This window comes from Phascolarctos cinereus, unplaced genomic scaffold (genome assembly GCF_003287225.1).
Source record: "Phascolarctos cinereus isolate Bilbo 61053 unplaced genomic scaffold, phaCin_HiC Scaffold_4;HRSCAF=312, whole genome shotgun sequence".
NCBI lineage: Eukaryota > Metazoa > Chordata > Mammalia > Diprotodontia > Phascolarctidae > Phascolarctos > Phascolarctos cinereus.
This window is the reverse complement of record NW_027555847.1, coordinates 217366917-217633039: the sequence shown is the minus strand read 5'-3', so window position 1 is coordinate 217633039 and position 266123 is coordinate 217366917. Positions and strand designations below refer to the sequence as shown.

General features: G+C 42.1%; 2 protein-coding genes, 1 long non-coding RNA gene and 1 pseudogene across 5 annotated transcripts; 3 read left to right on the top strand and 1 right to left on the bottom strand.

Annotated features, from left to right (window-relative positions):
- Positions 1-9049: 9049 nt before the first annotated feature.
- On the top strand, positions 9050-11417 carry LOC110202494 (cation channel sperm-associated targeting subunit tau-like). The gene has a single exon (XM_020978677.2). The coding sequence runs from the start codon at positions 9050-9052 to the stop codon at positions 10916-10918; it is 1869 nt and encodes a 622-aa protein (XP_020834336.1). The 3' UTR covers positions 10919-11417.
- A 22676-nt stretch (positions 11418-34093) lies between these two features.
- Positions 34094-49693, bottom strand: LOC144456857 (uncharacterized). The gene is made up of 3 exons (XR_013486033.1): positions 40830-49693; positions 38616-38658; positions 34094-37969 (listed from the first exon to the last, which is right to left on the bottom strand). It is a non-coding gene; the product is annotated as an uncharacterized LOC144456857 (long non-coding RNA).
- LOC144457372 (small nucleolar RNA U3) lies at positions 38141-38249 on the top strand (annotated as a pseudogene).
- Positions 49694-62223: 12530 nt separating the features above from the next.
- ADAP1 (ArfGAP with dual PH domains 1) lies at positions 62224-225745 on the top strand. Of its 3 annotated transcripts, none has more exons than XM_020978680.2 (11): positions 62224-62402; positions 98999-99129; positions 106215-106306; positions 125892-125974; positions 192536-192648; positions 198524-198670; positions 204680-204763; positions 213065-213127; positions 214526-214597; positions 219292-219520; positions 220556-225745. In XM_020978680.2, the coding sequence occupies exons 1-11, from the start codon at positions 62321-62323 to the stop codon at positions 220582-220584; spliced, it is 1125 nt and encodes a 374-aa protein (XP_020834339.1). In that variant the 5' UTR covers positions 62224-62320; the 3' UTR covers positions 220585-225745. The 3 variants fall into 3 exon arrangements, with proteins under 3 accessions (XP_020834339.1, XP_020834341.1, XP_078009041.1); XM_078152915.1 differs by lacking the exon at positions 62224-62402 and adding an exon at positions 62779-62851; XM_020978682.2 differs by lacking the exon at positions 213065-213127.
- The last annotated feature ends 40378 nt before the right edge of the window (positions 225746-266123 follow it).

Below are 266123 nucleotides of genomic sequence, written 5' to 3'. Positions count from 1 at the left end.
CTGGAATGGCATATGTGAAACTGTAATAAGGCCAGTTTAGTGTGAAAGGGAGTTATGTACAGGGTGTCCTAAAAGTCTTAGTGCCATTTATGTTTTGGGACACCCTATATAATGATCCTGGAAAAGGTAAGTAGGAGCCAAGCCATGAAAGGCCTTAAATGCCAGAGTTTGTATTGATCCTGGCAGTGATAGGGAGCCACTAGAGATTACTGAATAGTAGAGTAACATGGAAACTGAACTGTCTTAGAAAAACACTTTGGCTGCTCTGTGGAGGAAGAATTGGAGAAGGAAGAGACTGGAGGCAGGGAGAACAATTGGACTTCAAAATATTTATAGCAGCATTTATGTAGTAGCAACAAAGTGGAAACAAAGGAAATGCCCATCCATTTGAGAATGGCTAAACTGTGGTATATGAAAGTAATGGAATATTGCTGTACTGTAAGAAACTATGAAAATGAAAAATACAGAAAAGCGTGGGGAGAACCTTCTTCCTATTGAATTCTGAGTTGACTAAATTTTCTATCTGAAGGCTCTGCCTCAGATATGTGTGTGGACGGGCTTTGACTATCCAGTTGTATATCGTAGTCTGGACAGTGAGCATTTATTTTAGCCATCTGAGTTTGTCCCTGGGAATCCTTCATCAGTTGGGCTTTGTGAGGGCCATCTTTCATGACAGGAACAAATAGCATTCGTGAACATACAGAGGAGCATAGGTTTCAGACCTGAAAGGGGCCTTGGGGGCTGCCAAGTCCAACCCCTTCATTTCACTGATGAGGAAACTGAGGAACAGAGAGGTTGTCAGACACTTAACATTTCTTATGTACATGCACTATACTAAGTGCTAAGGTTAAGTGACTTGCCCAGGGTCACACACCATTAAGTGTCTTAGGGATACTTTGAGCTTTCTGTCTCTTAAGTGTAATATCCTATCTACTAGGTCTTACATGTGCTTTATTTAGCATTACACTGGTTAGTTCCTGATATATTTTAGCTTTTTATTGATGAATTTATTTATTTGGGGGGGTGAGGTAATTGGGGTTAAATAACTGGCCCAGAGTCACACAGCTAGTGAGTGTTATAGTGTCTGAAGCTGGATTTGAACTCAGGTCCGCCTGACTTCGGGGCCGGTGCTCTATCTACTGAGCCACCTAGCTGCCCCCTATTTTAGCTTTTTATCCATAATTAATGTGAGTTAGAGAAATCTTTTTTGTCAAATTTTTTGTGTTATATAAAAGACCTGTGGGGTCATTGTAAAGCCAAACTTTCTATGATTTCATCTATACATTTAGATTTTTTATTCTGAAGCAAAAATCAGTATGTTTTAAAAAAGGAAATCATCATTTAAAGTCATGAAAGAAGCAAAAAAGTAAAGAAACAATAATCAAAATTAGCATAATTTTGTTAAGATTTTAAGTTTTTTTAGATATTCTTGCCAAAGAATCCAGAAAACTCTGCCTTCTGAAATATTTGCATTGTGGTGAATTTTAGGGCTTATCATTCAGCATAATGATAATACTTTTGTTGTTGTTGTTGATAAGGCCCTTGTTAATGTAATTTTAGCTCCGGAGTCAAAACCTTTTACTTAGTTCTAGGCCTAGAAAAGTACTCCCTTGCCAAACTCACATACACCAATGTGGATTTTCTAGAATTACTTTCTTATGAATGGTAACTGTTTCTTGGATACAGTGTATTCCTAAGCCATACCAAGGAATTGGCATAGGGGTGTCATGACCGCAGGAATGAGGCTGCCACCAAAACTTAATTTTTTATGTAGACCACATTAAGTTTAAGTGATACTAAACTGTGTATTTATTTGATCGTAGTATTTCATCTGAACAGAATGCCTTTCTATCCTCCTTTTCAGTTAAAAGGGGTTGATCAAAAGAGTTCAACAATCAACTCAGTGTTTGGAATTTTGATTGTAATTTCCTATGGAGTGTATGGATCTAAATCTCATCACCTCCTGTAAGATAGGTTTTACTGGTGCAGGCCAAATTGGTTGATACTCACTATTGTGGGATGGATGATTGGAAGGGGCTGGGTATTTATGCTGATTTATTAAAGGGAGTCTTAATCTCATTTTCCTTCTTTTTCGGAAAGAACTAAGAACTCATCAGACCTGAGTCATGGAGGATAGAGAAAATGAGAAAAGAGGGTTTGGGTTATGGCTACCGTGAGGCAGAGGCACATGGCAGAGGCGGATGTGTTCTCACCCATGCAGCCCAAAAGGAAATTTCCCTAAACCTTGACTTTTGCAAGGATATGTTTAAAATTATTTTTAATGATACATTTTGTTTTTTATATTTTCTACAATATCCTTTATCCCATCTTCCCCCAGAGAGCCATCCCTTGCAATAAGAATTTTTTTAAAAGGAAGGGAAAAAAAAGGTTCAGCAAAACTAACAAACATATCCGGGGCAGCTAGGTGGCGTAGTGGATAGAGCACTAACCTTGGAGTCAGGAGGACCTTGTTCAAATTTGGCCTCAGACACGTAACACTTACTAGCTGTGTGACCTTGGGCAAGTCACTTAACCCCACTGCCTAGCCCAAAAAAAAAAACTAACTAACAAACATATCCAAAAATTCTGATGTTATGTTGAATGTTCCCCACCCGTGCTCTCCATTTTCTATAAGGAAGAGGGAGAAATGTCTCCTTTCTCTGATGCCTGACTTGGTCATTATAACACAGCCTTCAATTTTGGTTGTTCTGTTGTTGATATTCTTCCCCCTTTACATAGTCATTGGATATATTGTTTTCCTGGCTCCATTTACTTATTCTGCCACAGTTCACATGGATCTTTCCAAGCTTCTCTGTATTCGTCAGTCACCATTTCATACAGCACAGTAATATTCCATTATATTTATGTATCCCAATTTGTTTAGCCATTCTCTAATAAGTGGGCATCTACTTTGTTTTCTGAAGTTGTACTGATCCTTTCTGACCTCTAAACTCCTGGAAAAAGGAGAGACAAGGTCTCAGACAATGTCATTCTGAACCCTAAGCCTCTAGGTTAGAAAAGGGGGGATTTCCCTGGCAACACTTGTCTTGGAACTTGCTTCATAGATAACCCAAATTAAGAGAGTTCAAGAATCTGGCCTTTACTGAGAAAAGTAATTTCTTAAGCAACTTGACTGTTGTCAAGAGAAAATTACAAGGGCAGCAAGGTGGCACAGTGGATAGAGCTCCAGCCTTGTAATCAGGAGGACCTGAATTCAAATTTGAACTCAGATACTTGATACTTACTAGCTGTGTGACCCTGGGCAAGTCACTTAACCCCAATTGTCTCACCAAAAAAGCAAAAAAAAAAAAGAGAGAGAGAGAGAGAAAATTACAAGGGACAGCAGCAAAGGTCTCAAGTCCCTTGGGACATATTGATCTCTCCCTTAGCAGAGTTCTTCAAACAGGAACTGCATAATGATGATGATGAATTAATCCGTGATTTCATGGGAACTCCCAGAAGAAGTACAGGTGAGCACCTTATCTGCAACTTCTTGTCCTAGAGATTTGCCTAGATCACTGAAAGGATAGGTGACTTGCCCAGGATCACATAGCCAACATGTCAGAGGTGAGACTAGAACCCCAGGTCTTCTGGTCTCTAAAGCCAGCTCCCTGCCTTTCGGTAATAACAATAACTGCCATTTAAAGAATGCTTTAAGTTTTACAAAGCATTTTACATATATTATCTCTTTAAGCCTCCCAACAGCACTGTTAATATTAGTTACTATTATCCCCATTTTATAGATGAGAAAACAAACTATGAGAAGGTATGTGGTTGTTGTCCTTCATATTCGAAGAGGACCTAAATGACATCACTATGCTAGAGTCAAGTTTTGATGTGTCTGACTGTGGCTGATCATCACATAGCCAGTGAGTTTCGGAAGTGAAATTTAAACCCAGGTTTTCTTGACTCTTAGTGCAGGCCAGTTCTCTTTGCTATGCCAGATTACACCAGTGTTGCCCAGCATGCCATACAGTAGGCTGTTGTTCAGGTATGTATTGTACTACGTGGTCTTTGAGATCCCTTCTGACTCTGAGACTCCATGAGATTTGAAGATTCTGTGATCGAGATTGTGTTCTGTGATAACAGACAGATGAGGAGCTCCTAGACTTGTCATACTGCTGTTTCCGTGTGGTATTCTGATGTGATGGGTCTCAGGAGAAAGGGTTGCCCATGTAGTAGCCAAAAGTAGGCTTTTCTTCCAGGAAGAGGCCAAAGGACATTAGGACCTTGGGGGAAATGGGATCTAATTGGAGTGAGAGGAAAATCATATGGATTGTTTGGGGACTATTGTGAAACTTTTATGGGTTTTCTGCTTTGCTTATAGATCTGTTAATTCTTTACATTTGCAATGGTGTAAGATAAAGATGGTATTAAACCTTACATTTGCATTGTCATTTTGAATGCTTATATGGTAGTTAAGTCCCTGCATCCAGTGTCTTTGGAAATTTAGCCATGATCTAAATTCAGAGGTTTGTCCAGAGTAAACTCTGTTTGGGGGAGGAGGAGGATAATGAGTCAAAGAGTCTCTGAATTTTGGGAATAGCTCATCTAAGTTTAAAATTTGAGGCATGTTCCACCTGAAATTAGTAGGGATTACTACAGGATTTTGGTCTTCTGGGGAAGATTTAAAGGCCCAGGTTAGAAGTAATTCAACTGTTGGAGGTATCTTTCTCAAGTTGTCAGATCAAATAAGATCAAGCATTTATTAAAATATATTAACATATTAAACTTTATTACTATGTGCCAGGCACTGTGCTAAACACACTGGGAATACAAAGAAAGGCAAAACCAGTACCTGCCAACAAGGAGCTCATCAGATTCTAAGAGGGCAGAAAACTTGCAACAACATACATATATGTATGTGTACTTATATGTATATACGTGTGTGTGTGTGTGTGTGTATACACACACAAGATACATAAGGATTATGTTGGAGGTAATCTCAGAGAGAAGGTGCTGGCATTGAGGGGGACAAGCAAAGGTCTCTGGTGGAAGGTGAGATGAGCTAAGTTTTGAAGGAAGCTGGAGGAGGCAAGAAGAGGTAAGGAAGAGAGAGACAGAGACAGAGACACAGACAGACAGAGACAGAGACACAGAGACAGACAGACAGAGTGTGCATTCTAGATATTGGAAGCCATAAAAATGCATCATCAGGAGATGGAATTTTGAGTATTGTGATCAACAAGAAGGCTAGTGCATATGAATGGCTCGTGATCATGCTCTCAGAAAGAAATGCTTTCTAATCCTAACCCAATGAATTGGGAAGTTCAGGTGTTCTCTTCTCCAGGTGTTCTCTCTCCTTCTTTATCTTGGACACACCTTTTAGTCCCACCCCAGTCCCAAAGCCTGTGGTATTTCCTTGCCTCGAGAAAAATAAATATCTCCAAATCCCAAGAATACTTTGCAAGTCCAGACCATTCTTACCCTCTTCAGGAGAGGCATTATATACCCCTATTCAAAGCTTATTAATTTTTTAGCTGCTCTGTGAAGCCTTCTCAGATCATTCCAATTTGCAAAATTCACTCCCTTCTCTGAACTCCCACAGCATTTGGCTGATGGAGCAGAGCAAGAGGTGAAGTGATAGATGGTGCCCCTGGAGAGGGAGCAGTTCCTCCTAATGGAGCTGACCAGCCTCTTCCAGAAATGCTGGCCATCCATCAGGAAATGTATTCATCACCCTGAAGAAGTAAATGCCAGATGTCCTATTCTGAGAGCCAGCATGGATGGGCTAAATAAGAGAGACAAGAATAATAATAGTAATGATACATAGCATTTATGTAGCATTTTAAGGTTTGCAAAGTGCTTTACAAATATCCTCATATATCTATTAAAATATTCTTAAATTTAAAATATGTATGTATGTGTATATATATATTATATATACATATACATATATGTATATATATATATACACACATATATATATTATATATACATATACATATATGTATATATATATATATGTATATATATATATATATATATATATATATATATTATACACATATATATATAATCTCCTCACAAAAACCCTGAAAGGTAGATGCTATTATTATCTCCTACATATAAGAAAGCTGAGGCAGACAAAGCTTTAAGTGACTTGTTCAGGGTCACATAGCTAGTAAGTATCTGAGGCTGGTTTTGAACTCAGATCTTCCTTACTCCAGGGCCAACGCTCCGTCCACTGTATCACCTAACTGTCTCTAAAGTTAATATATACATTGTATGACTATTATTAGGCAAGAGGAAGAATAAGGAAAATATGATGAAAATAGTTTCAAAAGTTACATATTGAATTTATATTATATCCTTAAAAGCAAGTTCTACATAATAGTGACTTGCAGTTTCATGTACAATCCTCTTCTGTTTTACAATGAACATGGAAATGTCCATTTTATTTGGTGGTGTTAAGTATATAACATTTCAAATTATTATTTTTTTTTAAATTTAAAGAAAGGAAATGTGGTTTGAGGTTAAGAAATGAAAGATACCAAAGGCTCTTAGCTATACCATGAATACTTTCTTCAGGAAGAGAGGGTCAGAAGGCACTGAACCACATCACAAAGAGTAAAATTATATCTTAACAAGAAACAACTCATTATAGATGAAACAGTCATTTGGGAATCAGCTGTTTGTGTGTAATCAGATGGTCCATGAGTTAGAGCAAAGTGTAATGTCAACACCACTTTATAATGCAGCTTGAGATCTGGTATTGCTAGGTCACCATCCTTCACATTTTTTTTTAAATTCTCTTGATATTCTTGACTGTAAATGGAGTTTTAAAGCAGGTTTTCTAACCAATGACAATGTTTTCTCACAGAAAGTGTAATTAAATAGGGTTGTGTAGTGAAGAGAATAAGTATTTATTTAGTTCCTGCTACATGCTATGTAGTACCTGCTACATATGCTAAGTGCTTCGCAAATATTACTCTTTTGATCTTCACAACAACTCTGAGGTAGATGTTATTATTATCCCCATTTTGTAGGTGGGGAAACTGAGGCACAGAGAAATTAAGTTCATTGCCCAGGGTCACACAGCTAGTAAGACTCTGATGTCAGATTTGAAATCAGGTCTTCCTGACACTCTACCCATTGAGTCACCTAGTTGCTTGTATGATATGCCCCTGGTTCAATTTGTTGCATATTTTCTGTGGAACTGAATGTCAGGGACTCAAGAGCACCTGTTTTATTCCCTGTATGTTAGTATGACAGCCCAAGGCAAGCTTAGCTCACCAAATTATTTCATCCTGCCTCAGATCTGCATCAGCCATGATATGGGTTATATTAGGCATTCATAGGAGGCAGCTAGGCAGTGGATAGAGCACTGGACCTCGAGTCAGAAATACCTGAGTTCAAATCTGGTCTCAGATAACTTAACAGCTGAGCAAGTCACTTACCCTGTTTGCCTTAATCTGCTGGAGAAGAAAATATTCCAGTATCTTTGCCAAGTTAACCCCATGGTCCATGAGGTGACAATTCAACAACAACAAAGGCATTGAGTTATAAAAGAATTTAAAAATTACTTAATTTAACCATCTGGTTTTACACTATTCTCTCTAGGATCCCCTGTCCCAGCTTGAACCCATACTCATGAGTTGGATCCCAGAAGACATCTGCTACTTTCAGGTTGCAGGGTAGCCTGCAGGTCTATACTTCTAAAACTATAGTTCATGAGTCACCATCAGTGTGCTTCAGATTGATAGCTGGTAGGCACAATTAACTCAAAGCAAAGATATTTATTAACATGATATTGTAAAAATAGTAGCTATAAAACATTTTCCCTATAAACTTGAAGCATACTGTCCCACAAGTACACTTAACAATCATGAGAAGAATGAGCACAAATTCTGAATATGATAGGCACATATGGGCCTCACATGCAACATATGGCCAAGGCAACTCATGCCTTCAGGGTCATGTTGCCCATGCAACTAGACGGCCTTGATATCCTTTCTCTTCCCATGGAGTCATCTTCTCCATAACTTGCATCAGGACTTCAGGGACTTCATGACTTCCCTTAAATCTAAGACTGACTCTCTTCTCTGCTACCCGGGGGTTACGCACATTGAAACTGCTTTTTGCCTGAGAGCTGCTGCATGTCTGTGTCCAAAATCCTGGAGAGCCTCTATTCCCTCAACTATGTCTTGAACTCTCTCAAACTGAAGAACTCCAAAACTGATGGATAGAATGTCTCCTATTGGACAAATGGCTCTGTTGCTAAGCTCCATGGCTGATAGAAGGTAAAAAGAAGAGATAAATCCCTGGTGTACTCTGGTAGACACACAAGGATCACATTCCACAAAAGTTCTCTGGGTCTTGAATGGACTGAATTCAGCTTTTTGTTGATTCTTGGGGACATGGTTAATTTTTACCTAGCCAATGACATTGCCCCATTTTGATTCCATCTGAGAAAGATGTTCACACTCTATAGATGGATAGTAGAATGTTGACACCTTTTTAACACATTAGTACCTCATTATCTGTGATAGAGACCAATTCCTCCTCTTACACACATACTAGAAAACAAGAAAACAAATTAAATATAAGGATATATTTTAAAATACAAGGATATATAACTTGCCTAAGGTCACTAATTCAGAAACATTTATGGAGCATTGTGGGAATTAAAAAGAATAACACAAGAGCCCTTTCCCCTTGGACCTTATAGACTAATAGAACATATATCAGAATTAGAAAGCAAGTGTCACTTAACCCCAATTGCCTAAAAAGAAAAAAGAAAGCAAGTGTTGTGCCTATCAGTCCAATAAATCAACCACCATTTATTTGTTCATATTATGTGCCAGGTACTGCGCTAATTGGGGAGGGAAAAAAGCAAAGCCCCTCCCAGCTTGTGAGCAACAAGAGCTTTGCTACTCCCTCACCCCAACCCCAGTGCCCAGTGAGTAAGATCCTACTACCAACGATTGCGCTCAGTGCCCAGGACAACCCTCTTCTCCTCCCCTCCATGTCCCCCAGCGCGAGCTCAGAAGCTAAAGGTGGCTCGAGCCACCGCGGTCGGTTGAGGGGACCAGGGTAGGGGGGCGGGATGGAGCCGAGCCAGATGGAAAAGAAAGTTTCGGAGCTTAGTCAGTCTCAGCAATCCAAAATTCATTCGCCGTTCACGGTTCCTTTTCGCACGAGCGACAGCCGAGCTAACGACAACATGGCCGAAACAAGAAATTTGGACTCCATGTCTCTGGCGTCCTCCACTCAGCAATCCTCCACGAGGATTGATCTTATCAGTGATGACAGTAAGGAGAGTACAGGCCGAAAGCTGTTGAACATGCTGAGAAAAACTATTAAAGGAAGTGAGGATCAAGAATTAGATGTAGCACAGGCTGTACCAGCTTTGGTTCCACTTGGTGATGTCGTTGGCTGCCTAGCTGTCCATATAAGAAGATGCAGGCATTTTTCACCTATGACCAACTTACAGCATTTCACAAATTTGTTTATTCGCATCACTGTAAACAAGATCATGAAATACACTAAAACTCATTCCTTGAATTGTAAAAATAATGAGAATAGACCTGAAATTAAGTTTGAAGAAGTGAAATACTTCTCTGTACAGGTTCCAAGACGGCAGGATGATGGAAGGAATATGATTTATTTGGAGCTAATGAAATTTGATCATTTGAAAGCATACCCTGTAGTATTGGGAAGTTTTGGCTTACATCTTTATGAAGTAATTCAGAAGGGATGCTTCACAGAAGAATTTCTTATGAGGATTAGAAACCAGATTGTCTGCAAGGTTGAAGTGGAATTTATGTTTTCCTATGGAAACTTTGGTTATGGCTTTTCACATCAGTTAAAACCACTTCAGAAGTTGATTCAGCCATCCATGTTTATGCATATCCCCCCACCTGCAGAAAGAACAGACCCTCTAACAAATGTTATCACACCACAACTAATAGAATATCCAGCCTTCTTATCGCCAGACCTGAATGTTACTGTTGGGACGCAGCAAAAACAGACTCATTCATCATCTCCCATAAGACTTGAAAAACTTCAGCAACAACCTCGAGAGAGACTTGAAAGAATGAAGAAAGAATACAGAAATCTGAAAACATGGGAAGAGAAATCTAGATATTTAGACCAAATTCTTCGCATGAAAACAGACCTGAAAGACGCTAATGATATTGATGGTAATGATGCCATATTTATTAAGCATGATTCTCCACCTCTAGCAAGTTTCTCCCAGACACTAGAATACTCACTAAAAAAGCAAGAGGTTAAACCTCTTCTATCTGAGTTTCCTATCAAAACACCTGAACTTAAGAAGAGGCTGCCACTGGCAGAAATGAGAGAGTGGTCTCCAGATTTATGTTTAAATCTTCAAGGAGATGCTGAAACAAAAAATGAAAGCCTTCCTTCTCCTTTACCTCCTGTTTCATTAAGAGAAAAAGAAATTCGTGTAGACTCTATAGATGAAAGAGATGAACTAGTATGTGAAAACATTGGCCCTAAAGGAGAAATGTCAGAAAGATGGATCACAGGCTTGGCTTCACCAAAAGTAAAACCAAAACAGAGCCATATAAGCCCAGGAAGAATAAACTTAATTCAGTCAGAAACAAAGTTGAAAAGTATCATTTTAAGCCCATTTAGAAAAAAGAGAAGCACAGATGAACTTGAATTAGAAACAAAAAGGCAAACTTTAAAGCATGAAAGCAAAATGAGCTCAGAATTTCTTCAGGAGCTAAAAGAAGACATTGAAGCAGTGGCAAGGATGCGTCTTTCTCGACATGTTTCCTTTAATATTTTGCAGGAAGCTACAGAATTACCTTCAAGTGAAGATCTGCTAAAAAAAGATAAGTTTGAAAAAGATATTAACTTGGATGAAGCTAAAGACAAGGATGAGGAAAGGGAAAAGTACAAGGAAGGAATAGGTGAAAAGAATAACGCAGAGGAAGAAAAGTGAGGGCACCAACTATCATGGAGGACAGGGAACTTGGACTTGGAGGAGCACCCAGTAGACACCAGCCAGGACTCTTCAAATAATAAAAAGGAAGATTTGCATTTGACCTCATTTAAGCATCTTGAAAAAGCAAATGCAAAAAGCAAGGTTTGACTGGGGAAGAAGCCCAGATGATTACCGATACCCATTCAAAAATCTTATAAGACCAAATACTGCTCCAGAGTTTAACAAATGAATAAACCCACATAAGTCATCAACATTTCTGTGTATTACCAACAAAGTCCAGCAGTAAGAGTGGGAAAAGATTTAAAATAACTGTCGACAATATAAAATACTTGGGAGTCTACCTGCCAAAACAAACTCGGGAACAATATGGGCACAATTACAAAACATTTCACACAAATAAAGACAGATCTAAACAACTGGTAAAGTACCAATTTCTCATGGGTAAGCTTAGCCAATATAATAAAAATGACAATTCTTCCTAAATTAACTTACTTATTCTGCACCATACCAAATTACCAAAAATTATTTTATAGAGATAAAAAAATAATAACAAAATTTACCTGGAAAAACAAAAAGTTAAGAATATCAAGGGAATTAGTGAAAAAAAAATCTGAAAGGAAGTGGCCTAGCATATTATAAAGTGGTCATCATCAGAGTTTAACAAATGATTGAAAGAATGCTTTGGGAAATTTAAAACCCCATGGGTGGTTTCAGTAGGTTTATTTCATGTAAATGTTACAAACCCAGGTCTAGAGGAATATAATTAGAAAAAAGACCTAGAAGTCTTGAAGAAATTCAATCACTTACGATATTCTACAGCTGTTAAACAGTTCATATATGAAACAGAAGTACAAGAATGGTATGAAGTGTATCATGAATCTCCTTACTAATGAAATGTATATGGGTCAGTCCTCTTAGCAGTTCACTACAAAATTTCATCTTGTTAGAGTTGTTTTCACTGAAATTCAAATATTTATGATGCATTTAAAAAAAAGGCAAAAATAGTCCCTGCTCTTTAGGAGCTTAGAAAATACTTGGACAGACAACATGTAGAATCAAAAGACCCAAAATAAGTAAAAAGAGCAGACAGAAGGTAACCTGAGGGGATGGGACTTTGGAGGGCTGAGGACTCCTGCAGAAGGTGGGCTTTGGGCTGTTTTGAAGGAAGCCTGGGAAACTAAGAGATGAAGGTGAGGGAAGGAGAATATTCCAGGCATGGGAAACAGCCAGTGTTAGGGTATGGGTATGGAAAATGTCATGTCATGTGTAAGGAACGAGTAGGTCACTGTGGCCGGATCATAGAGTACATGGCTGATAGCAGAATGTAGAAGAAGACTGGACTGGTAGAAAGAGATGTGGCTGTAAGCAGCATCAAGTGCCAAAGGGTTTCATATTTAATCCTAGAGGTAATAGGGAGCAATTGGAGTTGAGAGTGATATGGTCAGACCCCTGCTTTAAGAAAATTCCTTTGACTTAGCTACTTAGATCAAGACAATAATCTAAGACAATTTCAAAGGATCCATGGTATAAAATGCTATCTAGAGAGACAACTGATGAACTCTGAGCGCAGATTGAAGCATACTTTTTTCACTTTATTTTTTCTTGCTTTTGGTTTGTTTTTGTTTTTGTTTTTTTGCAACATGACTAATTTGGAAATATATTTTGTATGACATCACATGTATAACTCTTATCATATTGCTTACTTTCTCAGTGGGTGCAGGAGGGACAGGAGGTAGAGAGAAAATCTGCAACTCAAATTTTAAAAAAATGAGTGTTAAATAAGCAAAAAAAATATAATTTTTAATTAGTCAAAAAGAAAAAAAGACAATTACTTTGGCAGCTGAGTGGACAATGGATTGAAGTGGGTAGACACTTCAATCAGGGAGATCAATCAGGGAGACTATTGCAATAGTCCTAGTGTGCGATGATTAGGGCCTGAACTAGTATGGTGGTTCTATGAGTTTTTTGATATGTATCATATATTTCATATGTATCTCCTGTATCTCATATATGCCTTGTATATATCTGATATATATATATCTGATATATATGTATATATATACACACACACATATATATGTGTATATATATATATATACACACACACACACACACACAAACACACACATATACATACACATATGAGAAATATTGTAGAGAAATAAATTATAAGATTTGGCAACTGATTAAATATGTAAGTTGATCAAGAGAATAGAATCAAGGATGACACTGAGGTTGGGAGCCTGAGTGACTAGGAGGATGGTGGTACCCTGACAGTAATTGGAAATTTGGAAACAGAGGAAGGTTTGGGGGTAAAGATGAGTTTATTTTTGGACATGCTGAGTTTGAGATACGTATAGGCCATCTCGTCTGAAATGTCATTAGACATTAGGTAGTTGGCCATGAGGGACTGGAACTCAGGACAGAGGCTAGAACAAGATAAATAGATGTGGCAGTCAGGTTCATAGATATGACAGCTGAACACATGGAAGCTGATTAGATCACCAAGTAAGAGTGTATAGAAAGAAAAGAAAGGGATGCCCAAAAGACAGTTGTTGGGGACATCCACAGTGAATAGGCATGACATGAATGAAAATCCAGAAAAGAAACTGAGAAGACTCTGACAGGTAAGAGAACTCAGAGAACAGAGGCATTAAAACCCAGAGAAGAGAGCGTATTGAGGAGCAGAAGGTGGTCAACAGCTGAGAAGTCAAGTAAGAATGAGGATGGAGCAAAAGCTATTAGATTTGGTGATTAAGAGATCATTGGTAACTTTGGAGAGACCAGTTACAGTTGACATTGAGTTTGGAAGCCAGATTACAGTGGTTTAGAAGAGAGTGAGTGGAGAAGAAATGGAGGCACCAGAGGTAGTTGGTTTTTTCAAGTTTTTATTGGAAGAGGATGATAGTTTTCAGGCATGGCAGGATCTAGTTAGGGTTTTGTTTTTGTTTTTGTTTTTTAGGATAAGGGAGACATGGGCCTATTTTCAGGTAGCTGGGAAGGAGCTAGTAGATAGGGAGAGACTAAAGATTAGAGAATGGGGATGATGGTGGGGGCAATCTGCTGGATTTTGATTCCATAATCAAGGGTACGTGTAGAAGGGTTGACTTTGGCAAGCAGAAGAGCTAACTCATCATCAGAGATTGGAATGAAGGAAGAAATCTGTTAGAGGGATGGGAAATGAGGAGGAGGTACAAAGAGGAGGTGAAAAACTTCAACTTTTTTTGGTGAAGTAAGATGGGAGGTTCTTAGTAAATAAAGTGAGAGACAGGCATGAAGGGCTTGAAGAAAGAAGAGGTTTTGGAACAGCTGCTACAGCTGACAGGGAATAAATTAGGGAAGAGTTGTAGGATTGCCTTGCAATGTAGGAAGTGTCCAGTCGGATTATGTAGCATAAGTTTATAGTGGACCCAAACAGCTGGGTTTCATGATCTCCTCCCATTTCATTCATGAGTAGGAACAAAAGAGGCAGATGAGGTGAGTAATCTAGGGTTGGGGGTGAGGGATAAGGAACAAGGATTTGTTACATTCTCATGATATGCCAGGTGCTATCTTATGTGTTTTACAAATAATATGTCATTTTATCCTTTTTAACAATCCTGGAAGGTACATGCTATTATCCCCATTTTACAGCTGAGGACATTGAGGCAGACAAAGTTTAAGTGACTTCTCTGCCTCAGTTCCTAAGTTTCCTATGTGCCTGGCACATAGAAGGTGCTTAATGAATGTTTATTGATTGATGGCCAGGTACCATGCTAAGCACTTTACAAATATTATCACATTTGATCCTCACAAGAATCCTGAGGAGGTAGGTGCTGTTATTATCACAATTTTGCTGTTCAGGAAACTGAGACATAGAGAGGTTAAGTGATTTTCCCAGGGTCACACAGCTAGTAAGTGTTATGTGTCTGAGGCCGGATTTGAACTGAGGTCCTCCTGAATCCAGGGCCGGTGCTCTATCCACTGCAACACCTAGCTTCCCCCATGGTTCCTTTTTTGTTTGTTGCTCTCTCCATGTAATCAGCGCCTCTCATAGAATACTAATGGACCTCTTTAAAAAAGAAAACCAATAACAAGAAAGTCTAACTTTAATGTAGACTTGAGTGGAACAGAGTGAAATGGTTGAAAGAGGTACTCAACTGGACTCCTAGAAGCACAGTTATATAAATTAAATTCCTGCATCACAAATCTTGATTTACCTAAATGCTTGAGGAATAAGGTGTTCCATCTTCTTATTAATTTATGCTAATGAAGAAAACTCTTTGTTTCAATTCTTTTTTCTTTGCAGATCAAAGCATTTTTTAAATTTGCCTAATTCTTTTTTTGTGTTTTTTTCTTTTGATTTGTTTCTTCTTTCACAATTGTGACTAATATGGAAATATGTTTTACATGATAGCACATGTGTAACCTATATCAATTGCCTACCATTTTCAGAAAGGGGGGGAGGGAAGGAGGGACAAAAATTTGGAACTCAAAATCTTGTAAAAATGAATGTTAAACACTGTCTTGACATGTAATTGGGAAAAAATACTATTAAAAAATAAATTACTAAAATCTATTTCAACCAATTATATGCCGATAAAACTGACAATCTAAATAAAATAGATGGATTTTACAAATATATGAAATGCTCAAATTAAGAGAATAAGAAATAGAAATCTTAATCCAATTTCAGAAAAAGAAGTTGAAAAAGTCACAAAGGACCTCCCAAAGAAAAAAATCTCAGGACCAGATGGATTTAGAAATGAATTCTACCAAACATTTAAAAAATAATTAATCCCAATATTACAAAAGCTATTTGAAAAAATAGGAACAAGAGGAGTCCTACCAAATTTCTTTTATGACGCAGATACAGACTTGATACCTAAACCAGGGAGGGTCAAAATAGAGAAAGACAACTATAGACAAATATCCCTAATATTGATACAAAAATTCTAAATTAAATATTAATGAGAGAACTAAAGCAACATAGTACAAATATAATATACTATGACTAGCTTGGATATATACTAGGAATGCAGGACTGGTTGTTCTTTTCAACTCTTTCTAAAATGTTTTAATCTACTTTCCTGCCTTAGTAAGAACATTATGGTGAATGTAATGAAGTCTTTCATAGCTGGTAAGAATCTCTGAAATTGTGAATTATTCTGAACAGTGTGTAGGAGGGTGGCTAAATGTGTAACAACTCTAATCCATACCCCGTAAACTGATTTTCTTATTTTTTAATTTAATTTTTTGGTTATATTTTAAGTTCCAAACTTTCTCCCTCCCCATCCTACACTAGAGAGGGCCACCATTTAATACAGATAAACATATGTATGTATAAACACACACACACATGTGTGTAAAACCATACTATGCAAACTTCTATTATTCTTTCTCTAGAGGTGGATAGCACCTTCCTTCATAGGTCTTTTAGTTTGAGTATCTATAATACTCAGCATAACTTAGTTGTTCGCAGTTATTCTTCAAACAATATTGCTGTAATTGTATACAGTGTTCTCTTGGTTCTGCTCATTTCACTTTTCATTATTTCATGCAAGTCTTTCCATGTTTTTCTAAAATCAACCAGCTTGTCATTTCTTACAATACAGTAATATTCCATCACAATCATATGCCACAACTTGTTCAGCCATTCCCCAATTGATGGGCATCCCCTCAATTTCCAGTTCTTTGCCATCACAAAGAGAGCTGCTATAAATATTTTAGAACTTATAGGTTCTTTTCCTTTTTCCCTGATCACCTTGAGAAACAGACCCTAATAGTGGTATTGCTGGGTCAAAGGGTACACGCAGTTTTATAACTCTTTGGGCATAATTCCAGATTGTTCTCCAAAATAGTTGGATCAGTTCACAGTTCTACCAACAATGTCCCAATTTTTCCACATCCCCTCCAACATTTCTCATTTTCCCCTTCTATCACTTTAGCTAATCTGATAGGTGTGAGATGATATCTCAAAGTTATTTTAATCTGTATTTCTCTAATCAATAATGATTTAGAGCATCTTTTCATATGTCTATATATAGCTTTGATTTCTTCATCCAAAAACTGCCTGTTCATATTCTTTGACCATTTATTAATTGGAGAATGACTCATATTCTTCTAAATTGAGCAAAGTGTTCTTTATGTATGAGATATGAGACCTTTGTCCAAGAAACTATCTATTAACATTCCCCCCACCAATTGTCTGCTTTCCTTCTGATCTTGGCTACATTTATTTTATTTGTATGAAAACTTTTTAATTTTATGTAATCAAAATTATCCATTTTACATCTTACAATGCTCTCTCTTTTTTATACACAAATTCTTCTCCTATCCATAAGTCTGATAGGTAACATGTTCCATGTTCTTCTAATTTACTTATATTTCCCTTTATATCTAAGTGATGTACCCATTTTGACCTTATCTTGGTAAATGGTATAAGATATTAGTCTATGCCCAATTTCTGCCCAACTGCTTTTCAGTTTTCCCAGCAATTATTGTCAAATAGTGAATTCTTATTCCAAAAGCTTAAATCTTTACATTTGTCAAACAAAAGGTTACTATAATCAATTAATGCTGTGTATTATATATCTACTCTGTTCCACTGATTCACCTTTGTATTTCTTGACCAGTACTAGATAGTTTTGATAATTACTGCCTTATAATATAGTTTAAGATCTGGGACTGTCAAATCTCCTTCCTTTACACTTTTTCATTAATTCCTTTTATATTCTTGACCTTTGGTTCTTCCAATTGAATTTTGTTATTATTTTTTCTAGCTCAATAATTTTTTGGGGGAATTTAATTGGGATGGTATTGAACAAGTAAATTAGTTTAGGTAGAATTGCCATTTTATCATATTGGCTCTGCCCACCTATAAACAATATTTCTCCACTTATTTAAATCTGGCTTTATTTGTATATTTGTATAAAAAGTGTTTTATAATTATGTTCATGTTCATGTCCAGGGTTTGTCTAGGCAGGTATACTCCCAGATATTCTATGTGTCTACAACTATTTTAAATTAGATTTCCCTTATTTCTTCTTTCAGGGTTTTGTTGGTGACATGTAGAAAAGCTAATGATTTATGTGGATTTATTTTATATTCTGTTATTTTGCTAAAATTATTAATTATTTCAACTAGCTTTTTAGCTGAATCTCTAGGATTTTCCAAGTATGTCATCATAATATCTTCGAAAAAAGATAATTTTATTACCTCATTGCCCATTCTGATTCTTTCAATTTCTTTTTCTTCTCATTGCTGTATCTAGAATTTCTAATATGATACTGACTAATATTGTTGATGATGCACATCCTTATTCCATTCCTGATCTCATTGGGAATGCTTCTACTTTATTCTCATTGCTGATGATTTTAGGTAGATGCTTCTTAACATTTTAAAGAAAAAAATCCCTTTATACTTATGCTTTCAAAGCTTTTCCTGCACCTACTAATATAACCATATGCTTTTTGTTACTTTTGTTATTGATAGTTTTTCTTATATTAAACCATCCCTGCATTTCTGGTAGAAATCCCACTTGGCCATAATGTATAATCTTTGTGATACATTGTGAGTCTCCTAGCTAGTATTTTATTTAGGATTTTTGCATTCATATTCATCAGTGACATTGGTCTATAATTTTTTCTCTGTTTTTGCTCTTTCTTATTTAAGTATTAACACCATATTTGTTTCATAAAAGTAGTTTTTATAGGATTCCTTCTTTGCCTATTATTTCAAATAATTTATTTAATATTGGAATCAGTTGATCTTTAACTGTTTTGTAGAATTCACTTGTAAATCCATCTGGTCCTAATGCTTTTTTATTAGGAAGTTCATTTATGGCCTGTTCAGTTTCTTTTTTCTAAAACAGGTTTATTTAGATATTCTATTCCCTCTTACATTAATCTAGGCAGTTTACATTTTTGTAAGTGTTCTTCTGTTTTATTTAAATTGTTAAATGTATTGGCATATAATTGGGCAAAGTAACTCCCAATAATTGCTTTGATTTTATCTGTATTAGTGGTATATTCAGTCTTTTTATTTTTGATGCTACTGATTTGTTTTCCTTATCTTTTAAAAAAAATCATATTAACCTATGGCTTATCTATTTTACTGATTTTTTAAATGAAAAACAACTTTTAGTTTTACTTATTAATTCAATGTTTTTCTTACATTTAATTTTATTAATATCACTTTTAATTTTTAGGATTTCCAATTTGATGTTTATTTGAGGATTTAAAATTTGTTCTTTTTATAGTTTTTTTAATTGCATACTCAATTCATTGGTCTGCTCTTTCTCTATTTTATTGATGTAAACACTTAGAGATATACATTTTACTCTGATTAATGCTTTTGCTGCATCCCGTAGATTTTGGTATGTTTTCTCATTATTACCATTATCTTTAATAAAATTATTAATTATTTCTATAATTTGTTCTTTAACCCACTTGTTCTTTAAGATTGGGTTATTTAGTGTCCAATTAATCTTTAATCTGTGTTTCCATGGTCCCTTCTTAAATATAATTTTTATTGCATTATGATCTGAAAAGGATGCATTTAATATTTCTGCTTTTCTGCATTTAACTATAAAGTTTATATGCCCTACTAGATAGTCAATTTTTGTAAAAAAAAAAAAATACCATATACCACTGAGAAAAAGTATATTCCTTTCTATTCCCATTCAGTTCTCTCCAGATATCTATCATATCTAGCTTATCTAAGATTCTATTCATCTCCTTGATTTTTTTCTCATTTATTTTTGGGTTAGATTCATCTGGTTCTGAGAGGGGAAAGTTGAAGTTCCTCGCTATTATAGTTTTGCTATCTATTTCCACCTGTAATTCATTTAGCTTTTCCTTTAAAAATTTGGGTGCTATAACATTTGGTGCAGATAGATTTGGTATTGATACTACTTCATTATCTATGGTACTTTTTATTATAATGTAGTTTCTTTGCCTCAACTAAATCTATTTTAGCTTTAACTTTGTCTGTGATCATGATTTGCTGCCCTTGCTTTTTTTTGCATCAGCTGAAGTATAATAAATTCTACTTCGGCCCATCATTTTTGTTTTATAAGTACCTCTTGTTTTTTAAAATGTGTTTCTTGTAAACAGCTTATTGTCAGATTCTGGTTTTTAATCTACTCTGCTATCAGCTTCTATTTTATGGGTGAGTTCATGCCATTCACATTCAAAGTTATAGTTCCTTGTTGTGTATTTCCCTCCATCCTTTTTTCCCACTGTTTCTCCTTCTCTTCCTCTCTTTTTATCCTATCTATCCTCAGATGTCTAATTTGCTTCTGACCACTGCCTCCCTAATCCCTTTTAAAGAATCTGTCCCCATTACTTTTCCCCCTTACCCCCTTATTTCTTAATCTGCACACCCTTCTAAGAGTCCCTCCCTCATGTTATCCCTTTACCCTCCTATTTCTCAGTAAATTAAAAAGACTTTTATGCCCTTCTAGATGTATATATTACTCTCTCTTTAAACCGGTTCTGATGAGAATAAGGTTCTAGCCTTCCACCCCCTCCTGCCCTCCACTATAACTGTTCTTACATTTACACCTCATTTGGATGAGATAATTGCTTCATTTTACCTCTCCCTACCCAACTTTATTTTTTAGGATCATCCCATTATACTCAACTCAACCCCAAGTCTTCTTTCTACATATGCTCTTTCAAACTACCCTAGTAAAAATAACATTCTTAAGAGCTACAGATAACACTTTGCCATATAGGAAGTTTGACCTTATTAAATCCCTTATAATTGGTCTTTCACATTTACCCTGATTTTTGTAGGACAAATTTTCCATTCAGTTCTGGCCTTTTCCTCACAAATAGCCAGAAGTTCTTTAATTCATTGTATTCTTTTTTTTTTTTCCTCATGCAGGATTATACTCAGCTTTGCTGGGAAAGTTATTCTTGGTTGCAAAGCAGTTCTTTAGCTCTTTGGAATATTATGTTCCATGTCTTTTGGTCTTTTAATGTAGAAGATGCTAAATCTTGTGTTTTCCTGACTATAGCTCCACAGTATTTAAATTGTTTCTTTTTAGTTACTTGTAGTATTTTCTTTTTGACCTAGGAGCTTCAAAACTTAGCTATAATGTTTCCTGTGAATTTTCATCTTGGGATCTCTTTTAGGTGGTGATCAGTGGGTTTTTCAATTTCTATTTTACCCTCTAGTTCTAAAAGTTCAGGGCAATTTTCCTTAGTAAATTTTTCAAGTATAGTGTCTAGACTCTTTTTTTTTTAAATCATAACTTTCAGGTAGTCTAACAATTCTCATATTGTCTCTTCTTGATCTATTTTCCAGGTCAGTTGTTTTTCTGAGATGTTTCACATTCTCTTCTCTTTTTTCATTCTTTTGATTTTGTTTTATTATTTCTTGGTGTCTTATGACATTATTTGTTTCCCATTGCCCAATTCTAATTTTTGAGAAGTCAATTTCCTCTGTAAATTTTTGCATCTATTTTTTCAATTACTTGACTTTCTTTGCATAATTTTCTTGATTATCTTGCGTTAGTTGTTTTTTTTTTCCTAATTCTTTTTCAACCTCTCTTATTTGATTTTCAAAGTCCTTTTTAAACTCTCCCAAGAACTCTTTTTGGGCTTGTGACCATTTTACATTTTTCTTTGAAGTAGAAGCAGCTGTTTTGACTTCATTGTTTTCTTCTGAGTTTGAACCCAGATCTTCTCTATCACCATAGTAGCTATCTGTGGTTGGGTTCTTTCTGTTTTGCTTACTTTTTTTTTTTAAGCAGCTTATTTCTTGACTGTCAACTTTGTGTTAGATTCCAGCTCTAGTCCTGAGGTATGGGGGATAATGTCTCAAGTTTCAGGTTTTTCATGCTGTTATTTTCTGAGCTTTTTCTGGAAGCCTGAACTCAGGTACTCCCCTCCACCCCTGAGGCAGGACCAGGACCCCCTAGCAAGACTTACCACAAATGCTCTTACTCCTTGTGGTCCTTCCTGTGGCTAAGCTTCAGCTCATGCTTCTAGCCTGGAACTGAAACCAGAGGCTCCACTGTCCTGCAAGTGACCCCACTCTGCTTCAAGTGACCCCAGATAGCCCAGCTCCCTCCCCTCTGTGACCATACTCACCAGCATGTGCTTACACCTCCTTGCTTACACTCACGGCCTGGCACTGCATCCGGCCAGTACATGTGGGCCCCACAGTTAGTACCAGTGGAGAACCCTGCAATCTGCCCCTGATCAGCCATCTAACCCCCACACTCTCTGTAGGATGAAAGTCCCTGAAGCTGAGACTGCTGCCAACACAGCTACCCCCAGGACTTCTTGTTTCTTGATTCAGTGGTATCTGCCTGTAGATATCTGCACTGCAATCAGGCTAGATCACCACCCCGGGAAGTCAGATCTTTCCTAATGTCCTCCCAAGTTGTCTTAGGCTGGACAACTGCTTTACCCCAACTTTTAATTATTTCTGCCTCTCTAAAGTTGACTTTGAGGCATTATTTTAAATTGTTAATAGGTGAATTTGGAAGAGCTATGTAATTTCCTTCCTTATTCTGCCATCTTCCCAAAAATCTTATTTTTCATATTAACTATGAGATTGTTTTCTTACCTTTTGTGATTCTATTTTAATAGTGGAGAACAGAAAAATAAATCCTGTTAATAGAAAGTTCAGATTAAAATACCAATTGGTATTTAACCATACTTGGCACAAGAAAGAAGTGCCCCCAAAACACGGACTTGACCTTAGAGGATCTTAGTTTAAGTCTTGTGGTTGCTGTCCTTAAGACACAGTTATGACCATGCCACCCTCCTGCACCAAAGCCTTTAGGAGTTCCCTGCTGTTTCAGGGATAGAATGCAAACTCCTCATCCTAGCACTTAGGGCCCTCAATAACATGGCTTAACCCTACATTTTGGTCTTGCTTCATATTATTTATCTTTATGCATTCTATAGTATGTACCCACCAAGAAAAACTACCAGCTTCCCTGAACTCAGGACTCTACTTCCCAGCTAAGCTTCTCACAGGCAGAAGACTCCCATGCCTTGAATATATTTTCCTTCCTTAATGCTGTCTCTTAGAATCCTTCAAGGCTAATTTCAGATGCTACCTCTTCTGTGAATCATGCCTTGATCTTTCCAGTTACTAGGACTGTCCCCATCCTCACCCCCAATTACATTGTATTTACTCATTTGTGTATATTTTATATCCCCCTCTCTCCCCACTGGATTGTGAGCTTCTGCAAGGCAGGCATTCTTTTTTTTTTTTTGATTTTTGACTTTTTATTTTGTCTTTGTACCCTTAGCACTTAGCAAAATGCCTGGCATGAAAAATGCTTTCTTCCCCCCCTATATTTTATTGCACCTATTTGATTGTAGACAAGTCACTTAAACTTTCTAGGCCACAGTATTCTCTTCTATAAAAAGAAGGATTTGGGCTAGATGACCTCTGAAAGCCTATCCCATCCATAAATATGATGGATTGAAGGAATTGGGAAAGAAGGAAGGAAGGAGAGAAGGAAGAAAGGAAGGAGAGAAAGAAGGAAGGAGGGAAGGGAAGGGAAGAGAAGGGAAGGCAAGGGAAGGGAAAGGAAGAGAAGAATTTATTAAATGACTACTATTTACCAGACACTGTGCTAAGAGCTTTACAAATATAATTTCATTTGATCTTTGATATCTCTATGATATCACTTTTGTGTAGATAATGAGAAATTAGTCTGTAGTGAGACATGTCTCTGTGATGAAATATATAGAAGAGAAATTCTCCTTTCTCTTTCTCCTTAATTCACATGAATGAAGCTGGGCATTGTCAGTTTCACTTTCGGGTAAAACAAAAATGTTATAATGAAGCACCACCTAGTGGATTGATGGAGACAACCATAGAGCATCATGTAAAGAAGACTTGATTAAAGACAAACTGGAGATGATTTTCCTCGTGTAGATTACTGAGCACCAAGGGCAGGATGTAATTAATGCACAATAAAGATGGTGAAGTTCATGTTCTGAGGGTTTGCTGTCTAAGACATGAGAACAGAAACTCTATGTAGCTGCATTTGGAATTAAATATCAGTGCCATGAATATGATCGTTCCAAATAAACAATTGAGCCTAAACCTGAGACCAGAGCCATCTCAGCATAGAGAACATCAGGACAATTCACAGGGATCCATTGCCTTTTATGGGGTCCTGAGCTGTTGCCAAGACCAGGTGATCAGACATGAATGGTGAGTGGGAGATGGAGCTAGCCTGGACTGAAGCAGAATAGAGTAAAATTTAAAGCCCTGAGATATCTCTAGCCAGTCCTTAATCTCCTATGTTATCAAGAGACTAGAGTTGACTTCCTAGAGACAATATCCCTCTTTCCTCCTCCTTACACAACCCCCTATAGGGGGACTGACTGTAGGTTGTCCTTCTGGAATCTTTCCTTTATTTTCCCCTGTGGACTTCCCTCACTCTTCATTTTAACCAATGTTCACCTGCATGAACAAGTGGAAGACTTTGATTCACCCTGACACCACATACCTCAGATCATATGATCATTGACTGCTATAGACACAGTGAGCCAGTGTGACATGAAACAACTTTGTTAAATCATGATGTGAAAATGGCACAAGTAATTAAGATCAAATCCATCTGAGAGGGAAAATTAGCTTCTATAGTGGTACAGGGGATCAACTATTGAAAACTAGATGGAACCCCAGAAGTCATCCTATCAAAGCCATGGGATCTGGGGTCCCAGGCTCTTTCTATTCAACCAAAAGAGATTAAGCAAGGGTCCTCTCTATACAAGGTGTGAGAGGGAAGGTAGTCTTGGGATTAATATTCTCAAAGGTGACATTTCTCTGCTTGCAGAAGAAAAACAGGAGAGGAAAGGAGGTGTGAGATCCTTGCAAGCAGAAATTGTTTCATCCTTTGTATCATCACCAGTACCTAGAAGAGTGTCAGGCATGGAGTAGGTGGTTAATAAATGCATGCTGGTTATAGTTAGCATTTGCTTTTTACAACAAGCCTGTGAGATAGGTGTTATTATCCCCATTTTACAGGTGAAGAAACTGAGGCACAGTGAGTTAATTGACTTTCCTGGGATCACACAGTTGATGTCTGAGGGAATATTTGAATTAAGGTTGTATTAACTGATTGAGGGAAGATGGGTGGAAGGAAAGAGTAAGCCCTGGGAAAGGAGAGGAAGGATATGACCAGTGATTGGTGATTTCTTCATGGGACCCAGGAAGAGAGAAAATATTGCACAGACTGCTGTCTTTCAGCTTGCCTAGAGCCTGAAACTCTTCTTTCTTGCTCCTTGACCAGATAGCGGGGCTCATTCTTTCCATCCCCACCTTAATCTCACCTGAAGGAATGTATCTGTTTAATTCCCCAACCTGGGACCAAGCTCTCTGTTGCCCTCACCCTCTTCATGGTTCTATTCCCATTTTTTACCTGCCATTGTCTAGCCTATGTAATGCAGGCCAGAAGGGGTCCATAATTAACTGGAGTATTCAGAATAAGTGGTCAAGATGTTTTGATTTCACCCACAAATGACCATAGATGGGGCCCTTACCTCTTCAGTCATTTCCAGCCAGGTTTTTTTTTAATCGTTCTTTGGTTCAATTTAAAGCAAAACATAAAACAAGGTACAAGCAAAATGAATGTGCTGTGATGAATCAAAAAGATTTCAACAACAAATGCAATGATTTGAAAGAAAACAAATCACCCCCAAGAGGGGAAGCCAAGCAAAAATATAGCCAAAATGTGGTCTGTTGCAGTAAATCCAGCAACTTGTGAAAGATAATAGGCCTTCCTGCTTGCAGATATCTGGGAGATAAACTATAATCCCTCCTCACTTCCCCAACATAATAGGAAAGTATTTTTGGTCTGCTCTTCCTTCTGCTTTTCTAAAACCACAAGAAGGAGTGGAAATTAAGACACAGGTTATGGAAGGGTTATGGAAATATTCACAGTAGCTTTTTTTACGGAGGCATAAAACTGAAAATCAAGATACCCATCGGCTGGGGAATGACCAAGCAACTATTTAACAATCAGCTGGGGAGAGAAAATATACCCAGGATTCACTTTTCAATATGAACTATTAACATTCTCTCCCACTCTTTTTGAAAGTGTAGACCATAGGTTCCCAAGGTGGGGCAACACTGTCCTCTGGGAAGAACTGGAATGCTCCAGGAGGGGCAGCAATAGGGTCAGGTGCAATTGGGGGAGGCGCTGAATAAAAATAAGGGGTGATGGAAACATGAGGAAAGAAGAAGAGGAAATTTTGAAAAACCGTTTGCACGTGTTTCACCTGTTGTGCAATGATTACATTATTTTCCAAATAAGCGCACAAAATACAAGTTACAACTGATCAGCAATCAAGTGCAGCCAGTGTTGGCAGGGCAGTGTGTCTGGTATTGTTGGGAAGTCCAGCATATGTCAGCAGGAATATGTGCGTGTAATGACTTCTTTACATGTGCTACTGTAAGGTTACATGATGAAATGTTGCAGTACCAAAATTGCAATGCAGGAAAACCCCTACAGATTTACAATAGACTATTAAATTTGAGATGTGTCATTTTAAAAATTATTTTATATTTTTTGAAATTAAGAAAATTTCAGAAAAACCATTAAAGGGGTAAAGAAAGTAGATTTCCGGGGGGGATACAATACCAGGGAGATAAGTTTGGGCACATCTGGTCTAGACCACCAACAAAACAGTAAATCAAGCCCTGATTGATAGCATTCGCCAATGTCCAAGGTGTGAATGCTCACGTGAAAATTTAATAATCCACTCATAACTGGGTTTGAGCTGGCTCCAGCATGGCCCTAGAGGTGGCCCTCTGGCTTTTTCTCTCTCTCTTTTTTTAAAATTTTAATTAAAAAAATTTTTTTTCCATATGCATTTGAGTTGAAAATTTTTCTCCCTTTCTCTCCCCCCCACCCTCCCCAAGACGGCACACAATCTGACATAGGCATTACATTTACATACCCATTAAACATATTTTCACATTAGTGAACTTGTAAGTAAAAATTATAACCAATAGGAGGAACCATCAGAAAGATGAAACAAAACTCAACAGAAGGTAAAAATAAGTGAGAATGATTCGACTTCCGTAGTTCTTTCTTTGGATGTGGGCAGCATTTTCCATCCTGAGGCCTCTGGAGATGTCTTAGATCCTCCTAATGCTGAGAAGGGTTCAGTTTAACATTCTTAGTCATTGCATAACATGGCTGCTATCGTGTACAAAGTCGTCTTGGTTCTGCTCACTTCACTCAGCATCAGACCATATAAGTCTTCCCAGGTTTTTCTGAAGTCAGCCTGTTCATCATTTCTTGTAGCACAATACTATTCCATTACATTGGCCTTTTCTCTTTACAGCATAATATCACTTGCCATTGTGAGCAAAGGAGTCCTTCACCCTCAGACCTGATTTCAGGGAAAAAAAAGCCCTCAGATAGGAGGTAGCTAGGTGACACAGTGGATAAAGTGCCAGGCTTGGAGTCAGGAAGACTCATCTTTCTGAGTTCAAATCTGGCCTCAGATACTCACTAGCTGTGTGACCCTGGGCAAATCACTTAACCCTGTTTGCTTCGGTTTCCTCATCTGCGAAATGAGCTGGAGAAGGAAATGGCAAACCACTTCGGTATCTTTGCCAAGAAAACCCCAAATGGGGTCACAAAGAGTCAGACACAACTGAAAAGAAAGACTGAACAACAATGCTCAGATGGGTAGTTTAAAGATACAGATAGCTCTAATCCTACAACTAATGGAAAAAAGACCACACCCAATCACATGGAATGTCAACACAGAATATCCATGCATGCCCTAATGCTTTCTCTCAGATCAAAGGACACAAACAAGTAGTTATCAAAAGAATTGCAGACCACTAACAATCATAGTTGTTTGTCTTTCATTCTTGAAGGGGACCATGACAAGAGGAAGGTGGTGCCATGACTTGCAAGTGAATTGGATTTAAGTGAGGGAGGGTTATGCAAAGTCACCTGCCTCACCTTCTCCATCGGAGCCTTCTGGATCCAGTGGCAAGATAAGATCAGGAGAGCTGATGGCCCAGGATGCAGTGGCAGACCTTGTCCTTTTTAAGCTATGGTCTTTCTGAGTTTTCACTTTGACCAAGACAGTGCGCTGCCCAAAGGAATGTAAATTTTGATGGCTGAGACCTAGCAAGATATCTTGGGGTTAACAGACTAGATTTCTTTCTTAAAACAAACAAACAGACAACAACCCCCCCCCCCAAAAAAAAAAAAACCCTATGCTTTAAACCTAATTCACTCTGGCTCTCATAGATTCACTTACAATAGGTCCCAGCCCAAGCCCCACTTAGTGGTCATTGTTTGGACCCAGAAGGCTCTGAGTGAATGTAAATAGAAATTTTTTTTCTGTTTTGGCCAAATACCTTGAAGGGTCTTCTTCCAGATTTATTTTTTTTAAACTAGGTTTCCAAATCACTAAAAAGAGAAATGCAAAACAAAACCACCCTGAGGTTTTACCTCATGCCTAGAAAATTGGTGAAGATGATAAAATGACAGAAAAAAAATCAATGTTGGAAAGGCTGTGGGAAAATAAGCTCACTAATGCTTCCTTAGTAGATCTGTGAATTAGTATAAGCTTTCTGGGAAGCAATTTGGAATTGTAAGGGACAAGGTATCATGCTCTCACAGTTTAAGATAATCTTTGACATCTTATAACATCAGCAAAGAATTTGGTAAAAGCAAGTTCCATTGTTTTAACAAGCTTGCAAAACCTTGAAGGGGTAAGCCAATAAGAAGGGTCCCAAAGTTCTAGAGGGCAGAGCCGGTTTTAACTAGCCCTGAGTAGGACAAAGGACAAGGGTTTTTGGATTACCAGGGATGGGGGGGGGGCACATCAAGGGTACATGAGATGAGTGGATGTGTAAGATTGTAACCTGGAAAGGAATGGACCAATCTGGGCCTGGAAGGGAGGAGTCGTGGCATTCTAATAGTATAAAACATTTCATTTCTGTAAACAGTGCGATCTCTTCCAAGAGATTTTGCTGGGTTCTTCCAAGAACCGTAAAATAAATAATTTTTCATTCACTCTGAGCTTAGTTACTAGAAGGCTTTATTTCTCTAAGGCGTTATTTCTAACAATTATGCAAATAAAGAAGCTAAAACATCTACACCCTTTGACTCAGTGAATCTCCTACTAGGTATGTACCTATATGCAACAAAATACTTATTACGGCATTTTTTTGTGCTAGCAAAGAACTGGAAACAAAGTAGATGTCCATTGATCAGAGAAACAAATTGTGACACATCAATGTAATGGAATATTACAGTGTTGTGAGAAATAACTATGATGAACACAGAGAAACATGGAAAGACTTACATGAACTGATGCAATGCTAAGTAAGCAGAACCAAGAGAGCAGCATACACAATGACTATAATAAAGCAAAAAGAAAGGATAATAATCACAAACCAACAAAAAATGAATGTTGAAAAATTACCAGAAGCAAGCTTGGGCCCAAAGAAAGTGTGTGAGAGGACAACTCTCCTCCCTCCTTTGTACAGGGGGAGGGGTCTGTGAGGGTAGAATATTACATGCATTGTTGGGGGTTTTTAATGTACTGATTAGCTTTACTGACTCTTTTTCATTTAAAAAATTTGTTATATGGAATGGTTTTCTAGGAGGGGAGAAGGGAGGATACAGGAAAAAAATTAGATGACACAAAAATAGGAGATATCAATAAGATTTTATTTTCAAAAACCCCTCAATGTTTGAAAAGATAGATTGTATCAACTGGATATTGTCACAGTTCTACAACATCCTGGGGAAATCATTCAGATACCAATTACTAGCTGGTATGAGGCTTAATCTTGAAGGCCAGCCAGGACTCTGCCACCTGCTATCTGTGTGACCTTAGACAAGTCACTTTTACACCTCCAGGCCTCAATTTCCTGAACTATAAAATGAAGCAGTTAGACTAGATAATGATGATAGTGATAATAATAATAAAAAATGACATTTATGTAGCACTTTATATTTGGCAAAGTACTTTAAATATATTATCTCCTTTGAGACTCACAACCCTCTGAGGTAGATAGGTATTATTATATACCTATGTATATATTATATATATTTTTTTCTACAGATATAATAGATAGTTATAATTTCCCCCATTTTACACAGAAGAAACTGAGGCTTAGAGAGGTCAGACAGCCTGTCTATGGTCACACAGCTACAAAGTACGAAACCAGGATTCAAATGTTCCTTCTGATGCCTACTAGCTATGTGACCATAGTCATTTAATTTCTCTCACCCTGTTTTCCTTGCAGCTCTAAACCCAATTAGTGTGTGTGGGATCTGAGGCCCATTCAGTTGTTCTACTTTACAATATCCTTTACCCTTACTCTTGGCTGACTCTTTATGGCCTGAAATAATTTCTAGATCAGCGTACAGCACTTGAAGCCATTTACCATGATTGCAGAAATGAGATCTTACAGACTCCGTATGAGAGATAATTGCCTGTTAAATTGGTAGCAGGTACTGGTTATAATTCTAGCGACCCAACTGTGCGGTAAATGTATGTATGACCAGGGATAAGAAAGCATCAGAAACCAATGTATCTGGAAGTGGAGGGTGGAGAGTAAGCGGGTGGGAATGGCTTTCTAAGAATCTCTTCTCAGACACAGGGAAGATCTCTTATCCTGACGTGACTGAGGTGTGGGGTGGGGATAGGCTGGAAAGAGCTGCTTGTTTGTCTCTGCCGTGTTTCCACATGGCTTGAATTGACAAAAGCAGCAAGCATGTGGTTCTTAGCAGCTTAACCACTAAGAAAATTCCTGTGAAAAGTTAATGAGAAATGTTGTATTGAAAACAGAGGTGGCATCCTGGGCGGAAATATCCCCATTTGAAAAGATAATAGTTTGCAAAGCAAGGGAGACACATTGGAAAATATGAAGGTGTTGTGTATGCCACTCTGAGAAACACAGCCTCCCCAACTGTCTTTTCCTTCTTAATATTCCAGGAAACTCCATTGTCCAACTCTGGTTGGTGAATAAGGTAGTCTATTCCATTCAGTAAGTCTGGCTGAGAGCTACATACACACACACATACACACCCACACACACACACCCACACACATACATGATTTTCCCTCATTAGATTGTGAGCTCCTTGAGGGTGGGCACTGTCTTTTGCCTCTTTTATATCACCAATGCTTAGCACAGTGCCTGGCACATAGTAGGTGTTTAATAAATGTTTATTCTATTATTATAGGTTCTAGGTCCATTTAGATCTAGGCTATTTCAGCAGACTGAACATGCTTCAGGTATGGGCTAGGCAATGGATACAATTTGTCTGCTGTCCAAAGACCAGGCTTAGTAATTGTCTACTGGCAGATTGCTATACATATACCCATATACACATATACACATGTATATATACATACATGTTCCTATATGTATATATACACACCTGCCATATTTATGGCAGCTCTTCCTCTACAGAGTTCTCTTTGAGCTCTCTCATAAAAAAAGGTGTGTGTGTGTGTGTGTGTGTGTGTGTGTGTGTGTGTGTGTTGAAAACAAGGGTGGCATCCTAGGCAGAAATGTCCCCAACTGAAAAGATAATAGTTTGCAAAGCAAGAGAGACACATTTGAAAATATGAAGACGGGAAACACATCTATATATGGGTGTAGTATATATGTCCATATATATGTATGCATATACATACACACACATGCACAGAGTGTGTAGGAATAGGCTGAGAATACAACATGGTATAATAAATGCTAAAATAGGAATGAAAATTATTTTGTTTTTCTTTGAAGTCATATTAGACCTTTATTAACCCACCAATGCCTTCTGAATCAACACTTTAGTACACTGATTCACCTCTGAGTATCATCTCCATTAATGAAAGTCATGATCCTTCCACAACTCAGTTAACATTTTCATGAGTTGCTTTGGCCAAATTGCTTCTCTAATTGGCTAAGTTTCTGGTGAGAAAGCATTGGTCATCTATAGGGTCAATAGTGACTATTTTCCTGTTAGCTTTGTAAAAATGTGGGCTAATAGAGGTCTATTTAGCAACCCACTCCAATCTACTAGTACTGATTACACACCCACAATGTACTGAGAGGTAACATGGCCTTGTGAATTGAGATATAGACTTAGAAAGGAGAAGACCTGGGTTCAAGTTTACCTTTACCATTAGTTATGGGAACCTGCCCAAATGATTTAATCTTTCAGTGTTGCAGGTGGCTAAGACAAGTGCTATGTGAACCTGTTTTTAAAAATATTCTGATATGGGGGGGCAGCTAGGTGGTGCAGTGGATAGAGCTCTAGCCTTAGTGTCTGACCTCAGACACTTGACACTTACTAGCTGTGTGACCCTGAGCAAGTTGCTTAACCCCGATTGCCTCACCAAAAAGAAAAAAAAGTGATAAGGGGAAAAATATTCTGATAATTGTATTTCAATATAAGTGGTTTCCTTTGTCATGCTATATGTTTGATTTTATGCGTTTAAGAGCATTCTTTTCAGAAAAGGTCCATAAGCTCCACCAGTCTTCCAGACCAGTCCAGGATCCACAAAAAACTTAAGAACTCCCGCTCTAAGATACTAAGTCACTAAGTAGTTGGTACATTGGTTGAAAGAATTTCTGCCACGATCTTCTCCTCTACCTCTGTCTCATATAATGAGGTAGTCCTTCTTCTTGCCAAAGCAAACACATTTACATGGACAAGTTATCCCAGTTCTATTGGATATGCTGTCAGAAAGTCTTGACTTCAAATGCAGCCTCAGATGCTTACTAGTTATGTGACTCTGGGCAGGTCACTTAACCTTTGTCTGCCTCAGTTTCTTCATCTGTAAAATAAGGATAGCACCTACCTCCTAGTATTGTTGTAAGGTTAAAATGAGATGTTTGTAAAACATTTTGCAAACCTTAAAGCACTATATAAGTGCTAGTTGTTTATTATTATTATTATTATTATCATTTGTTGTTGTTGTTGTTCAATTGTTTCAGTCATGTCTGGACTCTTCATGACTCCATTTCAGGGTTTTTTGGAAGTGGTTTGCCGTTTTCTTCTCCAGCTCATTTTACAGATGAGGAAACCAAAGCAAACAGGGTTAAGTGACTTGCCCAGGGTCACACAACTAGTAAGTGTCTGAGTCTAGATTTGAACTCAGATCTTCCTGACTCCTGCCTGGTGCCCTATCTACTGTGCCACCTAGATGCCTTATTATTGTTGTTACTGTTATCATTATTATTTTTATCATTATTATAATACAGCCCACCATGGTGGTCCACAATTGTCATCCCAGTTCCTGAGGATGCTGAGGTTGATGGATTACTTGAGCTTGGGAGCTCTGAGTTGCAATGAGTTATGCCAAATGGGTTTACTAAGTTTGTCATTACTATGGTGAGCCTCTAAGAGAAGGTCCAAGTGGGAAATGGAGCATATCAGAGCTCCCATAGCAACTCATGAGTAGCCCCTGTACTTCCAACCTAGGAAGATGGGGAGACCCAGTCCTAAAAATAAAAAGGAAAAAAGAATTGGCTATACACCATTAATGTGTAACAGTGCACACAATATAGAAATAGATCCCCAGGTAAAGTTTTTAAAAGCTGGGGGAGGGGGGAATCATAATATGTGAAGGAGTTGTGATTTTTTCAATGGGGGAATTCCCTTCATTAACACACATACAACTTGGCTATGACTTGTTAGAGAAGTTGCTTCCTGAAGTACACAGAGGTTATATGATCTGCTTGGGTCACTCAGAGTCAGAGGGGAGATTTAAACCCAGGTCTTTCTTACCCCAAGGCTAGTACTTTATTCCCTTACCCATGCTGCCTCTACGCATGCATAATATAAGACCCACATTATGTTCAGTTCCATGAAAACACAAATGCTTAGGTGTTCTGACACTTTTTCATTTTTCTGTGTGCTTATTATATTTAAGAGATAAATATGTTAAACTACTATTAACCTCAGGACCAGCCTTAGGCATGATTATGTAGTCAAACTTGACCTTAGAATCTTTCTACTTCAAATGCTTTTTTTTTTTTGGTAGGCAATTGGGGTTAAGTGACTTGCCCAGGGTCACACAGCTAGTAAGTGTCAAGTGTTTGGTCTGAGGCCACATTTGAACTCAGGTCCTCCTGACTTCAGGGCCAGTGCTCTATCCATTGCACCACCTAGCTGTCCCTTGAATCTTTCTGCTTCAGCATTATATATTTTCACCCCAGAGTACAACTTTAGCAAATTATTTTAAGATTTTTATTGATATCTTTTGTTTTTACATCACCTTCATTTCTTAATATATCCCTTTCTTCTCTCCTCCCCAGCAAACCATCTTTTGTAACAAAGAATTAAAAACAAAGAAGAAAAAAAAATCAGTAAAACTAATGGGGGGGGGGTGATTCTTCCCTTCCCAGTTTAGTCACATAATGGGACATATAACAAAGTTAATTGCAAAAATATGCATATACTCAGTAATCTTTTTACAAGGTATGAAAATGTTACCCAGATTGAATTGGAAGGGGAGCTTGCTATTGGCTGGAGAAAGATTGGCCATAACCTTGGTGAGCCTTAAAAACTCAGCCTGCCAATCTGAAAGAGCATTCAAGACAGGGAACAGCTTTTTGCTCCTAAGAGGTGGAGGTGGAGGAAGTTCTATCCTTCTCCCCCCAATGTGCCATGGTATCTTGCATCAGAGCTACTTCCCCAATAGGAAAGACACCATATCCAGTAGGAAGCGCGCACACACACACACACACACACACACACACACACACACACACACTCTAAAATAGTCAGAGGCAAGAAGCTGTTCCAAGGATCATGACCTTTGGCAGAGGAAAATCTGCTGTCAATTCAAAATGAAAGTAGCCCTGAGAATTGAGAATTGAGCTGTGCAGAGGAGAAGATCCAAGGAGCTCAGCCGAAGCTCTGTGCCCGGGAAGAAGCATGAGAGCTCCCACAAGAACAGACAGGACACAAGAGGTCCTGCAGTGCCAGAGGTATGAGTTGTCTTGGGCCAAATACATTTCCTCAATATTGGCCTCATGATTAGTATACCTGAAGCTCATGACCATACTCCTCTCTGATGCTGTGTGTTTTTGTAGAAGAGTGAAACTCAGGCTTTTGGGAGGAATGCCTTTTCCCCTCTATGGCATCTTAGTAAATGCCTTCTCTGTGAGCTGATTGTGTCTACTGGCTGACTATCAGAGGTCTCCATGAGGACTCACAAGCTATATTTTTAGGACTACAAACCCACAGGTCACTTGGAACCTGGGAGAATGTTCCTTCTTTGGGGATTCACCCTGCAAATCTACTCAAATGGAGTTAGAGAGATGGCCCAGAGGGGGTGCTACATCACCAGTGCATCAACTGAGTCTGACAGTACATGCAATAGTCCATTTATGTGTAACTTTAGGGCAGTGGATAAAATCCATTTTAAAAAACCTATTCAGAGGAGCACGCTACTTTCCTCAATGAGAGACAGCCTCCAGTGCGTGGCAGTATGGGATATTGCTGAACTTGGCAGCAGGATAGATAAGTTCAAACTGGGTCTCTTACATGTCTGTGTGACTTTGGGCAAGTCATGTGATCTCTTTGAGCATTTCCTGTTCTTTAAAATGAGGATAATAATGACGTTCAAATGAGATGATGTATATAGAAAGCATCTTACAAACCTTAAGATGCTATAAAATGCCAGGCATTATTATTACTAATGATCCATTTAACTGATAAATCAATAAATTGGTATTTATGAAGCACCTATGATATGCCAGGCACTGAGGGCACAAACACAGAAATGGAACAGTCACTGCCTTCAAGGGACTTAACATTCTATTGGGGAAATGACACACACCTACAAAAAAGGTGCACAATACATGGAAAGTAAATTATTGCAAGGTAACTTCAAGGGGGAGGTACTAGCAACTCAGTGGATTAGGAATAGACTCATATAGGATGTCCCAAAAGTCTTACTGCAGTTTTAAGCTTTAAAAAAACTTAAATATTTATATGCCAAGTTTATTAGATACATATACATGTATATATGTGGTTTGTGATATATATCCAGTTTTTAAGCTTTATAAAGTTTTAAACTACACTAAGAATTTTGAGACACCATGTAAAAGAGGTAATATTTGGACTTAGCTTTGAAGGCAATTTGGGGATTCTAAGAGGAAGAGGTGAGAGAGGAGTCTCCAAGGCATGAGGGACAGATTATGGTAGGACACAGACACAGCGGAGGGACCTAGTCTCTTCTGCGTCATCCTTTGGAATTTTTCCAATAGGAAGTTACCCAGACTTCCAGTTCCTTTCTAGTTCATAGTGAAATTCCAATTTCCCTTAAATGGCTTCTGAAACTATAATTATTCTCTTGGACTTATTAAATCCCCTGTGCTCTATTCCTTAGCTCTGGTTATTGTTAGCGTGAATTATTGATACGTCCCTCCTAGTTTACGATGTTTGAGTGTGTTTTCAATATTTCATAGAGCTGTTCTCTGAATTGGCTATGGGGACCCAAGAGGGATTTCACTTTGTTAATGCTGTTCCTTGTATATTTGTGGTATCCATTTTGCTTGTCTCATTTAAGCCTCTTTTGAGTGAAACACCTTATTAAAAAACCTCTCTAGTTGGGCGCTATATTTCCTCTTGATTTCATCTTTGACTCTTCTGAAGGAGAAAAAGAATCTCTTTGTGGGGAGCTAGCAGCACCCCATTCACCATCCATTACTTTTTTTCCTCTTCCAAAGGCCAAAGGGACTTTATCTGGAGATATTTTGTAAGAACAATGGCTCTTCTCCGGATGCAGCCAAGATGTTGTTTATGGCTAAGAAAACTCTGGGAATAGGATTTCCAAAATGGAAGGGCTGAACTCACCTAAATTATGCAGAAGGAAATAAACCTTCTGTTTTTGTTGTTGTTGTTGTTGTTAAGGTGAAAAGAGGGATATGGGGCAAACTCCTTTCTGGGAAAAAAATCAGTGTCAAAAATTGGAGTGGTTATTGATGGGGCTCTGGGGTTTTTGCCTAGAATGGAGACTCCTGGGGATAACTTTGGCCATTGACTTCCAAGGCAATTTGGACAGGGATAGGGACTGCACCTATGATTTCATTGGTATTAGGAATTCCTGGATAAGGAAATCCCCTCTAACAATAAAGATCAAACCTTCTTTGGAACATAGTGGTAGAGAGTCGCCTAGGACACTGAAAAGTTCAGTGAATTGGCAGCAGTCCCACAGCCAATATGTGGCAAAGGCAGGTCTTGAACCCAGGTCTTCCTGGTTCAAAACCTCGTTCTTTATCCCCTGCACCATGCTATCTCTAAGGCAATGCAAAAGGAAAATCACTCACTCCTTTGGAGTGCTCAGTCATGGCACAGTGGAATAAGAGATAGCATGAAATAAAAAAATAGAATAGTAAAAGAAAAGAAAAAAAAGAGTTGGACCTAGATTCAGGAAAACCTGGGTTCAAATCCTGCCTGACTCACTATGACAATGCATAAGTCTCTTAGCTTCTCTGAATCCTCCATGAAATAAGGGATATATTGCTTGGAGTAAACACGCGAGAGTAGTGACACTCAACTAAGATTCAGAATAGATACAAGGTTGGTTGTTGGCCTTTGTTATCAAAGAGGACTAAAATGACATCACTATGCTGAGGTCAACATACAGCATGCCCAGTTGTGGCCGATCCAAACAATACAAGTTTGGGAGGTTCTATCCATAGGTCAGGCACAAATAGTCCATATGAACACTTGGAATGGAGATGTCTCTAATTTGGCACATCTCAGGTTTCTTTTGAGCTACTGCAATTCTGCTTTGTCCATAGAACACAGCACTTTCTTTGATGAGGACATGCCATGCTGGGCAGTCCTGTGCCAGTGACTCCCATGTCTCACAACTGATTCCAAAGAGAGACCTTGTGTGTTCTTGTGTCACTTCTTCTGACCACCATGTGAGAGCTTGCCTTATGTAAGTTCTCTGTAAAATAGTCTTTCAGGCAAATGTACATTTGGCATTTGAACAATGTGGCCAGCCCATTAGAGTTGGCTCTCTGTCGTACGAGGTAAGGATCAGATGAAATAGTGAAGGCAAAGCGCATTGTTACCTTAAAGCATGACACAATTTACAGTGATTAGATTAAATGTATCATTTATGTCTTGATTATCATTATAAACTAAAAACAGTAGTCCTGGGTTGTTTTTTTTTTTAAACATTGACTTTTCTTAGCAGATTTTTTTTAACCTAGTCAGGAAATTCAGTGACTGTTGGTAACCTATAGACCATACTTTTAGGGATCATTTCTATAGTATGTTACTAGACCATTGTGGCTGAAAGTGTAGCATGTAGCATGTAAGGGGTAGCCAGGCAGCACAGTAGATCCTGGACAAGTCACTTAACCCTATTTGCCTCAGTTTCCTTACCTGTAAAATGAGCTGGAGAAGAAAGTGGCAAATCACTCCAGTATCTTTGCCAAGGAAACCCCAAACAGGGTCACAAAGAGTCAGACAAGGGGCAGCTAGGTGGTGCAGTGGATAGAGCACCAGCCCTGGATTCAGGAGGACCTGAGTTCAAATCTGGCCTCAGACACATAACACTTACTAGCTGTGTGACCCTGGGCAAGTCACTTAACTCCATTGCCTAACCAAAAAACAAAAACAAAAACATGAAACAGTCAGACATGACTGAACAAGGACAACAAATTGATAGTATCTGCTTCTGAAGACTAGACTAAGGACAGAAAGGCTCCTCACCTGTAGACTGGCCACTTCATAATGACTTCTTTAGCCACACAACCTATAAAAAAAATAAATAAAAGGCAAAATCACGCTGTCACAGGATATTAATGATAATAACTAATATCTATACAGCATTTTAAGGTTTGCAAAGCACTTCACAATTATTATCTTATTTGATCTTTACTGTTAGGGTTGATATGAGTGACTAGAGTGGCTCACTCTTTCCTTCTCCAGCTTATTTTACAGGTGAGGAAACTGAGGCCAACAGGATTAAGTGACTTGTCCAGGATCACACAGTTAATAAGTGTCTGGGTTGGATCCGAGCTTAGGTTTTCCTGACTCCAGGCCTGGCACTATTCACTGTACCACCTTTGAGATAAGGACATACTTCCTAACAATTAGAGCTGCCTTTAATGAAGTTTTGAGCTCTCCCCTCCCTTTTAGCAGCAGAGAGAATGAGCCAAGGCTTTCCTTAATGGAGTCATGGATCTTTGGGGAGGTTTGAGACCTAGCCTCTTTTTTTTTTTTTTGTCAAAGGGATGATCAAGGAGAATGAGACGGTTTCCAGTGAATGTGGGCAGGACTCTCTTCTGTGGCTTTATTCTTAATTATATCCCAAATAAACATTCTGTGTTTTCAAGCTTCTTGGTACCCTGGATTTGCTAACAGGTATGGACCAGAATTCCCTGTACATAAGCTAACTTTAGAATTTTTTAAAGTTATCTGGGTGGGAGTAAAATAAGGCACTGGAGTTATCAATCATTGTGAATCCCCATGGTATGAATCCAGCCCATTTGAGAAGAGATTCTGAAAAATCAGGTTTTTCTCTACAAGGTAGCCAGGTGGCAAAATGGATAGAATGCTGGGTCTAGAGTTCAAATCTAGTCTCAGACACTAGTTGTGTGATCCTGTTCAAGTCATTTCACCTGTCTGCCTCAGTTTCCTCAAATGTAAAATGGGGATCATAATAGTATTACTTCCCAGGATTGTTGTGAAAGCTAAATGAGATAATATTTGTAGAGTGCTTAGCACAGTGCCAGGAGTGTACTAGGTGCTTAATAACCACTTAATCCCTTCTCTTCTAGAATGCCTGATTTATTTTGAAGGGTCTAGTCTTCTAGTTTGGTCAGCTAGATGGCCCAGTCCTGGCAGTCCTGGAGTAAGAAAGACTCATCTTCCTGAGTTCAAATCTGGCCTCAGACACTTATTAGCTGTATGACCCTGGGCAAGTCACTTAAACCTGTTTGCCTCAGTTTCCTCATCTGTAAAATGAATGGGAAAAGGAGATGGCAAACCACTCGAGGATCTTTGCCAAGAAAACCTCAGACAGTCACAAAGAGTCAGACATGGCTGAAATGACCAAACAACAGCAAGGCTTCCAGTATCCTCAGTGTTGGATTCCATACAGACCCCACCTTCAAACGTGGAGTCTTGAGTCTAGGACCTATTTTGTCATTGTGCATTGAGGCACACCAACCAACAATTGTTACAAAACTGGTGCTCAAGGGTGAGAGTAGAACTTCATTACAGTCTGTTAAATTTAGGATGCCTCTGGCCTAAGCCAAAGACAATATCAAAAGGGTTTTTATGTAGTGCTGTGGTGGAAGGTACTGGGGCCAGTGACAGCTTCCGGGTAGGAATAGGCAGTGGCCACACGCCAGTAAAACCATCTTGGCAAATGGGCTAAACCAGATTGAAGATAACCCATGGGCCTCAAACCGCTTGGTGAGTTAGGGGGATATCTATCCCAAGCGTGTGAAGACTGCCCCCAGTGGAATGGGCCAATGAGGACAATTTGTTCCAACGGCCATGAAGGAGGCTGGAGCAGGTGCTGCGGAACACTTAGAGTTTGGAAAGGCATTAAAGATGCCACTGCGTCCTGGGCATCATCAGTCCTCCTGACTTTTGTCCTGCCACTTGACTTCAATGACTCAGAAAGAGACAGTGAAGCTGACAACTTTGTGAAACTCTGCCTCACTCCAATTCAAACCCAAGTCAAGACATCACCCATGATGTCATTGGTCCTCTTCAAAAACAGAAGGATGAACAACAGGTAGAAGTATAATGCAGATACTGTGTTGTGTTTCAATTCCCAAAACAGTGGGGCCTTCCCAGAAGCCCCTAGAGATAACTTGGAAAAAAAGAGACTTAAGTACTGATAGGGATCTGTGATATCATTAGCACAGGTACTCCCTCCAGCAATGCACATCTCCAGTCATTCATGCCTACCTTTCTCATGTGACCCTTGTCCTTGTCCTCCCATCCACTGCATAGATCCATCCAATGGACTGGAGGATATTCTCGCTTTCTCCAAACATCACCAGGATAACAATGGCGCACATGGTATGTTCATAAGTTATTCCTCACTCATCCTCACGATCAGTCCATTCTTCTTTTCCTCATGCGTTTTATGATGACATCTTTTACTATATAGATCTCGTTACTATATAATTACTATATAGCTAAAGAACTTACTGTATAGTTCTATGTGTTACAGTCTGCTCACACCTGCCCTACCCCTTTTCCATTGCCTACTGAGTGATGTTCATTTTTAGTTCCCTGGAAACTATATTGTCACAAAGCACTGGTTCTATTAGCAAGAGGAGGTTTACTTAACCACAGCATGCAAAGGATATTCAACAAGAACAATACTGCATTGGTTCAGCTTAGCATAGCTCTTCATCTCTGTGTTGGTCATGTTAAGGCAAGCTAGCTATTAAAAAAGGTAAATCTTTGCTTCAGGGAGCAGTTTGAAGCCATTAGAAGAACTTTGCAATTTCCTAAAAGCAATACAGCCCATTCCCTTTCTCTTTCTTATTTCTAGGCCAAACTCATTGTCCATTCATCCTGTGTGCCCAAGGTATATATACTCTTGGACAAACTTTATAGTTTGTTCGTCTTACTGCATGCTATAGTCTGAACTAAAGGCATTCTTCATCCACTCACACTTTCTTGTGGGGATGGTTAGGCTAAACTCTTTTGAGTGGTTTTGAATCGCATCCATATCTGAAGAACATATTTATTATATTTTAGCAGATAGGAAATGACTCATTACTGATGTGGGAGTCATTCCAAAATCAGATCTTTGCATACTGTCAGCCCACCAACTTACCAAAGAAAATATTCATGTTAGAACAATATTCATGTTAGAAGGAAGGATAAAAAGGAGCATAGGATGTGACATACACTTAAAGCAACTCCAATCTGACCTGTTTATATAAGTTAATGATGCCAACAATGGGACATAGATGTAAGAAAGGACAGAGACAATGATTACAGTAAAGCTAACTGATGTAATATAGAAAGATGACTGACATAAAGTAGTTGCCATGATGAAGAGACAAAAAGGACTTTAAAATGCCTTAGTCAACAAATACTTGGCATACTTGATGATCCAAGATATGTGATGGCCAAGGACAATATGTCAATCAATCAACCAGTATTTAATAATTGTCTATTATGTGCCAGACACTATGCTAGGGGCTAGGGATACAAAAGCAAAGAATCAAATAATCCCTACTCTCAGGGAGCTTATACTCTAATGGGAGAAACAATCTGTATACATACATATAGTATATGTATAAAAAATATAAATAGAATAAACATAAAATAAGAACAAGGTAATAATGGAAAGAGGGCACTAGCAGTCAGTAGGGTATCAGGAAAGACAACATGCAGAAGTTGACGCTTGAGCTGCATATTGAAAGAAGACAGTCATCCCATGAAAGTGGAGCTCAGAAATGGGTATATTCTAGGTCTTGGGAACAGCCAATACAAGAGCACAGAGATGGAGACAGGGTGCCATGTGAGACAAAGCAAGTTTGGCTGGATCACAGAATGCAGGAAGTACAGTAATGTAAAGAAAACGTTTTTAAAAAAGGCTAGAAATATAGGATGAAGCAAGGTTATAAAGGGCATTAAAAAACAAAGGATTTTATATTTTATCCTGGAGACAGTAGGAAAGAACTGGAGTTTATTGAGTTAGGAAGTGGCGGGGACAGATCTTTGCTTAAGAAAAACCACACTGGCAGCCAAGTAGCAGATAGACTGGAGCGGGCAGAGACCTGAAGCAAGAAGACCAATTAGGAAGTTGGCACAATTTTTTGGGAAAGGTGATGATAGTCTGAACGAGGAGGGCACGCTGTGTAAGTAGAGAGAAGGGTTTGGGTATGATAGATACGAAGGTTGGAACAGCCAAGATGTGACAACTGATTAAATATGTGAGATCAGAGAGGACAATAAATTAAGAACGATAAAGTTATACATCTGGAAGACTGGAAGGATGGTGGTACTTTGATAGAAATAGAGAATTTTGGAAGAAGGGGGAGTTTAGGGGGTGGACAATGAGTATAGTTTTGGACATGTTTAACTTGAGATGTGTCTAGGACATCCAATTTGAAATGTTCAAGAGACAGTTAATGATGTAGTACTGAAATCCAGGGGTGAAATGGGGGTTGCATGTATACGTGTATGAGTCATCTGCATAGGCATGATAATAAGACCAGTGGAAACTGATGAGGAGAGAGAGAGAAAAGGGGAAAGAGGAGAGGACAGGAGAGGAGAGGGCCCAGGGCAGAGGCATAAGAAACATCCACAGTTAGGGAACGTGATATTGGTAATGAGCCAGGAATGGTCAGACAAGTAGGAGGGGAACTAGAAGAGAGGAGTATCACAAAAACACAGAGAGGAGGGAGAATCCAGGAGGAGAAGGTGATCAACAAATGATCAAGAAGCATAAGGATGATGAAAACATATTTAAATTATCAATAAGAGACTTTCGGTAACTTTGAAGTGAGCAGTTTTAGCTAAGCGGTGAGGTAGGAAACCAGTTCTCAAAGGGCTGAAGAGTGAGTGTGAGGGGAAAAAGTAGAAACAATGAGTGTAGACAGATTTTTCTAGTTTGGCTGAGAAAAGGAAGAGTTATAGGATAACAGTTTGAGGGAGTGGTAGCATCTAGGGAAGGTTTTTAAGGATGGGGAGATTTGACATGATTGAAGGCAGCAAGAAAGAAACCAGTAGACAGGAACAAGTTGAAAATTGGGGGAGAGGATGAGTGAGGGGAAAATCTGTTGGAGAAGACAAGAGGGGATGAGATCAAGGAAGATGAGATTTGTTTGTCTTGGCAAGGAGAAGGGCCAACTTATTTTCAGAGACTATAGGAAAGAGACAGGGGTGCGGGGAGAGGTGATACCAAGGGGTTTTGAGATGAAGAGAAGGGAAAAAGAGGGCGCTTATAGCCAATGGCCTCAACTTTTCAGTGAAGTACAAGGAGAAGTCCTCAACTAAGAAGATGAATAGAGGGGGCAGGTATAGGAAGCTTGAGAAGAGAAGACTTGGAATAGTTTCTATGGGAAGTAAGAGAGGGAATCAATTATGGAGGAGTAAAAGAACAGTCTTGCTACAATAGGCACCCAGTTGAAGTTGGATAATATAAATTTGTAACATACTTAGTTCAGCATGGTTATATGAGTTCTTTCACTTATGTTCAGCTACATGAGTAGGAGTGAAACAAGCAAGTAGTGGGAGCAATCCCAGGCTGAGGAGTAGCAAGGAGTGAATAGGACTGAGGAGGGAAGGATTTGAGAGCAAAGGGCAGTGTAGAGTTTGCTAGCGTTGAGAACAGAGGATGAAATGAATTAGTTAACTATTGGGTCTAGATCAGAAAGCGAGAAAAGTTAAGTCAGAGCAGGAAGAGTGACCTGAGATGGTGCAGCAGAGTGGAAGGATCGGAGATTGTGATGAGACCAGCATGGGTGTAGAATATATAAATATAAATGCACTTGTAAAAACTAATGAAGAAGGATAGTAGGAGATTACTAATGATATCACATTATAAAATAGAGAGCAGTGAAGGATAAAACCAATTCAAAGAAATCTTTGCAAGAAACCCAACTAAACAAAGAATATTTACTTGATTTTTCCCTTTATGACCAGTGGTTGCTGAGTGAGTTAAAAATCTACCAGAGAATAAATGAATGGATGAATGAATGAAAAAAAGCATTTTATTATGTGCTTTAATCACTGTGGGTACAAATGGAAAAAGTGAGACAGCCCCTGCTCTCACAAAATTAACCTTCTAATTGGGTGATACAACACATAAACAAAGTTCAACTACAGAGCTAATATTAAGCCCCCTTGTCCTTAGCTTGCATCAGTAGGTCAAATGACAATACTCTGGGTCTGGAGGACATTGAGTCAGGGCAGATGTTTAAGTCTGGAGGACCTTAGGATGTAGGAAAATGGCAAGGCCTGTTGGTTTTCCATCTCACCAGAAGGAATAGAGTTGGTGACTCTTAAGTAGTATGAAAAGTCAAGCATCCCAGATGCCTTCAAGAAGGTCCCTGCAGTCTGGATTGGTGAAAGAGGTGAAGGCAAGGCAAGGAGGGAGTGTGTCACCAGAAGTGATGAGAGAGAACAGAATAGATTGTGGATCATGTTCAAGTTTTATCAGACAGGGAGACCCCTCCTCATAGGTCACTGATAGAGGTTATTACTAACAGTAACAGGGCCTAGGCCTATTCAACAGACTGTCATTTAATAAGTACAGTCAGAGAAAGTCCACTACCTACAATTATGGTTATTTTCAGAAGGATTTGCCCATCTTTGGGATCACCTTTGGGAAATTATGACATATTTTTAATGTCCCCAAGTTTTCCCTAAAACAAAGTTCAGAAAGAAAGATAATAATAATAATCACTAACTTTTATATAGTGCTTTAAAGTTTGTAAAGAACCTTATAAGTATTATCTCATTTTATCTTTATAAGAGTCCTTGGAGGGAGGTGCTATTATCCCATTTTATTGATGAGGAAACTGAGACAGAGAGACAGGATCACATAGCTAATAAGTGTCTGAGGCTGGATTTGACCTCAGCTCTTCCTGACCCTAGATCCAGTGCTCTATCCATTGAATCACCTAGCTACCAGTCAGATGGGATCATACCAATTTGAGCACATGATGCTAAAGGATTTCCACTGCCCCTACTAATATTTAACAAATGATAGCAAAAGCAGCTAGTGTTATAAATATCTGGAAGTGTTGGTTTATCTGGATCTCATTATTTTTGGAAAGATCCTAAAAAAGCATGAGAGGAAATACTACTGAAGGTATTATTAGCTCAACTAGAAGCACCTGGTCTAAAGAGGTCACTCAGAAAATGCCAGTTTTATAGAACCTCTGTCAGATACATGAATCACCTGGTAAATACGAACTCTGAGAAGACAGAAGGGCTTGTCACCTGGTTATGTCTGAAGAATTACTGAAGATGATGGCTCTAGGCTTCAGTGCCTGTTATTTGGAGAGTTTTGAAACTAAGAGTGAGGGAGGCAAGAAAACAGTGAATGGAGAAATGGATGGATGAATGGATGGATGGATGGATGGATGGATGGGTGGAGGGAGGGAGGGATGGATGGATGACTAACTGAATCCTAACAAATGTATCCTAACCATTGAAACACAGCTGGTAAGAGATCAAACCAATAGCAGTAGAGAAAAGAAGACTCATTTCCCCCCACCCAAAAAAAAGTCCTCAGGGTACTCTGGAATCCTGAGGGGTGCTTTAGTAGGTCTGGCCCTGAGAGAGGGGGAATCAGAGATGATTTGCTACACAAGTGGGTTATGATTTTCACAGTCTAGACAGAGAACCAGGGTGGAGCGCAAAAAGGGAAAATGGTTGCTGGGAAATCTAAGCCAATCTGTTTCAGTATATGCAGAGGCATATGTGTTCTGTTACAGGCAGCTGGTAGCTCAGTGGATAGACCACTGGTCCTAGAAATACCCAAGGTCAAATCTGGCTTCAGACACTTACTAACTGTATGACCCTGGGCAAGTCACTTAATCTCTGTTTGCCTCAGTTTCTTCAACTGTAAATGGAGATAATAATAGCATCTACCTCACAGGGTTGTTGTGAGGATCAAATGAGATAGTATTTGCCAAAAGCACTTAGCATAGTGCCTGGCACATAGCAGGCACTTAATAAATGCTTACCCTATTCCACTCTATTTCTGATTCAAAATCCTGACATCCTTTGAAAACACAAGGGAGATACTAGACTAGTAGAGAACAATCCCATACCAAGTAGTTGAATGATTAGGTAATCTGCCAGTCTACAGAATATCTCCAGAGACTAGATGAGGTTGCAGGAGTGGTATTTCACAACAGCTGTTGCTCAGAGGTGAATTAGTTGGATTCTTTGCCGAACAGGACAGGAATGAGAGAGAATCAAGGAACCAGGCTTCACAAAAGGTCCATCCTACAGTCATAAATGAATCAGCTGGAACCTGATGATGACCCAGATACCAGGCTAAGATATGAATGAAGAGGAAGCTACCTGTTTGTAGCCTTTTGGGGAAGTCTGACAAGACTATGCCAACCTCAGGAGATCGCTGTCTGGACAGGGGGCTGACCCCAGCGGCCAGCCCTTTCCTGCCTGATACCCCAGCTCTGGAGGCTTACAAGGGGAAAGAGGCCACAAATAGAATCTGACTCGGGGATGGCCTTTTCTCAATTCTCATCCTTCTGGGCCTTTCTGCAGCATTTGAAACCACTGACCACCCTTCTCCTCTCTAGGTTTTTGGCTCTTCTACCTGGAGCCCTTGACCCCTTGATAAAGAGATAGGATTCCTCCTACCTCTCTGACTACTCCTTCTCAGTCTCCTTTGTTGTATCTTCATGTCATTATATAAATATGGAAAGTGCTTACCATAGTGTCTGGCACAAAGCAGGTATTCAAGAAATGCTTGTTCCCTTTCTTATTTCCCTCATGCTAACTATGGGTGGCCTTCTAAGGTCTATCTTGTGCCCTCTTGTTTTTTCTCTCTTTAACTTTTCACTTGGTGATCTCATCGGCTCAATTATCATCTATCTCTATGCAGAGGATTCACAGCTCTATTTATCCAACCCTCATCTCTTTCCTAAGCTTCAGTTTTTTGTTTTTGGTGAGTTAATTGGGGTTAAGTGACTTGCCCAGAGTCACACAGCTACTAAGTGTTATATGTCTGAGGCCGGATTTGAACTCAAGTCCTCCTGACTCCAGGGCTGGTGCTCTATTCACTGAACCACCTAGTTGCCCCCTAAGCTCCAGCTCCGAATCACCAACTGCCTCTTGGACATTTTGAACTGGATGTCTCATAAGCATCCCAAACTCTACATGTACAAAACATTATTTTCCCCTTCAAACCTATTCTTCTCCTGAATTTCCCTATTATTATCAAGGATACCACCATCCTTCCAGTCAGTCAAGGTCAAAAACCTTGGTGTCATCCTTGACTTTTCACTCTCACTCGCCCCACATATTTAGTTAGTGACCAAATTATGTCATTTCTTTCTTCATATTGATTTATCTCTCACTCACATACCAGTTCAGGCTCTCATGACCTCCAGGATCAAATATAGTCCTCTGTTTAGTATTTGAAGTTTTTCATAACCTGGCCATTTCCCTTCTTTCTAGTTTTCTCATAGATATTGTTGTTTAGTCATTCTAGTTATGTCTATCTTTAGTTATATCTATCTATGTCTAACCCCATTTGGGGTTTTCTTAGCAAAGATAATGGAAGGATTTGCCATTTCCTTCTTCAGCTCATTTTACAGACAAAGAAACTGAGGCAAACAGAGTTAAGTAACTTGCCCAGGGTCACACAGCTTTGTCTTTTCTCTTCTTTCCTTTTCCTTTCCTTTTCCTTTCTAGACAATGGGTTTAAGTGTCTTGCCCAGGGCCACACAGCTAGTAAGTGACTTTTAATAATGTACATGTTTTCTCCCCCATTAAAATATAAGGTCTTTGAGAGCAGGAACTGTTTTTGTGTATTTGTCTTTTTTTTTTTAATCCCCATCATTTAGCACAATGCCTGGCACAAAGTAAGTGATTATTGACTGATTGATAAAATAGAGTACAACATAACATCTAAGGGCCCTTCCAGCTCCAATACTCTTGGATTCAGTTATAATAGTTCAGGTGCAGAGAAATGTATTATATAACATTTTCTCTAATGCTAAGGAAAAATCTAATTTTCAACTTTCCTTTTTATTTGAAATACTTGAACCCACAAAAAATTCTCAAATGCTACAATCATGACAAGAAGCTATTCCTATGAAAAATATTTGCAAGTGGCAATTTTATGGACCAAGAATGTTTTTTAATGGATCATAGCAATTTCTTACTTTGTGAGTCTTGGAAATTTAGTTAGTAAAAGGTTAACTTGTGAATAAGAAGAACAGACTGATGAGGAGCCTTACTTTATTTTACTTAATTTCACAGTCACAGAAAGTGTATGCATTGGGTAGGAAGAAAATTTGAAATCAGAAACCCAGTTGGTTTTGGCTCCTAAGGTGATTTGGGGGAGCCAATTCTAAGTTGGGTGGGAGTCAGGAGACTCAGGTCTTATTTCTAGTCTTGGCTTTGTAGCCTTGGAAAATTTACTTAAGTTCATTAGACCTTAGGTTCCTCATCTGTCAAATGAGGATAATAATTCCTCACATAAATGAAGACCTAATAAACTAATGTTCTGTGAAGTTTAAAGGGCTATTAAAGCATAAGATTGCTACGTTATGTCCAAACATCCTCTAGAGCAAAGGTTCTTAACCTTATTTGTGATATGGACCCCTTTGTCACTGTGGTGAAGCCTATGGACCCCTTCTCAGAAAAATGTTTTTAAATGCATAAAATAAAATACATAGGATTACAAAGGAAACCAATTCTATTGAGAGAGTTATCAAAAAAAATATTTTTTTAAATTCACAGACCCCAGATTAAGAACCTCAGCTCTAGAAGAAGCCTGGTAAGTATATCCTCCTTCCTGTGTTTTCCCTCACAAAGGTAAGTTCTCCTCAGCTCAGTCTCACTGTTGATACCTCTATTGAGACATTTATTGGGACGTCATTGCCAAGGTGCAGTTTGTCAAGGTGTGAATACACGTATTCGTTGTCCCCTAGACATTGCATTGATGTTGAACTGTAAAGTTAGGCCATATACCTGGATGACCTTGGTCTTTAAAAAGAGGTCTACATGCAGAGGAGTGCTGGTAAACATTTAACAACTGGCATTCTGCAATAAAAGGTACACAAAACACATTTTAAAATTTAATCTGTGTTATCAACATTTTCTCCATAACTTACTTAAGTCTAAACAATGAACAAAATAGTAAATCAAACCCTGATTTATAGCAGTTTGCAGAATTCTGATGTATAAATACTCATACTGAAAATGTTAACAATCAGCTTTAAGTTTTGCAAAGCACTTTACAAATATCATCTCATTTGATCCTCATAACAACCCTGGGAGGTAAGTGCCATTATTATCCACATTTTCCACATGAAGAACCAAAGCAAGCAGAGGTTAAATGACTTGACCAGGGTCACAAAGCTAGTAAAAATCTGAGGCCAGATTTGAACTCAGGTCTTCCTGACTCCAAGTCCAGTGCTCTACCCCACAACCTCTCTGTAGCTTTGAGCCCCGCTTCCATATCTCCTATCTGACCCTCGGCATATGTGGACACCGAACCTTTTCAGTTTGACGTTGATAAGGCCTTCTGATGACCCTTTGGAATCAGAGCTAGGACAAAACCCCTTTATATGAAAACTAAGTATAGCCTATCGAATGACTGTATGCCTGTGGTCCAAGGACCAGCCTAGTTAAATTCGGAAAGGCCAGGTTGGCCACCAGGTGATAGATTTTTCAGACCTGGTGACTCTTCAAGTCTATTTACTCAGTTGCAGAGGGGATGCAATCAGCATCCATAGAAGGATAATCCACACCAATGAAATTACATATGTTTAAAGTATTACATTGGTCCCAGGCCTACTTTCTAGGCAAAAGTCTTATGTAGAGTAAACCTAGATTTATCTAAGTGTTTATTAACATAGGGGGGTGTGTGTGTGTGTGCGTGTGTGTGTGTGTGTGTGTGTGTGTGTGTGTGTGTATATGTATTGAATCTATAGACTTCTGGATAAATGCTATGGGGAGGAAGCTTGCCTCCCCTCTGGATATAGGACGTCATACTGACTAGATCCGTCCCACTTTCCACTACACTCCCACCCATGTAATGCTCAGACATGTGTTTCTCCTTCCTTGCCTCTCCCCAAATGTCACTAAAATTCTAAAGTCTTTAGCTCCCCCATCTCTTATTAACATAGCTCTGCTCATACTCAATCCAAGCCTCACCTTCAGAGTTCTTCCCTCATCCTGGAGACAGTCCTACTGTGCTTGTAATATTAATGCCTTGATCCATCATTTTGGTGATCTTGACTGGCCTCTGCTGATTCTGCATTTCTCTTGTTAGTATGTGATGAATTGTATATGTCAGCTCTAAGGACCACTGACCCTGTTTCTTCTCTGTCTCTGTATCCTTGAGATATAATGCCATGAAGCATTGTTGAAATAAAGCGTAGCACTTGGATGCCCGTTGCCTTTACATGCAGGGCCCCCAGAATGAGTATCCTGTGTTCAAGGTAGTCTGTGGATCCATATGTTCTCAAAATCATAGCTCACAAGCCCCCACTGTTAGGTTTACTTTCTCTCTAGTCAGGCAGAGGACACAATTAGTTCAAAGCAAAGGCATTTAATGAAATAGTATAGGAGGAAAATTTGCAACAGGATACAAGCTATAGAAAGCTAAGGCATACTCTCCCACAAATAGTGTTAGCCATCTCACACAAATAGGCATTAGTAGGGGTCATGCATGAGGGACACACACACAGGGAATGTGTGTGGCCAGGTCACACAACCAGAGGGCCAGCTAACACCTCCCATGCTGCTGGACCACTGAGATATGCTGGTGATGACATAACACCATTCTAATTGGGCCTGTATTGAGAGGTCCTTTACTTTACATCTCCGGATCTTGAATGAGGGAGGACCTGCCTGAATAAGGTTCCAGTCATTTCAGGCCTTACCCAGTCTAATTCATTGGCCATCATATCTTACCTTTTATAAACTACAACGAGATCACACAAGTACCACAAATGAAAAACATAATGCAAACCCATCTAACTAGCTACAAGGCGGTTGGGGAGGTTGGGAAATCAAACCAGGGCTCCCACAGGAAAGTTTCTCTTTTCTGTATTACATGGGGACTCATAAACTTTTACTATAAGGACGCCAAACTGGTCATAGTATTATGTAATATGAGACTAGTGCAATACTAGAGAGGATGCTAGATTTGGAATCAGGAAGACCTGAGTTCAGATTTTGCTCAAACAGTTACTATGTGACCCTTGGCAAGTAACGTATTCTCTCTCAGGCTCTATTTCCTCATCTGTCAAATGGGGATAATAATAGTATCCATCTTGTAAGTTTGCTCTAAGGTAATACACATAAAACACTTTGCAAACCTGAAAGTCCTATATAAATTTTAGCTATTATTATTAAAACCATAGGCATTCTTGCAGAGCACATAAATAAAAAACCAGGGCACCATAATATTAGCTAGCACTTATATAATGCTTTAAGGTTTGCAAATTACTTTGCAAATATCCTGTTTGATCCTCACAACCACCCTAAGAAGCAGGTGCTATTATTATTCCTCTTTTATAGATGAAGAAACTGAGGCAGATAGAGTTTAAGTGACTTGCCCAGAGTCACATAGCCAGTAGGATTTGAACTTGGGTCTTCTTGACTCCAAGTCTAGAGTTCTATCCACTGTATCAACTAGCTGCTCCTTATAAAGCTTGTCCTTTTGTCTCTAGTTTCCTACTTGCCCAGATAACTCTGGGTCATAGCAATCAATCAATCAGTGCTTACTTTGTGTCAGGCACTGGGCTAAGCACTGGGGATACAAAGAAGCAAACACAGACCCTACCTTCAAGGAGCTGACTTTTTTAACAGTATATTTTTATTTTTTCCATTAAATAATTGTCAATTACATTTTTAAAAAATAACATAAATTTTAAAGTATTTTTTTCAATTACCTGTGAAATTTTTTAACATTCTTTTAAAACATGTTTTAAATTCCAAATTCTGTCCCCACCTCCCTCCCTCTGCCTCTCATTGAGAACGCAAACAGTTTGATATAGGTTATATATGTGCAGTCATGCAAAACATATTTCCATATTAGTCATTATATTTTAAAAAAATGTTGAGTTCCAAATTCTCTCTCCCCTGCCCCTCCCAGCCCCTTGAGAAGGCAAGCAATATGATATTGCTTTTACACATAAAGTCATACAAAACATATTTCCATATTAGCCATGTTGAACATACACACACACAGAGAGAAAAATGAAGAGAGTAAAAATCTCTGCTTCAATCTGCACTCAAAGTTCATCAGTTCTCTCTGGAGGTGGATAGCATTTTTCATCATGGGTTCTTTGGAATTGTCTTGGATCACTGAAAGAGTAGACCTTTTAATGGGAGAAATAACTTGTATGTAAACACATATGATACATGGAAAGCAAACTCAGAGGGGAAGACACTAACACATATGGTTCTCTGGCTCTCTGACACACCTAGGTGGACCAGAAGGAATCATTTGACCTGAGTCTTGAAGGGATACAGAGATAAAAGGAAGAAGTGAGGAGGAAAAACATTCTGGGGGGATGGGAGGAAAGCCAGTGCAAGGACATTGGAGATGGGAGATATATGTGAGAAAGAAGAACCAGGTCACTGTGGCTCATTTTGGTTTTGTTTTTTTTTTAAATAAATACAAAACTTCAATTAGTATGAATGAAGCTAAAGTGTTTATACTCATCAGCTCTACTTAAACAAGAAAAAATGATTTAAATTTAAATATCTTCTGAGTAATATTAATACAAAAAAGGTTTGAAAGCCCACAAGATATAGTAGTGGCATGGAATTAAAAAGAAAATCATTAAAATTATGTCTGGTTAAAAAAAAGTGAACTTTATCCTTTTCCCCAATTTTTTTTTAAAGAAGCCCATACTGCAATAATGTTTTTCTAACTACAAACTACAAGCAATGCCAAGGTTAAGCAGGTCAGATAGGGTGCATGGAGAGGAGCAGTGAATCAGAAGATCTGCAAAAATAGGAAAGGGCTAGACTGTGAAGAGTTCTAAATGCCAAATAGATGTTATATTTGATTCTGGAGGCACAAGGAGCCACTGCAGTTTACTGGGCAAGGGGACTGACACGGTCAGGCCTCCACTTTGGGAAAATCACTTTGGCAGCTGTATGGAGGATGGACGGATGGACTACTTCAGAGACATGAGGCACACAGACCAATTAAAAACCTATTGCAAGAGTCCAAGCAATATATCAGATTGCTTGCCATCTTAGGGAGAAGAGGGAGGGAGAAAAAAATTTGGAACTCAAAATCTTATAAAAATGAATGTTGAATACTATCTTTACATGTAACTGGAAAAAAATAAAATACTATTAAGTGGGAAAAACAATAAAAGATCAGAACACCAAGTCCCTTCCAAAAAAAAAAAAAGAGTCCAGCCAAGAGGTGGAAAGGAACAGACATGTGCAACAGATGGTGTAGAGAAAGAAATGATAAGAATTGGCAAATGATTGGATATAGGGGATGTGTGAGAATGAGGACCTGAGCACCAGACTGAGTTTGCAAACCTAGGTGAGTAGGTCAATGATGGCATCCTTTACAAAAACAGATAAGTTCAGAAGAGGGGTGGGTTACAAGACACTATAATCCTAGGGCTGAATATACAAATAGAGAAATTATTCACATAGAAAGGATCATTGAACCTTTGGAAATTGGTGGGATCATCAACTGAGAGAATTAGAGAGAAAAGAGGAGAGGGTCCAGGACAAAACTTTGGGGAATACCCACAGTTACTGGATCTGACATGGATCCAGCAAAGAAGATGGAAAAGAAGTCGACAGACAAATAGAATAAGAATCAAGAGAGAACAGTATTGTGTAAATGACTTTTCTCAAGGCTATACAGCTAGTAAGTGAAGTGGGTGGTTAACTGGGTCTTCTCCCCATTCCAATTTCATATTTTGACTCTGGGTCTTTTGACTTAAGGGTGGCTAGGTGTCACAGTGGATAGAGCACTGGGCTTAGACTCAGAAAGACTCATCTTCATGAGTTCAAATCCAGTCTTAGACACTTTCTAGTTATGGGACCTTAGACAAGACACTTAATCCTGTTTGCCTCAGTTTCCTCAGCTGTAAAATGAGCTGGAGAAGGAAATGGCAAACTACTCCAGTATCTTTTGCCAAGAAAAACCCAAATGGAGTCACGAAGAGTAGAACACGACTGAAATGACTAAACAACTCCCACAACCATTGACTTATCCCCAAACATTCTCTTTTCCTGTGCAGAGGTCACTGGAGCTCTGATCAACATCAAAATTCTAAATCTAGTTGCCAAGACTCCCGTCATTACAGCACTCAAAACATCTTTTGCTGCATGTTCTCAGTTCCAGGATCCATAACCTTTCTTCCTGACTTGAGAACCATGCATTCAGTTATGGAATCAGGTCCAAGAATCTTCACTCAAGACACCTTTTCTTCTTCAGATTCACTCCCCAGCATCCATTCTGCATGCACTCAAACTTATCCTTTTGTTGAAAGTGGATTTTTAAGAGAACACAATTGACTCCATTTTGTGGTATATTTGTAGTTATTATATTTCTTTATTTTTTCTGTTTGACACTGAAAGTATTAACTGTCTCCTTCCGCCAATCATTTTATTATTACAAAGGAAAACTCAGAGGACTCTGAATAATTCCAGAAACTCACCCACTTCTATCTAATAAGGCACGTAGTAGTTTAATGCTAATTAACTGACTGAAAAATAAGATACTCTTTTCTTTTTGTTATTTTTGTTCAGTTTTTAGTCATGTCCAACTCTTTGTAATTCTATTTGGGGTTTTCTTGGCTGCCTGCCTGGTATATAATAAGGGCTAAATAAATGCTTGTTTATTTCCATTTTGGGCAGGTAGTTGGCACAGTGGATGGAGTACCAGGCCTGGAGTCAGGAAAACTCCTCTACCTATCTTCAAATCAAGCCTCAGACATTTACTAGCTGTGTGACCCTGGGCAAGTCACTTAGCCCTGTCTGCCTCAGTTTTCTCATCTGTAAAATGAACGATAGAAGGAAATGGCAAACTACTCCAGTATCTTTGCAAAAACAACAACAACAAACCTAAATGAGGTCATGAACGGTCTGGTCTGATATAAGTGGCTGTGCTAAATGGCTTTTGTAGTAGTTTAAGAATCCTTTTTCTCTACCTAAAAATGTACCTCTTTCTATCTATGTACCCTACTTGATCTTACCCAAACTGGGGTCATGTGTCTCAGGAGAAACTATATATGTCATCTATGGAATTTTGAGACACATCCATTACCTACTAGTGATATGTGTCACATGTTTTCAAGTGGATAAATAAACTGCAGTGTACCTGTCTGTCTGCTGTCTGTAACCTGTGTTGGCTTATGTGTGCAGTGGCTAACAAAGACCCTGAAAATTCTTGCAACATTCTTTCTCTCTCATTCTTTCTCTGTCTCTGTCTGTCTCTCTCTCCACACACACACACACACACACACACACACACACACACACACACACACACGACCACTACAGGCAAAGAAATATATTGATCTTCTCTTACATAGCTCTAGGGATGGTGGTAAGGAGAGAACAGTTAAGGACTGGAGATTGCCTGCATCTCCTCAACGTGGCTATCTACCTTTCCTGGGATTCTTAACATTAACAGAAGTAGCATCAAGACTAGAATATGGGTGTACAGATATTTAGTCCATGTGCTTAGTTCTTCCCCATCTAAGAGACAGGTCAGATACAAAGAAAAGCAAAATCAAATATCCCTGCCTCCCAAAAAACCAGCCCTTGCCCTCAAGGAGCTCATATTCCAACAGGTAAATAACCAAGTACAAACAAGATATATACTCAATAAACTGGAGATAACTTAGAGGGAAGGGGCTGTCACTAAGCAGAACTGAGAAAAGCTTCTTGTAACAGGAGGGATTTTACTGGAAACTTCAAGGAATCCAGGGGAGTTAGAGTCAGTTATGAGGAACCAATGAAACACTCCGGGGAACCCATGAAAGAGTTGAAAGATGGAGCATTGTTATTGTTCAGCCTTCTTAAAGAGGATCAATGACAGCACAAGGGTGATGCCTCGACTTGAGCGTGAATTGGATATGAGTGAGGCAGAGCTGTGCAGAGTCATCAGCCTCTCTCTCCTCCAGAATCATGGGAATCCAGTGGCAAGACAAAGGTCGAGATGACTGGGGCTGGCCCAGGATATAGTGGGTGACCTTGGCCTTTCTAAATTAAGATCTTTCCCAAGGAAGCCAGGATCACTGGATGGTACAGTATGTGGAGGGGGAAAAGGCACAAAGAGACAGAAAGATGGAAAGGGCCAGACTGTGAAGATAATAAGGAACCACTGGAATTTACTGAGTAAGGGAGTGACATGGTCAGACTTAAGCTTTAGGATGGCCTCGAGTGGGATAGTAGAGGGGTGAGGGCCTACCAGCTATGTCAGAGGAGAAAAGGGAGCATATAGGAGAGACACTGAAGAAACAACAGAACTTGGCAAAAGACTGGATCGAGAAGGTGAGAGCGAGTAGGGAGTCAGGTCCATTAATTGGTCAATCCACAAACTTTGATTAAGCGCCCAATAGGTGCCAAGTACTGTGCTAAGCTCTGGAAATACAAAGACAAAAAACAACCCATGCTCTCAAGGAGCTCACAGTCTAAGGTGGGAGACAATCTATGAATAACTATGTACAAACAAGATATTAACAGGATAAATTGGGAATAATCCCAGAGGGAAAAGTGAAGGAGGACAAGGAAAGGCTTCGTGCAGAAGGTGAGCCTTGGAAGGAAGCCAGGGAAGCCAGGGGCAAGGATGAGAAGGAATAGTTCCAGGTATGGAGGAGAGTGAAAATTTGTGAGTTGGGAGATGGAGTGTAGTGATTTTATATTTGATCCTGGAGGTAACAGAGATTCACTGGAGTTTACTGAATAGATGATTAATGATCAGACCCGTGCTTAAGATAAATTTGATAGCTGAGTGGAAGATGAACTGGAATAGTAAGAGCCTCCAGACAAACATCTGGCTGTGATAATGCCAATGCCAGAGGAGAGAGAGGGGCATATCTGAGAGATGGTACAAAGGTATAAAAGACAAGGCTTGACAACTGATTGGATATCATTTGGGAGAGTGACAGAGAGTGAGGAGTCAAAGTTGTGACTGGGAGGATAAAATAAAATTGGTAACATGCAAAACATTTTTTCTCTCTAGTAATTCCCTAAGAAGTCTGTGACTTTTTGTACAATCTCAATTTAAAAAACCATTGATTCCAACAATATTCACTTGTCATAACACATGAAATCTACAATGCCATAAATACTGTACAGCAAGTAAAATTATTAAAACCAAAACTTTTTTTAACCTGAATCTTACCTCCCACTGTGTCAGATGGCAGTGTGAGGGTATTGTACTGTAAACTATACAGCTGTAAAACTCTTTACCTTGGCTGCCCTCTGAAAAGCAAGAGAGAGGTTTGCTGGGATATTGGTCACTGATGCCAGAAGATGCCAAGACTGATGAGAGCTGAACATTACCTCTGACCCGCTAGCCTTCACCAACATGAAGATCTCACAAGCTTGAAATAATCCATCAGCTACAACTGCTCTGATCACCATTTGAGATCCTTAAGGGTCTCCCAGCCCCCACAACACTGTAGCCATTCCAGCATGAAGTTTATCTAACAGCTTTATTTTCTCACCGAGTTGCATCATGGACTTTGCACACTTGGGCTTAGAGCCCAAAGGACTTGCACTATGCTTCGGGGGCATAGTTGCAACACAAAACTTAAGTCTTATTATTATTATTATTATTATTATTTTTTGGCTAGGAAATGGGGTCAAGTGACTTGTCCAGGGTCACACAGCTAGTAAGTGTTATGTGTCTGAGGCCACATTTGAACTCAGGTCCTCCTGAATCCAGGGCCAGTGCTCTATCCACTGCACCACCTAGCTGCCGCTAAAACTTGAGTCTTAAAGGCAATGAAAATATGCAACAAATGCAGAGGGAGCTCTTTACTATACAAGTGTAGGGTGAACAAGAGGAGTACAGCATTGACTGCATACAGATGATAATTGAATTGATGGGAGATGGTAGGATTGGAAGGGTGGGAAGAGAGGCAAAGTATGCTGGTGAGATGAGAAGGAAATGGATGAGTAAAGACCTAGGGGCAGAAGGGGAAAGGTCTCTTTTGTGAGTAGACTAGTCTGGTGAATGAAGAGTTTATAGGAGAGCAGTCTTCAAGAATTCAATTCAATAAGCATCTTCAATCCAAAGGAAGTTTCTTGATCTGGAGTTCCCTAGCCAGAGTTGTCAAATTCTCTGTAGGCCTATGGCTACAGGTAGCCTATAACTCTCTCCAGCAAACCAGATTAAAATTAAAATATAGTAAAATACAGATAATGTAACATGTGGCTTTCTAAGTCAATATGTAGCCAACGGGAACCCCCTATTTCTATTCACTGCCCTATACCAATGATCCTTATTTTTGTTGTTGAGTTGTTTCAGATGTGTCCAACTCTTCACGACCCCATTTGAGGTTTTCTTGGCAAAGATATTAGATGGTTTGCCATTTCCTTCTCCAGCTCATTTTACAGATGAGGAAACTGAGGCCCACAGGGTGTAGTGACTTGCCCAAGGTCACAAATCTAATAAGTGTCTGAGGTCAGACTTGAACTAATGAAGGTGAGTCTTCCTGACTCCAGGCCCAGCACTCTTTCTGCACCACCTAGCCACCCTGATGATCCTTCTATGTCAGGATAAAAAAGTACAGTATTAGGCGCTCTGCCTAAGACTCAGGGAAACTTGAGTGGGTAAGTGGGTAAGGGAGGTTGATACAAAGAGAAAAAACAGATCAATGCCTGTCCTCATTCTACTGGGAGACCATAAATTTAGAGCTAGAAGAACTTAATGAGGAGGTCACCTAGTTCAACCCTGTCATTTTACAGATGGGGAAATAGAGGACAAGAAAGATTGTGACTTGCCAAAAATCACACAAGCATTACTACCATGGAACCATATCTCTAGAGCTAGAAGGGACCTCAGAGGTCTTCATTTAACAGATTACAAAACAGAGACTCAGGAAAGTTAAGTAATTTGACCAAGATTACTGACAGAGCTAGTATTTGTTTTTGTTTTTTTGTTTTGTTTTTTGGCTAGGCAATGGGGTTAAGTGACTTGCTCAAGGTCACACAGTTAGTAAGTGTCAAGTGTCTGAGGCCACATTTGAACTCAGGTCCTCCTGACTCTGAGGCTGGACTCTATCCACTGAGCCACCTAACTTCCCCCAAGAGCTAGTATTTGAACCCAGGATCCTCTGACTCCAAATCTGGTGCCTTTTCCACTGTATCATATGGCCTGGTGAAAATAATAAACACAAAAGTAAATAATCTGAGGTGGCAGAGTTCCCTAATAACTAGGAGATAAGGCTGGAAATGCAGATACACTGAATACCTCAATGACCCCACCCTTTTCCAGCAATAGTAGCTTTATTTCTTCTCTTTCCTTTCACTGAATATCTAATCTGGCCAATTTAGACATCTCCCTGGGTGTTAGCCTCTGCAGTAAGATTGAAACTGATTATGCCTAAATGTAGAACTGGGGACAACAAGAAATTATGACCATCAATGCCTGGTTAATTTTTTAAAGCCTTGAATTCTTTACAAAATTCTTCTGTCTCAATCCTTACATTAATTCTTACTTATTATTATACAAACATAACAATATTATTATAATTCTTCTATAATTATAACAATATAAAATATAATTATAATAATATACTAATACTATAAAGGGAAAACTCAAGAATAGGCAAGGCAGTTGGTGGCACAGTGGATAGAGCACCAATTCTGAAGTTAAGAAGCTTCTTCTTCCTGGGTTTAAATCCAACCTCAGATACTTATGTAGCTGTGTGACCCTGGGCAGGTCACTTTAAAATGAGCTGGAGAAGGAAATGGCAAACTACTCTACTCTCTCCACCAAGAGAACCCTAAATAAGTCATAAAGAATCAAACGTGAGGGAAACAACAAAGGTGGCGAAGTGGGTAAGTGTTGGATGGTTCAAATTTCCTTTATTTATTGTGTAACCTGAGCAAGCCATACAAGCCTCTTTCAGCCTCAGTCTTCTCATCTGCCAAATGGGAATAACAACAGCATCTACCTAAAATGGTTGTTGTGGCTCTCATGAGATAGCATCTATAGAATACTTTCCAAGCCTTCAAAGTACACCAGAAGGAGATCTGTTGGTGAGTGGGAGCAGATCTTTGGTAATTCCACCACTTATCTGGGAAGTTGGGGTTGGTTCTTTTAACACCATTTTAATGTGAGCTGTTTTCTCACCCTGGTACTGTGACAAGGAGTTTCTTGGCAATCAGGAGCTAGGAGTTCAAATCCTTGCTCTAAGCTGTGTGATCCAGGGCAATTCACTTAACCCCGGTTTGCCTCAGTTTCCTCATCTGTAAAAGGGGGATAATAATAGCACCCACCCTCCCCCCCAGAATTGTTGTGAGGATCAACGAGATAATTGTAAAGCGCTTACCACACAGTAAGCAATATATAAATGTTAGCTATTATTAGTATTAAACCTCGCTGGGCTTTGTTTCCAGACTAGATGACCCCTAATGTCCCTTCCAGATCGAAATCATCCATGATTCTCTTCACTGCTGTTTGCCTGAGGAAGCTGCCAGGTGGACAGAAATTGCCCTGAAAAGTTTCCCCATAAACAAAGAAGTCCAGTACTATAAAAAACGCCATTTGGGGCGGGGGAAGGGATGGGAAGGCATTTGAGGCTTGGAGGCAGAATTTTAGGACCAGAGTCTCTGGGATTTCTTTCCACAAACCTCATTTCAAGCTGAAGTCAGAGCGGTGGTTTTTACCCCTGAGTTGGGTAACCCCAGCACAAGCACTTGGGTTATTTAAATTCTGATTTTGGCAGGGGGCAGACGAAGGGGCTGAAGGGAGGAGAAGGGATGTAAGGAATTTGTTTGAGCATCTCAAAACAGTTTTGTGGGACTGCTCCCTCCCCCTCTGGAAAAAGTACCCAAGGGCAGGTTTTTGTTCCCTTAGCTGGGCCACCCCGGCCAGAGCCCCACTGCACCACCACAGTTCCCTCCCTGTCCCCCAAGAGTGGGCACCCCAGGTCACTGCGGCAGCAGAGGGCAGAGTTCTGGCCTGTGCGGTCCCGAAGGGGCAGGTGGGGTCCAGGGCCCCGCCGGGGCCCTGGCGGGACAGAAGGCGCCGCTGGGGGCCGCCCGTGCGCCAGCTTGGCCCGCCCGGGGCTGCGCCGTGCGCTCCCGGCTTGGCGCTCCGAGACACCACCACCGGCGGCGGCGCGGCGGCAGCGGCAGCGGCAGCAGCAGAGTGTCTCCTCCGCCGCGGGGAGGAATGCGGAACCAGTGCCCGAGCCGAGGCCGCCGGAGCCCGGGCGCCGGGGCTGCGAGGATGGCAGGCGCGCCGCTCCCGCAGACGATGGCATAGCGCCTGGGTCCCCGCCCTGGCCACCTCGCGCTGCAGCCCGGAGCCTCCCCTCGCCCCGGCCCCCGCCCCCGCGCCCCCCATGCCGCACCGGCGGCCGGCGGCGAGGTAGCCCTTCGTCCTACCCCCACCTCTCCGTCCCCGCTCCCCCACCCCCACCCCCACCCCAAGAAGATTATTTAGAGAAGCGGCAGCGGGGGCAGCAGCAGCAGCAGCAGCAGCAGCAGCAGAAGAGACAGCAGGAGACGCCGGGAGCGAGCGCCGTGCTCCAGCACCACCCATGGCGAAGGAGAAGAAGAGGGCTCTGCTCGAGCTCCTTCACCGAGACGGCAACCAGCTGTGCGCGGACTGCGGGGCACCCGGTGAGAGAAGGGGGGGCGGGGGCGGGCTGCGGGGAGGGGGCCTCTGGGTCCGGGCCGTCCCTTTCTGCCAGCTAGCCGGCTGCCTACCTGCCTGTCTGGGTGAGCCCTCCTCTGCCCGGGTGGGAGACCACCTGAGACTCTCCGCACTCCACCACCCCCCCACCGTGATCAGGGGGCCATTTGGCATGGGGGAGGGGTAGCCCTTCCCCTCCTTCTCTCGGGGGGGGGGGAGTGGGTGGGCGTCTCTGGTAGACCTCTCCTAGTCCCCGCCCTTACCCCTGGTTACCTTCCTTTCTCCTCCAGACTGCGGGGGTCTTAACCTCACCTTTCTCACTCCCTTATGGGCTGAGGGACCTTCGTGCTGCCCCCTAGAGGGGAAGGTCATATCCTGGAGACTGAGAGCGCTGCACCTGTTTGCCCCCCTTCCCAGCTTTGGGGGAGGGGGACGGGTAGGTTAGGTGTATGTACCCTACCATCTCCCTGTAACTCGTCTCTCTCTATGTGTGGAACCTGTCTTCTCTTGGAAGTTTCTCCTTTCCTTTAGGGTATGGAAGTTATCGGTATGGATGGGGGCAGGGGGTAGGGGAGGCTGCCTTCAGCACTGTTCTCTGACGGGATTCCCTGGGACCTAGGATTCTCTTCCTAGCCTTCCTTCTTCCTCCTTTCCTTCTCCCTCCACCCCCTCCGCCTCCTCCGATGCGTGTTTTGCTTTCACCCACTGTCCCATTGCAAAACAGCAGCTCCCCAGAAAAGAGGAAATCGTGGCGGGGTGATTAGGGAGGAGGGTGACTGAGTCCCATGAACATCCAGCTCAGGAGAGGAAAAAAGGGTGTAACCAACTCCTGGCCATCCTGGCCATCCTTCCCATCCAGAGCGTGAGCCAGAGTCTAAGGCTACCTCTTTGGGAAAGGGGTGGGGGATGAAATAAGAACATCCTCCCCACTCTCCAATTTTGAAGGGCTGCACAGATAAAATCTGGAGCAGTATGTAGGCAGCTAGGAGGTTACCTGTATCCCTGGGCCTACCTGGAGATGTTATCGGGAGGGACCATCCCCAAGGCCTGCTGTTCACTTAAAGGGGGTGAACTTGTTTTCCATCACCTGGAGAAGAATAAGCATCGTGTTCTAATGGTAAGAGAACTCCAGAGTGTCAGAAGACCCAGTTCAGAGCCTGACTGCCGTTATAATAGGTCTGTGAACTTGAGGTAGTTGCTTCACCCAAAGGGCACTGGGTTTTCTCCTTTACAAAATGAGAGGGTTGATGGAAAACAAATTAACTGCCTCTTAGTTGATCTCTATGCCAGCTCTAAAATTCTGTGGGATTCTGTAAGAGAACAGATTGGGAGTCTTTAAGGCAAGAATGGACCTTTGGATGTCATTTAGGCAGCTAGGTGATGAAGTGTATAGAGGGCTGGGCCTACAATCAGGAAGACCTGAGTTCAAATCCAACCTCAGAAATTTCCTAACTCTGTGACCCTAGGCAATTCACTTAACCTCTGTCTGCCTCAGTTTCCTTAACTGTAAAATGGAGACATAATGAAAGTACTTATCTAATAGGGTTGTTATAAGGATCAAATGAGATATCTAGCTTGTAGTAGGTGCTTGTAGTAGGCACTTAATAAACACTTGTTTTCTTCCCTTCCCCACCTTCCTTAAGTTAACTCCTTTTTACAGCTGAGGAACTAAGCTCCGCCCCCATTATATCAACAGTTCATGTCAACAAACATTTATTAAGTGCCTACTATGTACTAGGCACGATAGTGCTAGACATTGTGCTAAGCCCTGGACATACCCTTGGTACTGCTGTGCATACCACTGGACGTAGCCTTGCCCAAGGTCACACAGATCGTAAAGGTCAAAGCCAGGATTTAAACTCAAGTCCACTGACCCCAAATACAGAAAGAACTCTTTACCATCAGTCAGTCAGCTAGCATTTATTAAGTACCTACTATGTGCTAGGCACTGTGCTAAGCTCAGGGGCCGCAAAGAAACATGAATGACAGTCCCCTGCCACTCACAATTTAATGAGGGAGACAACATATAGACAAAATTTAGACAGGATAAGTTGGAGATAATTAACAGAGGGAAGGTGCTAACATTTATGCCGTACCATGCTGCCTCAGGGCTCAGGTTCCATCCTAACCAGGGAAGAGGATATTGAACCTTCTCCATCACTCCCCTCCTTCTGCCATGTCCATGACCTGTAGGGACCTGGGCTATGTTGGGGCTGCAATGTTGAGTTGGACCCATTACAGCTATACCCTTGTATCTGCCTTACTTAGGGGTGTGGAGGCTTTTCCTGGGTTCCTCTGGGAGATATTCACTGACCAGCCAGAAGCTGGTACTTGATCTGGCTTCCAGAAAGGCCTTCCCAGTAAGTTCCATTTGACTGACTTGGCAGCTTTCCCCATCCTTCCCATGCCCCCTTCATCCCTGCCAGCCTCCCTGCCCTTCCTTAATGTGCCACCAGGTATGGGGATGATGATGAAGGCAAGGGGCAGTTGTTTAGTAAGGCTGTCTGAATGGAAACACTGAGTGTCAAGTGACTTTTCAGCACTACCAGGCTAGGTCTTTACACCATAGGGTGGGGGTAAGGAAGGTAGGAAGAGTGGAAAGTGATGGGAAAAGCAGAACCAGTCCTGGGCCACATTAGGATAACAGACATGACAGAGGTGGTTTTATAATCCCTACCCTTTCTCCCCAAAGAAGGCTCATTTCACTTGGCTGTGTATGTTCTGTGGTCCAGACCTGTAATTTCATTAGTGTGAGGAACTCTTCCTATGGACAATTCTACTGAGTCAGAGCTTGAACACTTTGGTTACTGAGCAGCTTAAGAAGTTGGGATGGGTACGGGGATGGGGAGCACTGATTGCCTAAGCAGTCGTGACCCATAATTGTGATCTAGGGTCACAGAGCCAATATCAGAAACAGGATTTAAATCCAGATCTGCCTGACTCTCTTTAGCTATCACTTTATACCATGTTGCCTCTCCTACAATAGCATGGTATATAGTATTTTACATATAGAATCTCATTTGATCTTCACAACAGCTGTGGGAAGTAGGTGCTGTCATTATCTCCATTTTGCAGATGAGGAACTGAAAGTGAGAAAGGTGAAGTGAGTTGACAGGGGTCACACAGGTAATAAGTAATACTCAGGTCTTCCTCCCTCCAAGTCCAGAGCTCCATCCACTTTACCACCTAGCTGCTTTTATGTATAGCTCTGTGTATGTATATAATACACAATGCAATACACACATGTTCACATACATGTATGCATATACATGAACACATGCATGTGCATGTGTGCATACACACTTCCCATTAGGCTCAAGGCAAACTCTTATTTGCTTCCATAGTGCTCAGGATTATCTAAATACACATATACATATATATACACATATACATGTGTGTACACATATACGATGCATTACACGTTGGCATATAATAGATATATTTATGTTTTAATTAAATGTATATTATGTATGTACTATATGTATGTATATATGTGTGTGTGTGTGTGTGTGTATATATATATATCTATATATATATATCTATATATGTATGTATGTATATAAGAGCTTTGATCTTATTGGCACATAGATACTCTTCTCACTGGCATAGATTGCAACCCACCCTCATCGAGACATCCTGCATGATTCTTCTTTCTGTCTCTTTGTAAATCCTCCATAAAGAATGTTGTGGAGGCCTTGCTCTAGTTATTTTAACATTCGGTGTATATCACGAGAGCTGTTCCTCTGCCATTCCTTGCTCTGGTGATATGAACAGCCTACCCCCTTATCTAGTCAGGCATGCATCTCCTTTGTCTTCTGCCTCACGTAACTTCTCATCTCTAATACAATGTATTCTTCTTTCACTTCACCACCTGCCTTTCTACTGCTGAGTCAAAGAACCTGAGTCTCAATTGCACCTCTGATGCCTTGGGCAAGTCACTTAACCTCGGTTTTCCTCTGTTGGACTTCAGGCCTTTTCTAGCTTAACCATTTGAGTATTGCCACCTCAAACCTACCTCACAGGGGTATTGTGAGGACACACAATCTTGACGATGTTTGTTGGTGACTGCCCTCCTTTGAGTGAGGGTGCGCCCACCCCCCCCAACTCTCTCCCTTCCTGCCTGTTATGTGGTTGTTCCAGATGTAGGTCTGTGATCCCATGATCCTTCCAGCTGTGTCTGTGATCTTAGGGGGCAGAGATGTTTGGATTTGATTGGTGGAGGGAATAAGCACGTGGGAAAAATCACTTTGATGTGTCTAAGTAAATGTATTTAAAAATTGTTATTTTTTTTAAAAGTGTGCACACAGAGAGATACATACATGATGTCCCAAAAGGCTTAGTGTGGTTTTAACCTTTAATTGCTTAAACCCGCACTAAGATTGTTGGGACATCGTGCATATAGCAATGACCCTGGAACTGGGCCTAGCAGGGGTGAAAGGAATGTACTTTAGGAATACTGTTCATAGCCACAAAATAGTTGTTAAGAGAAAGAATCAGCCAAGTGGTACAAGATCTCAAGGTATTCTTTTGAAGAGTTGGGGCCCCATATTTTATAGCCTTGGACGTTCTCAAGTTATAGAGTGAAGCTTGTAGGTGGAGGGAAGGGAGAGCCCAATACCAACCCCCAAATGGGACTCTACCTTAAGCATCCCTACCCTGCAATGCTCTTCCATCAAAATCCACAGAACTGGTACAAAAATTGTGTGAATTAGAAAACTAGGAATGTAGAGAGAATGAAGTTGATAGCAAAGCAAATAGATGGAAAAAAGGAGATTATTTTTTTAGGAGTCTTCAGGGCCTGACTCACTTGTGTGTTGATAAGAGGCCAGGCCCTCATTAATTTTTAGATATTGCCCAGGAACAAACTTATCAGAAATTCTTACTTCCCCATTTCTTCTTGCCACCCCCCCCCAACTGTATTTCTGCTTATCCAAAGAGTATGCCATGCCATGTAGGGGGCTGAGGAGAGGGGGAAAACAAACAAGTCATGACTTTGGCCTAAATTCATTGAAGGGACACTTAGGTAGACCTGTTTTGTATTCTGTGCCCATGCAAGTGAGAGAGTATATGTTTGCTGTTAGGAAACTGTGTTCTCTCTGTGTTCTGCATCTAGTCGCTCAAGCCATTCCCTTTCTCAATAGCGAGGGGCTTGATATCTGCACACTAGATTATTTTTGCCTGGGAGTATTCCTTCTCTCCCTGGCAGTGGTGGTGATCATGGTGGTAGGAAACCCAGCCCTTGATACTTGGGTTTATGCAGTAAACTGGGCTGACTCATGGCGTGAGCTGCACTGTGCGTCAGCAAAAGAACGCATCCCCGGCCTCTCCCCTAGAGGCTCACCTCTGTGCAAAGCCTGGCACTGAGGTCTCCTGCCCAGTTCTCTGTCTTTGTGTCTAGATAATCTGGAGGTGAGGGCTTTCTGCGTAAGGGGGTTTGCATCAGAAATCCAGAGGAAGGAAGTGGGATTCACCAGATGTCCCTCCTCCTGTGCATCTCTGCCTGCCGCTTTCTGGCATGTAGCATCCACCCCCATCAGTCCCTGATGTGCTAGTCTGCCCTTTTCAAATATTGAAAATGACTCCTTAAAGTGGGACAAATATATTACTCATTGGCAGAGTAGGTGTTCCCCTCAATTGTGTGATTTTGAGGGGTGCAGGGAAGGTTAGCTTCTGCCAAGAACTTTGGTGGAGGGGTGTGTGGGGACACACAAATATATGTTTGTGTATATGCATATATACACACATACACATACACATGTATCTGCACATATATTGTATATTCATACACATGCATATTCATACACAGAGTCGGGGGGGGCAGGTTTCCAGAGAAGAGGAGTAGAAAGGAACACAGTAGGTGAGATGAAGCTGCAGTATATTTGTGCCTGCATGCTTTTGCACGGTGATCCCCCATTTATGAAATATATTCCATCCTCACATCTGCTTTTGTGATCTCTAACTTCCTTTAGAGTAGGTATTCTTTTTTTTTTCCCGTGGTAAGCCCTTTTGGCAGTCTACTGAAGACTATGGACCACTTTTCAGAAGAATATGTTTGCTTTCGTTTTTAGACTGGGTCTCCCTATCTTGTCTAGGCTGGAAGGAGAAGCTTTTCATGGCCCTGGTCCCAATATTGATCGGCACTGGAGCTTTAACAAAGCTTCACCACTTTTCTTACCTGGGCTGGTTTGTTGCTCTTTAGGCACCCTGGTGATTCCTTCCTCCCCCCACCAAACATACACACACTTACCCCTAGAGACCTTACCATGTTGGTTCCTGATTTAGTTCAGTCATCCATCCAGCTTGAGCAGCTCACAACTCTCAAACACAGATGACCCACCAGCATGAGCTTCCCCCAGTAGGAGAGATGAAAAGCTGTAATATTGTTTTTAATTGCATAAAATAAAATAAATAGAATTACAAAGGAAACCAATTATATCTAACTAAAGATGTAATTTTATTCCCATCCAAGTCACAGACCCCCTGAAATCTATCCACAGACCTCAGGTTAAGAACCCCTGCTCTAGCGCATAGCTTTGGTGCCGCCCACTGTAAGGGTCCTGTATCCATTCCAATGTAAGTGGGGATTATTTTATTCTTCAGTCACAAGAGACATCCCAAAGTTGGAGAAAAGAACACTCCTCAGAGCTTGGGGCAGTTCCATCTGAGCAAATGTTGGGGTGAGGGGAACTAACAATGACTCTCCTCTCTTGCCCCACCCAACCCTAACCTCACCATAGTCTCCCTTTTATGTTTAGATCCCTATCACAGTGCTTGGCACGTAGTGGATGCTTAATGTATATTTGCTGATGGATTGACCTCCATCTAGATGTTTTCTGTTCCTCTTAAAATTTTTGTTGTTATTCTGTAGTTTTTTAGTCACGTCCAACTCTTCATGACATTTTTTAGGGTTTTCTTGTCAAAGATATGGAGTAGTTTGGCATTTCCTTCTCCAGCTCATTTTACAGATGAGGAAACTGAGGCAAACAGTTAAGTGACTTGTCCAGGGTCACACAGCTAGTAAACACCTGAGACTGGATTTGAACTCATATCTTCCTGACTCCAGGCCTGGTACTCTATCAACTACCTGCCCCATCTTAAAATTACTTTGTTAATTTGTATATTACCTGTATTTACTTTTCCATGTACATGTTCCATTCCCCCACTAGAATGTTAACTACTTGAGGATAGGGACAGTTTTGAATTATTTTGTTTCCTCATTGCCTAGCACAGAGCACAGTGTGTAGCACATAGTGGATGCTTAATAATTATTTGTTTGACTTGAATTTGTTAAAGTGTCTCCCCTGAAATATGTTGATGTCATGAGAGTGTCATTCATTTAGATTCTGGTGAAGACAAAGCAGCATGGGGCAGTGGGAAAATAGCAAAATAAGGAGTCCTGTACTCCAGTCTAGACTCTGTTACTAGTTTGCTTTGTGACCCTGGGCTAGTCACTTTTCTCTGGGCCTTGGGTTTCTTCCTCAATAAAATAGTATTAGATGATTTCTGAGCCCCCTTTCAACTCTTAAGACCCAAGGATTCCAGATTCTGATTTAAACAGTCTCTGAACTCCACTGCCTGTGTAGGGCTTCCAGGGACGGGCTGAGTTAGAGAGATTTTCTACCCATTATCTGCCTCTCAATATTGAATTACCATTTCAGTAATGGCTCCATGTGTAGTTCCCAGCACGTGTGGCACCCTGTCAAACTGGGTGGTCTTTTCTAAATCATGTTCCTGGCATGTAAGGAGGCCTCTCCATTTCCCTGGAAAATACTCTCCGGCCCAGATCCATCTGATAGGGGTTGCAGCTCATGATGAATCCATCTGATTGGAAACTGAATCAGCTACATCAAATACCAGGATCTGGCATAATGCAGGGGGAAGGGAGAAAGGAAGGTGTGCTATTCTCTGAGTTTTCTTACTAGAAAAGAATGAATGTGGGATTCCTTCCCCACCACCCTCCATGTACACACACACACACACACACACACACACACACACACACACACACACACACACACACACACACACACACCCCCATGCACACACACACACACACAGCCCTTGGATTTTTACCATTTGATGCATATGATGCCCAGTTCTTTTGTAGGGGAGTTAAAAGGGGATGGATTTTTTTTTCCTGGTGACAGCTTTGTTAGGTTACCCAGTTGCTTTAGGGTTTCAACTGAAATAGCTACTGAACTCTTTGATCTAGTCTGATCCCCTTAAACTAAGCCCCAAGCTAGATCAAAATCATGCTTTGGGGGGGTCAAACTATCTAGGCTAGGCTCCCTTACTGATAGGCAGGAAGAGGAGGTACCCATAGTCTAGGGCAGGCCCTGGAGCAACAGCCGTAAATGAGAACAGGGCTGGAGATAGAAGAAAAAAGGAATTAGGAGGGTTTTCCCAGAACACACCCTTTTACCATACTCTCCTCTTAGTATACTCTCCTCTTCTCCACCTCTGTTCCTCTCCTTTCATCCTGTACTCTCCTCCACTCTCATTCCTCCCTCTTCCTGGCTGTCTGTGCATCCCTCTGCTCCCTAGACCGCAGCTTTGCACCTCAGCTACCATTTTTGGAGAAGGGGAAGGGAAAGAATTCTGGGAGTTTACAGTGAAAGGAGTCATCCATATGGGTCATTTCCTGGCAGTGAATGAGAGAAAATCTGCAATAAAACCCAGGAGCATCAGGGTAGAGATTCCAGGCAAAGAGCTGCTTAGCAGAGGGTAGTTCCCTTGTTTTTTCCACCAAGCTGACTTCTGTGTTTCCTGTTAGGGTGATGGTTAGCGCAGTCCTCAGACCTTAATGCATACCTAAGAAGTTCTCCTGTTGTGTTGTCGTCTCCCAAAAAAGCATGTGCTTGGCACCCCCTGGTGCAATGGAAAGAACATTGGCTTTGGAGTCAATGACTAGGGTTCAAAGCCCTCTTTTGACACTTTTCCACAGTGCAGTCAACAAGCATTGATTAAGTTCCTACTATGGATATGCCAGACATATGCCAAGTGGGACTGATACTACCTGCGTGGCCTTGGGCAAATTACAGAGACTTTCCCTGGAAAACACTTTCCAGTCCAGATCCATCTGATAGGGGTTGCAGCTTATAGAATTACAGAAGTGCTGTTTCCTCGTCTGTCAAATGAAGGGGTGGAATTAGGTCCCTTCCAGATCTTTATGTTCCCATATGCTTCATATGGAACCATTGAGTAGAATGCAGTTTATTCATTCCTATATCCCATGCCTTCTTTGCATGCCCAGAACGTAACAGAATGCCTGGCACATAGGAGGAGCTTAATAAATACATGTTGACTGACTGGGTGATCTTTCTCCTGTGCTCCAACTACTGACCTCCCTGGCTTCCTTTAAGTCCCAACTAAAATCCCACCTTCTACAGGAAGCCTTCTCCAACCCCTCTTAATTCTAGTGTCTTCTTTCTGTTAATTATTTCCTTTTTATCTTATGCATAGCTTGTTTGTACATATTTGTTTTCATGTTGTTGTTTCCCCTGTTAGATTGTGAGCTCCTTGAGGGCAGGGGCTGTCTTTTGCCTCTTTTTTGTATCCCCAGCACATAGCACAGTGCTTGAAGTATAGAGGCCACTAAATAAATGTTTATTGATTAACATGGATTGATTGGTCAGCCAGCTAAATGTTAGGTTGTTAGCACCTGAGGATTTGAGGGGAAGGGAATAAGCTTTTCCAAGTAAGTGAATTTTCCAGATAACTGAAGCTCATCCCTTGAAATACTGTTTTTGAGCTTTAACTATTTAAATGGAAATCCTTCTACATGCTTCCCCTGTGTACTGGGAATTATCTGTTTGGTAAAGAAAGTTTATTAAAGCTGAGTCTTCGGCCACAACAATTCATCAAACAAAGTATGCTGAACATGATTTAACCTTTTCTTGCTGACTCACACCTACCATTATGAATACCATTGCTTCCTGAAGTGCCACTGTGATCATGCCTCTGTCCTGCTCAAAAAATGATCCATGGCAAGCCATAACCTAATGGACAAAGCCCTGACTCATTAATTTGGCAGCAGCACTCCAAATTTTGGCTCAGATCAACCTTTCTAGTCGGACCTCCTACTGGCACCTAGAACATCCCTTCTACTCCAGCCAAACTGAACTGTTTTCTGTTCCCTGAATGCATGTTCTGTGTGATACAGTGATACAACGGATAGGTGCCCTGACTCTGTAGTCTGGGTTCAGATTTTGTCTCTGACATCTGTTGCCTGTGTGATATTGGGTAAGTCACTAACTTCCCTGGCCATTTGGTTTTTTTCAGTCTATAAAATGAGAGAGTTGGGCTAGGTGATGTCTGAATCCCTTCACAACTGAAGAGCTATGATCTTATAACTGTTCCATTGTTATTTCCCACCTCCTCACATTTGCTCATGTTGTTCTCTATTGCTGGAATATGCTTCCCCACCCCTTCAGCATCTTTCCATCCTTCAAAGCTCAGCTCAAATCACCTCCTAGAAGTGAGCTTTCTTCTTCCCTTCCTCAGTACTCTTCCAACAATTAAATTTGTAAACTATCTTTACATGTCATTGGAAAAAGTAAAATTCTATTAAGTGGGGGAAAAAACAGTTAAATGGATACCACTTATAAGGCTTATTATTTATTACCTAATGCTTATAGGGGAGGGAAGAGGGAGAAGTATTTATAAAGAGCCTACTATGTGCCAGGTATTGTGCTAAGCACTTTTTACAAATCTTATCTCATTTGATCCACACAACAACCCTGGGAGAAAGGTGTTCTTATTATCCCCATTTTTACAGTTGAAAAAACTGAGGCAGACAGAGGTTAAGTGACTTGCCCAGGTCACGCAGGTATAGTAAGTTTCTGAGACCATGTTTGAATTCAGGTCTTTCTGACTCCAGGCCTAGCATTGTATCCACTGAGCTACCAGCAGTGTTGGTATGTGTTACCCGTCTCCCTTATTAGGTTGTAAACTTTTGTTTACATTAATTACAATTAATGTAATTATATGTGTGTGTTCATGGTCTGTTGTAGTATGGAGGGCCATTGGCCTCTACGTTGTGTGGTCTCAAGCCTTCCCTCCATTGTCCTTTCTCATTGATGCTGGGATGTTCTCTTCATTTTCTGCCTTATTTTGTAGGTGAGAATCCAAGAATAATTTGAAGCCTCTCCTTCCTGTTCAATTCCACACTTATTGAGTGCTTACTGTATGTACAACCCTGTGTTAGGCACTAGGGGAAGATACAAAGTGTAGCAAAGACGTTGTTCCTGTCTTCATGGGCTCTCATGCCGTATATGGCAATAGGATTTGATGGGAGTGAGTATTAGGTTTGGAGTCAGAAGACTGGGTTTGAACTCTGGTTCTGCTCTTTAAAAACAAACAAACAAACAAACAAACAAAACAAACACTTGAGTTTTAATTTTTTTTCAATTAACAATTGACCACTTCCTTCAGTAAGTCTTCCTTGATCTCATTATTAATAACAACTTTTCCCCCTTGAAGCTCATATAGCAATTGAAGTGTTTTCTTTACAAATCTTGAAAGTGTAATATAAATGTTAGTTATTATTATTAATTCCTTTATGTTATGGTTATAATGTATATAATACATATATTGTGCTTATGATACATAAAGGAATTAAGCATTGTAAAAGAATAATAATCTGTGTGTCATATATATAGGATTGAGAGCTGGAATGAAACTGCCCTCATTTTACACATAAGGAAACTGAGGCCCTAAAAGGTTAAATGACTTTCCTATTGTCATATAGGTAGTAAAGGGCACAGTCTTTGCGCTTTTGGTTAGGGGAGTGGTAGAGGGGGGAGAGTGGTAGGGAGAGAAAGTAGTTGACCTGAAGGCCATGAACTGTTTTTTTTCTCCTTCCTTCCTTCCTTCCTTCCTTCCTTCCTTCCTTCCTTCCTTCCTTCCTTCCTTCCTTCCTTCCTTCCTTCCTTCCTTCCTTCCTTCCTTCCTTCCTTCCTTCCTTCCTTCCTTCCTTCCTCCCTCCCTTCCTTCCTTCCTTCCTTCCTTCCTTCCTTCCTTCCTTCCTTCCTTCCTTCCTTCTTTCCTGCTGTCTATCCCACCTAGGCTGGAATGGCAGGGCCACTCATGGGCCCAGTTCCAACTCTGATCAGTATGGAAGCTTTGACCTGCTCCATTTTCCAGATGCCAGTTCACCCCTCCTTAGGCAACCTGGTGGCCCCAGATTCCCAGGGGTTTACCATATTACTATTGAACCTATTGTGGACCTCTACCTGAGCTCTAGAGATCCTTCAGCCTTAGCCTCTCCAGCAATCAGGGATTACAGGAGTGTGCCACCACACCCAATTTATCATTCCTATTTTAAGAATTCTAGGAGTGGAATGATTTGCCCAAGGTCACATAATAGTAAGTAACCCAACCCCTCTGTCGATCAGCGTAGAAGCTTCAACTTACTCCATTTTTGACCTGGGCCAGTTACCCCTCCTTAGGCAGCCTGATAGTCCTCTACTTCCAAGAAACCACCATTTAGGTACAGGACTTAGTGAGGACACCCATTTGGCTTTAGCCCACTGCAACTCAGGACTTCTGAGCTTAAGCTATCCATCAGCCTCAGCCTTCCTAGTAGCAGGGACCACAGGTACCCACCAGCACTCCAGGTGAGCTTATCTATTTCATAGTTTGATAATTATTTTTCATTATACAACTAGGTCTCAACTAGTACAACATAATGAACTCCTGAAGTGGTCACTTTATTTGAATTTAGACTACTCAAAGTTATAATTATACCTAAAATACGATAATTGACTCTAGCTTAGCAGAAATATGCAATGAAAATTCAAACAATTCGACTATGCCCTAGACTGTTAATCACACCTTTCTGTAATTGGTTTCCTTTCCTCTGTATGTTATTTGATGCATTTAAAAACATTCTTCTGAGAAAGGGTCTGTAGGTTTCCCTAGACTAGGTGAAGCAGTTATATAAGGTAATCACCAAAGGTACCTATCTGGGCACTAATGACCAGGGTCTTAGGAGGGGCTTTGTGAGCTCATCTACAACCACCCCTTTCATTATACTTCCCATTCCTGACCCCCCTTAAGGGAAGCAGGTGTGGCATTGTAGAAGGAATACTATGTGTAAAATCAAGGGATCTGGGTTTGAATTCTGATTGCCACTTTCTAGCAGTGTGACTCTAGGTAAGTCATCTTACCTCTTTGGGCCTCAGTTTCCTTCTCTGTAAAATGAGAGGGTTGGATAAGATGGCCTTCAGAGTTCTTTCCTGATCTAAATCTGTGGTCCTCTCAGGTACCCTATTTTTGTAGGCTTTGTCATCTATTCTTCGCCACTAAGATTTTTAAGACTTTCTCTCTCCCAGGACTATTTAGATTTTAATAGAGAGCTTTTAAAGGTTGAAAAGCCTTCTGAAAGCAAAGAAATGCATTTCTTAAGGGGAACGTCAGGCCCCATAAAAGGCAACGTGGGCATTGTTTGGGGGATAAAGGGACTTCTCAAACCAAAGCCAAGGTCACCCTCCCCACCTGTAAGCAGGCCTGGAAGCCTAAGATTTGTGGTCCATAATAAGGCTTGCCATTCGTTCCCTTTCCCTGGCATCAGTGTGGTAAGAGATCCCACTATAGTCCAGTGGTTCTTAATCTTTTTTATGTCATCCAGCCTTTGGGCAGTCTGCTGAGGCCTGTGGACACCTTCTCAGAAGAATGTTTTTAAACATATTTTTAAACAAGTGTGTTTAAAGCATAAAATAAATAGGATTACAGAGGAAACCAGTTATATTCAAATGATGATGCAATTTTTTCCCCATCTGAGTTCAAGCATCCCTTGATATCTATCCACAGACCCACAGACCTCAGGTAAGAATCCCTAACTCTACCCAAGTCCCCTTTATTTGTGGGCCCTAGACCAGGGCTTCAAATAAATCAGGCCTAATCACTATTGAATACATTCTGCCTTTTTCTTCTTTTAATTATTTAGATTTTCATGGGCATTTGAAGGAGGTGGCACAGAGGCAGGTACCTCTGTGTTCATTGTAGAGGAGGTCAGGTGTGATTTTAGAATGGGAAACTGCAGGGTCTGACATTTCCCTTCTGATCTATGCAGCATCACCCTTGGGTGTTTACTGAGAGCATAGGTCTGCATGGCCCTGTGTCTGGCAAGGAGGCCAGGCCTTCAGCAGGTTTACACAGCAATGGAGAGACCCATTGTTTAGGTGAATCCCTTGTTTCAGGATTGGTCACTTTTCTCATATGATCAATCTGAAATGAGAAGCAAACAGGAGCGTCTGTGGCCAAATCCTATTGTAATCTCAGGAGCATGCCAACAACATGACTTCAGCAAAGAGATCCCTGCCTACCTATGTCCCACTTTCTTCATATTCCTGGGAAAACTTAGAAGGGTAAATGTGTATTTGTGTATGTATATGTCTATGTCTGTGTCTGTGTATTTAAAGGCAAGACAGACCCAAAGGGGAGAGAAGAAAACGCGCCTCCTCTTCTTTGCAGAAATAAGGAGCTGGGTGTGAAACAATGCGTAAAATGTCAGATTCGTTTGATTTATTGTTTAGTTTTGCTGAACTACCATTTGGGGCTTTTTCTTTACTTTTTATTGTCACAAGGGATGCCTTGCAGGTTAGGGGAACAGGGGAGGGCTACATTCAGAAATTATGGTGATGTGAAAACAAAAGATAGGAATAAGAAAATTCTTTTTGAAGAAAGCACAGTAGAACTTAGTAGTTATTAGGGAATACATCCTATATAGTCCAGGCTTAGCTCTGACTCATGGATCATTGTGTGATAAAACTCCCTAACTCTCAGTATCCATCTTGGGGAAACCTGAAGGGTGCCTTGAGATGGAATTGACCACTTGCAAAGTGTTTCAGGGGCCTGGATTGAAACATGTTGCAGGACCATTGTCGAATCCTTGAAGACAGGAAACAGTTTCTTATTTATGTTTTGTATCTGCCCCAAACCTCTTCTGCTCCTAGCAAAGTACATGGCGGTGCATAAGAATTTATTTGTTCAGAGAAGGAATGTGAGAATCATGATATGCAAAAGTATTAGAAAAGTTTAATTTTGGTTTAAGAATCTCCTTCTGACTCTCCGCCTCTCTATTTTCCTCCCCTTTCAATCTTCCCCTCCCCTCAATCCCCATCTACATACATATCCGTGGGTATGGGTGGAGAGAGAGAGGAAAGAGAGAGGAAGAGAGAGACAGAGAGGTAGAAACAGACATAAAAAGAGACAGAAGTAGAAACAAAAACAGAGAGAGACAGATACAGAGAGTGGGAGAAACAGAGAGAGAGACTGAGTGATGGAGAGAGGTATTTAGTCTTTTCAGCTAAGTGTCTCCTGAGCCATCATAAGCACTTTGCAGTAGGAAGGACCATTTCCTTTTACAGTATCTCCAATACAGCTCAGAGTACCAAATGCATCAGCAGAAGCATCCCTCATCACCGTGCCTCCCAGACGTCTGCTCACATTGATGCTCTGTAGCGAAGCTGTGATTGATCTGAGTCTGAAGAGGGCATCTCTTTGAGCCACAAATGACTCATCATTAGATACAATAAGACTCTGTCACTAGGCAGTATTTATTAAAGGAGAACCACAACAAGAGGGCACTGTTTAATCCAAAGGAATGAATCACTAATGGTAGAATTTCAGGGATTAGTAGGGTGGAAATTTTCAAGTGACAGATCTTAGAATCATAGATAGAGTTGGAAATGTCCTTCAAGTCCTTCATTTTACAGAAGAGGAAACTAAGGCCCAGAGAGGCTTAAGTGATTTGTCCTAGATCACATAGGTAGTAAGTGTAGCAGAGCTTGGATTTTTACTTCGTCCTTTAACTTCACCCCATCATGACGTGCCTTCAAATCACACCATATAGATAATCCTTTAGTCTCACGCTCTGATGAAAACTGTTGAACTTTTAACAACCACCAAAGTGTGAGAAGAGCTGCCCAGGGGCCCAGCCTACCCTACCAAAGGCCTCCAGCTAGGTAGTCTTGTACTTAGGAAACTGTAGCTTTGCCCTCGAGCTGCCAGTAATCTGGTGTCTTGGGCCCATAGTGACTGTGTTGGCTGCTTTCTGGGAAATGCATCTGACTGCAGAGACACAAATACCAAGGGTTCCCTGGAAGTAAGAGGGAAGCCAGCAAGATTATTTGCCTCAATTAACAGCCCCACCCCACTGCAGCAAGAGGCAAAGGTTAGATGCTGGGCTTCTCCAATGAAAAGAAAGCCGTAGCTTTAACGTGACTGTTGCTGCTGTCCTATTACTGCAAATAATTGAGAATTGACTTATTTCTAGACTCATATTCTCCAGTGACCCCAGTAAGAGTTTTGTTGTTCATTCTTTGCCTAGGCTCTGGGCATCTGCCCTTCGGGTAGGGACAGTGGATGATACAATGTGGAACAAGAGAGGGATGTTAGGACCCAGTGTAGTTCAAAGTCAGTATGGAAAGAACCCTTTGACTTTGAAGTCTAAGTTCAAATGCTTTCTCTGCCATTTTCTAGCAATGTGACACGTGCAAATTACTTCACTTTCCTGGACCTCAGCTTGCTCATCTGTAAAACAAGAGGACTGGGCCATGTGGCCTCTGAGTCCTTTCCACTGTAGAGCTGTGATCCTATGAGTCAGTCCAACTCTCCCATTTTACAAGGAAGGAAACTGAGACCCAGGAAGAATAAGTGACTTACCCAAAGTCACCCAGATAATGTGGTAGCCCAGCAGGATGCTCTTTCCGTCATACCCCACTAGGAAGAAGAGGAAGGACCATCTTTAAGATCATCACTAGAGGAACTGTGTGTATAAATTTGATTTAGAGTAAGTTGTGTGGTCCAGGAAGGCAGATGCAGAGATTCACATATCTCTCCTCTTCTTTACAATCTGCTGCAAGTTTTCTGCATTAATGGAGAGCAGAAAGAGTGTTAGATTCTCAGAAGATGCTGCATGAGAGGCATTGGGGTATAGTGGATAATAATAGCAAGTACTTATCTAATGCTTTAGGGTTTGCAGAGTCATTTGAGCCTCACAAAAACCCTGGAAGGTAGGTAGGTTCTATTGTTAGCTCCAGTTTACAAACTGAGGCTAAGAGAGGTTAATTGACTTGCCTGGGAGTTACATAGCCAGTAAATGTCTGAGGCAGAATTTGAATTCAGGTCTTCCAGACTCCAAATCCAGCATTCTATGCTTAGCATGCCGCCTGGTACCTTACAGGTGCTTAATAAATACTTATTGACTAATTGACTATGCTCTATGCCATTTAGTTGCTTGGAAAGTATGCTGGACTTGGAGTCAGAAAGATTTGGCTTTCAGTCCTGCCCCAGACACTTAGCTGAGTAAGTAATTTGAACTTCTCTGGGTTTCAATTTCTTCATCTGTAAAATGGGCATAATAGTACCTGCCTCACAGGGTTGCTGGGAGGCTCCAATGAGGTAATATGTGAAAAGCCTTTGCAAATGTTAAAGCTCTTTGTATATGTGAAATGCTGCTATTATTTCATTGGCAGCATTTACCTTCCTAACTAGGTTTTGTGAAAATGTATTTGAATTTCCTGAGCCCACAGTGGCCAGGCTGTGTGGGGGACAGCTGAGAAATCTGCCTACTATTAAAAAAAAAATTGGCAGCAGGCCCTACACAGAGTAGATTACCCACCCTCAGTTAAATAAAAAATAATGGTCCCAAGCGATGCGCTCCTTGAAATCTCATTGGAGTCCCTTGTGAGGGAGTGATGGGGTGGAGAAACCCTTGCTTATCCTGGTGCTAGATGAAACTGTTATATCCCTGGCCCAGGGGCCTAAAACGGTCTTAACCTTGAGACACTTCCTGAATTGAAAGCAGGAACAGTGCAGGGGCAGGGGCAAGTTCTAGTGGCCCTTTCCTAGCTCTTCCATGTTAGGGTAAGTTCTGCAGAGTTCCATATTTGCTTGGTAGATTTTGGTAGATTCCAGTGTGGGCCTTGCCTGATATTCCAGTAAGAATGTAAATTCCTTCTGGAGGACAGGGAAGTCCTAGCTTTTAATTTTTTCCCTTCCTACACTATGCTGATGCCAGTGCCATCAGAGGATCCCTACTTGGGAGCTTGATGGGACTTTAGAGATGATTTGGTCCCCACCACTTCATTTTATTTTATTATTATATTTTATTTTGATATCCATATTATCCCATTTTGGTTTTTTGTTTGTTTGTTTGTTTGTTTGTTTTTTGGCTAGGCAATGGGGTTAAGTGACTTTGCCCAGGGTCACACAGCTAGTAAGTGTTATGTGTCTGAGGTCAGATTTGAACTCAGGTCCTCCTGACTTCAGGGCCAGTGCTCTATCCACTGCGCCACCTAGCTGCCCCCCTATTTTGTTTTGAGACTTAGTTTCCCTATTTTGCCAAGCCTGGAAGGGTAGTAGCCACCCATGGATCTGATCCCAATACTGATCAGCACAGAAGCTTTAACTGCTCTGTTTTTCTGGCCTGCGCTGATATAGATCCCTCTTTTGGCAGCCTGGTAGCCCTTCACTCCCTGGGGCTCACCATATGGGTGCCAGATAGTGAGGATACCCAATGGGTTTAGCCCTGCTACTACATAGAACTCCCAAACTCAAGCGATCCCATTGGCCTCCAGTCAGGTCCTCTGAGTCCAGAACTAGTGTTCCTTTCCCCCTGGAAGGTCAGAGCAGAGAGATACTGTAGAGATCAACTAATCCAACCCCCAAGTTTTACAGAAGAGGAACCGAGATCCTAAAAGGTGAAATTACTTGTCCCGAGTCACAGAGTTAGAAGAAGAGCTGTAGCTAGTAACCCAGGCCTCCTGACTCCCAGTTCCAAGTTGATTCCATGATATATATTTGGTCAGTTGTAAAACCAGATGAGTAAGAAATGAAATCTAGGTCTGTGTCTTAGGCATTATCCAATGAGCAGAATGAAGAGTGGGCTTCGTCGCTGTATACTGGTTTCCCTGGCCTCTAGCAGTGGGTCCTATAGCTCACTGCTTGTTGACCGAATCCTAGTTGACAATGTTTGTAGAGGCCTGAGATAAGGAGGATGTCAAATCCTTTGGCTAAAATGTTTTCTATGAATTTCACTTATCGATCCTCTCTTTTCTTTCGTTTAGGTTTTCTCTAATGACTAACTTTTTGCCACCATGTAGGTTTTTCCTTTAAAAAAAAGGCTTTTTTTTAGCCCACAAAATATGGGCTATCAGTTTATTCTCTGGAAGTGGCACCCTTAATGGAGAAAGACCTTCTGGCCCCTACCTGGAAATGAGCAGTCTGTGGAATTAGGGCTGGCACAGCTCGGTTCTTCAGAGTTCAAACATTAGGTTGAACCTAATACTTCAGAGAAAAACGTCAGGATTCCTTCTTTCTAGGCCTTTGGCTGACCTCAGGATGACCGATGGTTTGGCAGCTTCCCTCAGGGACAGGGACTGAACCTGGGATTTTGTTGATGTAAGGAACTTTTATCAATGTAGGTTGGCACCTAAAGCTGTCTTGCCAGGCTCACACAGCCAGTATGGGTCAGAATTAGAACTTGAACCTAGAGCTCTCCTGGCTCTGAGGCCATCTCTTTATCCAGCACTCCAGAAATACTTCTTTCCCTTCATTTCAAACTCCCCCTCCCCACCTTGGAAATACTTGCATCTGCCACTGGATATAAAGTAACAAGGCATTGAACTTGTGTTTGGGTTTTATCATTCCCTCCCTGGTTACTTTCTCCCAGCCCTGCTGATCTTTGGTTTAAAATACTTCCTGATTTGCTGTTGCATCAGCATTAGTGGAGAGAAAGCCTCCTGATGCATGTGGCCCAGCCTGAGTCGTCAGCATGGGCCCTGCAAGGCCTTTCCTGGCACTGGCCATCAAGATTCCACAGAGCCTGGGAGTTGAGGCCAATGTTTGGTGTGGAAACAGGCAGCTCAGGCCTAGGGCCAGGTGGGACTGTGGCCAGGCATGAGGGGCCCCAGGACTCCAGCCTGCAGAGTCTTGGCCCACCTGGTTAGAGAGTTGACTTGGGAAATCAAATGGGCTGGTGAGATTGGATACAGTTTAGCAAGTATCTCTGCAGGGCCTTCTGTGTCGTTTCTTAGCAGTTCTCATGAGAATGTGCCCATGACTAGCAGGATAACATTTAGCTTTATCTTATTCTGGACTTTCTCCTGCCAAATCTACTACTTGTGAAAGAAGGAAGAAAGAAAGGGAAAGGGGGAGGGAGAAAAGAAGGGAGAGAGGAAGGAACAGAAGGAGGAAGGGAGGAATAGAGGGAGGGAGGGAGGAAAGAAGGAAGAAAGAAAGACACCAGGCACTGTGTTAAGTGCTTTTTTTTTGCCTTTTTTCTTTTTTTGGCAAGGCAATGGGATGAAGGTCAGGCCCAGGGTCACACAGTTAGTAAGTGTCAAGTGTCTGAGGTCACATTTGAACTCAGGTCTTCCTGAGTGCTCTATCCACTGTGCCATCTAGCTGCCCCCTAAGTGCTTTTTACAAATATTATCTCATTGTCTTCACAACAACCCTAGGAGGAGGGTGCTATTTTTATTCCCATTTTACAGTTGAGGAAATGGAGGCAGACAGATATTAAGTGACTTGTCCAGGGTCACATGACTAGTTAGTGTCTGAGACTGAATTTGAACTCAGGGCTTCCTGACTCCAGGCCCAGAACTCTTTCCACTGTGTCACTATGCAGCCAGTATATGATTAGCCAGTATATATTACACTTTTTACCATTTGGGTTCTGGCACATTCTTCTCCTGTAATCTTCCTGTCTACCAATTCATGCGCCTGGCTCTAACAGTCATCACCTCCAGGAAGTCCATTGGATTGCTTGTTCACATTATGTCCCAGCTTAGATTTAGAGCTGGAAGGGACCTTAGATTCCATCTAGTCCAACCTGTGCATTTTAACAGATGGGGAACTGGGTCCAAGACAGTTATGACTTGCCCAAGGTCACACAGGTATAAGACCATAGATGTCATGCTAGAAGACTTCAGAAGCCACCATGTCTGACACCTTCATTTTCCAGATGAGGAAACTGAGGCCCAGAAAGAGAATTAAGTGGCATGGCCAGGTTTGCTTAATAAGGCGGTGAATTAGGAGCTTGGGATTCACCCCTGCATATCTCCTTGGATTCCAAATCTGGTCCTCTTTCACACTGCACCAGGATGCCTCCCATCTGCAGTCCAGTGATTCATCTTTTGGGGCATGTTGCATTTTAAACAGCCTCATGTCATTGGTTCTGGGCTGAGTTTCTATTCCCAAGAATTTCTAAGATCCTCAAAGAAAGGGAGAGCTTCTGTGCCTGGGCAGCCACTGAGATCTGTTCTGTGCACCCAGGGCTGTGCCCTGAATGTTGTCAGATTGCCTTGAACTTTAACTAACCTGGCCTGGCCCCTCCCCTGGGGGGTTGGGTTTTTCCCTGTACTCTGGCAGGTGGAGAAGTGGAGTGATCTGGAGGTTCCGTGATGTGCCTCAGGCCAGGTAGTTGATTCAGAGCCAGGTTTAGGTTGAATGCCAGGCTTCTCACTTCCTGAATCACTTGCCTGGGCATTCTTTCTCTTTCCCAGGACCCGGTGAACCTTGTAAGTCTCAGACTGCCTGCCTGAGTAGTGTGACAGCATATTCTATTGTATTTTCCTAGTGGTGGGGCCATGAAGCAGTTTGGGTTGAAGCTCAGAGGTCATCATTTTACAGATGAGGAAACTGAGGCCCACGGAGATTTAGTGACTTGCCCAAAGTTAACACAAGTAGTGAGTGTCAGAAGAAGGATTTGATTTTAGGTTTTCTGACTCCAGAACCATTATTCTTACTGAGTTGGGTTCAAGTCCTCCTACTTATGGTATGTGCTCACTGTGTGACCCTTGGGCATTCCATGGGTCCTTTCAATGCCTCTAGACAACTCTCTAAGACTGTAAATGAAAGAGGAGTTCGTGGGAGCCTAGATCTACCCCTGGAAGGGGCCCCAGAGGTCTTCTAGTCCAACCCCCCTCATTTTATAGATAAGGAAACCGAGATCCGGAGAGATTCCGTGATAAAGCCACAGTTAATAAATACCAGAAGTGGGATTTGAACTTGTCTTGAGAGAGAGAGGGAGAGAGAGAGAGAGAGAGAGAGAGAGAGAGAGAGAGAGAGAGAGAGAGAGAGAGAGAGAGAGAGAGAGAAGGAACACACCTGCTATGTGCTAGGTACTGTACTAAGTGCTTTTTCTAAATATTGTGGAGCACAGGGCTTGGAATCAGAAAGACTCCTCTTCATAAGTTCAAATCCAGCCTCAAACACTTACTAGCTGTATGACCCTGGGCAAGCCTGTTTGCCTCAGTTTCCTCATCTGTAAAATGAGCTAGAGAAGGAAATGGCAAACCCCAAGATGGGGTCACGAGGAGTTGGACATGACTGAAATGACTAAAGCACCAAAACAAAATGCTCACTTGATCCTCACAGCAACCCTGGGAGGTAGGTGCTATTATTATCCCTATTGTACAGTTTAGGGAACTTAAGCAAATAGAGGTTAAATGACTTGTGCAGGGTCACACAGCTAGGAAATATATGAAGCCAGATTTGACTTCAGATCTTCCTGACTCCAGACCCAGGGTTCTGCCTACTGTGATACCTTACTGCCTAATCAAGGGGCAAGACTGACTTTCAGGTTGGGGCAGGTACTAAGAAATAGCAGCAACTCCATTTGTACCATCTTGGGTCTAATTTTGTCTCCCCACTGTTGGGCCTCAGAAATCTGGCCAGGAGTACTGCCAGGACAAATGATGTCATGCGTTATCTACTTCTTAATTGGACCAATTAGGAAATTGGGGCCCAGAGAGATTAGGTGAATTACCCCAGATCATATAGCTATCAAGTGGCAAAGCCAAGGTTGAAACCTAGATTCTCCGATTGCCCTGGGCCACCTATGTTGGTCCCCAAATTACTTTGTCTGAGGCAGGCCAATTTGGAGAGGGAAAATGAGGGCAGTGTGACATTCTGGTAGAAAACAGAAATAACCCAGTGATTGGGAGAAATGGCGAACTTTGTTTCTTTTTCATTCTTTGCATTTGTATCACCAGTGCCTAGTACACCTCCTGACAGTAATAGGTGTTCAATATAGGCTTGTTGATTGCGTGAAGGTAAAGGGAAGGAAGTAAATATTTATTAAATGCTTGCTATGTGCCAGGCACTGTGCTAAATGTTTTACGAATATCCCGTTTGATCCTCACGAAAATCCTAGGAGGTAGGTGCTATTATTATCCTCATTTTACAGTTAAGGAAACTGAGTCAGACAAAAGTTAAGTGACTTGCCTAGGGTCACACAGCTAGTAAGTGAGTTTGTGATTGATTTATCTTCAGTACTGCACAAGGTACCTGGGTGTATGCCTATGAGTAGAACCTGGGTGTGGGGGGTTCCAAAAGATATAGAAAATCACAGACTCCAGCTCAAATTGCTTACTGTTTGTTTGAGGAGACAAAGACATACAGGAGAGATAGTCAGAGGGCCCAAACAAAGGTGGAGGGTGAAGGGTGGAAGAATAGGATCTGAAGAAATATAGCATGCGTGGGAAATGAATTAGTGTGGGGTAAGATTTAGTCAGGGAAGGCTTCTTAGAGGAGGTGGGCTGGACCGGGAAGGAAGTGAGTGATGTGTCCTGGCAGAGAACAATTGGGAGGCATATCCCAGGAAGGGGAAAGAATGTGAGCATAGGTACAAAGGCATGAATGAACCAGGCAGCTGAAGTGGGGTGGTAAGATCAGCTTTGCTCACTGGAGTACAAGGTGAGGCGGGATAAACACTAGAGAGGGCTGGTTGCTGTTGTGGGTGCCAACCACACGAGTTTAGTTTTTGTTGGGGGGACATATGCCAAAATTAGACCGTAAACTCCACAAAGCAGGGATTGTGTCTTCTCTTAACTTTGTATCTCCCCCAGCATCTAACTAAAAAAATGTTTGTTGAATTGAACTTAGCTAGGGTGTGAGACCTGGAGTCAGGAAGCCCTGAGTTCAAATCTAGCCTAGACACTTACTAGCTATGTTACACTGGGCAAGTCACTTAACCTTGTTTGCCTCAGTTTCCTCATCTGTAAAATGAGCTGGAGAAGGAAATGACAAGCCACTCCAGTATCTCTGACAAGAAAACCCCGAGCGGGGTCACGAAGAATCAGATACAACTGAAAAACCACTCACAGCAAAAATTTGAACCAGCATCTGGTGGGGGAATCACTTGTTGGTTTCACCTTGTTCCGTCAGGGGCAGTGTGGAAAAAGCATTTATTGGCTCTCAAGTGGAGGGGGGCAGATTCAGATTTCTTTTCTGACCATTACTGTGTGTATAGATGGAGATAGGGACTGGGCTTATGATTTCATTGGTTTGGAAAACTTGAGGTCTAGGAAACACCCTTTACCAGTGAAAGTTGGCTTCTTCCCTGCAACTCAGTCTTATGGAGGGACCTGGAGGAGAGGTGTCAAATGTACCAGCAACACTCTTCAGTGTTGCCAGGAATCAGATTAAAACAAAATTAGGAAATATTTAACAATACAAATAAAAATACAGTAGAACAGAGATTATGTTAATGTGTGGGATTTTTTTCCAAGTCAATATGTAGCCAGAAGGAATCTTTGTATGAGGTTTTGTTGTTGTTTGATAGTGTTAGACTCTTCTGATGCCGTGGATCATAGCATGCCAGGCCATTCTGTCCTCCACTATGTCCTGAAGTCTGTCCAAGCTCATGTGCATTGCTTCCAGGCCACTATCTATCCATCTCATCCTCTGCCATTCCCTTTTCTTTGTCTTCAATCTTTCCCAGCATCAAAGTCTTTTCCAGTGAATTCCATCTTCTCATTATGTGGCAAAAGTATTAAAGCTTCAGCTTCAGTATTTGTCTTTCCAGTGGATAGTCAGAGTTAATTTCTGTAAGTATTGATTGATTTGATCTCCTTGCCATCCAAGGGACTCTCAAAAAGTCTTCTCCAGCACTACAATTCTAAACCCTCTGTTCTGCAGCACTCAGCTTTCCTGATGGTCCCGCTCTCACAGCCATACATCGCTACTGGAAAAACCATGGTTTTGACTCTACAGACCTTTGTCCATGACAGATATGTAAAATTTGGTGGCCTCTAGTTTCTATTTAAGCTTGACGCCATTGGGTCATGGAAAATTTAATTGACTTGCTCAAGGTCAGACATCTAGAATGTGTCAGTCGGTACGTGAACCCGAGTCTTCCTGGTTTTGAGGTCCAACTCTCCATCCTCTCGATTTACACTTCACTGCTGTTCTTGGCATGAGGCTTCATTTCGAGCCCCCAAGCATGTTCAGTGACTGTCCCTGGATTTTTCCAGGAACTCTCTCCTTTCTAATCTCTGCCTTCTACTTCTGGCTTCCTTCGAGGCTCAGCTAAAATCTCACCCTCTGCAAGAAGTCTTTCCCAGTCTTCTTTAATCTTAGTGCCCTCCCTCCAAGATTGCTCCCGATTTTTTTTTCTGTCTCTATCTTGTTTGTGTATAGTTGTCTGCATGTTGTCTGAGTCCTTTGAGAGGGGGACTGGTTTTTGCCTTTTTTTATCCCTGGCACTTGGCACACTACCTCGAACGTAGTAGGCACTTAATAAAATGATAGTTCACTGACTGACTGCCTTGTCACTCTGTGTGACTGTAGTCAAATCACTCAGTTTCTCTGAGCTTCAGTTTTCTCACCTGTAAAATCAAGGGATGGAGTAAAAAAAAATCAAAAACTAAAAAAAAATTGAAGATGACCTTTGATTTCCCTTCCAGTTTTAGATTCTGTAGGTTTGGATCTCTAAGGTTCTTTCCAATTCTAAATTCTATGATTTTATAGGTTTCTGAGGGATAGGAAGCTACGTGGCTCAGTGGATAGAGTGCCAGGCCTGAAGTTAGGAAGATCGGAGTTCAGATTTGGCCTCAGATACTTACTGGCTCTGTGGGCAAGTCACTGCACCCTGTTGGCCTCAGTTACCTCATCTGTAAAATGATCTACAGAAGGAAATGGCTAACTGCTCCAGTATGTTTGCCAAGAAAACCCCTGAACAACAAACAACAGTAGGGCATTGGACAAGTCACATTCTAGATACTTTCTCTCTCAGGACTTCCTTTAAATCAGGAATTCTTAACCTTGTTGTTGCTGTTCATTGAATTCCTTGGGCAGTCCCATAAAACTTGTGGACCCCTTCTCAGAAGAGTATTTTTAATGGTATTTTATTTTTTCCAATTACATATGAGGACAATTTTTAACATTCAGTTTTTAAAAATTTTGTGTTCCAAATTTTTTTTCCCTCCCTAAAATGTTGAACAATTTAACATAGGTTATATATTGTAATCAAATAAAACATTTTCATATTAGTCATGTGAAAGAAGAAACAGACCAAAAGGAAAAAAAACACAAAAAATAATAAAACGATATGTTTTGATCCACATTCAAACTCCATCATTTCTTTCTCTGGGTGTGGATAGCATTTTCCATCATGAGTCCTTTGGAACTGTCTTGGATATTCCTGAGACGAGCTAAGTCTATCATAGTTGACCATTGTACAATGTTGCTATTACTGTGTACAATGTTCTCCTGGTTCTGTTCACTTCATTTTGCATCAGTTCAGAAGAATATTTTGAAATGCATAAAATAAAATGCAAAGAAAATTATATTCAAATACAGTTATCTGTATCTCTCTCTCTCTCTCTCTCTCTCTCTCTCTCTCTCTCTCTCTCTCTCTCTCTCTCTCTCTCTCTCTCTCTTTCTCTCTCTATTTTAAAAGAGAAGTTCAGGGACTCAGTTCCCTGCCTAGAATAAGATTGGAGTAGATAGATTTCTGAGAGTACATTGAGCTTGAAATTTTGTAAACTCAGGGGTCTGGAGTATTCCACAGTGTCTGAGAGAGTCGTATGGAGGGCCATTTGCAAAGAAGGGGTTAAGGTCTTTGAGGTCTGGGATGATAGTTTTTTTTCTACTTTTTTAAATTATGAACTTGAAAATTATCCGTAAATGAGAGCTTTTTTGTATACAAAGAGGGCCTGGAAAAGTTACATATGATCAGGATTTATTGTCCTTTATAATACTTAACACTTTGCTCTGTGCAAAGGATCTATGATGTCTGTCAGTTTAGGGAACTCCCTTGGCCAATACTGATAAGGCCTTTTGTGATGTCTTAGATAATTCTCTAGGAGTTGCCTCAGGCACACAGAGATTAAAAGACTTTCTCAAGGTCACAGTGTTGGACTTGAACCTAGGCCTTTCTAACTCCAAGCACTCTATCTACTACCCCCATGCTGTTTCCAGGCTTCACACATGGCAAGCATTTAATAAGAGTTGGATTGGATTGAATTACCTCTGGTGGATGTAGAGTGGGTCTGGGATTTTCTGAAATGAGAGTGTTGGAGGCATCTAAGATCCTCCCTGAAAGAAACCCAGCTTTCGATGGGGGAGGAGACTGAGGATGTAGTCCATTGAGACCTGTTCCCTGGTGCTTAGCCAACATTGCCAGGAGTCTCACTCTTTGCCTTTTCCTGGTCCTCAGATTCTGGGCAGAGGCCCAGTGAAGTTTTGATTTGGGTAATATTTTGGTGTTCTTGTTCCAAAGCTTTGGAAAGTACAGTATATTGATTTGAATCCAGGTCAGTCTGGTTTGTTTACTGGATGGTCTTCAGAAAAACTTCAGTTTGGTCTGCATTTCAGCAAAAGTCAGCACTTTAGAGGTCATCTAGCCCAGCTCTTGGGCAGCTGTGTGGTACAGCGGATAGAGGGCTGGGCTTGGAATCAGGAAGACTCATCTTCCTGAGTTCAAATCCGGCCTCAGACACTTATTAGCTGGGTGACTCTGGACAAGTCACTTAACCTTGTTTGCCTCAGTTCCTCATCTATAAAATGAACTGGAAAAGGGAAATGGCAAACCACTCTAGCGTCTTTGCCAAGAAAACCCAAATGGGGTCATAAAGAGTAGGACTCAACTGAAAAATGACTAAACAGTAACAGCAGCTAAGCTCCCTCATTTTATAGATGAGAAAGCTAAAATCCCAGATAGATTTAGGTGACTTGACCTGTCAGCTGTAGTAGCCTACTAGTAGGCCGTCCTGCCTCAAGGCTCTATACTCTCGTCCATCCTCCACTTAGCAGTCAGAGTGATCTTCCTAAAGCACTGGTCTGACCATGCATGTCACTCCCCTTACTCAGTAAACTCCAATGGCTCCCTGTCACCTCCAGGATTAATATAAAGTCCTCTCTTTGGCTTTTAGAACCTTTTGGAATCTGGTTCCCTCCTCCCACACCCTCCATGCCCATCTTTTAAGTTTTCTTATATCTCCCTCCTCTCCGGGTTCTCTTCACTGGCCTCTCTCTTCTCACCTCCCTTGGCTTCCCTGACTTCCTTCATGTCTCACCTAAAAATCATACCTTCTGCAAGAAGCCTTGGGGGGGGGCCTTTATGCTACTTCCCTCTGGGATCATCTGTAATGTGTCTTGGATGTGTATTGCTTGTTGAGAGTTGTTTGCATATTATCTCCTCCTTTGGTGCAGTGATAGAGGGCTAGACCTGGAGTCAGGGAGACCAGCCTCAGATGCTTACTAGGTGTGTGACCCTGGGCAAGTCTCTTCACCCTGTTTGCCTCAGTTTCCTCATCTGTAAAATGAGCTAGAGAAGGAAATGGCAAATCACTCCAGTATTTCTACCAAGAAGATCCCAAATGGGGTCACAGAGAATGGGACTCAGCTGAAATGACTCAACAGTGACAAATATCTCCCCCTTTAGCTCCTTGAGTTTTTGCCTTTCTTTGTATTCCCAGCACTTAGCACAGGGCCTTGGCACATAGTAGGTGCTTAATAAATGCAAAGAAGGGGTTAAGGTCTTTGAGGTCTGGGATGATAGTTTTTTTTTCTACTTTTTTAAATTATGAACTTGAAAATTATCCGTAAATGAGAGCTTTTTCGTATACAAGGAGGGCCTGGAAAAGTTACATATGATCAGGATTTATTGTCCTTTATAATACTTAACACTTTGCTCTGTGCAAAGGATCTGTGATGTCTGTCAGTTTAGGGAGCTAGAGGCAGAGGGAGGGCTTGAATCCAGTTCCTCTGACTGTAAATCTAGTGATTATTTCCATTGATTGATTCATTGTGCCCCACTTTATTTGGGTTTATTAGGGTTAAACAAATTAGTCAACCATGTTTTTCAGGCACTCAATACATGCCAGGCACTATGGAAAGTGCTGGGGATCCCAAGAAAGGTTAAAAAAAAATTTTCCTGTCCTCAAGGAGCTCACTTTCTAATAGGGGATACAACATATAAATAACTATGTACATGCGAGATATATACAAAATTGCTGTTCAGTTGTGTCCAACTTTTTATGATACCATTTGGGTTTTCTTGGCAAAGATACTGGAGTAGTTTGCCATTTTCTTCAGCTCATTTTACAGATGAGGAAACTGGGGTAAATAGGGTAAAGTGACTTGCCCAGGGTCACATAACTAGGAAGTGTCTAAGGCTGGATTTGAACTCAGGAAGATAGGACTAACTCCAGAGCTGGTGCTCTATCCACTGAGTCACCTAGCTGCCCCTATATTCCCTGGTTTTGTTGTTGTTCAGTCATTTTCGGTCGTTTTCAGTCATGTCCAACTCTGCATGATGCCATTTGGGGTTTTCTTGGAAGAGATACTGGAATTCTTTGCCGTTTCCTTCTCCATCTTATTTTACAGATAAGGAACTGAGGCAAACAGGGGTAAGTGATTTGCCAAGGGTCACACAGCTGGTAAGGACCTGAGCCTCGATTTGAACTCAGATCTTCCTGACTCCAGGCCTGGCACTCTATCCACTGTACCACCTAGCTGCCCTTCTATACGAAATAAATAGAAGCTAATATCAGAGGGAAGACCTCTGGTGGGGAGTAGGGAGCGACCAGGAAAGGCTCCTGGCAGAATGCAGGATTTTAGTTGCTTCTTATTGGAAGCCCGGAAAAGCTGAGAAGTGGGTGAGAAGAGAAAATGTCCAGGCATGGGGTTTAGCCAGTACGAATGCTCAGTTAGGAGACAGGAGTATGAGTGTTGTGGGTCAAGCTGCTACAAGTAGGCCAGTGCAGCTGCGTAGAACTGGCCAGTAAACATTTATTAAGCACCTACTATGTGCCAGGTACTGTGCTAAGTCCTAGGAATACAAAAAGAGGAAAAAGACAGTTCCTGCCCTCAAGGAGTTTACAAACTAAAGAGGGAGACAACATGCAAATAAAGCTTTTTGCAGAATAAATAGGAGATAATTAATAGAGAGAAGGCACTAAAATTGGAAAGGACTGAGGAAGGCTTCTTGTAGAAAACAGAATTTTAGCTAGGGCTTGAAGGAAGCCAGGGAAGCTAGTAGGTGGGAATGAGGCAGGAGAGCATTTCAGCTATGAAGGACAGGTAGTGAAAATGCCCAGAGCTAAGAGATGAAGGGAGGGGATGAAGATTAGGAAGCCGGAAAGGAGCCACTATGAGAACTTTAAAGGCCAAACAGAGGACTTTATATCTGATCCTTGAGGTAATGGTCCCTCGAGTTTATTGAGTATGCCCATGTGGGGTTGAGGAGGAAGGGGTGACATGCTCAGACCTACAGTTCAGGAAAATTGCTTTTGGCAAGGGTTAAATTCAATTGGGGTGAGACTTGAGGCAGGGAGATCAATTAGAAGTCTTGTTCAGCTTGAGGTTTGTGGTTCAAGTTTTTAAGGACCTGAAGTCCTGGGTCTGGGACTGTCCAGCTGTGGGGCTTGTAGCTGTATCCCCTGGGTGCAGTTAGGGTCCTAGGGAGCATGGTCAATCTTGGAAAAAGAGGAGGAGAAAAAGTAGTGGAAGGAATCCTAATCCTAGATTTAGAATCAGAAGACATGGGTGCAAATCCTCACTCAGCCATTACTTGGCTATAGGTAAATTGATTAACCTCTCTGAGCCTCAGTTTCCTCTTCTGTAAAATGAGCTGGGGTTGGGCCAGTTTATTAATGCTGAGGTTCCTTCTCTATGTCTATATTCTATGAGCCTATAATGACTACTTCTAAGCCTTGGAAAGTACTTCAGATGTGGTCTAGACCAGTGCTTCTTAAACTGTGGGTTGCAACCCCATATAGGGTCTCGAAAAATTTGGCAATAGTAAAAAGTTTCTATAGGCACAGTGACCAAAAATTAATAAAAATATCTAACACGTAATAAATTGGAGTTGTTTCTGGCAGCGCTTACCTATGTTGCATCGCGCAACTTCACAGCAGCCTTGACTCTGAACACATGCACTTTGCACTGAGCATGCCATCACACCATACAACCAACGAGCGCTGCAGAAACATGAAAAGGGGTCACAAGCGGAAAAAGTGTAAGAAGCTCTGGTCTAGTCTAACCTCACTCCAGTGTAGGAAACTCATCTCTATTATCCCTGGCAGATGGGCTGCAGTCTCTGCTTGAATACCTCCAGTGAAGAGGCACCATGATATAGTGGGAGGAATAATAGTTTTGAAGTCAAAGGACTTGGGTTCAATCCTGGATCTACCATTTACTACTTGTGTGGCCTTGGGCAAGTTTCTTCATCTATAAAGTGTAGACTAAATGACCTCCAAGGTTCTTTCCAACTGGGAAGCTCTGATCTTATGAAGTGGCCCCTTCCTGTTGAGCGGCTCTTAATAGTTAGGTTTTCCTCTAGAGTGAGCCAAAATCTGCCTTCTTCTGACTCCTGCACATTGATTTTAGCCCTTCCCTCTTGACCCACATGGATCAACTCTAGTGCTTCTTTCATTAGACAGGGCTTCAGATATTGTCAGACATAGGTCGGTTTGTTCCAAGAAGTTTGGAATGGGTGTTGTGAGGAAGAGACAGTGGAAAGTGAAAGATAATTCCGGTTCCTCTTTTTGATATATTGTTCTCTACTTTCTGGGCAGAGACATCTCTGGAGTATTGCCATCTGGACTGTCCCTTCTCCCTTCTCCCTTCCTCTTATTGAGGAAATGTGGTATAATGTATAGATCGTCAAACTCAGAGTCAGGAAGACCTGGGTTCAAATTCTGCCTCAGAAAGCATCTAAAATAGCTAGTTAGAGAGAGAGACAGAGAAAGACACACACAGAGACAGGAAGAAGGAAAGAGGATAGAAAAGGAAAGGAGAGGAAGAAGAGGGGAGAGAGAAAAGAAGAGTGGGGAGGGGAGAGAGAGAGAATGCCCATGTAGTAAGTACTTATATCTATTCCACATCTAAATCAAGGATCTTCTCAAGCAATCAACAAGCCTTTATTAAACACCTGTGAGCTTAATTTTCCTTACCTGGGAAATGGGAAGAGTAATATTCTCTCTACCTATCTCGTGGCACTGTTATAAGTAAAGTGCCTGCTATATAAATGTGAGTTGTTAATACCTTCTTCTGTTCTTTTCTCTTTCTCAAATCCAGGAGTAGCATGAGTCAATCAGCTAATATTTGCTAAGCTTCTACTCCGTGCCAGGCATTATACTGGATACGGGATATAAATACAGAAATGAGACTGTGGCAATGCTGGGCTTGGGGGTATACTAGTGGAGAGTCATTATTAGTCCTCATTTTCCCCCTCACCCCAAGATTTGCTCACCACCCTGATAGCTCTGGGGAGGGAACCTCTCTCCAAGTTCAAGACGTCCCTTGTGCATGGGTCAGGTGTGGCTGACCCCTCATTTCCTCCTTTACCAGGCCCTTGCTTCCCATAATTCCTGGGTGCTAATTGCAACCCAAACCATCCATTAAATATGTATAAAGAAAGTGAGAACAGGCGCTTGACTTCTCATAAATAATGACTACTCTGTGTAGTGTAAATGTTTAGCATAATGACTAGAACAGAATAAACAAATTATGACATTTCTGTTGGGAGGATTGCATGGGGAGTGTGCTAAGAGACAGAGCTCCAAGACACTGCCTGTCTGGGGAGGGACACACTCCTCAGTAGATGATTTATTCTTACTCTTTTATTCTCTGTTCTAGGGTCTGTTTTCTTTTGGGGCTACCATTGCCAATTTTTTTTTAACAAAGGAATGCAGACAGAACCTTTCCAGAAGTTACAGGGGGAAAAGAATGAAATTGTTTGCTCATTATCTCCCCCCATTAGAATGTGGAGCTTTGTTTTTGCCTTTCTGTGTATCTCCAGTCAAGTAAACAAGCATTTATTTAGCCCAGACTGTATACCAGGCTCGAAGTTAGATAGAGTGTCAGGCCTGGAGTCAAGAAACCTCATCTTTCTGAGTTCAGATCTGGCCTCAGACACTTACTTGCTGTATGACCCTGGGCAAGTTACTTAATTCTGTTTGTCTCAGTTTCCTCATCTTTTAAATGAACTGGAGAAGGAAATGGTAAACCACTCTAGTATCTTGCCAAGAAAACCCCCAATGGGGTCGGTCACATAGAGTCAAGCACCACTGAAAAACAACTGAAATATTCCAGACACTGTGCTAATCACTGAGGATACAAAGAAGGTTAAAAAAACAAAAACAAAAACCATGGTTTCTGGCCTCAAGGAGCTTACATTGTAATGAATGAGTCAGTTCTTATCAGTTCTTTCTCTGGATGCAGATAGCATCATCCTTCATATGTCTTTTGTAGTTAATTTGAGTACTTATAATGGTCAAAAAGACTTAGTCTCTCAAAATTGTTTTAAAAACAATATTGCTGTTACTGTATACAGTGTTCTCCTGGTTCTGCTCATTTCGCTCTTCATTATTTCATGCAAATCTATCCATGGTTTGCTTGGTTTTTTAATAATCAAGTTTATAATTTCTTATAGCACAGTAGTCTTCCATTACTATCATGTACCAGAACTTTTAAGGCCTTCCACCCAGCCCCATTCTAACTCTGTCTTTTACTACTCTTCAGGATTGATTTTTACCACCTGTGTGACCTTGGGCTCCCTGGTCTGTTTCTTTATCTCTAAGATAAAGGGTCTATATTAGATAACCTCTGAAGTTCCTCCTAGAGCTATGGACCTATGAAAATTTGCTTTCTGTCTTCTTCTTAAGGCTGATTTTTTAACTGTTCCAAATTAGGTGACATTTATTCATAGGATCATAGGATCCCACCTGAGTCTCTGTTCATCCTGAGATCCTGCCTGCCTCACTTTGAGTGTTGTCTGTTTGTGCCACCAGCTCCCAATTGTAGAATGGAAAAGAATTAGAAGGGATTGAAGACACAGTCTGGTTCAACCCCTAGCCAAACCAGAACCCACTAGGTAACATGCTGGGTAAGGGGTTATCTCCCTGGAGCAGGAATCTCTTTTATGATGAACCTAAGCATGAGACTGTGTGTTTCATTCTTCTATAACCTACACAGCCCAGAACCCAGAGCTGGGTATGCACTAGAGGACCATTAAAGATTTGTTCATTTGACCTATGGGCCTCATTTAACGCTTGGAGTGGAATGTGTTGTGGTTGTGGTTACTGAGTGATATGGGCATGTGAGAACATGAGGGGATACAGAATTTAGGAGTTGTGTTCACTTTTTACAGTAGCCTCTGATATGGGTCTGAGTCATTAGGGGCTGGGCCCTTGAGGATAGATTTTGGACAGAGGATTAAGTCAGAATGGTTTGACATGATTTGCCTGGGAGGAAAGATATTTGAGTCCAAATGGGTGGAAATAAAAGGTTTCCTTCCATTGCTTACCTGGTCTGGTCAGGGTGGGGCAGAAGGGCCACTTCCTGCTTGTGGATGCACTGACCTGAGGCCAGACACTCTGTGAATGCCCCTAATTCAAGTGGCCTTTTTCAGCCTCAGCAAAGAGAGAAGTCACAGGAATGTAGACATACCTTGCTTTAAACAAGTCTCATATAGGGAAAACCTTTAAACAAACCTCATATATGGAAATCCTTATTTATACAAAAATAAAGATTTTGGGGGTAGTGGTTATTTGTCTCAAAAGATTTTTTACAAAAAGATTTATAATAGGTAAATTACTTAACCTTTTTGGGCTTCCTTCAGTTTACTCATTTAGATGCAAATAGAACACTGGATCTGGAGTCAGGAAGACCTGAGTTCAAATACAGCCTCAGAACACTTACTAGCCATGTGACACTGAGCAAGTCATTCACCCTCTATCTACCTCAGTTATCTCATCTGTACAGTGGAGATTATAACAGCATGTTGTGTAAGGATGAAATAATATTTGTAAGATACTTTGAAAACCTTAAAGTGCTGTATAAATGCTATTATTTTTATAATCTGTAAGCTGTAAGAGGGTAGGTTTTAGCCTCCGAGGTCTCAGTGCAACTCTGGATCTGTGATCCTATAATCCTTATAGTCATCATTTTCTCTTTTGCATGCCAAGGATGAACACCTGTGTTTATTTCAAATGTGAATTCAGGGAATGATGGCTAGCTTTATAAAAGGATTATTGATTTTACAAAAGAATTCACAATAGAATTCCTTTAAGTCATCAGCTTCCCTTTTGCATGTGAAATATGATTCACTTAGCAAAAGTTTTGAGTTATGGGCAATGTTGTCAGCAATATTTTTAAATGATTTATTATAAACTTAAAGGTAAACATTGATGTAACCAACTAAATGTGCACTGCAACTGCTGTGTTGACATAAGTGAATCTCAGCCCATAAAATTCAGTCATAATTTTTCAGTCACTCCCTCCCATTCGATTTCTTGGTTCATTGATTCATTCCCCTGGTTAGAGTTAGTATATGTACTTTTACTCTGGTTCTGCCTTTTTTTCCTTTGCATCATTTCATGAGTCTTCCCAGATTTCTTTGAATTCCTCATTCTCATCAGTCTTAATGACATTATAGCATCCTCTTGCATTGCTGTTGTTATCATTCAGTCCTTTTTCAGTCTTATCCAACTCTTCATGACCCCATTTGGGGTTTTCTTGGCAAAGATACTGGAGTGGTTTGCCATTTTCTTCTCCAGTTCATTTTACAGATGAGGAAACTGAGGCCAACAGTGTGAAGGACTTTCCCAGGGTCACATAGCTAGTAAGTGTTTGAGGCTGGATTTGAACTCAGGAAAATGAGTCTTCTTGACTCTAGGCCTGGCGCTGTGTGCACTATGGCGCCGCCTAGCTGCCCCAACTTGCATTAATATGGCACAATCTGTTTAATTCTTTCCACTCACCATTGGACTTTTACATTTCTTCTACCTTGGTTATTTTTACGATTGCAAATAATATCAAGCAAATATTACTGCAAAAAATTGGGATCTGTCTTTAATAATTATTGAATTTACATCAGTGAGATCATAGGCTCTTAGATCTAGACCATGTTCTGGTTCTCCTTCCTCATTTTACAAATGAGCAAACTGAAGTTTAGGGAAGTTGTTCCTCGTCCAAGTTCTCACAGCTAGTTAGTGTCAGGGTCAGGACTGAAAAAGCCAGGTCTGCTGACCATTAGTGTCATTCTCTTTTCAGTGTGCTCATACTTTTCTTTGTTTCCATACTGATTGGTGACTAGTTGTAGGTGGGTCAGTGGATAGAGTTAACCTATCTGCCTCAGTTTATCATGTGTAAAATGAGGATAATAATAGCAACTGCCTTCCAGCATTGTTGTGAGGTTAGAATAAGATAATATTTGTAAAGATAATACTTGTAAATAAAGGTAATGTTTGTAAATTTTAAAATTCTGTATAAAGACTAGCTGTCATCATCATCATCATCATCATCATCATCATTACTCTTATTGTTATTATTTGCTTCTTAGATCCTGACTGGGCCTCCTACACCCTTGGAGTATTCATTTGCCTGAGCTGCTCAGGGATACACCGAAACATCCCCAACGTCAGCAAAGTGAAGTCGGTCCGTTTGGATGCATGGGATGAAGCACAAATAGAGGTATGAGGTCTGCTTTCTTGGCTGAGTCCTCGGGGCGCCCTGGGAGGCACTCTGGTAACCAGGTTGCAGGGCTCTTTTTGGAATTGAGGCAGGATCAGAAAGGGCATGTAAGTTTGCTAAATGCTAGTATGACCAAAACTCCACAATGTCTGGAGCTACTTGGGGCATGCTGTTTCCCATGTACAGCATTCTGGTGTCTTCCACTGTCTCACGTCTGCTTCTTTGTACTCCCAGCTCCCGTCATAGCTCGCTTCAAGGGCCCCCTCTTTAGGAGGTTTTCCTGAGTGCTGCCCACCTCATGACAGAGAAATGGTGATATGTAGAATATAGAATTACGTAGGATAAAAAATGAATTTTTGACATGACTAATGGGGAAATATATTTTACTTAACTGTGCTTATATGATACAAGACTTCCTTCTTTCCTTCCTCCTCCCCTCCCCTCCTTCCTCCCTCCCCTTCTTTGCTCTCTTCTTCCCTCCCTTTTCCCTCTTTTCCCTCCCTTTTTCCCTTCCCTCCTCCCTTCCTTCCCTTTCCCTTCTTTCCTCCTTTGTTCCTTTCTTTCCTCTTTCTTTTCTTCCCTTCCTTTCTCCTTCCTTCCTTCTTTCCTCCTTTCCTCCCTCTGTTCCTCCTTTCATTCTTCTCTCCTTTCCTCTCTTCCTCCCTCTTTTCTTTCCTTCTTTCCTCTCTCCTTTCCTCTTTTCCTTCCCTTCTTCTTTTCCTTTCTCCCTCCTCTATCCCTCCCTTCCTTCTTCCATCTTTTCTTCCCTTCCTCCCTCCCATCCTCCTTTCCTCCTTTCCTTCTTTCTTTCTTTCTTTCTTTCTTTCTTTCTTTCTTTCTTTCTTTCTTTCTTTCTTTCTTTCTTCTTTTCCTTCCTTCCTTCTTCCTTTTATCTCTCTTTCCCTCCCTCCCTCCCTCCCTTTCTTCCTTCTTTTCAGTGAGTGGGAAGAGACAGAAGAGAGAAAAATAAATAATTGGTCATTGAAAAAGAAAATAATGAACTGATTTCCTCAGCTGTTAATGCTACTCTTCCCCTACTCCCATCACTATGTTTGTAAATAATTGCTTTATTTATGTATCTGTGAACTATACCTTCTCTAGTAAAATGTAAGCTTCTTGAGGACAAAGCTGGTCCCACATTTGAATTTACATCTCTAGCGCCAAGCCTGGTGCCTGGCACATACTGTACTTATTGATTGATTTTCCTTGAGAAGACTCCAAGTAGGCAGGTGGGGAACAGAGAAGGTCAGATATTTACAATTCCCCTTCACCCCCCTTCTTTGTGTTTACCACTGGAATCTGACTACACCAGAAAACAGTGTCCCGTAGGAAACAAGGCAAAACAAAACAAAAGATTCTCTTCTGTTTGAACTTTCCTCCCGGAAAAGAGAGGACCTAGCAATATGCCTTTGGATTTTTAGACACCTGGTCCAAATTAATTGTGCTGGATCAAGAAGGGTTATCCAGGATCCTTCCAATAAGAACATTCCTGCTTCTCTAGGAATTAAATCCCATCCCGGTGGAGCATCTCTTAACCCCCTGAACCAAGAAGTACAGAGAAGCATTTGTTTTCTAGATAGTCCTAACTTCTACCAAGAAGGTTGCTAGCTTGAGTGCCCTAATTCCTTTCTGCCATGATGATTAGATAATGAGTGGCAGCCAGGGGTGTGCTAGAACTAGCTGAGCTGGCCCTCAGATTGTTAAATCTTCAGTCTAAGCATGAATACCTTGGAAATCAGCAAATGCAGCAAACCAGGACTTTATCATTTTGTTGATTGGATCAGTGGTGCCAGACTCCAATAGAAATGGGGACTGCTAAGCTGCACATAAGGATCCCATTGGCTGTATATGGACTTATAAAACCACATATTAACATCATCTATATTTTGTTGTATTTTTAATCATTTTGTTAAATATTTCTCATTTACATTTTAATCTGGTTCTGCTGTGTGAGCTCGCCAGCAGGTAGGCTGAGTATTTGACACCTCTGTTCTAGACTCAGGAAGGTGATGAAGAAAATGTCAATGATGCAGATTAAACTGAAGAGTGTGTTATGTATCCATCTCCCCTACCCCATCAGCCAGTTGTTATACCTTTACTAGCATACTTCTGATACCAGCTCACAATAATCAGGTTCTTTAAGATTTACAAAGCACTGTGCATTCATTACCTCATCTGATCCTCACAACAATGCTGTCATCTACGTGCTTTTATTATCCCCATTATCCAGGTGGAAAAATTTGAAGCTCAAGGAGGTTTAAGCTATTTGTCCAAGGTTTAGTGAGTAACAGAGGCAGGATTTGAACCCAGATCAAGGCAGGGTTCTTTCCATTGTACTATGCTGTAAAAATTATTTATTGAGGGCCTGCCATGTTCCAGACACAGAACAGAGCCAGGAATTATTGATTTTAGTACTAGAAAAAGGAAACTTTGAGATTATTTACTTCCCTTCATCCTTCAATTCAATAAATATTTATCAATTGCCTGCTAGTTACAGTCAGTCAGCAAACATTAATTAAGCACCTACTGTATGCCACATACTTTGCTAAGTGCTAGAGATACTAAAAGGAAAAAGAAAGCTAGTCCCTTACCTCAAGGAGCTTACAATCAAATGGAGAAGTACACAATCCAGTGTACAACATACTACGTTAAGTACTCGGAATACAAAGTCAAAAAAGAAACTCTCCCTGCCCTGTGGACGAAAACATTTTTATTTTTTCACTTAACTGCACCTACACTAAGATCTAGTCCTTCCATCAGGCAGAGATTTATGCCAAAGACATCTCACCCACTTAATCATTGTGGATACCATCTGGTTTTGTTCTGCTCTGTAGGGGGGAGGGTCACAGCTGGAGTCCCTGTTTGTCTCAGGACTGGCTCAACAGCTAACCAAAGGTTGAATGTCTTGTGTGGTGTTCCGAAGGGAGAGTCTGAATTCAGTCCTCATCTGGGCCAAACCAGATGACCTGTTTTGGCAGGGACAAATGGATGGATGGATGGTTGGATGGATGGATGAATGGATGGATGGATAAATGGATGAAAAAACATTTATTCATCAATTACCATGTGCCAAGTACTGTACTGAATGCTGGGGATACAAATACGAAAGCAAAGGTAGTCCCTGCCTTCAAGGAGCTTATATTCGGAGAGGGGAGACAACACACAAAAGGAAATGGTGGCCAGGGAGAGGAACGTTGATACAGAAAAGTTGCAGAAATTCTAAGTGGGGCCATAGGAAAGTAGATTGACGTACCTTATTCAGGAAGAGTGGCCGAGTTGATGTGATTGTGTATGGGTCATAGTTCTAGAAATAGAGGAGAAGATGAAGTCGGGGAGAAAGAATACTCAAAGATTGCCAGAAAATAGGGAGTGAAGGATGGTGGCTGAAGTCGTGGTCTCTTGAATATCTTGAGCATATAAATGTACAGCTGGGTGCTGGGGGGGCTTCAGGAAGGATCTCAAGAATTCTACTTTCAGATCTTCAATGCAGAATAGACATATGTAGAAGCCAAGAAGCCTGGTGATTGGGGGAGATGAAGGTGGGAGGTGAGGGAGACTGGAATCCTGGGTTTATCATCCTGGGAACCTGTAGGGTAACTTCAAGTCAGTAGCTTAGAAGGGTTGGTGTGAGCAATTTTCACCTATCTGGATAGATGAGATTCCTCTCACTAGCTCTTTCTCACTAGAAATATCCCTCTCCATTGCCTCCCTTTTGGGAGAGGAGACTGGGTGAATTTTTAAGTCCTCCTTCCCAAAAAGTTATCAAAGATGGCAGCCCTGGAAAAGACCCAACACCATGGTGTCTGCTGAACTGGTCCAACTGATTAATAAAGAATGCACTAAGGTTCTAGGTTGGAAGATTGTAATGCCTCAATGATAGATGCTAACATTATTACTATTTCTGTTATTAAAAGTAATCCAGTTTTGAAACATTATGACAATCAGTCACTCAAATATAGCATAACTACTTACTGCCAGTCATGGAGGTGAGAGGGAGAAGGAAACAAGATGTTTTGTGTGTTGTATTCACTGAAGAAGTTAGGAAGTGGGGTAGCTTGTATATTATCACTGTTGGAGGAGTTGGAAAGTGGGATAGTCTGCATGTCATGCCAACTCTTTTGAAGGAATTAGAAATTGAGATAGCCTATGTGCGATTTCTGGTGGAAGAGTTAGGAAGTGGGATAGCCCATGTACTAATAATATTGGAGAAGTTAGGCAGTGGGAGAGCTTATTTTAGGGCATTAAACCAAGAGAAAAAAGATAGCAAAATGGTTCTTTGACATTCAGAAAATAATCCTGTTCACATCAGCAAGAATGTATTCGGCACTTTGGTTGCTGCTAGGAACACAAAGTTTAGCTATGAGGTGGTCCCTGACTTCGTGAAGCTTATAATCCAGTAGCTCTGTTTTGGTGTTCCTGTGATCTATTCATTTAATTGTTGTTGTTCAGTCCTTTCAGTCATGACCAACTCTTTGTGACCCCTTTTGGCATTTTTTTGACAGAGATACTGAAGTAGTTTGCCATTTCCTTCTCCAGCTCATTTTACAGATGAGGAAACTGAGGCAAACAGGGTGAAGTGACTTGCCCAGGGTCACACAGTGTCTGGTGCCAGATTTGAATTTGGGTCTTCCAGATTCCAGGCCTGGCAGCCTATCCACTGTACCACTTAGCTGCCCCTGGCTCACTTAGTAAGCATGTCAAAATCATAATAAGAATAGCAATAACAGTAGTTAGCATTAAATAGCACTATGGGGTTTTACAAAGAGCTTAACAAATATCATCTCACTTGATCCTCATAACAACCCTGGGAGGTGGCTACTACTGTTATCCCCATTCTACAGATGAGGACTTCACCAGGTTCACACAGACAGCCACTAAGTGACTGGGGCCAGATTTAAACATTCACTCCAGGTCCAGCACTTTCTCTACTATGCCACCTGATTTTTAGGCACATAAAACATGTGAGTGAGCATGTCTGGCATCCATATCCTTGACATTACAGTCAGATCCCATCTTTATTGCTAAATGAAACCTCGTAGAGGAAATAAACATTCTTACAAAAACATGTTTCCCTTACACGCCCCATGGCTACAAGTTTGCCCAGATGATTTTATAGGACTTCTCAATGGGTTTTACAACAGTGTATAACATGAATTTGCGTTTGGGTACCTAAGATAGGGATAAGAACTATATAGAGATAGGACCTGTGATTTCTCTGATAAAAAAAACTCAGACGTGAGGAGACTCCCTCTACCAATGTAGGTCAGTACCTCCTAGGCGCTTTATAGACATAGTTGCTTAGAACAATGAGACTTGAAGTGACTTGCCCAGGATCATACAGACAGCATGTATGAGAGATAGGGTTTGAAACCTGATCTGTCTGGCTTCGAGACCAGCTCTCTATGCACAATGCACTCTTGTCTGCTGTAGAAACAGTTGCACAGTGGTTGTAACCCACGGCCTCGAGCTCAACAGGTTCTCAACAGATGTTTGTTGGTTTGCTCGTTCAAACTTTGGGGCTGTCAGCAAATGATGCATCATCCATTTTATTGTAGCAGGAGTGCTACTAGAATATTCATCCCTACAGATCCTAAGGTACTCATTCCCTCTGTATGCACCATAACCCTCATGGAGGCTGGTGCTGGTCTGGCCTGGAAGTGAGGTTGTGGGAATGGTGTCGTTGCCCTCTTCAGATTGCATCTAGCCCATTGACTCAGTGCTAGCTGAAAACCCAGAATTCTCTGAACAAAATCATAATGTTTAATCAGCTGGACTTTACCATAAAGCCTTAATTATGACCCACAAGTCAAAGGAATAGCTCTCTCTGTATAGTATATATTTTTATACACACACACACACACACACACACAGAGGCACACTCCGCATATATAGAGAAAATCCCATTATATATATTTACATATATGCACACATACATACATATATACACATACATATATGACTCTCTTCCCCATATATGGGAATATATGTATGTGTATATCCCCATATATGGGGGAGAGAGTCATATATATGTATTTCTGTGTGTAACTGTATCTATTACATAGTTAATTCTTGTGTCTTGAAGCTCTCTGGAGAGAAGCCAGTGGCCAGAGGTAATGATTTCTGATGGCCATCAACCTCCACATTTGACTTCGCCCCTTGTCATCTTTCCTGCCGCTTTTCCTGCTCTTTCCCTTCAGAGATAAACCTGCCATCCAGGGGTAGTCTGATAAATATTTAACAACCAGGGCTGCATGACACACTCTGAAGTTTAATCTGCATTATTATTAACATTTTCTCTACCACTTTCTTAACTCTACTCAATCAACAATTGGTTCAGGTCCTGGTTTTTAGTGTTTACCAATTTCTGAGGTATACATGTTTTTCAGTTGTGTCCTACTCTCCATGACCCCATTTGGAGTTTTCTTGGCAGAGATAATGGAGTGGCTTGCCATTTCCTTCTCCAGCTCATTTTACAGATGAGGAGACTGAGACAAACAGGGTTAATTGCCTTATCCAGGGTCACACAGCTAGGAAGTATCTGAGGTCACATTTGAACTCATGAACATGAGGCTTTACTTCCAAATCCAGTGTTCTGTCTGCTGTGCCACCTAGCTGCCCTGAGGCATAAATACTCACACTGAATTCAACAATCATCTCTGCTTCTAGTTAGATACTCTGTATCTATTTTGTAGCTACCTTATTATGTATGTACCATCTCTCCCCCAACCCCACCCCTATTAACATGTAAACTTCTTGAGGATAGGGACTGTTTTGTCCATTTTTGTATACTCAGTGTTTCAAACAGTGGCTGGCAAAAAGTACATGCTTAATAAGTGTCTATTGATGGACTAACTGACTGTTCTATCTGACCCTACCCAGTTTTAAGTCTGCTCTTGGGAAGTCTGCAATATCAATGTTTCCCTTCCCCCACCCTTTTATTAGGTTTATGAAATGGTAGACAATGTGGTCTATGGGCCAGAACATTTTTGTTTTCCTTTTATAAAATGCCATTAGTGCACAGTAGAAAAGAGAAAAGGACAGGATGCAAAGTTTCATAAATGTTGATTGTTTTCTTTCTTCTGCAGTTTATGGCCTGCAATGGAAATCATGTAGGAAGGGCCAAGTATGAATCGAAAACACCATCGTTTTACTACAAGCCAACGTTTTCCGACTGTCAGTAAGTAACAAAGGTTTGGCTTTGTTTTGTTTTGCTGGGAAATGGAATTTATTTACCCTTGCAGCTGCACCCTGTGTAATTGTACTATTGGACTTATGCCTTTAAAAAAAAATCACTGGATAGATTCAATTAGAAGGAGCTCTTCAAAGCTAGCTTTCTCTGGATTTATGTAGGTGGCCTATACCATGCATGGGATTTTATTTAATAACTTCAAGTGGATGTTGCTGGGAAAAGTCAATAGGGTCTGAATTCCCCAGGACCCCAAGTTATTAAAACTATAAAAATGTCGATTGTTAACTATTGTTTTCATTTTCTTTTTGGTCTCTTCTATTTCTGGGGGGGGGATGGAAAAGGAATTAACAATGATGTTATAGGTCTTCGGGAGCAGGTGTGTCCATATTTGTCATGCTGAATGAATGAACGAATGAATGAATGAATGAAAAGTAATTCATTAAATGCTTACTACGTGCCAAGGCACTTTGCTGAGTGCTGGGGATACAAAAAAAAAAAAGTAAGTTATCACCAGCCCTCAAAGAGCTCCACACTTAAGTGGGAGAGTGTATAGTTCCTATCAGACCGATGGTTTCATTTTGGTTTTTGAGGGGCTCCTGTGAGTGCTTATGAAACCATCATCCAGGGAGGGATCAGTGAAGAGATGATCTTTAAGGGGGCTCAAGTGTGTTTGCTGCCTGGCTGCTGCTCCTATGCATTGCACTGTGAGTATACCAAGGTTATAAGAAATAACCATTGGACAGGGGCTTGGTGGAGAATCTCCCTTCCCCACTTCTAAATTCTCATAGCATTTCATGCATCTCATGGAAGTTGCCAGCTTCTACCTGGCATTACAATTTTTTTTTTGTACCTTAATTGGACTTTAGCATCCTTGAAGGCACGGGCTGTGACTTATTCCTCCTTGTGTTACCCACAGTGCTTTGCAAATAATAGATGCTAAATATATGTGCTGTGGATGGTAGAATGAATGACTTCCTCAGAATAGAAGCATTTGTATTCATAGATGTGAGGTGAGGACGTGCGGAAGAATAAGCTTTGCCCAGCTTTCTGTGCTTAGTTTCAGAAAGCGTATATTAAAAACGCTCGATAAACCAATGGCTAAGACCATGTCTTTTAATGGTTCCTTGTCACATGGTAGCACTGTGGCCACTTAGAGATCATTTCTCTTTGTTCAGTTCCTCTTCTTAAACCCTTGCTCATGCATTACAATTTTTTGATCAGTTACCAAGTCATGTAGATTTTCCCTTTGAAATCTCTCTCATATCTACATCTTCCTTTTCATACCTCCTGCCACAATTCTTGATATTCCCTAGGTCGGAAACCTGCAGTGCATCTCTGTACCCTACTACTGTCCAGCTGGAGGCCCAATGGATGGAGCACTGGACCTGGAGTCAGGAAGACTGAGTTCAAATATGACCTTAGACTCTTAACTGGTTGTGTGCCTCTGGGCAAGTCACTTAACCCTGTTTGCCTCAGTTTCCTCAACTGTAAAATAGGGTTATTAGCACCTACCTCACAGAGTTGTTGTGGTGATGAAATGAGGTAATGTTTATAAAAAGCACTTAGCACAATACCTAGCACATAGGAGGCATTATATAAATGTTTATTCCCTCCCCGACATTGTAGTGAATAATGAGCTATGTGCACTCCAACATTATTTCACACTCCCCCTTTTCACAGGATTATAGATTTGTGTATAGCCAGAAGGGATCTCAGAAGCCACCTAATCCAGCCTCATTTTTAAAAAAAATTAGTATTTTTTAATTAACAAAAATTTATTTTTTTCTCTCTCCCACCTCCTACTCCACCAGCACCACCCCCCACCATGGAAAAAACAAAAACAAGAGCCTTGTAACAGATATACATAGACAAGTAAAACAAATCCTTCATTGACCAGATCCAGAAAAGATGTCTCATTCTGTCCCGAGTCCATCCCTTCTCTGTCAGGCGGTGTGTGCGCACACGCTTCATCATGGGCTGTCTGACACCGTGGCTGGTCATCATGTCAATCAGAGTTCTTAAGTCCTTCAAAGTTGTCTGTCTTTACCATCCAACTGCCTCATTTTTCAGACGAGGAAACTGAGGCGCAGGAGGTTGAGTGCTTTGCCCAAGGTTATAGAGCTAGTAAGCACCATGAGAGTCTGTGATCTTATTGTACCATGATACATGTCCCTCTACTACAGGCCAGTTTATTACTTCCCCTAAGAGCAAATACATCATACTTACATAGCGTCTTCCCTCCACTTGGTCTTTTTTTCTGTATTCTTCACTTTCCAAATCCCATCCATTATTCAAGAGTCAACTCAAGGCCTATACCTCCATGAAGTCTTTCCTGTCTACTCCAACTCTTATCAGGTTCTCCGGCCTATTAAGTACCTACTGTGTGCAACGTGTGATTGTAGGCTGGGGACCAAGTGACCAAGTCATGCAGGGAGGTGCAAACAACAAGACTCAAACAGCTCCAGCTCTAAGGAGCTCACATTATATTAGAACATGGTATCCTGACTTAGCCCTCCCCACTGGGCCTGTGGCTGTATAGACTATCTGCTGTGGGTCTGATTTGCATAGAGTTCACCATAAGGAGAGTCCTTTTTTTTTTTCCATCCCTGTAGGATAAAGCTCAGAGAGGTCCCAGTGTCCAGCAAAGGGAGCACTACACTGGAAATTAAGCCGCTCTGGGTTAGAGTCCAGATCTGTATATATCTTTATGGTGGGAGTCATTCTTCTGAGCCTCAGTTTCCCCATCCTTAAAACGTAGATATGACAAGGGAGTGGGTGAGGTTTATACACCTGTAACCTCTCCTTCCAGGGAGATGGAGGCTGGAGGACCTCTTGAGCTCAGGAGTTCTGAGCTGCAGTGGGCTAAGCCAACTGGCTGTCCAAACTAAGTTCAGTCTTAATGTAGGAAGCCCCTGAGAATAGGAAAGATAAACCAGCCCAGATCAGAAAATCAAGCAGGTCAAAATTCCTGTGCCAGTCAGACTGAGATTGGGACTTCACTTTCAGCCTAGGTGAGATAGGGAAATCTAGTCTCAAAAAAAAAAAAAGGGGGGGGGCTTGATAAATCCCTGCCCTTCCTGACTCAGGCTTGTTGTGAGCATTAAATAACATCATAGGTCCAGAAAGAAGGGACCTAGGAGGCCATCTAGTCCAACAGATAAAGTGGAAGGGAGGAGAATAAGCATTTATTAAGTGCCTACTGTGTGCCAGGCTCTGTTAGTTGTTGTTTAGTTGTTTTTCAGTAATATCCAACTCTTTGTGACCCCATTTGGGGTTTTCTTGGCAGAGATACTGGAGTGGTTTGCCCTTTCCTTCTCCAGCTCATTTTACAGATGAGGAAACTGAGGCAAACAGAGTGAAGTGACTTGCCCAGGTAGTAAGTGTCTGAGGCTGAATTTGAACTCAGGGAGAGAGTCTTCCTGACTCCAGGCCTGGTACTTTATCCACTTCGCCTCAGGCTCTGTATTAATTTTACTTTAAGTTTACATATTATCTCATTTTATCCTTACAACAGCCCTGGAAAGTAGGAGCAAATAAAATAAAGAAACTCAGACCCTATGAGAGGTGAGCGATTTGTCCAAAGTCACATAAGTAATAAATGTCAGAGGTAAGATTTAAACCCTGGTCCTTAAACTCCAAAACCAAATAAGTCTATGAATATATTTTGTAACTGTAAGCCATGATACAGATATAAACGATTATTATGAAAACTCTGACAACTTCTTCTGGTAGTTCAGCTTCAACATACTGAAATAAAATGTCTTCGGTTCTAGGCTGAAGTAGATTTAGCTGCCATCAACCGCAAGCCTTCCCCTCCCTAGACTTCTGGATGAGCAGAATCTGCTGTGGGTTTGATTTACATAGAGCTATCTTCATGTGGGGAGTTCCAGTTATGAATCAGGACAGGCACTTAGTCTGAGCTCTGTGCTATTTTTGAAATGGATTTTTGTCATCAGCAGCCTACACAAATGCTCTCTGGCCCACAAAACTTGCGTGAAGTCCCCTGCATATTGTCCAGGACTCCGTTCTTATCTACCACCTCTGGCCTCTTATTTTCAAGCCCCTACTGCCCAAACTGGAGTATTTTCCTTTCTGCCACCTCAAGTCCTAGTCAGGCTTCAGGGCCCATTCTCACCTTCTTTCTAAGCTGTCCCTGATTACTTCAGCCCTCCTTCATCTTTTTGAACTCTGTGCCACCCCGGACACTTAATTATATACTGTCCTGGACTTTGCACTAGCTACCCCATGTAGTTTCTGCTTCACCGTCACCCCCAGTGAGAACTGAACACAGGCCTGGGTACATAGGCAGCTGGGTGTAGCAGTGGATAGTGGACTCAAGAAGATCTGAATTAAAATGTGACGTCAGACACTTACTAGCTGTGTGATCTTGGGCAAGTCACTTAAAAAAAAATCTCTATTTGCCTCAGTTTCCTCAATTGTAAAATGGAGATTGTAATAGTATCTACCTTTCAGGGTTGTTGTGAGGATCAAATGAGATAATAATTGTACTTAGCATGGTGTCTGACACATAGTAGGTGCTTTATAAATGTTAGCTATCATCATCATCATCATTATTATTATCATCATTATTACAGAGTTGGTACTCTCAGTAAACCCTCAATCACTGGTAGGCTGATTGATCTCTCCTTCCTGCTCTCAAAGAGAAAACAGATTCCCATCTGTACAGAGAATACTCTCCCTCTTTCCCTCGCCTGCTCCCCTTGCTCTAGATACAGATTCCAATAAAAATCAAACAAAAGGAAAAGTAATCAAATAAATGTAAGGCTAAGTACCTGTTGCTTCATTTCTTTTAGACCTACTGTCCAGATTCCTTTAGGTCTGCCTTCCACTGTGGATGTGTGTGTGTGGATGAGCATGTGTGCATGTGTATGTGTATATGCATGTGTGTGTGTGTATTATCTTTGCACCCTTCCCTTCCCACCTCACCTCCTCAACCTTCCACTACGTTCTTTTAGAACTGAGACTATAGGGCAGCTGGGTGGTGCAGTAGATAGAGCATCAGCCTTGGAGTCAGGAGGACCTGAGTTCAGATCCGGCCTCAGACACATGATACTCACTAGCTGTGTGACCCTGGGCAAGCTTGATTGCCTCACCAAAAAAAAAAATAATAATTGAGACTATGGTTCTACCAAATGATACCTGTGCATTCTTAGGAAAATCCTGCAACCTCTCTAGGCCTCAGGATCTCATCTGTAAAATGGGTCCTACTCAATGACCTCTAAGGGCCCTTCTGGTTCTAAAACTGTGATTCTGTGTTTCATTCATCTTCCTGTCCCCCAAAGGGCCTAGGGCAGGGCATCATACATAATAGATACTCAATAAACACTTGTTGTACAGATGAACTTCTGCCCTGGGCACTTGGGCCAGTATTTATTTTTGACTGAATGTTGCAGATGCTTTACTTCTGTGACCTTCAGAATCTTGGCATGGCTAGAAAAATCTGAGAGCCCCCTGGTGGCCAAAACTTCCTTATTGTAAGTTCCAAGGATGGCCAACCTAAGACTAAAGTATTCGTGGATTAAGTATTCTCTTCACATTGGATGGCAGAATTTCATACCAGCACAGGACAGAATGATGAAGGAAGGAGAAGAATGCATTCTCTATCCTTGGGGAGCTCATGATCTGACCTACAAAGATGCCACTCAATTTAACATTTACAGGTATACCTCAGAAATACTGCAGGTTCTCTTTCAGACCACTGCAATAAAGCAAATATTGCAATAAGCAAGTCATATGAATTTTTTTTTGATTTCTGAGGGCATATGAGAATTATGTTTATACTGTACTGAAGTGGGCAATAGTATTGTGTGAGAAAAAAACAACAACCAATGTACATACCTTAATTAAAAAATTCTTTATTGCTAAAAAAAATGCTAACCAACATCTGAGCCTTCATCAAGTCAAAATCTTTTTGCTGGTGGAAGGTCTTGCCTCGATGTGTATGGATGCTGACTGATCAGGGTGGTGGTTGCTGAAGGGTGGGTTGGCTGTGGCAATTTCTTAATATAAGATAACAATGACATTTACCACATCAATAGACTCTTCATTTCACTTGAACACTTAGAGAATGCATTCTTAGGGTTATTAATTGGCCTAATATTAACATTGTTGTGTCTCAGGGTATGTGGAGGTCCTGAGGAGAGGCAGAGAGACAGGGGAATGTCTGATCAGTCTTAGTCAGAACACACGCAATATTTATTGATTAAGTTTGTTGTCTTATATGGGTGTGGTTCATGGCCTCCCCCTGCACATTTACAATGGTAACATCAAAGATCACTGATCATGGAACACCATAACAGATATAATGAGAATGAAAAAGTTTGAAATATTGTGAGAATTACCAAGATGTGACACAGAGACACAGTGTGAGCACATGCTGTTGGAAAGGGTCGCCATCAACTTTCAATCTGTAAAAAATGCACTATCTGTGAAACACAGTGAAGCAAAGCACAGTAAAATGCAGTGTGCCTGTACTAAATACCTGCTTTATCAAAGACACTTTTGTATTAGGCATTGTAGAGGCATAATATTTAACAAGATATATCTCCTGTCTACAGGAAGCTTACAATCTAGCAGAATATAGAGCAATAGGAAAAAACGATAACCTTTTATTAGCCTAGTTGCTTTATCCCTTCACTCATTTGATTGTCATGACAATAGAGCAGAAGGCATGATTGATCCCCATATTGCAGATGAAGAAACTGAGGCTCAGAGAAATTAAGCTCAGTACACATTTAGTGCAATTAGTTGGTGGCAGTTACGGGATTGGAAAGGGTTCCCAATTCCAGTGATCTTTCTGCTACAATAATTGCCTCCCCAGCCTTCATTGATGGAATTCTAGGGTTCACTTTGTTAAACTGTAAGAGAGAGTTGGGTGATAAGAAGAAACCTTTTTTTGCTTAGGGGCCTGAGGATAATGAATTGTGTCTATAATTACTTCAGGTAGTAGGCAGCTAGGTAGTGCAGGGGCTATAGGGCAATGCTGGGAGCCAGGAAGACCTTAGTCCAGATCCTGACTCCACCACTTAATGATTTGTGTGACCCTGAGTCCTTAACCTTTCTGTGCCTCAGTTTCCTTACTGTAAATAGAGAATAGAAACACCTACCCCCCCACAGGGTCGTTGTGAGAATCAAATGAGTTAATACACGTAAAGTACTCTGCAAATCATAAAGCGTTATGTAAATATTAGCTAGTAATGGTAGTACTTGTTTGGAAAGGTTGCTAACGTGTTGATTTGACTTGAGGCCAGATCAAGAGTTAACATGTGTGAATTTGTGGATTATCATAACCAAGAGCTTATAAGCAATTTTTGGCTCTCCAGTTTGAATTCAGTACTGTTTACCCCCATCCACATTCCCCAAAGTGCCCACATGGTGACAAAGGAGCTCTCCACAGCAGGCTATGAACAACCCATTCTCCCAAAGATAATTTTCAATCCTGAGGGGCTGAGCATACTGACCCATGTTCCATCCATCTCACACCCTATTTCATAATCCTGTCTGCCACTAAATTTTCATTAAATATCTCACTCTACAGGCAAATTACAGAAACCTGGTCCCAGTTCTTTGGTAACTGATATTCTTCTTTTGTTTTCTTTAATAAACTTTATTGATACCTTTTGTTGTAACAGAAGAGGCCTCTGAGCATAGTGAATTGAGAGCTGTCCTTGAAGCCAAGAGAACTGAGTTCAAATGTAGCTCCTGACATATACTTGCTGAATGACCCTGGGCAAGTCATTTAACCTCACAGTCGTAAGACAACTTTGTAATAAAAATAACAATAATGATGATGATTACTAGAATTTATATAGCACTCATATGCCAGGCACTGTGTTAAGTAAGCATTTTACAAATATTATTTTATCCTCATAACAACCCTGGGAGGTAGGGGCTACTATTATCTCCATTTTACAGTTGAGGAAACTGAGGCAAACAAGTTAAGTAACTTGCTCAGGGTCCAACAGCTAGTAAGTATAGGAGATTGGATTTGAACTCAGTTCTTCCTGACTCCAGGCCCAGTGCTCTATCCACTGTGCCACCTAGCTGCTCTGTCTCTAAGATGATAAGATACAGAGAAAGTACTAGCCTTCATTAGGAGAAGGAGCTTCTTCACCCTAGAATATCCTATTCCAATCAAATTATCAGGCCAGTCGTTGTTCCTAACTAATACCCAACCGTGCCACCCCATACCTTAGTATATCTGTATTGGTTCCGTGGGTAGTTCTCCGGGACCAATAAGACTAGCTTTCCATGCCCAAATCCTTTCAAGGGCTTGAGTTTCTCTGGCTGACTTAGCAACATTAGCTGCCATTCCTTCTAGAGGCCAGCTACTTGCCAGTTTGAACTCCTTCCTCTTGCCAGCTATCAGACCTCCCTGGCTTACTGCATACTTGGACCTCTTAGAATCCCAGTATCTCAGAGGTGGATAAAACCTTAGATTCCATCCAAGATACCAACCCCTATTTCAATTAGTGTCTCCTCTAATATATCTCCCAACATGGCATCATCCATCCTCTGACTCTTATACACAAAAGTCCATTCAACCTCTGGACTGCTTGAATTATTAGGAATCTTTTCTGTACAACCAGCTTCCAAAATCTGTCACCTTGTAGCTTCCACACACTACTTGTAAGCTTTGGCTTTCAGGCCCAAGCAAAATAATTCTAATCCCGCTTCTGTGTCACAGACCTTTAAATATTTGAAGACATTGGTCACTGTCCCTTTAAGTTTTCTCTTTTCTAAGCTAAATGTTTCTTTAACAAATCCCCTTATAGAATTGGAAATTGAAGGACTGGCCATCAACTGGGGAATGGCTGGGCAAGTTGTAGTATATGATTGTGGTGGAATGCTATTGTTCTATAAGAAATAATGAGGGGGAAAGGGAGGCCCAGAAGAACCTGGGAATATTTATGTAAACTGAAGCAAAGTGAGTAGAACCAGAACACTGTACATAGTAACAGCATTATTGTAACAATAATCAATGTGAAAGATTTAGCTACTCTGATCAATGCAGTGACCCAAGACAATTCAAAAGGACTCATGATGAAAAATGCTTTCCATCTTTCCAGAGAGTAAACTGAACTCTGAATGCAGGTTGAAGCATATTTTTTTTTCACTTTTTTTCTTGCCTTTTTTTTTTTGGGCAACATAGCTAATACAAAAATAGGTTTTGCATGACTTCAGATGTATAATATCTGTTGTACTGCTTGCTTTCTCAATGGGCAGGAGAGGGAGAAAATCTAGAACTAAAAATGTTTAAGAAATGAATGTTTTAAAAAATCCTCATATAGTATGTTTGGAGTCTCTGCCATACTGTTTATCTTTACAATGTCCTTCTCGTGATGGGGAGATGAGTTCTAATCGGGGCAGAATATAGCAAAACTCACCCTTCCCTTCCTTGTTCTGGATACCAGGGCCGTAAGAATGAAGCCTGGGAATTCATTAACTTGTTTGTCATGCTGCTGACTCATATGGACCTTGCATGTCACTAAAACCCTCCAATGTTTGTTTCTTTGTTTTTTTCCACATGCATTCTTGTCTAGCCACACTTCTCCTTTGCCTGTCTTTGCACAGTTAACTTTTGGAACCCAAGGACAGGATTTTCTATTTATTCCCCTTCAGTTTTATCTTACTAGATTCAGGTCATTTGTTCTAGCTTTTTGATGAATTCTCTAGCATGTTAACTCTCAGCAAATTTGATAAACATACCATCTATGGCAACTAGATGGAGCAGCAGATAGAACTGCGGGCTTGGAGTCAGGAAGACCTGAGCTCAAATCCAGCCCCAAACACTTGGTGACCCTGGGCAAGTCACTTAACCTCTTTCTACCTCCATTTCCTCAACTGTAAAATGAAGATAATAATAGTACCTACCTTTCAGGGTTATTGTGAGGATCAAATGAAATAATTGTAAGATGCTTAGCACAGGGCCTGCCACATAGTAGGCACTCAATAAATGCTTATTCCCTTTCCGCTATGCTTTCATTCAAGTCATTGATTAAAATGTTAAATAGAATGATCTGAGCCCCAGTCTGTACCCTCATTGCCCACCTTGATCTCCTGCCTCACCCCTGTGGTTCTGCCTCCATATACCTGGATTTTGGCCATCCCCAACCTGGCATGTTCTGCTGCTGGCCAAGCCCTGCCTGATTTTTGACAGCACTGCACCAGATGAGTAATGTAGACAGACATTTAGAAGGTCATACAGGCAAACTGAGATCTGAACATCATCTCAGGAGGCTCTTGAACAAATGAATAAAAAATAAAATTGCTCCATAGAGTATAAGTCTTATTTATTTTTAAATAAATGTAGGTGGAAGTGGTCTGTACCCAACCAAAAAAGAGAAGCTAGCCTGATTCTTACATGACCCAGATCAAGTCTAGGGACCATCCCCCTTTCACGCCCGGGCAGGGAGTATGTGGGTAGCAGGTTTTTCTCCACATGTCATTTTTAAAATTCATTTGTACTTTGAGCTTCACATCTGGGAAAGGAAATAGTTGGTGACTGCTTTTTCTCACTTTTATTATTGGATGGAAACCAACATCTTTGTTCGTAGCTTCCTGTGAGACGTAGGGGCAAGTGTAATACATTTTGAAGCTGTTTCCCAAGAGCTTATGAGAGTAGATTCAGTTTTCACAGCTAGAAATGAGTAGTGTTTCTTCCAGCCAGGGCACTGGCCTCCCCAAATGAAGCTTTGGCAACCTCCCTTTGGCACAGTGCTCCTGAAATCTCTCTGTGACTTTCCTTGGCTTTAGTTATTTTCTTGCAATTTGGCTGTGGCCTGTCTGCTGTGAAGTTATTCATTGTACCAAACAGAAATTTTAGAGCAAGAAGGGACCTTAGAGATTGCCTGGGTCAGCCTTGTCACTTTACAGATAAAAAAAATGGAAGCCCAGAAACCCCAAGTTCACACAGTCACAAGAGCCAGATTTTGAACCTGGCTCCTCCTACTCCACTTCATAGTTCAGATTTAGAATTCTAAATTTGTGGATTATGTAGTATAACAAGAAAAAAAATGCTAATCTTGAGTTCATGTCCCATCTTTACCCTGGTCAATTCGTTTGTTGGCTCTGAGACTCAGTTTCCTTTTAAAGTTTCCTCAAGCTCTCTGAGTTTATTTCAGAGCTTTATACGTTTTTCATAAGATCACAGATTTAGAGAGGGAGAAAGCTTCAGAGGTCATTGAATCCAATCTCCTCATTTTACAGATGAGGAAACAGACAGGGAGGTCCAACCCCCTCATTTTATAGGTGAGGTAACTGAGACAGAGAGGTTAAGTGATTTAAATCATATAGCTAGTAAGTGGCTGAAGTGGAATTTGAACCCAGGTCTTCTTGGCTTCAAGTCCATTGACCTGTCCCCTACATTAAGTTGCCTCTCATTTGATTCTTAGATCAACCTTGTGAGGTAGATGTTGTTGTTTTTGTTATTGTTATTCAGTCATGTCTGACTCTTCATGACTCTATCTTGGGTTTTCTTGGCAAAGATACTGCCATATCCTTCTCTAGTTCATTTTACCCGTGAGGAAACTGATGCAAACAGGGTCAAATGATTTCCCCAGGGTCACACAGCCAGTAAGTGTCTGAAGGCAGTTTTGAACTCGGGTCTTTCTGATTCCAGACCCAGCACTCTATCCACTGAGTCATCTAGATGGTGTGAGTGTTATACAAATTATACAGGTAGAGAAACTGAATCTGAAAAGGAAGTAATATGGACAGGGTCAGTTGGCTAAAATGAAGGAGCCTCAATTTAATTTATCCAATATTGACTGTGTGCTCAGCCCCACTGTTGGCATTGAGAAAGGATATGGTTTTCACATGCAACTGGGAAATAAGAAATATAGGAAATGGAGTATAGAAATCTATCCTGCCCTATAGGAAAATAGAAGGGGAAGGGGATAAGAGAAGAGGGGAGAGATAGAAGGGAGGGCAAATTAGGGGAAGGGGCATTCAGAATGCATGCCATATTGGGGTGGGAGGAGGGGTGAGATGGGGAGAAAATTTGGAACTCAAAATCTTGTGGAAGTGAATGTTGAAAATTGAAAACGAATAAATCAAAGTAATGGTGAAAAAAATAATAAAAGAAAATAGAAAAAAAGAAAAAATAAATTTTAAAAAAGCTAATAAAAAAATAGAGAGAGGATATGAGAGGAAGAGGAGATGGAGATATATTCCCCACTTTCAAGGAAGTTACTGTCTCCTTGGGGAGACAGGATTCACACATATGGAACAAGAAGTTACAATATAAGGTGGCAGAGAAATACTGGAATGAGTGGCATGAACCGTGTGTGTGTATGTCATAGAATAGAGTTCAGAGGAGGGCTATGTCCCTTTAGGCTAGAGTGAAGTGCTCTTTGGTAGATGGAAAAGTAAATCTGAGTTTATCCAGGAGTAAAACAAAGCTGTTTGTGAGCTTAGTCAGGCAGGAGCAGCTGCCATCCCTATCCTTCTCCAGCCTCTATCTCCACTGGGTTAAATTTTCAGGGAGGGGAAGGATTAGTTGGCCATGGGAATCCAGCTATATCAACACCAAGGATGCACCTGGTCCTCAAATTCCCCCAACACTGACCTCTTGCTACCTGCCCAGAGCTAGGTCAGGTAATTTGCATGTACCTTTGGAAATAAGATTGCACTAAATCAGGAGAGGTTTACATAGGACTCCAGGAAGAATTGCAAAGTCTGGGGTATAGTGCAGGAGTCCTTGACCTGGGAAGGGGGTCTGTGGGTAGATTTCAGAGGGTCTGTGAACTTAGATTGAGAGAGGGGGTGGAAATGACATCTTTATTTTCACTAGCCCCTGACTGGAATTTAGCATTTCCTTTCATCATTTAAAAACACCATTCTGAGAATGGGGTCCATTGGCTTCAGCAGACTGCCCAAGGGGTCCATGATTCAAAAAAGGGTGAAGAACACAAGGGTCCTTGTAGGAATAAGAAGTTGAAAGTTCATGTAGAAGAAAGAGCACTGGATTTGAAGAGGATCAGGGTTTGAATGTTGCTGCCTGAGTAAAGTCACTTCCCTTCTCCTCAATGGACCCCTCAGTTTCTTTACTTGCAAGATGAAGGTGTTGGACTAGACAGTTAAAAGTTCTTTCCAGCTCAAAATTTATGACCCTAATCTGCGAGCCTAATCGGGCACCAAAGACCCTCTGCAGTTCTATATCTTATAGTCCTAAAACTATAGGATGGGTAACCAGGAGTAAATAAGTGAGTTCCTTTCCCCTGAGACTTTGGAGAGGAGGGGGCTAAGCCCAATGACCTCTTAGGACATCTCAGGTTTCCCTGATACCATTATGAGTCCTGCTGCAGGAAGGAGTGGGGAAGCATCTGTGTGCAGACTGAAGCAAACCAGGGCTGACCGATGTAAGAGCTCTCATCACAATTCATCATGTTCCAAGGTCTCTGGTCCTGCCAGCTCAGGTTTTACAGAGCAGCGTGGGCAGCTGACCTCCCCGTGGAAAATGCTAATTGGAGCATCGGAGTCTGTTACTAATGAATATTTATAGGCAGTTTTCAACTCCATCTTCCCTGAACCTAAATAATAGCCCAGGCATGTCTTGCCCTTGTGTGGATAATTGTGAGCTCTTGTATCATGTGGTTGTCAGAGGAGGTAGATCTGTGCTCAGAAGTGGTGTCTGGGGACTCAGGCACAGATTATTTGCTGGGGAATTCTGCATCATACCGTCATTATTGTGGCTGCTGTTTGAGGGTTGCTTCCCATAGTTTTTCCCCTCAAAAGCATATAATACGCACAAACATATGGAGAGAGAGAGAGAGAGAGAGAGAGGAGAAGAGAGAGAATAAATATTTTTAAGCACCCACTATGTGGAAAAGCCCCTTGTACTGGAAATATAAAGATAAAAATGATGTAGTCCCTCCCCTTAAGAAGCTTACATTTGAAGGAACACTCCCAATCCCCCTCTCCTCCTTTGTGGAGGTGAGAAGACCACAATATTGCATATTATGCAGGTTTTAGGCCTTTTACAATGTGTTAATTGGTTGTGCTGATATTTCCTTTTTTCTTAAAAAGATGTTTTTCGGTTGTTTGCAGTTGTGACCCCATTTAAGGTTTTCTTGACAGAGATACTGGAGTGGATTGCCATTTCCTTCTCTAGCTCATTTTGCAGATGAGGAAGGTGAGGCATACAGGGTTAAGTGACTTGCCCAAGGTCACTGAGCTAGTAGCCTGAGGCTAGATTTGAACTCAGGAAAATGAGTCTTTCTGACTTTAGGCCCAGTGTTCTATCTACTGCACTACTTAGCTGCCTGCCTAACTTGCCATTTCCTTCTCCAACTCATTTTACAGATGAGGAAACTAAGGTAAGCAGGGTTAAGTGACTTGTCCAGGGTCACACAGCTAGTAAGTGAACTCAGGTCTTCCTGACTCTATCTGCTGCTCTCTATCCACTCTATCCATTTTGCCACCTAGCTGCCCCATTTTAAGATACTATTTTTTATATGGGGATGGTTCTTGGGGAGGGGGAGAGATATGGGGAAAAACTATGATGATGAAAAACATATAAGACATCAATAAAAACTTATTTTAAAAAAGTTTGCTTTCTATTCGATGGGGGGAGGGTTGCAAAATAAACTCAGATAAGTACAATGCAAGGTACAGAGTGAAGGTCATGAAGGAGAGAGCCAGACAAAGTACATTAGAAAAGTTGGAAATGGGAGAGCACAGTTTCAGTGGGAGAGATCTGGGAAGGAGATGGCACTGAGCCTTGAAGTAAGAGAAGTATTCTGGAAGTAGAGATGAAAAGGGAGTGCATTCCAGCCATAGGGGATGACCACCTGTTGATGTATAAAGGTGAGATGGTGAGGCAAATTTAAGGAAGAACTGGGAGTCCAGTTTGGCTAGAACATAGCATGTGTAATGAAGAATAATTTGAATTAAGACTGGAAAGGTAAATTGCAGCCAGATTGTAGAGTTTAATACCCATGTAACTCACGCCTGAAACTGAAATGCTAGGTTTATGTGGACCAGTTTCACTTTGGGGAGCTTTTCAGTAACCATTGCGTACATTCTGGGTTTCCCCAAGGATCATCAGAATTTATCTCATATCTAGGTCTCCATAATCAATCTACCAATCAATAAGTAAAGAGAAAAGGATCTTCAGTTTTATGCAAGTAGTTGGGTTAAGAAAAGATTGAACTTAGGACAGGTTTTATTTAATCTATCCAAAAAAAAAAAAGAAAAGAAGAAGGACTTACACCTAATCCCTTAAACAGGCAAGACAACTCCTTTTCCTCCCTGTTAAGCCACATTTCTCTAAAGAACCTTATGCAATCTCTAGACCTTCCCTCCTCCTTCCCACCGTATCTCCCACTTCAAGAGTAAAGAATTTAAAGTTGCTAAAAATCCACGTCCTTCCTTGGACCTGCACAGTCCCCATAACTCACAGTACTTCACTAGTACTTCTAGCCTTCACTAGGCTGGAATCTAGAGTTATTTTTCCAGGATGTGGCTCTGTCCTTTGCTGTCCTTTTGATTTGCCTCCCATGCCTGGAGCTGTGCACTTATGCAGGCATCCCCTCTAAAGAACTGAATCCAAGTCTCAGTGCCACCTTTCACTCTGTTTCCCTGTTGTCTGTTTCTCTCTCTCTTCTCCTTTTAAGATGCAAATCACAAGGGTGTCACCCAGATGTAGGAGTCAGTCTTGAATCAGCCTTTCCGAATATGTTATTAAAAGGGCAAAAGGAGCAGCCTGGCCCATGACAAGTCATGCCTTATGAAAGAGAAAGGGAATTTAACAGACACAAGGGATATTCAGGAGGGCCTTCCCAGGCTTCTCCTGGACTACCTTCTACAGCAGTCGAAGACACACACTTCTCATTTGACCTTCAAAACAACTCTGCGAGAAAAGGAGGGCAAGTGGTCTGATAAAATGGAAAGTCTTGAACTTAGAGTCAGGAGACCTGAGTTTAAATGCTGTCTGTGCCTTTAACTAACTTCTTGATCATGGACAAGTCCCTATACCTGGGACTCAATTTTATCATCATTAAAATGGGAATAATGCCTATAGCTTCTCCCTCATGTTTGTTGTAAGAAAAGTTGTTGTGAGCCTTCAAGTGCTATGGATATGAGTTATGATTATTATCCCCATTTTGCAGAAGAGAAAACTGAGGTCCGTGGAATTAAATGGCTTAGCCAAAGTCACACAGCAAATTAGTGGCAGTCAGGACTCCTGACTCCCAAGTCATTGTTGTTCCCATGACATCTACGTTTCTTTTTTGCTCACCTGCAAGTGAGAACTGTTTCAAGTGTTTCCACAAGACTTCCTGAATCTATAATGTTGTGAATATAGGTGGTTGCCCTTTTCCTTCACTCACCACCCCCTCCAAACCCCAAAGAACATTTGTCAGCTCCTCATGCCCTTTGCTACCCATGAAAGAGAACATTGCCCTTATCTCTGGAGGAAGAGAGATAGATTGCACAATGTATACTTCTATTGGAAAGATAGCTTCTTGCTCTTTCTGCATTCTTGACAACTGTACAATAAGCTATAGAAACAGCCCTTGCTTGCTTTCAGACAGGCAGAAAGTCACAGAGTGTCTCCAAATTCTGGATTTTGCATCTCCCCGTGGTGTGACTTATTATTTCAGGTGGTGTCATACCACCCACCAAAATTTTTTAAATGTTAATTTACTTTTATCTGACAAAAAAATGTTATATGGCTGTTGAGGGGATGTGTAGGTGTTATAAAATCAAACTAACAAGAGGGTGGAGCAGCTAGGTGGCACAGTAGATAAAGTGTTAGGTTTAGAGTCAAGAAGACTTCTCTTCCTGAGTTCAAATCTGGCCTCAGACATTTGCTAGCTGTGTGACCCTGAGCAAGTCACTTAACTCTTTTTTGCTTCCATTTCTTCATCCGTAAAATAAGCTGAAGAAGGAAATGGCACAAACCACTTCAATATCTTTGCCAAGAAAACCCCAAATGGGGTCACAAAGAGTTGGATGTCACCAAAAATAACTGAACAACAACAACAACAAAATAAGAGGATGTTGCCACTCCAGGAACCCTGGACATCCATGGCATAAACCATATGAGCTAGATGGTTGTTGAGTATGTTTTCAGTCTTAGCACCCTGTCCCTGTGTGAGATCATCCTTACAACTAGGGACTAGCAGGTTCTTCTGAGACACTAACTTCAATCCTTTATGTTGTAGCCCATCCAATTCTTCATCCCATAAGTATTCAGTGGGTTAAAAAGAAGAAAAAACTCTGTGAGCTAGAATGATCGTGGATGTCTTCCTCGTAAGGGTAATGTCTGACACAGGCTTTGAAGTGGAAAGAGTCAGGAGTTGGACAAGTGGGGATAGTAGGTCAGTCTTTTTCATTTCCCTAGGAAGATGGAGAACTACTTAGTATTATAGAATGTCAGACCTGGAAACAGCCTTAGGGATCCTCTAACTCAGAGTTCCCAACCTTTTTTGGTCCCTGTGTCCATTGACTTTCAGCAAACCTTCCCATATCCCCTCTTCAGTATGAAAGGAAATAAATGATAGAATTTACCATGCATATGCCCATAAAAATAAAATAAGGATATTAATTTCAATAGAACAATAGAGTTATTTACTTTTTGTTGGATAGAACACTGTACTTAGAATCAGTACAGTTTCAGACACTTACTAGCTGTATGACTGTGAACAAGTCACTTAACCTCTTTCTGCCTCAGTTTTCTCATCTGTAAAATGAGAGTTAGACCTGATTGGCTTCATGGTTCCTTCCAGGTCTATATCTGTATCTATGAACTATGAACTATGATTCCTCTACCCTTTTGACAAGCTTCTCCTTCCCCTGGGGGTACATATACCTCCCCCCCCGCCCATTTTGGGCACCCTTGATCTAATTCAACCCTGTCTTTCAACAGGTAGAGAAATTAAGTCATCATTCTTCTCATAGCAACCCTTTATACATCTACCCTTTGTATGTCTTATCCTCTCTGGATCAAAAGCACATAGGTTATTTAACTTACCCTCATAAATCTTGCCTCCCATACTATTAATCATTTCCGTTTTTGCTTCTTTGGGCCTTTGCCCAAAGTTTCTGTACATCCTTCTTAAGATGGCCTAAGGGATGTTGTACACAGAAGCAGGTCATCTACCTACTGTGAAAATTGGCAGGAAGAAAAGCCTGAAATCACTGGGAATTCTCTCCATTATCCAGGCAGCAAAAGTCCATTGGGGTCCTTGGATTCCCTCCTCATGTTAACTAGTCCTGGAGAGAGCTTTTTTCTCCGGAAGCTTTAGCAACAGTCAGGAATGACCACAAGTTTTGTGCTCATCCCCAGACCTGGAGCATGGTCAGGGAACCACTTGGTAAAAGCTCATTTCCTCCCACCCCAACTTAAGCTGACTCACCATATAATCAGAATGAGGGAAAGAACCACATTCCTCAGAGACAACAGATGGAGCAGGCTCATGTCTGAGCTCTGATGCCTGTGCCATGGCTTTCCATTCATATGCCCAGATGCCAAGTAATAGCAATGATAGGAACACAGTGCAGGTGCTTAAAAAAATGAATGCTCATTGAATTGGCTTAGAATATATCTTCCGCGTTGGTGTGAGGAAGAGTACCTGACCTGAAGTCAAGAAAGACCTGCATTCAAATTCTGCCTCTGACATTTACTAGTTCCTTGATTAAACTTCCCTAAAGCTCCATTTCCTTGTCTGTAAGTCAAATGATGGATTTGGATGCCTTTGAGGTTTTTGTAGCTCTAGTTCTATGACCCAATGTTCCTATAATTGTAGGAAGATTTATGGGAGAATATAGTTAAGAATCACACAGGATAAGAAGGCAGGGATGGGGTGCCATCTGCACCATTGGAAGGAATATTACTATGGAAAAGCTCACGGATCCATTTGAGTATGGATGGTATAAGTTGGCATGGGCAGAAAAGAGTTGAGGGCCAATCTGACACTTGCTATCCCTCTGCCAGACCTTCAAAGATCATAAACATCTCATCTCCATGTGCTAGTGTCTTAAAAATTAGCACTTTGGGGTTCAAGTGAGAAAGCTACTCATAAATCTTGAATAAAAGGGCAAAACTCCATTAACATGAGAAATCCTGGGCTTGCCCAGTCTCTGCCTTTTGTTTCAGCTGCTGACTTGGTCATATCAGGGACCATCTCACCCTTCTCAGCATCCATTCCCCTCTGCTTAATAATTCCATTCAGAGGATGGAAGCTATGTCATTTTGAGCCTTATTGTTTAGAATCAAAAATATTTACATGGGGAAGCTCTAAACACAGCCGTGGGCAGTTTGCACAGAGAGTAACTAACTCCTCTGCCGAATGAGTGGATGAGGTTGTTAAAATGAATTTTGATTAAGGCTTCTTTTTTCCATATGATTTTACAGCGATGGTTTTGTCAGTACTCAAAAGGCAAGGTCTCCAAGTCTTTTGACGTCAGGGGGCTTCCTGAGAGCCACTGACCTGCAAATTCATTTTCCAGGCACTTGTGCTCTCAGCTGCCACCTTCCTTGTCGAATTAATGATCACAGCTTTCTGTTCAGCACCCAGACCTTGCCTCTCCTCTCTCTGTCTTGCAGACTTCTCCGAGAACAGTGGATCCGAGCCAAGTATGAAAGGAAGGAATTCATTTATGCGGAGAAGCAAGAGCCCTATTCTGCAGGTAAGGAATGGAGTTCTCAACTGGAAATAATCTCTTTTGCTGGCAGGATATTTAGCTGCCCAGGGGCTCCCCTCGCCTTGCTGCATTGAGTTAGATAAGGGAAAAATATGTCACTGTGTGGTTTTGTGTTCCAGTCTCCCTCTCTGCGGTCCTCCTCCTTTAAAAGGGATGTCTCTTTTTATCACTATGCATTATTAAGTCACTAATTGGTTTGACATTGGTGTCATCTGGCTGCCTTTTGCTTTCTGATTGGGAAGCCTGGATTGCTACCTGTGTTCACAGCTTCTAGATGGCCATCTGAAGCCATGGATTACCTGTGGGCATGTTTTGGTAATTCACAGAGTGTCTTCTACCCTTTCTCTTCTGGTTGTGTTGAGCCAACCTCATTTCCTTTTTTATGAAAGACCCGGAGAGATCACCAGCCCTTAGGATGGTCAGTTTTTCATCTGCGTGGCCTCCCTTAAACCTCACTTCTTGACCCCTGTTATATATTTGCCCTTGCAGGTATAGTGGTTGCTGTTTAAGCCAAGGGATATTCTGGGGTCATAGGTTTAGAGCTCAGAGGATGCTCAGAGGCTGTCTAGTCTGACATTCTCACTTTACGGATGAGGTCTAGGGAGGTTAAGTGATTTGTCCAAGGTCACACAGTCACATAGATGGTAAACCTTAGAAGTGGTATTTGAACCCTGGTCTTCTGACCCTGATGTTGGCAAAAGGAGAAGGGGATGGCATAGGATGAGATGAATAGATAGCATCTTAGGAGCAATGAATGTGAACTTGGACAGACTTTGAGAGACAGTGGAGGCTAGAAGGGCCTGGCATGTGATGATCCGTGGGGTCACAAAAAGTTGGACACAACTCAACAACAACAACAACAACTACTACTACTACTACTACTTCTGACTCTAGAACTTGGGCTCTTTCCAATGGGCTATGAAACCTCCTAATGCTGTATCACTCTTTCGTGGATTGATCCTGGTTGTTTTGGTCCTGGCTGTGTATCTATGGTTCATGAACAAAATATACACAGACATCATGGTAGCCAACGTCATGGCTAGAGAAATGAATTGGATCTCAGGAGATCTGACTTGTAGTCCTACATGTGTCCTCCTTGGACATTACTCCAAACTGTGGGCTTTAGTTTCTCCCACTATAAAGTGAGTGGATTAGAGGAGAAGATATTCAAGGTCCTTTTAGGCCAAGGAAAATTCTAGGATCATAAATCTAGAGCTCAGACGATACTCTAAGCCATCTAATATGATAAGGAGGAAACTGAGGTGCAGGTTCTAGCACTTAGATCTTCTGGTGCTTCCTTGTAAGGTCAGGATCAGAACTATTTTCAACCTCTTACCGGCCATGGGCCAAACTTTGTTAGATGACCCCTCTCCAACTACCCTTATTTCTACATGTTAATAGGAGAGGAAGACTGTAAGCTCTTTGAGAACAGGGACTTTTTTTTGCCTTTCTTTATATCCCCAGTCCTTGGCACAGCGCCTGGCACACAGTAAGCACTTAATAAATGCTTATTGACTGATTGACTCTGCTATTGTAAAATGTATTCTTAGGTGTGGTAACCTCTTAAGGTAACCTTAAGAGCCTTTGGGCTCGAAAACATTTCAGCAGCATCTAGGTAGATGTGTCCACCCTAACCCTTATTAAGCAAAATTTGTAAAATGACTTTGGATCTTACCCATCTGATACAAATTTCTGATGAGCTTCCTTTTCTGAAGAGTTCATCCCCTGGAGCAGTTTATGATGATTTAGTGTAAGAAACATCTTCAAAAGGTGCTTGAACGTCAGTGTCAGATCCTACCCAGGTGGAGTCACTTGATAACAAGAGTTTAACAGACTCTCTACCTGCCCTTTAGGAAAGATGTTATTAAGAGCCTTGCCTTATGGCCCATGGAAAATAAGCAGCCCTGATTAGGATGCTAATTGGCCTGAAGTTTGTACAAGTTGATCCTGTAGGATGTAGTGGCCTCAGCCAGTAAGCTTTGTGCTTCAATCAAATCATGCTCTCAGTTGCCTGTAGAGGTGTACTCTACCAAGGGAACTTAGCCCCTCATTTCCCTCAGGAAACTAAGATTAGAAGGTACAGATGCCTTGCCATTTGCATTTGAAGGGGGTTTCCACACTGGGAGTTCTCTTTGCCAATTGAATCATAATCTCACACGCAAAAAATAAATAAATAAAAACAAAACCAGCTTTTGCTCAGAAGTCTTTGCAGAGGAATAGTTTCCCTATAACCACCAACCCTTAAGGTGGGTGTGTTTTGAAGCTAGGGTTTCCCTTAGGATTCAAGCCACCCAAGCCTACATCAAGGGGAAGGGGAGACCTGCTGTAGATTTTCTCAGAGGGATAACATGTTAGACTCTTGCAGGCATTCAACTTGCAAAGGAAATCATTCAACAAATCTGAGATGTCCCAAAAGTCTGACTGCAGTGCAAAGCTGAAAACTTGAAGCTTTGCTAGCTGAACACTGCACTAAGACTTTTGGGACACTCCGTATACATATGGCTGGGTTTTTTTTGTTGTTGTTGTTGTTTGAAGCACAGGCAGTCCAGTGTCCTTACAGCTGGTCAGTGTGTTTCCAGGATATCCACACCTGCCTGGGAGTGTGGGAGAACTAACAAGACTGTGTTAGCAGCAGTCTACACCCCACACCACTTCCCGGAATGTACCACTGGGGATGTCCATTCTGTTCCTTCACTGTGCTTTTCTGGTCTTCTGGCTGTTTGTTTTACCCTCGTCTGAACCTCCCACCTTTCCTTGAGTCCTCTGAGTATGTATGAGGGGAATGGGGTGAGGAAGCATGGAAAGATAAAATATCTCTTGGTTGCTGTGGGTATCAGCCCTGCTTCATTATTGCTATACTATTATTAATAGTAGCCTCTAGTGCTTTTATAGAATTTTATACTGCCTAATACTGTTCTCCCAGTGCCTGGCACATAGTAGGTGCTTAATACATGTTATTAACTGACTAAATGGCTCTGGGAAAACCTAATTTTTAGGCAAAACAACATTAGGAGGAGCAGTGCTTTCCAAAAGAGCAGAGTTGATGGAATGATGTTACAGTAAGGTTCAGTGGCTTTGTGGATACTTGATACCCAAAGCCTGATGTGGTGTGGCCTCTGTTCTCCATCTTCATGTGACAAGTGGGGAAGCTCAGGCTTGCGGGGTCCAAGTGTTGTAGAATTTAGAGCTGAAAGAGATTTTTAGTGGTCACCTAGTTCAAACCCCTTATTTCATAGATTAGGGAACTGAAGCCCAGAAAGTATCGGAATGCCTAAAGTCAAACAAATAGTAAGCAGCAGAAATGAGATTTGAATTTAGCTTCTCTGACTCCTAATTTAATGATCTTCCCATCATACCCACACTACTTCTTAGTACAACCCTTGATGACCAGTGAGGAGCGAGGAGGCCCCTGGCCTAATTCACCCTAATCTGCAGCATGAAGTGGGGAAATTTGAGCCAACTTAGAAGGAACTCAAGCTTGGCTAGAAATTCCCTGTGCTCCCACACGCAGAAATTTGTTATTCAGTCATTTTTCAGTCATGTCCTACTCTTTGTTATCCCATTTGGGGTTTTCTTGGCAAAGATACTGGAATGGTTTGCCATTTCCTTCTCCAACTCGTTTTACAGATGAGGAAACTGAGGCAGGCAAGGTTAGGTGACTTGCCGAGGGTCACACAGCTAGAGGAAGTGTCTGGGGCTGGATTTGAACTCCAGTCTTCCTGACTCCAGTTCCAGTGCTTTATCCATTGTACCACCCAACTGCACTACAGGCAAAAGAGTCTGTTGCATATTCAAGGTCTGTCTGCCCCAAGAGCTGGCCTTCAGATCACATCAGACTCCTTCAACAGGCCTCCTCCTTTTCAGAGAGCTTGCTCTTGATTTGAAAGAGCCAAATTCTGTTCAGAGCAGAGAGAAGGTGAATTAAAATCATGGCAAAGTGCCTTGGTGATCGACTGTCGATCCTACAAAATACCTTGATCCCTCCCAAGCTGATCTAGCATTAAAAGATGAATAATGAGGTCACCACCATACAGATTCAGTGACACACAAACATACCAATACTGCAGTGATTTAGGTGACTGTGAGGTGCTCCACTGCTGAGTTTATCTTCTTCTCAGCACTCATCCCCTCCCCTTCCCCTGGCCCTGTAATCAGGATATATCTTTTAAATTAAATTACCGTCCATCCACAGCCACTATTTCCTCTGGGTTTGGTTTGTTGTTGTTTTTGAATGTTCCTTAATGAATCAGGAGTAGGTACTTGTGTTGCTGGTCAAAACACAGATAATTTCCAGCCATGGAAAGATTCTTAATCAGTTGCTGAAAGATCAGATTTCTGAGGATGCTCTTTATCTGAAAAGCTGTGATAGATAGATGGCCAGTCAAATGCATTTGCTTGCTCAGAAAGCGGAGGTCGGGATGGGAGGAAAGATAGACCTCAGAGCTTCCTTTGTCTTTTTTAGGGATAGGAATTGGACCTATGATTTTATTGGTGCAGGGAATTCCCAGCTGAAGAAACTCCCTCTACCAATGCAGGTTGGCACCTTTTCTGCCAAGCCTTAGAAGACTGCCCAGAATACTTTGAGATTAAGTGACTTATCCAGGGTATGTTCTGCTGTTCAGTCATGTCTGACTCTGTGACCCCATTTGGGGTTTTCCTGGCAAAGATACTAGAGTGGTTTGCCATTTCTTTTTCCAGCTCATTTTACAGAGGCAAAACAAAAAACCTCCCCAAAGCCCCCCCAAACCCTGAGGCAAACAGGGTTAAGTGACTTGCCCAGGGTCACACAGCTAGTAAATGCCTGAGGCTGCATTTGAACTCAGGAAAATGAGTCTTCCTGACTCCAGGCTCCATCTCTTGCACTATGGCACCACCTAGTATCACATGGCCCATATTAGAGAGGAGACTTGACCCTATGTCTTCCTGGCTCTGAGGCTAGCTCCCTATCCACTATACAATGATGCCTTTCATTTGTTCTTTTCGATCTGTAAAATTCTAGGTGTTGACAGGGAGATGTTTTTTCTGATTCCTTTTCCCCACCCCAATACCCCAAGAAATTTCTCTGGAGACTAGAGGTGGTTGTGGTGTAACTCATTATATTTGCATGTTCCTGGGTGGTGTTGTATTTACCAATTCTCAGCACAGTGCTTGACACATAGGAGGCACTTCATCAGTGCTTGGCAGCTAGATGACACAGTGGATAGAATGCTAGACTTGGAGTCAGGAAGACCCGAGTTCAAATGCAACCTCAGACACTTACTAGCTGTGTGACCCTGGGCAAATCATGTCACCCTGTTTGCCTCAGTGTTCTCATCTGTAAAATGAGCCAGAGAAGGAAATGGCAAACCACTCCAGTATCTTTGCCAAGAAAACCCCAAATGGAGTCACAAAGAGTCAGAAGCAATTGAAATGACTGAACAATAAAAAATCAATACTGCTTACTTGACTAATTTTTCTTTGAGCTTTTAAGAATCAATGTTTTGGAGCAAGAAAGAACCCTTAGAAGACAGCTAGTCTTATTTAAAACAAGCAAACAAACAAACAAGTATTTATTTTCTTTCTATTCTACCTCCCCCCTCCCCACAAAAAAGAAAATCAAAACTCTTGAAACAAATATGCATCTTTAAGCAAAACAAATTGTGATGTTGGTAATGTCCCAAAATGCACATATCATTCTGTGTCCAGAGTTTCTCAACTCTCTGTTAGGAGATAGGCATCTCCTTCATTGTAGGTCCTTTGGAATTGTAGCTGGGCATTTGCATTGATCAGAGTTGTTAAGCCTTTTGAAGTTGATTATTTTTACAATGTTGTTGTTATTTTATAATTATTCTCCTGGTTCTTCTCACTTCATTCCACATCAGTTCATGCAAGTTTTCCCAGGTTTCTCTGAAACTGTCCCTTTCATCATTTCTTATTGTACAATAGTATTCTATTACATTCATATGCCATAATTTGTGCATCCATCCCCCAATTAGTGGGCACCACCTTAGTTTCCAGTTCTTTGGCACTACCAAACAAAATCCCAACTATAAATATTTCTGTACACATTGGCCATTCCCCCCTCCACCTGCCTTCTCTCTCTGTCTCTATCTATCTATCTCTCTATTTCTCTTTCTCTCCACCCCCCCCCCCATTTCTCCCTCTCCCTTTCCTCTTTAGGTGTATATAGGCCTCATAGTGATATCACTGGGTCAGAGAGTATATATAGTTCAGTAACTTTTCACATATAATTACAAATTCATTTTCAGAATGACTGGCCCAAGAATTCAGAGCTCCATCAGCAAGGCATTTTCCCACAGCCCCTCCACCATTTCTCATTTTCCTTTTCTGTCAGTTTTGCTAATCTGATAGGGCCGAGGAGATATCTAATCTTAGTTAGAGAAAACTGAGGCCCAGGGGTGGGAAGTGGTCTAACCAAGAGTTACGAAGATAGGTAGGTGGTAGAACTGAGACTAGAACCCAAGTCTCAAGTCAACTAATTTAAACATTTAATAAGCACCAATGATGTGCAGGGTAGTATGCTAGCGAGAGCCTCCAAATTTCTACCTCCCTTATCTGTCCTTTCCAGATTTCTTCTTTGTTGTTCTGTTGGTCATTTTTAAGTTTGATGATGTTTATCTCTTTGGGCATTTAAACTAAAGATTAAGGGTCCCATGTCCTAAGCAGAGTGAGTCACCCTTGAAACTTGATGTTGCAAGGTTCTGGAAATTCCCCTTCCCGAAACAAATCCCCTGCCCCCTCCCTCTAAATCCTGCCATTATCTAAACTCCTTGAGAGCAGTGATTTTCTTCTTTGTATCCCACAGTGCCTGGCATAGAGTAAGTGCTTAATGAATGCTTGTTGATTTATTGACCACATCATCCCTTTGAGTTTAACCTTGGTCTTTTCCCAGAACATCCTCTCTTTAGATCCTTGAGCCATCATTAGAATGTGAGCTTCTTGAGGGCAGGGACCATGGCTTTGTTTGTTTGTTGGTTTTTTGTTTTGTTTTTGCCTTGCTTTGTGTCCCTAGTTCTCAGCACCATACCTGAAGCACAGTAAGTGCTTAATAAATGCTTAATTGACTGATTGCCGGCCATCGATGTCTTAGTATGACCATAACCAATCAGTTCTGCTTCCTGAAGAATTGGAGAGAGAGTTCCAGCCCTTTGGAGGAGGCAGTGGGGAAGGAGATATTTCAAAAAGAGGAAAGGATATAGGATAGGGAGACTTGAAGGCTCTGAAGACATATTGCCAACCTGACAGCTTTGCTTAGGATCAGACCCAGCATTGAACAACAGAAACTTCTGGATATTATCCGTGATTTTGGCAAACTTATTGTTATGATAGGGGCAGCTAGGTGGTACAATGGATAGAGCCCTGGGCCTGGAGTCAGGAAGAACTGAGTTCAAATGTGACCTCAAACACTTACTAGCTGTGTGACCCTAGGCAAGCCACTTCACCCTGTTTCCCTTGGTTTCCTCATCTGTAAAATGAGCTGGAGAAGGAAATGACAAACCACTCCAGAATCTTTGCCAGGAAAACTCCAAAAGGGATCATGAAGAGCTGGATATCACAGTAACAATTCAACAATAACCAGTTTATTAGGATAACACAGCCTTGTAAATTAAACTCCAAACATGTGCCAACCCAAAGAACTTTCCTGCCACAACCCCCCTTCCCTTTCCCAGGAACCACATAAGGCAATAAAATCAACAGCAGCGTTCTCTGCTAGTTATTATAGTCGACAAGGTTGTCTTCTGGTTTGCCTGTCCAGGAATGGAACTTGAAACCTTAATATTATTAGGATCCTTTTTTTTTTTTGCCTTTTGGTGAGGCACTCAGGGTTAAGTGACTTGCCCAGGGACACACAGCTAGTAAATGTCATGTGTCTGAGATCAGATTTGAGCTCAGGCCCTCCTGATTCCAAAGCCAGAGTTTATGCACTTTGCCACCCAGTTGCTCCAAGCCCAGGATATCTTGATGATAATAACAACTGTAGTATCTGCCTCACAGGGTCGATGTAATGCCCAATGAGGCAGTGTGTTTGCAGAGTATTTTTCAGGCTTTAAAGTACTATATAAATACTGGCTATTTTTTTTTCCTGATCTGTGCTTTCACCAGTATAGCAATCATACAGTACTTTCAGAGCTATAAAGCCTTTTACATACATTATCTCATTAGCCTTATTATATGGGTACTATAGATATTTATGTCCATTTTACAAATTAGGACACTGAGTTAAATGAATTGCCATGGGTTACACAGATGGTAAAGTGTCTGAGGCAGGATTCAAAATTGGGTCTTTCTGTCTCCAAGTCCAGAGTTGTCCATTGTTGTTCAGTCATGTCCAACTCTTTGTGACCCCATTTGGGGTTTTCTTGGCAAAGATCCTGGAATAGTTTGCCATTTCCTTCTCTGGTTCATTTGACAGATGAGGAAACTGAGGCACACAGGATTAAGTGACTTGCCCAAGGTCACACAGCTAGTAAGTGTCTGAGGCCAGATTCAAACTCAGGTCTTCCTGGCTCCAGGCTCAGGGTTCTATCCACTGTTGCACCTAGCTGCCCCCAGCACTGTCTACACCACAGTAAAAGCAGTCTACACTAAACCACCTAGATCCCAGTGAGGAACTCCTTCTACTGATGGAGATGAGCACTTGCTGCTCTGGGAATGATTTCAGCAAATTTCCTCTGGCAGTGAAAAGTCAAATGACTTGACCAGGGTCATGTAGCCATTGTGTTACAGAGGCAGAACTTGAATTCAGGTCTTCTTGATTCTAAGGCATGGATCATCAGCTTGTTAGTACAAATATGAAAATCAAAACCAAATGAGAATATATGGCCTTCAGTTGGGGCAATTCTCGCCTCAACTATGAAAAAAAGCTGTTGATGCTAAAACATGGGAAATGGATAAAAAACCAGACATTGACACCAACTATCACCATTTAATAAGGAAGTTTAATCAATAAAAAAGGTCTTGAAACCACCTCAGTTAGCTTCTCCCTGAAGCGGAAGACTATCTTTTTTAAAATATCAATATTATTCTGGTCAATAGAATCAATATTCTGTGACTGAGTCATGGAATGCCACAGTCTTCAAAGAACTAAAATTAAGGGTCACCCAAAGGGCAATAGAGAGGTGCAGGGTGGGTGTGAATAGACCACTACATATTACAATGAAGAATTACACAGAAGACGCTGTATAAATTTTGTCATGAAAGAGATGTGTAACTAGAAAAGGAGGTAGGCAAATGATGTAATGGGAGAGAGAAATAGCTGGTGGATGGTTATAATTGATGGACAGTTGGTAGCTAGTGCCATACTAAAGTCAGGAAAACCTGAGTTCAAATCTAGCTTCAGACACTTCTTAGCTGTATGACCTGGGCAAGTCCCTTAACCTCTCATCGCTTCAGTTTACTCAACTGTAAAATGGTGATAATGATAGCACTTACCTTGAAGGGTTGTTGTAAGTATCAAATGAGATAATATTTATAAAAGCATAGTGCCTGGCACATGGTAGGTACTATATAAATGCACCTTGGGGGTGGTTCTCCATTGGTATCCAAGCAAGATCAAGAGATCTAGAGGAATCCCCTCAGCACGTTCAGTAGACTGTGTAAAATGTATGGAAGGATGTGGACAAGAGTCCAGACAAGATAAGAAGATGTGGGTGGGTTGCAATCTGAGCTGCCAGAGGGAGCTACCTGCATCGATAAAATCACAGATTAATCAACATATCAAAGCAGAAATAGAGAAATTGAGGGCTTAAGGTTTTTCACTGCAGGAGGGTGTGGGGAGAGAGGTGGAACTGAAGGGCTTGAAGATGGGTTTCCAATGAAGAGAAGGTTTCCAATGCTTTATCAAACTCTGAGGTCCTGTGAGGTCTAGGCATGTGATTTTCTTAGAGAAGTTTCACAACAAAAAGGAGACCTGAGTCCAAACCAGCTAGCAGTGGATATCTTAGATGTCCCACAGCATATGTTGGGAACTCTAAGGCTTGGAAAGACATAGGTTAGATAGGAAGGGAGGAACTCTGCCCTAGTTACCATAGAAAACCAGCCAGGAAGCTAAAACACTGGGAATCAGACAAAGGGGAATAAGACAGGATTCGAGTCCTAGGGGACTAGGTTAATACTAGGTGAAGATTTGAGCACCACCAGCAAGGACTTCAGGACATGTGGTAAGATCTATCTGGCCTCTGTACGTTTGTGACTTGAAATGAAGAAGAGAAATTTGTACCCAGCCCCAGGGAGCAGAACTGGGAGTGTTGAGTGGGTGTTGAAGAGTCAGATTTCAGCTCAAAGAAAAAAATTCCTGAAAAGCTAGGTCCCATGAGAAAAAAAAAAAGAGGGGTGATCAGAAGAATTGAGATTCCTTAATCTAGAGATAAGGTAAAATCAATCACCAGGAATTGAGAGTCACCTGTGATATCCTCAGAAGTAACAAAAGCCTGGGGCAGATCACTGGCCATGGAGTCAGGAGGACCTGAGTTCAAATGTGGCCTCAGACTAGCTGTGCGACCTTGGGCAAGTCACTTAACCCCAAATGCTTCATCAAAAAAAAAAAAAGTAAGAAAAGCCTTGCTTCCCTGCCCTCAATGAGTTAACAGGGACATAAGACTAATAATGCCCACAAGTATAAAGTGTTAGAGGTAGCTATTGCTTTAGAAATGATTGGGCTTATCCTGCTTATTTTATAGCTGAGGAGAATAAGGGTCAGAGAGGTACCTAAGGTTACATAGTAGCAAAGAAAAGAACCCAGATATTTTTCTATCCAGTGCTCTTTCCACATGATGCAATGGAAGAGATGCTGGCTGGTTTTGAAGTCTGAAGACCTGGGTTCAGATCCTGGTTCTGTCACTTGCCAGCTATGTGACCATGATCAAATCACCTCATCTCTCTGTGCTTTCATGCCCTGCACTGTAAAAGGATTGGGTTGGACTCAATGGTCTTGGAAGTCCCTTTCAGATCTAAATCTATGATGTTTCTGTAATGATAAACAAAAGGAAACTCTTAATACTAAGGGGCAATTTAATTACTGTATTTAAAAATGCAGTGATTTTTTTTCATCAGAATAGTTTTTCCTAAACCTGGAAAAACTTGCATGAACTGATACAAAGTGAAGTGAGCAGAACCAAGAGAACATTGTACACAGTAACAGCTGTGTGGTGATCAGCTATGATAGACTTAGCTCTTCTCAGCAATGCAGTGATCCAAGACAATTAAAAAATACTCATGATGGAAAATGCTATCCACATCCAGAGAAAGAACTGATGGAGTCTCAGTGTAGATCGAAGCATAATGTTTTTCACTTTCTTTTTCTGTGGCTTTTTCCTTTTGGTCTATTTCTTCTTTCACAACATGACTCATATGGAAATGTGTTTTACATGATTGCACATTTATTACCTAAATCAAATTGTTTACCATCTTAGGGAGAGAGGGGAGGATACAATTTAGGACTCAGAACTTAAAAAAAAAAGAAATGTTAAAAATTTGTTTTAACATGTAATTGGGGGGGGGAGTGTGTGTGTGTGTGTGTGTGTGTGTGTGTGTGTGTGTGTGTGTGTGTGTGTGTTTGTTTCAGAGGGGAATGAAGACAAACATGTTGATGCTACCATGCTAAATTGAATGTACATTAAAAGGGACAAGCTAAATCTAGTGGATTTATAGTTTTGTGTACAATCCCTATTTTCTGGCCTTCTTTGTGTATGGAAATGTTCTTATTTTTGATGATTTTCTAGATCATAAAAATAATAATTTTAAAAAAGAATGTTAAAATGTGTCTTTACATGTAATTAGAAAAAATAAAATACTATTAAAATAGTTTTTCCTTATATTTTTGAAGGATTAGGTAGAAGAAGCTATGCTTCAATTAAAGCAGGCACATTTCAGTTGGGCATAAGTAATTTTGATTGTCAAGAGCACAAAAGGTGATCAAGGACCTTGAGTTCGTTTCATATGAGGATTGATCGAAGGAACTGGGGATGTTTAGACTGGAAAAGAGAAGACTTGGAGGGAACGTGATAGCTGTCTTCAGGTATTAAAAGAGCTGTCACATAAGGAAGCGTTCCAGAGGGCCTAGCCGGGGGCAATGGGTAGAGAGTGAAGATGGGCAATTTTAGGCGAGATGTCAGGAAAAACTACCTAACATTTAGGAATTCCAGAAGTGGAAAGTGCTGCCTAGAAAGATGATGGGTTTCTCTCCTTGGAGGCTGGTAAGCAGAGACTAAGCAGCCTCTCATTAGGTGTCATATAATGGGGATTCTTTTCATGTATGGGTTGAACTAGATGACCACTGAGTTCCCTTCTACATCTCAGATTCCCTGATTCTGAAGGGGAGATTATGGCATCTTCATCCTTGGAGATTATTCGGAAGAGGAGAGACAACAGTTTTGAGTGGTCTCCATGTTGAACTGGTTGAAGGGAGGGACTCGGACAAGATGACCTCTGTTACTTCTTTCTTGCTCTGGCAAGCTATGAGTCCCAAGTTTTCATTTCCAGCCAGAGTGGAGACTTACTGTGTGACCTTCAGAGACTCACTTGTCCTCTCCCACATCGGCTTCCTTATCTTTCAGATACCCACAGCTCATTCTAACGTACTCAGCGATGAAACAAGCCTTGGAGATTACAAATTGCTCATTAACTCACCCTAAGCTGTTGGGTTTTCCTTTAAGTGCAGAAGGTGGCACGTGCCCCCTCCCTCCCTCCCTCCCTTTCCTTCCATTCCATTCTGAGCAAGGCCTCCAAAGGAAAAGGGCTGGGATGCTAATATCTAGACCTTCTGGAAAGGACCAAAGGCTGTGGTATGGATTAATTACAGAGATGTTTAATTATGTATTTATATTCCATTCCTATTCCTTTTAAACCATTTCTTACTAGAATAATAATGTGACTTCCATGTGAACTCATGCTAATGCCATCTCTGTCCCCACTCTCATGAATATTCATGCCTGTAACTCCTTCCCTCACACATCTTGCAAGATAATGACATGGAGACTAATAAGCATCTGAGTCTCAGAGATTCGGAAACCATTAATTGCCCCATATTTTATGGCACACACAAATAATTTCCAAGCAAGGCAATTACTGTTTACTGAGTTGCATGGGCATAGGATCTGGGGCCTAGAAAGGGACCTGAGCTGGTCATCTGGTCCATCCTTTGGTCTCTGGGCAGGTCCATGGCTCCAGATGAGCCTCTGCCTTCTTTTTAAGAGCATCCTCCAGCGTAGTAGGCCCTGGAATCCTTGAAGTTCTCTTAAGTTAAGTAAAGAAGTCTTAAGGTTAAATCGAGTTCTACTTGTTCTGACCTTAGTGGTGACAAGTCTAGAGCTAGAAGGGACCATAGGGGCCATCTCGTCCAACTCCCTCAAACATCCAGCAATGGCAGAACTAAAATTTAAACACATGTCCTGTGATGCCAAGTTTGGTGTTCTTTCCAGTGAACCACACATGCAATAGTAGTTCTCATCTAAAATTCCTTCAGAAACTTGACTATAAGTGAATTATCCCCAAGAGGGGCCCTTCAACTCTTTATCAATTGATTAAGGAGGCAGCTGGTATTGTAGTGGATAGAGTGTAGGACCTGGGGTCAGGAAGACCTGAGTTCAAATCCCACCTCAGGCACTTGCTAACTGTGTGACCTTGGGCAGGTTTTGACCAGCCTCTGTTTGCTTCAGTTTCCTCATGGGGATAATAATAGGCTCTGCTTCCTAGATTTGTTGTGAAGAACAAATGTAAAAGCACTTAGCACAGTGCCTGGCACATAGTAGGTGCTATATAAATGCTTGTTCACTTTCCCTCCCCTCAATCCCTCCAATAGACATAAACCAAATTCTCAGCCAGATGTTTTGCATTTTTGGAGGCTAGGGAAGAAGGGTCATGGGACCTCTTCTGGATGATCTCGGCCTGGAGGAGTGATTGTGATGTTAGAGATGAGGGTTGTGCCAGCTCACCCGTTAGGGACTTCTCTGCCTGTGGACTCAAACTTCAGATGTTTTCCTCTTTGAAGCCAATGCCACTTTGATTGTAGCCACATCTTTGTCCTTTTAATGGGCTCAGAGCTGTATGTCTTTGCTGTTTCCCAGGTTTCATACCAGAGGATGTAGGTTCCCATTCTCTGATTGGTCAAGAGGGCAAGACTGAAAGCTGAGGGGAGAGGAGGTTAGGCACCCATACTCTCTACTTTTAGATTTTCCCAATGGAATAATCTTGGTTCTAATCTCGGACTCCTGACCCTGATGAAAAGGTATAACTAATTCAATTACTATACTAGAGATTGGAGGGGGAGATGTCCGTCTTTGGTAACTATTAGAAATACTAGAAATATAGAGGTGAAGGAGTGTTGTTTTAAGGCAGAAAAAATTCTTTGTTTTCTAACATATCAGAGAAGTATGACAGCTAAAATCACCTCTTGAGTTTTCATCCCTGAGGCCATCAGAATATTCTTCATCCCTGTTTTCATATTTGTAAAGTGCTTAGTGGGGCAGCTGGGTGGCGCAGTGGATGTAGCACTGGCGCTGAAGTCAGGAGGACCTTAGTTCAAATCTGGACTCAGATCAAACACTTGTCACTTACTAATTGTGTGACCCTGGGCAAGTCACTTAACCCCAATTGCCTAAAAATTAAAAAAAAAAAGGTGGTGCTGTAAAGTGCTTAGCACACTGTTTTGCATGCAGTAGTAGTAATTGTAGCAATAGTAAGCATGACAATAGTCATCAGAGTAGTTGCAGTAATCACAAGTAGTTATAATAGTTGTAGTAGTACATTAATAGGCCCTATATAAATGTTTATTCCTTTCCCCTTCCCCTCTAACCACCTCTTTTTGGAAAAAGTCTCCAAATGACTTGGCATAGTCCTTGTACCCATGAACAAAATGTCGAAGTGTCTAATGTGAATAACGAACCTTTTCCTTGTGTCTAACCCAAATCTGTCATGCTACAGTCTGAACACAGTCCTGCTACTTCTGGGTTTAAAAGAGATGAACCCAGCACCTTTCAGAGGGGCGGTGTGGATAGAGAGTTGGCCTTGGAGACAGGAAGACCAGGGTTGAAGTTCCACCTCTGACCCAGACTGGCCTACCCATCTGTGACTTGGACAAGTCACATAACATCTTGGTGCTCTAAAACCAGTGGTGGCAAACTCAAATAGAAACGGAGGAGGGGCACTAACCCATACATAAGGACCCCTAGGGGCTGCTTATTGTCTTATAAAATCACACAATGTTTATATCCTTCTTTTTTATTAATTTATTTATTTTGTTAGATATTTCCCATTTACATTGTTATTTGGCTTAGGCTGCACTTGGGAATGTTGTGGGCCTTATGCCTTGGGCTTTATGTTAGACACCTCTGCTCTAGTTGCAGACATGGTATAGCCCTGCAGTGTTGTAGGGCATTCCTTCATGCTGGAGTTCTCTATACGCATGAAATCACAGCTCCAGCCCCTGCTGTCCCTCTTAGAGGCTCGAAGGCAACAGGTGATCTAAGCATCCCTTCTCTGGGGTTTGGAAATTGAGCTCAGTAGTCGAGGGTCATATAAGCAGCTCTCCTGCTGAATTTGTGATACTCACCGTTGCTTAGCTCCCCCCTTTTGAAGTACACTGTGAATGCTGAAGCAGCACAGACTAGCCTGTGCAGCCACACAGACACCCTGGGGACCGAGTGCTGACCACCAACCTCTCCCAGGGGCTTAGCAGCCAGACTACAGAGGGGAACACAGAGGAGCCCTAGACTGCTACAGCTGCGTCCCTGCTTTGTGCCTTGCATAGCTCTCCCTCCCACATGCCATAGAGGAAATAGTGCCCAAGGTTTGCCAGTGTGACATCGGCATACCAGCTCTGGTCAGATCCCCTAAATCCAGTGGCTCGTGGCAGACCCGGGTGGAATTGCTGATATAGTCAGCCCATGCCTTACTTCTGATATTCTCGGTGGGATCCAGGAAGGCAGAAAACCCCTGGTGGCCACCTCCAGTAGGCACACGTACCATCCACTCTTCTGAACCATTCACCACAGCGTGCTTTTGCCTGGTGCTCAACCTGAGCTTCGTGGTTGGTTCATACAAAGGAAGCACTTCTTTTTCCTTATTCATTTATTCATTCAAGAGGCATCATTGTCTAGTGGATAGGGAGCTGGCCTCAAAGCCAACGAGACCTGGGTTCGAGTCTTGCCTCAGATACGTGCTGGCTGTGAGACTCTGACCAAGTCACTTTTAGTGCTCTCCAGGCAACTCTCCAAGCTTCTAAGGTTGTTGTTGTTGTTGTTGTTTTATTTTTTGTCTAGGCAATGGGGTCAAGTGACTTGCCCAGGGTCACACAGCTAGTGTTATGTGTCTGAGTTCAGATTTAAACTCGGGTCCTCCTGAATCCAGAGCCGGTGCTCTATCCGCTGTGCCACCTAGCTGCCCCTGTTGTTGTTTTTAATGTAAATAGTATTTTATTTTTTCCAAGACAATTTTCAACATTCACTTTTATAAGATTTTGGGTTCCAAACTTTTCCCCCTTCCCCTCTCCCTAAGATGGCAAGCAGTCTGATAGAGGATGTACACATGCACAGAGGTCAAGCATGGCCCCCAGAAGAGGTTGGGCAAATCCACTTGCTACGGTAAGGGCTTTTAACCTGGGGCCCAAGGATAGATTTAGAGGGATGTGTGAACTTGGATAAGGAAAAAAAGTATGTCAATATAATTGGTTTCTCTTGTAATTGTATTCATTTTATTTCCTATGTATCCCTATTTCAATCCTATGTATTTCATCATGTATTTTATTTCAGATATTCTCTTTCTCTATCTCTCTCTCTTTTTTTGTGTGTGTGAAGCAATTGGGGTTAAGTGACTTGCCCAGAGTCACATAGGTAGTAAGTGTTATATGTCTGAAGTCACATTTGAACTCAGGTCTTCCTGACTGCATGGCTGGTGCTCTATCCATTGAGTCACCTAGCTGCCCCCAGATATTCTTGTGAGGAGTCCGTAAGCTTCACCAGATTGCCAAGGGGGTCTGTGATACAAATAAGGTTAAGGATCACTTGTTTCAAAGCTTCCAGGGGCCCAGCTCACTACTGATCCCTTTCTCCCTGCCTTCCCCATTTCAGCATCCAAAGGACAGGTTCCTTCATAGGCCACCCTGCTGCCTTGTCAGCATCTGACTCTGAAGGGTAGGCCCTGGACCCAGTCTTGGTAGTTTCTTCTTGGTTCTTCCTCCAGCTTTTGGCCTTTCTCTGTGTGGACCTTGATACTCTTTCTTCCCTTCCCCCTAAACATCCAGGGCCTCAATAGCATCCTTTCACTCAGAGCCCCCAAACAATGCATTGTTGTCAGGGGGTAGGCGTGGGTGGGACTGGAAATACCACAGCTGGAGGCCTGGACCACTGCTCTATTGGCAAAAACACTGGGTCCTTCTTACAGGACAAAGCAATAAAATCTCCAGTTCTATAGAATGGAGTTTTTTTGTTTTTTGTTTTTTTGGTGATGGTGGATTTTTGTTGTTTCCAGTTTTCCTTTGAGGGAGTTTATAACATCTCATCCTAGCTTAAAAATAGACCCTCGTAATGGTACCCTGTTGTACAAGGCACAACTTGCTTCTGGAAATGCCAATCTTCCCCTTTTCCTTTCCTCTGCCCTTTGTTTTGTTCTAAAAGACAAGCACAGAACAGGCACTATCACAGGGGGAAGAGGCAGAAATCGCAAGTGTTGTGGTGGTCGGGATGAGGATCACAGGTAACTAGAATAAGATGGAAAAGAATGGCAGCCACCACATCCCTGCTCCTGACAGGACAGAGGCTTCCTGCCTGGTTTGCCCTAGCTCTGGCTCCATTTAAGTGTCTCTTATAGGGTTCTTTTCCTCATGAAACTCAAACCTTTTTATAAACACAAGTGGATTAGTCTCCTCTGTAAGCCAGTTGGGCATTGGTATGTATTGTTTCTAAAAAAAAATTTCAAACCAACATATGCCCTGGTAGGGTGGAGATCGGTGGTATATTTTTCTAACTATATTGATACTAAATATGGACTAGGTTCTGGGTAATTTTGAGGATAAATAAACAATTAGCAAATTACAACATTGTTCCCCAAGCTGATTGTTGAAGCTAGCAGAAGATCTTTAGCACATGAAAGTGTGTTTGCATTTCATCATTTATATTTGATCTCATTACCCAAAGCCAGGCTTAGAAGAGTTTTGTGTGGAAAAAGCCTATTCCCAGGGCCAAAGTTCTTAAATAATTAGCCTTATGAACAGAAGGATAAAGCAAAGCATAATAGACAAAGTTGCTAATGATTCCTACCTCACCTGAGACATTTTGGCATACCTTTCCATCTCTACTTCCATTACCAAAGGTAATTCAGAATTTGTTGTATTACTAATGGAAACAAGGGAACTGTTAGATGAGGACATGCAGCAGCATTTGCTAAGAGTCCAAGGACAATTGTGGGTAGGTAGTTGTAGAAAAATTGGCCTAATCCATGATTACAGCCAGGTCTGCTGGGGGTGAGGAAATACCAGGCTGGGTCACCCTGACTGGGTTCATTCTGGATCAGGGTAGAAGAATGTAAAAGAATCCCAGATTGTCTTGCTGTTAGAACAGTATAGTAGGCAGCAGAGATGAAAATCCTGGAGTGGTAGAGGATTACATCTATGTCTTAACTAAACTTTCTAACACCCCGAGGGTCTATGCTAAGCACTGAGCTAGGCAGATAGGCACTTAATAACTGTTTATTGAATATAATGAGATATAAACTAATGAATTGGAACTTAAATATCTGAGAAATATCTGAAAATCTGAGAGAGATAACATGGTTCTGTGTAAAAACCATTGGACAAGGAAGGAAGGACCTATTAAGTACCTACTGTGTGCTAGGCACTAGGCCAGATACTGTACAAATATTGTCTCATTTGATCCTCACAACAGCCCTGTGAGGTAGGTGCTATTATTATCCCCATTTTGAAGCAGAGACAATTGAGGCAGTGGTTAAGTGACTTGCCTAGGATCACACACCAAGTGTCTGAGGCTGGATTTGAGCTCAGGTCTTCAAAATTCCAGATCCAGTGCTCTATCCACTGCACCACCAAGCTGACAAGAAACCAAAAGATGTGATTTCTAGTCCTGATTCTGCCTCCAGCCAGGCAGGATATCTTGGATAAGACATTTCTTCTCTCTGGGATTCTGTTTTCATCTTTGATAAATGAAGAAATTGAATTAGATGATCTTGAAGTTCCCTTCTGGTGCTAAGAATCTGTGAGTAAATTAATGAAAAACCTTTTATTAATGTTTATGATGTGAAAACACAGGTCCAGTCCCTGTTCCTATCCATCTCTCTCTATAGAAGGAGAGCTGAGTTCAAGTCTCACACTTGGCACATACTGGCTGTGCTACTCTGGGCAAGCCTCTCTACTGCACCTAGACAACTTTACAGCTTTCATTAGAGTTACTACCTCTTTTGATCTTCACAACAACCCTGAGAGATAGGTGCTATTATTATCTCTGTTTTACAAATGAGTAAACTGAGGCAGACAAAGTGGCTTGCTCAGGGTCACACAGCTAGAACCCGAGGCAGGATTTGAACTCAGGTCTTCCTGACTCCAGGTCTGTCACTTTCTCTACTGTACCGTCTAGCGGACGTTCAAAGCTGAGTGACTTAGTTCTTCCAGGACATGGTCCTAAGAGATGAGTGTATGGAGAGGGCACAGCAGCAGGGCAAACAGCAAGACGATGGCCAGGGTGAAGAGTGATTGGGCTGGCCATTCCTCACCCATCAGGACAGCACTGTGATTCTCATGTGTGGGGGCTACGAACAGGACAATCACATGGCTGGAGGCAACAGAGTCAGGGCAGTAGGTCATATGGGCTGTTGTAGGCACTTGTTTCTCCTGTATGTACCTAGTTATTTAGAATTTAAGCTCCTTAGGAACCAGGACTGGTTTTTTGTTTTTCTTTGTAACCCCAGTGCTTAGTCAATAAACATTTATCAAGTGCCTACTGTGTGCCGGACACTGTGCTAAGCACTGGGGTACGTGGAGATAAGCATGGTTTGTGGCACATTGTCGTTGTTCAATTGTGTCCAATTTTTTGTGACCCTGTATAGGGTTTTCTTGGCAAAAATACTGGAGTGGTTTTCCATTTCCTTCTCCAGTAGATTAAGGCAGACCAAGGTTAAATGACTTACTCGGGGTCACACAGCTAGTAAGTGTCTGAGACTGCATTTGAACTCAGGTCTTCCTGACTCCAGACCCCACAAGCTATCCATTGAGCGTCTAGCCGCCTCTGTTGCCTGGCTTGTTGACTGACTGGACAGCTAGGCTAAAGTCAGACAATAAAAGGCTATAAAAGCCAGGTGAGAAGTTTATCTTGAAAGCATTATCGGGGTTATGTGTGTGGGGTGGGAGTTGGGGAAAGGAGTGCTAGTAGGGACTTTTGAGAACGGAATAGCAAATCCAGTTGATTACAACATCTTTGTGGGTAATCTGTGGGTAGAAGAAGGGATAGCAAGAGGAACTCAGCAGCATGGTGTCAGATTCTAGATTTTTCTCTAACAGAGAGAAATCTCCACCTCTTTCCCCTTCCCATCCAGGACCTCATTTTACAGAGGCAGCTAGGTATCACAGTATATCGAGCACTGGACCTGGAATCAGGAAGACCTGAGTTCAAATGCTCTGTATGCTTGATAGGTGTGTGACCCTGACCAGATCACTTAACCTCGGTCTGCCTCATTTTCCTCATCTGTAAAATGGGGGTGTTAATAGCACCTACCTCCCAGAGTTGTGAGGATCCAGTGACATGATATTTGTAAAGTGCTTTGTAAACCTTAAAGTGCTGTATAATTACTAGCTGTTATTATTATTTCTTCCTTCCTAAGGCTTTTCAGAGCAATGATAGGCTCCCCTTTCCCCCTTACCACATAGTTTGTCTCACATTCAGAATGGTGTTTCAGGGTTTGCTCTCCAGATACATTGCATTGCCCAGGGTTTGTTTGGGGGGTGGGGGCAGGGAGAAGATGGGAACAAGCATTTGTTAGGCACCTATTATATCCTTACAACAACCCTGGTTGGTGGGTGCTGGGATTATCCTTATTTTATAGTTGATGAAACTGAGGCAGACAGAGATTAAAGAGTTGTTGGGGTAGGGTGCTTCAGAAGGTTATAGAGATGAAGGAACATGTACTTAATTGGCACGAGGCCACATGTGCTTCAGACAGATCTGGACACCAGAAATTTATGTTGGGAGCTGATTCTGGACCTGGGCCACAGGAGCAAGTTTCCTCTGTTAGGAAGACCACAAGCTTTAGCTGAGTACTGGAAGTAGGAAGGATGTCCCGTACCTCCGAAGAAGGGCAAGGATGGTAGCTCTTCCCATTTTAGCTTGTCGTTGTTTGAACTCAGACCAGACCCCTGAGATATAGACTGCTCAGTGCAGAGCAAAAGCATTCCAAGTCTTAATTAGAAATGATTCCAAACCATTTCCTGCCTTTGGCTTTTATGAAAGAAAATAAGACTCTACACTGTAGGTAGGACTAACGTGGAGGCTTTATTTTACAAGGCAGATGTTACCGTGGCCCCATCAGATTACAGAATCAAAGAATGTTACCGCCCACAGGGGACCTTGTTTTGAAAGTCAAGCTGATAAGCATTTATTAAGTGCCTCCTGTGTGCCTGGCCCTGTACTAAGCTCTGGGAATACAAAGAAATGCACAAAATAGACCCATTTTCCAGGAGCTCACAGTCCAGTTTAGAGCTGGAAATAGCCTTAGAGGCCAGCTTAGTCCAATTACTTTGTTTTACAGATGAGGATACTAGAAGGATAGTGGCTTCCCAAAGATTATATTGTCAGTAATAACAATAAGAACAATAATAGCATTTATATGGTGCTTTAAGGTTTGCAAAGTGTTTTACAAATGTTATCTCATTTTATCTTCACAAATGCTGGTGGAGGTGGGGAGGTACTATTATCATCGCCTTTTACAGATGTAGAAACTGAAGTAGACAGAAGTCAAGTGACTTGCCCAGGGTCATTCAGTAATGACCTCCAATAGGAGGAAGGATTTGACCTCATCTTCCTGATTGCAGATTTAGCACTTTATCTACCACAGTGCCCACTGGTAGGATTCCAACCCCAAGTCTCTTGATTCCCAGGCAGGTACCCTTACTATATTGCATCTGTCCATATGTTTGCTATTCTCTGCCAGCTAACTTGAGCTAGCAAGTTTTGCCTGCATGCATCCTTGGGGCCAGATACTCTGTGAAATAGGTAAAATTTGTCATCAGCAGTGTCTGTTCTTCCTATCAGCCCAAAATATTTCAAAGCTGTCTTGATCTGTAAAGAATATATTCACACCAAAATGTTAGGGAGGGGCAGCTGGTGTTGTGGAAAGAACATTGGACTTGGCTTTCTCACTAACTGGTTAGATAACCTTGAACCAATCACTTCCCCTCCATCCATCATCATCTTCCTCTGTAAAATGAAGGGGTGGGGCCAAAAACTCTCTTCTAGGATGCCTGCAAATCTGAAATGCTATGGTCCCTGTGGCTTAATGTGCATGATGCACGAAAGGAAGGAGAAGATGGCCCTTCTGGAGAAAGAGAGGTAACGAAAGACCAAAGACACAAGAATCATGGCTGTCTTATGATGTTAGAAGAACTCAAGGAGGCCTCCTTGGAGGGGTCCCTATTAAGGTTATTTTCATGTTAAAACAAGTCTTTTAGAGGAGAGCTCTAGTTTCCTCTATAAAGGACTGATTCTTTCATGGGAGAATTCTTGGGATCACTGGGAAGAATACATTTTGTTGTAGGAAGTGACATTCCCATCATCCCTTAAATCATACCATGAGGTTAACTGCCTATTTTGCCCATTTGAAAGGCCCATTCCTTACTTCAGTCTTTAGATTTAAACCTAGACCCACCATGGACACTAAACAAATATTTACCCTGAATTGGATCTTATTTATTTGTTTGTTTGTTTGTTTTGGGAGGGGGGTAAGAACTGTGTTTCTGAGGCCTGTACTCTTAGGAATTAACTTCCATTACTAGACTTATCTCCATTCCCCAGGGGCTGAGGCCATATTAAACTGCTTTTAGTTGAGGGAAGAGCTCAGGAAGAAGCTTTGCCCACAGTTTAAAAGCCCCACCCTGCTTCTAAATAGATAGCTTGGCTACATTGGCCATATCTTTAGTGCAGCTTAAGTATTCCGTCCCTAAACTGCTTGTGAATGTGCTGCTTTGGAAACATCCACCTTGGTCACGCAGTGGCTGAACTGGTCCCTTCCTGCCTTTGCTTATCTATAAGAGGACCACTCACTTACCCAAACACATCATTAACTGACACTTCAGCAGCAACAGGATGCAAAAGAACAGTGTGAACCAGTTCCTACACTACAAAAAGTTGACTAAAGGCAGGGTGGTCCAATGGAACCTCAAGATCTGGAGATCTCAAGTCTAAACTCAGTTTTGCCATTAACTGGCTGGGTGACCTTAAGTATATCATTTGGCATCTTCCAGCCAAATTTTTCTCATCTGCAGAATAAGAATAATAATAATACCTTTCCCACCTATTTCACAGGGCTGGTTCTGGGGAATCGGTCCAGAAGCTAAATGCATGTGAAAACACCCTGAGAAGTTTAGTGTGCTATGTGAATGTAAGATTATTGTTATATTGTAACAAATAATTGTTACAATATAATGATAATTATTATATTGTAATATGTATATAATATGTACAATGTTATATAATATAATAATATATATGTGGTACACACACACACACACACACACACACACAAGCACATACACACACATACACATAGCTTGGTGGCCCCATGGATAGAGTACCAGGCATGGAGTCAGAAAGACTCATCTTCTGGGTTCAAATCCAGCCTCAGGCACTTACTAGCTGTGTGATCGTGGGCAAATCACTTCACCCTATTTGCCTCAGTTTCCTCATCTGTAAAATGAGCCGGAGAAGGAAATGGCAAACCATTCCAGTATCTTTGCCAAGAGAACCCCAAATGGGATCACAGAGTCGAACACAACTGAAAACATGTATGTAAAACTTTGTGTGTGCGTGAGTATGCAATTGACTAATTCTCTTTCTAAAGCTCTAAACATATGTGTATCTATGGGAAAAAATGCAGGTCACTTAACAACTCTGGGTCTCAGTTTCCTTATTTTTCAAAATGCTGGATGTTAGAGTAGACGACCTCTGAAGTCCCTAGCTCTAACTCTAAGATCCTATAATCCCATATATGCTGAAGGTAGGAACAATGTAGCTGCAATCATGGATTTTAAAGCTGGGTGGGGCAAGACTTTCTCAGTTCAAGATCCCCTCAGACCCCTGGCTCTTTGAAGACTTTGACAATCCCGTCCAACAGAGATTTAAGTGCCCACCATGCACAAGGCAACATGCTAGGCACTGGGGATATGAATCCAAAAATGAGTGATGTTAAACCCAAAACTGGTACAGGTATCCCAGGGGCTCCTGGAGTGCAGGGGCTGTTTTTCATTTTTGGATCTATCTTAGGTAGCTTGCTAACTTGACAAAGAAATTGAACTCTTGATTTTTCTCCATTTTACAGCATGAAGTCCTTATCAAGGACTGGGGGATGGTGTCGGGAATTGGCTGGTGGTGAAAAGGGCAGCCAATCTCTCTTGCTAGCTGAGCTACAGAAACAGGGCCTCAGTGACAGTACAGGCAGCTTGGGAACATGCTACATGCAGCAGGCTGGGGATCTGGCTGCAGGGAGCTCTGTGTTCTAAAGTCAATTACATCATTCTCTTGGGGGTGAGGGGGAGGGGAAGGGCAATGATTCATCCGGAAGAGCTGATTTGAAAGTCTCTGGAAGTAAGGAGCTAATACCAGCACCAAATTACCACATTCACACTGGGGGAGACTTGAGTTGTTTCCAGGTGGGGAAATTTTTAATCTGTTCAACATAGTGGTGGTGTTGTTGAGTTGTTTTGCAGTCACATCTGACTCTTTGTGACCCCATTTGGGGTTTTCTTGGCATAGATACCCAAGTGGTTTGCCATTTCCATCTCCAGTGACTTGCCCAGGCTCACACAGCTAGTAAATGTCTGAGGCTGGATTTAAATCCAGAACGATGAATCTTCCTAACTCCAGGTCTATTGCTCTATTCACTGCACCCCCTAGCTGCCCCTATTCAACATGGTACCCACAGCCTTTTAAAATGATGGGAGTTGGACTGGGTGACCTCTAAGGCCCCTTGCAGCTCTAAATCTGTTCCCATAATCCTGTATATGCTGAAGGTAGGACCAATGTAGTCCTGGGTATAAAAGCTGGGTGGGGCAAGACTTTCTCAGCTCATCTCCCTTCTGATTCCTCATTGAGGGATGGAAGTGAAAGGAAGAGAGAGAGTTCCCTGGGGCACATATCTCCAAACATGTAGGTTTCCGGAGCAAGCATCCTTTGATATTTGAAAATTGCTATCATTCTGCTCAGCCATGCTCGAGAATAAGCTTCAGTGCTTCATGGACACAGATATGGGGAGAAGATGACAGTGAAATGGAAGCCACTGGCCAACCAGGGATGCTGAATGAATGCACTATATTTAGAGACAGGCAGTAACTATCAGAGACATTCCATGGCACTTTGAAGATTGTCAGATTGCCTGGCCCCTCTCTCTTTGTAAACTCGGCCTTTTTTCCTCCTAGCAGCTTAATTCTCTCAACTTCTGAAGTAGGGAGCAGGCACACATAGCCAGAGAGGACAAAAGGCAGAGAGAGCAGGCCCCCAGGTGGGCTGGCTTGAATACCCATCGCCAGTCACCCCTGGCTGCACCGGGCTTCTAGGGGTGAGTGCATAAAATGAATGGGAAGGTGTCTTTCCTGAACAAATCAAGGAACAAGCAAAGACCAAAGACAGTAGAGTCATGGAAATCTTATGATGGTAGAGGAATTCAAAGGTGGCTCAGGGACCAAGTCACACAGGATCACAAATTTTGAGCCTGGAAAAAACCAGAAGGTCATATAGTCCAGTGTTTTACAGTTGAAGAAAATGAGGCCCAGAGAGATGAGAAGACTTGCCCAAGGTCATACTGAGATTTGAACCCAGGTCCTCTGATTACAAATCCTACAGTTTCCCCATTGCATTATAATTAGCAGCATTTATTAAGTGCTTAGTGTGTTCCAAGCACTGTGCTAATGTCAGAAAATACAAAGAAAGGGGAGGAAAGTCCTTGCCCTCAAGGAACTCATTCTAATAGGAGCGGGGAGGGAGTGAGGGTTTGAAGGGGGTATAAATGCTGAGCCCACAGAAGCCTTGGAGAGTAAGGCTCTAGCAGCTGGGAGGGGTGGGTGGGGGAGGCTGGGATATCCGGCAGAGGTGGCGGTTGGTCTTAAAAGCAGGGAAAGGGCAGAGGTTAGGATGAAGAACATTCTAGGCATGAGGGACAGCCAGTGCTAAGGCATGGAAGTAGGAAATGGGATGTCATATGCAAGAAAGGGCAAGGAAGCCAGGGTAGCTGGATCTTTGAGCAGCAAACACACAAAACCAGAATGTAAAACCAAGTGTCCTCAATTCCTGTCTGAAGTTCTTTCTGCTATACCACACTCTATCTATATGGCAAATTAATTCATAGGATCAGAGATTTAGAGATGGGAGAGAACTTAGAGGCCCTCCAGGTCAATTCCTTTATTTAATAGATGAGTAAACTGAGGCCCAATAAGTAGAAAAGCCAGGATTTGAACCCAATTCCTCTGACTTCCAATCTAGTGTTAGTTCTGCTGCACCATATGTCCTGATCTCTATCTTATCACTGACCCAGATGGCTTCAGAGGAGAAAGTGAGGATGGTTGATTTTGCACAGCCCTCTCTCACTTAAATCCAATTTACTTGCAAGTCATGGCATCACCTCCCTGATGTCATGGTCCTCTTCTTCTTCTCCTTCTTCTCCTTCTCCTTCTCCTTCTCCTTCTCCTTCTCCTTCTCCTTCTCCTTCTCCTTCTCCTTCTCCTTCTCCTTCTCCTTCTCCTTCTCCTTCTCCTTCTCCTTCTCCTTCTCCTTCTCCTTCTCCTTCTCCTTCTCCTTCTCCTTCTCCTTCTTCTCCTTCTCCTTCTCTCCTTCTCTTCTCCTTCTCTTCTCCTTCCTTCTCCTTCTCTTCTCCTTCTCCTTCTCCTTCTCCTTCTCCTTCTCCTTCTCCTTCTCCTTCTCCTTCTCCTTCTCCTTCTCCTTCTCCTTCTCCTTCCTTCTCCTCTTGCTCCTCCTCCTCCTTCTTCTTCTCCCCCTCCTCCTCCCTCTCCTCCTCCTCTCAACTCTCACTCTTCCTCTGCCCCCAGACCAGCCTGGTAGTTTCTAAACTCATATCTTGACTAGAGGAAACTTAAATCACGTTACTTTTTACTATTTGAAACCAGCCAATAAGAAACCTAACCACAACTGTGATGGTTTACCATCTTTGTAATTGAGAGGCAAAGTAGCTCTTTGAAAAACCATCATCTTGGATACAAATCCCAGTTCTCATATGTACTGACTGTGGGCAAGTCATTTAGTTCCTCTAAGTCTTGCTTTCCTGATCTGCAAATGGGAAAAATAATATTTTTAGTATCTATCTTATAGAGCTGTTAAGAAGAAAGTACTTTTTTTTTAAAGGGGAGTAGCTATTATCATTGAAGTTGGCTACTTATTGAGTACTTAAGTTTTGGTGATAGCCTTGGCCAGGAGTAGGTTAAAGTAAGTGCTGAACTGTCTAGATTCAGTGCTATCAGACCACGTGGGTTGGTAGTATAGTAGGCCGGAGCCAGCAGGAAACTCAGGGGTTGCTTTTGGTAAATTGCCGGGTGCTGTGGTTTATGCCCCATACCACTGCCCCTTCCTGTGGGTAACTGCCAGCCCTGGCTGTGACCTCCTCAGATTCTGCCCCAGCCTGAGTGAGCATCAGTGTGTGGTTGCTGGATTGGGGATCATGAGACCTGGGTTCTGTGACCTTGAACAACTCTCTTGACCTTTCTAGGCCTGTTTCTTCCTTTGTAAAATGAGGGGTTGGACTAAGTGGTCTTTTCTAGCTCAAATGTCATTCTTGTCCAGGTGTTTCTGGGCCAAGGAAGGGATTGTTAGTGACCTGGATCTGGACCCTTCTGATAAACCCACTTTTTTAACCCAAGCAGATCATGGAGTATTTGGACTTTGTGTTGGAAGGCCCCTTATCAAGCATCTATTCCCACCCTTCCCTTTTTGCTCTGGTAGAGGACAAGTTTTGGGATGGGATTCATTGGTGTCAATGGAATGGGATAATCTTTTTGTCATGCATCGCTTTGTCAGAGGCTGGGCAAATATTCTCTTTCCCTGAATACCTGCTTCTGGCTTTTATTTCTATACTTAGGACTTGTGCAGACATCTGCCCTGTTTGTGTACTGGAGTGAAGTAAGAAGCCCCCTCCCCACCCCCACCCCCCCCACAGCACCAGAGGTTGGCATCAGTCCTGCATAGTGATTGTAAAGTCTCCAAGGCTTTGTGTCATCAGCGTCTTTATCACATGGCTCTGCACATATCTAGCTGTAGGAAGTTTTTCACCCAGGGCAAGTACCACAAACTTGGCCCCAAGGCAAGTTAGCAGGAAGTGCCATCATGAAAGTGAGGAAAACTAGGCCTGGTAAGAGAGAAGCTCCTATTTTAATGAATTATTCTTGGTAACTAGTTGCCAGGATTTGTTGTTATGCTGAAGAATTCAAGGTGCTGCCCAGACTCTCTAAATTCAGCACCCTGAGACAAGGCTCAGGATACCCTGTCATAGTTATATGGGGACTATAAACCTGCCTCTTCGCCCTAGGCACAACTAGAATCTGGACAAGTCCTACTTATATTTAAAACGGCTGCTTCCAGAGGAGAGATGTTTGAGCAACTCTCCTTGAAAAAAATGATCTAAGAAGACCCATTAATGTCAAGGTGCATATTTTCTTGGCAGATCATTGTGGCTATCTGGAAATCACTGTGAAAAATGTTCCATCCTAACACTCTTGACCAAGAAGGTATTGACTTTATCTTAAAGTTGATTTACTTTAAGCTTTAAAAAAAGAAGGAAAAAGAATTCTTTTAAAAGTCATCTAACTCTGTGCCCTTAGTCAAGTCACATATCTTCTCTGGACCTCAGTTTCCTCATCTGCCCAATGAGAATTTGTACCCCCCAACTCTGACATCGTCATCATCATTGTAGTGAACATTTATGTGTATCCCTTATTATGTGCTGAACGCCTTACAATTATTATCTCATTTGATCCTTACAACAACCCTGGGAGACAGATGTTATTATTGTTCCCCATTTTAAAGATGACGAAATTGAGGTGAACAGAGGTCAACTCTAGTCAACATCTAGTAAACGTCTGGGGCTGGATTTGAGCTCTGATCTTTCTTATTCTTAGCCCCAGCTTTACTTATTCTATCAACTTTGACACCTAGCTTCCCCAGAGAAGGTTTGTGCTTTATACAAAACTTTTACTTTTTCCCTTCATGGGAGCAGAGACCATGACTTATTTATCTTTGTAGGTCTAAATGCTATGATCCCTAGGACTTAGTCCGATGCTTTGCATGCAGTAGGTTCTTAATAATTATTTATTCATATTGAAATTGTTGGGCAGCTAGGTGGCCTAGTGTATAGAGTGCTGGGCCTGGAGTCAGGAAAACTCATCTTCCTGAGTTCAAATCTGGCCTCAGACACTTACTAGCTATGTGTCTCTGGGCAAGTCACTTAACCCTGTTTGCCTCAGTTTCCTCATCTGTAAAATGAGCTGGAGAAAGAAATGGCAAACCACTTTTATTGTCTCTGCCAAGAAAACCCCAAATGGGGTCACAAAGAGTCAGACAAGGCTGAAAACAGTGGAATAACAACAACAATTGAAATTGTTATTGCTACCATCTCACTCTCTCAACCCTATAGCACCTGTCACAGAGGGCTGACAAGAAGAGGAAGGGAATCTCAAATTAGCCCATTTTGTAGGAAAGCTGAGTAAGAGAGAAGATTATAACCCTCGTATTTGTGTGTGTGTGTATAGATATAGATATTTATCCAGAACTGTAATTACAGCTCAGTTGATGGAGGGAGATCCTGCACCAATACAGAGATTGGCAACTGTTCTGCAATCTAATCTTAGATAGGTACCTGAAGTACTAGAGGTTAAATAACTTAGCTGTGATTAAACAGCCCATATGTGTCAGAGGTGGTACTTGAACCCAGGTCTTCCTGACTCTGAGGCTGATTTCAATCTACTACGTCATGCTGCCTCTCTTGGAATAATAATGTCTTTTTTAAGTAGCTCCTCATAAGACCCTTGTGAATCAGAGTTGGTGATAGCCCCATTCCTCAGGTGGGAAAACTGACTTATAAGAGAGGCTAAGACTTATCCAAGGTCACAAAACTGGTATGGCCTACACAAGGCTTCAAGCTTCTCATCCTTTACTTTTTGTGGCTTGTTGTTATTTGTAATGGGCAAGGTGAAGTGACTACCAGTCCCTCTGCTGAAATCAGTCAAAGCTACAAATATCCCAGGTCAGAGAGACTCCCCTTTGTTTCCTTGGCTCCCACCAGAACAGTGTTCTCCATCAAAAAGATGGTCTTGAGCTAGGGTTAGCAGAGCAAAAGGGAAGTGGAATCAGAGGTGGGCTGCAAAGGCTGAACATGCAAAAGGGTCATCAGCCCCTAGGCACAGAGCACAGAGGGGACTTAGAGATCATCTCTAGTCCAGGGGTCCTTAACAGGTCTGTGAACTTAAAAAAATCAATAACTGTATTTCAGTATAATTGGTTTGCCTTCATGCATTTAAAAACATTCTTCTGAGAAGGGGTCCCTATGCTTCACCAGACTTCCAGAGGTCCATGTCACAAAAAACATATTAAGAACTCTTGATCCAGGGCAGCTAGGTGGCGCAGTGGATAGAGCACTGGCCCTGGATTCAGGATGACCTGAGTTCAAATCCAGCCTCAGACTCATAACACTTACTAGCTGAGGACCACTTTTTAAAAAAAATTGATCCAAACCTGTGATTTCGTTGGTGTCTAAAATGACTTCTACAAAGGCATCTGTTCTGCAATTTAGAGAGTTCTCTGGGCATGGAGGGGATGGGTGACCTGCCCAGGGCACTCCAGCCAGTGTGTGTTAGAGGCAGGCCTTGAAACCGTGTCTTTGTGAATGTGAGGTCGGCTCCCTATCCATGCCTGACATGCTGTAGTGCCTCTCAAGGGCCACTTAATGCTTTGCAAATGTCCTTAAGGGAGGAAGCTGGCTTGGGATTATTAACTGGCCACAGATATTGCCTGAGGGAGATAATCTGCACATTTATCATAGAGATTTGGCTGCCCATTTGAAGCCTCATTAGGCCTACTGCCTAGTTTCTCTGAGATCCTAGACAAGGGGATCTGTGCTTATTTCCATGACTGGATGAAAACAAGGAACTGTCTCCTAGGTCCCTTGGCTGGACCTACTGGCAGCCTTCAGGAGGTGGATGACACAAGGTCAGACAGAACAATCTGGCCAAATGTCCAAGCGTTGCTTTTGTACAAATGGATTGAGAGGCAGCATGGAGTATAGTGGGGCAACACAGTGCTAAGAGACTAGGGGCTTAATCTTAGTTCTTCCACTTCCATGAGGCCCACGTGAATCGAGGCAGGTGATGACTCCTGTTCTTTAGAAGGAGAGCAGCTTGGGGACACAGACTTTGTCCATCCTCCTTCCGTCTCCCCTTCCTTCCTTCTTTTCTTCCTCCCTCCCTCTTTTCCTTTCTTCCTACCTTTCCTCCCTCCTTCCTTCTTTCCCTTTCTCCTCTCCCTCTCTTCTTCCTTACCTCTTTCCTTTCTTCCCTGTTTTCCCTCCATCTTTCTTTCTCTTCTTCTTTCCTTCCCTCCCTCCTCCTTTCCCTCCTTTCCTTCCTTCCCTCTCTTTCTCTCACTTCTCCCCTACTTCTTTCTCCCCTCTCTCCTTCCTTCCCTTCATCTTTCCTGTCAAAAAACTGAAGCACAGAAAAGCTGGGACTTGTCCAAGGTCACACAGGTAGTCACTAGTGGAACCCAGGCTGAGACACAAGGCTCCTAGCTTCTCGTTCTGTGCTTTCAGTGGCCTATAATTACAAAGTACCCAGTACAAGGTGTTCCTAGTAGTCACTGAACCTCTCTAGGCCTCAGATAATAACTTATCTGCCTGAAAGCTAGAGACTGGGCCCAATAAAACGACCCTGCTTTTAGGGTCTATGGTGACAGAACAGAAGGGATGATGCCCAGCGACTTTCTTTGCCAGTGGTATGAGCTGAACTCTGTTTGAATTGAGTGCATCTGCTGAGGTCAGTGCCAAGTGACTGGAAAAGATATGTTTGCACTACGGTTTTTGGGGAGGGGATGGATGATCAGGTCTCTCTTGTGTCTCCTCCAGGACTAGCTTGGGGGAGGAGGAAGGGCTTCCCTAAAGAAGTCTGTCAGATATATATGAATATACATTAGAACTAGAAGGGACCCAGAGATCATCTAATCCACACCCTTCACTTTACAGATGAGGAAACTGAGGCCTAGAGAAGAAAAGTGACTTTTACAAAGTCATCAACTTAATAACAGGTCAAAGACCCAAAACCATGCTTCATTCCCTGACTCCCAGGTCAGTTGTTTTGCCTACTGGACTGCACTTGAGTGTGGAGTTTTTGAGAATCAGAGGAAGCCAAGTTGATGAAATGATCTTTTGGAGACCCATTAAGAGAGCATCTTTCTGCCTTCTCCCCCTCCACCCTACTGCTGGGCAATGAGCCAGGTAGCCATAGAGAAAGAGGAGGGAGTGATGCCAGTGATGCTTTTAAAAAAAAAAAAAGGCCTATAACATAATAAGTGCCCCCTTGCCTCAGACACCTACAGATTTCTGTGACATTTTTCCTCTTTCAGGGTTGTCCTTGATAGTCATCATAACCTGATGTCACCTGGATAAACATAAAGGGAGTTAATTGATTTGTTCCCTGGCACTCATGCCCTAAAGGCTCTAATCAGAACTGTCTTTATACCTGGACCTCTTTAGGGCTGGGCTGTGGATCAGGCAGTCCAAAAGGTCATCTCAAAAAATTACTTGTTAGCTCCCTAGGCCAGCAGGGTAAAGTGTTTTTTCAAAGCAGTCACTGAACCGGATGAGATGGCAGCGTAAAAGAAAACAACATGGAACTCTGATCAATAAATGTGGTGACTAATGGTGACTTCGCTAAACTATTGATGACGTTCTCTCCTCTCAGTGGAAAGGTGGTGACCTGGAGAGTAGATGTGGTCAGGGTGATTCATTTTATTTCTTTGTAGATTTCTATTAGGGCTAGAAATAAGGAGTAGGGTGGGGCTAAGAGTCGTTGGAAGAGACAGCCATATAGTGGCAGTAAGATGTTTATTTAACTTTTTAAAGTAAAAAAAAAAAAGACCTGGATGATGGGAGAAAGCTTCATATTGTTGCTTCAAAGCCAGGAGTTGAGGAAATACTCAAGAGTTTGGGTACTGGCCCCCTGTGCTTAGTGACAGCTTCATCTTGGTGGGAAAGCAGGGAAGACGTGGACACACGAACAACCTTTAAGTTGTTCTGCATGGTTAATATTTTCACCATTATCTTCTCAAGTCTAGAAAATCAACAAAGCAATAAATCAAATCCTGATTTATAGCGTTTACCTATTTCCAAAGTGGAAACACTCACCCTGAAAATTTAACACTTAGCTCTGAGCCTGGATGAGCTGACTTCAGTTACACCCCTGGATAAAACTGATGAGTTTAGCCTCATTGGCACTAGGTCCAGACTCTGGTACCCTGCAAACTCTGTAAATAGCCATCAATAAAAGCTAATTCATTGTGAGCAGAACAAGGAAAATGAAATACACAGTGACTACATTGTAAATGAGAAAAAATGACAGCAAATAAAAAATGAAGGTTGTAAAATTGTAATGACCATACTGGGCTCCAAAGAAGATGTGAGAATGCACCTTGCTCCCTTTTTGTGCAATTGATTGGGCCATGGGTATGAAACATTATGTATAATGTTAGATTTGTTGGATGTGCTGAATTGGTTTTTTTTTCTTTCTAACCATTTTTTTTTTGTTTTTTGGTCAAGAGATGGCTCTCTGGTAGGGCTGGAGGTGAAGAAAGGGATACTTGGGGAAAATGTAGGTGTTGTAAAAATAAAAGGTATCAATGCGTTTTGTAATAACGCAAATTCATTGAGGAGATTGTGATCTGAGGAGATACTGCTCCACTCACCCCAACACCCCCAATCTGAGAGTAACAGTAAATCTACTTATCATATTTCCTTCTCCTCTACCCTTTTTGTTGTTCTTGTTTGTTGATTTAGTCATGTCTGACTCTTTGTTGGGGTTTTCTTGGCAGAGATACCAAAGTGGTTTGCCATTTTCTCCTCCAGCTCATTTTACAGATGAGGACACATAGGCAAAAAAGGTTAAGTGACTTGCCCGGGGTCACACAGCTAGTAAGTGTCTGAGGACAAATTTGAGCTCAGGAAGATGAGTCTTCTTGACTACAGTTCTGACACTCTATCCACAGCTCCACCTAGCTTCCTGAGGAAAATTAGGCCTACCTAAAAAGATTAAAGTGACTTTCTTCAAGCTTACCCAGGTTTTAAGTGAAAGAGCCAAGACTCAGGTCCTTTGAATTCCAATTTCAGTGCCCTTTCTACTACACTACATTGCTTGAAGGAGACCCTGGATTTCTTTTTCTTTCCTTCCTTCCTTCCTTCTTCCTTCCTTCCTTCCTTCCTTCTTTCCTTCCTTCCTTCTTTCTTCTTTCTTTCTTTCTTTCTTTCTTTCTTTCTTTCTTTCTTTCTTTCTTTCTTTCGGGGAGGAAAGGGGGTGGCCAGGGAGACAAGAACAAAAGGGTCCTGAGTCCTTGCTCCATGACTTGTCCTCCTGAGAAAAAGCCAAGTCTGCTTTGAGGAGATAGTTCCACCCTGATAATTACCATAAAGGGGAAGCATCTCTGAATTGGAAGGTATCTCAGAGTAGTAACCTTACTATGCAGCCCTTTCTTGGAAGCATGAATCCCCTCTGTGGGGCCTGGCACAGCGAAAAGAGTATTGGACTCATAGTCAGGGGTCTAGGGTTCAGATCTCAGCAATGTCACTTAATACCACTTTGGGCCTCAGAAAGAGAACCTGGATTCAAATTTGGCCTCTCATACTAACTGTGTAACCTTATATGTTCTGATTTCTGTATGTTGTCTCTGTCTTTAGAATGTAAGCTCCTTGAGGGCAGGATAAATGCTGTTGCCTTTCTTTGTATCTCCAGCACTTAGTTCAATGCCTGACCCATACATAGCAAGTGCTTGATAAATACTTAGTGGGTGACTTGTTTTAGACAAATCACTTGACCTCTTAGGGCCTCAGTTTCCTCCTTTGTAAAATATTGGACTAGATGGCTCCTAAGGCCCCAGTGATGACTTCTGATCCTCTGGTTGGGTTGGACTTTCGGTGACCTCCAGGGGCCATTCCAGTTCTAAATCTTGGATCCTCTGAGCCTGTATTTCAAATGGTTTGGAATTTCCCCTTGTGTTCAGGACCACGGAGAACTACTTAGCTTTCACCCTGGTTTCAGCACCCTGGAGAGCACCTCTTCTAAACTGTTCCTTCTGAGATGAGGCTATGGAAGTGAGGATGGCTTTAGCCTCTTGTCAGCCATCCTAAAGTCTCCTGAAGTTGGCATGTTTGGACAGCAAGAACCCACGTCAAGCAACATGACACATCTATCTTGCCCTCAGTTTACCAGTGCTCATTGTGGTCCTCACTGGATGGTCTACTCTGGGCCAAACTGGGGCATCCTCAACCCATGGGATCCATTGGGCAACAGTATGGTAGAAAGGGCATTAGCCTGGGAGCCAGGTATTCTGACCCCACCACTGTCCTTAACTTAGGTATCATGGTAGCAAGAGCATTGGATCTGGGATCAGAGGACCTGGGTTCAAATCCTAGTTCTGCTACTAGTTGCTGCTACCTCTAGGACCTTGGTCAAGTCTCTGAGAGTTTATTTCCTCTTCTGTAAAATGGGGGAATTCAACTAAAAAGCACTTATTAAGTGCCTAATATGTGCCAGATGCTGATGCTGGGAATGCAAAGACAGAAATGAATGATCTCTGCCCTCAAGGAGCTTATGTTCTACAGGGGGTTGGAGAGAATGTGTGTGTGTTTGTGTGTGTGTGTGTGTGTGTGTCTGTGTGTGTGTGGACATACATATATACTATACCTGTTTATCTCCACATGCTGTGTATATGTAGGTATCTGTGTATATGTGTGTGTGCACATATATACACACATATACACATATACACACATATACATATATACAAACATATATCCATACATACTTGCATTTGCATATGTTGTTGTTCGGTTGTGGCCAGTTCTTCATGACCTTATGGACCATACCATGCCAGGCCCTTCCATCCTCCAGTATCGCTCAAAGTCTGTCCAAGTTCATATTCATTGTTTCCATGATACTATCTATTCATCTCATCCTCTGCCATCCCCTTTTCCTCTTGCCTTCAGTCTATACATACATATATACACATATGTGGATTGTGGTTACACACATACGGAGATGTGTTTATATTTATATGTATGTATATATTATATTAAAATAAATGTAAACCTTTTTAATATATAAATATGAAAATTTCAGTGGGGGAGGTACTAGCCCTTGGGAAAATCAAGGAAGGCTTCATGGAGGAGGTAGCACTTGAGCTGAGCTTTGAAGGAAACTAGGAATTGTAAGAGGTACAGGGAAAGAGGGAGCAGACTCCAGCTATGGGAGGCAGCCTCTGCAAAGTCTCAGAGGTGGAATGTTGTGTGTGAGGAGCAGAGAGAGGGTCACTTTGGAAAGGAATAACATAAGAAGGATGGAGGTGCCAGTTGGGCTGTGAACGGCTTTAAATTATACACAAAGGCGTTTCTGATTTTAGAAATAACATTAGAGTTTATCAAGCAAGAGGTAGTACCTGATGACTTCTGAGCTCTCTTCTGACTCTCAATCAGTGATCCTATGGGAGCTCAGTGGCTCATTGGATAGAGGGCTGGACCTAGAGTATGAGGACCTGAGTTGAAATCCAGCCTCAGATACTTAGCAGCTGTGTGACTCTGAGCAAGTCCTTGAACCTCTGTTTGCCTCAGTTTCTTCAACTGTAAAATGGGGATAATAATAGCCCCTACATCCCAGGGTTTTGTGAGGATCAAATGAGATAAGATTTGTAAAGTGCTTAGCACTGTACCTGGCAGATAGTAGATAACTTGGTAAATGTCCGTTCCCTTTCCCTTCCCCCATGCATTGACGCTCCGTGACCTTGGGCAAATAATTTCCCTTTCTGTGACCTTATCTGTAAAATAAGTATGTGGGAGTAGATAATATTTATGTTCCCTTTCTAGTTCTGACATTCTAGGATTCTTTGGAGATGGAGTGGGCTTTAGGTACTGCAAGTTGGAGGAGGGGCTGTGTATATATGCCTTTCTTTTTGTGTGTAATTGTTTGCTATGTAATCATAATTTCCATGGAGGCTAGAATAGATATTGATCTTCAGTTATAGGAGAAATCCGTAGAAAGATGAACCCCCCTCCTACATCAGCCAGCTCTGAAATGTCACAAGCATATTTTTTCCAAGTCCTTGTCTTTTTCTGTTTCCTGCCGCACCCCTCCCCCCTTCACGCTCCCGCTTCGCGCCCCCCCCCCCGCCCCAGCAGCTCTGGATGGCTTGGGGTCAGATTAAAATTACCAGAGCAAGCCTTTCTGGGAATGCTTTATAACTGAAGCTTTTTTCCCCCTCCAGCTCAGACAGGCCTCCCTCTTTGCGCCTGGGGTCTGGCGTGCTGTGTCTTTCCCTCTGACCTTTTTTTTCTAATTTACCATGTCTGATCATCAACAGCCTAAGTGGCAGAGGATTGAAAATGGATGATGTAGGGTAGGATGGCTGGTTGGGTGGAAGAAATGGTTTCTGTGTAGATTTACTGCACACTCTTTGGAAGTGGGACACTTTCAGCAAAATGTCATTGGGGAAAAAGCAGCCCATAAAAGCTACAGCCTGAGGTGAATTCTGGGAAAAAAAAATAAGTAATCTGAAAATCTCTGAGCCTGTTGAAAGAGCAGCTTGGGAGAGACTCTTATTCCAATTGTGAGATGTTAAGGAGAAAAGTAATTTGTTCAGGGGAGAATGGAGCAGTAGTGGCATCCATAAGGACTGGAGGGAGAGGAGAAAGGTAACTTGAGGTGAACAGAAGTATCTGAAGTATTTTTTTGTGGAGAGGATAACAAGTAGCTTTTGTCCATGTCCATGGAAAACTAGAGAAGAGAAAACAGGCTTGAATTGAAAGCAGGAGGGTGCATGATGGAGCATGCTACTCACCTCTGACAGAGAGGCGATGGACTCAGGGAGCACATTGAGACTTATATTTTTTGGATATGGATAAATTTGAAAATTCATTTTGCTTAACTATGCATATTTATTACAAGGATTTTGTTTTAGTTTCTTTTTTCCCCCATGGGAAAGGAGTGGGGAGGTGAGAGGGAGAGAAAATAAATTTTTATTTGTTGAAAGAAAATAAAATAAATTTCTTAAAAGAGTCAAGGAAAAGATAAGCATTTATAAACAGCTGCTATGTACCAAGCACTGTGCTAAGCACTTTATAAACATTATCTCATTTGATCCTCACAGCAATCCTGGGTGGCAGGCGCTATTATCATCCCTGTTTTACAGTTGAGGAAACTGAGACAGACAGAGTGTCTGTCCAAGGTCACATAGCTAGTAAGTGTCTGAGGCTGGATTTGAACTCAGATCTTCTTAACTCCAGGCCCAGTGCTGTATCCATCATATCACTTAGCTGACTCTAAAGCAGTAGAAATTGTGATCAAACATAAGTAATAATTTATGAAAACTAAGAAGGCTCAAACATTAGCATGGGGAATTGAGGGAGAGTATATCATCTCACAGAATCGAAGAATGGTCCAACCGAGCAATCACTGAGTCAGATAAGGAACAAGGCCCAGAGAGAGAGAGACCTTGTAACTTGCCCAAGGTCAAATAACTACTAGATTTTCTGACCAAGCTCAGCACTTTCCCCTCATACCAGGGTACATCTCTCTAGTGATCTTAGACTTCAAATCCTAAAGCCTGAAGATAAATTTAAAAAACATCTTGTCTAGTCCTGTCCTGTTAAGAGGACCGAAGTGAGGCCTGACACCAAAGGGAGGTGTCAGAACTCCCCCAAGGTCACACAGCTAGATTGTGGCCTGTACCCAGGTCTGGACTCTGAGTTCAGTGCACTTTGCATTGTGCCATGCTAAAGAAGAGACAACCATCTGTGCTGGTTGGTTTGGACACCTGGCCGAAGGCAGGGGTTGGCCAAATGATCTCTCAAGATCCATCACTATTATTGTTCTATAGCTCTGATGCATTCTTTAATTCATTTAGCCCAGGGGATTTTTAACCTGTTTATGAGTCATGCACCACTTTGGTATTCTGGTGAAATCTGTGGACCCCTTTCTTGGGATAATGTTTCTAAATGCATCAAATAAATTACATAGGATTACAAAGGGCAATGATTATATTAATATATAGTTATCAAAATATTTTTAAGTTCATGGACCCCAAGGGTTAAGAACCCTTGATTTAGCCTCCAAACATTACGTGAGTGTTTATGGTATGCCCAGAATTGTTTTAGGCACTGGGAGGAGCAACCTGTCCCATCTCATCTGATGCATGGGTAGATAAACAGACAAAAGATGACTAATTACTTCCTTTCACTTCTCATCTCATCTTCTCACTCATTTCCCCATCCTCCCCTAACCAAATATAAAACTCCAGCAACATCCCAGCTCTGGGTTTGGCCCCCAAAAGGATTAGTTAAATTTGAACAAAGAAAAACCATTTCATAGCCACAGTCTGCATCCCTAATTCTGGCTAGGTTTCATCCCACTTTCTCTTTCACTTACACACTCCCTCCATATGCTTGTTTCAAACCAATATTAGAATGAGTTTTCAGCCTCCCTGCCTAACCACAACTGCTAATGGTTTGAAACTTCCCATGTAGCTGCAAGGGTGAACCAGTTTGGGGTTAGAAATTTCCCTTAGAGACCATTGAACCCTATCACCTGCCTTGCCACTGTGCCCTCTAGACCCCTGGGCATTGCCATCTGCCTTGGCACTGCATCCTAAAGATCCCTGGGTCTTGCCATCTACCCTGCTGCTGAACCCTCTGGAATGTGTTGTCTCCCCTAATTAGAATGTGAGTTCTTTGAAAGCAGCCACTATCTCCTTTTCCTTTCTGTTTGTACTCCCAGTGCTTAGCACATAGTAAGCACTTAGTAACACTTTCCTGTGCTATTCCTGTGATGTAGTCAGGACAGCAAATAATGGGCCACTTTGATAAATAATGACTCTGAGATCCAGAAAGACAGGGATTTGTGTCAGATCACATAGATTGTTAGGGGCACCTAAGACTAGAAGCTAGGTTTCTTTATTCCCTGCCCCAAAATTGGAAGGATGGGTGACTGAATGTGACCACACACTGATCTCCTCCCACAGTTTTCTACCCTAGAACAAGGCAAGGCATAATAGGAGTCAAAACAACTGGACCCCCAGGGGCTAGTTTGTGACCACTTGTGCCACTAGGGAGGAGGGTAGAAAATGATGGAAGCAGATTTCAGCAGAGCATCAGAATTGGCCAGGGTTCGACAGCAAATGTCTGACTCTCTACAGATTTAAACAGTAGCAGACATTTTAAGCTTAAAGAATTTGCATTTGACCATCAGGGCTTTGTTGGAAGCAATTTAGGTATTTAGCTCTGGGCTTAGTGTGCTCTGCATCTGGGACTGCTAGCTCCAGAATTAACTTTGGGCTACAAATGTTAGGGGAAGGCATGTGTTAACTGAAACCATGAGGCTGCATGAATCCAATGACATTTACCTCCTGAGAATGGTAAGTGTCTCTTCTGCTCTATACCACTGCCCACTTTATTTCTTTCCTCACTGCCCCTAGGGGACTGTTCTGCACACTGTGGGCACACAACAAAGGGAGGCTACATTGCTTACCTTGGAGCTTAGAGCCAAGAAGCCCAGATTCTGTTCTTCTTTAGCCAAGTAACTTAACCACTTAGCCTCAGTTTACTCATCTCTCAAATGGAGACAATAATAGCTGTCTTGCCTTTTGTATCAGGTGGTTGTGGGCTCAAATTAAATAAAAAAATGTAAGCATACTTGGAGAAGTACTACTCAAATGAGAAGAATCTTCCACTGAAGTCTTCCTCCAATTGCTTCATAATGGTATGGACCTGATCCTGAATTGTTTTATTTAATTTTAATTTTTTTATATCTTCTGGTTTTATATCACCTTCATTTCCTGTCCTATAACACCCCTCCCAAAAAGCCAGGCTTTATAGCATAGAATTGAGAAAAAAAAACAGCTTCACAAAACTGATTAACACATTGATTAAATCTAACAGTCTGATGGTCTCCCACCTCTCTGGTGAAAGAAAGAAAGAAGCACTTATTAGGCACCTACTGTGGCTGGGCATTGTACTAAGTGCTTTACAGTTATCTCATTTGATCCTCACAACAACCCTTCGAGGTAGGTGTTATTATTATTATCCCTATTTTACAGTTGAGGAAATTGAGGCAGACAGGTTCAGTGAATTGCCCATGGTGACATTGCTATTAAGTGTTTGAGGTAGGATTTGAATTCAGGTCTTCCTACCTTCAGGACCAGAACTCTAGCCACTGTGCCATCTACCTGTCTCTAGAGAAAGGTACATTTATTCATCTGTATTTCAGGGCTAAGCTTTGAGTAGGAATTTTTTCAAATAAATTTCTATTGACATCTTTTGTTTTTACTTCATCTACATTTCCCAGATTATGAATTCTTAAAAACTAGAACAGTGGAATGTAAACTCTGGCAGGTCCTATTAAATTAGAAAGGTTTTATGTACAAGTCTCAAGAACCAACCTAGCTAAGTTGAGAGAGACCACCAAAATATTGAGCAAGAGGTGATAGATTATTTTTTGGCCATAACAATTCAATAATGATTCTTTTCTTTACTTCGAGAATTTTTTACATCAGTTTCACTTATAATTAGTAGTAGCAATAATAGCTATAGCACTTAAAGTTTTGTAAAGCACTTTACAGTTATCTTATTTCTTAATACATCTCTCCCCCTTCCCTACGCATGGAGTCATCCTTTATAACAGATTAGAAAAAGAAAAAGAAAAAAAATTCAGCAGAATCAGCCAACATAGTAACTGAGTCTGACATTGCATACAATAGTCCACACCCATTTTCCCCACCTCTGGTCAGGGGAATGGGGGGAGGAGGGAAAGGCATTTTCTCAGCTCTTCTACAGGGTCAAACCTGGTCATTATTAAACTTTGTCCAAGGCTACACAAGTAATAAGTAGCCGAACCAAGACTCAAACCCTGGTCTTTTCACTCCTATCGTATATGATTCTTTTCAATGACCTGCTCAAGGTCATGCTAGTTAGAGAACCCAAACCTTCTGACTCACTTTCATTTTAATGTTCTTCTGGTTCACATCATTGTAAACATTGTGTATGTTATTTTCCTGATTGATTACTTCATTGTGCATCAGTTCATAGAAATCTTTCCAGGCTTCTCAGAAGTCTACATATTCTTGTGGTACAGTAGTAATCCCTTGCATTCAAGTGTCACAGTTAGTTGTGTCGCCAAGCTAGAGGGACTGCAGCCTGTATTGAACATGCTGCCTTTTCTGACACCAGTAATCAGTACCTTTTCTTTCTTGATATTCCTTGGTATATAAAAAAAGAAGAAACAACAAAACTGAACTATATAATTATAATGAACAAACTTGTTCCTGAAGAAGAAAGGAGAAAATGAGCCCGCCTTCTTCTGTTAGCAAAACTGGGGGACTATGGGTATAGAACATTGCATACACATGCTGTCAGCCACAATTGATTATTTGGTTAGTTTTGCAAAACTGCTTCACCCCTCCCCCCTTTCTTTTGTATTCTTTATTACAAAGAATGACTCACTGGGAAGGGGAGGAAGAAGAAACATATTTGGAAATGAAGGTGATGTAAAAATAAATGAGATCCATAAAATTTTTTTAAAAGATGAAATTCTGTTAAGCAGATTTTGTGTCTACTTATTTGTGTACTTATTATATTTCTTAGAACATAAGCCCCTTGAGGACAAGCACTGTTTTCCTTTTTGCCTGTGTAGTCCTAGGAGAGTTCCTAGAATATAATAAATATTTCCTGAATTGAATCACAAATTCTTTAAAGTATTTAATAATGATAATGACACAATTATAGAGTATATATTCAGTCAGTTAACAAGCACGTACTATGTGGCAGGCATTGTGCTAAGCACTGGAGATTAAAAAAAAAGACCAAAAAACCAACCCATAGGTCCTCTCTGTCCAGGCGCTCACAGTCTGATGGGGGAGACTACAGGCAAACAATTCTGTACAAACAAACTTATATATATATATATATATATATATACACACACACACACACACACACACACACACACACACACACATATATATATAATGTATGGAAATTGATATGTGTTATCTCATTTGATCTTCACAACTTGGGAGGCAGGCATGGCAGTTATTACTTATTATTCCCATTTTACAGATGAGGAAATAGACTTAGGTACAGAGACTTGTCCAGGGCCACACAGTTAATAAGTGGCAGAGCCAAGATTCCATCCCTTGTCTTCTAGTTCTGGTATCAGAGTGTTCTTTCCATTGGCTTGCAGTGGATATAGTTAGAGAACTCGGCTTTCCTGACTTTTAGCTTATTATTTTTTCCTGTACACCACACTGTCTTTTTCGTAGAACAAAAAGTCTGCACCACACATTCTCATATTCATACACACATATACACAGTGCATCTACATATCTACGCATATGCACATGTGTACATTTATACATATGCTTGGTATACGCCCTTGGTGTATACATGTGCTTGTTTTACATTGCTCCCTCTGTTTCGTTTGTGAGGCTTTGCCTTCAGTAAGATCCTGAGCTTTTTGAGAACAAACTGTGTGATGACAGATATTTATAAAGTTTACAAGTCACGTTATATCTGTTGTGTCATTTGAGCTTTACAACACCCCTGGGAGATGAGTGCTACAGGAATTCTTCCCATTTTACAGATGAGGAAGCTGAAACTGAGGTTGGATGCATCACCTATTAGAAAATGACCCAGAGAACCTCACGTATTTTTGTTGTTGTTGTTGTTCATTTGTTTCAGTTGTGTCTATCTCTTTGTGACTCTTATTTGATGTTTTCTTGGCAAAGGTACTGGACTGGTTTGCTATTTCCTACTCCAGCTCATTTTACAGATGAGGAAACTGAGGCAGACAGGGTAAAGTGATGTGCTCAGAGTCATACAGCTAGTAAGTGTCTGAGGTTAGATTTGAACTCACGAAGATGAGTCTTCCTGACTCCTGGCCTGGCATGCTTATCTACTGCATTACCTAGCTGCCTACTGCACATATAGTAGGTACTCAGCAAATACTTGTTTTTGTTTATTTTGTTTTGAAGTTGGGTCTCTTCATCTTGTCAAGGCTGGAAGTCCAGCTGCCATTCATAAGGTCAGTCCTACTACTGATCAGCATGAGAGCTTCAGTCTAGTTTGGGGCTAGGATGCCTCTCTATAGGCAGCCGTCTCATTGCAGAGACTCACCATATTCGTGGAGGACTTAGTACAGGCACCCAGTTGGCTTAGAATGTTACAGCTCAGAACTCCTGAGCCTGAGAGATCCCCTAGTTTTAGCCTTGTCAGTTGCAGGGATTACAGATGCCACAAACCTGGCCAGATGTTTGTTAATTGCTGGAACATCAGCCTAGGTCTAGGAGAAGGGAGGAGAGAAAGGGGAGGGAAGGAAAAGAGAAAAAAAAACACTGTATAAGAAAGGGATATCTTTTGGGGAGCGCTAACAGGTTCACCCTCCATAAGCAGCCTTTATGATGCAGTCCTCCCCTTCCCCACAAAGGGATTTCTACACAGTGGGTATCACCTTTCTGGGCAGCTCCTTCACAGGCCAACCTAGGTCTTCCAGTGCTAATTGCCTGTGATTAAGTCAGTTAGCGACTGAGGCAGCAGGTTAATTGGGTATTGTGGAAGCAATCAGTCTAATCATCCTGCTTGTAACTGGGGGAGCTGTGCAGCACCAGGACCATAATTGGCTTAACAACCCCTGGAAAGGAGGAAAGACCACTTAATGCGAGCAGGAAGCCCACCCCCCCACCCCATACTCCAAAGTGGCCTTCTGGAAGGAGGTAATTTGCATGTTAAGTGCTCATTAAGAAAGAAGAGATTATGTCAGAATTGAAAGTCAGTTGTATGTGGGGGTAGGCACAGTGTTTGGATGGATAACTTGTATCCTGTGAAACAAACCCTAAAGGGATCGGTTTCCCCTTTGATTCCTGCCTCTGGCTTCTTACTGAACCTTCCCTTGAGCAGAAAGACCCTTGATCTGGGAACAAAGACCCCAGAATTCTATTTTTGGTCCTACTAGTTGCTGGCTCTGTCATTTTGATTAAATCATTTCATTCTTCTGGGCCTCAGTTTCCCAATTTTGCAAAATGAGAATAGTCCTTGATTTATCTGCCTTTCTGGAGGCAGCAAATGTGGTGTAATGGAAAAGGTGAAAGCTTTGGGACCAAAAAGCCTGGGTTCAAATTCTGGCTTTGCTACCTGTATGTCTATAAACACATCATTTCACTTCTCTGGTCTGTAATTTCCTTATCTGCCAAGTAATAGGGATTCTTAACTTCATCTGTATCATGGACCACTTTGGCGCTTAGTAAAACCTATAGGAGCCCTTCTCAGAAGAATATTTCTTATATTCATAATAGAATGAAATGCTAAGTTTCAGTTAGAGGTTAGAGAAAATAAAGATGTAACTCTTTAGTTACAAGCTTACAGATCCCCAGAAATCTCTCTATGGAGCCATTAGGTGTCCTTGGGCCACAAGTTAATAACCCCCCTGGACTAGGGGATCTCTAAGGCTCCATCCAGCTCCACATTTGTGATCCTATATCATAGTCAACAAACATTTATTAAGGACATACTATGTGCCAGGCACTGGTGATACAGTAAAAAGTAAGAGATAACCCCTGCTCTTAAGGAAGTCATAGTCTGATGGGAGATACGTCATGCAAGTAACAGTATACAGACAAAATACACACATACATATGCACACACACACACACATAGATATATACATATGCATATATACATATATAACTGGAGGTAATCAGTAGAGAGGAAGCACTAGCCTTAAGGGAAATCAATAAAAGCTTTTTATGGAATATAGGATTTTTTAGCAGAGAATTGAAGGAAGCCAGGAGGCAGAGATGAGGAGGGAGACAATTCCAGAAATGAGAAGCAACTGGTGAAAATACCCAGAGTATGAAGATGGAGTTGTCTTGTTTGAGGAACAGCAAGGAGGCAGAGGGTTGTTGGGGTACATGGTAGGTGGGGAATAAGGTGTAAGAAGACTGGAAAGGTAGAGGGGTCCAGGTTATGAATAGTTTTGAATGTCAAACAGGATTTTACATTTAACCCCAAGGTAACCAGGAGCTACTAGAGTTTATTGAACAGGGGTTAACATGGTCAAATCTATACTTTAGGAAAATTAATTTGACAGCTGAATGGAGTTTGGACTGGAGTAGGAAGAGATTTGAGACAAGGCAGCCAATTAGAAACTTACTGCAATAGTCCAGGTGTAATAGATAGATAGGTAGATAGGTAGATAGATAGACGGATAGATAGATAGATAGACGGATAGATAGATAGATAGATAGATAGATAGATAGATAGATAATTAATTAAGTGCTCACTGTGTGCCAGGAATTGAGCTAAACAATACCTGGCAGACAAGGATATATCTAGAAAACAGATACAATCATTTTATTTTAAAAGTACCTTAAATGTGCCGAGTATTCTTGTTCAGTTTTTCAATCCTGTCTGACTCTTCATGATCCCATTTGGGGGTTTTCTTGGCAAAGACACTGATATGGCTTGCCAGTTCCTTCTCCAGCTCATTTGACAGATGAGGATATTGAGGCAAACAGGGTTAAGTGACTTGCCCAGGGTCATACAGCTAATAAGTGTCTGAGTCCATATTGAATTCAGGAAGATGAGTCTTCCTGATTCCAAGCCTAGTGTTCTAACTCTTGTGCTACCTAACTTTCCTGCAAAATATTCTACATGTCCACAATTTTTTCCACTAAGGGAGTGAGGGAAATGCATAATCCTAAAAGTAGATCATCCAAAAAAAATTTCATTTTGGCTTTAAGACATTATGATTTTTTTAAGCAGCAGTACGTTTACTGTCTAATAATAGAACTGTCTAGCTGGAAGGGACCTTCTTGGTATTCTGCAACCCTTCCCCTCCCCATTTTCAGCAGATTCCTGTGTCGTCTTTGACTTTTTCCTCTCCTTCCCTGGCCCATGCAATCAGTTGCCACTTCTCATCAGTTCTTCCGATGCAGTATTCTGTTTCTTTCTTTCTACTTGTCACGGTCACTAATCTACTTTAGGCCTTCATTTCCCCTCTCTAACCTAAACAGCCTTCTAAGTGGTCTTCCTGCCTCCAGCTTCTCTTTACAATCCATACTTCACACACTGATTATTCATCCTCTTAAGCTGATATCACTCTTCTGCTCAAAAAGCCCTCACTGGTTTTGTTTTTTTTTTCTGAATAAAATATAGTCATTTCTGGCCTTCCATAATATATCTCTCCTCTAGCTGTGTCATAACACTCCCTTTCACATGCTTTGTGGTCCAGCCAAAACAGGACTCCTTTTTTCCCTTTCCATTATCTGTCTCTCCATTCCCCATATCACCCAGAATGTACTTCTTCCCTTTTTGTTCATCCCCTTCCCCAGTGTTGAGATCCTTCCCTTCCTTCAAGGTCAGCTTCCAGTGCCACCTTCCAAAGACTTAATCCTTTGGATCTCTCCTTTACTTTTCCCTTTTCTGATAATATTACCCCCATTTTACAGATGAGGAAACTGAGGCCAAGCAACACTTGCACAGGATTAATGGCTGGGGCAGATTCAGACTCAGGTTTTCCTCACTCAAAGTCTGGCACTCTATCTACTACACCACCTGATTGACTTATCACATTCTACTTTGTTTCTTAAGTATGTATAAGGTATGTATAAGTATGTATAAGTATAAGGTGCCTTATTAGATTGTAAGCTTCTCAAGGGAAGGCCTTTTTTTTTTTTGGTTAGGCAATGGGGTTAAGTGACTTGCCCAGGGTCACACAGCTAGTAAGTGTTATGTGTCTGAGGCTGGATTTGAACTCAGGTCCTCCTGACTCCACGGCTGGTGCTCTATCCACTGCGCCACCTAGCTGCCCCGAACTGGCCTTTTTTAAAAAAAATTTATTTCTCCAGCACACACCATGGCACCTTGTATGTACAATAGGTGTTTGATAAATGTTGAACTCTATTAGTGATCATCTAACCCAAACCCTTTATTTGACAGGTGAGGAAACTGAGGCCAGAGAGGTGAAGGGGTTTGCCCAAGGCCATACATAGATCCAGAACTTAAAGGGACCTCTGAGGCCATGTAGTCCTCCCAGGCTTGGTTCAAATGAGAATGAGTTTACAATGTCCTCAGCTTCTGAGACTCTTAATGGTAAAACATTCTGGGCATCAAGCAGTCAGTTTGGGATTGGAAATTTTCCTTAGAGGGGCAGCTAGATGGCACAGTGGATAAAGCTCTGGCCTTGGAGTCAGGGGGACCTGAGTTCAAATCTGGCCTCAGACACTTGACACTTAACTAGCAGTGTGACCCCGGGCAAGTGACTTAACCCTGATTGCCTCACCAAAAAAAAAAAGAAATTTCCTTTAGAGAATCTACTACCTGGTGGGTCCACAGGTGGATAATTACAAGTTACTATAGATAATTTGTCCACTGCCAGGGTTTGCTTTGTTATCATAGTACCCCCAGGCCTTTTTTTCTTCCCTCTGAGACTACTACCAAATCCCTATAAGCATTCCCTTTCCTTCCCCTGAAAAGCTGTATTTCTTGCCCCTCTGCTAAATCCTGAGAGATGGCATTGCATAATAGTTAAAGAGCCAGCCTCAGAGCCTAGAAGTCCTGCGTTCAAGTCCTGTCTCTAACACAGACTAGCTGTGATCCTGGACAAGTCACTTAACTCAGTCTTCTGTGGAACTCTTTCAGAAGGCAGGTGCTGACCTGCCTTTTGAAAGAGGGAATTTTTGAATTTGAATCTCTATTCCAGTGAAATTAAAAACCTAGTCCCTAGTCCCTATCCATTATCTGCTGCATCCTAAAATCCTACCAGGAGACGATGGCCAATTCTGAGAGACCCTCAGATTTTACCTGAGTCCTCTTCAGCCTAGTGGATGGACATAAGCATCTTACCTGCCTTCTTTCTCTTTTACCCTTCAGCGAAATCATCGTTCTTCAGCACTTACCTGCCTGCTGCTGGTCTGTTTCTGAGACTTCCTAAATGTCAGGAAGTGGGGATGCTTCAGGGATAGGAGGCAGAGAAGCTCATAGGCCCTGCCTCTGACCCTCACCACTGAGAAAATAGCCAACAAGGGCAGTATTTCCACAGGTATTTAGCGGGGAGGGCCAGTAAGTCTGAAGAGTAATGGTGTATAGAGAGTGGTGGTAGAAAAAGCAGCCTTGTTGTATGGAGAGAGAGCAGAGCCTGTGATGACATGTAGGGTAACAGTCATAGACATTATGGTGACAGGAGAGAGCAGAAGCTGGGAAATGTAGGCCACTCGAACCTAAGGTGTTTTGGCTTGGGCATCTTCCCCTTTTGTTGTCAGAGAGACAGCTTCCTCAAATGGGTAGAATGCTAGTCTTGGAGGCAGGAAGACTTGAATTTCAGTGATACTCGCAAGCTTTGTGACCCTGGTCTCTGGACCTCTCTCAACCCTGCTTTCTTCATCTGTAAAATGGGAATGATAACAGTAGCACCCACCTCGAAGTTATGAGGATCAAATGAGATAAGACATATAAAGTGCTTCATAAACCTTGAAGTGCCATATATATTCTAGTTGGCACAGTGCTTCGCACATAGTGAGTCTTTAATAAATGTCTGTTGATTGATTATTATTATTATTATTCAAGTGGTGTGTGTGTGTGTGTGGGGGGTGGTTTGGGGGATATTCACAGTGTTTAACATCCGTCTGGGTCATGTTACTATTGACACTTCCCAGGGACCCCCCTACCACATACTAGTTCAGGGCACAAACAATGACAAAGCTAATTTTCAGGCTAGTCTAGTACTGCTCAAGTGAAATAAATCAACTGAGTTTGCTCTGGTTATTATCCCTAGAGAAGGGTGCTGGGGTGGGGGGAGGGGTAACCAGGCAACCCAATACTAAAGGCTGTTAGGACTGATTCAGGCACATTCAGGGAGAACCTACCTTGACCCATCAGCCTAATTCTGGAAGAGTCTGTCAGCAGGCTGTCCTGCCAAGTTCAGAAATGATCTTTTCTCAGCTGCCTTAAAGGCACATTCCAAATATAGCCATCTCTTTAAACCCCCTACCCCGAGAGGTTTCATCTGTTGGAGGACTTGGGAGGAGTTTCTGGTTGGTTCTGGGCTGATTTGCTGGTTTTTGCCACTTATCACAGCTGGCAGGAGAACAGCCACTGCCTTTAGGCAGTACACGGGGACCCAGATAACTTCCCTGGGGATCAGGTCCACAAGGGTAGAGCCTGAAAGCAGAGCTAAAAGTGCTGCCCTGTCAGGTCACTGAATAGTAAAAATAGTAAAATTTCAGCATTCTGGATGGATGCCTTAGGGGAATGAATGAGTCTATCTGGGGAGCCAGGAGTTAGCAAAACCTTTTCTTAATCTTAACCATTTTGGATGGGTGGAAATTTTATTTGTTTTTAAAAAAAGTGTTTTCTTACCTTAAACAGAACTTCAGCTCATTTTTTAAAAAAAATATATCAAAATTCTATCAGTGTGGGTATGTCTCCAGTCTTTACACAATCTTAGATTTGGAAGGAACCTTAGCAGCCAACTGGTAGAACCCATTCCTGAAAAGGAATGTTGTCAAATGGTTTTCCAGTCTTTACTTGAAGACCTCCAGTTGAGGGGGAACCCGTTTCCATTTCACTTCTGGATAACACTAATTGTTAGGAAATTTTTCCTGATGTCAAGTCTCTCTTTGAGACTTCTCTCCATTTTGCTCCTGGTGCTTCCCTTTGGGGCCAAGTGAAATGAGTCTGACCCCTCTTCTGCAAGGCAGGGCTTCAGATACTTAAAGACAGCTATCATGTCCCTCTGGGAATCAGTCTTTGTTTCTCTGCTACATGTCCCTAATCTCTTCATAGGGCATGACCTCAGTTTCCTCATTTGCAAAAATGAGGAGAGTGGACAAGATGGTCTCTGAGGTCCCTTCCACAGCGTAGATCGAGGATCCCTTCATCATTCTGGTTACTCTCTTCTGGGTGTTATCCAACTTATCAATGGCCTTTCTCAGCCCTGTTCCCCAGAACTGAGCACAGTACTCTAGATGACCAGAAAAAGTAAGAGTACAAGGGGAAGCTCATTTTTTCCCCTAGAAACTACTCCAGTCTTAATCCTGCCCAAGATCACATGAGCTTCTTCACCAGCTGCATCATGTCCATATTATCTCCTGCTGAGTTTGACATTCACTAAAATCTTTTAGCTCTTTTTCAGACTCCCATCTTATGCAGCCCTTCCCCATAAGTCTTTTCTTGAAGGTTTACACTTTCTACATCTCAGACCACAAACTCCAAGGATCGGCTTTTCCCTTGGGCAACAGTTGGTCTAATCTTGGTGAGGAGAGGGCAGAGGGAAGAAAGAGGAGGAGTTAAACTAAGCTGAGCAATTTAAGTTAAATAAAGTTGTATTAAGTGACTACTATGAATAGAACACCGTGCCAAGTGCTGAGGCACATACAAAATCCAGATAAGACCCAGGGCCACAGTCATGGAGCTCACAGACTAGGAGGAAGAAATGATGTTCCAGCGACTAATGGAAAATAATAACATTATATCTCACCATGTCAAGATGTTGTCTATTATGCAGTAGTAATGTATCATAGTGTATATCTCTGATGCATACTAGCTGTGTAATTCTGGGCAATTCACTTAACTTTAAGTGTACATGTCCCATTAGATTGTAAGATCCCTGAGGGCAGGGACCATCTTTGTTTCTATTTTTATTTGTATCCTCAGTGATTAACACAGTGTCAGGCTCGCAGTAGGTGCTTAATAAATGTTTGTTGACTGACGTATCAGAGGCAAGATTCAACTCAAGTCTTCCTGACTTCCTGATGTGGGTATCCAGCAGTGGTATCTCTCCCACATCAGGGTATAGTGAATTGTCACTCGAGGACTCTGGCCAAGGTGTGACCCTTTTAGCTCAGAGAAGAGTCAATGAGCTAGTTGTTTTAGGATCAGAAGACTAGGAGACCCCATAGATCTCCAGGGCTTAGCACAGTGCCTAACATATAGTTGGTACTTAGTAAATGTTTATTTATTGATCACATCATGGCCCCCAGTTTTGGCAAAGAATGCATAAAAGAGTTCCCTGTTCCCTATACTCACTACCATAGTTTCTAGCATATCCACCACCGCTTCCAACCTCTGACCCCATGCTAAGCACCGCCCCACTCAGATATTCTCTCAGCACTTTCCCATCTCACATACCCCAGGAACAGAAAGTCCTCACTGGGGAAGAAAAAGGACAGGAGTAGTTTCTGGAGGGTACTGGATAGATAAGGCAGCTAGATGTCACAGTGGACAGAGTAAGGAAGACCTGAGTTCAAATATGGCTTTAGATACTTACTAGCTGTGTGACCCTGGGCAAGTCACTTAACCCTGTTTGCCTCAGTTTCCTCATCTGTAAAATGAGCTGGAGAAGGGCAACCACTCCAGTATCTCTGCCAAGAAAATCCCAGAAGGGGTCACAGAATTGGACATGACTGAACAACAACACCACTGGGTATGTGACTAACTATGTGGTATTATTGAAGGGTCAGTGAGGTTGCCCAGTGTTCAGAACATCTTCCTTGTTGCTTGTCATGAAACTCCACCATTAGTGATTTTTTTTAGTCTTTAGGATTACTTTATTAATATACTATATCATCACAGCTATAATCATCTAACACCTTAATGAGACTTAGGTTAGAATTTACCATTGATCATAGAACCACAAAATGTTAGAACTGAAAGGGATCACCTAGTCAAACACTCTAATTTTTTTACTTAATTATTTTTTTCAGACAAAGATCTGCCTGCTTTCCCTCCTACTTCCCCTCCCTTAAGAAAGCAACAAAACAAAATCCCTATTACAAACATACGAGCAGAATAAATTCCCACATTGGCCATGTTCAAAAAAATTCTGTCTTAGTCTATACCCTCTCTATCAAGAATGTGATGGATTCAGGGTGCAGATTGAGACACATTTTTTTTCCAAGTTTCTAAGTTTTTCCAAGTTCATTATCTTTACAATACCATCATTTTATAAATCATTCTCCTGGTCCAGCCCTCTTTACTTTATAAGTTCATACAGTCTTCCCAGGTTTCTCTGAAGCTGTTCCCTTCATCATGTGCATTAGTGCAGTAGTATCCTGTCACATTAATGTAACATAATTCAGTTGACAGAGAACCCCTCAGTTTCTAATTCTTTGCCGCGACAGACAGAACTGCTGTAGTTTTGTACATATGGGTCCTTTCCCTCTTTCTTTGATCTCTTTGAAACCTTCTTATTTTAACAGACCTTAGAGGCCATCTAAGCTAACCCCTTCTTTAATGATGACAAACTGAGAACCCGGAGAGTCTTGCCTAAGGTAACATGGAATGATAAGCCAGGTAGGGATTTAAACCCAGGTCCTTGACACCAAATTCAGCACTTTTCCACAATACTATCCTGTTTCCAAGTTCAAGGTAATCATTCTGCTATTGTTACAGGCTTTGTCTCTCTACACCAAAACTCCTAACTCTAGCCAGCAGAAAGTTAAGTAGGTTGGGATGAGGGAGGAGGAAGGGTCAGGGAGGGTCAAAGACAATGGCCAAAGTGGGTACGATGATTGGACATAGTAATGTACCCAACAGAAAACTTAAAGGGTTTCCCAAATTTGTGAGGTGGGCTCTGTATTCTAAATTCTGTGGTCTCTGGAGTTAACAAATCCAACTCAGCTGAACTGAGAACACCAAATCTGGACTATAGACAGAGACCCATCTGAAAGCAGGCTGGAGGGGTCCCAGGTCTTGAATTCAGCTCCAAGCCACACACATTACCCACAGTTGGCGCCAGTTCCCTCTTCTTTACCCTCCCTCCCCACTCCCCAGACGCCTGGCTGGGAATTGTTTACTGGAGTTTTGTCTCCAGAGAGCAGGAAAAAATAAACCTCCTTTCTTTGGCCGGCAGAGCACGTCAGCAGATCTTGTGCTGGGCGGCTGAGGGTCTGCTCTGGGGGGGTCAGGTCGAAGGGGCATCTTAAAATAAGATATAGACTCAGTTGTCAGTGTGGTCACTGACCCATATAGAGTCAAAGGAAATAGGGGGCTCAGAGGATAACTATTTAAATCTTTCCAGCATTTTACATCTGTATCAAGTTAGCTGTCTCATGGACAGCCCCACATTCCAGTGGGTCTGATGGGGCTTGTGGATTGCTTTATGTTGGAGTTAAAAATGCAGAATTAGCAGCAGTGACATATCTCTGTTGGGATTCTCCAGCCCAGACTCCTTTGACTTTTGTTACTAATGATGACTAATAATCCTTTCACATGCAGGTTTCAGATTCGTGTAGCACCGGACAGCCCAGTACCTTCATGTACATAATTACATTTGAGTCACACCCTAATCCTGGGAGGCACAGGAGAACTTGTATAGATTGTTAGGATGTGGGCTGCAGGATTGGGGGAGGAGTTGGGTTTTCTTAGCATCTGTACCATATAATCAAGTATTTGATTCGTGGTTGTCTTGCTTCCCATGTGGGTCTTGTCTCCCTAGCCAAACCGTAACCTCTCACTGACAAGTTATCATGATTCTCTTTTATTTTCTTCTCTTCCCCCAAACTTGCCATGTAAGGCAGAGCACACAGTGGGTACTTAATAAAGACCTGTCAGACTGGGCCCAGTTACTAGGGTGGCTGAAGCTGATGGATCTCTTGAGCTCAGGAGTTTTGAGCTTCAGTGGGCTACGCCTATTGGGTGTTTGAACTAAGGGTAGGGGCTACCAGGTTGCCCAAAGAGGTCAGCTCAGGTCAGAAATGAAATAGTTCAAAGCTCTCATACCAATCAGAGACTGAGCGCTATGAGTAGACCCTGTGCCCATTCACTTCCAGCCTAGAAAAGAGACAGAGTTCCAGTCCCAATAGCTAGCTAGCTAGCTAACTGGATGGATGGGTGGATGGATGGATGGATGGATGGATGGATGGATGGATGGATGGATGGATGGATGGATTGATGGATAGATAGATAGATAGATAGATAGATAGATAGATAGATAAATAGCCAATGAATGAATGAGATAACAAATGAGATCAAATAAAATAAGAAGACTTGTCAATTGATTGAGGCACATGGTATAATGGAGAGTGCTGGAATGGAGTCAGGAAGACCTGGGTTTGAATCCTGCCCACAATACTTTTTAGCTATGAGAACATGGGCAAGTCACATCTTTTTAAACCTCAGTTTTCTCATCAGTTTCCTCATCTGGGAATAATAAAGTCTATAATACCACTCAGAGTTGTAGAGTTCAGGTGAAATAATAATATATATGAAGTGTTTTGCAAATATAAAAGTATTATATAAGTGCCATATAATAATAATAATTGTCCCTTATTTCCAAAGAGGACCAGTGACACTATGGGGTGATGTCTTGACTTGTGCATTTACATCAGGTAGCATTGCACAAACTCTTCAGCTACATTCTCTCTTCCTGAGTCATCAAAGTCCAAATAAAAGTCAGGATGACTGGTGATGGCCCAGGATGCAGTGGATGACATTGGCATCTTCGATGTCTGACCAAGCTCTAAGCCCTCCACAGTACCTGCTTCAGCTTCCTTCATGGCCATTGGAACAAATTTTCATCCACCCATTGTGCCTGAGTTATGGATTGTTCAGGAGGCTTAGTTCTTCCAGTGTGAAGGCTGCTCATCCACTTTTGATGTCCACCTGATTTACCCAACTCTCACCTATGGCTCCAAGAAGCTGTAGCATGCGCAGTGGTCACACACACCCGGTAAACTGTCTAAACAAGGTTGAGGATAACTGACATGCCTCCAACCTGTCATTGAATTAAGATGTCTACTCAAGCATATGAAGACTTTCCCTATTGAAATAGTGGAATAATAATACTAATAACATCAAGTAGATTATAGCACTTGGTGAAAAGTCTCTTGAACTCATATCTGACCTTCACAGGAGATCTGGCAACCTTTATGGTGAATCTCTTTCTTTCTGTGAACAATCAAGACCGAACTGCCTGGAGCTCCTGAGCTCAAGAGATGCTCCTCAGCTCCACGCACTGGCTTCTCTGGCTTCCTTTAAGTCCCAACCAAAATCCCACTTTTTTCAGAAAGCCTTTCCCAACCCCTCTTAATTTTTGTTCATCCTGTATATAGCTCCTTTGTAAATACTTCTTTGCTTGTCATCTCCTTTTTTTAGCTCCTTGAGGGCAGCAACTGTCTTTTGACACATTTGCCAGTACCTAGCACAGTGTCTGGCACTTAGTAAATGTTTATTGACTGACAGATTCATGCTGTTCTTCAACCAGTGAATGAATGTAGCACTTAACTATCTGTGCAAAACACTGTGTAAAGTTCTGGGGATATAAATAGAAAAGTTAGACATTCCCTCCCCTTAAGGAGCTCTCAATTCTAATGAAGGAGATAATAGATGGATAGATAGATAGATAGATAGATAGATAGATAGATAGATAGATAGATAGATATAGATATATGTAGATCCATATAAGGTATATCCTACATATAAGGTTTCAGCTTCAAGTCATATGGAAATGTCCCATGATCCATAGAGTATAGCAGCAAAGCAAATGGTAATGCCCCTTCTTTAATGTCCTTTCCACTGATAGAATCCTGTGATGTTGAATCATTAGACAGGGCTAAGGACTTTGGCGACAAGAACTATGTTTTGGCTGTAGCTCCTTTGGAGCAGTTGCCAGGCTGCATCTCTGCATAGGTTGCTTGCCAGAATGATGGCTATGGGCACTGGGAGTGGAAGTGTTGTTATTCCCAAGGCTCTGAGGCTCAAGAGTCCTGGGCCGTTAACATCAGGGTCTAAGGGGTGGTCAGTGCAGTGGTGGTGGTTTGACTTGCCCAGTGCCTGCCACCTTCTGTTTCTCCCTCAGAGTGCCCTGCTGCTTCAGCTAGGCTGCTTTGTCTACTCTGTGGTGAACATTGGTTGGCAGTTGGTAGAAATGACTATCTCCTTCTCCATAGCAGCTGCCTGCACAGATGGTGGCTCTGAGGTCTGGGCTGGAAGCAGAACCCATGGTCTGTGGTGCAGGGGCACTGCCACCTCCAGAGCTCACTCCTTTCCCTATCTTCGAGTTAATGACAGTTGATCAGCAATTGTCATTGGTGTTGATGAGTAAGGTGGGGACGTTCTCCATCTGTGCAACTCCCCCAAATACCAAACCACTGGTCAGAGTTTCTAAGGGGTCCTGGCTTTTATTGCTCTTCCATTCCTTTCTCTTTAAACCTGACAAGTATAGATTCTCCTACAAGCACCAAAGCGGAAAGCTTTCCAAGTGGATCTTCTTTTCCAACACTTTTCTCTCCTACCAAGCTATTCTAGGCTGGAGGCTCCCCAAGAATAACATCTGATTTCTAGCAACACATGACCACTACCCAAGTGGAACCAACCCTAGACAGCTAGACAGCTGCCACAGGCTAGCTGACTTCTTTGGGGCACCTTTTTGTTGAGGGGGAGGGGAAGGTGATGATAAGCTTACCCAGTACTAGCCGGGTGGCTCTGAGCTAGAAATGGAAATGGCTTCATTATATTTACCCTTCTAATTCTGGTGCATGTTGTGTGTGGGCTAAGGAGCAGCATAATCCACAACCCCAAGACAAACACCCCCTCAGCACCATGAGCCACAATGAAAACAGAGAAGGAAAAAGAACCAACCTTTAATGTCAGGTGAGCCATAGTCACATGGTTCCTCCTAGAACAGGTTCTTAACTTGGGGGTTGTAAATATATTTTTTTAGTATTCTGATAGCTTTTTCCTTTTTTATAAGTTTTTATTGGTGTCTCCTGTTTCTTACATCATTGTAAGGATCCCCAGTATCCCTCCTTTTCTCCCTCCCAGAGAGCCATCCCATATAACAAATAGTATTTTTTTGAGGGGAAAATTAATTGGCACAACTGATGGATACATTGAAAAAGTCCCCAAACAGGTGCAACGTGTAACACCTGTGGACCTCGTGCCTCTTTGAAGGGGTAGGTTGGGGGTGACTGTTCCTACCTCTTCATTAAGTCCCGCTTGAGCTTTGCAAATTTTGCAGCATCCCACTTCTGATTGTTGTGGTGTGTGGTGGCTCTTTCCATTTTATTGCTGTAGTTATTGGGTGTATTGTTTTCTTGGCTCTGCTTACTTCATTCTGCATCAGTTCATGTGTAATCCTGTGGATTTTAGGTTATGTATTTTAAAAACGTTCTTGCACAAAGGGGTACTTAGTCTTTACCACACTGCCCATAGGGGTCTATAATGATTTTTCCTCTCAATGATGTCTTCAGGGACTAGGCTGGAAGCAGGCCTGATGGTTAGGAGGACACTGCTATCCCCAAGTCAAGTCTTGGTTTCAAGGTCCTGGGCTGTCCTCGTCAGAGTCTGAGTGGAGATGGTGGTCAAGGTGGTGGTGGTGGTGGTTTGACTCACCTGGAACAAAGAGTCTCTTGGCAAACTGATGGGAGACAGTTGACATTCATTAAAATTTCTGGAGCTTCCGAGGCAGAGTCCCTCAGAATTGCCATTTCATAACCAAGGTACAGATGTCAGGACACCTGAGAACCTACCTTGTTTGCATCCAAAGAATGGGCCTAGCTTCATAGTTATAAGCTGAAAAAAATTCTTCACTTTCAAATACTATACTGAAATCTACTGCACTACAAGACCCAGGAAGTCTGGGAAATCCTTCCTCTTGCCCAGAATAAAAACCAAAAGGATGGAGAAACAAGTCTAAGGGATTTTAAGCTGGGCTGAAGTCCCATCTATGAATGTCATCGCCTGACAGGGTGGGGAATCTTGGCAGCTACAAGCCTTTCCTGGGGCCATTTCCTAGGTTGGATATTGTTTGGTAGAATAACTGGACCATAGCTTTCCACCTAGGAGAGACTTCAAAGGTTATGAGTTGGGGTTTTTTGGGTTTTTTTTTTCATTTTGCAGACATGGAAACTAAAGCCCAGAGTGATTATCTCACTTCTCCAAGGTCACTTCTGTGACTGGTGTGATCTGAGACCAGGTCTTCCTAATCTAAATCTGGTGTCCCATCCACTATACCACATTGCCTCTCTTGAATAATAATTCTCAATCATGTCATCCCATTGTTCTTAAGATCTAGACTTGGAGAAAAACAAACTTCCCATAACAGAAATGTCTAATTTCATTTCTTATTCTTTCCCACTATGTATATGGAAATGCTATTTTATTTGGTGTTGGCTAACTTTTTTTTTAATTAAAAAAAAATCTAGAACTGGAAGGGACCTCCAACGCCATCTAGCCTCAACCCCCTTATTTTACAGATGAGAAAACTGAAGTCCAAGGTGTTAAGGTGTTAAGTTAAGACCTGCCAAAACTCACACAGGAAGTAAGCATCAAAGGTGGCATTTGAATCCAAGTCCTTTAACACATAAGCCAATTTCTTTCCACTGGTCTACATGAAGTCTGCAAGGCACTTTGCATACATTTTCTTATTTAATCCTCACAGTACCTCAGTGAGGTAGGTACTACAGGTATCCTTTTTATGGATGAAAAATCTTAGATTCAGAGGCTAAATTATGCGTTTATGGTCATTGTTGTTGAATCATTTCAGTCATGTCCAACTCTTTGTGACCCCATTTGGGGTTTTCTTGGCAAAGATACTAGAGTGGTTTGCCATTTCCTTCTCCAGCTCATTTTACAGATGAGGAAACTGAGGCACAGGGTGACATCACTTGCCCAGGGTCACACATCTAGTAAATGTCTTAAGGCCAGATTTGAGCTCGGAAAGTTGAGCCTTGCCGACTCCTAGCCTGGCATTCTATCCACTGCACCACCTAGCCACCCTGCTTATGATCATACAGCTGCTACTGGGTGTCAGAGGCAGGAACCCAAGGCTTCCTGAATGCAAATGCACTAGGCTACAGATCTTCTCTGGAAAAATTCTGACCATGGTATTCCACTTCTCCGAAACCTTCAGTGGCTCTCCATTGCTTACGAAATAGCATACAAACTATTTTTTCCTGTCATTTAAGGCCCTTCACAGCATAACTTCAATACACCTTTGCAGGCTTATCACATGGTAAATAGCCCCCTTTACCTACTCTCCATTCTGACTGCTCCTCTCTCCCTCTCCACAGGCAACCACCTCCTCCCCTCATACTTGCAATGGTCTGCCCTACATCTCTACCTTTTGAAACTGTTCCCTTTCTCCAAAGCACAGTTTAGGTCTCACCTCCTCCATGAATACCTCCCCCCTCCCATTTATTAATAATTCCCTTCTTAAATCTTTCATGCCTTTCTATGTGGACCTCTCCAACGTACTTACATTTATAACTTGTGTTATAGTTATTTATCTCATCCTTCTGCCTTTTGAGGGTAGAGACTCTATTGTTTGTTCATAATTATATCTTTGTAAGCTAGGCTTAATGCATTACATTTAGGTGAATAGACAAAAGATCAGTTATTTATGTCAGTGTGGGAACTTCCTTTTCCAGTGCTGATTGAAACCTACTTGTGGCTCAATAGATAAATCCTAGGGAGTTGCCTGAGGCATGTATTGGTTAAATGACTTGCCCAGCATCATTTAATTGAGTGTCAGACATTGGCTTTCTACCCAGGTCATAGTATCATGAGAGACATCTGGATAACACGGTAGGTAGAGTGCCCGGCCTGGATTCAGGAAGATTCCCCTTCCTGAGTTCAAATCTAGCCTTAGTTTACTAGGGGCAAGTCACTTCACCCTGCTGGCCTCAGTTTCCTCATCTGTAAAATGAGCTGGAGAAGGAAATGGAAAACCACTCCAGTATCTTTGCCAAGAAAACCCCAAATTGGGGTCATGAAGACTAGGACACAACTGAAATGACTAAACAGCAAGAAGATAGCATCACAGATTAAAACTGGAAAGGACTTTAGACAGCATTCAATCTTACTGCCTTATTTTACAGATAAGGAAAAGGAGGCCCAGATGGGTTAAGTGGCTTATCTTGGTCTCATGGATAGTAAGAGTCAAAGGCTTGATTTGAGCTAAGGTTTTCCTAACTCCAAGTTCATCTGTTTCTTTATCTACTATTCCATGTTGCCTCTTAAAATGCACACTAGTGATTAATAAACACTAAATAAAATTAATTTGAATGTTGTTAATGTTCTCCTCGTATTAAATTACTTTGTATTTAATCTACACATAATTTTTATATGATTGTCAGTGTACATGTAGTTTTCCTCCCAGTAGACTATAAACTCCCTGAAGGCAGGGATTGTTTCATTGTTGTTGTTGTATCTGTATCACCCAATACATAGTTACAGGCCTGTTAATCAAATTAATTACCCTAGTCCTTGTTCATCTTTCTGTCCTGGCTTCCCACCATCTGTATCACCCTGTTTACCTCTTAATGAAGCTTTAGCTTCATTGCTCACATTTCCTCAGTCATCACCATATATCTTGTTATAATAATAATAATAATAATAATAATAATAATAATAATAATAGCATTTATAGGACATTTTCAGATTTGCAAAGCTTGCAAAGCACTTTACAAATGTTATCTCATTTGAACCTCACAACTACCCTGGGAGGTAAGTGCTCTGATTATTAGCCCCATTTTCCAGGTGAGGAAATTGAGGTAAACAGAGATTAAATGACTTCTCCAGAATCACACAGTTACTAAGTGTCTGAGGCAAGATTTGAACTCAGGTCTTCTGGCTTCCAAGTCCTGTGCTGTGTCTGCTCCACCTAGCTGCCTAGTTTTCTCAGTGAGATTGTAAGCTTCCTGAAGCTAGGCTACAGTTTTCTTCTCTATCTTCCCAGCATTCACACAGGGCTGAGTATCTAGTAGGTATTCAGTCAGTGATTATTGATTTGAGTATTCATTGTGGCCTCTCCACACCAGGAAGGGGATTAATGACAAAATTGTTGCAGAAACACCCATTAGACAATTATTGAAGGCTTTCTCAACTTCCCACTATTCAGATGTTCCCACCTATCCCCTGTCCTGTTCTCTTCTCCTCTTCACCTGGTCACTCTGGGGTCTGCCAGTTCCCCCTACTCTACTTTAGTCTCTTTGGGGGTCTTCAGGACTAAAGTACTTGCTTGGGCCCTGCATATGCCAGAGGTATGGAACAGATAAGTCATGGAGCATGCTTTGTAGGGAAGGTGTGGTTGAAAGTACATAGGTATTAAAACACTAATGTACTATTAGTGAAGTTGTATACTGATTCAACCATTCTGGAGAGCAATTTGGAGCTATGCCCAAAAGGCTATAAAACTATGCATACCCTTTGACCAGGCAGTAACACTACTATGTCTGTAACCCAAAGAGATTTAAAAAAAAATGTACAAAGATATTTCTAGCAGCTTTTAGTGTGGCAAAGAATTGGAAAATGAGGGGATGTCCATCACTTGGGGAATGACTGAACAAGTTGTTGTATATGATTGTGATGGAATACTATTTTGTGTTAAGAAATGATGAACACGATGCTCTCAGAAAAACATAGAAAGACTTATAAGAACTGATGCAAAGTGAAATGAGCAAAACCAGGAGAACGTTGTACACAGTAACAGCAATATTGTATGATGATCTACTACGAGTAACTTAGCTATTCTCAGCAATACGATGATCCAAGACAGTTCTGTGGGATTTATGATGAAAGGTGCTGTCCATCTCCAGAGAAAGAACTGAAGGAGCCTGAATGCAGATCAAAGATACTTTTTCTTTACTTTCTTTATTTTTCTTGGTTTTTTTTTGTCTGTGTTTTCTTTCACAGAATGACTTACATGGAAATGTGTTTTGCATGACTGCACACGTATAACCTATGTCAAATTGCTTGCCTTCTCGGGGGGGGGGACCGCGAATTTGGGACTCAAAATTTGAAAAAAAAGTTGAATCTTTTTACATGTATTTGGGAAAAAACTAAATATTAAATAATAAAAAAGTACATAGGTGTAGAAATTTGGGGGAGGGGAAAACCCAGTAGCACTCTACATAATTTTCATCTCTTGGGCTGCTCCCCATCCCTTTCCTCTTACCTCAACTCCTCTCTAGTTGCCCCCCTGCCCTTCAGGATGGGTATGTCAGAGTATGAGATGAGCCAGCTCTCTATTTCTCCCCACTCTGGAGCAGTTGTAATAAATGTCTGGGCTTCAGATTAGCATATTAGTGAATATGCTAATAAATCCCCTAGTTATGTTGCCAGGGGGCCGTAGCTGATGTGGGCTAGCTTGGCTCAGCTGCTGTCTGGAGAATTGTCTGTTGGAGTGTTCTTGCCATGGGGTTTGGGGACATCGGTGGATTCAGTGGGGAGTTGCATTTTCTAAGGAGGGTCTTGGGGCGAGCTAGGATAGGTCATTAGTGACTGTTGGTGAAGTAAGAAGAACAGGGTGTGGAAACAGGAGGGCATAGGTATAGGCTTTCACATCTCCTTGAAAGTTCCCCTAGAGATTTTTGCAGGAAAGCAGCTGAATTGAACTGAGATAGCAGGTCCTCTCACTGCAAGAAACAGCTATATTGAGATGTTTGCACCATAGTGCCTATTAGGATATTTGGTAGCGCCAGCTAGGGAGAAGGATCATGGGCTTAGAGTGGGAAGGAGCCTTTGACCTCATCTAGTCCCACTGCTTTTACAGATGAGGAAACAGAGGCCCAGAGGAGGTATTGATTTTCCCAAGGTCACATAGTGACAGCATCAGAATTTGAACCCAGGTAGCCTTGATTTCAAATCTAGCCCTCTTCCCACTGAACCACATTGCCTACATCTTGAATCAAGCCAACCTACACATGGTGGCAAGCAGAGCATATGGTAAGGTAGAATGAGTGCAGGAGAGATGTTGAGGCTTACTCTGAGACAGGGGTTCTTAACTGTTTTTGAGGAGTCTATAGACTCCTCGAAAGAGCATTTTAAAATACATAAACTAAAACATACAGGTTACAGAGGAAACCAATTATATTGGAGTAAAGCTATCACGTGAACTGATATGAATTCAACAGAGCCCAGAAAACAATACACCCAATAGCAACAGCGATGAAATGGAAAGAGCCACCACACACCACAACAATCAGAAGTGGGATGTCACAAAATTTGTAAAGCTCAAGCAGAACTTAATGAAGACGTAGGAGAAGTCACCCCCAACCTGCCGCTTCAGAGAGGTGGGAGGTCCACAGGCATTACACGGTGCACCTGTTTTTGGACTTTTTCAATATATCCGTAAGTTGTGCCAATTAATTTTCCCCTCAAAAAAATACTATTTGTTATATGGGATGACTCTCTGGGAGGGAGAAAAGGAGGGATACTGGGGATCCCTGTGAGGATGTAAGACACAAAACATCAATAAATACTTGTTAAAAAAAATAAAAATAAAGTTGTCACAATATTAAAAAAAAAAGTTTACAGCCTGCAAGTGAAGAGGCCCAGCTCTGGGAGGAGCCATGTGACTGTGGCTCAGTTAACATTGAGGGTTGGTTCTATTATCATTGTGGTTTGTGGGGCTCATGGGGGTGTTTGTCCTGGGGTTCTGTCATGCTACTCTTTAGCCCACACACAACATGAATCAGAATTAGAAAAATAAATGATAATGAAGCTATTTCCACATCCAGGTTAGAGCTGCGTGGCTAGTACTGACTGAGCTTATCACTACTCTCCCCCCAAAAAAGGTGCCCCAAAGAAGTCAGCCAGCCTGTGGTGGCTGTCTAGCTGTCTGGGTGGTGGTCATGTGTTGCTAGAAATCAGATGTTATTCTTGGGGAGCCTCCAGCCCCCCAGTGGTTTAGTAGGAGAGAAAAATGTTGGAAGAGAAGGTCCACCTGGAAAGTTCTCTACCTTGGTGCTTAGGTGGGGAGTCTATACTTGTCAGGTTTAAAGGGAAAGGAAAGGAAGAGCAGTAAAGGCCAGGACCGCCTAGTAGAAACTCTGACCAGTGTTTTGGTCCTTGAGGGAATTGCCCAGCCAGGCCACCCAGATGCCTGGTATCTCTGATGAGGATACGGTGCCCTGTCCTGACCTGCCCTCACTTCAATCCCACCCCAATACCTCCTACGCAGTGGTTATCTTTTGAATACTAGGTAAGAAGACAAAATGGGAGAATGGACAAGCAGAGGAAGGACCATGTGTGATCTTCGTGGCTCAAATTGAGTCACGAATTGTGTTGTCTGATACCTATCTCTTTGAAAGTTTTGATCTTAATGTAAAAGTGTAGTGTTTTTGTGTGTAACTTTATCCTTTTTTCTAATGTCTGGTGAATTTCCTATAATTATGACATCGTTATTTTTCCTCTTAAGTAATAGCTTATGTTTATAGCATTATTATCTAGTTAAGACTTTTAGAAGACGATATTGGATAGGAAATTTCCCAGGCCCAGTTTAGCTGCATCCACTCGGCACAATTAATTATTTAAGAATTACCTCTCAGGGGCAGCTAGGTGGCGCAGTGTATAGAGCACCGGCCCTGAAGTGAGGAGGACCTGAGTTCACATGTGGCCTCAGACCAAACACTTGACAGTTACTAGCTATGTGACCCTGGGCAAGTCACTTAACCCCAATTGCCTTAAAAAATTACCCCTCATTTCAAGAGAAGTGGCTTAATGGGAAGATTTAAAATCTGAGGACCTGAGTTCAAACTCTTGTTCACACACATACTACATGTGACTTTTAGGGAGGGGGGAAAAATCACTGAATGGGAACTCCTTGAGCCTCAGTTTCCTTTTCTGTAAAATGGAGCTAATAATATCTCACAGGGATATTAGGAGGCTCAATGTAAATTTATGTATTCATAAGCTACAAAGCACTATGGGTAGGTAGGTGGTATAGTGGATAGAGTGCATAGACTCATCTTCTGAGTTCAAATCCACTTACTGGCTGTGTGACCCTGAGCAAGTCACTTAACCCTGTTTGTCTCAGTTTCCTCATCTATAAAATGAGCTGGAGAAGGAAATGGCAGACCACTCCAGTATCTTAGCTAAGAAAATCCCAAATAGGGCCACGAAGAGTTGGACATGACTGAAAAACCACTTGACAATAATAGCATAAAGCACTATAAAAATGTTGGCTGCAGTTAGCAGTGTCTCCACCCCCCACCACTGACCTTTTGGTTCATCTGGAGTCTTAAGTGGGTTGGATTTTTGGTGAGGAGTGGTTAATTGTAACTAATTATGTGTGTCAACCTGTGCTTTTCCTCCTTCCTCCTACAGGATACCGAGAAGGATTTCTTTGGAAGCGAGGTAGGGACAACGGGCAGTTCTTAAGCAGGAAGTTTGTGTTGACCGAACGAGAAGGGGCGCTGAAATATTTCAACAAAAATGACGTAAGCCCAGGATGGGGGCAGCGGTTTGGGGGCTCGGGGTTGGGCAAGGATACTTTGTAGTGTGAATCGTTCGTTCTGGGAAGTGGCAAAGCATGTCCCTTCTCTGCCTGTGACAAAGCATTCCTCCTTTTTCAAAGTAAAAGACTGTCTTGTTCTTCTTGGCCCCAAGCTCCTTTCAGACACTTCAGCAGGAGCAATTTAAAAACTGAAGGCCTCCCCTCTCGCCCCTAGCCGAAGCCTCTGTCCAGAGGAATAAGACACAATGCTGAAGCTTTTCTCCTTGCTGCTGGGGGTGGTGGGGGTGGTGATTTAAAGAATATCTCGGTTCTCAGAAGTCCAAGTTCTTGGATTCGCAGATCGAAGGATCATAGATTTGGACTTCGAAGAGACCTTAGAGGTCATTGTGCCCAGCCCCTCTCATTTTTTTTTTTTTACAGATACAGGAACTGTGGCCCAGAGAGGTGACTTGCCCAAGGTCACACAGGCACTTAAGTGGCAGGGCTAGGGTTTGAACCCAGATCCTCTGACTTCAAATCCAGTATTCTTTCCACTGTTCTGCATTGAATAGCAGCTCTCCTTCTGTCTAAAATTCCTTCAAGGGGGCAGCTAGGTGGCACAGGGGATAGAGCACCCCCCCTGAAGTCAGAAGGACCTGAGTTCAAATCTGGCCTCCGACCAAACACTTGACACTTACTAGCTGTGTGACCCTGGGCAAGTCACTTAAGCCCAAATTGCCTAAAAATCAAAATAAATAAATAAAAAAATTTGAAGATAAATAAATAAATAAAAGCACCTTTAAGGTGGAAACTTGGAAAACAAACAGCAGGCTAACCTGGGCAAGTCACATAACTTCTCTGGATCTCAGTTTCCTCATCTGTAAAATGAAGGTGTTAGATACGATACCCTTTAAGCCCTCTTCCAATGCTAACTCGTCAGCCTGTGAGTGTTGTGTACTCAGGTATGCCACATGCTGGCTCACAGTGAGAATTCTCCCTCCTCTCAGTGGCCCCTGTGGGCACATGTGAGATATCTGATGATGGTTACTGTGGACAAGAGGCAGTTTGGGGTGGTGGAAGAAGCTCTGGCTTTGGCATTGGTGTAGGCCCAAATCCTGACTTTGTTTCTCTCCTTTAAATCTCTCAGCTTCATTTGCCTCATCTATTAAACCATGGGGGTTGAGCTAGAAGACTCACAGATGCCCTCCCCAGGCCCACTTACATTTGTCACTGTGCTCCAGGCACTTCATCCAGTAGGCTGAATCCATTCTCCAGCACCTCTGACAAGCTGCCCTCCAGCCAGTGCTTGAATACCTCCCATGAAGGAGAGCTCACCCCCTCTGGAGGCAGTCCATCCCACCCTGGGGTAGTTCTCATTGCTAAGGAAAACTTTTTCTTAGCCTGAAGACTAAAGTTGTCTCTTTTCTAGTTATAACTATTACTCATTATTCATACCCTTTGGTAACCTGAATACCTTTCTTTTTAGGACTCTCCCTTATAGGGGGAGGGGTGAGTTCTGCCCTATCTTCTCTGGTCAGAAGGTCACAGAATCTGTCTAAGTGAATAGAGCAGTGGCCCTGGAGTCAGGAAGACCTGAGTTCAAATCCTGCCTCAAGCACTAGCCATGTGACCCTGGGTGAATCATTTAACCTCTGTCTGCCCCAGTTATCCCAACTATAAACTGGGAGTAATAATAGTACCTACGGTTGTTTTGAGAATTAAATGAGGTAATATTTATAAAGCACTGTATAAATATTTGCTAGTTTTCTAAGATCATGGCTTGAGAGCTGAAAGACCATCAAAGGTTAGCTTTTATGGTCAACTCTTTTATTTTACAGACAAGGAAACTGAGGCGTGGAGAAGTAAAATCACAGCTAGTTAGTACAAAAGGTGAGATTTGAACTCAGTTCTTCCTGACTCCAAGTCCAGTGCACTCCACCCTGGCAACTCTCAGTTTGTTTAGATAAGATTGGGGGCAAAAAAGGAGAGTGGGGGGCAATCTATATTGCTCAACCTGCACCACCCACCACTCATCTAGAGGAGGAGAATCATAGAACTTTCAAGTTGGAAGGGGCCTCAGCGGCCATCTAAATCCACAAGTGTTCTCTGCTGGAACACAGAATGCTCCTAACGAGAAGGGCTCAGAGGAATCTGCCAAACCAAGCATTTGATGAGACTCTGTCTCATGATCTGCCTCGGCAGGTCTCCAGATGCCACGTGGCGAGGGACTCTTAGGAAAGGATGACTTGAGGGGATTGGGGTTGAGAGGATCCTTTTGCTTAAATAGGTCAGAGAAGGGTGCCCTGTACAGGATGGCCCCTCTAGGCAGCTGAGGACTTATTGGGGATATCATTCCCTGCTCCCCTCCCCCCCTCGCCCCTAGCCCCTAGCTCCTACCTTAGCCAGAGACTCTGAAGAACAGCAGATGGAAAATCCCCAGTGAACTTCCCATGAGGTATTTGAAGTCACCTAGTCTATAAAGAAGGAGCTAGGTGGCTCAGTGAACAGATGGCTGGGCCTGGAGGCAGGAAGTTGTTCATTCATTTCTCAGTTGTGTCTGATTCTTTGTGACCCTATTTAGATGCTTAGAGTGGTTTGCCATTTCCTTCTCCAGCTCATTTTACAGTTGAGGAAACTGAGGCAAACAGGGTTAAGTGACTTGCCCAGGCTCACACAGGTAGTAAGTGTCTGAGATTGGATTTGAACTGTGGAAGATGAGTTTTCCTGACTCCAGGCCCAGCGCTGTATCCACTGAACTACCTAGATTGCCCCTAGAGTCAGGAAGACCTGAGTTCAAATCTGGCCTCAGATACTAGCTGTGTGACCTTGCGTAAATCATTTAACCTCTGTTTGCCTTAATCTGTTGAAGAAAGAAATGGCAAACTACTCCAGTATCTTTGCCAAGAAAACCCCATGGACAGTATGGTCCACTGGGTCATAAAGAGTCAGACACAACAATAGTCTACAAAGGGCCTGGGGGTAGTCATTAGTTTCAGGGAACACTGTAACTCAAGCAACAAGCATTTATTGAGCACCTGCTGTTTGCTGGAGGTGTGAAAATAAAAATTAATCCATCTCTGACCTCAGGGAGCCTACATTCTGTCAGGGGAGACAACACATATACTGTAACTGCATACAAAATAAGTATCAGGTCATTTTGGAGGAGAGGCACTAACCACTGAGTGGTCTTGTTTGTTTTGTTTTCATGATGTTTGTGAAGTGCTTTACAAATATCATCTCATTTGTTCTTCACAGCAACCTGGCAGGTAGGTGCTATTATTATGTCCATTTTACAGAGGAGGAAACTGAGGCAGATAGCAGTTCAGTGATTTGAAAGAGTTGCACAGCTAGTAAGTTAACTGAGGCTGTATTTGAACTCGAGTCTTCCTGACTCAGGTCCACAAGTCTAGCCACTGCTAAACCTGGTTGCCTCCTACTGAATGGTCCTTTTAAAGTTTTTTTTTTTTTAATCTTTCCCCAAATTAAGATCAGCTTTTGTCTTGGGCGCATTCATCTTTGAGCTCCAGCCCTCCCCCACCTCAGCAGCTGTCACATTAATGAACTGCAGAAATCTGGGGAAAGAGCAGATGCTGAGAACAGCAGAAGAAGGAGAGCAGCAGTAGGTCTGTGTATTATGGCAGGTTTGCATCATGCCTTGGGAGACGGGGCTGTTTGCTTTCTCCTTGGCTGGGCTTGGAATCAGTCTTGGCCCCTCTGCTTGCTGGGGGTCTGACCATGGGCTACCCGCCAGACTGCTCTGAGTCTTGGTCCTGTCATCTTTAAAAGGAGGGTAGTAAGATTCACACGACCTGTGTACATCACGGGATTTTATCGCGGGCAGCGGTGCTTTTGTCAGCCCTACAGTCATGCAGGAACATGAGAGGTTTTTTTCTTTTTCGTGCAGCATCGTTTTACTTTTACTGAAGCCTAAAATGTAGTTATATTCAACCAGATATAAACATAACCTAAAGGCTTTCTTTATTAAAAATATATTTGCTATTTCTTTACATATTCTTTTCTTGCCCTCAAATTCACCTTTTGCATCTCAAATAACTTCATATTTACAAAATCTGAGAGTGGGCAGGAACTTTAGTGACCATGTAGCTCAGAAAATTCTTATCTCTTCCACTTATGGGTTTCCTTATTTTCTTAATGTCCCCCCTCATGTTCCTTATATTCTCTTAAACGTTTATACTGAAGGTTTTTTTCCCCTCTACTTCCCTATAACTTGACACAGAAAAATATTAAATAAAGGACCAACACATTGCCCATGTTTGGCAGTGAACGCCTCATTCTGTATCCATAGTCCCATACCTCTTTTTTTTTTTGCTTTTTGGCTAGGCATTGGGGTTAAGTGACTTGCCCAGGGTCACACAGCTAGTAAATGTTATGTTTCTGAGGTCGGATTTGAACTCAGGTCCTCCTGAATCACCAGGGCTGGTGCTCTATCCAATATGCCACCTAGCTGCCCCCATTCCATACCTCTTGCCAAGAGAATGGTAAATGTGAGCTTTTTCTACATATTCTATACCAAATCCTGATAGAGAAAAATAAATCATATTTGTATTTGCATAAATTCTACATTTACCACTCGCTGTAAAGTCGTCAACCTTGACTGTGCAGGAAATAGAGAGCTTTCACCCTCAGGAGGTTGAGAAGATGAATGGAAGCCAAGAAGGGTAGTGGGTCTGCAGGGGTAGGTAGAGCCCACTAGAAGTCAGGTGTGAGAGAAGGAAGGAACCAGGTGGCTTGTAACTTCTACCCACACTAAGGTTGTGTTTATACAACAAAAAGCCACCAGATTGAGAGCCTGTCTGGCATTTTCAGCCATCAGTACAAGCAAATCAGTTTAACCCCATGGCCAGCCTGATGGATTATTCTGGAAACAGGCAGGGGGAAAAAAAAAAACAACACCCAAGTGGAAAATATGCTTCGCCAACCCATGGACTGACAGGAGCTAAGTGACATGCCCCTGGGTAGACATGCCACCCCATGAACCGAGTTGAACCGGCTACAAGGATTCCAGTGACAGCCAGACACACCACATCTCGACAGGCTGCCGCCTAGGGATATATCGAGCCTAGAGACTTGGCAGCATAATGCAGCACTGGGCAGGAGAACAGACTCTGGACTGAGCAGTACCAGGCACTGGGCAGGGAGGCGTGAGAGCCCTTTGGCTCAGTGCGGGGCACATAGCAGGTGTATTCTATTGTCTGACCATTGCTCTTATCCTTCTCTAAGGCCAAAGGATTCATCCACAAAGGAGGGTTTCTTTTTTTGCCCTAGGTGACCTGGGGCTCCTTCTTTACAGACTGGGGGACTTCAGATACCTAATGGGAAGTTTATTGGGGATTTTCCATCTGCTGCTTTTCAGAGTCTCTGGCTGAGGCAGGAGCTAGAGGTGAGGGGGGCGGAGCAGGGAATGGTATCCCCAATGAGTCCTCAGCGCCATCCTGTACAGGGGACCCTTCTCTGACCTATTTAAGCAAAAGGATCTTCCCAGCCCCAACCCCCCAAGTCATCCTTTCCTAAGAGTCCCTCAGCATGTGGCATCTGGAGACCTGTCAAGGCAGATCACGAGACAGAGTCTCATCAAACTCTCTTATGGACGAAGGGACTTTGCCCTCAGTGATCTGACAACTCACCTTTGTTCTTGGGCTTGAAGGAGGCTTCTGCATGAAGATGACAATTCAGTTGGAGACAACACTGCTAGGGTTGGGTAGGGGGTGGAATGAGTACATTGAAGCAGCAGAGAAGGCAGCCATTGGTGGTGAGCATCACACGGACCAAGGAACCCTTTGCAGAAAGCACTGTATCCCTCAGGATAATCCTCTGAGGTGTTTTCCTGGCTGCCAACTAGATCTGATTTTGTTTTCTAGGCAAAGGAGCCCAAAGCAATTATGAAGATTGAACATTTAAATGCTACGTTCCAGCCAGCCAAAATTGGGAATCCTCATGGCCTCCAGATCACGTACCTGAAGGATAACAGCACCAGAAATATCTTTGTGTATCATGAAGACGGCAAGGTAAGGGCAGTAAGGAAACCAGCAATCTGGTGGGATCCTGTTTCAGCCTAGCAGACGCAGACATGGATGAAGGCTGCTCCCTGAATCTGGGTGACTTGATTTTCACTTGGGGAAAAAAACCCATGTCACTCTTGTGGCTTAACATTCATCGAAGGAAGGGGAAGCAGGTCCTGTCATAACTTCTCCTTTGGGTTTCCCAACCATCAACGGTTAGACTAATTGCCTCATTCCAAAGAGTTCCTCTCTGGCTTGAACCGACATGAACAACGTAGCCCAGGAGATGGCAGAGGTGAACTCTTAGGGGCAGCTGGCCCTCCTGGGCCAGGCAGGAGGGAAATGGACTCAGAGATAAGATGACTTGGATGATGGAAAGAAGAGCAGTCATGGGGAGGGCAGTATTTGTGACACAGGGTAATCATGGGGCACACCTTCTATCTACATTACTTCTCTCAGGAATTGACACTACCTAAGAAGTAAAGTTCATCAGAAAAAAAGATGATGGGGCAAGATCTTTAAAGGCAATAATATGGAAGCTAACCAAAGAGATTAATAATAATAATAGCTAGCATTTATCTAGCACCTTATGTTTACACAGCACTTCACAAATATTATTTGATCCTCTCAACCCTGAGTAGGTGCTATTATTATCCTCATTTTTCAGATAAGGAAACTGAGGCTTACAGAGGTGAAGAGAATTGCCCAGGGTCATATAGCCAAGTATCTAAGGTTAGATTTGAACTCAGGTCTTCCTGACTCAGGTCTGTTGCCTGTCCACCGTACCACTTAGCGGCCTGCCTGAAATTAAAAGAGTTCCCCTCTGTTGGCATTAATGCAGCTCCCATCACTGTGTACTCTGAGGTAGGGGGAGGGAGGCAAAGCTCAGAACAAGAATAAAAGTACAGAAAAGGCCTAGTAAAGTGGAAAGAAACTCAACCTGGGTGCTGGATTATAAACCTGACTTTACCCTGGACTTATGTATGACCTCAGTCGAGTCTTTACCTTCCTGGGCCTTGGTTTCCTCATCTCTAAAATGAGGAGGTTGCACTAGTCTTTGGAAGGTCTCTTCCTAGCCTAACATTTTTTGACATTGCATTATAAAAGGAATAGACAGCATGGGACCCAGCCCTTGAGTGATTTATACTGTAATGAGCAAGACATTGCAGTCACATGGAAAAATATGAAAATAACTGCAAGGACATAACATGTGTAAGCAATAGTGAATTAAGTAAATACTTTATATTTATTGATATCTTCTTTTTCTTCTTCCAAGCAGCTAGGTGGCTCAGTGGATAGAGCACTGGGTCTGCAGTTAGGAAGACCTGCATTCAAATCCAGCTTCAGACACTTACTCGTTGTGTGACCCTGGGCAAGTCACTTAACCTCTTGTTTGCCTTAATCTACTGGAGAAGGAAATGGCAAACCATTCCGGTGTCTTTGCCAAGAAAACCATGGGCATGACTGAACAACTGAAGAGCAGTCCCTTTCTATATCACTTTCATTTCTAAAAAAATCCCTTCCCTACCCCATGGGCAAACTAACCCTTATAACAGAGACCAAATAAAAGATGAATGGGAATTGGGGAGGAAGGAAACAGTTTAGCAAAACTAGGGGCAGCTAGGTGGTGCAGTGGATAGAGTCCTGGCCCTGGAGCCAGGAGGACCTGAGTTCAAATCCAGCCTCAGACGCTTGACACTTACTAGCTGTGTGACCCTGGGCAAGTCACTTCACCCCATTGCCTCACCAAGAAAAAAAAAAGAAAAAAAAAAAAAGAAAAACTAGCCAACGCAACAAAGTTTGACATTGTATTCAGCGTTCCACACCCATAGTCTCCCACCTCTTCAAAAGAAGAGAAGCAGGCACTTTTTCTCATAAGAGTGAAGTAAATATGCTGTGGACCGCGAGGGATGGTATTGAAGCACTAAAGGGTTGGCCAGACTGGAGCCAGGTGGAGTTAGTCAAAGAGGGCTTTGTGGAAGAGATATAGTATAGCCTAACATCTGATTGTAATAACAGCGAGCATTTATATGACACTTTATGGTTTGCAAAGCACTTAATAGATGCCATCTCATTGATCGTCACAACAAACCCAGAAAGTAGGAGCTATTAATATCCCTATTTTCCCAGAGAGGGAAACTGATTCTGAGGGAGGATCATATAGCTAGTCTGAGTCAAGATTTGAATTCAGGACTTCCTAATTCCAATTCCAGTGCTCTATCCACTGTGCCTACTGGCTGAAGGGACAGTCATCATCCAAGGTGGGTTCCCTCTTTAGGATTTCTATTTGGGTCCAGTAGAAAAGTGTAATCTTTGTGGAGAGCTGTCCCCCTTAAATCTACTTAAGGACACCTTGGCCCCCAGGGTTAAGAACCTGTACCTGCCATAGAGAGAGTTCTTGAATGAGGTGGTGGGATGGGGATGGGAAGAGCTGAACTAAACCTGTAAGAGTCTTTTGAGGGGCCTCCAAACCCCTCCTTTTACAAATGTGGAAACTGAGACCAGAAGGCATGTGGCATACTTGAGACCACACAGTTGGTTAATTGCAGAGCCAGCCAGGATAAGAATGCACATCTCATCTAATGAGATAATATATGTGAAGCACTTCACAAACCTTTAAGTACTAGATAAATGTTATCTAATTAATTATTAATTATCTCCTCATTCTGGCGCTGAGCTCCATTGCACACCATCCGGCTTTCCTCCAAACCCCGACAAATTCCTAATTCTGTGTGCCAGTTACAGCCTCTCCTGCATGGCTAGAGGTAACCCTGCAGTGTGGGCGGAAGCGCTCAGCTGCTACAAAATGGATTTTATAAATAAACTCCATCCCCCCCCCCACCTAGGCAACCCAGAGATTGCATAAACAGTTAAAATAAAGATCATTGTAAAAATAGACTAATTTAGAGAGGGAGAGAGAGAGACAGAAGAGGAAGAAAGAAGGAAGAAAGGAAGGAAAGAGAAGAAGAGAAGAAGGAGAAGTCTGAAGAGGCTTTAAAAGGAGGAGCCATTTATCTTAAATAATTAGCAGCACTGCAGAGCAGCTGGGGCTCAGCTCATTGGCATAGAGCCCACCAGAGCAGGTTACAAAGGATGGTTGTATTTTGGGGGGGGGTGCTCCTGAGAACAGGGTTAGCCAGCAACATCTCCTCAGCTCCCTTTCTAAATGCCCTCCTTGTGTCCCTTGGCTCCCCTCAACAATAGGCCACCTTTGGCCTCATTGGCTCCTGACCCCTGCTCAGCTCAGCTTGCCCTCAAATGTCAGTGGCCATTTCTCCCATGGGCATTACCAGTCTGCTTCTTCTAAGAGTGGCTATTGCTGAATAACCACAACCAGTCTTTGCCAGAACATCCAGGTGTGAACATTTTGCCAGATTGTGATTTCCAGGCTTCAGAAATAATACTGGGGTGGGGAGAGGTACTTATACATGAGTTAAAATGGTAGCTTTCCAAATTTCCCATGGAAACCCTCATGAGATGATGTAGCCATGGTGCCTCATTGGGAATCTTTCTCCATATTTCCATATAACGTGATATCCATGAGATTGACTTGATCCCTGTTCTAACTGTTTATATAATAATAATAATAATCCTAAGGATCAATGACATTTATTTCAAACTTCAATATTTACAAATCACATTGTTTTCATTATCTCATTTCATCTTTGTAACATCTCTGTGAGGTAGAGGGTCAGGGAGGGGAAGGCAACAAGCATTTATTAAGTGCCTACTGTTTGCCAAACATTGTGCTAAAGCATTGCTTTTCAAATATTGTCTCATTTGATAATAAAGGTATCAGATAGCATTGTCCCCATCTTGCAGCCAAGGATACTTAGACATAGAATAGTTGAGTGATTTACCCAACCTCACACACCTAGTGAGTCACTAGGCATTCAAACCCAGGTCTGCCGACTCCAAACCCAGTGCCATTTCTTCTACCCTACAGTTGACACTATGTCAGACCCTCAGTTCACTCTGAGATTTTTATACAGAGGTTTCTCAGCTTCACAAATACATCATCTCATTTGATCTTTGCAAGAACTAAGAGATAGGCATTATAGGTCTTATTGTCCTCCTTTGAGAAATGAGGAAACTGAGTCCACTTGACCTGCCCTAGGTCACAAGGTTAGTAAGTAACAGAGGTAGGTTCGCTTGAAACTAGCCCACTGTCCATGACACTCCCCAGGAAGTAAGAGCTAGACAGTTTTGTTACTGCCCTGTAGGTGTTGTTGTTCAGTTGTTTTTCAGTTGTGTCTGACTCTTCTTGACCCCATTTGGGGTTTTCTTGGCAAAGATCCTGGAATAGTTTGCCATTTCCTTTTCCAGCTCATTTTACAGATGAGGAAACTGAGGTGAGCAGAGTTAAGGGACTTGCCCAGGGTCACATAACAAGTAAGTGGCTGAGGCCACATTTGAACTCATCTTCCTGACTCCAGGAACTCTAGCTACTGCATGAGTCCCCTAGCTGCCCCAAAGCTCTTTATAAATGCTAGCTATTATTGTTATCGTAAGGGATAGTGATAGTGAGTAGACCTGAGATTTTATTGGGATACGGAACTCCCAAATGAGGAAACTCTTTCTATCAATGCAGGTTGGCACCATTTCTACAACTTATGGTCTTAGAGACTTGCCTAGAACGCTGAATGTTGAAATGACTTACCCAGGGTCACACAATCAGTATGTGTTAGAAGTAAGACTTGAACCTAGATCTTCTCAGCTTTGAAACCAGCTCTCTACCTACTACTATGCCATGCTGCCTTTTTTTTTTAAATAATAATAGCTGGTATTTATATATATCTTTAACATTTACAAAGTACTTTATATGTTAACTCATTTGATCCTTACAGCAACTCTGCAAAGTAGATATCATTAATAGCCTCATTTTACAAGTGAGGAAACGGAAGCATAGAATGGTTAAGTGACTTGCCCAAGGTCACATAGCTAGCAAGTATCTAAGACAGAGTTTGAACTCAGGTCTTTCTGGCTCCAACTCCAACACAGCCACCTAGCTGCCTGTGTTACTGTAAACAACTAGAACGTGACCGAGGCTATTATCAATGAAATATAGCATTGTGCGATATGAGCAGCTAGGTGGCCCAGTGGATAGAGCACTGAGCTTGAAATCAGGAAGACTCATCTTTCTGAGTTCAGATACCTAGCCTCAGACATTTACTAGCTGTGTGACCCTGGGCAATTCACTTCACCCTGTCTGCCTCAAGTTTCCTCATTTGTAAAATGAGCTGGAGAGGGGCACAGTGGATAGAACACCGGCCCTCAATTCAGGAGGACCTGAGTTCCAGCCTCAGACCAAACACTTGACACTTGCTAGCTGTGTGACCCTGGGCAAGTCACTTAACCCCAATTGCCTTAAAAAAAAAGAGCTGGAAAAGGAAATGGCAAACCACTCCAGCATCTCTGCCAAGAAAACCCCAAAATGGGGTCGTGAAGAGTTGGATATGACTGAAAATGACTAGATAACAACAAATGATCTGAAAGGCTCTGATGGTCTGGAGTTAGTCCCAGAAGTATTCCTGGAAGATGGTGGACCTGAAAAGAGTACCTGGGTAGAGGTAGGGAAGGAGGGAAAGTGTTATGGAAATGTCCTTGATAGGAGTAACTTGGAAATAGCATTTTGCCAATGTGACATGCTCCACAAATGTTCAGGATAATATGGGATGATTTCAGAGACTTCAGTTCATCAGATTCCTTTATAGGAAAATTACCCCCAAAGGATTGCAATCAGTTCCTCTTTAAAGACAAAGCCTCCTGGAAAATGTCTTTCAGGAAGGGAAGGGAAGCCAGCATTCAGCTTCTGGAAGGCGAGTTACCTTCCCAGTTTGGAGGATTTCACTTTTTAGCTCCCAGTAAAGATACTCTCATTTATGACTGATGCCTTCTTCTCCTCTGTCCATAGTTGTGACTTAGTCCCTGGATGGAAGTAGCAAATCTAGTTTCTCAAGAAAAATCTCCTGACGATGTTTGTTTCATTACCCTGATTTCTTTTCTTCTTCTCAGGAAATAGTGGACTGGTTCAATGCCATCCGGGCGGCCCGATTTCATTACTTACAAGTGGCATTTCCTGGCGCCAGTGATAATGATGTGAGTTGATTCATATTTTATTATTCATTATATTATTCATACCTTAGTGTCTCCAGTGGGTGATATGGTCCTGCATTCTCCAAATGAGGCAAACAGGGTTAAGTGACTTGTCCAGGGTCACACATAGCTAGTAAAGTATCTGAGGTCAGATTTGAACTCAGGAGTCGTCCTGATTCCAGTCTCCACCATCTCACGATCCACTTTACCACCTAGCTGCCCCAGTTCTCCCATTAGCACTACCTGCTTTTTAATCATCTTCTTTCCTCACCCACCCCAACCCCAACTGCCAAAAAAGCATGTAAACTTTAGGAAAATTGTATCATTGCTCAGTAGCTAGCTAGCTCAGACACTGCTAGAGTGGATGAATTAAGAAATATCCTTCCTTGACCCAAGAATTGGTTCCATCTTGTCAAAATATATCAATGGGAATAATCTTTTTTTAAAGTTTCATCAAAAATTTAATATAGAACATCATTCCAAACAATTAAACTTGCTTAATGACTATTTACTCTTAAATTAATTCTATTACACTTTCACTTCCTCCTTCTACATCCCTGTCAGAATTCTGTCTGTTCATATTCTTCCAGTTCTGCTTTTTTCACATTGTATTATTTTGTAAAGGTCTTTACAGATTCCTTTGTATTCCCTCATCTTAATTAATTGCATTATAATATTCCATTATGTTCAAGTACCGTGATTTATTTAACCATTCCCCTGTTATTGGACACTAGTTTTTTCCCCCAGTTTCTTTCAATTATACATAAGGATGCTATGAAAATCTTTGAACAGATAGTTCCTTTTTCAAAAAAAAACCAACCTTTTCGGAGCATATACCCAACAGTGGAATTATTTTGTAATAGGTTATTTTTGTAACTTTTACTATAGACTGCCAAATTGCTCTTTAATTTTTTTTCAATATATTATTTATTTTTAACATTCTTTTCTTTTTTAATTTTGCATTCCAAATTCTCTCCCTCCCTCCCACCCCCTTCCCCACCCACTGAGAAGGCAAGCAATATGATATGAATTATACATGTGAAATCATACAAAACATATTTCCATATTAACCGTTGTTGTTCGTTCTTTTCAGTTATGTCAGACTCTCCATGATCCAGTGTGGGGTTTTCTTGGCAAAGATTCTGGAATGGTTTTCCATTTCCTTTTCTAGTTCATTTTACAGATGAGGCAACTGAGGCAAATAGGGTTGTGTCTTGCCCAGAGTCACACAGTTAGTAAGTGTCTGAGGCCAGATTTGAACTCAGGAAGATGAGTCATTGTGATTTTAAGCCCAACACTAGATCCACTGCGCCACCTAGCTGCCATATTTTTTAAAAAAAAGCAAGAAAAAGAAAGTGAGAAAAATTATACTTCAGTTTGCACTCAAGAGTTCATCAGTTCTCCCTCTGGAGATGGATAGCATTTTTTCATTATGAGTTCTTTGAAACTGTCATGGATCAATGTATTGATCAGAGTATCAACTTTCACAGATGAACATCATTGCAACATTGCTGATACTGTGCGCAGTGATCTCCTGGTTCTTCTCACTTCCATTGCATCAGTTCCTATAGGTTTTACCATATTTTTTTTCTGAAACCATCCTGCTTGTCATTTATTATAGCACAGTAGTATTCCACCAGCAATCATATGCCACAACTTATTCAGCCATTCCCCAATTGATGGGCATCCCCTCGATTTCCAATTATTTGCCACCACAAAATTAAATATTTTTCTACATATAGATCCTTTTTCTTTTTCTTTCATCTCTTTGGAATACAGGCCTAGTAGTGGCATTGCTGGGTCAAAGGGTAAACACAGTTTTCTAGCCCTTTGAGCATAGTTCCAAACTGTTCACCAGAATGATTCTGCTAATTTACTCTTCAAAAAGATTCTATGAGTTTACATTTCTGCCTACAGTGAATGAGTGTATCTGTTTCTGCACAGTCTCACCAGCATTGTCTTTCATTGCTTTTAGATATTTTGTTCCCAATTTGAAGGATGTGAGGTGGTAACTCAGCATTGTTTTCAATACTATCCATTGGATTATTAGAGATGTCAAATATTTTCAGATATCATTGGGAATATCTTAATTTACTCTGTTAAGGATTCCTAATTAAATCACTTTTAAGTTATTTGCCATTTAATTCTCCCTGATACATCACTTCAGCCAAATGGTGAACTCCCAGTACATCAGGGACAGGTACTGAGGGATGTCTGGATGCATATCACAGGATAATTTTCTCCGGCACTATAAAGGATCATTAAGGTGTGCCCCATTGAATGTTTCATGAGGAGAAGTTGGGTTATCAGCTCTCACTTGGGGTATGCAACTTAGATAAAGATTTTTATTTCTTTCTTTTTCTCCATCTCTCCTGACAGTTGCAGTCAGACAGAATCGCTTATCCCCAAAACTTAGTTTTTAAAAGCTTATCCACTCAGCGGGTGGTCTCAATCCCTACCCCACCCTCTGGAAAAGGACTACTCTGGTTTCTTCAGGCCTCAAGTTGACTTTACCAACAAGCTTACTTTAGTCTTCTGAGAAAGACTTGTACAAGTCTCCATTCTTGCTGAAATTGATTTTTTTAAAAAACCTACTTAAGAGCAGCTCTGGAGGTGAGGCAACTAAGTGTAAAATTGTGGGACCAGGCAGCAACAATGTCCTTTAAAGTCAGCATGGGGGGGGCAGGGCAGCAGCTAGGTGGCACAGTGGGTAGAGTTCCAGCCTTGGAGTCAGAAGGACCTGAGTTCAAATCTGGCCTCAGATACTTGACACTCACCAGCTCTGTGACCCTGGGCAAGTCACTTAACCCCATTGCCTACCAAAAAAAGAGAAAAAAGGAAAAAAAAGGAACAAAAAATTAGCATTGGGGGCAGCTAGGTGGCAAAGTGGACAGAGCACTGGCCTTGGAGCCAGGAGGACCTGAGTTCAAATCCAGTCTCAGACCAGACACTTGACACTTACTAGCTGTTGACACTGAGCAAGTCACTTAACCCTAATTGCTCCACCAAAAAATAAAAAAAAAATAAAAAAGTTAGCAGTGGCAGAGAAACAGACTCCTTCTGGCTTAAGCCTGTCAGTTAGGCCTGTGGTTATCCCCAGTGATCTAATTTAATAAATTTAATGAGAGGTTTTTTTTAATACTTACTGGGTGAATATACTGTACCAAGACCTAAAGGAAACAGAAAGTTTAAGTAAGATGTTGCCATCAAGAGCTTGCAGAGATAAGGCATAGAACTGAGGCAAAGAGGAATAAGTGACTTGCCCAGGGTCACTCAGCTAGTAAATGTCTGAGAGTAGATTTGAACTCAGGTCCTTCGATTCAGGGTGGGCACTCTATCCACTACATACCTAGCTGCCCCAAGGCATACATACATAAATAACTATAATATGTACATAAAAGGTATGAGCCAGCAAAGAGGTATAAAACAAAATGCCATGTGAGGTCTGAGGGGGAAGGTTGTTCCTAAATGGAGAAATTAGGCAAGACTTCATGGACAATAAGGACTACAAGAAATTAAACTTTTTAATTTTATTTTCAATTAACAAGCATTTATTTTCTCTCCCTTTTACCTTCCCTACCCCATTGAACGAAAGAGAGAAAGAGAGAGACAGAGAGAAAAGAAAACCTTTGTAACAAATAAACGTAGTCATATAAAGCAAATTCCCACATTGGCCATGTCCAAAAATTCTATGGCTTGAATCCATCCCCCCTGTCTGGAGGTAAGTAGCATGCTTCCTCTTTGGTCATCTGAAATCATGGCTTCTCATTGCTTCGGTTAGAGTTCTCAGACTTTCAAAGGTGTTTTTTTCTTTGTAAGAAGAAATTTAACCTTAAAAAACACTAAGGTGAAGGAGAACATTCCAGGCATAGGACACAGTGTGAGCAAAACAAGGAAATAGGAAAGGTATGTTCTTAGCGTCAGCAGTCATTGGGCCAGGGCCTGGATTATCTAGAAGGGAGTAATATGAAATCAGACTGGAAAGGACTGGAAAGGGCCAGACTTTGGAAAAGGCTGAATGCCAGACAAAGGAAACTGAATTTTAATAGACAGTGGGTAGCCACTAAATGTTTTTGAGAAGATGAATGGCATGACCAGATCTGTGTTTAAAAACAAATTTTCAGGCACTAGGATGAGAGTTGGACTGGAGGGAAGAGGGAGAAGGCAAGAAGACCTTTAGAAGCCTATTACAGTAGCCAAAGATAATGATAATGAGAGCCCCAAAGCCTCTGGGCTGACCCAGTAAGGTCATATTCTCTCATTTGGCCCACTGTCCTTACCTGTAACAACTCCAGGAAAGCCTCCAAGTATAGATTAGGTCTAGCTTGTGTCTACATTTCCCCAAATATTGGTAACAAGGTTCCTTTCTCCCTTATGATACACAAGGTGACAATATGGTGATCAAGGATGGCCCAGCCTATATTTCAACCCACAGAAAATGAGGAAGACAAAAGGCAGGAGTCTGTAAACTCATACATACATACACATACATGTATAAACACACATGCATATATGTATATGTACACACAGATATATAATAACACTAGTATCCAGTGAGTTCCTTTTCAAAGAGATCTCTGAGGGGTTAGATTTCCTTAGAAAGAAGAAGCTAATCAGTAACATCTTTTTACATCTGACCCATGTCCAAATAATTCACTCTCATGGCAGGACTGTCATGGTCCTCTTTGAGAATGAAGGACAAACAACAATAAAAGCAGGGCTTGGTGAGGTCCAGATCTCTTGCTCCCCTTCATGGAACAGGTGGCATTTAAGTTGAACTCTTAAGGATTAGAAGAAATTAAACTTTTTGTATGATACAGCTTTCATCCTTCAGCTGAAGGGGCCATGTGGGTGATCTTCTTTCTCCAACATAGGATTCTCTTCAGGGATTATGTGGCCCCATTGAAATCTGTTTAAGGACTCCTTAGGGCCACATGGACCCAAGGTTAGGAACTCTTCCCATAGAAAGTTAAAGAAGTTGTTTGTATCCTCAAACATGGCAGAAGTGCACATGTCCCTACTCTCCCATGGCAGGGGGTTGCCCCTTACCTTTCAAACAAAAGCTTATTCTGTGAACTCATGACATTAGTTTGACAGCCCCCTAGATTGATCAGGCAACTCCCCTAGGATAGTGGCAGTGGGAATAGAGAGGAGGGGACCAATTCAGGAGTTGATTTTGGGAGTAGAATGGACAAGATAAGAGAAAATGATAGGAAGGGAGGTAAGAGTCAAACATAACAAAAGGTTTTGAACCGAGGATACCATTTGGAAAATAGAAATAGTGAAATCATAAGGAGAAGTAGGTTTGAGAAGAAAGAGAATCTCAGCTCTCATGTTGAGTTCAAGGACATCCAGATAGAGATGCCCAGTCATCGGCAAGAGAAATTGATCTAGGGTTGGCTCAAGAAGGAGGTCCATAAAGAGATGATAGTTGAAGTCATAGAAGTAAATGAGATTCCCAAGTGAGTGAGTGTAGCAGAAGAAAAGAAGAGACATACTATCTGCCTTAAGGAATGGGGTGTAAAAAGGAATCACCAAAGGAAACAGTGAATGATTAGAAGGAAAATCGGGAGAGTGTGGTTATCTCCAAAAGCCAAAAGGAGGGAGGGGGAGAGAAATAGATAGACAGAGACAGAGAGAGAGAGGAGGGAGAGGGGAAGAGGGAGAGAAAGAGGAGAGAGAAAAAGGGAGGGAGGGGTGAGAGAAAGAATGAAGGGGAGGGGGAGAGGAGGAGAGAGAGAGAGAGAGAGAGAGAGAGAGAGAGAGAGAGAGAGAGAGAGAGAGAGAGAGAGAGAGAGAGAGAAAGAGAGAGGAGTGCTTCCCATAAGTCAATGACAAACTTAAAGAACATTCCATTTCCATGTTTATGTTCAGGCTGTTTCCACTGCCTAGAATGCCCTCCCTCCTCACCTCTGCAGTGTAGTCAGTCACCAAGCATTTATTAAGCTTGGAAGGGGCCAGGATATACAAGGCTTTAAATGCCAAACAGAGGATTTTATGATTCTGGAGTCAATAGGGAGCCTGAGTCGTGGGAGTTGGTAACATGTTCAGACCTGCCCTTTAGAAAATCACTTTGTCAGCTGAAGGGAGGATGAATTAAAGTGGGAAAGAGGCTTGAAGCAGGGGTACCAACCAGAAGGCTAGAAGAATGTAGGATCCCGAAATTTTTTCAAAGTACCATTCAGATGCCACCTCTTTTCCTGACCCCTCCCCCCCAGTCATACACAACTCCACAAATATTGTGTATTTACTTAAACATGTTGCCTCACCCCACACCCATAGTCTTTAACATCAGGGACTGCTTGATGTTTGTCTTTGTGTTCCTCCTTCCCTCCCCTCTCCCCAGTTCCATCATAGGAGACTTCCCCATCTCTATGAAATCACAGATCCGGTCCCAATCCCAGTCCACAACACCTAATGTAGTGCCTGACATGTGTTAGGTATTGGATAAACAGTTGTTGAATTGAATAATGGGAGAGTCCTGCAGGAAATAGACAGCTGTCCTGGAATGGGAAGAAAATTAGTTCCATGAAACAAAAGAAAGAAAGAAAAAGGCAAATCGGGCCACTTACTTTACCCACATCTTTTTCTTTTTCCTTTTTTACATGAGGCTAAAGAAATGAGGACAAAATTCAAAAGTGGGGAAGAAAAAAGGAATTGACTAGATAGAGGGGAACAAAAATTGAAGTCAAAATCAGAAGAGAAAATGGGCAAATCAGATTACATCATGACCCAAACATGTAGATGAAACCTTAAGAGTTTAGAGCGAGAGGCTGTTCTTCTTGCTTGTGGTCACCAAGTTCCACATTTGGTTGCTGAGTAATAATTATTTTGGCTATAGCGATCATGCCATAGGCTTAAATTTCCTTTTTCTGCCAGAGATACCCAGAAATGTTTATGACTCTGCACTACAATTTTATCAGTTGGTAACTGTGTGTGTGTTAGCCATCGTGCTAAGCACTAGGGATGCAAAGACAGATGAAAACAGTCCTTGCCCTCAAGAAGCTTACATTCTAATGGTACAAACAACCTATGAATAACTAGGTATATACAGAGTAGATGGAAGGCAGTCTGAAAGAGGAAGGCATTAACTTTAGAGGAATCGACAGTCTCTGTTTTCTTGCTCCCCATTAGGGACGCTGGAGGCAGAGCAGTCAGGATGGGAAACCTAAGATGCTTAGAAAGCCATTTTGTTAGGATCAGATAACTGTGAGAATAAGGAAATGCTGCCACAAAATGCTGGCCTCCCCCAAAGTGAGCCTACTCACTTGCACTGCTGCTAAGACAGCTGGCGGGCCCCTTGTCTTTCAGAGTTCTCTCAGTGACTGCAGCCTCCATATCAAAGGTCTCAACTAGTTCTAGTAGCTTTCAATTATATTTTCAAAGGTAAAGATTAGGAGTTCTTTCCTTTTTTGTATCATGGACAGACTAATGAAGTCTAGTGACCCCTTCTCAGAATATTGTTTTGAAATGCACAAAATAAAATACGAAGGAAAACCAATCATGCTGAGATACATTGTGTAGACAGGAAGAGGCCAACCACATGTTGTGTAGCTGCTGTGGGCACAACTACAGTAATTTCAAAGTAGTGATGACCAAAAACTATTGTAAGTTACCTACCACAACTGTAATGTGACATGAAGATATTTATATTTTCTATTAGTGACAAAAGTCACAGGTACTGCTAATACTGTGATTTGTTGCCTACATTCATAATTTAAGGAAATGCTCGATTTCAGTTGGAGGTTGGTAAAAATAAAGATTAATTTATTTCTCATTCAAGTTCATGGATCCCTGGAAATCTTTCAATGGACCTCTTGGGAGTCTGTGGCCTAGCTCCGTAACTCCCCTCTGGTCAGGCGTCCATGTCCCCCATGTCCTGTCACCAGGTGGCTCCTGAAGGCTGTCCTCTTTCGTGTATCATAACGTATGGGAACCATTCTGGTCTTTGAATCCTGCTCACACTGAACCTATATGTTAGCAGTAACTCAGTCTGTGGCATTTGACCTGCCTCTTGAGTCTCTGTGGCCAGATAGCAACCCAAGTGGTTTCCTTAAAAAGGCCAGTTGTTCACATATTTAAAAAACAATCCATCCCCTCATTTCTTACTCTTCCCCCCTCCTCCCCCCCACCAAAACTCCACAACACACACACAACCATGAGTCAAGTATGGTGAAGGGACTTGGGGAGCCCAGCCTCCTAAAGTTAGTAAGGAGGTCAGCAGGAAGAAAGCCAAAGATCAGGTGAGTCTGTCTCTTGGGTTTTCCTGACGTTGTGGTCTCTGCTGTATTTTGTCGGCTCTAGCTCGTGCCAAAGCTGTCCAGAAACTACCTGAAGGAAGGCTACATGGAGAAAACAGGACCAAAGGTGGGATACACTGCTAGCTATTTTCTACCACAAAGGACAATCAGATACTTTCATTGTTTTTTGCTGGGGCAAATGTGAATTAGATTAGATTAGAGGCAGACAGGTGTCACAGTGGATAGAGTGCTGGACCTGGAGATAAGGGAGACCAGAGTTCATATCCAACCTCAGACACTTAATTGCTGTGTGACCCTGAACAAGTCACTAAACCTCTGTCTGCCTCAATTTCCTCAACTGTAAAATAAAGATCATAATAGCAGCTGCCTCCCAAAGTTGTTGTGAGGATCAATTGAAATAATAGTTGTAAAGCATACAGCACAGTATCTGGCACATAGCAAGCACTCAGTAAATGCTTATTTCCTTTCCTTCCTTCTCAGAGATGGAGTACATTACCCAAAACAGATTCACCCTGGAGCCCTGGTTTCTTCTTTGGCCCTTCCTCTTTGGAGGCTCAAACTAGGGCTGATTTTTCTCTCATGACCACACTTTGTGAATGACTGGGCTCAAGGCTTGGTGGTAGAAGAACATTTTATGAACAGTAGGGAGGTCTTGCTGTCTTGCTGAGGCACACATCTCAGATATGGCAGTGTCTCAAACCTGAGGACTATGATCCCCTTTGAGAGATCTAACAATTTTTGGTTGTCGAGTGGTTTTTTTCAGTTGTGTCCAACCCTTTGTTGGGGTTTTCTTGGCAAAGATACTGGAGTGGTTTGCCATTTCCTTCTCTAGCTTATTTTACAGTGAAGTAAACTGAGGCAAACAGGGTAAAGTGACTTGCCCAGGGTCACACAGCAAGTAAGTATCTGAGACCAAATTTGTGAGAAAGATGAGTCTTCCTGACTCCAGGTCTGTTGCTCTATCCACTGTGCCACCTAGCTGCCCTAATATAACAATTATAGCTATAGAAAAATAAAATGGACTTTATCAATGGACCTTAAACTTTCCTCCCCAGAGGCCTTCCAACAAATATTAGTTAACTACTTGTCAGGTATGTTGCAGAGGGGACTTCTGTCCAGGGAGGGACCGGACTAGATGTCTGTCCCCTTGGTTCCCTTCCAGCTGTGAGTTTCTGTGATTCTCTTACTAGCCAGGACTAGAAAACTTCCAGTGGAAAATAATTTGGCAGCAAAGGATTGAAATTTCCTGGCAACCTCATTAATTAAGAACTGGCTGAGGGAGGGAGAACACGTATCTTAGAATCATAGACTCGTAAAATCTCCAAGCTGGAGGGAGCCTTAGCAATCATCTAGCCTAACCCCTGACTTTTTATACTTGAGAAGACTGAGGCCCAAGGAGGGCCTTACCCACAGTCACAATATAGGTTAAAAGAATGACTAGGACTAGAACCAGTTCTCCTGACTCTGAGGCCAAAGCTTTAATCATTTATTTCTGTTTTTTTAGCAAACGGAAGGCTTCAAGAAACGCTGGTTCACCATGGATGACAGGCGGCTCATGTATTTCAAAGACCCTCTGGTAAGGGCACCGATGCGACAGTGTTTCCTTTGAAACTGAGGATTTCTGGAAGCATGATTTGCCCACTTCCAACTGTGAGAGAACAAAATGAAGACCACCTCCTCTTCAAAAAATGAGGGCAACATATATCTTCCTCCCTCCCTCCCCAAAATAGTGATGTCTTACTACCTGCTTCCCTCCAAAATAATGGGGGCATTCTATGTCTTACTCCCTCCTTTATACCCCCACCCAAAATGGAAGGGATATGTCTTCTTCCCTTTCTCTTTCCCTCAAAATAGGTGCAAGGTATTCTTATTCCCTCCCTTCATCACTCCCCCACTGCCCCAAATGGGGGCAATATATGTCTTACTCCCTCACTTCCCTCCTCCAAAATGGTGGCAATATATTTTACTCCTCACTCCAAAGACAGAGGCAATGTATGTCTTATTCACTTCTTTACCCCCATGTCACTCCAACCCCCATGATTTTTCTGTGCCTTGGGTACTATGAAAAACCTTGAGAAACTTCAGGGCAGCAAATATAACCTATGGCTCAAAGCCAGTTTGCATGAGAATCTCCTCATTGATGGAGATTGATTACTCAATGCTCTGGCACCTACATGAGGGGCAAAGTTGGCAAGAGCTTGAGAGAAGAGAAATCTAGGTCTTCTGGCTTCTAGATTCAAGGGAAAAACACTGGATTCCAGATTCTCTTCAAGGAAAGGTCTCTGAAGGGAAAGACCCTGGGAAGAAGCCAGCATGTAGAGAAACGGGCATCTCCTTCGTGTTCCTGTCCCCAACTTGCTATTACTAGAGACCTGAGGGAATTTCCTCCTGGGTGACATTGTCTCTCCTGGCCAACTCCACCCCTCCCCACATTGAGTGAGTAATGGGCTTCCACCAATGAGGAGAATCTTATGCAAATGACTTTGAGCTGGGATTATGTAAGTGGACTACTCTCCTCTTTGGGCCCAGACTTTGCTTTGTGTTTTTTTTCTGATCAGGAACTTTTTAATCCTCACCCCCTCCTGAGATCATCAAAGTAATAGCTGACATTGGTTTCCAAATCAATTGATGTACCTTCAGGGGTGGGGAACCTGAGCCTCGAGGCCACATGTGGCCCTCTAGGTCCTCAAGTGCTTTCCTTTGACTGAATCCAGACTTCACAGAACAAATCCCCTTAATAAGAGGATTTGTTCTGTAAAACTTGGACTCAGTCAAAAGGCCACACCTAAGGACCTGGAAGGCCACGGGGTCCCCACCCCTGCATCTCATCTGATTTGATCCTCCTGACTACTCTGTGTGGTAGGTGCTATTGTTATTTCCATTTTATAGATGAGGAAACCCAGGCTCAGGTAAAGGTGGGAACAGTGTTCTGAGGTAGTCTTCATCATCCACTGGACTTCATGCTTATCATGGCCCACAGCCTTCTCATCAAGAATTCTACCTCCAGATTTTTCCCGGCTCTGGCTCTCCTCTAGTTGGGGAGAAGGGCTAACTCTCATTGCAGGAACCATTTTTCTCAGTGGCCAACTGGCCACTGCTATACAACAGAACTCAGTGTGGACCCCATCAACTCCAGATTTCATAAACTTCTCTAACTGGTCTCTGGATTCTAGGACCATTCCAAGGATGAGGAGGAGTTATTAAGTCAAACTGATGCAATTCAACAGGCATTTGTTCTGTGCCTACAGTATGCCAGTCACTATATACCAAGTACTAGGGATACAGATACCAAAGTGAGTAGTCTCTGTTTCCAAAGAGCTTATTACAAATATTATCTCATTTGATCCTCACAACAACCCTGGGAGATAGGTGCTAATTATAAAATAACCAAGCAAACATTATTAAGCTCCTAATATGTTCCAGGCATTGTACTAGGCACCTAGGATACAAATGCATAAAAAAAATCATCCCTGGTCTCGAGGACATTATATACAAGCTCAGTTAGATACGGAAGACTATTTGTCCCTCCCTGTTCCATCCTGTCTCAGGCCCTGTATAGGAACGCAATTGTCCATAGGTTATAGAAAACTCTTGAGGCCCTCAGTGGAAGCATTATAGGGATCAGGGGAGACCTGATAATTTCAGAGAACCTCTCTTATTCCCATAACCATAGTGTATGATATTTCTCCCTCCCTGTTCCAAAGTTGCCATATCTTATGCAGATAGCTTAAGTGATTTCTACAATCCTGTTAGCACCTCTCTTCTCCCACCCCCTCCCCCACATCTACCTGTGGTATCACCCAATAGGTAACTGAGCTCCAGCTTTCTCTGATCAGGACGGTAGCCTACGAACCTCAATTAGCAACTGACCCCCTCCCCCAAATGCAGTGATCAACTCTGAGACTCCAACCTTTGGAAGTTTCTGGAATGGTGTGGCAGCCACTCCATCTTTACTTCCAATAACCATTCTCAGAGGAGAAAAGCAGCCCTAAGTCTTGTCTGGCTCTGGAATATAGCCGCCAATTAGGGAAAATCAAGGTTCTTTCATAGGATTGGAAGTGTGAAGCTAGATGGGACCTTAAAAGGCCATTCAGTCCAACCCCCTTATTTTTCATAAAACCCAGAGAAGTAGGCAGGATTGGAATCTGGGTCTTAGAATGTTAGAGCTGGTGGGAGGGAGAGAAAAAATGCTTATTAATTTTAATAATGATAATAAAATTAAAATTTTTAAAAGAATATTAAGCTGGAAGGGATCTGAGAATTCATATTGTCCAACCCCTTTGTTTTACAAACTGAAATGAGTGACCCTAGACAAGTCATCTTGTCTTGAGCTTTCCTTTCCTCACAAGACATTAATACCCTGCACCACCAAGTAGTGACTATGTGAAGAAAGTGCTTTGTAGATTCTTAAAAGTGCTATCAAAATGTGAGGCTTTGTTGTTATCTTTGACTTATTGAATGCTATTATGGGGAAGATGCAGTGGGGTACTTGTACGAAGATGTCATTTCAGACCAGAGACTTCATTGGTGTAAAGAACTGTTGTTATGAAGACCCCCTTTACCAGTGCATACTTAACCTATCTGTAATTTACAGTCTTCGAGAGCTGAGTGGCCGCTAAGGGGGGGTTGTATCACCTGCCCAGGTTCACAGAGCTAAAGTGGGTCAGAGGTAGGATTTTAATCAGGTCTTCCTGACTAGATATGGCTTCATACTATAATGCCCTTTGTACAAACATTATATTTCACTTTTGTAAAAAAGTCAACAGCAGTTATTAAGTACCTGCTATGTGCTAGGCACTGTGCTAAGCCCCTGGGGATACAAAGAAAGGCAGAAGACCATCTCTGCCTGACGGGAGAAACAGCCTGCAAAGAACTATATACAAACAAAATGTATATAACAGGATGAACTGGAGATCATCTCAGAAGGAAAGTACTCATGTTAAGGGGGATCAGGAAAGTCTTCTTAGAAAAAGTGGGATGTTAGCTGAGATTTGAAGGAAGCCAGGTAAGCCAGGAGGCAGAGATGAGGACAGAGATCGGGGTATGCTTGTGCTTCTCAAAGTACTTCCATTTACATTACCTCATTTGATTGTCTGCACAATCTTAGGGAGTGGGTGGGAAAGGAAAGTATTGTTTTTCAGAGAAGGACATGAAGCCCCAGAGAGGTAGAGGAAGTTGAGGGTTACAGTGGCACATGGCCAGTTAGTGACCCCAAAGGAACCCAGGATTCGTGGCTGGCAGGCTCCTCAGGACTACACATGAACAGGTATAGGCTCATGTTGTTTTTCAGTCTGTTAAGACATATCCAACTCTTCACAACCCCATTTGGGGTTTTCTTGGCAAAAATAGTAGAATGGTTTGCCGTTTCCTTCTCCTGTTCATTTTACAGATGAAGAAACTGAGGCAGACAGAGTTAAGTGATTTGCCCAGGGTCACACAGCTAGTAGACGTCTGAGGTCAGATTTGAACTCAGGTCTTCCTGACTCCAGGCAAGCTTGATCCATTGCACCCCCTAACTGTTCATAGGATCACAGCTCTAGAGTTAGAAAGGACCTCCTGGAATCAGTGTAATCCAGCCTCCTTCATTTTACAGATTTAAAAACTGAGCCTCAAAGAGGTTCATCGATTTACCCACAGTTACCCAAGTAGTAATTGATAGAGTGGGATTTGAACCCAAGTCCTCTGACTCCCAGTAGGGTGCTCTACAGTGTATAGCATTGCTATGCCTTGCTAACGAGTATCTGCCTTAAGACCCAACTCAAATACCATCTTCTGCATAAAGGGAAGGAAATAAGCATTTTTACAGGGCCTGCAATGGGTGAGGCACTGTGCTAAGCACTTTACAGATATTATTTGATGCTTGCCCTAACCCTGAGAGGTAGCTACTGTTATGTCTTCCCTTTTATACTTGAGGCAAAGGGGTTAAGTGACTCTCCCATGGTCACACAGCTAGTAAGTGTCTAGTGCCTGATTTGCACTCAGGTCTTCCTGACTCTGGGCCCACCTGCATGCCTCCAAAAGTACGAAGGCTTTCCTGGTCTCTGCCCACAATTACTAGTGCCCTCCCTTCCAAACTGCCCTGTATTTAATGACTGTATATATTTATATTTATTTACCTTATATTTGTGTTGCATCTGTGCTTGTCTCTTCCATTAGATACTTAGTAATGGACTTAGAATGTGTTGAGAGTATGCACTTGTATCTTTAATATCTAACACGTAATAATAAATGCTTTCGTACATATTTGCTGACAGATTTTCTCCTCCCCAGGATGCCTTTGCCAGAGGGGAGGTTTTCATTGGCAGTAAGGAGAACAGCTACACGGTTCTTGAGGGCCTTCCCCCTTCCACTCAGGGCCATCACTGGCAGCATGGCATCACCATTGTCACCCCCGACCGGAAGTTCCTCTTTGCCTGTGAGACAGAAGGTGACCAGCGGGAATGGATTGCGGCCTTTCAGAAAGTGATTAATAGGCCAATGCTGCCTCAAGAGTATGCAGGTGAGAGGGGCCACCCCTGTTCTTGTTCACCTGGAGGGTAACTGGAAACTTGGGTAGTGGCGGGGTGAATATTTCATCAGAACAAAAGCAAGAATGACCTCAGAAGAAGCTAGGAAACAAACACACACACACACGCATGCATGCACACATGCACACACACAGTTTGGACCACAGAGCCAAGGAAACTCTCCTTCTCAAGGAAACATTGCCCTTTCCTCTCACCCCCTACCCCAAGGCTACCAGGCCTATACCTCATTTCCTGCCCCACCTCCATGTAGGGTGGGATCCAGCCCCCCTGGGAAGAGCTATTTCTCACTATCCATTTAGCTTCCTAGAGGAGAAGGGATGAGTCAACAAGCATGCTTTTACCTACTTTTTTTTTTCTGGCCCTCTTAAAGTGTTTCTATTTTATCATCTCATTAAGTCCCCATGTTCTCCCCCTTTTCATTGGTGAAAGGGAGAAAGGAGGGAGAGGGCAGCAAGGGAAGGGGGAGATGCTGCAGTTCCATAACCCTGAGCCTGTCTCTATGAGACAGGACCCTCCCCTGGGAGTATGGTAGTCATGGAGACCAAGATCCTGGGTTGAGTGTCTGAGGGGAGCTGAGGTCACCACATCTTGCTTTAGGGTGGGTGTTGGCAAGAGGCCTTGAAGTCACATCTTCCCCATTTCCCCTCGGTTTGGGGCAGCTGGTGAGTGACCAGATCCCTTGGGCAGAAAGGAGACAGGAGGCCAGCGAAATTATAGTCCTTCAAAAACCATCCTCTCTGAGTTTCCAAAATCAAATGGGAACAGCTTTGTTTCTGGGGAGACAGGGGGGCTGTTAGCAAAACCATCTGTATAGGAGGAGTCACAGTGTGGACCTGCCGTCATTGGGATGGTTATCTTCCTGTCAGACAGGGAGGGCATTGTGTTCCACTTGTATCTCACTGTAACAGACTCTGTGTGTGTGTGTGTGTGTGTGTGTGTGTGTGTGTGTGTGTGTGTGTGTGTGTGTGTGTGTGTGTGTGTGTGTGTGTGTGTTTTTCCTATTTCAGTGGAAGCCCATTTCAAACATAAACCTTAAAGAGAGATTGACTTTGAGGGATCGAAGGACACAAGATTCTGTTCACAGAATGATCTGGTTTTATATGACATGTAAAAAGCAAAGAGGAAAAAAAAAGACAAGCATTCACCTAATCATGTTGGCTGCCAACATGGGAGTGGGTTGGTGGTGAAGGCAGAGGCCAGAAGACTGACAAAAGAAAATGGAGCAACCCCTTCTCCCTGGAATATCTCCCCTGTTGCCATGGGGCCTGATTTTCTTCGAGCATCTGCTGTTTCCAGTAGCTACATTTTCACTCACAACCATTGTGTATGCCTCACTACGTTAGAAAAGGGAGCCTGGCTGGCGGCTGCACTGCTCTGCATCCACTTTGGGGAGGGGAGGGAGGAGGAATCTGAACTCAAGTCCTGGAGCTGCCCCTGGGTCTTGGTGCCCAGTTCTGGTCCCAAGTTCCACCCCTGCCATTGGACCCAAGTTTCACTTCATGGCAGTGGCTCTGAAGGGGTTTGGGATGAGGGGTCTGTTTATTGGAAACCTAGTTAAGTGGGAGCTCAGACCTAATGCTGCTTTCGGGTTGGAGAGGCAAGGGAGGCTGGGGAATTGAGCCTTAGGGGTTGGCCATGATCCTTGGGAAGCCCCTCCCCTCCATCAGCAAAACACAGCCTGCTTGCTTCCTATTTGGGGCTGTGTGAATGCCCTCCAAGATCATATTTATTTTAGCACAGCCCCAGAGTGAATTCTAGAAATGAATCTTGCATGTGGCCTAGTCATGGTGAATGATGGAAACATTTGTGTGCCAAGAAGTGGAAATAGGCATGGAAGTTGTCCTGCCCCAGGAGAAGGTCTAGAGGTACCTGGGGAGTCCAGGCTGGTTTTCAAGAGGTATGTTCCAAGGTTGTGTAAGAACTAATAGGAGAGGAGCTGTGAGGAAGATGGGAGTTTGGTGTAAAATGGGCATCTAGGGTACCACCTCTCTTGTCAGTCTGCAGCCAAGAATTAGAAGTCTAAAAGGAAAAAAACCCAATATTTTTAAGGTATTTGTGTGTCTTTTCATCATGCACACAGACACCTGTGCTGGCTATACCTGTGTAGTTAGTTACCTTTGTTCTCACATGCCCTTTCATCTCTCCCTGTCAAAGAAAGAAAAGAAAGAAAAGTAAAGAAGAGAATCTGGTAGGAGAGGTAATGCTGGAATCTCCAGGCTACACCTCCTGCTGTATTTGCATGTGTCTGTGGTCAGGCCAGCACCTCATACACCGAGAAAGAGAATCTGCAAGAAAAGGGGCATTTAGGAGACCATTAGGCAGCTTTCTCCCTCCCCGAAGCCAGCCTTCAGTCCCTGTGTTTGTGGATTTTCAGCACCCTCCATAGGTATGATATGGGCATCGATGAAGATGGAAACTTCCAAGATGAGAAGTCCTCAAAGCTCAGACTAGATTGGTCTACTTCTCTGGGTAGGTAGTACCCTGGCTTGCCTCTTCACCCATCCTCACCTGACCAATGGTTAGTGGCTATTCTACACCTCTCATGGGATTATTTGGTGCTTTGGGGGTAGTCGTCATTCTGCTGCTCTATTTGGGAAAAGGTGGTTGAAAGCAGGACAGGATTTGGGTCCTCAGTAAGGACTATGTGTAGACAGTGGGCCCAGAATCAGTGAATCTTCTATTTTTGCTCAGTTAGTGTGGATGTGTCAATGGACACAGAGAGATAACATGATTCACCCAGAGGCTTCATTGAATTTCAGAGAACTGGTTTTTGACTTTTGTACATGTATTCATTCCTATAACAATCTCACTGTTCTCTAGGAGTGAATTTCCCTCTTCTCCCAAGTACTCCATTTTCTACTATCTGAATTCATAAGCTTCCAGTTTCTCAGCAAAGCCACATCCCCTAAGCCCCAGTGAAGCGAGGGATCTGTCGACAACAGCAAAGCTCTGTTCTCTTTCCCAGCTCTTCTTGGTCCCAGCTCAGTATAGACCCAGTTAACTCAGAGTTCCATGGGCCTCCCTGACTCGCCACCACTTCTCTTATTTGTCTCCTGACCACAGAGCCCACCCCAGGGAAAGGGGAGAAGTCATTTAGCCAAATCAGTCAAAAATGACTTGCAGTGATTGGTATACCATTCTCTTAGTAACCCTAGTCCTGGCCTCATTTATCTGTGGTGCCCCAGTGACAGGCACATGTTGCAATCTGAATTGCAGAGCTGAGCTCAAGGGACAAGATGTTGTGCTTTCCAGACTATGGAAGTACCCACAGTTGTCTTTGCTGTCCTTGACTTGCTCCAGCATTTAGCACAGTGCCTGGCACATAGTAGGCGCTTAATAAATGTTTATTGATTGATTCCTTGATTTAACTAGACCCAGCTGTTAGTTTTATCAGTTGTGGCAAACCCGTCTGCCCTCTACCATGTTTTACATAGATGGCACCATCCAAACAGACTACAGTTCCCAGCATGTTGTGCCCCCATCTTGTTTTGGCTACCAGACCCTTGTGTCTTTTACTATAACTAGCTATGACTCCTTTTGGCAAAGGGAGGGGGCTTCTTCCTAAGTTGCCTCTGTACTCCTATTGAATAGAGCAGAATTTTTCCTTTTTTTCTGCTCACTAATGGAACTCATTTATCCAGCTGGCCAACAGCTTGGCTTTGAGTTGATCTTTGCTTCTGGAGAATGGAGTTTGGATGGGACTGAGTGGAAGGAGGTGTGAAACCAGATCACTGGGGCAACTTAAAGCCTCTCCCCCTTCATGAACTCTACAATGAAAAGCCAGCTGGTCCTTAGTAGGCAGCTCGCCTTCATTCAAGAAATATTTATTGAGGACCTACTAGGTATGTGGGCTCAGTGCTAAAGAAAGGATCCAGAGTAGCTGTGGGTGCTATCTCCTGGTAGACTTTTGACTATTTTTGTTTTTTAAACACTTCGGTCAGGGCAAACCCAAGGTCCACTCAGAAGAACTGAGTGAGAATGGGAATGATTTGAGGGGTAGCCAGCTGGCCTAGGCTTTCCTCTCTGCCCTTTAGGGAAAGAGGCACACATATCTTGCCATGCAGTTTAACCTAGAGTCCGAGGTCAGTAACTTTTATTTCTGGCAGGCCAGTAGTGACAAGTGTTGATTTTATTTATTTTATTCTGTGTATATTTTAGACTGTGGAGCATGAGGAGAGGATAAACTTGTAAAATACATCATGTATATGTGTAGAAACACAAGCATCTTGCTATGATCTTGTCCTCAAATTCCATACCTTCTAGTTGTAATTGCCTTATAACAAGGTCCTCTTGGTATTTTTGTAACTAAAGCTCTGTGGATGGGGCTCCAAATGGATTGGTGAAGAGTGTATTGGACTCAGGAGTCAGAAGACCCGGGTTCTAGCCCCAGGTCGACTGCTGTGAAACCTCAGGCAAAGTCAGTTCATCTCTCTGGGCCTCAGTTTCCCCTTTTACAAAAATGAGGTGGTTGGACTGATCTGTAAGGTCTCATCCCACCTCTAACAAGCTAAGATACTGTTTTGAGGCCCCAGTGTGGGAAGGGCAGGGTGTATATACATATGTGTATTAGGTGCTGGTCACTGGCACTGATCAGCAAGGCTGGGTTTAACCCTTGCTGCTGATAAATTTGGCAGGAAACCAAACTTACTCAGTATCATGGGGGAAACTTTGCTCCCAACTGCACCCAGCAGTGTGACGTTGATCAGAATGACAGGCCTTCGACTGACTTTCCTAGCCTCACCACCCCCTCAGCTGCCAGTCTGAGGCCCACAAAACTAATCCTGTCTTTTGCTTGTCCTCCACAACTGGCCATTTCACTTTTGTACCTTCGCGCCCAACCTGGATTACCAGCTGCTTGAAAGGGGCATTGTCTCTGATGGAGACAATGAGCTGTTCTTTGGCGGGAGCCATCTTGGGAGTGGTCAGGTGTGGATATGTCTCCTGAGATGCTGAGGGTGAGAGGAGTGGATGGACCTTGTACAGAGCATGTTGGAATTTTTATCTCTTAAAAAAAAAAACAACCAAAAATAAATGAGATCTGTCAGTTTAATTTGGGGAGTGGGGAGGGAAACAAGACACTTTCCATGTGAAATGTATTTCTTGGGTTAATGTTTGTAATCAAGAAATCGTCTATTAAGCACTTATATGCCAGGCACCGTGCTAGGCACTGGGGTTCAAATATAAAAAAACAGGACAGTCTCAGTGTCCAAGAAGTTTATGTTCTACTTGGGGGAAGGAGGTGAGGTTGGTTGGCAAGTAACATTTCTAGAAGAACAGTAGGCAGGCAACGAAGTTTAAGTGAAGTCTTAAAGCAATAAGGCATGGCAAGAAGCCTGCTCCAGCAAAGCCTCGGTGGATGGCTGAATGGGATGAAGCCTGATTCTGGGGTAGGCTAGCAATGAGAGTGTGATGGTGACCGAGTTCTCAGGTTTCCATCAGTGCAGTTCTGCCCTAGGCCAGCCCCCAAAATGAATGGATTGATTGAGGGGTGGGGGGAAGTTGTAGTTTGGGTCTGGAGGATCAGGCCTAGGAAAGCCAGGGCAATCTAGCTATTTCTGCTGGCTATGGACAGTACGTTCATGAACAAGATAAACCTCATAAGGTTCTCACCATGTGTGTCCTTGGTGGGCCAAGGCCATCTTGAAGTCTTGAAGGCAGCCCCAGGGGTTTCAGGAAAAAGGGTGGTTCTCTATGGGCAGGGAGAAATCCTTCGTGATCATCTGTCCTTAGAACACATACAATCCCCTCCATCCTCAACTCCTTCTCACCAAGGCTACTTGACCAGGACCGTCACCCTCCCCTCTCTGCCATCCAGGTTAGGGCCAGCCCTTGCAGCATGCCTTCTACCAACACGGGCCTCATTCACCTGGTCCTGAACCTGGTCCTGAACCTACTTGAGGCTGAGCAGATGGTCAGTGGGTGACACCCAGACAGGCATCTTGGAAAAGCCAGGTTGAACCATTCCTCCCTCAGGCCAGCATGGATTACTGTCTGGCTGCTGGGGGGCTGCTGAGGTGCTAAGCAGCACCTCTGTGGGTGCTCTGGGACCTGTGAGGCCTCTCATGCTGTCTGTTGTTACTACTACTGCTGCTGCTGCTGCCACCACCACCAAGACCCTTCCTCCAGTGGCAGCACCCATCTAATTGTATAAATTTGTTATGTCACTGATAATAAAATCATGGTACTAAATGTTCAAATTGATAAATTATGTCAGATCAATGAAGCAAGCCAACTCTGCAGAGGTGGGGACAGAGATCCCCAAATAGCTGAGCTGGGAACAGCTACTGGGGGACCATCCTGGCACAGGAACCATAACAATGTCACACCTGCCTATGACAGCCTTAGGGATCAGCTAGACAAGAGGTGTCAAACACAAAGCCAGCCTCCTTTTGAATGGGCCCAAACCTGATTAAAATGTAATTGGGAAATATTTAACAAAATTAATAATATAGCGATAGCATTTAGACCATGTGCCAGGCACTGTGCTAAGCACATTATAATTCTTATCTCATTTGATCCTCACAACAATCCAGGGAGGTAAGTGTGGTTATTTTACAGATGAGGAAACTAAGGCAAGCAGGTTATATGACTTGCCCAGGGTCACACAGCTAGTAAGTGCCTGGGGCTGGAGGTCCTTTACTTTAGGGCTGGTGCTCTATCCACTGCTCCATGTTAATATTTTCTAGGTCAATATGTGACCTTCAGAAATCTTTATGTACCCTTTAACGGCCCCTACCTGAGTTTGACACCACTGATTTAGAGCAACCCTCGCATTGTGTGGGGACCTGGAAAACCACTAGTCTGTTAGAGGCAGAGCATGTACTAGAAGCCAGGTCTCACATCTTCCCGTCCAGTCTTCCTCCTACCGATCATCATGGGTCTCTCATTTTTAGTGGTTCTTTTTCTCCTCCCTGCCCCACCAGACTATGTTCAGCTTTTCCTCCTTAGATTTATGTAATTGACTGAGTGCGGTGACATGCTGTTTGCAGGCTTGAGTTTTCTTTCCCATTCTGTGAGCTATTTTAAGGAAACTTAATTCACTTTCCCTCGGATGGGGCTAGGGGTGGGGGAGGAGGAGGAAGGTGGGGAGTTTAGATGCTTGCTTTGAAAGCTTTCCAGCTCTCCTCTGCTTTCTAACAGATGGCTACAAACTGTGGTGTGTTAAATTTATAGAGATAACTTCAGTATTCAGCTGGAGGAGGAAAATCTCTTTTTTTTTTAAGACAAAGACCCCTTTCAAAGGTTAAGCTAATGTCAGTCAATCATAGAATTAGAGATTTAGACCAGAAAGGGTCCTCAGAAGCCTTTTAGTCTAACCCCCTTCATTTTGTTTTTATTTTTTGCTAGACAGTAGGGTTAAATGACTTGTCCAGGGTCACACAGCTAGTTAAGTGTCAAGTATCTGAGGCAGTATTTGCACTCAGGTCCTCCTGACTCCAGGGCAGCTGTTGTATCTGCTGTGCCGTCTAGCTGCTCCTCCCATTCATTTTATAGATGAAGAAACTGAGGCACAGTGTTTTAAGTGACTTGTCCGGGGTTGCATAACAAGTAACTGTTTAAGGTTGGATTTGAACTCCTAACTTCCTGACTCTAGTTCCAGTACCTTATCCTCTATGCCAAGATACATCTCAATCCACAAGTATTTATTAAACACCTACTGGGTTCCAGTACGCAAAGAAGTAAAGCAATCTGCCCTCAGGGAGTTTAAATTCTAACAGAAACAATGCGTACACATATAAGCATATGAAATACATTTTTAAATGTCTATGGATTCATTTGGAAAAGCCAATTCATCCCCTGCTTCAAGTTTATTGTTCCTCCCCCCTGCCCATCCTCCTGCAATTGTTAGGGCTGCACAGTCAACAGACCAGTGCTACAGAAACAGATATGGTAGGTGGGGATATGGTGGCTGTGCACTCCTTCTGATCCATTTCCATCAGGGTTCTTCCAAGATTTCCAGATCCAGTGACTACTCAATCTTGTCCACATTAAAGCTGCTCATAATTAACATTGCATTTTGCTTTTAGAGCAGCTAGATGTCATAGTGGATAGAGCATGGAGCCTGGAATCAAGAAGACCCGAGTTCAGATCCAACCTCAGACATTTCCTAGCTGTGTGACCCTGGGCAAGTCACTCAACCCTGTTTGCCTCAGTTTCTTCATCTGTAAAATGAACTGGAGAAGGAAATCTTTGTACTTTGGAAATCCAGTGTCTTTGACAAGAAATCACGAAGAGTTGAATGTGACTGAACAATAATATTTTGTTTTTAACTTTAACACTTTCAGACCTTGGTAATAACATACATTTACATTAGCAGTCTAAAAGCTGAGCATCACTACATACAGTATCTTATTTGAGCAACAATTCTGTTGTTACACTATGGGTATCATTGTAAGCATTTTTTAAGGATGAGGGGAGGGAGGCTCCAGAGAATTGAAGTGACTTGCCCAAAGTCACACAGCTGGAAAGTGTCAGAGGAAGGATGTAAGCCTTGGTCTTCCTGACTCTAAGCCCACTGCCATATCCAGAGGTGTCAAACTTGAGGCCCAAGAGCCTACAAAACTCCAGAGTGTGTCCTGAATCAGATTAAATTGTAATTGTGAAATGTTTAACAAAATTAATAAAAATATAATATGACATAGATAATGTTAATTTGTGGTTTTCTTTTTGAAGTCACTATGTTGGCCTCTAATTTGAGTTTGACACTACTGGATTCAACTACATTTCCCCATTCTGTCCTCACACAATAGATGAGAAAATTGAGGCACAGAAAGGTTGAATAATTAATTTGGGATCATGGAGCTAGTTGACGGCAGAGCCTGGATGATAATTTCCAGTTTTTAATGCCAGTTCTGTGGTCCCCTGTTCCCCCAGAGCCTGGGGCCTTTCCCCAGCTACCTGTAGCCCTAATGAGAATGGGAAAGGCTACTGAAAAGTCAGATTTGCATATCAGATCATGAAGGGGTAAGGGGGCAATGTACATGAAGTGTACTACTACAAAATAATTCTCAGCCTTAGAAAATGGTTGAATTGGGTCCTTTCTCTAGCAAACCTCCCCCCTGCATTTAAAATGTTACATGATTTCCAAACAGATATTTTTTAGGAACAAGCTTGATGTGTCTAGTGATGATATTGACAATTGATAGTAGTTCAAAATTCTGTCACACTGGTTATCCCATTTGGTCTTATTCACTCTTGTGAAGTGATTCCTTTGGTCGTCATTTTATTTCTCTTGGCCTCAGTTTCTTCATCCATACAATGAAGGGGTTGGCATTCAGGGGCTCTGAACTTGGAGTCTGAATTTTAAAAAAATATATATTTTGATAACTGGGCTTCAATATAATTTGTGTGTTTTTGTAATCCTTTTTTAATTATTTAGAAACCTTATTTAAAACTATTCTGAGAAGGGGGTAGCTAGGTGATGCAGTACATAGAGCACTAGGCTGGAAATCAGTAGAATTCATCTTCCTGAGTTCAAATCCAGCCTCAGATACTTACTAGCTGTGTGACCCTGGGCAAGTCACTTAACCCTGTTGGCCTTAGTTCCTCATCTATAAAATTAGCCAGAGAAGTAAGTAGCAAACCACTCCAGTATCTCTGCCAAGAAAACCTCAAACTGGATCACAAAGAGTTGGACGTGACAAAAATAACTGAACAACATTCTGAGATGGTGTCCATAGGTGTCACCAGACTACCAAAAGGGAGTCCCTGACACCAAAAAAAAAAAAAAGATTAACTCCTGGGTTAGATGATCTCAAAGGTCTCTTCCAGCCCTAATGTTAATTCCATACAGATCAGAATCCAAAAATAACTTGAGTGTGTTTTTAAAGTAGTATTCCCCTTTTACAGATGAGCATGTTGAGACAGAGTTCAGATGACTTGCCCAGGGTTACTTATCTAGAGTGACACAGGTAATTTGGGGAGCTGGAACCAGTGTCCCCTGCTTCCTGGTTCAATTCTCTGTGGGCTTCATTAGACACATAAGCCTATCAGTAGAGAGAGAGATTGATGCAAATTGACTACTCTCTCTGGCCCTCAGTTTCCTCATCTGGACTAAAAGGCTATAAGGTGTTTTCCTTGCCGTAACCCTGTATTTATACAAGGGCGTAGATGAGGAAACCGAGGCCCAGAGTCTTGTCAGTGGTCACACAGCTAGCTAGCATTTGTACAGCACTTTAAGGACGGCAAAACACTTTACATCTTATCTCATTTGATCCCCACAATAACCCTGTGAGGTGGGTGTCATACCCACTTTACAGATGAGGAAACTGAGGCTCAGAGTGGTCAAATGAGTTGCCCAGGTTCACACGGTGAGCACATGCCTGATCAATCAAAGTGCAAATCCTATGCCCTCTCCAGCCAGCCTCTCTGTAAGAGGCAGCTGCGGACGCAACTGGTGAAGCGCTGGACCTGGAGTCAGAAAGACCTGAGTTGAAATCCAGCCTCAAACATACTAGCTGTGTGATCCTGGGCAAATCACTTAACGTCTCTCTCAGTTTCCTCCACTGTAAAATGGGGATAATAATATCACCCACTTCCCAGGGTCATTTGAGGCTCAAATGAGATAAAATTTGTAAAATTGCTGGGCACATAGGAATAGCTATAGAAATACTTATCCCCTCCAAGAATGATGATGGTCTAGGAGTTAGGGCATGTCCACCCATCTGTGAGGCACAACCTAGAGGGCCGTGCTGGATGTGTGGAATACCGTGTCTCTTTGTACACTCCTCAACCACATGCGACTAAAATGGATGGAGAAAAGGAGAAATGATGACATTTCCAGGGAGAGAAGCAGCTCTGAAAATAGGATCACCTTTCTCTTCCTAGGCCAGATTTTCCTTTATCAGCCACCAATCTTTGTTCGTTGTTTATTGACTTTCCTCAGACTCGCTTTCTCCCTACCTGTACTCTTGACAAACTAGGAAGGCTGTAAACTCTTGGAGGACAGTAAGTGACCTTGCCTTCCTGCTTCTATTAGCTACTTTTAACCCCAAGAGGAAGGGGATATAGTAAAACAACTAACTTGAACCCTCTTCTCAATTCAAAATCGCAATCATTCTTGCCAGTGTCTATAGGAAGACCACATTGGGAAGTAATGGACAGAGCACCAGACTTAAAGCCAGGAAGACCTGGGTTCTAAATCCTTCTTCAGCCACTATTAGCTGAGTGACCGTGGGCAAGTCACTTAACCTCTTCACTACATGCCTTCATCTCCAAGTTTCCTTCTGGCTCTAAATCTATAATCCTATGATCCTCTAAATCAGGAGTTCTTAAGCAGGAATCAGCGGAAAATGTTCCCTTAGGATTTCAGGGATCAGTGAACTTGGATAAAAAAACACGCATACACTTTAACTTTCAACAGCCTTTGGTTTGCTTTGCAGTATTTTTGAGTACATAGAACAAAACGCATAAGATAACAAAGCAAACACGACAACTGTATGAAAGTATTTTGAAAAGCTAAAAGTATGCCACAGATGTGTGGGGTTATAGAGATAAGGAAAGTGCAGTCAGAGACCTGAGTTCCAGCTCTGATACCAGGAAGCTATATGAACCTGAGCAAGTCTGAGCCTCAGTTTCCCGAGGTGTAAAATGGAGATAATAATTGCTCCTACCTCACACAGTTTTTGAAAAGGATCAGATGGGATAATGAGTATAAGTGAAGTGCTTTGAAAATACTGTCTACAACAACTACGGCGGGGTGGAGTGGGGGGTCATCCTGCTTTTGCTTTCCCCAATGAAGAGGGGCCCACTATTACCCAATGGCAGCCCACTCCATTTTTTGACAGTCCTAATGATTAGAATATTTTTCCTAACTGACATTCAGTCTAAATCTGCCTCTCTAGGACCGACATTCATTGGGCATAGTTCTGACTGTGGTCTAAGTCCAAGCGCAGGTTTGATTCTTATTACTTACTACCCTAGTGACCTTGGGCTAGTCACTAACCTCTTTGGAAATTTTAAGGTGACATATGTGTGTTTATATGTACATACACACATATATGAGCTGTAATTATTTTTCCATTATTATTTATCTTTTGTTTTTCACTACACCTCCATTTCCAAATTACCCCTCCCTCTTTGCTACCCACTGAGCCTTCACCTTGTAACAAGTGTATCAAAAGAAGCAGTTTGACAAAATTAAGCAACACATGACCTCATCCTGGCAATATATGTAACATTCTGCAATCAATAGTTCTCCACTTCTGCCAAAGTGGGAGGGAGGTGCGTTTAGTGAGCGGTGATGAAGCTCTTTGCCCCATCTGGGCCTTAGTTTCCTCATCTAGAAAATAAATGGGGGTGGAGTGGGAATACTTGGGGAAATGCTGGTGATGTAAGAAACAAAACAAAAACAAAAGACATCAATAAAAATATTTTAATGGAGAGAATAATATTTGGGAGGAGAGTGTTGTGTAAACCAGAAGGCATTATGCAACTATAAAGAGTCATTTTGTGGGTGTGTCTTTATGTGGTGTGCGTGGAGGTGGTGAAAATGACCGGATCCATGATTTTATCCATATAAGAAACATCGGTTGCAGATCAGCCACAGCTGTGAGATTTATGATCTTAGAAAGCTTCCTGGAGCACTCTAAAGTTAGATCATTTGTCCAAATGTGTGGCAGTATTTGAACCCAGGGCTTGCTAGATCGGGGACCACCAGGTACTGCCTCCTGAGTTACCATCACTATCATCATCTTCTGCTCCTCCTCCTTCCTCTTAATTCCCTTCTTTACTTCTTCCTCTTCTTCCCTCCTCCTCCTCTTCCTCCCCTGGACAGAGATTCTCAAAGGGTTTTCAAAGGGCCAAACTAAACAGAGGACAAGCCCTGGCAGGCCCTACTGAGCCAGGCCAGATTCAAAGAAGTTTAGATGAGAACTTAAGTCTGCTGACTCCTGAGTCAGTACTCTTTCTATTGTACCATGCTGCCTCAGTTTCCCCATTTGGAAATAAAAATAATGTACCTAGCAAACTAGCCTCACAGGAATTGTAAGGATATAGGAAGATAATGAAAAAAGAAAGTGCTTTTCCTAAGTATAAAAGTCTTATGCAAATGAAACATGGCATTTGCTTTTCAGTCATTTCAATCATGTCTTCATGACCCCATATTGGGGTTTTCTTGGCAAAGATACTGGAATGGTTTGCCATTTCCTTCTCCAGCTCATTTTACACACGAGGTAACTTAGGCGATAGGGTTAAGTGACTTGCCCAGGGTCACACAGCTGGTAAGTGTGTGAGGCTGGATTTGAACTCAGATCTTCCTGACTCCAAGGCCAGAGTTCTATCCGCTGTGCCACCTAGCTGCCCCAAACATGGCATTGGAGGACTATGTATTTTTGTCCTAAAACTGATAAAAGGGACAAGACCTCATTGGATCCTCACAATACTCTGAGGCTGAATCTCAGTTTAGGCAATTGAGGCTTGCAGAGGTTATTTGCTCATGATCGTGCAGATAGTAAGTAGTGGTGAGGAGATCAAACCCGAGTCTTTCCTGACTCTCTGAGGGACTGAGCCTCCCTGGGGCTCGAGGAGAAGGGACAGCAGTCCAAGTTGGGTATTCATGAAAGAAGCAAAGCTGCTTCTCAGGAGGGGCCTTTGGCCAAGAGGACTTTGGGGCTCACGCTCTTAGATGGGGTGAGACAGCGCTAAGTAGCCCAAGCAGCAGGACACGCAGGACTAGGAGTCTTGAAATCCAGGACCTTCCTTCTCACTTCTGCTCCTCTCAGCCCTGGGCTGCGCGATGTGGAGACTCCTGGCCCTGACTGAAGGTCAGAATCAATCACGAGTCCCAGGGGCAGCCTCAGAAACCACAGATGCCCCTAGGCCCTTGGGGAAAGAAAGCAGGAGACTGAGCCAGGCGCCCTGGGAAAGGAAGCTGCCTCATCACCCAGTTTCACAATATCCAAGGCATTTCATAAGAGTTTTCCAGATAAGGTCAGTTTCTTGACTCTTAGGAGCGTGAGCCCTCTAAGAGAGGAGGAGCCAGCCTAGGGCAAACTCAGATGTAGGAGACAATTTTATTGTTGTTCACATGCTCCAGTGGACCCCACTGTGGGAGGAAGCATAGTGGGCAGTGCCTGAAGGGGGCACCACCCTCCTTCTTTTGCCTGTGGAATTTTTAACCATCTTGCTTATTTTTCTCAGCTGCCTGGATTCCATCTGTGCCTTGGGGCATTCCATCCCCTGCCTCCCATGGAAATATTCCACAAGCTAGCCCCCTCCCCTCCCCCACCTTTCTCCTATTCAAGGTGGAATTTACTTGGATCTTTGCAAGAGAAATATTCATCTATGTCAGCTCATCATGACTCACAACCACCTAATTAAATACCCAAAATACCTTCTTTGAATCATAGATTTAAAGCAATAGGGTAAGGTTAGGTTCAATGTTAGGGTTAGGGTGTGGGTGAGAACTGTGAGAAATTAGTGTTAGGAGTAGTTATAGGGTTAGAGTTAGGGTTAGGGTTAGAATTAGAGCTCCATTAGAATTAGGTTTAGGGTTAGGGTTAATTGAATTAGGTTGGGTTTAGGTTTATGGTTACAGCTCAAATAGGGTGAGAGGGCTAGGGTTAGAGTGAAATTAGGTTTAAAGTAAGAATTAGTGTTCAAGTGCACTGAGTGTTAAGGTTAGGGTTAAGGTTAGAGTTTGGTTTAGGGTTAGGTTTAGGGTTAGAGCACAAGTGGGGTTAGAGTGAGGTTTAGTGTCAGGATTAGGGTTCAAGTGCACTTAGGGTTTGGGTTTGGATTAGGGTTAAAGTTCGGTTCAATGTTAGCATTAGGGTGATGGGGAGAATTGTGCGAAATTAGTGTTAGGAGTAGTTATAGGGTTAGAGTTAGGGTTAGGGTTAGGGTTAAGGTTAGGTTCAGTGTTATGGTTAGGGTTAGGATTAGGGTTAGCGTTAGAGTTAGGGTTAGGGTTAGGGTTAGGGTTAAGAGTAGAGTGGAATTACGTTTGAGGTTATTATTAGGTTTAGTGTTAGGATTAGGTTTACCTTTAGGTTCTGGGTTAGGGATAGGGTTAAGGTTAAGTTCAGTGTTATGGTCAGGTTTAGGATTAGGATTAGGGTTAGAATTGGGGTTAGGATTAGAGCTAGGGTCAGAGCGCAATTAGAGTTAAGGTTTTGGTTAGGGTTAACGTTAGGGTTAGGTTTTGGGTTAGGATCCGAGAGCAATTAGGGTTAGGGTTAAGCTTAAAGTTCGGGTTAAGGTTAGGGTTAGGATTAGAGTTAGGGTGAGAGAGCAATTATTGTTAAGATTATGGTTATGGTTAAGGTTAGGGTTAGCTTTAGGATCATAGTACAATTAGGGTTAGAATTAGGGTTAGCGTTAGGGTTAGCATTAGGTATAGGAATAGAGCCCAATTAGCATTAAGGCTATTGTTAGGGTTAGGGTTAGGGTTTGGGTTATTGTCATAGTGTTATGGTTAGAGTTTGATTAGGGTTTGGGTATCAGGGTTAGGGTTAGTTTTAGGGTTAGAGTGGAATTAGAGTCGGGGTTAGGTTTAATATTACAGTGCAAATAGGGTTAGAGTTTGGGTTAGGGTTAGAGTGAAATTAGGGTTAAAGTGAGGACCAGGGTTCAAGTACACTTAGTGTTAGGGTTAGGATTAGGGTTTGGTTTAGGGTTAGAGCACAAGTGGGGTTAGAGGGAGGTTTAGTGGTAGGATTAGGGTTCAAGTGCACTTAGAGTTCGGGTTTGGAGTAGGCTAAGGCTAGGTTCAATGTTAAGGTTAGGGTGAGGGTGAGAATTGTGAGAAATTAGTGTTAGGAGTAGTTATAGGGTTAGAGTTAGGGTTAGGGTTAGAGTTAGGGTTAGGGTTAGGGTTAGGGTTAGGGTTAGTGTTTGGGTTAGGGCTAGGTTTAGATTTAAGGGTAGAGTGGAATTACGGTTGGGGTTATAATTAGGTTTAGGGTTAGAATTATGTTTAGGTTTAGGTTCAGTGTTATGGTTAGGGTTAAGGATAGGTTCAGTGTTATGTTTAGGGTTAGGATTAGAGTTAGGGTCAGAGCGCAATTAGAGTTAAGGTTGAGGTTAGGGTTAAGTGTTAGGTTTAAGGTTAAGGTTACGTTCAGTGTTATTGTTAGGCTTAAGATCAGGTTTAGGTTTAGGATTAGGGTTAGGATTAGAGTTAGTGTCAGAGCGCAATTAGGGTTAGTGTTAGGGTTAGGGTTAAGGTTAAGTTCAGTGTTATGGTTAGGGTTAGTGTTAGTGCTAGGTTTAGGGTTAGAGCGCAGTTAGGGTTAGGGTTAGGGTTAGAGTGCAGCTAGGGTTAGAGTTAGGGTTACGTTTAAGGTTAGTGTTAGGGATAGGGTTAGAGTGGAGTTAGGGTTAGGGTTAGTATTAGGGTTAGGGGCAGGATTAGGTTCAGGTTTAGCTTCAGGGTTAGGGTTAGGTTTAGGTTTAGGGTTGAGGTTAGTTTCAGTTTTATAGTTTGGGTTAGTGTTAATGTTAGGTTTAGGGTTAGGCGGCAGTTAGGGTTAGGGTTAGAATTAGGTTTAGATTTAGGGTAAGGTTTAGAGTCCATTTAGGTTTAAAGTTAGGATTACTGTTAAGGTTAGGGTTAAGGTTAGTTTCAGGGTTAGGGTTAGGGTGAAAAATTGGTGTTAGGAGTACTTTCAGGGTTAGGGTGAGGGTGAGGGTCAGAGTGCAAGGAGAGTAAGGGTTAGGGTGAAGGTTAGGTTTAGGTTTAGAGTGGAATTCGGGTTGGGATTAGTTTTAGTGTTAGAGTGCAATCAGGTTTAGGGTAAGTTTTAGGGTTAGAGCGCAATTAGGGTTAGAATTACAGTTAGGGTTAGGATTAGGATTAGGGTTAGGTTTAGGTTTAGAATTTGGGTTAGGTTTAGTGTTAGGGTCATAGCGCGATTAGCCTTAGGGTTAGGGTTAAGGTTAGGGTCAGGGTTAGGATCAGAATGCAATTAGGGTTAAGGTTATTGTTAGGTTTAGGTTTATGTTTAGGAGTAGAGTGCAATTAGAGTTAGGGTTAAGGTTAGCATTAGGGTTAGTGTTAGGTATATGAATAAAGCCCAATTAGGATTAGGTTTATTATTAGGGTTAGGGTTCCAGTTAGTGTTAGGTTTCAGGTTAGAGCGCAATTAGGGTTAGGGTTAGGGTTAGGGTTAGGATTTGCATCAGGATTAGCCTTAGGTTAGGCTTAGGGTTAGAGCACAATAAAGTTATTGTTACAGTTAGGGTTAAAGTGAAATTAGGATTAGGGTTAGGATTAGAGACCAATTAGGATTAGTGTTATTGTTCGGGTTAGGGTTATGGTTAGGATTAGAGTGCAATAAGGGTTAGGGTTGGGTTCAGGTTTAGCTTTATGTTTAGGGGTAGAGTGCAATTAGAGTTAGGGTTAGGGTTAGCATTAGCGTTAGTGTTAGGTTTAGTGTTAGAGTGCAATAAGGTTAGGGTTATGGTAAGGGTTATAGTGGAATTAGGGTTAGGGTTAGGTTTGGTGTTAGAGTGCAATTAGGGTTAAAGTGAGGATTAGGGTTCAAGTGCATTTAGGGTTAGGGTTAGGGTTGCGATTAGGGTTAGCATTAGGTTTAGCATTAGGTATAAGATTAGAGCCCAATTAGGATTAGGGTTATTGTTAGGGTTGGGAATACGATTAGAGTTAGGATTAGAGTGCAATTAGGGTTAGAGTTAGGGTTAGGTTTAGGTTTATGTTTAGGGGTAGAGTGCAATTAGAGTTAGGGTTAGTGTAAGCGTTAGGGTCAGCGTTAGGTATAGGAATAGAGCCCAGTTAGGATTAAGGTTTAGGGTTAGGGTTTTGGTTACGGTTAGTGTCAGTGTTAAGTTTAGAGTTAGAGCACAATTAGGGTTAGTGTTAGGGTTAGAGTGAAATTAGGGTTAGGGTTAGGGTTAGTGTTAGTGTTAGAGCGCAATTAAAGTTAGGGTTAGGGTTAGGGGCAAGGTTAAGCTTAGGATCAGAGTGCAATTAGGGTTAGGGTTAGGTTTATGTTTATGTTTATGTTTATGTTTAGGGGTAGAGCGCAATTAGAGTTAGGATTAGAGTTAGTATTAGGTTTAGCATTAGGTACGGCATTAGAGTACAACTACGATTAGGGTTATTATTAAGGTTAATGTTAGGGTTAGGGTAAGGGTTAGGTTCAAGGGTAAAGTGGAATTACGGTAGGGTTATTATTAGGTTGAGGTTTAGGATTAGGTTTAAGTTTAGGTTCAGGGTTAGGGTTAAGGTTAGGTTTAGTGTTATGGTTAGGATTAGGATTAGGGTTAGGATCAGAGTTAGGGTCAGAGCGCAATTAGAGTTAAGGTTGCTGTTAGGGTTAAGGGTTAGGGTTAGAGTTAGGGTTAGGGTTAGGGTTAGGGTTTGGGGACAGAGCTTTTGGCACCTGCTCCAAGGTGATGGCAGTGAGCTGGATGTGTGCAGGCAAGCACACCACGACGAAGCCCTGGTGGCCCTGAATGCCCAGCAGTTGCCAGGGTAGACGTCTGGCTGTGGGCACAAGACAAGGCAGATGAAAGGAGGCAGCAGATGGAACAGGTCCTGGTCTTGGGGCCACTCTGTCTTCTGAGCCCAGCCTCCACAGAGGAGGGTGAGAGATGAGACCTAGAGAGGCAAGCTGGGGAAACTTTGTTCAGCGCTACCTGGAGGATGACTCTTGGGGACTGGAAATGGCATCACAAGGGGATGCCAAACAGACTGAAATGGCCAGACCACTCCGTCCTGATGCCGTAGGTCTCTGACGAACGGCTACTGACGAGGCTGGCACCTGAAAGAGCAACAGGGAAATTAGTGGGGGGAGACCTGAGGGCTGGGAGTTCACAGAGATGGCCTGAGGGAGCCCTCAAGGTGAGGAGCGCTGCCGGAGTATCAGCTCTCCTAACTGCCTCGGTGGATAAGCCGCTGGTGGGCACCCAACAAGATCTGCACATGGCCTTGTCTTCCCAGCTTGGTAAAGTGTAGAAGTATGGGCTGTGGTGGCCAATTTTTGGAGACTTCCCGGGTTCCCAAGGTCACTCCACTGTGTGACAAGGTGCTAGGGAAGACCTCTTGTGGGAGAGAACTGATTTCAATTGAAGGGGGGAAAACGATGAGGCTGAATCTTAGAGAGGTGGACATTGAGTTGTCCAAGGTCTGAAAGCCAGCAAGTGGCAAAGCTTGAACTTTGATCCTAGCTCCCACACTGGGTTGAGAGGAATGAAATAGATTGTGAGTGGGTTGTCTGGCCATCTTGTACAAAGCGTTCCTGACACTCAGCTGGACGCTCACCTGGAAATCTTAGGGGGACCGTGCTGATTCCCAATGGTCCTCTCTCCTGCTGCTGCCCTTGGCTGCCCACCAGGAGAGCATAGCAGGGTGGAAGGTCTGTAGTGCATAGGGGTAGAAATACCAAGCACCTAGCAAATGGGAGGAAAGGCTAATTGAGGCAGAGGCTGAGGTGCCAGAAGGCAAAGAAGTCCAGGGTGAGCACCTCCATCCAGACTCAGTATGACAGTGTCACGTCTATGTGAGCTAGGATCCCAGCCCAAGGAAGGCAGATGCGCTAGGGGCCCCATGATCTGGAAGGCTAAAGCTGGAGCCACTCCCACCCCAAGAGCCTTCAGGAAAGGGTTCCCTCTCTCATGATCCTCTCCAAAGTCATGAAACACTTTTGGATGATGGCAGAAGTGAGGGATAAGTTTCAGCTGGGGAGAAGACATGGAGATTGAACCACAAGTGCTGCTTGTGGTCCCAAGCCTGGTCAACACATGGCCCTGTCCCTTTTGAATGAGGACCAGAATGCTCTACAGAGAGGCTGACTGCAGACAGCCCCTGGTGAATGTCTGCTTGTGGTATCCTCATTCCCGAGCTGGACTTGATCTCACAGTATCGGCTGAGGGATGTCATGGCTCCTGTCCAAGGGTCCAGCCCTTCTGGGATCATGCAGGGAGGAATGCCCTCTCCGTTCTCACCAATGACAAGGGGCAAAGCCCTCCAGATGTGCTGTGTGTTTTGCTTAGATAACAGATTCCTTCCTGACTCAGCTCCTCTACCAAACCCCCACCCTCCGGTGCCAGGTCAGTGACCACTGAGGGCACAGATAAATCACCTCCCTGCCCCTGATATGCTCAAGGTGGTCAGAATGGCCACCCTGACCTTGCAGCATGAGGCTCTGAGGGCCGTATACACAAGATGCACAATAAAGGTTTGCTGGATTGGATGAAGAGGAGAAAGAGACAGAGGACAGAACTCTTACATTTGAAGCTCGAGAGCTTGCCCATATGTGGCCTGGGTCTTTTTTTCTCAGGGCTTGAATGCATTTAGCTCCCTAAAGGCTGCCCTTCAAAGCTCTGTCTTCCAAACTTTCCTTTGGCGGCCCTGTCCCCAAGCTCTTGTCCTTCCTACCCATCTGGAGTGGCCACCCTGGTTACTCCACAAGGCTCACCACAATCCAGAGAAGCCACAAGCAACAGCATCCCCAAGACAAAGAGGAGCAACTTCTTCCGAGTGCAAAAGCTCCTGGATTTCATCAGGGTGAAGGACTAGATGTTAGCGCCTGCCTTTCTCCACCCCAGGCTCCTGGGACACCCTCCCTGAGTGGCAAATGAAATAACCCAAAGGGTGGGCCCACCCTTCCCCTTCCCACCTCCTCCCTCTGCCCCTGGGTACCCAAGAAAAGGAGAGCTGGGCTGGTATGGACAGCCCTTGGGGTAAAGTGGAAGGAGAAAACTTGGCTTTTCTGAAAGGGACTCATGTTGTTATGCAAGGTGTCATGCTGCCCTTTGACAGGTCCATTGGAAGATGTCTCCCTATCAGGCCTCCATCAGAACTAGGTTAATATGGTGCTCATGAAGTAGGCAGTCTTCTTTTGCCTAAGTCCTTACAATGCTTGTCAGTTTGGACTTGGAAGAGCTGCAGGATGAAGCCCTGCTGAGGCAGGCTGGTCAGTATTGGCCTAGCCTGTGACCCCAAGAATCCAGGGCAGGGCTGGGCCACCTGTGGGCCTCGAGGACACATGTGTTCCTCTACGTCCTCTGGTGTGGCCAGAGTTCACAGAATCAATCCCCTTCAGCAAAGGATTGATTTTATCAAACTTGGACTCGGTCCAAAAGTCACACCCAAGTACCTAGAAGGCCACATGTGGCTTGGGGGCCTCAGGTTCCCCACCCCTGCTCTAGAGGCTCCTGGACTCAGCCCTGGATGCAGCCTGGAAACCTGGCCATGCTCCTCCACAGAGAAACTGCAAGCATGGCCTGGAGACCTGGAAGACTGGGCAGAAAATTCTGGACTGGAACCCCAAAGGAGGGAGTGTCCCTGGAAATTCAGGACCCTCAGACTAGCAGAGATGAACTCACCAGATTCAGTTGTGATCAGAGGCATGAACTACTGAAGGGAGAGCTCCTAAAAGATACTGAGGAGGAGAGTCCCACTCCTAGTCAGAGCCAACCCACTTCTCTAAAGAGCCAAGAGGAATGGGGCCTGGCATATGCTGTAAATGTTGAACAACCAGCTCTGGAGGAGGGCAAGGAACACACAAACCACTTCTCCCATCATCTTCTTCAGTGGAGACACTCAATGAAGCCCTAATTGGTAGCTGACCCTCAGGAGCAGGTTCCAGCACACCCCTGGCCCTGACCTGAGTCTATCATAAGATTCATTGCACAAAAGTCTCAAAAAGCTGAAAAGGAACAGGGCAAAGCCTAAGGGGAAATTGACTTTGAGGACTGTGGACGTTAGATTGTGCCACGCCCCAGGTAGGCCTCACTGACCTGACTAACAGAAAGAAGTCCTAGAGGGAGGCAGCAGTGGTCAGGCAGTGCCAGGTGTTTCTGAGGCACCACTGGAATGCTGCAAAGAGCCAACTTGTAAAGGTCCCAGCACAGAGATTCAAAGGCTTCACCCTGCAAGCCCATCCTTTCCCAGAGCTAGTCCCCTCTCAGCCTGCCAACTCTGCAGCTACTTCTTGCTATTCTGCTCCTGCATCCTCCCACATCCCTACAGCTGTGCTTGGGGATACTTTCATAATAAGCCCATCTGCACACAGTGTACTAGAGTTACTCCACCCTGGCGCAGCTTGCCCCTGCATAGGCATGAAGAAGATCCAGGTACACTGTAGCGGCACTACCCTGGGTACTGTGCTCACCCATGACAGAACGCACCTGAAAAGTTTATTGCCATCCAGCTAAAAATGTCAACTTGGGAGACACCATATTTGAAGGTGGATGCAGAGCTAAGCTGGTGGGTAAGGGAGTGCCCTGCAGGGAAGGGAAGAAATGAGGATCCACCCTGAAGGACAGATAACCAAACTTGGAGGCTTGAGCCACCCCCCTCCACCCTCCACACCCCCATCTGGAGCCAGACTGCAGAGTTCTCTTTGTCTCTTATCTGAGTGATACCTGTCCCACCCCCCTCTATGGGACACCCTTTGAAGTAAGTGGGGCCATGCCTGGAGTTGGGGCTCCAGGGCAGAAGAAGTGAAGCCTACCTGCACTGGCATCCTCAGAGTACTACCCTGAGGAAGATCCCTGGGTGTTACATGAGGAAAGGGCCAGGTGAGGGGAGGGTGAGAAGTCTTTGACCCTACTGCACTTCCTCCTTACAGTCCTAGGGGGCAGCTGGAGGGACAGGATGGGCACAAAAGTTGGAACTCAAAATCTTAAGTGAGTGTTGAAAATTAAAAATTAAGTAATTAAAAAAATAAAGAAAAAAACCCAGCTGAGATGATACCCCATATGTGAAAAATTTCCAAATGCACTCAGTTAAGAACATTCTCCCCCTTCTGAAATTACTTTGTATTACCTGTGTTTGTCTGTGTACATGTTATAGTTCCTCCTTCTGCTCTCATAAAAGCACCTTGAGAAACAGGACTTGCATTTGTTTGTTTGTTTTTTTTTCCTTTTTGTCCCCATTGCGTAGCATAATGCGTTAAACATGGTAGGACTTAACAGTTGTTTGTTGAATTGAATTGAATTGACTTTGGCTGTAAGAAACTATCAATATCTGACATCCTATAATATTATTAGAAATAACAGAATATGGGGGGTGGAGCCAAGATGGAGGAGTGAAAGCAGTGACTTGATTGAGCTCTCCCCCAAACCCCTCCAAATACTCATGAAAAATAGCTCTAAACAAATTCTGAAGCAGCAGAACCCACAAAAAGACAGAGTGAAACGAATTTCCAGCCCAATACAACCTGAATGATTGACCAGAAAGGTGTATTGTGCCAGGCTAGGAGCGCAGCATGGGCACACAGGCCGCAGCAAACCTGGAGCAGGCCTCAGAGGACTGAATCACAGGCAGCTGTGGAGGTTTCCAGACTCCTCAATCCACGAATGCCAAAGACAACTTAGAAGGTCAGTGGGAAAAGTCTGTTTCTGTTGGTGCTCAGAGAGGAAGGCAGGGTTTCAGCTCCATTCCCCATGAGTGTGGCCCTGGGGGGGGGGACAGCTGCTTCCCGAGCTTCTGGCCCACAGACTGACGGGGAATCCAGTGGCTGATCAGAGAGGGATTGCAGGGATCTCTTTGCCAGTGCTGAGGCAGGAATCTCTTGCTTTGCCCATGTGTGGATTTGGGTCACAGTTCTGGGCGGTGGTGCTGGGGAGGAGGAGCGCTGGCATGGTGGAGCTTGTAGTTGCTGTAGAGAGGAACCCCTCCTCACAGTTACAGGACAGAAAGGATTACTTGTGGTCACAGGCCAGGAAAGCAGTAAACACCTCGACCCTTGTCATACCACCTTGGAAGAACTGAAAATTTACGGGTCCCTACAAGTATTTCTGAAAACAGCAATACAACCCCCTGAAGCTTGGGACAGTGCACTCTCCACATTGGAAGGAGACTCTTACCTTAACAAAGAGTTTAAAACTCAAGCAATTGGCCAGGATCATGAGCAAGAAGCACAAAAAGAGTCAGACTATATTATCTTCCTTTGGTGAAAAAGATCAAAATATACAACCAGAAGAAGACAACAAACTCAAAGCTCCTACATCCAAAGCCTCCAAGAAAAGCAGGAATCAGTCCCAGGCCTTGGAAGAGCTGAAAAGGGATTTTGAGAAGCAAGTAAGGGAAGCAGAGGAAAAACTGGGAAGAGAAATGAGAGTGAAGAGACCCCCAAAGGAAAACTCCTAGAAATGTAGTAGCCAAATTCCAGAGTTCCCAGGTCAAGGAGAAAATATTACAAGCTGCCAGAAGGAAACAATTCAAGTACTGTGGAAACACAATCAGGATAACACAGATTTAGCAGCTTTTACATTAAAGGACCGCAGGACATGGAATATAATATTCCAGAGGGCAAAGGAGATAGGATTACAACCAACAATCAGCTACTGAGGAAAACTGAGTATAATCCTTCAGGGGAAAAAAATGGTCATTCAGTGAAATAGAGGACTTTCAAGCATTCCTGATGAAAACACCAGAGCTAAATAGAAAATTAGACTTTCAAATACAGGACTCCAGTGGAACATGAAGAGGTAAACAGGAAAGAGAAATCATAAGAGACTTATTAAGATTGAATTGTTTACATTCCTGCATGCAAAGATGATATTTGTAGTCATGAGACCTTTGTCAGTATTAGGGTAGTTGAAGGAAAAAAATTATATGTATGTACATATAGATAGATAGATAGATAGATAGATAGATAGATAGATAGATAGAGGGCACAGGGTGAGTTGACGATTAAGGGGTCATATTTGGAGAATAAAATTAAGGGATGAGAGAGGATGATGCTCTGAGAAGAAAGGGAGAGGTAGAATGGGGTAAGTTATCTCAGAAAAAAAACAGAAAAGAAAAGTCTCTCACACTGGAGGGGAAAAAGGGAAGGTAAGAGGGAATGAGTGAATCTTATAGGATTTGGCTTAAGGAGAGAATGACATACACATTCAATTGGGTATGGAAATCCATCTTACCCTACAGGAAAATAGGGGGAGAAGGGGACAAAAGAGGAGGCGGATGATAGAGAGGAGGGCAAATTGGTAAAGAGGGTAATCAGAAGCAAATACTGAGGAGGGACAGGGTCAAAAGAAAGAATAGAATAAATGGGAGGGCAGGATAGGATTAAGGGAAATAGAGTTAGTTTTTCACAGCATGTCTACTATGGAAGTGTTTTGCATAACTGCACATGTAGAACCTATGTTGAGTTGCTTGCCTTTTCAATGAGGGTGGGTGGGGAGGGAGGAAGGGAGAAAATTTGGAACTCAAAGTTTTAAAAACACATGTTTTAAAAAATGTTTTTACATGCAACTAGGAAATAAGAAATACAGGAAATGGGATACAGAAGTCTATCCTGCTCTACAGGGAAATAGAAGGGGAAAGGGATAAGAGAAGGGAGGGGGAAGAGATAGAAGAGAAGGCAGACTAGGGGAAGGGTTATTCAGAATGCATGCCATCTTGAAGTGGGGGGAGGGGTGAGAAATTTGGAACTCCAAAACTTGTGGAAGTGAATGTTGAGAACTAAAAATAAATAAATTTATATTAAAAAAAAACCAGAACACTCAGAAATAATCTGAGATACCTGGATGAACTGTGCTATGTCAATAAAGATATTTTAATATATGGGGAAAAAAAAGAAAATGGGGGATGGGGAGGTGGTTCTGTCTTGTCCAACGTGTGACCATGAAGCAAGGGGCCTGGTTTTCAGGTGAGTTGCAGATGGTTGAGGGGCTTGGCAGGCACTGGAGTAGAGTCCGTGTTCATTTTAGAACTCTGGTTTGTTGGTGCTTGTTTGGTTTCTTTTGAGTATCTCCTGAAGGAAGGAGATAACTTAACTTCCCTCCAATAATGATATTGACATTAATCCTAGGAGGAAAATTCATTTCTAAAGTAACTTGGTTTGCCATAATAAATGTTCCAGGGTAGAAATTCACTCTTGTCCTTTGGAAAGGATCAGTGATCATAAGATTTATTCTGATACCAGTTGTTAGGGCCACACTTAATTTTTATAAGATTCATGATAGTCTAAAGCTTTCCATGAAGTAAATGCAACATAGCCTAGCTGGAAACCATGTAGACAAAAACTGATCTGGAATTTCCTCTGTTTCCCTTGTCTTCACCTTCTACCCAGCAGCTGTTAATGTCCCACAATCCACCCAGGGCCTGCTCTTGCTCTTTCTTATGGTATAGGTTACTACTTTCTGAGTATAGATTAGAAGATGGCTGTAGAACATTTACTTGGAAAGTGAGCTTTAAATTCTTTAAAACAACGTCTTCCAGAGAGTAGAGTCCCTTTGTTCAGGAAATGACTGAACTCCTACATTGAGTGGACCTCTATATTTCTCCTTTTCCTCAGTATCACTTGAGGTATTTGTCAGATTAAGGAATGCTTCCTGTAATTGTTGGGTTTGCTCTTCAAAGCCGTCTACTTGCTCCTCATCTTGGCTGATGGAATAATTTTTTTTTTCCTTTTCATAAATTTCTCCAAATATCTGCTTTAACTCAATTTTAACTATTTTAAATTTTCTTTGGACTTCCATTTTCTCCTCTTCAACCCGCACTGTCATATCTTTTTTTTTCCAAGTTGATTCTACATCTAAATGCACATTATCACTTAGATTCCTTATTAGATTGTAGTCCTTGAGAATTTTTTTCCAGATACGAAAGTAGAAAATGAAATGGTTTCATTTGTTTCCCAGGTGCTGTTTGTTCTGGTCACTAATGGAAGAAGATAAATTAAAGAATAAACAAACAATAGTTAAAATTATTCTTTTAAGCTTAGTTTCTTACCTAGCCCCAAATCATTGTGTTTCAAAGGAATGTTAAAAATTATTTAAATGTTGGGGGGGCAGAGCCAAGACAGTGGAGCAAATGCAGCAACTTCCTTTAGGTCTCCCCCAAACACCTCCAAATAACCGTGCAAAATAGCTCCAAACAAATTCTAGAGCAGCAGAACCGACAAAAAGACAGAGTGACACAAATCTCCAGCCCAAGATGATCTGGATGGTTGATTGGAAAGCTCTATCTCACCTTTGATTAGAAAGATCTATTGTGTAGGGCTAGGAGAGAAACACAGTTCACCTTGGGCATGCAGGAAAAAAACAAGGCCTCAGTCAACCTGGTCCAGGGCTCAGGGGACTGAATCAAGGGCAGCTGTGGCAGTTTCCTGACTCCTCGACCCACAACTCCAAAGACAACGTAGAATGTCACTACGAAAATTCTGTGACCTCATGAGAGAGAAACTAGGTCTCAGTCCCAGTCCAGGTTGTAGCCCTGGGGAGGGTGCAGCTGCTTCTGGAGATGTAGCCCACAGACTGAGGGGTAATTCAGTGGCTGATCAGAGGGAGATTGCAGGGATTCCTATGCTGATGCAGAGGTAGAATTCTCTTTCTTTGCCATGCTTAGATCTGGTTCACAGTGGGTGTCAATCCTGGGGCAAGGAGGAGTGCTGGCGTGGTGGAGCTATTAGTAATGGGGCAGAGAGAATACTCCTCACAGTTCCAAGGTGAAAAGAATGTTTGTAGTCACTCGTAGTTCAGAGCACAGGGGAGGAAAGGAGTAAATACCTCGCTCTTTATCATACCATCCTGGAAGACCTGAAAATTTACAGGTCTCTAGAAATATCTCTGAAAATAATTGCAGAAAACCCTCAAAGCTTGGGACAGTACATTCTGCACACTGGATGAAGATCCTTTACTTTAACAAAGAGTTTAATGCTCAAGTAATTGGTTGGGATCATGAGCAAACTGTGCAAAAAATGTCAGATCAGTGAATCGCTTTTTTTGGTGGCAAAGAAGATCAAAACACAAAACCAGAAGGAGACAGCAAAGTCAAAGTTCCTACTCCATAGCCACCAAGAAAAATGGGAATCAGTCCCAGGCCATGGAAGAGTTCAAAAAGAATATTGAGAAGCAAGTAAGAGAAGTAGAGGAAAAACTGGGAAGAGAAATAAAAGTGATGCAAGAAAATCATGAAAAACTAATCAGCAGTTTGCTAAAGAGACCCAAAAAATACTGAAGAAAATAACACTTTAAAACATAGACAAACCCAAATGGCAAAAGAGGTCCGAAAAGCCAATAAGGAGAAGAATGCCTTCAAAAGTAGAATTGGCCAAATGGAAACAGTCCGAAAGCTCACTGATAAAAATATTTCCTTAAAAATTAGAATGGAGAAACTGGAAACTACTGCCTTGATGAGAAATCAAGACATTGTAAAACAAATCCAAAAGAATGAAAAATAAAAGATAACGTGAAATACATCATGGGAAAAAACAAACAAACAAACAACTTTCCTGGAAAATAGATCCAGGAGAGAGAATTTAAAAATGATTAGGCCATCTGAAAGTCACGATGAAAAAGAAAAAAAGAGCCCAGAAATCATCTTTCGAGAAATTATCAAGGAAAACTTCTCTGATATTCTAGAATCAGAGGGCAAAATAGAAATGGAAAGAATCCACAGACCTCCTCCTGAAAGAGATACCCAAAGGAAAACTAAGAATATTATAGCCGAATTCGAGAGTTCCCAGGTCAAGAAGAAAATATTACAAGCTGCCAGAAGGAAACAATTCAAGTACTGTGGAAACACAATTAGGATAACACAAGATTTAGCAGCTTCTACATTAAAGGGCCGCAGGGCATGGAATATAATATTCTGGAGGGCAAAGGAGATAGGATTACAACCAAGAAACACCTACCCAGCAAAAGTGAGCATAATCCTTCAGGGGAAAAAATTCAGTGAAATAGAGGACTTTCAAGCATTACTGATAATAAGACCAGAGCTGAATACAAAATTTGAATTTCAAATACAGGCCTCAAGTGGAACATGAAGAGGTAAACAGGAAAGAGAAATCACGAGAGACTTATTAAGATTGAAGTGTTTACATTCCTTCATGGAAAGATGTTATGTATAACTCATGAGACCTTTGTCAGTATTAGGGGAGTTGAAGGGAAAAAAATTACATGTATGTATAGATAGATAGATAGGTAGATAGATAGACAGATAGGTAGATAGATAGATAGACAGACAGACAGAGAGACAGACAGACAGACAGACAGACGGATAGATAGATAGATAGATAGATAGATAGATAGATAGATAGATAGATAGATAGATAGATAGATAGATGGCACATGGTAAGTTGAAGATTACGGGGTCATGTGTGGTGAATAACATTAAGGGATGAGAGAAGATGATACTCGGAGAAGAAGAAAGGGAGAGGTAGAATGGGGTAAATTCTCTCACAAAAAACAAAAACAGAAAAGAAAAGTCTGTTACAGTGGCGGGCAAGGAGGGGAAGGTGAGAGGGAATGACTGAATATTATTCTCATAGGATTTGGCTTAAGGAGGGAATAACATACACATTGAATTGGGTATGGAAATCTGTCTTAACCTACAGGAAAACAGGGGGAGAAGGGGACAAGAGAGCAGGGGGATGATATAGACGAGGGCAGATTGGGAAACGGGGAAATCAGAAGCAAATACTTCTGAGGAGGGAGAGAGTCAAAAGAAAGAATACAATAATTGGGAGGGCATGATAGGATTAAGGGAAATAGAGTTAGTTTTTCACAACATGTTTACTATGGAAGTGTTTTGCATAGCTGCACATGTACAACTTATATTGAGTTGCTTGCCTTTCAAATGAGGGTGGGTGGGGAGGTAGGAAGAGAGAAAATTAGAAACCTAAAGTTTTAAAAACATATGTTGAAAACAATCTGTTCTCACATGGTACTGGGAAATAAGGAATACAGGAGATGGGGTATTGAATTCTATGTGCCCTAAAGGAAAATAGAAGGGGAAGGGGATAAGAGAAGGGGAGAGAGATAGAAGAGAGGACAGACTAGGGGAAGGGATATTCAGAACGCATGCCATGTTGGGGTGGGGGGAGGGGTGAGAGGGGGCGAAAATTTGGAACTCAAAAACTTGTGGAAGTGAATGTTGAAAACTAAAAATAAATAAATGCATATTTAAAAAAAATTTTTGTGACTTCCAAAGGAAATAATCTCCAGGATGAAGAGATATCTTTACTATAGAACAACAGTCATATGGGGCTAATGCTGTATTGGGTCACTAATTAACTGAAGCCCCATTTAATACCTTTAACAATTTAAATTCAAACTGTCTATGAATTCTAATGTTTGTACTTGGGTTATTTACATCTTCCTCCTGATGTAAAGGAAATAGTATGGTTTTTGGCATAGCCAATTTGAATTCCATGGGTACTTCCTCTTCTTTTTCCTCTGATTTTATAATTGCTTTTTCTAATGAAGTCAAACCTAACACTAACCCTAAACCTAACTGTGCTCTAACCCTAACCTTAACCCTACCCTTAACCTTACTAACAACCTTACTCCTAATCGGTCCCTAATCCTCCACCTAACCCTAACCCTAATACTAAACCTAACACTAACTCTAATTGCACTCTACCCCTAATCCTAACCCTAACACTCATTGTACTGTGATCCTAAGCTTAATCTGAAACCTAACCCTGACCCTCATTCTACTTGCACTCTTAACCTCAGCATAAACCTAAAGCCAAACCGAACCCTCACCTTAATTGTCCTCTGATCCTAAGCTTAACCTAATTGTGCCCTCACACTAACACTAACCCTTACCCTAATGCTAACCCTAACAATAACCCTAAACCTAACCCTAACCGTAATAGTAACCCGAACCCTAATTCCACTCTAACCCTAATCCTAACACTAAACTAAAATGACCTCTAACTCTAAACCTAACACTAACCCTAACCTAACGCAAACCCTAACCCTAACCCTAACTGGACTCTGATCCTAACCCTGACCCTAACCCTAACCCTTACCCTGAACCTAACACTAACTCTAACCCTAATTACATTCTGATCCTAAACCTAATAGTAACCCTAAGCTTCACCCTAAGCCTAACCCTAACACTAATTGCACTCTACCCCTAAACCTAAACCTAAACCTAACCCTAACCCAAACTGCACTCTAATCCTAACCCTGACTCTAACACTAACGCTAACAATAACCTAATCCTAATTCGGATCTAAACTCATGCCTAACGCTGACGCTAAACCTCATCCTAAACCTAAAACTACTCCTAACACTAATTTCTCACCCTAAGCCTAACCCTGAAATTACCCTGAAGCCTGACCCTAACCCTAAGTGCGCTTGAACCCTAATTCTAACTTTACCGCTAATTGGACGCTATATCGAAACTGAAATCTAACCGAAACTAAAGTCTAACCCTAACCCTAACCCTAACCCTAACCCTAACCCTAACACTGAACCTAACCTTAAATCAAACCCAACCTTGAGCCTAACCCTAAACCTAACATTTACCCTAACCCTAAAACTAACCCTAACCATAATGCCATTCTCACTGTATAAGTAGCACTATCCTTAATCCTCACCCTAAACCTGACCCTAATTGCACTCGAAACCTAACCTTAAACCAAATTGCGCTGTAACTGTAAACCTCACACTACCCCTAACCTAACGCAAACTCTAACCCTAACCAGAACACTGAATCTAACCTTAACTCAACCCTCACCTTGAACCTAATCCTAAACCGAACCTTTGCCCTAACCCTAAAACTAACCCGAACCCTAATTCCATTCTCACTCTATCGCTGGCACTATCCTTAACCCTAACCCTAATTGTACTCTGATCCTAAGCTTAACCCTAACCCTAACCCTGACTCTAATGATGCTCTAACCTTAACCCTATCCCTGACCCTAACCCTCAGCTTAACCCTAACCCTAAGCCTAAGTGTAAGAATAACCTGAATCCTAAATGGGCTGTATTGTTATACCTAACTCGAAACCTAACACTTGCCCTAACCCTAACTCTAATTACACACGAAACCTAAACCTAAAGCTAACCCTAACCCTGACCCAAATTGCACTCTAATCCTAACCCTGACCCTAACACTAACCCTGACAATAACGCTAGTCCAAATTGGGATCTAATCTTATACCTAACACTAACCCTAACACTAACACTAACCCTCACCTTCACCCTAAAGCTAACCCTAAAGCCAAATCGAATACTGACTTTAACCTCATTTTAAATCGAACCCTAATTCCAAGCTCACCCTAACTTTAACCCTAACGTTCACCCTGACTGTACTCTGATCCTAAGCTTAACCTTAACCCTAACCCTAACCCGAACTCTAATTACGCTCTAACCCTAACATTGCAACTTAGCCTAATCCTAACCCTAACAAACACCCTAAACATAACCCTAACCCTAATTCCACTCTAACCCTAATCCTAACACTAAACCAAATTGCGCTCTAACTCTAAACCTAACACTAACCCTAACCTAATGCAAACCCTAACCCTAACTGGACTCTGATCCTAACCCTGAATCTCACCCTAACCGTAATCCTAACCCTGACGTTAATTGTGCTCTGACAGTAGCCCTAACCCTAACCCTGACCCTAAGTGCACTTGAACCCTAATTCGAACCTTAACGCTAATTGCTAAACCCAAATCTAAAGCGAATCCTAAGCCTAACCCTAACTACCGTCTAAACCTAAACGTAACGCTAATCCTAACCCCAACCATAACACTGAACCTAACCTGAAATCAACCCTAACCTTGAACCTAACCCTGAACCTAACCCTTACCCTAACCCTAAAGCTAACCCAAACCCTAATTCCATTCTAACTCTATAACTAGCACTATGCTTAACCCTAACTCTAACCCTAATCCTAATGGCACTCTAACACTAACCCGAATCCTAACTGTGCTCTAACCCTAACCTTAACCCTACCCTCAACCTTACTAACAACCTTACTCCTAATCGGTCCCTAATCCTCCACCTAACCCTAACCCTAATACTAAACCTAACCGTAACTCGAATTGCACTCTACCCTTAACCCTAACCCTAACACTCATTGTACTCTGATGCTAAGCTTAATCTTAAACCTAACCCTGACCCTCATTCTACTTGCACTCTTAACCTCAGCATAAACCTAAAGCCAAACCGAACCCTCACCTTAATTGTCCTCTGATCCTAAGCTTAACCTAATTGCGCCCTCACACTAACACTAACCCTTACCCTAATCCTAACCCTAACAATAACCCTAAACCTAACCCTAACCGTAATAGTAACCCGAACCCTAATTCCACTCTAACCCTAATCCTAACACTAAACTAAAATGACCTCTAACTCTAAACCTAACACTAACCCTAACCTAACGCAAACCCTAACCCTAACCCTAACTGGACTCTGATCCTAACCCTGACCCTAACCCTAACCCTTACCCTGAACCTAACACTAACTCTAACCCTAATTACATTCTGATCCTAAACCTAATAGTAACCCTAAGCTTCACCCTAAGCCTAACCCTAACACTAATTGCACTCTACCCCTAAACCTAAACCTAAACCTAACCCTAACCCAAACTGCACTCTAATCCTAACCCTGACTCTAACACTAACGCTAACAATAACCCTAATCCTAATTCGGATCTAAACTCATGCCTAACGCTGACGCTAAACCTCATCCTAAACCTAAAACTACTCCTAACACTAATTTCTCACCCTAAGCCTAACCCTGAAATTACCCTGAAGCCTGACCCTAACCCTAAGTGCGCTTGAACCCTAATTCTAACTTTACCGCTAATTGGACGCTATATCGAAACTGAAATCTAACCGAAACTAAAGTCTAACCCTAACCCTAACCCTAACTATAACACTGAACCTAACCTTAAATCAAACCCAACCTTGAGCCTAACCCTAAACCTAACATTTACCCTAACCCTAAAACTAACCCTAACCATAATGCCATTCTCACTGTATAAGTAGCACTATCCTTAATCCTCACCCTAAACCTGACCCTAATTGCACTCGAAACCTAACCTTAAACCAAATTGCGCTGTAACTGTAAACCTCACACTACCCCTAACCTAACGCAAACTCTAACCCTAACCAGAACACTGAATCTAACCTTAACTCAACCGTCACCTTGGAGCTAATCCTAAACCGAACCTTTGCCCTAACCCTAAAACTAACCCGAACCCTAATTCCATTCTCACTCTATCGCTGGCACTATCCTTAACCCTAACCCTAATTGTACTCTGATCCTAAGCTTAACCCTAACCCTAACCCTGACTCTAATGATGCTCTAACCTTAACCCTATCCCTGACCCTAACCCTCAGCTTAACCCTAACCCTAAGCCTAAGTGTAAGAATAACCTGAATCCTAAATGGGCTGTATTGTTATACCTAACTCGAAACCTAACACTTGCCCTAACCCTAACTCTAATTACACACTAAACCTAAACCTAAAGCTAACCCTAACCCTGACCCAAATTGCACTCTAATCCTAACCCTGACCCTAACACTAACCCTGACAATAACCCTAGTCCAAATTGGGATCTAATCTTATACCTAACACTAACCCTAACACTAACACTAACCCTCACCTTCACCCTAAAGCTAACCCTAAAGCCAAATCGAATACTGACTTTAACCTCATTTTAACCCGAACCCTAATTCCAAGCTCACCCTAACTTTAACCCTAACGCTCACCCTGACTGTACTGATCCTAAGCTTAACCTTAACCCTAACCCTAACCCGAACTCTAATTACGCTCTAACCCTAACATTGCAACTTAGCCTAATCCTAACCCTAACAAACACCCTAAACATAACCCTAACCCTAATTCCACTGTAACCCTAATCCTAACACTAAACCAAATTGCGCTCTAACTCTAAACCTAACACTAACCCTAACCTAATGCAAACCCTAACCCTAACTGGACTCTGATCCTAACCCTGAATCTCACCCTAACCGTAATCCTAACCCTGACGTTAATTGTGCTCTGACAGTAGCCCTAACCCTAACCCTGACCCTAAGTGCACTTGAACCCTAATTCGAACCTTAACGCTAATTGCACTCTAAAGCTAAACCTAAATCTAAAGCGAATCCTAAGCCTAACCCTAACTACCGTCTAAACCTAAACGGAACGCTAATCCTAACCCCAACCATAACACTGAACCTAACCTGAAATCAACCCTAACCTTGAACCTAACCCTGAACCTAACCCTTACCCTAACCCTAAAGCTAACCCAAACCCTAATTCCATTCTAACTCTATAACTAGCACTATGCTTAACCCTAACTCTAACCCTAATCCTAATGGCACTCTAACACTAACCCGAATCCTAACTGTGCTCTAACCCTAACCTTAACGCTACCCTCAACCTTACTAACAACCTTACTCTAATCGGTCCCTAATCCTCCACCTAACCCTAACCCTAATACTAAACCTAACCGTAACTCGAATTGCACTGTACCCTTAACCCTAACCCTAACACTCATTGTACTCTGATGCTAAGCTTAATCTTAAACCTAACCCTGACCCTCATTCTACTTGCACTCTTAACCTCAGCATAAACCTAAAGCCAAACCGAACCCTCACCTTAATTGTCCTCTGATCCTAAGCTTAACCTAATTGCTCCCTCACACTAACACTAACCCTTACCCTAATCCTAACCCTAACAATAACCCTAAACCTAACCCTAACCGTAATAGTAACCCGAACCCTAATTCCACTCTAACCCTAATCCTAACACTAAACTAAAATGACCTCTAACTCTAAACCTAACACTAACCCTAACCTAACGCAAACCCTAACCCTAACCCTAACTGGACTCTGATCCTAACCCTGACCCTAACCCTAACCCTTACCCTGAACCTAACACTAACTCTAACCCTAATTGCATTCTGATCCTAAACCTAATAGTAACCCTAAGCTTCACCCTAAGCCTAACCCTAACACTAATTGCACTCTACCCCTAAACCTAAACCTAAACCTAACCCTAACCCAAACTGCACTCTAATCCTAACCCTGACTCTAACACTAACGCTAACAATAACCCTAATCCTAATTCGGATCTAAACTCATGCCTAACGCTGACGCTAAACCTCATCCTAAATCTAAAACTACTCCTAACACTAATTTCTCACCCTAAGCCTAACCGTGAAATTACCCTGAAGCCTGACCCTAACCCTAAGTGCGCTTGAACCCTAATTCTAACTTTACCGCTAATTGGACGCTATATCGAAACTGAAATCTAACCGAAACTAAAGTCTAACCCTAACCCTAACCCTAACTATAACACTGAACCTAACCTTAAATCAAACCCAACCTTGAGCCTAACCCTAAACCTAACATTTACCCTAACCCTAAAACTAACCCTAACCATAATGCCATTCTCACTGTATAAGTAGCACTATCCTTAATCCTCACCCTAAACCTGACCCTAATTGCACTCGAAACCTAACCTTAAACCAAATTGCGCTGTAACTGTAAACCTCACACTACCCCTGACCTAACGCAAACTCTAACCCTAACCAGAACACTGAATCTAACCTTAACTCAACCGTAACCTTGGAGCTAATCCTAAACCGAACCTTTGCCCTAACCCTAAAACTAACCCGAACCCTAATTCCATTCTCACTCTATCGCTGGCACTATCCTTAACCCTAACCCTAATTGTACTCTGATCCTAAGCTTAACCCTAACCCTAACCCTGACTCTAATGATCTCTAACCTTAACACTATCCCTGACCCTAACCCTCAACCCTAACCCTAAGCCTAAGTGTAAGAATAACCTGAATCCTAAATGGGCTATTGTTATACCTAACTCGAACCTAACTGCTTGCCCTAACTAACTCTATACTCTAATCTAACATAAACCTAAACCTAACCCTAACCCTGACCCAAATTGCACTCTAATCCTAACCCTGACCCTAACACTAACCCTGACAATAACCCTAGTCCAAATTGGGATCTAATCTTATAACTAACACTAACCCTAACACTAACCCTAACCTTCACCCAAGCTAACCCTACCTAAATCTAACCTTAAAGCAAACCAAACACTGACCTTAACTTCATTTTAACCCTAATTCCAAGCTCACCTAACTTTAACCCTAACTTTAACCCTAACTCTAATACGATCTAACCCTAACATTGAAACTTAGCTAATCCTAACCCTAACAACAACCCTAAACATAACCCTAACCTCATAATAACACTAACCTAATTCCACTCTAACCCTAATCGTAACACAAACCAAATTGCGCTCTAACTCTAAACCTAACACTAACCCTGATCTAACGGAAACTCTAACCCTAACTGGACTCTGATCCTAACCCTGAACTTAACCAGAACCTAACTCTAACCCTGACGTTACTTGTGCTGTGACGCTAGCCTCACCCTAACCCTGACCCCCATTCTAACCTTAACGCTAATTGCACTCTCAACCTGAACCTAAATATAAGGTAATCATAAGCCTATCCCTAACTGCCATCTAAACATAACCCTAACCCTAACCCTAACCCTAACACTGAACCTAACCTTAAATCAAACCCAACCTTGAGCCTAACCCTAAACCTAACATTTACCCTAACCCTAAAACTAACCCTAACCATAATGCCATTCTCACTGTATAAGTAGCACTATCCTTAATCCTCACCCAAAACTGACCTAATTGCACTCGAAACCTTAACCTGAAACCAAATTTGCGCTGTAACTGTAAACCTCACACTACCCCTGACCTAACGCAAACTCTAACCCTAACCAGAACACTGAATCTAACCTTAACTCAACCGTAACCTTGGAGCTAATCCTAAACCGAACCTTTGCCCTAACCCTAAAACTAACCCGAACCCTAATTCCATTCTCACTCTATCGCTGGCACTATCCTTAACCCTAACCCTAATTGTACTCTGATCCTAAGCTTAACCCTAACCCTAACCCTGACTCTAATGATGCTCTAACCTTAACCCTATCCCTGACCCTAACCCTCAGCTTAACCCTAACCCTAAGCCTAAGGGTAAGAATAACCTGAATCCTAAATGGGCTGTATTGTTATACCTAACTCGAAACCTAACACTTGCCCTAACCCTAACTCTAATTACACACTAAACCTAAACCTAAAGCTAACCCTAACCCTGACCCAAATTGCACTCTAATCCTAACCCTGACCCTAACACTAACCCTGACAATAACGCTAGTCCAAATTGGGATCTAATCTTATCCTAACACTAACCCTAACACTAACACTAACCCTCACCTTCACCCTAACGCTAACCCTAAAGCCAAATCGAATACTGACTTTAACCTCATTTTAACCCGAACCCTAATTCCAAGCTCACCCTAACTTTAACCCTAACGCTCACCCTGACTGTACTCTGATCCTAAGCTTAACCTTAACCCTAACCCTAACCCGAACTCTAATTACGCTCTAACCCTAACATTGCAACTTAGCCTAATCCTAACCCTAACAAACACCCTAAACATAACCCTAACCCTAATTCCACTGTAACCCTAATCCTAACACTAAACCAAATTGCGCTCTAACTCTAAACCTAACACTAACCCTAACCTAATGCAAACCCTAACCCTAACTGGACTCTGATCCTAACCCTGAATCTCACCCTAACCGTAATCCTAACCCTGACGTTAATTGTGCTCTGACAGTAGCCCTAACCCTAACCCTGACCCTAAGTGCACTTGAACCCTAATTCGAACCTTAACGCTAATTGCACTCTAAAGCTAAACCTAAATCTAAAGCGAATCCTAAGCCTAACCCTAACTACCGTCTAAAGCTAAACGGAACGCTAATCCTAACCCCAACCATAACACTGAACCTAACCTGAAATCAACCCTAACCTTGAACCTAATCCTGAACCTAACCCTTACCCTAACCCTAAAGCTAACCCAAACCCTAATTCCATTCTAACTCTATAACTAGCACTATGCTTAACCCTAACTCTAACCCTAATCCTAATGGCACTCTAACACTGACCTGAATTCTGATTGTGCTCTAACCCTAACCTTAACCTACCCTCAACCTTACTAAGAACCTTACTCTAATCGGTCCGTAATCCTACACCTAACCCTAACCCTAATACTAAACCTAACCGTAACTCGAATTGCACTGTACCCTTAACCCTAACCCTAACACTCATTGTACTCTGATGCTAAGCTTAATCTTAAACCTAACCCTGACCCTCATTCTACTTGCACTCTTAACCTCAGCATAAACCTAAAGCCAAACCGAACCCTCACCTTAATTGTACTCTGATCCTAAGCTTAACCTTAACCCTAACTCTGACTCGAATTATGTTCCAACCCTAACACTATCCGTTACACTAATGCGAAGCCTAACCCTAAGCCTAACTGTAAGAATAATCTGAATCCTAAATGGGCTCCATTCCTGTACCTAAGGCGAACCCTACTGCTTGCCCTAACCGTAACTCTGATTGCACTCTAAATCTAAACATAAACCTAAACCTAACCCTAACCCTGAACCTAAAGGCACTCTAATCCTAACCCTCACCCTAAGACTAACCCTGACAATAACCCTACTCCAAATTGGGTTCTAATCTTATAACTAACACTAACCCGAACACTAACCCTAACCTTCACCCAGAAGCTAACCCTATCCCTAAATCTAACCTTAAAGGCAAACCAAACACTGACCTTAAACTTCATTTTAACCCTAATTCCAAGCTCAACCTAACTTTAACCCTAACTTTAACCCTAACTCTAAATACGATCTAACTCTAACATTGAAACTTAGCATAATCCTAACCCTAACAACAACCCTAAACATAACCCTAACCCTCCTAATAACACTAACCCTAATTCCACTCTAACCCTAATCGTAACACCAAACCAAATTGCGCTCTAACTCTAAACCTAACACTAACCCTGATCTAACGGAAACTCTAACCCTAACTGGACTCTGATCCTAACCCTGAACTTAACCCGAACCTTAACTCTAACCCTGACGTAACTTGTGCTGTGACGCTAGCCCTCACCCTAACCCTGACCCCTCATTCTAACCTTAACGCTAATTGCACTCTCAACCTAAACCTAAATATAAGGTAATCATAAGCCTATCCCTAACTGCCATCTAAACATAACACTAATCCTAAGCCTAACCCTAACACTGAACCTAACCTTAAATCAACCCTAACCTTGAACCTAATCCTAAACCTAACACTTACCGTAACCCTAAAGCTAACCAAAACCCTAAATCCATTCTAACTCTATAAGTAGTACTATCCTTAACCCTAACTCTAACCCTAATCTTAAACCTAAGTGGACTCTGATGCTAACCCAGACGCTAACCCTAACCTTGACCCTAACCCTTACCCTGAACCTAATACAAACTCTAATCCTAACCATAACACTGAACCTAACCTTAACTCAGCCCTCACCTTGAACCTAATCCTAAACCGAACCTTTGCCCCAACCCTGAAAATAACCCGAACCCTAATTCCATTCTAACTCTATCGCTGGCACTATCCTTAACCCTAACCCTAATTGTACTCTGATCCTAAGCTTAACCCTAACCCTAACCCTGACTCTAATGATGCTCTAACCTTAACCCTATCCCTGACCCTAACCCTCAGCTTAACCCTAACCCTAAGCCTAAGTGTAAGAATAACCTGAATCCTAAATGGGCTGTATTGTTATACCTAACTCGAAACCTAACACTTGCCCTAACCCTAACTCTAATTACACACTAAACCTAAACCTAAAGCTAACCTCAACCCTGACCCAAATTGCACTCTAATCCTAACCCTGACCCTAACACTAACCCTGACAATAACGCTAGTCCAAATTGGGATCTAATCTTATACCTAACACTAACCCTAACACTAACACTAACCCTCACCTTCACCCTAAAGCTAACCCTAAAGCCAAATCGAATACTGACTTTAACCTCATTTTAACCGAACCCTAATTCCAAGCTCACCCTAACTTTAACCCTGACGCTCACCCTGACTGTACTCTGATCCTAAGCTTAACCTTAACCCTAACCCTAACCCGAACTCTAATTACGCTCTAACCCTAACATTGCAACTTAGCCTAATCCTAACCCTAACAAACACCCTAAACATAACCCTAACCTAATTCCACTGTAACCCTAATCCTAACACTAAACCAAATTGCGCTCTAACTCTAAACCTAACACTAACCCTAACCTAATGCAAACCCTAACCCTAACTGGACTCTGATCCTAACCCTGAATCTCACCCTAACCGTAATCCTAACCCTGACGTTAATTGTGCTCTGACAGTAGCCCTAACCCTAACCCTGACCCTAAGTGCACTTGAACCCTAATTCGAACCTTAACGCTAATTGCACTCTAAAGCTAACCAAATCTAAAGCGAATCCTAAGCCTAACCCTAACTACCGTCTAAACCTAAACGGAACGCTAATCCTAACCCCAACCATAACACTGAACCTAACCTGAAATCAACCCTAACCTTGAACCTAATCCTGAACCTAACCCTTACCCTAACCCTAAAGCTAACCCAAACCCTAATTCCATTCTAACTCTATAACTAGCACTATGCTTAACCCTAACTCTAACCCTAATCCTAATGGCACTCTAACACTAACCCGAATCCTAACTGTGCTCTAACCCTAACCTTAACCCTACCCTCAACCTTACTAAGAACCTTACTTCTAATCGGTCCCTAATCCTCCACCTAACCCTAACCCTAATACTAAACCTAACCGTAACTCGAATTGCACTGTACCCTTAACCCTAACCCTAACACTCATTGTACTCTGATGCTAAGCTTAATCTTAAACCTAACCCTGACCCTCATTCTACTTGCACTCTTAACCTCAGCATAAACCTAAAGCCAAACCGAACCCTCACCTTAATTGTCCTCTGATCCTAAGCTTAACCTAATTGCGCCCTCACACTAACACTAACCCTTACCCTAATCCTAACCCTAACAATAACCCTAAACCTAACCCTAACCGTAATAGTAACCCGAACCCTAATTCCACTCTAACCCTAATCCTAACACTAAACTAAAATGACCTCTAACTCTAAACCTAACACTAACCCTAACCTAACGCAAACCCTAACCCTAACCCTAACTGGACTTTGATCCTAACCCTGACCCTAACCCTAACCCTTACCCTGAACCTAACACTAACTCTAACCCTAATTACATTCTGATCCTAAACCTAATAGTAACCCTAAGCTTCACCCTAAGCCTAACCCTAACACTAATTGCACTCTACCCCTAAACCTAAACCTAAACCTAACCCTAACCCAAACTGCACTCTAATCCTAACCCTGACTCTAACACTAACGCTAACAATAACCCTAATCCTAATTCGGATCTAAACTCATGCCTAACGCTGACGCTAAACCTCATCCTAAACCTAAAACTACTCCTAACACTAATTTCTCACCCTAAGCCTAACCCTGAAATTACCCTGAAGCCTGACCCTAACCCTAAGTGCGCTTGAACCCTAATTCTAACTTTACCGCTAATTGGACGCTATATCGAAACTGAAATCTAACCGAAACTAAAGTCTAACCCTAACCCTAACCCTAACTATAACACTGAACCTAACCTTAAATCAAACCCAACCTTGAGCCTAACCCTAAACCTAACATTTACCCTAACCCTAAAACTAACCCTAACCATAATGCCATTCTCACTGTATAAGTAGCACTATCCTTAATCCTCACCCTAAACCTGACCCTAATTGCACTCGAAACCTAACCTGAAACCAAATTGCGCTGTAACTGTAAACCTCACACTACCCCTGACCTAACGCAAACTCTAATCCTAACCATAACACTGAACCTAACCTTAACTCAGCCCTCACCTTGGAACTAATCCTAAACCGAACCTTTGCCCTAACCCTAAAACTAACCCGAACCCTAATTCCATTCTTACTCTATCGCTGGCACTATCCTTAACCCTAACCCTAATTGTACTCTGATCCTAAGCTTAACCCTAACCCTAACCCTGACTCTAATGATGCTCTAACCTTAACCCTATCCCTGACCCTAACCCTCAGCTTAACCCTAACCCTAAGCCTAAGGTAAGAATAACCTGAATCCTAAATGGGCTGTATTGTTATACCTAACTCGAAACCTAACACTTGCCCTAACCCTAACTCTAATTACACACTAAACCTAAACCTAAAGCTAACCCTAACCCTGACCCAAATTGCACTCTAATCCTAACCCTGACCCTAACACTAACCCTGACAATAACGCTAGTCCAAATTGGGATCTAATCTTATCCCTAACACTAACCCTAACACTAACACTAACCCTCACCTTCACCCTAAAGCTAACCCTAAAGCCAAATCGAATACTGACTTTAACCTCATTTTAAATCGAACCCTAATTCCAAGCTCACCCTAACTTTAACCCTAACGTTCACCCTGACTGTACCCTGATCCTAAGCTTAACCTTAACCCTAACCCTAACCCGAACTCTAATTACGCTCTAACCCTAACATTGCAACTTAGCCTAATCCTAACCCTAACAAACACCCTAAACATAACCCTAACCCTAATTCCACTGTAACCCTAATCCTAACACTAAACCAAATTGCGCTCTAACTCTAAACCTAACACTAACCCTAACCTAATGCAAACCCTAACCCTAACTGGACTCTGATCCTAACCCTGAATCTCACCCTAACCGTAATCCTAACCCTGACGTTAATTGTGCTCTGACGGTAGCCTTAACCCTAACCCTGGCCCTAAGTGCACTTGAACCCTAATTCGAACCTTAACGCTAATTGCACTCTAAAGCTAAACCCAAATCTAAAGCGAATCCTAAGCCTAACCCTAACTACCGTCTAAACCTAAACGTAACGCTAATCCTAACCCCAACCATAACACTGAACCTAACCTGAAATCAACCCTAACCTTGAACCTAACCCTGAACCTAACCCTTACCCTAACCCTAAAGCTAACCCAAACCCTAATTCCATTCTAACTCTGTAACTAGCACTATGCTTAACCCTAACTCTAACCCTAATCCTAATGGCACTCTAACACTAACCCGAATTCTGACTGTGCTCTAACCCTAACCTTAACGCTACCCTCAACCTTACTAACAACCTTACTCCTAATCGGTCCCTAATCCTCCACCTAACCCTAACCCTAATACCAAACCTAACCGTAACTCGAATTGCACTGTACCCTTAACCCTAACCCTAACACTCATTGTACTCTGATGCTAAGCTTAATCTTAAACCTAACCCTGACCCTCATTCTACTTGCACTCTTAACCTCAGCATAAGCCTAAATCCAAACCGAACCCTCACCTTAATTGTCCTCTGATCCTAAGCTTAACCTAATTGCGCCCTCACACTAACACTAACCCTTACCCTAATCCTAACCCTAACAATAACCCTAAACCTAACCCTAACCGTAATAGTAACCCGAACCCTAATTCCACTCTAACCCTAATCCTAACACTAAACTAAAATGACCTCTAACTCTAAACCTAACACTAACCCTAACCTAACGCAAACCCTAACCCTAACCCTAACTGGACTTTGATCCTAACCCTGACCCTAACCCTAAACCCTTACCCTGAACCTAACACTAACTCTAACCCTAATTACATTCTGATCCTAAACCTAATAGTAACCCTAAGCTTCACCCTAAGCCTAACCTAACACTAATTGCACTCTACCCCTAAACCTAAACCTAAACCTAACCCTAACCCAAACTGCACTCTAATCCTAACCCTGACTCTAACACTAACGCTAACAATAACCCTAATCCTAATTCGGATCTAAACTCATGCCTAACGCTGACGCTAAACCTCATCCTAAACCTAAAACTACTCCTAACACTAATTTCTCACCCTAAGCCTAACCGTGAAATTACCCTGAAGCCTGACCCTAACCCTAAGTGCGCTTGAACCCTAATTCTAACTTTACCGCTAATTGGACGCTATATCGAAACTGAAATCTAACCGAAACTAAAGTCTAACCCTAACCCTAACCCTAACTATAACACTGAACCTAACCTTAAATCAAACCCAACCTTGAGCCTGACCCTAAACCTAACATTTACCCTAACCCTAAAACTAACCCTAACCATAATGCCATTCTCACTGTATAAGTAGCACTATCCTTAATCCTCACCCTAAACCTGACCCTAATTGCACTCGAAACCTAACCTTAAACCAAATTGCGCTGTAACTGTAAACCTCACACTACCCCTGACCTAACGCAAACTCTAATCCTAACCATAACACTGAACCTAACCTTAACTCAGCCCTCACCTTGAACCTAATCCTAAACCGAACCTTTGCCTAACCCTGAAAATTACCCGAACCCTAATTCCATTCTCACTCTATCGCTGGCACTATCCTTAACCCTAACCCTAATTGTACTCTGATCCTAAGCTTAACCCTAACCCTAACCCTGACTCTAATGATGCTCTAACCTTAACCCTATCCCTGACCCTAACCCTCAGCTTAACCCTAACCCTAAGCCTAAGTGTAAGAATAACCTGAATCCTAAATGGGCTGTATTGTTATACCTAACTCGAAACCTAACACTTGCCCTAACCCTAACTCTAATTACACACTAAACCTAAACCTAAAGCTAACCTCAACCCTGACCCAAATTGCACTCTAATCCTAACCCTGACCCTAACACTAACCCTGACAATAACGCTAGTCCAAATTGGGATCTAATCTTATACCTAACACTAACCCTAACACTAACACTAACCCTCACCTTCACCCTAACGCTAACCCTAAAGCCAAATCGAATACTGACTTTAACCTCATTTTAACCCGAACCCTAATTCCAAGCTCACCCTAACTTTAACCCTAACGCTCACCCTGACTGTACTCTGATCCTAAGCTTAACCTTAACCCTAACCCTAACCCGAACTCTAATTACGCTCTAACCCTAACATTGCAACTTAGCCTAATCCTAACCCTAACAAACACCCTAAACATAACCCTAACCCTAATTCCACTGTAACCCTAATCCTAACACTAAACCAAATTGCGCTCTAACTCTAAACCTAACACTAACCCTAACCTAATGCAAACCCTAACCCTAACTGGACTCTGATCCTAACCCTGAATCTCACCCTAACCGTAATCCTAACCCTGACGTTAATTGTGCTCTGACAGTAGCCCTAACCCTAACCCTGACGTTAATTGTGCTCTGACAGTAGCCCTAACCCTAACCCTGGCCCTAAGTGCACTTGAACCCTAATTCGAACCTTAACGCTAATTGCACTCTAAAGCTAAATCCAAATCTAAAGCGAATCCTAAGCCTAACCCTAACTACCGTCTAAAGCTAAACGTAACGCTAATCCTAACCCCAACCATAACACTGAACCTAACCTGAAATCAACCCTAACCTTGAACCTAACCCTGAACCTAACCCTTACCCTAACCCTAAAGCTAACCCAAACCCTAATTCCATTCTAACTCTGTAACTAGCACTATGCTTAACCCTAACTCTAACCCTAATCCTAATGGCACTCTAACACTAACCCGAATTCTGACTGTGCTCTAACCCTAACCTTAACGCTACCCTCAACCTTACTAACAACCTTACTCCTAATCGGTCCCTAATCCTCCACCTAACCCTAACCCTAATACCAAACCTAACCGTAACTCGAATTGCACTGTACCCTTAACCCTAACCCTAACACTCATTGTACTCTGATGCTAAGCTTAATCTTAAACCTAACCCTGACCCTCATTCTACTTGCACTCTTAACCTCAGCATAAGCCTAAATCCAAACCGAACCCTCACCTTAATTGTCCTCTGATCCTAAGCTTAACCTAATTGCGCCCTCACACTAACACTAACCCTTACCCTAATCCTAACCCTAACAATAACCCTAAACCTAACCCTAACCGTAATAGTAACCCGAACCCTAA

Bases quoted from the DNA above. Each gene is read 5' to 3' on its own strand.
- LOC110202494 (XM_020978677.2), top strand. From the start codon at position 9,050: ATGGAGCCGAGCCAGATGGAAAAGAAAGTTTCGGAGCTTAGTCAGTCT.
- ADAP1 (XM_020978680.2), top strand. From the start codon at position 62,321: ATGGCGAAGGAGAAGAAGAGGGCTCTGCTCGAGCTCCTTCACCGAGAC. The intron at 213,128-214,525 runs GTGGGATACACT...CTGTTTTTTTAG, and splicing joins TGGAGAAAACAGGACCAAAG to CAAACGGAAGGCTTCAAGAA. The intron at 219,521-220,555 runs GTGAGAGGGGCC...TTCCTATTTCAG, and splicing joins GCTGCCTCAAGAGTATGCAG to TGGAAGCCCATTTCAAACAT.